The 284,234-nt window shown below is 39.9% G+C and overlaps 12 protein-coding genes, 2 long non-coding RNA genes and 1 other non-coding gene across 41 annotated transcripts; 12 read left to right on the forward strand and 3 right to left on the reverse strand.

The window, feature by feature from the left end:
* Positions 1–3,601: 3,601 nt before the first annotated feature.
* Positions 3,602–25,483, forward strand: myrfl (myelin regulatory factor like). 2 transcript variants are annotated; one of them, XM_085138117.1, is made up of 24 exons: positions 3,602–4,731; positions 6,017–6,158; positions 8,053–8,146; positions 8,739–8,800; positions 10,262–10,730; positions 11,306–11,518; positions 11,605–11,800; positions 12,464–12,540; positions 12,946–13,056; positions 13,139–13,229; positions 13,334–13,534; positions 13,848–13,956; positions 14,440–14,549; positions 15,809–15,954; positions 18,398–18,559; positions 18,642–18,713; positions 19,637–19,683; positions 19,901–20,056; positions 20,152–20,199; positions 21,552–21,636; positions 22,834–22,908; positions 23,148–23,259; positions 24,914–24,985; positions 25,286–25,483. In XM_085138117.1, the coding sequence occupies exons 2-24, from the start codon at positions 6,086–6,088 to the stop codon at positions 25,376–25,378; spliced, it is 2,874 nt and encodes a 957-aa protein (XP_084994243.1). In that variant the 5' UTR covers positions 3,602–4,731; positions 6,017–6,085; the 3' UTR covers positions 25,379–25,483. The 2 variants fall into 2 exon arrangements, with proteins under 2 accessions (XP_084994243.1, XP_084994244.1); XM_085138118.1 differs by having other exon boundaries at positions 3,602–6,158.
* Positions 25,484–27,455: 1,972 nt separating this feature from the next.
* On the forward strand, positions 27,456–33,489 carry LOC146499270 (uncharacterized). Its single transcript, XM_085138211.1, has 5 exons — positions 27,456–27,710; positions 29,217–29,278; positions 31,110–31,275; positions 31,883–32,025; positions 33,292–33,489. Exons 1-5 carry the CDS (start codon positions 27,693–27,695, stop codon positions 33,398–33,400), a joined length of 498 nt encoding a protein of 165 aa, XP_084994337.1. The 5' UTR covers positions 27,456–27,692; the 3' UTR covers positions 33,401–33,489.
* Positions 33,490–34,077: 588 nt separating this feature from the next.
* Positions 34,078–40,808, forward strand: cct2 (chaperonin containing TCP1, subunit 2 (beta)). Its single transcript, XM_085138153.1, has 16 exons — positions 34,078–34,203; positions 34,978–35,052; positions 35,147–35,212; positions 35,309–35,420; positions 35,697–35,773; positions 35,887–35,999; positions 36,086–36,288; positions 36,365–36,465; positions 36,593–36,720; positions 37,587–37,690; positions 37,816–37,935; positions 38,011–38,139; positions 38,573–38,676; positions 38,783–38,882; positions 40,228–40,369; positions 40,449–40,808. Exons 1-16 carry the CDS (start codon positions 34,201–34,203, stop codon positions 40,477–40,479), a joined length of 1,608 nt encoding a protein of 535 aa, XP_084994279.1. The 5' UTR covers positions 34,078–34,200; the 3' UTR covers positions 40,480–40,808.
* A 2,397-nt stretch (positions 40,809–43,205) lies between these two features.
* Positions 43,206–47,422, forward strand: nots (nothepsin). Its single transcript, XM_085138183.1, has 9 exons — positions 43,206–43,340; positions 43,598–43,778; positions 44,365–44,482; positions 44,721–44,839; positions 44,997–45,196; positions 46,035–46,160; positions 46,302–46,446; positions 46,653–46,751; positions 47,198–47,422. Exons 1-9 carry the CDS (start codon positions 43,285–43,287, stop codon positions 47,372–47,374), a joined length of 1,221 nt encoding a protein of 406 aa, XP_084994309.1. The 5' UTR covers positions 43,206–43,284; the 3' UTR covers positions 47,375–47,422.
* A 67-nt stretch (positions 47,423–47,489) lies between these two features.
* Positions 47,490–65,945, reverse strand: LOC146499273 (bestrophin-3-like). Of its 2 annotated transcripts, none has more exons than XM_085138136.1 (14): positions 65,524–65,945; positions 65,221–65,315; positions 63,589–63,683; positions 57,617–57,704; positions 57,206–57,351; positions 56,715–56,869; positions 55,195–55,272; positions 54,874–55,026; positions 53,666–53,746; positions 52,052–52,203; positions 51,755–51,845; positions 49,907–50,025; positions 49,493–49,750; positions 47,490–49,323 (listed from the first exon to the last, which is right to left on the reverse strand). In XM_085138136.1, the coding sequence occupies exons 3-14, from the start codon at positions 63,635–63,637 to the stop codon at positions 48,948–48,950; spliced, it is 1,746 nt and encodes a 581-aa protein (XP_084994262.1). In that variant the 5' UTR covers positions 63,638–63,683; positions 65,221–65,315; positions 65,524–65,945; the 3' UTR covers positions 47,490–48,947. The 2 variants fall into 2 exon arrangements, with proteins under 2 accessions (XP_084994262.1, XP_084994261.1); XM_085138135.1 differs by having other exon boundaries at positions 65,221–65,449.
* A 2,891-nt stretch (positions 65,946–68,836) lies between these two features.
* On the forward strand, positions 68,837–80,984 carry LOC146499274 (uncharacterized). The gene is made up of 9 exons (XM_085137205.1): positions 68,837–69,754; positions 72,464–72,622; positions 74,071–74,102; positions 74,734–74,839; positions 75,573–75,613; positions 75,791–75,902; positions 77,075–77,109; positions 78,485–78,590; positions 80,750–80,984. The coding sequence occupies exons 2-9, from the start codon at positions 72,505–72,507 to the stop codon at positions 80,797–80,799; spliced, it is 600 nt and encodes a 199-aa protein (XP_084993331.1). The 5' UTR covers positions 68,837–69,754; positions 72,464–72,504; the 3' UTR covers positions 80,800–80,984.
* On the forward strand, positions 78,723–86,573 carry LOC146499275 (interferon-induced very large GTPase 1-like). The gene is made up of 2 exons (XM_085137183.1): positions 78,723–80,787; positions 80,875–86,573. The coding sequence occupies exon 2, from the start codon at positions 81,026–81,028 to the stop codon at positions 85,607–85,609; it is 4,584 nt and encodes a 1,527-aa protein (XP_084993309.1). The 5' UTR covers positions 78,723–80,787; positions 80,875–81,025; the 3' UTR covers positions 85,610–86,573.
* Positions 86,574–86,703: 130 nt separating this feature from the next.
* LOC146499276 (uncharacterized) lies at positions 86,704–90,963 on the forward strand. Of its 4 annotated transcripts, none has more exons than XM_085137208.1 (7): positions 86,734–86,838; positions 87,450–87,513; positions 87,617–87,776; positions 87,854–87,955; positions 89,535–89,660; positions 90,375–90,416; positions 90,526–90,963. In XM_085137208.1, the coding sequence occupies exons 2-7, from the start codon at positions 87,485–87,487 to the stop codon at positions 90,622–90,624; spliced, it is 558 nt and encodes a 185-aa protein (XP_084993334.1). In that variant the 5' UTR covers positions 86,734–86,838; positions 87,450–87,484; the 3' UTR covers positions 90,625–90,963. The 4 variants fall into 4 exon arrangements, with proteins under 4 accessions (XP_084993335.1, XP_084993336.1, XP_084993334.1 ...); XM_085137206.1 differs by having other exon boundaries at positions 86,736–86,838; positions 87,614–87,776; XM_085137209.1 differs by lacking the exon at positions 87,450–87,513 and having other exon boundaries at positions 86,704–86,838; positions 87,614–87,776.
* Positions 90,964–94,976: 4,013 nt separating this feature from the next.
* shank3b (SH3 and multiple ankyrin repeat domains 3b) lies at positions 94,977–155,557 on the forward strand. 8 transcript variants are annotated; one of them, XM_085137180.1, is made up of 28 exons: positions 94,977–95,268; positions 107,063–107,456; positions 125,506–125,677; positions 125,826–125,865; positions 125,934–126,029; positions 127,277–127,348; positions 127,767–127,875; positions 129,517–129,668; positions 131,483–131,612; positions 131,756–131,793; positions 131,920–132,036; positions 132,151–132,228; positions 133,262–133,328; positions 133,432–133,663; positions 134,330–134,505; positions 134,826–134,939; positions 135,154–135,229; positions 136,401–136,483; positions 136,712–136,836; positions 137,206–137,338; positions 137,877–137,957; positions 138,059–138,076; positions 139,268–139,398; positions 141,729–141,822; positions 142,904–143,515; positions 143,694–143,984; positions 144,663–145,959; positions 147,176–155,557. In XM_085137180.1, the coding sequence occupies exons 3-28, from the start codon at positions 125,541–125,543 to the stop codon at positions 147,768–147,770; spliced, it is 5,094 nt and encodes a 1,697-aa protein (XP_084993306.1). In that variant the 5' UTR covers positions 94,977–95,268; positions 107,063–107,456; positions 125,506–125,540; the 3' UTR covers positions 147,771–155,557. The 8 variants fall into 8 exon arrangements, with proteins under 8 accessions (XP_084993306.1, XP_084993301.1, XP_084993302.1 ...); XM_085137175.1 differs by having other exon boundaries at positions 125,826–126,029; XM_085137176.1 differs by having other exon boundaries at positions 125,826–126,029; positions 133,441–133,663.
* Positions 155,558–157,467: 1,910 nt separating this feature from the next.
* LOC146499278 (uncharacterized) lies at positions 157,468–167,842 on the forward strand. Its single transcript, XR_014870083.1, has 2 exons — positions 157,468–159,746; positions 162,228–167,842. It is a non-coding gene; the product is annotated as an uncharacterized LOC146499278 (long non-coding RNA).
* Positions 167,843–171,504: 3,662 nt separating this feature from the next.
* On the forward strand, positions 171,505–185,715 carry tymp (thymidine phosphorylase). Of its 3 annotated transcripts, XR_014870081.1 has the most exons (11): positions 171,505–172,241; positions 173,789–173,911; positions 173,984–174,186; positions 178,045–178,143; positions 179,107–179,236; positions 179,590–179,708; positions 179,946–180,108; positions 181,334–181,561; positions 182,149–182,289; positions 182,359–183,237; positions 184,071–185,715. XR_014870081.1 is itself a non-coding variant. In XM_085137202.1 (10 exons), exons 2-10 carry the CDS (start codon positions 173,794–173,796, stop codon positions 182,514–182,516), a joined length of 1,359 nt encoding a protein of 452 aa, XP_084993328.1. In that variant the 5' UTR covers positions 171,505–172,986; positions 173,792–173,793; the 3' UTR covers positions 182,517–185,715. The 3 variants fall into 3 exon arrangements, 2 of the variants coding, with proteins under 2 accessions (XP_084993328.1, XP_084993327.1); XM_085137202.1 differs by having other exon boundaries at positions 171,505–172,986; positions 173,792–173,911; positions 182,359–185,715; XM_085137201.1 differs by having other exon boundaries at positions 182,359–185,715.
* A 4,020-nt stretch (positions 185,716–189,735) lies between these two features.
* On the reverse strand, positions 189,736–191,646 carry lsm8 (LSM8 homolog, U6 small nuclear RNA associated). The gene is made up of 4 exons (XM_085137212.1): positions 191,437–191,646; positions 190,837–190,877; positions 190,580–190,707; positions 189,736–190,101 (listed from the first exon to the last, which is right to left on the reverse strand). Exons 1-4 carry the CDS (start codon positions 191,465–191,467, stop codon positions 190,011–190,013), a joined length of 291 nt encoding a protein of 96 aa, XP_084993338.1. The 5' UTR covers positions 191,468–191,646; the 3' UTR covers positions 189,736–190,010.
* Positions 191,647–192,571: 925 nt separating this feature from the next.
* On the reverse strand, positions 192,572–271,062 carry grip1 (glutamate receptor interacting protein 1). 13 transcript variants are annotated; one of them, XM_085137195.1, is made up of 27 exons: positions 270,774–271,061; positions 217,940–218,020; positions 216,753–216,888; positions 215,549–215,694; positions 215,376–215,459; positions 215,229–215,304; positions 214,994–215,139; positions 213,814–213,961; positions 213,292–213,461; positions 212,873–213,010; positions 212,640–212,789; positions 212,202–212,388; positions 211,740–211,885; positions 210,388–210,468; positions 209,871–209,940; positions 208,920–209,065; positions 207,458–207,602; positions 206,477–206,616; positions 205,049–205,252; positions 204,816–204,969; positions 204,195–204,233; positions 203,802–203,913; positions 201,494–201,526; positions 199,824–199,934; positions 199,615–199,731; positions 199,379–199,525; positions 192,572–199,290 (listed from the first exon to the last, which is right to left on the reverse strand). In XM_085137195.1, exons 1-27 carry the CDS (start codon positions 270,826–270,828, stop codon positions 198,982–198,984), a joined length of 3,471 nt encoding a protein of 1,156 aa, XP_084993321.1. In that variant the 5' UTR covers positions 270,829–271,061; the 3' UTR covers positions 192,572–198,981. The 13 variants fall into 13 exon arrangements, with proteins under 13 accessions (XP_084993321.1, XP_084993318.1, XP_084993313.1 ...); XM_085137192.1 differs by lacking the exon at positions 270,774–271,061 and adding an exon at positions 242,937–244,076; XM_085137187.1 differs by lacking the exon at positions 270,774–271,061 and adding an exon at positions 225,555–226,535 and having other exon boundaries at positions 205,049–205,219.
* Positions 258,289–261,991, forward strand: LOC146499282 (uncharacterized). Its single transcript, XR_014870082.1, has 2 exons — positions 258,289–261,167; positions 261,203–261,991. It is a non-coding gene; the product is annotated as an uncharacterized LOC146499282 (long non-coding RNA).
* A 9,444-nt stretch (positions 271,063–280,506) lies between the features above and the next one.
* On the forward strand, positions 280,507–280,579 carry trnav-uac (transfer RNA valine (anticodon UAC)). The gene has a single exon. It is a non-coding gene; the product is annotated as a tRNA-Val (tRNA).
* Positions 280,580–284,234: the final 3,655 nt, after the last annotated feature.

The raw sequence follows: 284,234 nt of genomic DNA on the forward strand, positions 1-284,234 counted from the left end.
AAGTAGAATATTTTACATTGCAGTCTATAGGGGCTGACTCACTGCTGGAGCCTCCAGTGGTCAATACAGGAAAAACAGTTTTTGGCATTCAGCTATGGAAAATGATGTTAAGACACAAAATTCCACACAATCCTAGATAAATAGATAATAAATCTTCTCAGATTTACTCAATCAAGGGACGATGTGTTGAACCAACTCAGCGCGAGAAACCCAATCAGAATGTTTTTTTAAGACTAGCAAACTAAGCTGTTATGAAGACTTATTTGTGCTTCCGTTAATAATACTTTGTGTCATCAAATTACACGCACCAAGCACGTCTCACATCAGTATCATCTTGTGCTGACAGATACTAAATCCGGTTGTTTAGTTTATTTACTGACGTCTGTAAGACAAAGCAGAAAACTGAAATTTGGAGTAAAAAGCAAAACATTCTCTCTGGAGTCAAGAATAAATCAGCACTTTACAGGGTAGCTGGAGTGATGTGTGTCACACTTGAGCACTTGGTGACATTCTTGATGTTTAATGAATGACTCCACCGCTGTCGCTTTCAGAGAGACTGATGACGAACCTTCACAGCTGACTGAAGACATTGGAGCAGAAGCTGCTGAGGCGTGAAAAGGTCAGGATTCCCTCGCTCGTTTTTAAATCTTCTCCACCGATGTGGAACGATGACTCTATGAGTCTGCCGACACACACAGAGCACGCTGTGCTCCGCCGCGAACCTCTGTGTAATTGTCTAAACCTAAACCCTATTTTTGCGAGAATGAGTCACTGCAGCCTGTTTGACGTTCAGATCACTGACTGATGGAGGATTATGACGATGACGATGATGAGGAGGATAAATCATAACACACAGATTGTGCACTTCTGAAGTTTCTCTTGGGGGATCGGCATTGATAAAAATGCTCACGGGTCACCTTTTAGCCTCTGTAACTTCTTCACTGACCTTACAAATAATCCAGAGCTGCACCATACGTTCATCAGTGAGCAGTTTGTTAGCCACCACACTAAAGCTGTGCCTCAAACAGACTCAGGTAACCCAAACATCCCCTTCTCTGCTCACTGTTGGGTTTCTTTTAATCATACCAGAGGCCCAAAAACTGACTGATAGCTACATGTGGACAAGTAAACCTCCACACTTTTCTTGGTGATTGTTTTTATTTCATTTGAGATAATTTTATCATGTTTTGGTCATTTTGTATTGTTTTGTATCATTTGTTCATAATTTTTCATTGTTTGGTGGTTGTAGCTAGTCTATTTTGCTTCTGATCTAATGGACAGTGATTATGGGATGTTGTAAATTTGAGCACAATCACATTTGCCCTACAATACATATATACATATATATATACATACATACATCTCGTCTCTGGATTCTCTCTTTCTTCTAGTCATTACCACGTCTACAGTTTTCTCAGAGGTTTGTCTACTCACTGATTCCTGTTGGATCCCCAATAGCTCCCACACCTGCTACTTGATACAAATCACCTGCAGTACTCACAGAGGTCAGGACTCACACCAAAGTTGCTCATCCATGTCTTTATGGACCTTGCTTTCTGCACTGGTGCAGAACAGGATGATGGATCAGCTACATAGAGATTCTGATTGGAAGTTCCTGCTTTGGTTGCAAAAACAAGACTACCTCTTAATTAACACACACTTTAACAGTCTTAATTGTGACTCAGCTGGGTAGGGTGGAGATGGAGTTGGCCCTATGGGTTTGTCATAAGATAGATACTAAACTGTGTGTATGTATGCATTTTTGGGTCCACCAGATTATGAAAAGAGATCAATAATTTTAAGACTGCATTCGTCCAGTGTTGGGATTTCTGCTCTGGAAAACTCTGCAGATGTGTGGACATTTAAATAAACAAAGCCTCATTTGCAGATTTAAAGTCAAAATTTCAAAAAAACTAAAAGCGTGTCAGAATGTTGTCAGTTTTCATGGTGATCTGATTTATTGACATTAAGTCTTTTGATGCAGAAGTTCTGAATCTGTGCTGGTGACGCACTTTGTGTTCCTACAAGCTCACCAATGAGAGCATTTTGTGTTTCATTAAAGTTTTCTGTGTGAGTCAGCTGTTAGAAACTTTCTTTTTTTTCCTATCTGCTTTGGAACTCAAACCCATCGGGTGAAGAAAACCAGAGTGACGTGAGTCACACTGATTATTTCTTAAAACAATCACACAATTACCCAGAACAAACCACAAAGTACCGGAGCACTGACTCATCGTGAACTGTGGCTGAGGTGAATTTGTTTAACGATCCCAGTCGATGGCTTACAAACAAACCCGAGTAGATCTTTCGCCTCTAGCAAAAATAGGTGTGTCTGCTGCTTCTCTGATGGATTTCTACTGATTACATTTCAATCTCCACATTTAAGGCTTAAAGGTCACATAATTAAGTAGAAGTAATTGACATAATAACACTAATACTTCTTTTTTGTTACTGAGACCTCCACAGCTCCAAAGTTTAAAGTAAAGGACAGACTGTATATAAAAGATGGCATCACCTTTTTAGTATTTTAACATTTTAAAACTGGACTTGATGGCATGAATCTCATACTTCACACTGATTGACTAACACTTTGATATTTTTGTATTTTACTAAACAAAAATCATGTTGCATACACGAGCAAGTGAGCTAACGCACTCATGAGGAAACTGAATGCTGAGGTCAGAAATCCAAAGAGCCGACGGCCATTTTCTCTTTGTACTCAGAGCAGTTGCCCTCCGCTGGTCATTGGAAATAATGCAGTTTTAAATTCCTCAGCACGTCAGTTCAGTTTAATCTGTGGTTTGCTTTAATCATGTGAAAGCTCGTTTTCATAGGCCTGCCTGTTCTTAAACACCGTACTCATTTTAGTTTATTCTGGGAATGTGTCTTTTACTACTGGCTGCTTCACAACTCGTATGTGTGTACACGTCTTTAATATCTTTAATGTGTCACTTTCCTTTAAATTGTGAAGCAGTTTCCTACTGTGACCATATTTTTGTTGTGCCTGTGTGTGACATTTATCATAATTCTTTTGGAAAAACTTTTCCAGTTACAGGGCAGCATCAAAACTGCTCTTTTATTGTCTTCATGTGTTCACTTTTTTTGTGTTTGGGACCCCTTATGGTTGACTTGTCAGCCTGTGAAGCCACAGTTTGACTGAGCAATTTGCAGTCCTGCAGCACCACCTGCTGGCCAGATGGAGAGGCACTGATCAACTGATGTGAAGCATTTGCTATATATGTAATTATTTATTAGGTCAAAAACGTCATTACTCCATTTTATCATTATCAGACTGATGACAGTTCAGTCTCTACTGCCACCTGCTGGTCAAACAATGACACAGCATGAGCTCAAAAGTACTGTGTGGTTGAAGGTTTCCCTGTTCTTTAACATTCAATTCTTTAACATTCAGTAAAGGAGGGTCAGCCAGGCACTGGACCAAGGACTCACTGCTTAAGTATTAGCATCAGCAGGCAGCCCAAGCCACAGCTGCAGGATTTTCCTGCAAATCTGAGGTTATTTCCACAAAAAGAAGCAGGATGATATTTCAGAGATTTACGGTTTTGTTTTTCTTTAAATAAATCCTGCTGGTGACCACCGAAGAGGTTTTGGATCTTCCCTGAAAGAAATTTAATCTGAATGGTGATCTTGATGTTTTAAACCAGCTTTCTTTAGGGAATTTACTGCAAATCTCCGTGTTTTTAAATAGTTTTAAAATTCCTAAAATGAACTAAATCTATCAGCAAAATGAGAAGAAATCACAGCTTTGACATTATGTGTACAACATGTAAACAGTGTTTAAGAGTCATCAACTGAAGTGTGGCTGGAGTCAGAGGGCTGTAGTTAACTTGGCAGACTGACAGTAGAGAAAGTGTCATGAGGAAATAGATAATGGGCTATTCAGGATAAATTTAAAAGAGAAGCATGTAAAATACCCTTTTTGCTATAGGCTATAGGTTACAGATTATGTAACTCAGACAAATTTGTCTGAACTACATATGTGACACATTTCTGCCTGCAGGTACAGTCACACCACCACCACGCCCCACAAACCCCTGAATTATCGACTCTTTGCGGTCTGAATCTGACGTTTGAAGCCAAACAGCCAATAAACAGATCACGTGTGATGTGTCGGAGGGAATATTTATCAGAGTACAGAAATGTAATTGTTTGAAACTCACACGAACCACTTAATCACACATTATACCCTCAGCTTCGCAGATGTATAAATGCGAACTCGAATTTCTGCACAGCAAAGACAGAAACAGCAGCCTCTGGTGTGTGGATGCTTTCATTCAGCTTGTTAACACTTTTTTTATACCTCCTGTGAAACATCACGAGGTGATGAGGAGAAAGAATACAGCAACATTTACAGAGAGGCTCGGCATGCGTGTGCTTCCAGAATATGACTGGCTGGTTTATGGATGTCCGCCTCTGTCAGGTGTGCGAATGCCTCTTGCCTCTTCCTGTTCAAAGCTCAAAGTCCAGCCGACAGACAGAGACAATCCACACAGCACCGCATACAACCACAAGAAAACATTTTTATTCTTTAAAGGAGGGATTTCCCTCGGCTGCACACACAGAGAAAGACGAGGAACAGTGGACACTTTGGGGAGTCTTTGAGGATCTGAAACATGGAACACTGAATCCGTCCTTACACATGGATTGTACCTGAAGACAGCAGCTTGGATAAAGTCTGAAATCACCGCTGACTGGCGGCCATCTTGCAGACAGGTGTGTTTGAACAAACATGTCCCAGCAGATCTGAGCTGTTTAAACAGGACATTTCAGGTGATTTATTGACTGCAGGTGTCGTCAGACACACATTACCAATAAAAACAAATCAAGTGTGTTCTCAGTTTTCTGCTTTTTTCAGAGTAAGTTGATGAATGAACTGAAATTATAAATACATAATTACAGCAATCATAAATGGATGTATGCTGTATTTGTGTATAGGCTTTCTCTAAGAAGGCCTTTTCCCTGCAGGTGATTAGACGGAGCAGCTGTCCATCTTCAAAACAAAAAACAGGTTAAAGCAGACAGCTTGAATTCAATTCAGTTTCAGTTATACAGCACTTAATCACAGCAACAGTCACCTCACCGTGCTTTTTATAAAAGACTATACAATAATGCAGAGAAAACTATGAGCACTTGGTAACAGTGGGAAGGAAAAACTCCCTTTTTACAGGAAATAACATCAAGCAGAACCAGGCTTCTGTGATTCAGACAACAAATACAGATAAAGGTTAAAGTTGGGAACGATGGTGTGTTTTGTTAAATGTAAAGAAAGTTTCTACCCCGAGCAGTTAAAGCACGTTTAACTACATTCACCCACTGACACACAGTTATACCTAATGGGCTCTCAAACACACGCAGACAAGCATCAAGAGCAATTTGGTGTTCAGGATCTGACCTTCTGCTGGCAGGTCATTTGCTTTACCTCCTGAGCCACAGCTGCCTTTTCACACTGAATGGTGCAGTTAACTAAACTCCCTTGCTGTGTGGTTAATCTGTGCGGCAGGATCTATGTGTGTGGTAAACAAGTAAACAATCTGCCTTTTCTTCTGTCTTTGATGGCAATCATAACATTCATGTATGCAGATCACTAACCAAGCAGTCCACCAGTAGCTCCTAGTGTGGCATTGCATCCTCTCTTCCAAGTCAAGTCATTTCTAGCTCCAAACACCAACATGGCGACAACCAAAACGCTCCAAAAAGCAGGTTATTTACAGTCTGTGCTTCAGGTTTTGCTGCTTTTCAGTTTGAGCTCAGCCTCAAGTATTTTATGTTGTGATCATATTTTGTCTTTTTAATCTCACTATAATGATGCATGCATGTATGTAAGTCTGTATGTACCCTTCCTCCTTCTTGGACGGTGGGCCAAAAAAGCTTTGCACAAACATCGTCAACATGCAGCGGTTATTAACATCTTTTCATTTTCATCATCGCCCTGTTGTTGTGTGTGCTGGTAAAAAATAATAATAATTCAATAAAAATGTACCTTTTTGTTTATTCTCAGTGTGAAGAGCTCTGCTGGACTTTCTCCTCATCCCGCGCTCCGCTGCTGCAGCGCCCCCTACTGTGCTGAATGGATTCTGAAGCCAGCCGGCTGCCAGCCCAGGTCCTGGGAGAGAACGAGGCGCTGCAGCAGTTCTTCAATGGTGGGATATCCTCCTAACATTAGCAGCACGTCACCTGCGAATATCACAGAATGAGTAAAAGCCTGAGGTTTGGATTTAAGGGGTGGGTCGTGCTGTGAGAATCCGTAAGGATGGTTGAGGATTTTCCGGTGAAAGTGCTGATGTCTTTAAGCAGGATAAAATTCTCTTGTGACTTTAAGGTTGGTAATGTAACAGTTCCAGGAACGCTTGATAAACCTGTTATTAAGAGGGTTGTATGGATTTCTAAAGATGAGCTTGGCAGAAGGTTTGGATGAGTTACTGGGAAGTTAAGATCCTCAATAAGGACAGTTCAGAAATTCTTAAGGATTTCTACAGAAACATTCCCATGATCTAAAAGAGTCCTGAAAGTCTGAGCAGTTCATTGTTGTCTGTGAGTTTTATTTCATTTTAGCCTTCACTTTTAGTCTGACCCTAAAAATAGAAACCCACCAACTGTCAGTAGGCAGTGTTGGGGAGTAACGGAATACATGTACCGCCGTTACGTATTTAAAATACAAAATATGAGTAACTGTATTCCGTTACAGTTACCGTTTAAAAAGGTGGTATTTAGAATACAGTTACTTTGTTGAAATAAATGGATTACACGGCGGTACTTCCCTGTTTCATATTGTGGCGGGTCAGGACTGTTTGGGTTTTGTTTGACGGCTACGTTCTGTTACGGTTGCCATGGTTACAGGGTGACGCTCTCTCTCTGCGTGTTTCCTGGGTGAGAGAGGCCTTTTTGTCGTTGTTGTGCTAAGCTAATAGGCAGAATGCTACAGGTATAGCTCTAAAGAATGTAGCATCATAGGCAGTGTAGTTCGTGCTGCAGGGAGAATGGACTGCCATACCCGTTATGTGTCTGTGAGCGAGGGAGGGAGAAAAAGGAAAAGTACGAGCTGTCATCGAGCAAAAACGGGAGCTGGAAGCATGTAAATATAATAATAACCACTGCAGCCAAGAAGAGTGCCTGACGAGCCCAGTTGTAAGTAAGCTATTAAGACTCGACTGTACACCGTGTTCGTGTTTTCCTCCAAAAACAATAAGTTCAGTTGGAGCAGCCTTTCAACGCCTCTCTCTGTCTCTCGCTAGCAGAGTTGACCCAGACAACAAAGTAAAGCTAGTTTTCAGCTACGAGCCGACACAGAACCCACCCTATTAGCCAGAGGTCCCTTTACTACGGTTCGGAGCCGCGGACCTTCAGTAACAGTAATAAATCACAGCAATAGTACATTCATGTAGTTGTAAACAGCATGATAATATATTAAGTAATCCAAACTATTCAGAATACGTTACTCTCATTGAGTAACGTAACGGAATACGTTACAGAATACATTTTGGGGCATGTATTCTGTAATCTGTAATGGAATACATTTTAAAAGTAACCTTCCCAACACTGTCAGTAGGTTAACTGGCCACATGTACAGTACCTTATCTAGTTCCATATTGTCCCAAAGCTGATAAGATCAAAAAATATTGATCAGTGTGTGTGTAGGTGAACTTTATCATTCATGTTATGTGGGCCAATATAGCAGCATGTGTGAAACTGGATGTTATTCAATACCACTGATTATATCAGAGTCATAGAGAGCAGATATTCCTAACACGGTTATTTCAGCCACGCAGCTCTGCTTGTTTATGAGGGGTTGTCAATCAGAGAAAGATGGCTTAAACTGTAGGACGGGCTTGTTTCAGACAAAGGCTGGCTTGAAGGATGGCTTTTATTTTGAACTGTGGATCATGCAAAACTACTGTAATGGAAGGATAAAAATCTGGAGGTGAAAATCTGAACTCTTTAACATTTGGCTTGTGTTTGTGACGACTGTGAAAATGTCATTATAATTTCCTCTGTGTGTGTGCGTGTGTGTGTGCGTGTGTGTGTGTGTGTGTTCAGGTCAGGATATGAGCGGTGTGTTGGACAGCTCTGTCGCGGTTGACACGAGCATGCTGGAGCAGTACCTCAGCAACGATGTGGACCCCATCAGCTTGTAAGAGTCACCCTCAAAGACACATCGACACTTTGAGATCATGTTTTTCATCTGTTGCTCTTTTGGAGGTGAAAAAAAAGGTTTAAACATTTGAAATGTCCTTTAATGTGGATATGAACCTTTTTTTAATACCTCTCTAATTTTGTACTTTTTTACGTATTTTTCTGAGAGTGGCTTTGAGGTACAATTATCCGATTTTATTTCTGTCTGACAGCATGAACTCAGTTCTCCTCCTGTTAGGGTCATGACCCTACAGTTATGATGTAGGGTCTATAAAAGGCAGTCCTGACTTTATTTCAATATTTTAATTGCCTGATAATCATTTGAATATATCTCAGTTACAAAGTTCACTATCAGGTGCAGAAGGTTTCCTCATATTTTGCTGCATGAAACAGCCCCTCCTGAACCTGCAGAAGTAAATATGAATATCATCATTTCTCCCTGGAGGAGATTCTGTTAGACAACAAACATTGAGTCAGTGTTCAGCTGGTTGGTTATCACCAAAGGGAAGGCTGTAAATGCATAACACAATTAAACATTTATATTAAATATGAATAAGAATTGCTCTTCGTCTTGTTTTTTTTCCTCCCAGCATGCTGCCCGAGTCTCCTCCTGATTCGGGCTCAGAGGCCTGGTCACCTGCACAGATTCCAGGTACCATTTACACACATCAGACATGCATTTTTATATGCAATATTTGCATTTTAAGAGACAACAAATTTTGTTTTTTTCACATTCCTTTCTCCCATAGACCGCACGCTGACAAGAGCACTGGTTTTATTAATTATTAATTATTTTATTCATTATTATCAGGATGTCCAAAAAACTCACTGAAAAGCCTTCAGCTAATCCAAAATGCTGCAGCAAGAGTACTGACAGGGACTAGAAAGAGAGAGCATATTTCTCCTGTTTTGGCTTCCCTTCATTGGCTTCCTGTTAAATCTAGAATTGAATTCAAAATCCTGCTCCTCACATACAAGGTCTTAAATAATCAGGCCCCATCTTATCTTAATGACCATGTAGTACCATATCACCCTATTAGAGCACTTCGCTCTCGCTCTGCAGGCCTACTTGTTGTTCCTAGAGTATTTAACAGTAGAATGGGAGGGAGAGCCTTCAGTTTTCAGGCCCCTCTTCTGTGGAACCAGCTTCCAGTTTGGATTCGGGAGACAGACACTATCTCTATTTTTAAGATTAGGCTTAAAACTTTCCTTTTTGCTAAAGCATATAGTTAGGGCTGGACCAGGTGACCCTGAATCCTCCCTTAGTTATGCTGCAATAGATGTAGGCTGCCGGGGGATTCCCATGATGCATTGAGTTTTTCCTTTCCAGCCACCTTTCTCGCTCACTATGTATTAACAGACCTCTCTGCATTGAATCATATCTGTTATTAACCTCTGTCTCTGTTCCACAGCATGTCTTTTATCCTGTCTTCCTTCTCTCACCCCAACCGGTTGCAGCAGATGGCCGCCCCTCCCTGAGCCTGGTTCTGCCGGAGGTTTCTTCCTGTTAAAAGGGAGTTTTTCCTTCCCACTGTCGCCAAAGTGCTTGCTCATAGGGGGTCATATGATTGTTGGGTTTTTCTCTGTATCTATGAAGCGCCTTGAGGCGACTTTTGTTGTGATTTGGCGCTATATAAATAAAATTGAATTGAAAAAAAATTGAATTGAATTGAATTGAATTAACATTTGAAAAACAAACCTGATCAAGCACACATGGTGACCCCTTGATAGCTATTCATAACTGAAATAATAATTACAACACCGCTACAGTAGGGATTTGAAGGTAAACTTTAACAGCCCCTTGAGTCGGCAGAAGCGTTCTTCACTTGTAATCTAATAATCTAGTACAAATTATTAACTCCAACAAGTGTAATGTTCCTCGTTATGTGTGAAAAAACTACAAACCTGTTACCTTGGGAGTGAGTGACTGGTTGCTCTTGTTGTGATGATTGTGCCAGCAAAGAGACCTCCCAAACATCAGGCACATGCACATCTGTGCTAATTGTTCAAGATATAAAAATGACAATGACTTGAGGCTCATAATAATCATGTTTTATCACAAATAATTTGTGAAACAAAAAAGCTTTTGTAAGACATTTTCTTCTCTAATCAGGGAACCTCCGCTACATGTCATCCTATTGGTCCAACCAGCCAACCACGCAGGAGGCATTTCAACCCACAAATGCATCTGCTGCTTCCTCCTCCTGTCACTTTAAGGGTCGACGGCCTGCCCCCTCCAACCCCAGCGAGCTGACTCATGATCAGCTTTGTACTTTGGGACTCACAAACACTTATATCAAGTCTGGGAGTCCACCTGCCCCTCCTGCTCCACCTGGACCACCTGGACCACCTGGACCACCGGCTCCTCTGCAGCAGCACCACACACATAACTCACCTGGACAATCACGCTATCTAAGTTCAGAGAAATACTCGCAATCTTACACCCCACCCACACCTCCTTCTCCACCTTTACCACCTTCAAACACCTACACCACAGCCTGCACTGGACCAGGCTTGCTCCCAAATCTAACCACACCCTCTCCAACCCATATGCTGGGCTCTGCCTCCACACTACAAACCTGGTAAGCAGATATTCAGCTTTATGACGCTATGAGGTCACAATTTTATTTTATAGTAGGTGGAATTGTGATCATGTAAATGACAGTCTGAAGAAATAGTCCTAAAAGTTGACAGCAAGGTAACAGAAACCATGGGATACAATCCAAACCATAAAGATAAAGAAGAAGGCATGGCATGTGTTTTAGAGACAGTCCTGAATTACTTACATTTTAAATCAGTTCTGCAATGACAGAGTGAGTCTGCAAAAGAAGGCTGAGAAAATATTCTTGAATTTAGACTGATTGACAGCCGGAACAAGTGGATGGAGTTTGATCAGTTAAAATAAATATTAAATTATTGTTGAAATGCAGACAGTTTTTGACATTTAGAATTTAATCCCATTAAGTCACAGGATATAGTATGCTACAGTTGCTATTGGTATACACAGAAGACTGTTATTGATATAAAAATGTGTGTACATATTATTGGCATAAAAATGCCACAAAGATGAAGCATGTAAAAAGGAAATAGCAGTGGACCTAAGATTAAGCCATGTGGCACTCCATTGGAGCTTTGAATCTGTCTTCTCCTGTTTCAGCACCTTAGAGAGGAAAAAAAGGAGGAGATCAGAGTCTGAGGAACCATCTGCAGGAGTTGGCACCTCCTGCTCTGATGGTGAAGGAACTCATGGTGGTGTGGGGAGCACTGCAAGTGTTGGTGGAATGGGTGTGGGATCCTATCAACTACTATCTTGGGAACAGTACAGGCCAGAACAGTGGAGCACTTTGCATGACAGCAACTACCAGACACTGTGAGTCAAGGATCAACCCAGTCTCTTACTGCAAAGATAGCATTTCTTGACCAAGGACATAGTTTACCAGCATCACTGTGTTTTAGGTCTCCTCCTGCCTACCACGTTGATACAGATAAAGGCTTCAACTACTCCACAGCTGACGAGTCCTTTGTTTGCCAAAAGAAGAACCACTTTCAGGTCACTGTTCACATTGGTGTGGATGCAGAGCCACAGTACATCAAAACGGCCAGTGGGCCACAGGAAATCGACATTTTCCAGATAAAAGTGTTCGGGGTTAAGGTGTGTATAGATTTACTTTCAGTTAGAGAAGGAAAAATAATTGTGCAGACATTAAACATTAGTTTTAAATCAAAGGAGGTTTACATGCATAATAATACTCTATGAAAATGGTGAAACTCCATTGAGGGGCCAATGAACATTACATGGCTAAGGGTACAAGATAACTTCAGTGGGGTGAAGTCATCCTGTGCCCGTAGGAGAAACACAGCCTCAAAGTATTATGCTCCCACCTCCATTCTGCCAAACACAGTGAGTCGAGTTGATGCCAAAGACCTTGCAGGCGCTGCAAGATTTCAGTCCATTATGGTGTTTTGCTTTTAGATCATTAATAAACTCCTCACCTGTAGTTTTGGACTAAACCACCACCTTTCTTATGATCCATGAGGCAACCTCTTGCATGGAGCTCCAGACTCTGGACATTTGATGGTCATCTTCTATTTATTTGATTTCCAAATAATCACAATAACAGTTGCCAACTTCTCAGCAAGCTTCTTACTGATGCTCTTGTAGCTCATTTCTGCCGTGTTCAGGTCTAAAATCTTGTTCCTACCATCCTTTGACAGCTCTTTGGTCTTGTCCACCCAATTCATACATGCAAATACTTAGTATGCTTTTCGACATTACTCATCTGTGTAATGTTTGTTTGTCTCCTTCTTATCAAAGCTGGAAACTCCAAGTCACCTTGTGACCATTGAACAATCTCAACCTGACCGCAGCAAAAAACCCTTTCATCCAGTCAGGTATGAAACAGTATTAAAGTCCATATTTTTGACCAGATACATATGACTCAACTACTGTAGAAAAGCTTTTCTTTTGCCTGAATAATGTTTGAGCCTTATTGTCTTCATGGAAGACAGTCCAGTATGATGTACAGCAGTTCAATGTTTAAGAAAGCAGCTTGGTGTTGAAGGAGAAAAGCATTTTAGAACATTCCATTTTTTTCCAACACTCCATTTTTCAAGACCAAAACTGTCTTATTCTGAATTCGATAAGCAGAAGACCTTGGATGGATTGATCTGATTTAGGCCTTTTGTTGTCAAATTATTTAGCCTCTTGCAAGCTATCTAGATTACCAAATGGCAGATGATACAGTTAAAAATGTGGCAAATACAGCATTTTAAACATAATGCTATCAAAACTTCCAGGGTCAGTCTACCCGGTGGCAAAATAACCAGAGTAACACTTGGCCGACTGCACTTCAGCGAGACGACGGCCAACAACATGCGTAAAAAAGGCAAACCAAACCCTGACCAGAGGTTTGTAAATGTATAAATATAAAAAAATTAATGAAGGCATAACAGCAGTAGATAACAGTGATAATTGTGTGTGCTTATTCAGGTATTTTCAGATGGTGGTTGGTCTGTATGCTGTAGTCAAAGATGAGAGTTTTCCCCTGACAGCTTTAGTGTCGGAGAAGATTATTGTCAGGGTAAAAAAAATACATCTATGAACCAAAAATTGATAAACCAATAACTCAATGACCGTATTAAAAAGTTTAAGATTCCATTAAAAATAAATAAATCTTTCCCACAGGCATCTAACCCTGGTCAGTTTGAGACGGATGGGGACACAATGTGGCAGCGCGGAGTGGTGCAGGAAGATTTGGTGTGTCAGGGTCGGGTGGGCATCAACACCGACTCCCCTGATGAGGCACTGGTTGTCTGTGGTAACGCCAAAGTGATGGGCACCATCATGCAGCCATCTGACTGTCGCGCTAAGGAGAACATACAGCAGGTGAAAAAAATTTCATTATCTGAATATCTAAATGATGAGTTTTGTCCATTTGTAGCATGTAGCTTTTTCATTTGTGGTTCATGTTTGACTCTCTAGTCTTCTGTAGTAGTATCTACATCAGCACAGAAATCTGTAGAATCTGAAACGACAGTTAAGTAGTTTTAGTATAATTAAAAAAGGCAATGTCTTAAAGACCACCACTGATATCTTTGCCATTTATTCAGTGGTTTAGCTGAATTCTGTTTGTCCTATTGTCCCTCTGACTTTACACATTAAAAATGACCAAAAATGTGTTCCTCTTTTTGCTTATTAGGTCGACTCTGAGCAGCAGCTGAAGAGAATTAATCAGATGAAGATAGTCGAGTTTGATTATAAACCAGAGTTTGCTTCCAAAATGGGAATAGACCACACCCACCAGACAGGTGCTGCAATTCATCATGCTGATCATACCATATGTTTGAATCTTTCTATTTTCCTCTGAGACGAGTGGCCCAATCTTGATGAAACTTTTTGCATAAACATTGCCTAGGGCATTGTGAGTGCCAACATCAATATGGTGTCTACAAATATTTTGTACAAATCCCACAATATTAATATATATTTATATATTTGGCAAATCAATTGAGCACCAAATTGTGACCTTACAACTGCATTCACCATGCACACATTTGGTGACAAGATGACAACAATGTGGTGATAAGAACACAACATTTGGGTGACCATCTTCATGTCATGAGACACTTTATGAAGCAACCCTTTGGGTAGCCAGTCGTCTAGTCTTGGGTCAAGCTCTGTACACCGGTAAATTTACCCCCAAAAATATGGATTTGAATACTATAACAAAATAATATGAAAAATATATCAATATATATACTATATTTATCCATGTGACTTCTGATATTTAGGTATTATAGCTCAGGAGGTGAAAGAGCTGCTGCCGTCTGCAGTGAAAGACGTTGGAGATGTCATCTGTTCTGATGGAGAGAAAATTAATAACTTCCTCATGGTGGACAAGGTAAGAAGTGCTTACATATGAATTTTGTGTATTGTTGGACCCCTAATACACACACACACACACACACACACACATATATACATATATATATATATATGTATTAGGGGTGCAACAATACACAAAATTCACGGTTCGGTTCAATACTTTGGTGTCACGGTTCGATATTTTTTCGATACAAAAAAATGTTCATGCTTTTTTAATTTGTCATTTATTACAATTATAAATATATATTTTAACTCAAACGTACAGTTTTTAAATTTAATGTTGCTGAAACAACAAAGTAATAAAAAAATAAATCTATCTGTTTGAAAAATCACTCATCTTTGGAAAAGAGAGTTTATTACAGAGTAATGGCTCTTTCCAAAATAAAAGCTATACTATACGCTTCTTCTGGGCTATATTCTCAGCAGCATATTAAACATATCAGGTCCCCATAAGGAGAATCATGTGCTAACGGCTGTCTAAATGACTCGGGTAAAGTTTGTAGCATGCGTGCTTGTTGTTTTTGTCTGCTTCCACTTGTCTTTGCACTAGGATGATGTCGGCGTAAATGTGCAGTCATATTCATTGTGTTCCCACTAGTGCTGTCAGCATTAATCGCGTTGAAATGACGTTAATACCACAACACGGCAAATCTCCGTTAACGAGCTACCGCGGATCGCCCTGTGCGTGGGGCTTTACGGCCAACACGTTAACGAGCTAACTGCGCTAACGCACTAGTTCCCACCAATTGAGCATTGCGTGGCACATCCAACATACTGTTTTACTTTTGTCCATGACGCGCTTACCATCAGGGTCATGCTTCACATGAAAACCAAGATAGTTCCAAACGCCAGGTCTGAATGAGGGTGGGGGAGGTTCAATTTCGGGTAGCGTTGAGGTAGTTGCCATGTCACAACGAGTATATATATATATATATATATATATATATATATATATATATATATATATATTATATATATATATATATATATATATATATATATATATATATATATATATATATATATGGGTTTTTTTGGGTTTTTTTTTAATGATACTCTACATTTATGCTACTCTTCAAATACAACCAAATTTAGGTTACTTTAGTGATTTTCAAATCTTACATTGGTTGCATGCACACACAACACAAGGAAAAAAATGGTTGTCATTAGAAGAAACATTTAAGATAACATTTTGAAAGTATAATGGTTGCCTGACAACTACATCCTGCAGTGATCTTAGCAACCAACACTAACGCCCTCCCTCTCCTCTTCCAGGAGCAGATCTTCATGGAAAATGTGGGCGCAGTGCAGCAGCTGTCAAAGCTCACTGACAACCTGGAAACTCGTATCAACGAACTTGAGGTCTGGAACCGTCGACTGGCAAAGCTGAAGAGTCTGACGGGTAGCCTACGATCCACTGGGTATTTACCTTCATCCATCTATCACTTAGAGTTACATCCATATGTATTCAGAGAATGACACTTTTCACACACTTCTTGTGTGAAGAATTCAGGTTTAGGAGATTCAAAAAAACTGTGTTAAGCTGCTTTCATACACAGCTTTCATTTTGTGAGGCTCAAACGGATAAGGATTGTTCTGCTTCGATAAAGATCTTTTGCAGTCAATGACAGTCTGAAGTCTTGAAGCCATGCACATCACCAAATGCTGTGTCTATCAGGGAGAACAGCCCTAGCCATGGAAGAACCACTTCCAGTGGTATGAGAAAGCATTTTACCCCTTCCTGATTTCTTAGTTTCAGCATATTTGCCACACTTGTTCACAGATATTTCAGATGATCAAACAAAATCTAATATTAGACAGAGTTAACCCAAGAAATGTATTGATGCATGCCCAATCATCCAGGTAAGGAAATTTCGTTTTGTTCATCTGGATGTTGCGTTTTCAGTGGGAGAAATGTTTTGTCACTCATCCAAGTGAATTCTTCAGTCTTAAATTGAAGTAGTCTTTGTATTTCAATAATTCTTGAAAGAGTAGCGTAAAATGGCTGACAAGTATTTTTGAGTATGATGGGACAATATTGGAACGCCTATATTTGGGCAGTTTCTGCCATTCTTCTTTGCAGAACCTCTTCGGTTTCATCAGGTTGGATGGGGAGTGTTGGTGCACATTTTCTGATCTCTTCAGAAATGTTTAATGAGGTTTAAGTCGGCTCGGCCAGGACTTTCACAGAGTGGTCCTGAGGCCGCTCCTTTGTTATCTTGGCTGTTTGCTTAGGGTCGCTGTCCAGTTGGAAGATGACCCTTCACCCCAGTCCAAGGTCCAGAGTGATCTGGAGCAGGTTTTCACCAATTCTCTATACAGTGCATTCATCTTTTCATTACTCCTTTATAGTGTCCCACTTCCTGCTGCTGAAAAACATCTCTGCAGCATTACGCTGCCACCACCACGGTAGAGATGGTTTTGGCCAGGTAATAAGCAGTGCCTGGTTTATTCCAGAAAACACTTGGCATTCAAGTCAAAGAGAATTTTGTTTTTCATGGTCTGAGCGTCCTTCAGGTGCCATTTACTGAGGAGTGGATTCTGTCTGGCCACTCATCACCATTGGTGGAGTGCTGCAGAAATGATTGTCCTTCTGGAAGGTTTTCCTCTCTCCACAGAGGAACAAAGCCTCTCTGTCAGAGTGACCCTTGAGTTCTTGGTCACCTCCCTGACTAAGGTCCTTCTAAGCCAATTACTTAGACTGGCTGGTGGTCAGCTCTAGGAAGAATCCTGTTGGTTCCAAACTTCTTCTGTTTTTGAATGATGGAGGCCGCTGTGTTCACTGGAGATTTCCGTGTTGCAGACCTTTCTTTGTAAAAAATTCCCATATCTGTGCCTAGATACAATCCTATCTCAGAGGTCTACAAACAATTTCTTGGACTTCATGGCTTGATTTTTGTTCTGACATTCACTTTCACCTATCAGATCTTATGCAGACATGTCCAATCAACTGAATTTACCACAGGTGGACTCCAAATGATTTACAGAAACATCTGACATATTATCAGGGGAAACATGATGCACTTGAGCTCAATTTTGAGTGTTATGTATGTACTTGTAATATTTGTATTCTTTATTTTAATACATTTGGAAAAATGTCAAGCAAACCTTTTCCATTCAACTAAGTGAAAGGGTTTGTCTTAGCAAACCTTCTTAACTGTTACATTCATGAGTTCAATTTCACAAGTTGTTGAATGCTAAAATGGATCAAAACAGAATGTTACAATATCATAAAATGCACCCTTTAAAGGAAATCTAATATTTAAAAGGAGGCATTTCATAATTTCTCTTAAAATAACTCCATTATGGTTATGTCTAAAGGCAGAGTCATACTACAAAGTATATAGCACCATGGAAAATGACTCATGAAATCTTTATTGCAACATTACTGTACTATATCAGTGCAAAGCACAGGTCAAGGACAACTGAGTTTCTGAAGGCTACTGTGGGTAACACTGAAAGGCATTAATAGACAAGAAATCACCACAGGTAACAGATTATATAACATCCAAGGGATCAGTTACTATAGCTTCAGGTCTTATCTTGGGATAGTTGAAAGGCATCTTAAGAAATGTATATAGTAGTACCTTAAGCCAATATCCCTGAAGAAAGTTGAAGGACTGTCGTTCACCTCTGTACAAAATAACCTCTTAACTTTGCTAAATGTCATGGATACACTCATCACTATTCAAATAAATAGAGTTTATTGTTATAATCTTAAAGGAGCTCTATCTTCCATCCTTCAAGAAGCATGTGGAGGGATGGATTTCAGGAGCAGGAGTAGAGTTTTAATTTTCTTCCTTTTTTTTGCAAAATTTATTCTGTGATTTGAAAATGAAGCAGTGTTTATGTTATTTCTAACAGGAGACCTCAGAAACACAGCAGCATGTCGACAACATCAATACCTGATGCATGTAAGACTGAAAAAGTGCAAAGGGAGGAGAAAAGTCACAAATATAGACGGTGCCTGCGGCATAAAGTCTTCCAGATAAGCGTCTTTGCTCTGCTGGCCACTATGGCTTGCTGGTGAGATATGATGTCACTTAGAAATGATATGTCAAATTAAGAAAGAAAGAAAATCTATATTGTAATGTGTTTGTGTGTGCAGTGTCATCTCTATCACCACTCTATACCTAGTTAATGTGAAGGAGGAAGATTTTGGAACCATTCCTGGAAACAGGTAAACAATAACAGCTTTCATAGTGATTCCTTGTCACTGAAACAGTTCCAAATCACCATCATTACATATGTTGTTTCAGATACACTAAGGCAGTGGTTCCCAAACATTTTTTGCTAGCCCCCTCCCCCTGGTCACTTCATGTGCAGGGCATTTTTGTTTTTCTTTGTTTGAAACCTACTGTGCATTTATTTGAATACTTCCAAGAGAATCATTCTCAGACTGGTTAAACTTCCAGTGGATTTTAGAACTTTCACAGAGAAAGTAATGGAAACCACACCATAACAGATCGATAACTATCCTCTTGTTGTATATAGGTCATCTCAGAGATTCGCCTGAGATTCTCTTGGCTGTTCTGATTGTTTTTGACGCATATATGCTATATGATGACATTTGTTTCAATATGGACATTTATTGAGAGGAAGTCTACCCTCTTCTCTTACGTTAGCCTTGCCATTGTTCCCTAACTAGCCACCAGGTAGCCTCATATGTCAAATGGCCCTTAACTAACCCTCCAAACATAACTGGTATTTTATTTTTTGCCTTCATTCATGTCCATCGTCACAGAAATGCTGTACAGTTTAGTTATTTTATACATATTTTGGTCAGAACGTAATATATCATCTTCAAATTTCTATTAGTTTGCTAGCTTCCCGATAACTCTACTTCACTTTGTAAAGCAAAAAAAATTCCTAAATATCCAGACTTTATTATAGCACCTGGGAAGACAACCACACTGATCATTTTTTCTTGGACTATTTTTAAGTGTCAAAGTTTGTTTGTTTGGCAAGCTCCAGCATTATTTACCCCTTGAAATGACAAATGAAAATGAAGGGAGCTAAAAAGTTCTGAAATGTAGTTCTTGTCAGCTTGTCTGCATTATTATTGTTATGTTAACCAACAAGTTTTATGTTTTTGTGTGTTAGTAATACCACTGAGACTCCTCTGCAAACCTCATCATGGACCAGCACAGGTAATGTGATGCCTTTTAACACTGAGTCTAAAGCCAAAAAGACAAAGACAAATAATAGTGTAAATAGTATTATAAGCATTTAGAGATCAGATAGAGACCTAAATACACTCACCTAAATACTCAGATTAAATTATTTCAGAGCTTTTTCAGTGCTTCTGAATTCCAATAGCAGTGGCAACAGAGAAAACAAAGTAATAATACGATAAATCTCTTCCAGTCCTGCCAACTGGTACTCCTGGCCTCTGGCCCCCTGCTGTGGACTTCTGTGATCTGCTATACTGTGATAAGGTGTACTGCTGCCCTTCATCAACAGAGGGCACCACTAACTCAAACATCAACATCTCCAAATCAACAGAAATACCTGTTATGAAAGGTAAAGTTATTTCACTCTCTAGTTCTTGCTTACGTTAAAAAATAATTTCATCATAGCTGATTTTTGGTTCACCATTTGATATTTCTGCTCCTCAGAAAAAAACATTGAAGATTTTTATGGACAGCTGAAAAGTGCTGGAGACTGTGAGTAAAATTTTATATAGTTTCAATTCATATATTAAAGTTATTGAGAGATCTTTGACTGATTTTAACTTAGAAGGGAAAAACAAAGTGTTATTCAAAAGATCCTTCAACAAGGATTCATGAAGCCTCACCTCGACCAGGGATACTAGTACCCCAGCCTAGGCCTGGGCCTGGCAGTGGGCGAGGGCTCGGTTTCAGAGCACACCGGGTCTTAATGCATGCAACTCCTCTGGGTTCAGCATGAATGCACCAAATGGCTTAATCCTCCTTTAATACTTTGTGGACTGCTTGTAAGCAGATGCCTTGGTGGATCAATCTTCAGTTGCCAAAACTGGCTATAGGGACGTTTGTTTAAATAGTCCGGGTTTCTGATCCTATCGGTATTACTTAGAAGGCAAACAGAGCTTGGATGGAGTGAGGGAGGAGACCCTCCCATCTCTAGCTGCTTTTCAGTCCCGCTGATGCCGATCCTGTTCTCTCTGAAGGCCTGCTTGCTTGCATGGCCTAGCCGTCAAGCCCTCCTCCTTCAGTCCCAATGTTATCAGCAGCTCGTCTCTAATCCATGCATTTGGTAAATAACTGGATTAAGATTTAGCAGGCTTTTTTATGCTAATCTTGAGAGGAGAGAGGCTGGCCACAATGCGTTTATCTCTCTTCCATGTAGATGTACTAGAATAGGAAGGGAGCCAAATCCTTGAAAGTTATAATCTTACACAGCAAAAACGAGCAGAGAAAAAGCCAAAAAATATACCCAGAAAACGAATATAAAACCAATTCGTGGGTCCACAGTGTTTGGGCGGTGGTTGCTCTTCTGCCATCTATTGCTGCAATATGTAACTTAATGCAAGAACTAGAGTAAGAACAACGCCAAATGTTCCTAGGAGCCATTTTTTACATTATTTGCCCACATGCATCCTCCTCTCTCTCCTCCCCTTTCTTGATGTCCACGACATTCCTTGTGCTTTTGGGTTGGGGAACAGTCTTTTGGGCAATAACAGTGAGACTTGGAGGAGTGTGTGCCCTGCCTGATCTGAGCCTGATTGGCATGAGGTTTCATAAGTGCATGTAGCAGCAGAATATACTGGGTCACAGGGAAGATGATGCATTGCCTAATGTTTCTAGTCCACTAAAATAAAGGACGTTTATTACATGTTAAACTTGAACCTTGAATTCCTGGACTTGGATTTTTGAATGCTGTTTCTGGTCATAAACTTCATAATTTTTCATTTATCATCATTTACTTGCATGAGAACTCCAGTCTGGGTGACACCAGTAATGCTCCTATTATTTTCTTTGTTCTTTTTCTTTAAAAAAATAAATAAATTATACATCTGTTTTTCTGTTTCTATCAGGGACAAACACCACTATCCATTCTATCAAGATCAAAGAAAGCCAGCTGGTGATTGACAGAAAATACTGCCTAAGAGACGAATGTGGGTAAGTAGAGAAAGCGAACATAAACACACTGTGATTGTATGCAGGTTATAGACTGTTTAGTATATTCTTCATTTGATAACACTGCTGTAAGAATTGAATTGAATTGAATTAAAAAGGGTGTTTCAGCTTTTGCGAGCTTGTTAAATAACCAGATTCACCATGAGAGCCAAATAAAGTGGACTTTGTCCCAATATCAAACATTTATGGGTTAAATCTCATCCTAAGCCCATGGCTCTTCAAGTGCAGCTCTTGGGCAAATTGGTGGCCCTTGTTAATTATTTGTGTGGATCGTGGGCGTAACAAAGAAAGAATGCACTCCCAAAATCTTCTTTGGCCACTCTACACCTTTGAGCTGTCATTTTAACTATTGCCTTTATTTTCAGTGGTCACGGAATATGAACATGAACATGTAGAGAACCACTAGCAAAATTTAATTTCAAATCTCGTAAATTTTAATTTTAAGGAGTTCCTTGTTATACTTCTATCACCAGCAAGTTGTAAAAAAATCTGTTGAGGTTTTCCTATGTCAACATTTTATTTCTATGGCGCTTGCCAACTGTTATTTTATCTGTACTGTGATTTTGGTATATAATTGCTTGTAAGGTGTCCCTGAGTGCCTTAAAAAGCATGCACAAATAAAATGCTCTTATTATTACCTTTGCTGTTGCAGAGTTCTCCCATAAAGTTCACTTTGGGATTCTTTGAGAGTCATGTCACTCTCTTCTAAAGCACTACGTTAAACGCTAACTGTCTTTATATAGACTCAATTATTGCAAAATAGTTCCACAGTGAAAGTTTTCACACCTTTGTGATGTAACTGTCTCCATCTACTGGACATCCTTCTTAGATCTTTAGCAAGGAGACACTTTTGTAAAAAGAGTGAGAGGACTGTGAAAAGGTAGTTTGTTGTAAGAGAGATTTAAACTTGAGACAGTAAAGTTCTGCGTGATTTACATTTATGTAAATCATATAAACTTAAATGATATTTTAAGAAAACAGGTTGCAGTACTACTTGACTGTGCATGTGCATGTGGAGTGGATGTCGATGTCAAAGTCAAAAAGACCTTTAATCTTAAATGCCAGTAAAATCTCAATTAAATTTTGGCAGGTCCTCAGTAATGATATATGCTACCTCGTGCTATTAATTAAATATGTAGTAAAAATAAATAATGTTATACTTCTGTTGTTTCCTTTAAGCCCCAGTCGATACATCTTCAGAGTTCCTGTCAGTGAGTTTGTTCCTGTCAACATGAAAGTAACCCTGCTCATGAAGTAAGTATCCTAATATACTCACACATGCTATTAAAACATGTATTATTAATATTATTATTCTTGTTATTATTGTTATTATTATTTATATTTAAGCTTAATCTATTCCCTTTTTATCTGCTAATGTTGGAATGACACTATAGATTTTTTTTGCAAATGCCAATTTATATGTGATATTGAGATAAATTGACATAAATGTTATTTTCTGTTTGTGTATATAAATCTGTGTCTGGTTTATGTAGCTCTACAGAGGAGTTGGTAGTCCATCTGTGCAATTTTGATGAGTCCACGGTCTGTTCTGCTCAGCTGGATATCAGCACTGTGTCTGACAGCAGATACCCATCAAATACACAGGTCAGAATCAATAATCAGTTTCCCTAAATGTCACTTATATACAGCATGTAAATATAAATGTAAATGTAAAAGCTTCACACAAAACAATAGGATAATTAACAGTTTTTTTCTTTATTTGTAATTTGAGCTTTTACCTTCTTTAGAACATAAATGCCATTTTTAAAATAAGGGAATCTCTTCGTTGTTTTTCATTAATTTAAGGCTTTTTCATCTTTAAGAATATAAGTTAATATTAAGTATAACTTCTTATCATTTACATTAAATTTGAAAAAAAAAATGTTTTAATGGATTAAATTCATCCAGTTTTTGGAACTTAAATTTAAAAAAAAAAAAAGTAGAATGGTGTGCTCTAATTCATGAAAATTAAAAAAATATATATATATATATATATATTTTAATTATTACCATTTACTATGTCTATGGTATAAATATGAGACAATACAGAAATGTGTTTAATATCTAATTGTTTACTGTGATGCTGTGTATTAAAACACAAAAGCCTGTGTGAAGATGCAAATTAATGGATCATTTTTCATCAGTTTTTTGTTACATTGCTGGTCAAAATCAATCCATCCATTCATCAGTTTTCTTCCATTTATCAGGCCTGGGTTGTTCAGCAGTTAGGCAGAAATTTGTTTTGAGGGTCGCTGAGGTTCCAGTTCACTAACTCAGTCACTGTGGCGGTTAATAATGCAGCAAGTGTGGGGCAATCACTGATGAATAATGAATGTGTGGCAGGTTTTCTTCACAGTGGGATGACAACATGCTAATCACAGTAACACTTAAACCATGATGTACAGAGGACTGTCCAGAAGACCAAACATACGAATGCTTTGTCATACGTTTACATTTATGTCGAGGTTTTTTTTCTTCTAAGTGAGTTTTGAGGCATGAAATGAATCAGTCCTGATTCTGGAATAAAAAAGAAGAAATAAACTTATCTGGATCTGTGAAACTTACTTTGAGTGAATTTTCAGCAGGGCAGCGCTGATGAAAATCAACCCAGCTGTAGAAATCGTTTGATTTTGCCCTTGTTTTAAAGTTAAATACTAAGTCTCTTAAAACTATATATTTATCAAAAACCATTTAATTATTCTCAAAAATTAAGTAAAGCTTCGTCAATAATTCAGAATAATTTCGAACTTCTAACTTTGGGAATGAATTTAGTTCATTTGGGGAAGTTTGAAGCCTTTTTCTTTCTTCTAATATGAAGTGATGAGTTTGGTTTAGGTTCTTAAGACTAAATAAGAATTTTACTAATATTCCTTCCAATCTTACAAAGATATTAAATCTGGGGTACTTTTAGCACTTCTGTATCAATTGGCCCAAATGTCACAAGCCAGACTTCTTATGGTTCATGACAAGTGTAGTGTGGGCATCTGTGGCCCACGCTACACTTGTCAAGGAGGCGAACTGGCAGATGAGTTGCAGCAACCAGGCTCTTAATTGCAATCTGAGTAGGTATGGCCATTTTTCACTTTTATGGGCTAATTCCCCAAATGACAAAGAACTGATCATGAAAACATTCATTCAGGATTAGCTTCAAATAATTGTTTTTCTGACCTTAATGTGACATTTTTTTACTGTTTCCATTGAAAATTAGAGGTTTTGCTGAATAAATAATAACTGCCCTTTTTTGGCCTTTTTTCGGCAGGGGGAACATGAATGGCCTCTTCATGTGGCTCGCCTTTATCAAAGCTGGTATCACTTCCGCTCAACAGTGGCTGTAAGAAACCAAAAATTATTAATTTTTCTTCTATAAAAGACCTACATTTCACTGGTTATGAAACCTTAAAGACACACAGTCCTCTTCTTGCTGCATGAACATGAAAACACTATTTAAACAATCCTCACTTTTACTAAGAACATTGATGGAAACATTAGTGTTATAAAACATTTTATTTTATGTTGCCTGTCATAGAAATTTTCATTATTGATGTTATTTATATAAATATTATCACAGAAACATGGATCCTACAGACTGTTGGGCTATATAATGTATATGCTTATCAATGTCTTTCTTCAGGGTCAAGCAGACTGCAGTACCAACTATCAATACGCGGGGGCGCTCTTCACAGACTACCACTTCTACTTCTACAGACACTGCACGGAATTTTAGAAACACAATTACAGACAAATTACAAAAACATGTTTATGGAATATTTGCTTTATTTCTGCAAAGATGACAATTAGAGAAATCCAAGCATGCTCTAATCAGTTTTGTTTTGGGGGGTTTCGTGGGGTGGGGGTGGGGGGGTAGGTTTGTTATTCTAGAAAAATGGCTGGTTAATTTAAAAACAAAAAACAAAAAAAAACGACAAGTTGAAAACATTAACTTTGACATTGTATTATTTAATGTATTTTACTCTTATCTTTGTTTTATGCTAACTTTTACACAGACTGGCAAACATGGAAATGCCAAAAATAAAAAACATTACAACAACCCATCTTCCAATCAGAGATGGGATTTACTGTGACTGGAGTTCAGACAGGATAAGTGTAGGCGCACATGCGAGGATCATCGAGATTTTAAAAAAAAAATGAAAGTACATTTCTGCCATGTGAAAATTTGTTTTCTATATGCATTTTTAAATTGTCTATTTTTCTGCCTTTTCTCAAATATTTGTTTTTGTTTTTCTTTGATATGAACAGTTTTACCTCCTTGTGTGTGTGAAACTGTTAAAATGTAGATAGATATAAAAAATCCTTATATACATACGACATCCCAGATGAGAATGAATGAATAATTTATATTAAATACTTTGTTTCTTCACATAGTTGAATGTGCTGACAAAAAAAGACAAAAAAATCACACAAAATTTATCAATGGAAATCAAATTTAGCAACCCATGGAGGTCCATATTGTGAGTCACGCTCATAATTAAAATTGGAAGAAAAAAAAAAACACTGCAGGCTGATTCAACTTTGATGTAATGCCCTTAAAACACGCCAAAATGAGGCTCAGTAGTGTGCGTGGCCTCCACGTGCCTGTATGACTTCCCTACAATGCTTGGGTATTCTCCTGATGAGATGGCGGATTATCTGTTGAGGGATCTTCTCCCAAGTCCTGGACTAAAGCATCTGCCAACTCCTGGATCTCCTGCATATCTGTCCCAGATATGCTCAATTGGATTCAGGTCTGGGGGAACGGGCGGGCCAGTCCATAGCATCAATGCTTTCGTCTTGCAGGAACTGCTGACACAAGCAGACAGCAGAACATTCTCCATGGTGTCTCCAGACTCTGTCACATCTGTCACATGTGCTCAGTGTGAACCTACTTTCATCTGTGAAGAGCACAGGTCGCCAGTGGCGAAGATGCCAATCTTGGTGTTCTCTGGCAAATGCCAAACACTCCTATCCTCCTAGTTTACGCATACAAAATGCAAATATGGCCATAGTGTTAACTTGTCTTGGTTTATAACTGTAATTATCATTTCCTAAAATAATAAAAGTTCATTTTAAATATTTAAATATTATCTATAAACCTAACCAAGGAAATGGCAGAATAGCTTGTGATAAAAGACCGAAACACCCTTTGAAGTTGAGGCACACGACGATGTGTCCTGTTGGTAAAGTTTCCGGGCTGCCATTCCTCAAGACTTTCACTATTTGAAGCAATGTTTTATCAGGGATTGTAACACTTAGTTACAAAATGATTATTGAATCATTTAAATATAATGTTAAGTGTTTTTGGAATTCTTAGGTTTTATATTCAACATTCAAGTTTATGGGGATGTGCCACTTTCTATGCATTACCATAGTGTAAATGTGGTCCTGACTTCAACCTGTAATCAAACCTTGTAATTACTGACTTTCTATATTGCACCACTATTGGGTAAAAAATGTAACTTTATGTTTACGGCCAGTTTTAGCTTCACAAATGGGCTCCTCCATCATAAATCCAGCGTGCAGTGTGTATTTACTCTAAAACAAACTGGTCACATTTTGTTGGGAAAAGTGTTTTCCTCTTGAATTCTACGAGCTCAGAGGTAAAAAATGCAAAACTGAAAGTTTCCTACTTGAAAGATGGAAACATGCTAACACAAACATCAAGGAGATGCATTCAAAATTATTAAAGTAATACAAATTAGAAACATCCTATCTCAAAGTGATGCTCATGCTTGCTCGCGTATTTATTATTTCTAGGCTCGACTGCTGTATTTCATCAAAAATATGTAGAGGCCACCTTTAAAAGTCACTGAATGATTCAAAGTGCTGTATGTATGAACATATTTTTTTAAGAGAATCTGGTTTCTTGACCATGTGAGTTCGTTCAGCAGAAAGCACACACACACAAACACACACACACTGATGACTAATTCAGGTGGAGGAGGTGCAGCAGAAACACCAAGCTAATTAGGCATCTGAGTGAACCAGCTCAGCTGCACAGAGGAAGGTAAAGTTGCAGGACAGAGACAAAGCAAAGGACCAAGATGGACTCTCAGCACATTGTAAGTATCTGCTGAGTTGTTTTTCTTTATTTAAATACATTATTTGTGGTTACTAAAAAAATGCTGTATTGAACATTATTTTTTAAAAATTATAAGGAAAACAGAAAGCCTAAGCTCTCAGCTGCTGCATGGGTCCATTGACTTGATTTTGATACTGAATGCATATTGAATTAAGTGAGTTTCATATCATAACAGTTAGTTAAAATGATGATTCCCTCTATTAATAAAGGAAAAACATAATCCAAGCCTATCTGGTCCTGAGTTAAAAATCACGAGTTAAGTGTGATCAACCATATTTGTTTGGATAGTTGAGTACAATTTCATTAGTCACACTTAGATTAGATTACTTAAGTAGAACCTGTGTGACAAAGTGAAGTAGGTTTAAAGATCTCAAAAATCAACACATTCTGTTACAATCTAAACAGCTGAGAAACAAAGTGTTTGATATCTATCAGTCTGGAAAGGGTTACAAAGACCGTTATTCACAAATCAAGAAAACATGGAACATCTGTGAACCTGCCCAGGAGTGACCGGCCTAGCAAATGTAGTCTGAGTGGATCAATGCCTCATGCAGGAGGCCATGACTCAATAATAAAAGAGACTGGGCAAAACTGGCATCCATGGGAGACTTCCATGGAGAAAACCCCTGCTGACTAAAAAGAGCACAAAGCCTTGTCTGACATTACCAAAAAGCATCTTGATGAACCCCCAAGTTTTAGGGGGAAATATTCTGTGGACTGATGAGACAAAAGCTAAACTTTTTGGAAAGTTTGGCTTACATTAAATCGGGAGCAAAACTAACACAGCATTTCATAAAAAGAACATCAGAGCCGCAGTCAAACATGGTGGTGGTAGTATCCTGGTCTGAGGCTGCTATGCTACTTGAGGACCTGCATGACTTGTTGTAATTGTAGAATTCTGCAAAAACGATTGGGCCAAAATTCCTCCACAGAGAGCTCAAAGACTTATTGACTGTTGTCACAAACGCTTGATTGCAGTTGTTTCTGCAAAGATGGCCCAACCTGTTAAAATTTACATCTACATTTTGCATATTTAACACTACCACTTTGTAATGTATATTACACTGATGGTGAGTTCATACAGACTGGTACTCAAAGGCCTTGGGTAACAAACAAAAGCATCAACTGAGGGCTTGTGAGGTCATTCAGGACTGGAGTGACCTCTCTGGGTTAATTTGGTTGGACCAGTGAGGTAAATCTACACAAAACAAAAAAGACAAAAACCAGGTGTAGCGTTCCTGAGCCGATATAACCACCTAATCTCTACTCTGTGTGTGTGTGTGTGTGTGTGGTGTCGTCTGTCAGCCCGGAGACTGATGGACAGATGTCTCCTGTCACCACGGTAACTGACTGTCTCCTTTTTTTCCAGGCTTCCGTCTGTCCTCTGACAACATGTAATTAACTGACACTCTACCCTCTGTGTGCGTGTGTGTGTGTGTGTGTGTGTGTGTGTGTGTGTGTGTGTGTGTGTGTGTGTGTGTTGCAGGGCCGGATCGGAGCTCGACATCTCTCTCAGATTCAGGAGGAGTCGGACAGCAGAGAGCACAGGTAACTGCTCAGGTGAAGAGATACACCACCGAAAGAAAAAAGAAAGAAAAGAAAGGAAATGACAAATTAATCTGAAACAAACGAGTCTGATTAAGAAGCTACCAGCAAAGGTAGGATTATACAAGCAGGTAGAGAGGCTAAAAGGGAAGGGGGACAGTCTTGGTAGTGCGTTCGTGCACGTCATTGTTGTCATCATTTCACATAGGAAGGCTCCTAACTGAGCAAATTGACCTGGGAGTATCTGTATTAAGAGCTGTTTGATTTCTCTAGATGCTAAGGAAAGGTGCATGTGTGCTTCCTTTGTTACCTCCTTTAGCAGAGGATACATGGGAGCATCTTTTGAAGCAGACAGTGCCATCTATCTATTCATAGTGATGCACCACCTGATGATTAATGAAAGCAGTAAGCAAAGCAAAGTAGTGCATATCATGTAAATGTTGAGTATATGTGCGCTTTCCATTTCATAACATAATTTGATGTTTTCAGTTTTTAATAACAGACCATTAAACCCACAGTTGAACTCTGAGCATCAAATAAAATCTGCAACAGAGATTTATATAAGCTCTCTAAATCAAGATTATAAGCAATATTAAATATACTTAAGTTTCCCTGTAAATAAGCTTGCATTAGTTATGTCCCCACAATGGCCTCTTAATTGCATAAGTAATAGTCATATAAAATCCTAAACAAGTAGGAGGATTGGAGTTAGAGTCCAACATCTCTCTAGCAGGAAACATAATAATGCTGATGATTTATGATTTATTTCATTCAGAAATCAGGTTGTTGTTTTTATGATCTGCATGAAACAACGCAGTAAGAGAACACTGTGGAAGGTTTGGGTAGGGTTAGCGTTTATACTGCATGTATTTAATAAAATAGTTTGTTAAAAACACAAAATGAACAATCGATTAGCCTTAAAATGATTAAATAATAGGAATAGAAGGTTCAAATTTCCAAAAGAATAAAAGTACAACTTAGATTTTGGTGGTTAGTAAAGTGGTTAAAAAAAATAAAATAAAATAAGAACTATAAAGTAAAGTTATCTAAACTAAACTTGGATGGAAACATTGCTGCTGGCAATAGAGGACCTGGAAACTCAGTCAGGGCAGTTCAATCTGATAACTGTGTGTGTGTGTGTGTGTGTGTGTGTGTGTGTGTGTGTGTGTGTGTGTGTGTGTGTGTGTGTGTGTGTGTGTGTGTGTGTGTGTGTGTGTGTAAGAGAGAGATAATCTGCACTGAAGCACAACCTTGGCAGAGGGATACTTTACTGTGATCAGACCCACTGTGTAAACAAATCTGAATGGAAACTGGTTTACATGGAGGAGTTTGTGTGTCACAGTGTGTGTGTGTGTGTGTGTGTGTGTGTGTGTGTGTGTGTGCATGTGTGCGTGCGTGCGTGTGTGACTATATGTCTTTGTGAGGCTGAAATCTCATATGTGAGGAGGTTTGCGGACAGACAGGACATTTTTGGACAGGACTGCTGAAAACTATTCACAGCATTTAAATGAAACTTAAAAAAAGGGTGATAATTAAGTTTTAATCTACTTTGTTACGCTTGGCTATTTGAAAATAGGTTTAGCTCTTTTATAAAGATTTAATCTTCAAAGGGCTCTTTGAGAGTTCCGACTTGGTTTTTAGGGTTCATGTTTAAAATCAGTTTTGGTCCTGAGAACATGATATTAACATGGGTCCCCACAAAGATAGGATGGCAAATTTCTGTGTGTGTCTGTGTGTTAATTGCTATGCCAATCAGCACGCGCTGTCAGCTCGACAAGATTAAGACATGATGGGCTGAAATATGAACTCATCACTTTCCCTCCTGCTCTGTCAGTTCCTGTTTCCTGCCGCCAATCATCCAGCAGCAGCAGAAAGGTGAAAGAAGGAAACCACGTGTGGTGGAGAGACAGGAAGAGAGGAGTCCGTCTGATGAGCCGTCCTTGCTGCCTCTGGGCAGCCAACAGGAGAAGCTGGAGGACAACAGGAGTCTGCTGGAGGAGGTAATGTTTACAAAAGATATTACAAATTCACATCACAGCTGTGGTTGATTGTTAGAAGGAGATCAAGATGAAGCAGCTCACCCGCTACAATTTCTTAGGTATATTTAATATAGAAATGCCAGATAAATACTGATTTTAAGACTTAATACTGCACAATGTAAAAAAACAGACAAGACTAAACAATCTAGCTAGCCGTGGCTGTAACATTTGGGTATGAATATATTTAAAGGCAGTCATTTTTAAACCTTATAATTTTTTTTCTTTTTGTTACTTTGTTACTCTTACTTCATAAAATTCGATAGTCTATGTTCTTCAAATTAAAATGGCCAATCACAAGAAAGCGGACAAACTGTGAACTGTGACTTATACACAGTGTTTAGATTTGAAGAGAGATGTGAATTAATGAATTTATTAGTATTTATAAATCATTTTTATCAGCTAAATTAATGTATGAATACCAAAATAAAATACTTTCTTGGAACTTTGCCCAGAAAATGGAATAAACTGATAAGCTAAACCTTGCTAGGAATGTTTCTATGTGTCTAAAGCTTGATTTACATCCTCGTGCTGGGTGATTAGAGTGGGTTTATCTTTCTTTTTTTTTCAGTTAGCTCATATCGAGAAGGAGCTTCGAGATTCTCAGCAGCTGGATGAGGAGCGACAGCGGGAAGCTGAATTCCTCCGTCAACAGCAAAACAAGCTGCTGTGGCAAAACCTCTGTTACCTGAGTCTCAGCCAGCGGATCACCAAGTACGCAAAAATACACAAACACACCCGAGGAGTTAAAGTTATGTAGTATTTTTAGCCTGTTTGCTTTAACCTCTCCACAAAACCCCTCTGCTTTCTGTGAGTACTCTGGTTAAAAAGAGATCCTTTAAAATCCTTTAAAATATTGTAAGAAACAGTCATTTCTGATCAAACTCATTCAACTCTGGTTGACTCAGAATGATTCAAGTAAAAATAAAGATCTGATCCAAAATGTATCAGAAAAGCCTGTTGAGTGTTTTATGTTTTCCTTTTGTTGTTGCTCCTCTATTTAACCCTGCATTTCTCTTCGACTCAGCTTCATTAACCACAAGTTTAAAAAAAAGAAAGAAAAAAAAACCCCTTTGTCAGCTTCACCATCTGATCTTTAAGTGATGACGTATGAACCCTGCTTGCGGGTCCAAATTACTCTGCGTTTATTAAGGCTGTTGTGTTTTTAACATATTTAATGTTTTGTATCTTGTTCTATTTATTTTAAACAAGCCAGTAAAAACAGGCAGTGATCACTTTCTGTCTCTCTCGGTTTTTGTTAGTACTGTTCATTATAAAGTTCAGTTTTTAAAACCTTACAGTGTCACCACAGCCCAGCCCATGCAGCAGTAAATTAATGACTTACCTCATATTGTGGATGGATTATCTCAGTTGTTCTCCTGACTGAAGTTTGGTCCGTTTACAACATCCTGCCATGCGATTGCATTTGTCTCTAACCATCGGGAACCCTCACGTTAACTTTTATTGAATGGAAAAAAGTTAGCATTCATCTTCCAGCTTCACTGTGTTTATGTTATGCTAACATAGCTGTGTCGCCAGCAATCACGTCATCATTATATACCAGCAAATAGTTTACAGAAAATTTCTCTTTCAGCCAAACTGTCTGATCTTTTATTATAACATCACCTTGTACTTACAGCTTTGTTACCGAACCATGGAAGGGCTTTTAACAGAAAAAGACTTAATTTGAAATCTAATGCCTTCTAGTCTGTAGAAAAATGTGGCTAAATCTCACCCACCCCTAGCCCTAGAAAGTTGATATGGTGGATGTTGGAATATTAAACGGTTTTATTGTTGGTAATTTAGAAATTCTGAACAGTTTTTTCAAACCTGAAACATGGCTGGGCTCTGAATTAAAGAGTATAAATGAGTCTAAGAGTAGATTAATTAAAACAGCTGCATTTATCCTGAGACATTTACAGTGTCAGGGATAATTAACTGATGATTAACTTTTTTGAGTGTAATCTTTTCCCTGTATAGACCCTGGGTCAGCAGCTACTTCAAGACGTTTCCCATGCACATCTACTGTCTGCCAGTCCAGGGCCCCAGTCGCAAAGGCAGGAGGTGGGGACTGAAGAAGAGGAGATGACTTACACTTTGTAAATTTGTTGGAAAAATATACGTTTATTTATGTTTTTTATCGTACAAATAAATGTAATTTCCTCATTCTTGGCAAAACTTTCTGATTTATTGTTTTTAGTTTAGTTTAGATACTGATCATTGTGTCAGGTGTGTTGATCATCTAGGTAACATCACGTAATGATAATAATAAAGAACTGGGGAGATTAAAAGTGTTTATTGTCCACTACAGTGTCTTTTATCCGCAACTTTAGGGACTGATGATACCCCTTAGTGCTTTCATTAACACAAAGTACTTCTAAGTGCTTCTAATTTTGAAGTCAAAAGGTGTCTCTGCTTTGTGAACGACCTATTGATTAGTTTTGCTAGCTTTTGCTCACGGGAAAACATATATTATACTTCATATTTCAAATATGATCTGGATATGATCATATACTATGGTCATACCAGAGATAACCTGACCTTTCAGTGTGAGAAAATGAACCTTTCATATACTGCATTTGAAAAGGGCAAGTGTATTAATCTCACTAACACAGTAGACACAAGATAAGTTAGAATTTAAAAATCCCAAACGAAGGTAATTAAACCACATTAAGCATCCTTTGATGAAGACAATGGTTTAAAATCATATATTTGTTCTTCTGTATGATACATACCGTATATGGGTGTAAAACTGACCTGATGTTGGAACGGAGTGTTTTCCGTGATCGACTCTGAATGCAGCACGACGTTTGTACGTCACAGCGTCACACCGTCGTCCCTCCCTTCTTGAGTGTACGTGCACAGCTTCTCCGCTGAATACTAGACATTATGGTGAGCTTTTACCATTGTTTCTTTAATATTTTGGACAGGTCTAAATAAACAGATTCGCTCGTATTTGTCTACAAGCGCTTACAGATTCAGTTCAGCAGCTTCTATGTCATTAGTCAGTTTCAGAGGCAGTTTGGCTCCCCGTTAGCTGGCGGTGCTAACCGGCAAGCAAGCACATGGGCGTTGTGAATGCGCTAGCAGCTAAGCTAACAGCTTAAATGTGGACCTGTGTGTCATTACATAGGTTGTGATGAAGCTGGCAGATGTATGGCAGCGAACGGAGAAAACTAATCTGTATGGTTGCTTTGGTGCCCCTCTGGCTGCTCTTGTTCCTCTCGTTTAACCCGTTAGCATGCTAACGGAGGGTTGGGTGTCATTTGTGCTTTGTGACTGTTTGAGGAACAACTCAGACGCTAATAAATGGTTAATAATTGCGCTATAGGCAGAAACAGTGAACGTGACCGACAAGTAAATGTTTTACCAGCTAATATGAGACAGAGATGTTTAAATTTTTACGTTTTGCTTATTTTCTTATTAATTTGTCTAAAAGCTTCTAGCGGTTTCTAGTGTATTAGGGGCAGGTCTCGACTGTCGCTGCTGCCTTCACGGCCGCAGGAAAAAAATACCCTGTGCACGCCTAGCAGCAACATATAGATATACATGTCATTCAAGTTTGTTAAAGTGTAACAATTTGTGGCTTTTTTGTGAAATGTACAAAAGTTATTGTAATGATCAGTAATCAGTGACTGACTGTTTGATTGTTGCCTTTCTTTGTAGGCGTCCTTATCGATGGCCCCGGTCAACATCTTCAAACATGGAGCAGATGAAGAAAAAGCAGAGACTGCCCGACTGGTGAGTTGCTTTGTATGAGATACATACTCGCCATAAAAAAATGTGTTTATTCTGTTTCAAGTTCAGTTAAACCTTTGAATTTTTCTCCCTCTAGTCATCTTTTATTGGTGCCATTGCTATTGGTGATCTGGTGAAGAGCACTCTTGGCCCGAAGGGGATGGTAGGTTGATTCAAACCTCAAGAGTGCTACTGCAGAATTTTAGTCTAAGGAAACACAAGAATAAGTTGTAATCAGAGGGTTTCTCTTTCTCTTCAGGATAAGATCCTGCTCGGTGGCGGGAAGGGTGGCACAGTGACTGTGACCAATGATGGTGCAACCATCCTGAAAGCTATCGGTGTCGACAACCCAGCTGCCAAAGTTCTGGTTGGTGAGTGGAGACGCTTGACACTTTAAGATCCAGGTTAAAGGTTTAAAAGAAAAAATAAACATTAATGAAGGTTTCTTGGTGCTGAATTTGCACTACCTCACTAAAAGTAGGCTAACAAATAAAAAAGCTGATTTAAAGTAGAGTGTCCATGCTTATTGGTTAAGACACAGTAAAAAAATACTAATTAAGTGTAATTTAGAGATCCTTTGTGATTAAATGATATCACACTGAGACCTTTTATCTGAGGTTTTGATGGGAAAACAATTGTGTTTGCAGACATGTCCAAAGTTCAGGACGATGAAGTCGGAGATGGGACGACCTCCGTTACCGTGCTCGCCGCAGAGCTGCTGCGGGTAAATACCTATTTGTCAGACTGAGATTTCAAAGTAAAGCACACCCTGGTTCCCTGCTGTGGTGGCCATGTGGGCCTTGCTCACAGTCTCAGCTGTCAGTGTTGCCATTTCAGGAGGCGGAGCTTCTGATCGCCAGGAAGATCCACCCACAGACTATCATCTCTGGCTGGAGGAAAGCGACTCAGGCGGCCAGAGAGGCTCTGAGGGACGCAGCTGTCGACCACAGGTGAGGCAAAATTAAGATGTCCGTGTTTGTCTCCTTGCTTTCACCTTCCGCTTTCCCTGCCTCATCATCCTCTCTGGTCTCCATAGCAACGACCCAGCTCGTTTCCAGGAGGACCTGCTGAACATCGCCCGCACCACACTGTCCTCCAAGCTGCTCACTCACCACAAAGATCACTTTGCCAAGCTCGCCGTCAACGCCGTCATGAGGCTGAAAGGCTCTGGAAACTTGGAGGCCATCCACATCATCAAGAAGCTGGGAGGCAGCCTCACTGACTCCTACCTGGATGAAGGTGAGGTCATGCAACGTCACGGATCTCCTGTATCATTCCTGATTGGTTGCAGGACTTTAATGTCTGTTGTGTCTAGGTTTCCTATTGGACAAGAAGATCGGAGTGAACCAGCCAAAGAGGCTGGAGAACGCCAACATCCTGATCGCCAACACTGGCATGGACACTGACAAGATCAAGGTAAAAACACCAGGTCACTGTCAGGAGACGTTGCAAGTTTGTGAAAGAAAGCGAGAGGATCTAAATCGGGTGCTTCCTGTTCCCGTGTGATCGATATCGTGATTGTTTGTGTTTCTGCATCTGTCAGATCTTCGGCTCCAGGGTTCGTGTTGACTCGACGGCAAAGGTCGCAGAGATCGAACTCGCAGAGAAAGAGAAGATGAAGGAGAAGGTCGACAGAATCCTGAAACACGGCATCAACTGCTTCATCAACAGGTACGACTGAACCGCCATTGCACGTTTCTGTAACCTGTCAGGTGTTCTGCTTCTGTCCTCCCTGAGGTTTAATCACATTGTTTTTGTTGGTCAGTCTAACCTGAAGGTCTTAGTGATGCTGAACTGTGAAGCCTCTTTTAGTTTTTCATAAAGGGCGTGGCAGCTGCATTATTGCCCAGTCTGGCCCAAACTTCATACGTGTAATCAGAGGTTGATGCAAACACTTCTGTTATTGTATTGTATTTTGCACACCTGTTGCTTGTGAAGCTTGCACACAAGGATTTCACTTCCATGTGCTGTACCAGTGTACCTGCACATGTGATGTGACAATAAAAGTGATTTGATTTGATTTGACACGCCTGCATGCCAGAATTCAGGAGCTGTCACAGCGCCATCTTGTTGTGCACCTCATAGCTGGATTAACACAGCTGCCTAAAATTTGGTCAGGGATGTTTTAAAAAGTCGAAGGTGCTCTTGTTAAAAAAAATGTATTAAATGTGTTTTCCTGGCAACATGTTGGATTTTGATGTGTTCCCATGAAACACAAAGCGGTTCCACAGGGTTTAAAACAGCAGCAGCTATATCTGTTTGGTGGATATGAGGCTACTAATCACTGATGACAGGATCTCCTACACACAATTAGCAAAATGCAGACAAATTTTAAAGACGGTTAAGGCGTTAGTTTTGTGTAAGTAAACCTAAGAATACAGAATCCAATATTAACAGTGTGTAAAATAGTGAGCCATGTTCGTCAGCTTCAGCATGATGACCTCCATGTTTGTTTGAGGCAGTGGTCAGTGGGACAGTTGCTCACTTTATCTCAGCGTCACTCACCCCAGTGTTTGTTTTGTTTTCCCTTCGTACAGGCAGCTCATCTATAACTACCCAGAGCAGCTCTTCGCTCAGGCTGGCGTCATGGCCATCGAGCACGCCGACTTCGCTGGCATTGAGCGCCTCGCTCTCGTCACCGGTGTGTATGCATATACACACAAAAATAAACTGTTCTTTAACGAAAGGCGTGTTTTACAATCTTTTTCATGTGTTAAATACTTGAAAAAATGTGACCTTCACTGATTACTGATGTAATGTGATCAGGTGGGGAGATCACCTCCACCTTTGACCACCCAGAGCTGGTGAAGCTCGGGCACTGCAAGCTGATCGAGGAGGTGATGATCGGCGAGGACACGCTCATCCACTTCTCTGGAGTTGCCATGGGTGCGAACACACACTGAGGACTTGAACTCATTTTTCATAATGACATACTCATCTTTAGCTCCTCCTCTTCCTCAGGTGAGGCATGCACCGTTGTCCTGCGGGGAGCGACCCAGCAGATCCTGGATGAAGCGGAGCGCTCACTGCACGATGCTCTGTGTGTGCTCTCACAGACGGTGATCGAGCCACGCACAGTCTATGGAGGAGGTAGGCGCACATACAGCTGATCTAAAACTACAGCACTGTCCTCATTCTTCACCTACCTTACAGCAGAGCACAAAAAATGCGGCACATGTGGAACATTAAGGTTCTTAAGGATGGGAATTTGTGTTAGCAGCATAATAAAGCTGTTTCTGTCCTGGATGCAGTCTCCACTTTACCATCATGCTTACTGTCTTTAGTGCAATGAAAATAAAATGAATGTTTAAATCCACGCTGCAGAAAGCGCTGCTGTTTTCCTCCTCCGGCAAACGAACTGAAATCAGCTGATTGTAGCACAAGTGGAACCGATAGGTGGGATCTATCAGCAGGCAGACTTACAATTCCGGGGAACTGAACTACTGGGAGCCGGTTCTCAATTCCCATCCCTAATGATGAACTAATACCATCTCACACTTGTGTGTGTTCTGCTCCTCATCAGGCTGCTCTGAGATGCTGATGGCCAAGGTTGTGAGTGATCTGGCCAACAGGACGCCAGGAAAGGAGTCTGTTGCCATGGAGTCATTTGCCAAGGCTCTGAGGATGGTAAATACTAAAACTCAGATTCTACAATTGTAAATTATAGGAATTTCTTTGATTACAACCACATGTGACTTTGATCTCATGTGTCATCATCCGCTTCCTCTTCCAGCTGCCAACCATCATCGCAGACAACGCCGGATACGACAGCGCTGACCTGGTGGCTCAGCTCAGAGCTGCGCATCAGGAGAACAAGACCACATTTGGACTGAGTGAGTGATGCTCACAGACAAGCACACATCACCTCATCTCAGAACTAGAAGAATAATAACTATAATTATTAACAAACACATGTTTGTGTTATTTAAAAAAAAAAAAAAGGTATCAAGGTTTATCCTTGAACCTGTGCTGCTCTACTAACACAGTCAGAACCACAGCTAGCTGCATACCGACTGAATCTAACTTCCTATGAAGATGGGTAAGTGCAGCTAATGCTAGAGAGAAAATATGCATCCTAGAAAGACTAGAACTAATATCATATAAAGAGGATGTCTTGATGCATTCTCAATCATCCAGGAAAATAAATCTCCAAAAGTTGATTCTGTTCATCTGGACGTAGCGTTTTCTGGGAGAAACGTTTCTCCCAGAAAACGCTACGTCCAGATGAACAGAATCAACTTTTGGAGATATAAAGAGGGTGAACATCTTAGAAAGATGGTTAACTATGTGGCTAAAGTGAAGGATGGCCAAATAACTAAGCTAACATTATAAATATCTAACTTTTTTTTAAAAAAATTGCTTATTTATTAAGCCAAAGTCCCAGAAGGTTGGCTACTTGTAGCTAAAGTCACATATAGAAAGCCAATTAAAGCTAAAGTCAAAACAGCATGCCTACTTAACTGAAGTCATAAACGATTAACATCCTACAAAGATGGTCAACTATAGAAAAGGGCATAGAAAGATGGCAAACATTGAAGAGGAATTGAAAGAGCAATTATGTAGCTAAACACGGAAAAATGAGTAACTACAGCTAAGGTTGTACAGCTAAAGACACTTAACTGTTTCGCTAAACCTAAAAATGGCAGACTAAAGTTAATGTCATAGACAGCTAGTATCATAAACATGGTTAACTACCTAAGTAAACTTACGCATAGAAAGCTGACGAAAGACTGTTGTACAGAGGTGTAATATCTTGTTATCTTGCTCGAATGCTTAGCTAAAGTCACAGGATAATGTTGCAGAGACACCTAATCTAGAAAGATTAATAACTATGTAGCTAAAGTCACAGGTGAAAATGCTAACTAAGGCTGTGTGAAATAAAAACGACTAACTGTTTGGCTAAATTCCAAAAAAAGTTAACTAATGCTGCTGTTATAGACAAAAAGCTAATATCATAAAAGGATAGCAACTGAGCTAAAGCCACAAAAAGACAACCAACTACCACTTGCACCATAAAAAGGTAGATAACATCTTACAAACTACCTAGCTTAAATCACATTTTATTGTGAATAATTCAAACTGCTGACTAGCTTAGCATGCCTGTTTCTCCTGTTTTATTCTTGTGATTTGGTGGTTAAGCAGCTGTTAGATTCTAACAGTGTCTGTGTTTCCCCGCAGACATGTCTGATGGCACGGTGGGAAACATGGTAGATCTCTGCATCACAGAGTCGTTCCAAGTGAAGCGCCAGATGTTGCTGAGTGCGTCTGAGGCCGCCGAGATGATCCTAAGAGTGGACAACATCATCAAAGCTGCACCCAGGTCAGTTCAGTCCTTTTCAGATCATCTGCGTTTGTTCGTACCAGATTACAGAAATTTACTCTTCATCTCTGTTCTGTAGGAAGAGAGTTCCTGACCATCACCCCTGCTAGAGGAAGAGGAGGATGAGAAAAAACAAACGGGGATCACTTTAGTTATTTATCACTTCTGTGTAGTTCAAATTACATCAAATTGTCAAATTTTTTTCTCTGTTAAATTGGCTGATGCTAACCACCAGACACAGCTAACATCAGTGGCTCTGCTAATGCTAGCTTATGCTGTGCAGTTTCAGCATAAAGTGAAGATGAGAAGTCTTCACACTGTTTTGTTTTTTATGCTAACATTAGCTGAGCTGTTGGCCGAGGCTGGTTGGTGCCAGCTACGCTTAGGAAAGAAGTTTGAACGTTGTTTTGTTTACTGAATAAATGAACCGGTCGCCTGATTCTTTTGTTGCTGTTATTTATTTAGTTTTTCATTCTTTGGCATTTATATTTAACATTTTCCAAATAATAGAAGTAATCACTGCAACTGAAAAATCTGAAGCAGATTTAATCTTGTATAATTAGTCAAACTGTACATTAGGTTGGTGCAGGTTTCTAGATGTCTGATGAGTTATTCTACTGAGATCAGCAGCTTGGAAACTGTAGGACTATCACTCATTTTCAAGGTAATGCATTTATTGGTTATTTTATTAGTTACATTTCGCTGTTACCTGGCTTTACCTTTGCCTTCAGAACTGCCTCAGATATTTTGGCCCATGTTAACATGATTCCATCGCACAGCTGCAGTCATGCATCAGTACATTTCACATTCATGATGCAATTCTCTCATTCTGCAACATCCCAAAGCTGTTGGATGGCCATCTGGTGACTGTGACATCATCTATGACTGGCTGATGTGACAGCTGTATTAACATGTCGTTGAGCATGTGCACGTAATCAGTACTTTTATATATAAAGATGTAAAATATATACAGATTTATTTATGATCAGCTGTTGTGGTGAGATACTCCAGAAATTGCATTTCATAACCTGGAAATGAGCAAGCAGAAGATCAGGAGTGCTGATTATTGATTGATCTGCAGTAACTTACTGAGGTCAAAGTGACTAAGACCTCAGAGTGTCAACAGTTACTCAATCAGACTTAACCACACAGATGGCTTTTCATAGGAAAATGTTTAACCTTTAAAACTAGAAAAAAAAAATCGCTCATTCGGTGCCAGAAAACACATAAAATGCTACTGTTGTTGTCATAAAGCACACCCAGGGTTTTTTGTTTTTGTTTTTGTTTTTTGTAAAGGGGGTTCTGTAATTTTAGAAAGTTCACATTTACACAAGGAGTGAAGGTCACTTCTGTTTTTTGCTCATTCAGATTGAAGATGTTTAGAGGTATCTGGGATTGTATCTCAGCAAGGCTGTTCTTGGGAGGACGGTAGGTTTGTGAGTCATCTGAATAACAGTGTGAGGGGAGCAGGTGATGCTGAAAAGCCACCCACAGAAAAAACGTCTGCTGGTTAAAATAAGATTTAAACCGCTAAAGAGCAGTTCCTGTAATGCTTTCACAACTCTCCAGTCTACAGTCAAGAATACAATAATCCACTGTGTGTAATGCAGCACTTGGATCTGAAAGTAGCAAGTACCCAATCCTGGAGCTGAAGCTGGTGACAGACGACAGAGAACAGGAGTTTGGAGATCATTAAAAGCAGTATGGCATGTTTAAAGTCAGCTGGAACATTCCCAGTTAGAAGATAGGCGTAATAATGGACAACACTCAGCCCAACAGTTTAAAAATACTAATTTAATATAATATTAGTCTAATAACATCCTGGTAAGATGGTGTCATCCATCTGACCATATCTTGATGACAGGGTGCTAAGTTACCAGCTAAAAGTGCCAGTATACCCACCATGTTACTCGCATGCCGTCTGTGACATCATTACACATCGATTTCTGCTCGCTGTTCTGGCCGCTGAGTCTCCTGAAAAGTAGGTGTCAGCACCAGATGGTAGCGCCACATTAACATAAAGAAAAAAAAACCCGGGAAGATTTAATAACTGGGAGCAAAGCTTTTTTCATCTTTGAATCTCTATGAGTCTCTGAGCGTACTGTACTGATGAATCATTAAAATCAACATTATCTTACACTCGTGCCTTCAACCCAGCGGCAGCAGTAAAAGCACAATGCGCCATGTTACAAAAATAAAGAGTTGTTTAACTTGTTGAAATGGTTGCTATGCATATGATGTCAATTTGATGCCAACTTTATCGTACATCGCAGTTAACAAGCCACTGCAGGGCGGGTATAAAATTTAGCGGGCTTCATTAGTAACATTCAGAAAAATGTTTGGTGCCCTCTGGTGGCCATAACAGAGGTCCAGTTCAGGGACTCCAGCTAGCTGAAGTTAAATCTAGCAGACAGTCAGCAGCTTCAGCCGTGTCACCATCCACCTGTCAGTCAAAGAGGTCACGCCTCTAATAATGCAAACTTTAACTTTATACAATTGAATTTGTAAACCTGTTTAAATTATTTAAACAGGTTTACATATAAAGGGGAAATCAAACGTCTTTTTTTCTGCTGTAAAGTTTTAACATGGGAGTCTAAGGGGCTCAAGTCAGGTTGCTAGTTTAATAATAAAAAATAATACATAAAAAAAGCCTTGACCTCCCAGATTTGGACATATACTGTATTGGTAGCTGAGAGAGCCATGGATGACTTAAATACTTGTTGATCCATGTAATCTAAAATCTTATGTGATCAAATAACTGAATAATAAAGACTTCTTCTGTCTGTTTAAGCTTTTGGGGGTGGACCTTCTCACAGTTTATTCACAGACTCAGATCCAATCAGACTTACAGTTCAGTCTGATAAACGTCCCCATCGGGTGCCAAACAGCAGTCTCTCAGACTGGCAGATACAGACATGTTCAGGCTGCTGCTCCTGCTGTTTTTAACATGGATGACCTCAGCGCTGGTCAGGTAGGACAATTACACCTTTGTTAATATGGTTGTTCTCTTTATATTAACAGCTGTGCAGCCACCAGGGATTTAACAATATAAAGTCTGCTTTTCTTCTTTGTTGTACATTTATCAAGGTGCTGCTTAGTGGACCTTCCTCTGTTGAGCCAAAACTAGGCCAACTGTTTTCAAATCAAAAAAGACAATTTGATATAAAAAGTTTTAAAATTTAAAAAAAAAAAAAAACTTACAGAGATACTAAAATGTTCCATCGTCAGCATACCTCTTAGACGGACGCGCTCAATTCGTACTCGATTGCGAGCTGATGGCCTGCTGAATGAGTTCCTGAAGGATCACGCCCCTGACATGATTAACCGCCGTTACGCTCAGTGCTTCCCGTCCAGCACGCCGTCACTGAGGCTCGGACGCACCAGCGAAAGGATCTACAACTTCATGGATGTAAGAAGAACAACACTGAGAGTCAGGGTTGCTGGTTCAAAGCCTTCAGCTATTATTAAAATATCCAGTGAGAAGTTTTAACCTTGTTACAGTGATTTAAATATTCCTCTAGGGATCAGTGTTGTCCATAAATATGCTGATTTAAGAATGATTATCAGAATTGAGGGAAAGTTGCTCAGTTCTGAAATATCAGTATGTCCTAAGTATGCAACTCAAGTTGGACAGAAGCAGTATTAAGTATTATTACAGAAGCAGAAATAAAATAAGGAAAAAGTGATCATATGTACTGCATTTCCATTCTTTATGTCCTCACAAGATATATGTCCCCAAAGTAAGATGTAGTTATTTCCTACATATAGAAGCGGTAGTGGTTAGCAAATGAAAACAACACAGCCCAGTTTACTGAATAGAAACTAACTTAACTAATTTATACTATCAAAACAAAGGGAGTGCCAAGCTGGCCAAAATATGTTAGCATACATGCTAACATTAGCATGAGCATGTCACAACCGGCTACCTTTTTATTTATCTCAGAATTTTTCAAATTAAAATCTCAGCCACACTTTGTGCCCCTGCTGCGTTTCAGGCTCAGTTTTATGGTCAGATCAGTTTGGGGACTCCAGAGCAGAACTTTTCTGTGATTTTTGACACCGGATCAGCTGACCTCTGGGTGCCATCATCCTACTGCATCAGCGAGGCCTGCGGTAACACCTTACATAGCACCACACAATACCACACAACACCAGTGTTGCATTTGCAGGTCAGGGCAGCCTGACTTTGGTTAATTTTGTTCCAGTCTGATAAGAAGTTCAAAGTCTGTGTGTGTACTTGTATAAAGATGTTGTAGGGACATACATCTGACAAAGGCAAGTCCACATGAAGTAAATAACATGTAATGAATATAAGAAAAGGTAATGTCTGTGTGTGTCTTTGCATTCACAGCGCTCCACAAGCGTTTCAAGGCATTTAAATCAGCTTCGTTCAGGCATGATGGTCGGAGATTTGGGATTCACTACGGATCAGGTCACCTGCTTGGAACTATGGCCAGAGACACACTGAAGGTCCAAAAGCTCTCAAAATTAAAAAGCTAAACTTCAGTATTAAAATTAACTAACAGCTGCCACGATTAATTTCAAAAATATTTTCATCCATCAAACTCAGTTTGGCATTCAGGCACAACTAAAGAAGTACTGTTTAATCTTAATCAACTTGTTCCAGATTGGTGATCTAACCATCCTGAACCAAGAGTTTGGGGAGTCCGTTTACGAACCTAGTGAATCATTCCTGACGGCGAAGTTTGACGGTGTCCTGGGAATGAGTTACCAATCCCTTGCAGAGGTTCTGGGCACCAATGTTTTTGACAACATGATTGCACAGAAGCTAGTGGACCAGCCAGTGTTCTCCTTTTACCTGAGCAGGTGCATTCATATCAGGAGCTCACAATTTCACCTCAATTAGATGCTCATTGTCAGGCTCAGAGGTGCATGAGAGGGAGGATAATTACTTCTTCCTGTCTGTTAACCTCTTACTACCCACCTGGTTGTTGGCAGCCCTGCTGAAAATATGGATGGGTTTACTCTTACATTGTAGATGTTAAGAGGGTTTATTTTTAGAATTTCTGGGCAAGCAACTTTAAAAATCATGCTTTGAAACAGGCAGAAGTTTCACAACAAGTTCTTAAGTATTGATAGAGTTTTGGTTGGTCAAGAGGTAAAGGCAGAGCAAGAGATAACCACAGAGAACTGAAAAGGTCAAGGGTAACCAGGAAGTTCAAAGGGGTTTTACTGTGAGCTGTGGAGATGAGAGTTTTTCCCAAGGTTTCAGTTTTTTAAATAGGGTCTGCCTAGTCTGTGTCTAGGTCCAAGACTTATAGACTTCCTACCATCTACAGTGATATCAGAACAAATCCGCTTGGCTTCGCTGACAAGAGCATCTGGTGAGCGGTGTTTCAGAGATACTTGATGTTTAGGGAGGTCTTATGGCTTCTAAGTATGCTTAAGTACGACAGGGTAATTCTACAATTTTGATCATAGACATGATAGGATAAAGAAGAACAATCACCAGGTGAACCAGGAAGATCCATATGGTTGTAATTATTTAAGCATTTCTCCAGTGTTTCAGGGGTCCAGTCCAAGAGTATCTGGTTAGGCACTCGACAGAGATGCTGTACTTCTTGAGGGATATAAATGCGTTTGTTGTTTTTAATATGAGAGTTTTTATCTTTTGTTTACTTAAATGTGAGTTTTGTGCCCACAGAAAAACTAGCCGTACCAATCCAGCAGGGGAACTGTTGTTAGGTGGAACAAACGAAGCGCTGTATATTGGACCAATCAACTGGCATCCTGTCACTGCCAAGGGGTATTGGCAGATCAAGATGGACAGGTACATTTTTCATATTCCAATAGCACAGTACTTTGGCAGTGTACTATGAACCACTTGCAGTAGGGGAAACGGCACAAGACCGTTACCCTCTCTTGTGAAGACATTCATTAATAGAAACATAAAAAATGCTTAATATTTCAGTGTGGCAGTACAAGGTGTGAACTTGTTTTGTCCAAGTGGATGTCAGGCAATTGTTGATACTGGAACTTCCCTCATTGCTGGACCAACCAATGACATTCTGAGGCTCCAACAGCTGATTGGAGCAACACCCTCAAACTTCGGAGAGGTACCAAAATATGTCATCTCATAGTCTACTGAAAGACGAGAGAAAGTTATGACTTTTTCAAAGAAAATGTTTAACCTACAGAGGGGGCACTTAGACTTACTACTTATTCCTGCTTCAAAAACAATATCAGATATTTCTTGAGAATACTATATGACTACCGTAACTGAATTTTTTCAGCATGTCACTCCTCATTTTGTGTGTTTCAGTTTGTTATCGACTGTGCCAGGTTGTCCAGTTTGCCTCAGGTGACTTTTGTCCTGAATGGAACAGAGTACACACTAACAAGTGAACAGTACATCAGGAAGGTAAGGAAGGCTTGTTGTTTTCTTTAGCTTGTGTTAGAACAGCTGCCAGTCTTCTCTTTCTTTTTTTTCTTTCTTTCTTTTTTTTGATAAAATAGTAGCAAGGGTAATTGTTTTGGCGTATTCAAAAATGCGTATTATTTTATTATTTTAATGATGCACCTGTCAAATGGCTGAAATCAGAGATTGCTTTTTGAAATGCTAGCATTTAAACTTCTGTTTATAGATTCTTTTTTACCTCACCCCTAAAAGAAACAAACAAAAAAAAAAACATAAATAGATCATTAATACATTGAGACTTAAGTGCAAATTTAGTAATTTGGCAGCTATATTTATTTTATATACTTTTATATTTTTACTAACAATTAAAATTGCTTAAGAAATAGAATGTCTTTTTTTATAAATGAAGCTACTTAATAACTACACAATCCACTGTTTGTCATTATCAGGAGACACTTGGCAAGAATGAGTTCTGTTTCAGCGGTTTCCAGGCTATGGACATTTATTCCAGCACAGACCCTCAGTGGATTCTGGGAGATGTATTTCTGACAGAGTACTACTCCATCTTTGATAAAGGACATGACCGGGTCGGCTTAGCACGTGCCAGACACCCTCCTGAACCATAACTTATTGGCGAACTCAACAGTCAATAAATACTGCACAATCGAAAAGCATTTTGTCATTCTCTGGCCTATTATTGCTCTCACATCATTCTCCAAATACATTAAGGAGAAATAACTGTCTAGAAACTGCTGAATATTGCGGACGATACATTAGCCATCACTTCTGCCCCAATGACCACAAAGTTAACATTTTATTTGAAAAGGTACAGTTATTGGAGATTTAACAGCAGCAACAGGGATTGTACATTCATCACTTTATCTACATTTACAAAAGTACGTGTGATTTATAGTAATCACACAAAGAAAGAAGATTTTGTTCTTCTCCCCTAAGTGTTTCATTAAGTGTTACAGTTCCTCTAATGGCCACCAGATGGCATCCAAGAAGAGTTTATTGAAGTGGATGAGAACCCCCCCATTCTTTCAGTATAAACAGCTAACTTGAAATGTTCTCATGTGGGCTGGAAGTTATTCTTCAGCTAGAAAAATCACAAAGATACATAGGCTTGTTTTTTGTTTTTTTTTTGGGGGGGGGGGGGGTTGCACAGGTTTCAACTCTAATAATTGTTGATTATTTTGTCTCATTTTGCCTCATTTCTAATTTTTATAAGGAATCATTTATGGGGGTTTTGTAATCTTTGGAATACCAGGATTAAAGAGTAATTCCAGCAAATTTCTTTTTAATGTGCTATTTAATGTCTCAATGGGCCATGCTCAATTTGCACATTCTGATGCACAAATTCAGGGAATAGAAAATTCACACAAAACACCATATAGTGAGTTAAACAGCACAATTTTTATGCATCTTTATGAAAAACAAAATTACATTTGGACTGTAGATGAATATGCAGATAATTAGCTTAAAGTTCCTGAATTGAGATGGCAAAATGAATGATCTAAGTGATGGATTTCAGTGTTTAACCCTCCAGAGTCTGGCTCATCACCGCAATTCATGATTTCCCATTTTAAATTTGAAGTTCACCATTTAGTACAAGTTGAAGGTAATTTTTACAGTTTTAAACTTGTTCAATTTCCAAGGTATTTCAGTCAAGTAATTAAGATTGGGCATATTTATATTGTTGGATAAAAATATTTTTCAGTAACTGTATGAGAAGATCTGTTTTTTGGTTTTTTGGGGCTTTTTTTGGGGGGGGGGGGGGCACATTGTTTTTGATGTGTGTTACTACAATGATTGATTTAATTATAAAATGATTGATTGCTAGAATGAGGAAGCTTGGGAGAACATTTCTTAAAAAAACACTACATGCAAACATTGTCAGCAGGGTCAGGAGTATTTATCTTTAATAATAAGTTAAACCTCACAGGATTAAAATGGGGGTTCATGCTAGAACTGAAGAATAGTTGTTTGCGGTTTATTTTTTGATAGATCATGGTGGCAACAACTGATAAACCCCAAAACCTAGCTTAAATACATCCCTTAAGAGGCCATGTATATCCTGTTTTCCAAGTATTTTTGGTTAAAAACAACAACAACATTAAAGAGTCTTCTTCTTAGGCAACGTGGGTATTCGTGTTACTCCATTTGGTCTTACTGAACAGCTGAAGTTGTGGCTGGTTCTTATTTCTTTTCGAAACTCTCTGATTGGGAGCTGGTGTTTTTGACCTCTTCATTGTCGTTGGTTTCTTCCTTCTCATCCTCCTGAGTCCCTGTTATTCCCTGGAAGTCGTAATCAGGGTCAGGGAGCTGCAGAGTGTCTGAGGTTGGACCAGGGGATCTCCTGGACTGGAATCGAGCCAGTCCTTTTCTCCGCCGCCCCAGTCCTTTAGGACTTGGTAGGCTGCGGACCGATGCCTTTGAAGTCTGCCTGGAGAACTGGAGTGAGAACTGACGCCCCCGTGGTTTGGTTGGCTGACGATTATGGCCATTGAAAGTTGTCCACCGAAATTCTTTGGGCCCAAGTTGAGTGGGGGAACAACAGAGAGAGGACGCAGTCCTGGAAATACAAAAAGAAAAAAATATATATATATTAATTCTCACCTAAAGGGGAAGTCTAAGATTATAAAATACTGGGGTATAATTATTAAATTTTCAAAACCTTTTATCTTAAAATGAAGTTTGATGGCCGAACATGAATATCGTTAAAAAGGACACTGGCTGATCACCTTAGGGTTTCTGAGCCTGGGGCTTCATCAGTGGGGGAAAGATTCAAGCCATTCTGAGGTTTGGTATACGAATCCACATTCTGGCAAACATCCCCACATAATGGAGGGCTGATGACAAGCTGGGGAAAAACAGAAATGGAGCTTTCCGGTGAGGGTGGGTTGCTGTTGACCTCCCTTAAGGTGGACAAAGTTTCCATGGAAGGCTGAGACATGAACAGCGAGGACAGTGGAACATTGATCCCTGGTCCTGCATTGACCCTGGATTTAGAAATGACCAACAGAAAACATAAAAGATCAGATCATTGTAATCTGTGGACAGCTGGATCTTAATAAATAAATAATTAAATAGAAACCTTTGGTACTATCAGTAGGATACCAGTTACACATCTATTCATACTTTAAATATTCTAATACCTGACATCTGGGAAGAAACTGCCAGTTGCATCACTGCTATGTCGTTTGAAGATGGGTCGAGGGGGTCGGAGGTCAGGAGGTTCCTGAACACTAAGCAGACGGCGGACCCGACCCAAAACCTGCAAACATTAAAAATATACTCAGAATCTGAACTTAAAGACTTTATCATTAGTACCTAATGTCAAAGCTTTAAATTTAACAGGTTTCAAATTGTTCTATATTTTTATTCTTCTGCTGTACAATAGTAGCTTAGTATGATTCACAGTTCAAAAATCATTCTTATGTATCATTTACTGGACTTTGATGGAGTCCTTCAGTCCATCTTACTTATCAAACAAGCCATCCCTTTAAGGTCACCATCCCTATAAGCCAACATTTTTCTGATTGGCTGCCCCTCATAAATTAACATCTTTGACACAACGTGGGTGGGGTTTCTGTGAATCTGATGACCAAAAAAGGAATATCCCTTCTCTGTGACATCAAACAGGTCCGAGTGCAGAAAAAAATCACCAGCAACAAAGCATTTAGAACAATTCAAAGCCTTAGGGTTTACCACACAGGGGTTACGGTATTTTCTGCACTATAAGACGCACTTAAAATCCTTTAATTTTCTCAAAAATCAACAGTGCGCCTTATAATCCAGTGCGCCATATGTATGACTTCTGGTTGTGCTTACTGACCTCGAACCGATTTTATGTGGTATACGGCGCTCAAAAAATCTGTCAAAAAATGTTTTAGTATGACTTTGGTAAGCTAAGAAGCCACACCACTTGATGGATTGTCGGAGCATTATGGCTACCATAGTCAGGAGTTGTGCGGGGTAATCTCGGGTCAAAACACCGTCCGCTTCAGGTCCAAAACACTGCGGCATCATTGAGCGTTACAAACTGTCTAAATTCTTTCATCTTTAATAAAATTATCAGCGTTGCTGCTTTACCAGGTGTAACAATTAAGTTTAATATCCAGGCACCCATCAAAACAGAATATGTAATGTTCTGACTGAGAGATTTCTGAAAAAATTAAAACGTACAGCTCTGCTATCACTTCCAACAGACCCAAGACAGAAAACTAAACAGCAGTGACTTTTGTAGGTTTACTGAAGTTGGACTAGCTGGTACATAATGATGTGCTACGTGATAGCTAGCAACACAGCTATGTTAGCATAACATAAACACAATGAAGCTGGGGGATGAATGCTAACTTTTTTCCACTCGATAAAAGTTAACGTGAGGGTTCCTGATGGTTAGGGGCAAATGCAATCGCATGGCAGGATGCTGTGAACGGACCGAACTTCACTCAGGAGAACAACTGAGATAATCCATCTACAGTACGAGGTTGTCATAAATATACTGCAACAATATGGGAACAGAGCACCTGCGAGAGAATTGAACATTAATGAATCAATGCCGGAAGTGGCGCAAGCAAGAAGAATGAGTTGAGTAAAGTTTGTCTTATCAGACTGTTTTGTTTTGTTTTATGCGCCTTTTAATCCAGTGCGCCTTATGAATGAAAACAGACAGGTTCATCGACAGTGCGCCTTATGGTCCGAAAAATACGGTGCTTGTACATTGGCCTTCCTATTAAAAGGTTGGTTTAATATGAACATCCAACACTGGAATAGGACATATATGGCAAAAAAAACCCAAGGAAAAGTATAACAAATCCAAAGAAAGGCTTAAGTTAAGGCCTCATGATTAAACTGTTTAACAAATAATATCTCTCAAGGTCAACAACCTGATTTACATTTTCATAAGTACTTATTTTTCTACTCTCTGCAGTTTTTATACTTACCTCCTTTTTTCCAGAAATCCATTTTAAATTAAAAAATGAAAGCAATAAACATTTTACCGACTCTTGGCGCCGCGGCAAAGTATAGTCCTGTTGCCGCTGATGGTCGTGGCTAACATCAGTGTCGTCAAACTGCAGGATGTCCGAGAGACTGGAAGAGACATTAAAAAAGAATTTGTCATGCTGATAAAACTTCTCTAAAAAAACAAATTCTATAACAACTAGCACTTCTGTGACAATACACCCACACAGACTGAGCTACAATGTGAAACATAAACTCCAACACGTCCTTCAGGAAAAATGTTTGTTCTCTACAGGATTATAACTGTGCATCAGCCGCTAAACTTGATCCCTGACCCCATGTCGGTGGTGGAGCCAAGAAATGAGGGGATGCAGTAGTCTGCAGCAGCCAGCGTGTATGGTGGCCGTGCATCGCAGTCATTCCAGTAAATGTCTTTGGTCATGTGAGGCATGTTCATGTGCATCTCATCCACTGCCAGGAGAGACACCTGCAGGAACAGGTAAAGAGGAAGGATGAGGCGTGTTCAGTTTTCAAGAGACATTATTTATAAAAATTAATTAAGTAAGATTAAATAGGTAAGAAAATCTACCAATAATTTAACAGGAGAATCTTTCATAGTCAAATCTAATCCGGTTGATTGATTGTGCTTCTTGGAAGAATGGATATACAACTATAAGAAGGAAGAAAACTGCCTAAATCACAACTGAAAAGAGTTCAGCAATATTTTTAATTATTTTTTATACTTAAAGAAAGTAAGGAATTTATAAAAGATGACACAATATGTTGTATTAAATATCACATTTGCTTTTCTTGTTAGTTTATTTTCTAACCTTGTTGTTGTTTCTGATTTATTTTGTCACATTTATTTATTCATTTATTTACTGCTTTCATTTTCTTCTTATTTACCAACTTGTTCAATGTTAGTTTATTTCTTTATTTCTGTTTATTTCTTTATTTTCCCATTGTATTTCCCCAATAATTCACAGATTTTAAACTACTTATTTATTTATTTATTGTTATTATTATCTTATTTTTTCCTGCATTTTCTCTTTTTATCTATGTAAACAAGGGTGTGATTTAAAGTATAATATGGGCTAAATGTTTAGCCAGAATGAAAAATAAAACAGATTATGGAAACAACAACTTTGACCAAAATCAATCAATAAATGGCAAATTAAATGGTCAGTAAATCAACAAGATGTAACACAAAGAAAAATGAATATAGAAGCTCACTGAATGAGAAACATCAAATGTCACATTTTAGGAATCAACTGATGTCCATATATGTTTTTTCTATTATTTTGGTGTCTGTAATGGCATTCTTCATTTGAGTAATTTAGTAATTTATTCATGAATGAGTGAATTGGGTAGTTTTGGTCTTTTATGTGTTTTTGTGATTTCTTATTTGCAAATATATAGTCGTAGTTCTAGTTCTAGCATGCTAATAAAAGTTAGAATTATTTATTCAGAATATTAACTCTTACACAAAACAATGGAAATGTAAAAACTATTTCATTTTGATTTCTATTTTTTTATAAATAAAAAAATCCATGTTGTAAGCTTTGTCATTATGATTTATTTAGTGCAGATTGATGTGGAAATTCATTTAGAGTGAAATGAAACAGAGTAAAAAGTAAAAGTTTACTCTAAAACTTGCTTTCGAGTAGCTTGTGTTTAAATTGTGTGTAGCTGGGCTTCATGTGGCATCATGTGCTTGACTTCCTTGCGTGATGTAAAAATAAAACGAAGTGTGGAAATGTTCCAGAGTATATTTTTGTCCAGCAGGAGAAACGTGTAGGCAGCTCTTTTCCATCTATTCTGTTCTGCTCCTTGACAAACCACAACAGTTTCTCATGTTCCCTTTCCGTCCACGATAAAGTCAAAAGTGTTGGTTCTACCAGAACAGACCCTGAAAATATAAGAGACTTTGAGCCTCCGTCATTGCTGACCTGAAGGTTCCTGTCGATGATCCAGTTTGCTTCAAAGTCATCGTCATCATCACCAAACGGGTTGATCAGCTGCTCTGCTACCTGCCAAACAAACAAACAAACATGTCTGAAAATCAGTCAAACTAAAAACACAAAACTGCCTATATGTAAAAAAAAAAATTACTACTGCTCCTGACAATCGAGATGGCCGTTGTCACTGCTCTGTAGGTTTCCTCGTCTCTGTTTAAGGGATTTTTCAAGATTGCTTGCATTATAGTGATACCAGTATATGTATCTCTAATTTCTACAAATATTGTTTCTGAGAGGATGAAGCAGCTTTAGTTTCTTTTAACATGACACTGAGAACAAAACATTTATAAACCACACCATTTCTGGCTCATCTCCACCAAGTAGATTATTATTAACTTTGTGTTATTTATATAACAGAAATACGTCATGAGATGAAAGAGGTCAGCCACAAATGTACTGATGTCTTTCAAGCAGAAGAAAAACAAGATAGACACATAATTTCCTGCATTACATATTACATGTAAAACACGTATGCAGATAAATAGCTATAACACTAACATGTGTTATTAAATAATTAATCTGAAATATCTCATATAAACTTGGTCTTATTTCCCAATCAGCATCCTCCTTCTGCTTTTATTAATTGTACTCCTTCCATTAAAAATACATTTTGTTTGTGTTTGTCTACATTTGAGTTCCAATTTTGTACTGAAGCATAAGAATTGTGTGTGTTTTTGGCCTATTACTGCCAATCTTATCTCTGCATTTAGTACTAGATAAGTAAGTGCTTGAATTTTTGAATATGCAGTCATGTAGATTACATACATTAGCATATGTTACTCTGTCTCTGTGAAACTGTAGGACACATCTTCCATGAAAAATATCTGTATAAATATATTTTGTTGTATAGCAAACTTGAGGAATAAAGAAGTCCAAAACTAAATTTTACTTTTTAAAGTATTGCCAGAACAGCACAAAAGCCCCTCTGCAGGCTTCCAGACAGGAACCAATCAGACAAAAGTGGGCTTTCACAGAGTCGTGACTTAATGAGACATGAGACACCTGGCTTAATGTCATGTTTCTTGTTTTGCTTGAATTATGAGTCATGCAAAGCTACTCTGGTGGAGTCTCTGACTAAAAATATAAATTCACAAGTTTGTTTTACATATTCACAAATTGTAGGAAAGAATTTATTTGACCTTAAGCCAGCCACAGTAGAAGAAGAACTGCAGCAAGGTGAAAACGGGGACGTACAGGTCAAGGTCATGACCTTGGTAACCACGGGTGTGGTCAAGAAACTGTCGACCAATTAGACAAGCAAAGAAAAAGGTGTAGACAGCAAGAGTGACAACCTAAAAGGAGAGAGAGATTGAGAGTGTTGTTCAGATTCCTTCTTCTCTATGTGGGTGATTCAGAGCTCTGATTCAGTTAGTGTAATGATTATGATGTGATTACATGAGCTACATCCGTATCAAACATGCTGCTGTGGCAAGTACGAAACAGAGAGGACGGACACAGACCTGTGTATAAACCAGAGGGACACCGACCCAGTTGTAGCCAAAAAGAGTCGCACACCAGGTCCTGAAGCGATTCATTTCCTAACACAGAGAGGAAACAGCAGTCTTTCCCCAGCTACCAGCAAACTGTGAATTTCTGTAAGTCAATAGGCTAATTGGAAAAAGAGTCTCATTTGCCATTCTGGGAAAGCTGAGTGTCACATTACCTACATGTCTCCTTTATGTGGTCACAGGCTAACGGGGGTTTTAGGATCTAAACTGGCTCCAAAGGATGAATGAGTGTGGTTTGAGTGCTTAAGAGCTTTTTCCTCTCTAACAGCATATGTCTGTAATCAAATGGCAGCGTTGGAAAAAATATTAAGGTTATCTGATTATACTGATCTTTAATGGCCATACTGTATTGTTTTTTACCATGATGTTATTATGATAATGTAAGATATAAGCATGTAGTTAAATTAATAGTGATACATTATGAGACGTAAGTGGCTGAGCCCTTAAAACCACTGGGAAAGTGTTTACAGAGGTCAGGTCTAATGGCTGGTCTGTTACGCACTTCTACAGGATCAAAAATCTTTTTGCAGCTGTAAACAGTATAAAAGATGGACATAGCTTCTGGGTCTGACACCGGTCAACAAGCATTTTGGTACTGGCATTTTTTCACCTGTGCTGTAGCAGATTTTACTTGCTGATGCCAAATGTAAAAAATGTTTTTGTTTAGCTTGTTGTGTTTTTTAGTTATGAAGTATTGGACAACTTCAATGACTGGGCAGAAACACCAATGCATTTCAGCATTTAAGAAATATGTTTATTTTCCAGAAAAGTGAAGCCAACATTAAGGAAGGTGTTTTTGTTGGTCGTGAAATCCATGAACTGATGTTTGATGACGTGTTCAAAACGAAACCGAAGCCTAATGGATCATCACCACGTGAAGCATTCATGTAGCGTGTCCAGAATTTTCTTGGCAATCGTGGAGCAGAGAAATTATCCACAGCTGAGCTTGTGGATAACGCGCTGAAAGCATAACAGCTAATGAGTGCCAGAATATTAATGAAGATACATGCCTTACATTGTCATCTCAACTTTCTTTCACCAGATCTGGGTGATGTCAGTCTCGAGGCTTCAAAATAGGACTTCCAAAGATAGGATGATGTCATAGAAGCTATGTCCACCCTTAGTCAATTTTGCTTTTTTCCAAACATGAAAAAGATAAAATACCCAGGCTAATATTTTAAGCCCAGAGAAGGGATTTGCTAATAAGTGACTAAATTATACTAATGATGATAAACGTCTTCATGGCAAAAACAAGAACCTGTGGTAGTGGTAAAGTCACTGCGGCGATTTATTTCTTGTGTTTGAATTTATGCTTACAAAATCATAATAGTGTTGTGACTTTATGGAGATTATGTTGCTAAGCAATCTCTATGAAGCGAACCGCGGCGATGCTAACTGCCCTGTTGGCCAACAACAGTGACACATTATTCCTGCAGCGTTCTCTCGCCATAAAAGTGCATTTTTATAGTCACGTTGAGAATGTTCTGCAGGTCGATGCTGTCTTGGATGCGTCCTTCCTGCCGAGCTTTAGACGCCAGGTTGGAGAACCAGACAACAGGGATCCAGTACTTCAGGTGAGGAGAACGAACATTCTCAAACACCTTCCTCTCCTCAGATGTCATGAAACCTACAGATGGGAAAAAAACATTGTTTAAAATAAGTCAGTGTTAGATTCATGTTGATAGACTATTTAAATAAAATTATGGATCATATTGTTCCAAAGCAGTTTCAGACATAACACTTCCATGCAGACAGATGTTTAGGTTTTGTTGACAGAGTATCAGCCCAAAGTGCTTCTTTAATTGGCCAATAACAAGGTAGTCCCTGGAGTGATATCAGGAAGAAATTGAAGTGGCGAGGAGCCGAACTCTGACTTTTATATTTTCTAGTTAAGACACACTAAAATCACAATGTGCTCAATTTGAAACACAGCTGATACACACTAAAATACTCAGGCTCTAACCTGCCTCGACCACATGATCCATGGTCGGGAATCGTTTGCAGACGGCCGTGCTGACGGAGCGGAAGATGAGGAGCGACGTGAGGTTAACGTAACGTACCAATGTCCGGCGCAGCAGGCGGCCATATTCGTCTTTACCCTGAACACAGCTGTAGAAAGATAGAAAACAAAAAATGGAGTTCATGATTATCGTCAGCTAACCACACCTTATTCTTCTTGTGTATTCAGGTGTGTTCCCAAATCACTAAACAAGACAAGGTAGCTTCTAAATAAGTTAATTATGGATTTTTAGTGGCTATATTTGTCTATCTTTGATGTAAAGTCTGTGAGTTCCTGTCTGTGCCTGTAGAGGGCAGTGTTTTTGTAGTGGGTACTTGTGGCCGGTAGAGGGCACATTAGAGATGTAGACTGTACCTGGAGATGTGGAACATGAGTCTGTCCGGCCAGGGCAGGTTAACAAACTGATTCCACCACCGATTCACCACCAGAGTCACATAAAAACCTAAAACATTTATATTCAGTTAACACATAATAATTTGTAATTGTTGTGGTAATGCAACCTATCCAAACAATTGAGCTCTTTTACAGCAGTAAATAAATAATCATGTCATGCTGACTTACAATGATGTTGCTGCAAGCACATTTAACATGAAGGACACATCGTGAGAGGCCCTAACCCTAAGAGTTTGATAGAGATTTTATCAAACTCTTATGATATACTTTAGTATTCAAACACAACACATGTCTGTCAGTCAGCGCTAAGCCCTGTTCTCAGTGGGTAATATTAGCTTGGCGTATCCTGAGATTATTATAATAACACCCTTGTTCTTTGATCCCCTGTAAATCCAACAAACTGTAAAGTGACAGCTAGGTGTTTGTTAAAATCTTAAATCTTAACCACCTGAAATATATGGCAATGACCCAGTGTGCACACATTTACAGACGTGCATAAAGGACACACAGTGGTACTAAATACTGTCAGTGGACTTGAGTCTCACACACAGTTCACAGTTGTAGCTTGAAAACTTCATGTTGCAGTTTGCAAAATACCAGAAGTGTATTTTACGGTGGCCCTGAGAGGCCAAACGGACTGCAACTTCAGAAAACACTTGCAAAAAGAAAAACACTTGCAAAAAGAAAAATGCTGCAAAAAGAAAAACGCTGCAAAAAGAAAAATGCTGCAAAAAGAAAAACACTGCAAAAAGAAAAATGCTGCAAAAAGAAAAACGCTGCAAAAGCACACAAAGCACAATGGAAATAGGAAAAAAGACAACGGAAATGTTTCTGGGGAGACAATAACCAGACGGACCAGTTGCACGAACCAAAACATGTATGTATGGCTGTATCCCAATTCAGGGACTGTTTCCCATTTCAGGGTCTGCAGCCTTAAAGTAAGCAGCCTTAACGGTCCTCAAGGGCCGCGTACTCAAAGATCGCTGTGGCCGGAAGTGCGGGGCTTGTAGGCTTGTGAGATGGGACGGTCTAGCCTCCATCGCGCTGCCCAGGTTGCCTAGTAACCATGATACTAACAGCTGGAAACGTTTCATACAGCTTTGTTTGACAGAAATAAAGGAGAACATATTTTGTACATTTGTTTCTACATGAGCTTTGTGTGATTTGATAAGTATCTGAGGCTGAGACCACAGGACTGTAAAACATGATTGTTGGGCTTCATTTCTGTACTGAACAGTCATTTAAGATTAGCTAGTAAATATCAATTAGCTAATGTTGTTCATGAGACTAAAGTCATCTCACTTTGGTAATGTAAATATAATATGGCCAATATTATATTAATCATTATTAGTTATTACAGCAGTGAACATGAATTCTGTGCCAAATACTGAGCTTCAGTAAAGATTCAAGTTGCATTTATTTATATTTCCTATCACCTTAAATCTTCACTTAAAGACAAGTATCTGTGACAGTGTATATATAGATGTATTATATATAAGAGACAAATATTGTTCTTTTAATATGTTGGCATTACTAAATTTTGCTCAATGCGTATATATGTGTGGAAGAAGCAAATGTACGAGCTGTGATAACTGTTTCTGATAGAATGAAGAGTAGACTGATATATGAAATATTCCTCTATTGGGTGAGAAAATCAGACCATGTCATAACTGCTTTAAGGCATACAGAATAGATATCAGAGCCTTAAACAGGCTGACTTCTGTTAAATGGGTCAAACTGGGCAGAAAGTATACAAACACATAACATTCTTATAGAATATGATGTAACACTATAGATCAACTTACCTCAGAATACATAAAGCATATAAACAATTACAGCAATATGATGCAACAAACACGGCAGTGCTACTAATCCAAAATACTCAAAGCTTCATAGACCTGAAACAAACATTTATTTTTAGCTCCATTCTGCTGCTGATACATACTTTAGGTTTCTGAATATTAAACTTGTTGCTGCCTTTCATAGTGTGTAACTTGAAGGCCCTGAGTACTTTCTCCCACACTGAAAACACTGGGATGATAAAATTATTTGAACATTACCTAATAAGACTGATTCAGGACAGACAATTAGTTATTCTAAACTTTCCTAGCAGTCCTTCACAAACAGGAAACAGTCTGTCTATTCTCTCCATCTGTCAGCTGCTGCTGGCTCTTCCTCCTCCTCTTCCTCACACACTGCTGAGTTTGTCCTGGTGGATCATCAGGGGTGCAAAGCCTCACAGATGATGTGCAGCAGTGGGTCCCTCAGTCTGTCCTCACTCTGGACACTTGCAGTTGTCACACATGGAAATCATGTGACACATGTGTGATAAGCTGCAGGATTCAAACACAGGTGTAACTTATAAACACATGTTCATACTTTTATTCCACAATCAGAGAGAAAGAAAAAGAGAGAGAGTGCAGGACAGACAGACAGGTGACAGTCTCAGGTGTATACACTGCTACAAAACAGCACAAGAGAAGGAGGATTTAGTGTTTGTGTTATTACTATTACTATTACTATTGCTAAACAAGAAGAGTTCCCAGATGGTACAGTGGACACATGTGTGACTCCTGTGATTAAAGCATCTTTCTTTCAGCTTAACGAGTGAACCGTCAGCTCGTTCAAACACACGTTAAAGTCCGTTTGGCTCGACACCACTGAACAGAGGCAGCAATATAACATAGCTAACATTAACAGTGCAGTGAATCCTGCTTGTGCCGTGATATTCAGGACTGCAAACTGAGCAGCATCACTGACTTTCAACTTGTTGTGTTTGTGGATATATGACTGACTTTAATTATCCACAAAATCATCACATTCTCTGTAAGATTAAGGTCGACTATCGAACAGCGTATAAAGTAAAGACTTTAAAACAAAGTAAACGCTGAAAGTACAAACATCGCTAATGTCACATAACTTTGCCGGCATGTGGCCAACAGTAATGTTTTAATGTTCCTCATTATTAAACATTTGCACATAAATAAGTGACATAATATTCAGAACTTACTTTTGAAAGTTTACTCTTTGGCCGCTCCGCTTCCACTTCTTTGAAGTGTCTCCCAGTCCCAGTGCACTTGTTAGCATGTTTTGGTTCGTGCAACTGGTCCGTCCGGTTATTGTCTCCCCAGAAACATTTCCGTTGTCTTTTTTCCTACTTCCGTTGTGCTTTGTGTGCTTTTGCAGCATTTTTCTTTTTCTAGCATTTTTCTTTTTGCAGCATTTTTCGTTTTGCAAGTGTCTTTCTTTTTGCAGCATTTTTCTTTTTTGGCAAGTGTTTTTCTTTTTGCAGCATTTTTCTTTTTGCAGCATTTTTCGTTTTGCAGCATTTTTCTTTTTGCAAGTGTTTTTCTTTTTGCAGCATTTTTCTTTTTGCAGCATTTTTCTTTTTGCAAGTGTTTTCTGAAGTTGCAGTCCGTTTGGCCTCTCAGGGCCACTGTAGTATTTATTTCTTTTTCTGCCACATATCCAGACCTCCGTCCAACATAGTCCAGATATATCCAGACCTCCTCTGAGGTCTTCTCAGCTATCAACAGGTGATATCAGACAGGTGGATGTATGATCTATAGGCTTTACCTCAGCCAAATGAAATTCTTTAATTCTGGACTGTGTTTGGAGCGCTTTTAATACAATTATCTGACAAATAACATGGGTGGCTGTGAGGTTTAGTTTTGGTGAGTGAGATTTACTTGGATGCTACTTAACACTAATCCTCAGCTATCTGTGAGTAACGCACCCACACAGAAAAACAAAAATCTATTGAAACTTGAAAATAAGCAGAGAATCAATGGATGGCATTACCTTGATTATCTCTTATAAAGAGTGTATGTGTCCTCTAAGGACTGATTGGATATATGATGTTTCCTGGTCTATCCAGGGGTTCCCACACAATTTTTCCCGCTGGGAAAACATCCAGAATAAAGCCCAGGATGCCCAAACTATGTGAAGTGACTTTTTTCAGTGCAATGCTACTCTGAACCTGATTTTCTCGTGAGTCCACACTGTATATTAGAGATTCTAAGGTCAATTCACTTACTGCGAGGGCATTTTTACAGTTCATTTACTCTGGTCCAAATCAGTTGATGAGTTTGTGAACTTGTTAGTTTCCTCTATTGTCTGATTTCACACGTAGAAAAATTCAAGTAAACACCACACAAACTAAAATATGTCACTCAAACCACATGGTAGTGTGAAGTCCTCTTATTGGCCATGTGTGCGGAGCGAGAGTGACAAAAACAAAAACAGGAATAAATCACTATTTTCTGGATAATCCTAAAATTCATATTTATCTGGGAAATATTTTGAGCAAAACTGTACTCTGCATACGGCTCCAAGTGTGATTAACATTTTCACATGAGTTTCAAATGAGTTTAATTTAAACAAAACTAAAGAGCACTTGCTGCAGGACACGACACCTATTTTGTTACATTGTGTTGTTGATGTCATCACAGTCATTTAGGACCATGGGTCATTTTTGTCTGGATACTTTGATAAATTGTCAACTCATGCACATACATCTCCTGTTTTTGGCATTTACTTTAGTTACTGACACTATTTGTCTTTTTATTTTCTGGAAAAACCACATTTTAGGAACTGTCAGGTTTTAATCTTTTTTTAGGTTGACAAACATAGTGAATATGCATCCTGGGGTGCTGTGCGTGCATGAGGGTGGAGATCAGCTACACAAACACTCATCCTGCTTTTAGCCTTTTCTCCTCTTTAATGATCCGATTCCATTAGCAGGCTGCTAATGAGGCAACCAAACACCCCCTCTGTTCAGCTCTCTGCTCAAGCAGGAAACACACTTACAGTTATATTTGAGTTTTCATGTGGCTCTTTTTTTATTAGACTTAATTTTTACTTTCAGTTGTTTTTGAATCTCTCCCCATGAGCTGTAATATCCAAACTCAACACATATCCATGAGTCAGCGTTAAGTTCTGTTCTCAGAGGACTATACTATCCAGACTCTTCTTGTTATTAGTATAATAATAACACAAGTCGGCTACGTTCTTCAATCCCCTGAGAATCTCACAAGTCTGTAAGGCATTAGGAATGAAATCTAGGAAGATAATAAAATGTTATGTAATCTCTTCCAGTATCTGAGAATCACTGGTTAAATGATCATAAAGCTTGTTCTTAAAATATAAATATATTAAGTAAAATATAGCAACTGAATATGTTTACTGTATAATTAAGACTTTTTCATCAATGGACAAGATGAATATCAGATATGTAACTCAACCATTCACCACAATGACGTCTACTTTAGTCTCTACATGGAAGTGTTTCTTTCAGAACATGTGTTTTACATGTCATCAATTCAGATAGTAGTAAGCCTTAAGGTTAGGACCTTGTGCAGACAGTGGTGACTGTAGCACATGGTACACTCGACTCCAACTAAGTCCCTGAACTGGACTCTGCAACATGTTTGTGGAGAATTTTTACTGCAGTTATGTTAAAAAAAATTAACAGTTAAAATAACAGTTAAAATAATAATAATAATAATAATAATAATAATAATAATAATAATAATAATAATGCAAAACTCTTTTATATAAGCATTTTTCTAAACAATATTATAAAGTGCTTTACAGAAAACATTTTTAAGAAATTATTAAACACATCTGTCAAAAAGAAAACAACAACAAAAAAGTTGCTCTACCTTCCTGCCCAAAAAATCCACTACAACCACAGCACTAACACACTCACAGTGGCTTTACATTTCTATGAAGTCTATCTTTTAACGGTCAGACAGAAAGGTCTAACCATAAGGTTAAAAATGGAATTAGCCTGTATGTTTCTTTTAAAAGAAAAATACTAGAACACTATTAAACAGAACCTGGGGACAAGGACGCTTTGTACCTAATCAACAGAAATAAAAATAAGAATGAATTTAAATAAAAGTAAAGCTATGGTTTGTCAGCTAACATACCCAAGACGAAGGTGACGGGGATCTGTTCAGCATATTTGTCACAGTACATGGAAAGTTTCTCAAACAGTCTCTTCTGATCCTCGGAGAGCACAATCCTAGAGGACAGAGGAAACCGTCGTCACTGCCAGCAACTAAGAATCTAACATATGAGAAATTCTTCTGAAGTCACTCTTCAGCCGATCAGAAAGTTTCTGAATGAACTACAATAAGCTGCAGGTCTGTTGGCCAATATGTGCTTCTATTCAGAAATACAAAGTCAGATAAATCTTTTTCTACACCGACATTTTCTGATATACTGTATTAGTTATTTAATATAAAACCTTTAATGAAATTGCATAGAAGGCTCACATCCTGTTTGCCTGGATTTAAGCTAAATAGTCAAGTTTCATTTGTAGCATATATAAATGATAACTCAGTCATGTTGTTTGTTTTGTACAACAGTCTCATCAAGTTAATTTATTCTGTCATATTATATTTATAGTAGTGAACTGTTATACTTTTTTTAAGATATTTTGCTAAATAATGTGTTCATTGTTTTACCTGCTGCAATAAAGGAATTCCGCAGGTTTGGCGATGTGAAATAGATCTTTTCTTAAATATATATGAAGATAGTATCAAAAACAAGAGCCGCTGAGACATAGTTTTAGAAAGAGGAGATCGTGTTACTAGGTCCCACCTCCTGTTTTACCCAAGTCTGAGCTTAGCTGTTCTTGTATCAGATTCTACTAATATTTTGTTCTCACAGATTAGATAGCAGGGGAAAAAATGCAGTGGTCCCATGGATCTGTCAAAAAAAATTGTTGAACAATTTAGGGCAACTCATTTAGTGGTTTGTTTTGTATGATTTACGCTTTAAAATAACCCCAGTTCATTATATACTGGTCGCGTGGGCGACTGTGGCTCAGGGGGTTGGGAAGCGTATCTGTAACCGGAAGGTCACTGGTTTGATCCCCGGGCTCTCTGTCCTGGTCGTTGTGTCCTTGGGCAAGACACTTCACCTACCGCCTACTGGTGTTGGCCAGAAGGGCCGATGGGACGATATGGCAGCCTCGCTTCTGGCAGTCTGCCCCAGGGCAGCTGTGGCTACAACCGTAGCTTGCCTTCACCAGTGTGTGAATGCGAGAGTGAATGAATACTGGCATTGTAAAGCACTTTGGGTGCCTTGAAAAGCGCTATATAAATCCAATCCATTATTATCTTGATACTAAGGTTATGACAGAGAGCTAAAACTAAAAACCAAAATAAAAGTTTTGGAAAATAAAAACTTCAGAAAGAGCTGAAAGATTCAGACAGAATAAAGCTCATTTAGCTTCTTCACAAACTTTTGCTCACAGAATATAAACATTAATCATTCACAAGATGAAAAAAATGTTTTTGGCTGGCTCATGTTGCTAACCAAAAAGGGGCAGAGCTTATAACCACTAGAGCGAGGATATATTTTGGCTTCACTTTTAGGGACTCATCCGACATTACATCCAGTTTTGAGTTGTATCAGCCACTCTGGACAGTGTAGCAATATTTATTAGTAACTATGTTGAAATTTACAAGAATTTAAAAGAAACACTTGCATGATGCACAGCTGTAATACGACACTGTCGCTTCCCTTCCTGTGACTGTGTGTGCGTGTTTGACCTGTATACGATGCTGAGGACGGAGTACAGCAGAGCAAACAGGATGAACTCTCGGTACAGCAGCTTGTAGATGCTCCCCTTCCAGCGCAGCAGCAGCTGGTGAAAACCGAAGAAGGTGGCGTTGGCGACTTTACTGGAATAAGTAACCGTCATCCTGAGACTGAGGAGCAGACTAAGACCTTCATCCAATGGGAGCTAGTGGATAGTCCCACTGGTTTTCTGGTTACAGCCTGGATAATTAACACCACCTTAACATTATGAACATAAATGATCACTTTTGCTATTATTGCTGTATTTTACTCACAGAAAAATGTCGTTGCTTCCTCCTCAGCGGTGCTCTTCATCAGGCTTCTTTCCTGATTTCTTTTTGCCAAATGCCAACCAAACACACACTCTTTCTCTATCTCTTCCTTTCTCTCTCTCCCTCTTTTCTCTTCACCATGATGCTGTCCAGTTGCCCAGTAATGCCAGGCAGACACACACACACACACACACACACACACACACACACACACACACACACACACACACTATTCAGAGCTATATTGATGAGCCAGAAGGCTAAATGTAGTCATGTTTCAGCTGTGTGTGTGCCAGCATACATAACATTTGAGGTAAACATGTATAAACAAAAACACTATAAGAGGCAACATGAGGTCATAACGCAGAGTGACAGTGAACAATCAAATAAACATAAATGTTTTAATATGACTGAATAAAATAATAAAGAAAGATTCATTTTAAATCTTTTTTTAATTTGATTATAAAACATTTAAATATCAAACAGCACTAACTTTATGTTTCTAAAGAGGTTTTCCATTTGCCTCGAGTCAGATGAAATTTGTTTAGTGGCATCTAGTGGACACTAGAGCAACTCAACTAATTCATGTTGAGATATATGGAGGGCTCATGGTGCCAAAATAACAAATTAAATTTTTTAAAAAATAGGGTCCTTCGCAGTATCTTAGCTATTCCTAGGACTGCGCTCTTCTGGACAGAGATCTCGGATGTTGTTCCCGGGGTCTGCTGGAGTTACTCGCCTAGCTTGGGGGCCACTGCATCGAGTACTCAGATTACCACTGGGACCACTGTTGCCTTCACCCTCCACATCTTCTCGAGCTCTTGTGCTCCTTATGCCCTACATTGTCTCAGGGACATCGCTGCACAGCCTACACTTGGGGTCTTTCCTGGTGTGGTAAACCCCAACCTTTTTCGCGTTTGTGCTCAGAGCGTGTTACTGTGAGGTCATGGTCAGTATCCCTGTGCTGGCTTTCAGTCCAGGTTTGTCAAGCCACAGTTTCAGATTGAAGAAGTCAATTGGATGACTCATGAAACGTAGTCAGTATCTGTAGCCAGTCTTGTTGATGGGGTTCAGTACAGCAGCGGGATCCAGGCCTGATATGCTCTTCATTTTTTTCGTGTTCATATCATGTGAGACAAATGTCTTGGTGCATGTTCAATCATCCCAGGAAGGAAATCCCAAAAGGTTGATTCTTTTCTTCTGGACGTAACGTTTTCATTGGGAGAAACGTTTCATCACTCACAAGTGACCTCTTCAGTCTAGGTGACTGCAGGTTTTCCCAATCTTATAAACAGTACACTTGCATAATGACTGAAACTAGCACCACTGAAGGAACAAAGGGCTTGGAGGTCAGTGGTTGATCAACAATCACTGATGAGACAAAGCACAGCAGGACAGCTGCTCCTTAAGACAAATATTGTTCCTCTTCTTCTCAGAATCCCAACTGGGAGCTGGTTCCACAGACGAGGGGCCTGAAAGCTGAAGGCTCTGCCTCCCAGTCTACTTGGATGGGAGGCAAACACATGAAACTTAGCACTGCCGTTCCTGAACAAAACACCTCTGCTCCAAAACATATTTCAGAAAGCAGTTGCACATCTTTAGACACAGAGAAGGCCTTCAGTAGAGAAAAACAGCACTGTTTGTTCAACGTGTTATGAGTTCATGTCAGGAAAAACATCACAGAGTTCATGTGACATTAAAAAACCCAACTGCAGGAATTTTACAGCAGAAATATTACCAGTGTGAGGCTTTGCCACTGCTGCTGTTCACGCCTTATCAAACCTTATCCACTAACTGTACAGTCGCACTGTACCTAAAATGTCTGTTTTCTTAGAAGACATAATGATAAATAAATGGTTTTAAAGTGATTTTGTGGATATTTTGTTGACTCCATTTACATATGGGGGGGATTTTGACATATTTTTGTCACTGAAGAGGTATGTGCCACCCTACCTAGACCTTAAGCCTTTCCTTTGGACCTCTGATGAAAGAAATTACTCATAGATTGACGTCTACACCCATTTAATAAAGTAAAAAAGTCAATATTTAAAAAATAATTTTGCTACTAAAAGTCAAACAATGGTTTTGTTGTTTATCTTACTTTTCAGTCACAGACTAAAACATCACTGGGCTGGACAGCCGAGGGTTGCATGTTTGTATGTTTTGAACAGATATTCATCAACAGTTCACTCATTTGCTAAAGGGATTTGCTTGTTCTGACTTGAGAGATAAAAACTTGATTTTTTTCAGCTATAAACATTTTTTTATGATTATTCTGACATCACATAAATGCACAATAACCCTGACCATGTTTTGTTAAAAAAGTGACAATTATCAGAGTTTATAGATGGTCACGTGGATCTGATTCAGAGTCATTGCAGTTTGTATTTTTCATTAGTTATTATTTTTATGAAGGTTTTTTTCATTCAGTTGACTTTTTATTAGTATATTTACTTTTAGTTTTGTTTTCGTTAGTTTCAGAGTAAGCTTTGAGTTTATATTCAGTGTAATGTGGGGATATTTGTTTAGATTTAGTTCAGATTGTAGAAACCTCTGCACAAAGCCTCGTCATGCTTGTTCTACTGAAAAATCGAAGTTAATTCGCTTAGACTGACCTAAAGACCTTTCTCTTGGATCTGAGTTGACCATGGTATCATTGTAAAGGATACAGCAGGGGGTTTTGTTCTATATTTATATCTGTTCTATAGTTTCGCCTTATTCTCATCCATCCCTCCATGTGGAATATCCCAGGAGTCAAATCTTGGCCTTATTTTATTTTCTATGCTGTTTGGGTCATATACTCTACAAACATGTTCATTTCAGCCATTATGTTGATGTTATGCTATGGTCCACTATCGCAAATGTCTTCTATGATGTTTAGTGCTATATGTATCAAATCTTCCTTCATCACACCGAACTTCTCTAAGAAATTAATCAAGCAGAACATTCAAATACGGAAACAAAATTTTCTGTTCAGAAATGCAATTAAATAACTAATTCTACATCTTAGAAACATAAAATGACTCTGATAATGCCAATACTGCCTGTAGGCTTGCCACCCAGATAGACATTAGAAACAGTACTTAAGCTTTCTGTCTTCATCTTTCTAATGGCTGAACAAAAACATCTTTTTTTAAAACATTTTGAATGGGTGGATACTTGTTTAAGAGGAATGAGCTAACTTTTATCCATAGTAAGAGCTTTTTTCAATACAAAAAATTAAATAAAAATCCCTTAACATTTGTCACAAGCTAACATAATTGAATTTTAAGTTTTAAATATAGAAGCAGTTATGCTCCTGTATAAGACCTTGCATGTAGTTATATGTACTGTTTATGTGGTGATTTATTCGTGCATTTATTCCAGAGGGTTTAATATAATATTATGGAAATGCTTTTAATTTTAAGTCTGATGAGACACTTGACTGTTTTAAAAAGTGGAGACTGAAATGAACCGATGACTGTCAAAGTAAGATGTTCCAATCGTGTGAGTTTAAAAGCTGGTGGGGTTCCACGGTTTATTTAACACAGTTTGCAAATACCATTCAGAGTACATTCATCTTAATTATTGATTTTGTGTAAAACATTACAGTGTGGCTGTAGCATAGTGGCACTACGGGAATCCCCCACATGCACCTGCACACATTGTTTCTTTGTTCTGAACCACAGACCACACCCTATCAGCACAATAATCAACTGTATGTGTAAATAACCACCTGCAGTGTCTGAAGAAATGTATCCTCTTTAAGAGTTTTAAAGTCTCTAAAGAACTGAACACTGTAATCATCTGATAGATCTTGAGCCAAATGCATGAAGAGAAAAAGACAAATTTAGCTGGTTGGCCTTTAAAGCACCACACTTTCTTTGTCATCATGCAAACAAAGTAAAATTAGCTGTGGGCTCAAAGTCTAACGAGCTGCTACATAAATGCAGACGCTCACACTGCAGTCATGCTTCCTGCGATGTTGATGCTCAGTTATGAAGAGCCCACCGTTTCTTCTAAGCCACAACATTTCTGGTAAATGTTATAATGCAGCAATGATATCATACTTTTACTTTTACTTTCATTCACCTCTCACACTACATGACATTGGCTCAAAGCCTGTGGGAAGGCTTTGTCAGGGGCAGATCTCCAGTCAAAGGTCGCTGAACTCTATAAAACAGTGCTGATAAGATTCACTGAGACGCAGCTGCATCTACACAAACTGGACCGAGCTCAGAAACACAAAGGAAAGGTGAGTACGTATTAACTGTGGAACATTTTTGTGTGTGAGTACGCGCATGTGTGTGTGTGTCGGTTACTTTGATTCACTGCAAAGCCGAGTTAGCTCTACCAGGGTTAACCTTTTAAGCCCCAAGCCTAACTGATCTCCTGCTTTTTGCCCCCGTATCAGGGGGCGTTGGGGCTTAAGAGGTTAAAAGGTTTAATAAGGATGACAGTGAATCGTGCAGCTGTGATCAGAGAGTTACAAACACTAATCATGGATTCATGGCATGAATTTAAATAAATTCTGCTAATTCTGGTCAAATATCCAACTGTATTTAGGCCAGAATTTAGGTATTTAGGTACTTCTCTATGGTCTTAAATCTGGGATCTCGGCCATGCTTCACTGCAAATTCACTAAATGTTGTCCTTGGTGTGAGCTTCGCCTCCTCCATCATCCTCCTGAACTCATCTTTGGCCTGCATCAGCTTGTTCTTCTTCTCCTTCCTTTCCTCCTCTGCTCATGTCTTCACATATTGATCAAATACCTGTTTCCTTTCTTTGGGGTTCAGTAGTAGGTAACGTGGATCATAAACAATCTTGTGGAGTTCTTTGTCCCAAGTTGAGAATGCAGACACCCCTCTCTCCAACAACATATCTTTGAACTGGGTCATCCTGGCCTCTAGTGGCACTATAGCTCTTTCTCTAGCTGCTCGGAGCTCTGCCTCCATGGCTGCTTCCTTCTCAGAGTCTGCCTCTTTCGTGTCCTCCTTCTTCCTCTTTTTGGCTTTGGTTGGCTCCTCATCTTGATTCTCTTCAGCAGCAATGGATAGTTAAACAAAAAAATTTCTGGCCTAAATACAGAAACAAAAAAGGCAAAAAGTTAAACACTATATTAATGCGAGTGTATGTCTGTATTTGAGCCTGTCTGTATCTTTTGGACTGTGTGTGGATTAAGTCATCAAGGAGGTATGCTGTGTAATCATCCCAAAACGGAAAAAGAACAGTTCGAGGAAACTGTGAAAAGCCCAAAACTGCCCTGACATTCATGCCCATGATGAGTGGATGTAAACGTCTGACCACAAATATATGCACATATTCCCATATTGGCGGTTAAAACACCAAATTCTGGGAATTTATTTTCTTAAGAAACTGTGCTCATCCCTCCAGAAATACTTGGAGAATAAATGCCAACAAGCACTAAACCTGTTCTTGCAGCACATGATCATCCAGCATGTGGTCTAAGATGCTTTATGTTGGGGTTTCCTTTAATTTATCCATCTTATACACATTGCTTTTTACTTTAATTTAGTTTTCTTGTGAAAAACTCTGTTACCAACTTAAACTTTGAACTTTTGAATGAACTTTCATATTTGTTGCTTTCACATTTGATGTGGTTGAGCTTCCTTTTACTGTCAGTTTTGTCTTGTTGACAAAAGTTTGGTACTCTACACTCTTTGCTCATCGGTAAAGTCCCTGCTGCCATATTCCTCCATTCTTATGTGGGGCTTTCAAAAATATTAGTTTTTTATACATACAATATAATCAGGAGCAGTTCTAGTCTGCTGTGTGAGGATGGGCAGCTAGAAATTGTAGGTGTGTAACTTGAGCAAGGCAAAAGACAGTGGTTAGAGCAGCTGACAGATAACTAGGTGGTTTGGTCTGAGTCCCTGTTCAGATGCAGATGATTTTTTTTTACATGATAGGAAAATGACTGAGAACTCATTTGTTTCTGTCCACAAACTGAAGGACTGCAGTCAATGCAGGAATCAGCACATTTGTAAAGGTAACAAAGGAGACAGTTAATATATAAAGGAAGAAGAAAAAAAAACTTCAAGTCAGAGACAAAAGTTAAAAAAACAAAAACAGGGGAAAAGCCACCTTTTCATTCTTAGTGACCTTAGAGAGGATGCAGTCAAAGCCAGATGTAAATAAACACTGAAAATGGTTCATATTTACCAAAACACATTATGATGACTTCTAACCACGGATCATTTTTTGTTTAACTTCACAAATCTCAAAAAACTCAAAAACTTCATGTGCAGTGAAAGGTCTGCAAATATTTGTGACATTCTTTGCAGTTGAAAATCATTCATCACACATCACAAACACAAATCATCACACTCACAGATCACATCACACATGCACAGACACAGTGCCAGCACTGTGGATCACAAGACTTGTGTAGGCTTGTAATTATAGAAGTTAATGTTTTCAATGGAACAAGTGTGTCAGGGGTGATTTGTGAATGAAGGATAGCAGGCAGGGTGAAGGGGTTGGTTCACATGTAGATGGAAAAGAAAACCAAAAGCAGCATGTTCACTCAAGTGTGGTCAGTTTCACTTTGGGGTTGTTTTTAATACAACAACAAAGTGTTAGATTTCAGAAATGCTAATATTATGAAGCTTTTCTTATAATCAGGTGTTTTCACAGTGTGGTACTTCTAACTTTACTAAATTCAGAACCGGTTTTCAGTTTGTGTCACTATGTCTTCTTGTTAGTCTGGGCAACAGTAGCTCTCCGCTGAAATCTGTTTGCTGACCTGCTAAGGTCGCAGTTTATTCTGTATTTGTTTTGGGGAAAAGCACATTAGTTGTTTACAGTTCATTTCTGCTATCTGCTGCTACGATAAAGTTGTGTGTTTTTCCTTGATTCAAAATGAAACCAAGATGCAGTTGTTTAATTTTCTGTTTTCTGTAATTTTCTGTTTTAATCTCTCTTTTTGAATCATCTCTGATAGATTACACTACTGATCTTCTGCTTGGATGAAAACCCACTGAGATGGAGGAGCTTGAGCAGACAGCAGAAAAGAAAGGAGGAAAAAGAAACCGTAGACTTTGTAGAAAAAGAAGAAAGTGTAAAATCTCCCGTTTGTGTTGCTGTTGCTGTGCCACAGACGGTACTGTGTCATTTACTGTGATCTCTCTGTTACTGTACACACTGGTGTTCTGCTGCTAGCTGATTTTGTAGTTGATTAATTCATCTTTTAAATAGCACACTCGTTCTGCTTGTAAAACACAAATGCCTTAATTAGGCAGGGACCCTGTATAACTAGCTGCAGACTGTGCCTGTAGCATTTCTGTAATGAGTGTGTTTTTTTAGGTAAACTAGCTTAACCGTTAGCAAACTAACAATGTGCTTCTGGCTCTGCAGCTGTTTCACCAACACTACACAGCCCTGCTCAGTGGTGCATATTATAAATGTGACTGTTTTGTAGTTGTAGATGGCAGGTTTAATGTTCCACATTGTTCAAAATAAACTGTCAGCTAAGCTCTTTAGTCAGTGCAGGCCGAAGAAGCCTACTCCTTGTTAGCAATGCCTGAGCCAGTCTTTCCAAGCAGCGAGGAACCCATGCCCTTGGAGACCATGCCCTTGGAGACCATGATAAGGAAGCATAATTCATTCTTACTCTCAAATTGATTTTCCCACTTTGGAATAAACCCACTGAGAAAAAAACTCAAACATAAACTAGAGACTCCAGCAGCCACCATTAAAGACATTTTATGGTGAAGAGCCAGCATTGCTAAATACTGACTGTAACATTCATCTGTTTTAATTAATTATTAGATACAACTCAAACTGTTAATGTAGCACACTTAACGTTTTAATCACTCTTTACAGTCGTAGAAACTGAACATTGAACAGTGATAACGAAATCGCAAGTAAGTGATAAATCATCTGACCTACATTTATATAAAGTCGTTCACTTCATTTATTTTATCTGCTTGATGGAGCCCATTATGGGTTTCCCTCATGAGGACCCAACAGGGCAAAACTGCTGTGGACCCTGTGTCTGCACAACCACTTGGGCCCCATATTCCATGGGATAAATGTGGATTTGTCACACCTACAGCTCTACAATACACCCACATCTCCCCACTGTGGGCCTGCACTGGCATGTTTGCTGGATCAGCTTATTTCCCTGACTTCCTGTTAAATCCAGATTTGAATGTACAATACTTCATCTTATCTGAAATACCTCATAGTACCATGTTATCCCAATAGCACAGTTGAGCAGGCTTGCTCACTTCTTCACAATGCAGATCATTTACTTCAGTCTGAGCTCTTGCATTTTGTCTTTTCTCCCTATGCACTTCTTTTTTCTTCTTTCTCACCTTTCTAGCTGGTTGCATTGATTGCTGCCCGTCAGTTTCTGCCAGAGGTCTACTCGTTTCAAAAGGGCGTTCTTCCTTCCCACTGTCGCTAGCGCTGCTCATAGGGGACTGCGTAGTGTAATGTGCTTTAAGGCGACTGTTGTTACTTAAAAGTAACAAACTGAAACATTCAGGACTTAAATGTAGTAATCAAACCTGACATTATGTATAAGTTGTGTTTTTTTTTCCATAGATGAGTTGGATGAAAGTGAAACGACAACAAAGGTAAATATATATATATATATATATATATATGTATATATATAGATATATAGATAGAATTCTCACATTTAATCGTACAGCTGTCACACATATTCATTTTCTAAGAGTTACATTTCAAGATATACAATACAAGCATGTCCATAAGATACATTTTGCTTAAATCTACAAAAAACAATGACATGCAATTGTTGTTACCCACAATGCCCAGTTCCTTTGCAGATTGATTAACCTCTGCCTGTCTTTACTTGCCACAAACCCTAAAATGCTCTGCTCATGTTGCTGACCTGTCAACCAAATTAGCTGCAAATGTCCTTCCGGCTGTTTGTCTTTAGTACCTACTAAAGTGCTTACTTTCTGAAACATGTTGCTGCCATCAAATTCAAAATAATCCTGTATTTTTAGTGAAATACTAAAATGCCTCAGTTTAAACATCAGTTATTTTTTGTGTGGTCTATTAGGAATAAAATATCAGTTTATGGGATTTGCAAATAATTGCATTTCTGTGTATATCCTTACAGTCAAACACTTCAACATTTGCATTTGTCTTGAATGCCTTTTTTGTTTTTGCCTTTGTTTTGAACAAAGATCAATTTTATCTCAGATCTAACCTGTTATTTATTACCTGTTTTCTCAGCCTTTATTGAATAAAACTGGTGAAGCTCAGCACCTAGAGCTGAACATTACAAGCACAGGAAGTGAAACTGAAAACGCATCTGCACCATCTTCCACCAATAACAGAGGTAATCTGATCACGACAGACTGACCGCGCATTTTAAAATATATTTTTTGGAGTTGTTCGTTGGACATTGGAGTTTAAACATGATGAAGAATTATTAATCTTATTAAACACAAAAGTGTGCAGAGGAGAGAAGCTCTGAAGGACAGGAGTCCAGCTTGGTCCAATCTGTGTTTCTACAGATATCAAATGTGTAATCTCTACTTACTGTTCCTTCAGTACTTTTAAGTGTTTTTGTTGGCTGATCTTGGACAATTCTCAGTACATATTTCAAGCTCTGATCTCTAAAAATGCATGTCCCAAAACAGCTCGTACATGCAGCAGAAAAATGGAAAAAATGTCTCCCTCTGTCATGATAATGAAGAGACATGAAGCTCAGCACAGAGACATATGTGTAAACATTAATTAAAGTTATATTTCTGTATGAAATTCGATGTTTTTACACTACACTTTACACCAAAGCAACAGCAACAACAAAGTCAAATATTTTTGGCAAGCAGCAAAATAATTTACCTCAGAGTCAGCATACTAGTTACTGCCTTCCACACATTGTTATCAGTGTGGTCAGAAAATCTTCTCAGTTTGTTGAACCAATATAAAACTCAGTACTGAGTATTGATCCATGTTCAGTCACTAAGATGGCGTACAATCCCATTTACCATGGACAATATGCAAGTAACATGAAGAAAGAACAGTTGCCTTGACTGCACAATCATCTTTTCTATGTCCTCTTGCAGTAGAAGAAAAAGTGGAGATCACATGTGAAGTCAGAGGAAAGGTAATGTTTTACACTTTAATGTTTGTTCATCATTAAAGGACAACATCTGTGTTCTGAACATAATGACAATTTCTATTCGATTCAGTTTTATTTATATAGAGCCAAATCACATGTACAGTTTGAATCTCAGACACCGCAGCCAGCAAATAAAGTCATACAAGTGACTTCTTTACTTAGACTGAGCCACAAGCCAAAAATGAAGATCAGTCAGAGAAAAGAGAAGACACCGCAACAGGAGGAGGAGAATCTGAAACCTGGACTCCATCACAACCTTTAAACATTGAGAAGGGTGAGTGAGTGATATGTTTTTTATTGATTAGCATTCAAATATCTCAGTGAAGACAGAACAAAGATTTACCACAAAGCAAGAAAGCATGAGACAAGGCTAATCAAAAGGTATTGGCTGAAGCATTTGCTTATTACGCCAACCCTTTTAACAAAAGATCTTTTAGCATGCAGCTCCTGTACACAGGGCTCGAAGCAAATAATAAAATTCAATTCAATTCAATTCAATTTCATTTATATAGCGCCAAATCACAACAAATGTCGCCTCAAGGCGCTTCATAGATACAGAGAAAAGCCCAACAATCATATGACCCCCTATGAGCAAGCACTTTGGCGACAGTGGGAAGGAAAAACTCCCTTTTAACAGGAAGAAACCTCCGGCAGAACCAGGCTCAGGGAGGGTAACAATGAAAACTTTACTTCTACAGTAACATGCATTGAGGGAAATAACTATTTGATGCTTTGCTCATTTGCAAAGAAATAAACAGTCTTACAAATCCAACAGATTCAACAGTTCAGATTCAAAAGTGTCTAAACGTCATTCAAAATGAGCAATATCGTGTAAAAGCTGTCAGTGTGCACAATAACTGAGCTGGTTCACTTCTAACTTTGATAAATCAGACACTGACCTTCTTCCAAAACATGGTTTATTAGCAAATACCCAAAAATGTCACTTCCCTTTGTCCTGAAAAGTGACCATGTCTTCAGCACCACCAATCAGAAGATGTAAATCAGATCATGTGACATTTAAACAGGCAATTTATTAGTTTGTTCACACAGTTATAATTTTGTTTGCTAACTTTATGTGCTATTTTGTATCTTAACAACAGTAGTCTTTTGATACATCATATTATTTTACATTACCCATATGTGTGTCGTTATTTATTTTAGTCACAGTGTAGTTAGTGAAGCATAACTTCTGTTAATGGATTATTGCTCATTCTGTTACTGTTTAGCGTTTGGCTCCAATCCTTCAGTTGGATGGATTGAAAGTAAAGAGGTCACCTTTGACAGGGGCAGCATCTCGATTAATACATCAATGTATAAATACAACTAAGATTCTTTATATTTAACTGAAGGAGATTCATTTCTTCAAAATAACATATTTTGACCCTTGATTAAGCATTTCTTCAATGTTCGATCCTTTAACCTGCCTGTTGTTAGCTTACCCTGCAGGAGAGGAGTCAGAGAAGAGCGCAGCTGAAACAGAGGTAAACATGAAGTCTTTGTATCGTCCCTGTTCACTGTCATAGCAAAATGAACACCAAACTGCTCCTCTAAGTCTACTTATAGCAGTCTACTCTGATGAAAAGAAAGTACACTGTCATTTCTTTGTTTTACAAATATAATAAAATCATCTGTTCCTTACCAGGTTCTGAAACACAACCTCAGGTGCACAACAAAACATGACAGATTACACAATGTCATCACTTATTTAACAGGGGGGTAAAAAAGCCAAACTGCAGTAGCAGTGTGTTAAAAACTAAGTACACCATCATCATCCACTGTGACCAAGTTTTGGCAATGTGCAGATCTGGAGCAGTGTGAGAAATGTGTGTTAATACAATCTTCCAAGGAGTGGATATAAAGGTCGGACGTAAAATGCTCAGAGAAACTGCGAAAAGCATGAGAGCTCCTGACTCTACATGCCCCAGTTAGCATACTAAATGTTAACCTTCATGTCAGTAGAAAAGGACTGAACAAATACAGGTTCTTTGGTAGGTCTGCAGGAGAAAGTCTCTATTCTCTCTCTAAAAAAAAGTTTAGATTTGCAAAGCTTCATATGAACAAACCACAAAATTTATCTGGAACAATGCACTTTGGACAGATGAGAACAGAGTAGAGATGTTTGCCCATAATGCATAAAACCAAACTCAGCATATCACCGCAAACACCCCATACCAACTGTGGTTGAGACGTGATGATTTTGCATCCACAGAAAACCTTACAGTCACTGAGTCATCCAGGAAGTCTGTATACTAAAGAAGTCAAAAGATATTTTGAAGTAAATGTCACACAGCAAATCTACAACAGAAAGGCAACAAATGTGTTGAAATTGTCCAGTGAAAGACCAGACCTAAACCAAACTGATATTCTGTGGTGGGAGTTTAAGAGAGCTGCGCAAAAATAAACGACCACAAATCTCAAAGAATTGAAGCAACGATGTGAAAGAGTGATCACTTCAAGTTATTGCTGCTAAAAGTGGTTCTGCAGTTTACTTAATCCTGGGGTGGACCGGTTTCTCATATGTAGTTTTTCACAAATGGCTTAATTTTGGTTCAGTCTTTGTTGAATACTGACAGGGAGCAACAAGTTACGATACATGTGTGAGATGTTTATCAATATGTTTTATTCTCTAATGCTTAAAAAATTATTTGTGAAGAAAGTAATTTCTAGCCATAACAGCTGAGGTTAAATAACAATAATATGATGAGATAAATTAAGTTTTCAGTTATTGAGTGGTTAACACTGTCATTTGAGAGCGAGAAGGACATTGATTTCACAAAAAATCAAGAGCTTGTCATCCTTTTGTTATAAAGGTCGGTGGCTCTACCTGCATGCTAAGTTAAAATATCTGTTTTTTAGAGCTACACTATGAATGAAGACATACAGTCAAAGAGTAATGACACTGCAGCACCAGCAGAAAACTCTATAATCAAGATTCAAGCGACATCTGAAGCCAATAAGAAGGGTAAGATTTTTTATTTGAACTCTGATCATACACAATAGCAAAACATATACATATCTCACACACACACACACACACATATCTATATATATATCTATATATATCTATATATATATATAGATATATATATAGATATATATATCTATATATATATATATATTAGGGGTGCAACGATACACAAAATTCACGGTTCGGTTCGATACTTTGGTGTCACGGTTCGATATTTTTTCGATACAAAAAAAAATGTTCATGCCTTTTATTAATTTGTCATTTATTAAATTTTCACGGCACATTCTGCACCACATCTCTGTGCGTTCATCATTTGTTTGAAGCCAGCTCACCTCCTGCAACCACTTTTCCGAGAATACGAGCTTCTTTTGTGGTTCGGACTCCTTCTGACATTTCTTTGGAGGTGGAGGAACATCACAATAATTGCTTAAAGGAGCTTCTTCGACATCTTTAAGAGTTCTAAACAAATGTCTGTCCTCCTCCTGAAAATCTTATGGACGCAAACACGCGTTGCAACTTCTCATCTTGTGCGGGTTTTTATTTTGACAGCGAATGCGCACCTGCGGACCACTTATGTGCAGCCCTGGTTATTTAGCTCGTCATATTGCAGCCACAGAAATTCTTTTGTCCATGAAACCATAAAGCTGCACTTTCTTTTTGCCTTATAGTCTGATTTGTCATAACTTTTCCGTTTTGTCACTTCTTCACCCTGACCTGTCTTATTTGGCTCAGCAGAACTAAAATATATATCCTGCTGCTTTTACACACGCACTAACATAACGCTCAGCGATTCTCTGCGCGATCAACCTCTCACATGTTTAAGCTGCGGGAGATTTCACTTGTCATGTTTGCATAGTAAGCTAACGATTGATAAGACGATGTCAGAGGAATTGGTGCGCAAATTATCATCACTCACCAATCAGTACTGTCGCTCTCTATACACAGTTAACGCGATTGCAAAGTGAAAGCAAAAAACAAGCGCAAATTCAAACGCGATTTCAGTATGTCACATATTGACAGTGGCCGATGCCAATGACATAATTACCCAGCTACATTTCCGAAAGAATGCAAAAGCATTGACATATATTTTTCCTTCCTACGATAGGCCGACGGGCAGGGCAGAGATAGATTTTGGTAGCCCGACTGGAAAAAAGCCCCAGGACGTCGGGCTAGCGATTTTGCGAGCCCTGTATCTGATTGAGGAATCACTCATCTTTGGAAAAGAGAGTTTATTATGGAGAAATGTCTCTTTCCAAAATAAAAGCTATACTATACGCTTCTTCTGGGCTATATTCTCAGCAGCATATTAAACATATCAGGTCCCCATAAGGAGAATCATGTGCTAACGGCTGTCTAAATGACTCGGGTAAAGTTTGTAGCATGCGTGCTTGTTTTTGTCTGCTTCCACTTGTCTTTGCACTAGGATGATGTCGGAGTAAATGTGCAGTCATATTGGTTGTGTTCCCACTAGTGCTGTCAGCGTTAATCTGAAATGACGTTAACGTCACAACACGGCAAATCTCCGTTAACGAGCTACCGCGGATCGCCTCATGAGTGGGGCTGGAAGACGTCAACACATTAACAAGCTAACTGCGCTAACACACTAGTTCCCACCAATTGAGCATTGCTGGCACATCCAACATACTGATTTACTTTTGTCCATGACACGCTTACCTTCAGGGTCATATGTCACATGAAAACCAAAATAGTTCCAAACGCCAGATCTGAATGAGGGTGGGGGAGGTTCAATTTGCCATGTTGCAACTAGCCTAGCTTCTGTCTCGCTAGCTTGCCCTGCGCTCAGTGAATCTGCTTTCGACTACTCCGCCTAGGCTGCACTGTCGAGCGCAGATCCACTGAGCGCTCAACACAGACAGCATCGTCAGAAGGAAAGTTGATAAAATAAATTAAAAATGTTGTATTGTTCGATACATATGCATACCGAACCGAAAGCACTGTATCGAACGGTTCGATATCGATACGAGTATTGTTGCACCCCTAATATATATATATATATATATATATATATATATATATATATATATATATATATATATGTGTGTGTGTGTGTGTGTGTGTGTGTGTGTGTGTGTGTGTATAAAGAAATGTGCTGATTCCAACTTACTTGGTTCTGCTTCATTGATATCCCGCAGAAACGTCAGATAATGACGCGAGTGAAAATGAAGAGGAGGTAGGAGAATAAACATTTCTATTAAATGATTAAAAAGAATATTATGTTTGTTCTTTGTGACAAGATATTTTAATTTCATTCTCACAGAAGAAGTCATGCCATCGACAATTTGAGACACTGCTCAGCAGACTTCATCTTCAAGACAAACTCCAACTCAAGTTTTCAGTAGAAGATTTTTTTTCAAATATGCCCACCTATAACACTGCACCACATCACATCTGAGAAAGATCTAGCTCAGATGTTTCTCTACAGACTGATGATGTTAGACTACAGGGCCAGATGTATTCTTGTAAGACCAGACAGTCTTGAGATGGCCTATTTAAATCCCACAGTGTCTGAAATCACTGAGACGGATGACGGTGATTTGGAGGCTTTATTGAGAACAAGCGTAGACACACATGAGAAAGAACAGACTCCTCTGCATCCAATGGATGTTCAGATGGCAGTATATCACTGCTCAGACAGCTTCCTTAAACAGATCATAACTGCAAAGCTCGCTCAGTGTCAGTATGCCTTACGTTTGCTTGTTCCTGACCCAGTATCAAAGGAGATTGTGTGTCCTTTGTGGACATTCAGACAAATAACAAAAAGCTGGAAGGTAACTCAAATCAAACCTGACTCACAAATTGTCACCATGAAGAACATCCCAGTCTACAAAGCTCAGACACCCTTGGTGTCATTTTTCTGCCTGGGTTCTTTGTCAGTGTCTAAATCTCAGCTGATGAACACTTTGCTCAACGATCGTCACAGCACCTTCTTCCACAGAAACTGCTTAGGAAGCACCAAGTCTCGCCATCTGATGGATGGTGTGGCAGAGATTGCCTGGTACTGTCCTGCTGGAAAACCCAATGATGCCTTCAATGACTGCATTGCCTTTTGTAATCTTCATGGTGACGCGCTGTCACTTCAAGAACAGCGTGAAATATTGATTGAAAAATCCTCCATCAATATTTTTCTTGTTGAAACTCTGCAGAAAAACAAAGAAAGTACTTCTTTCATAGCAACTCTTTTTAAGTCCAAGAAGTCGCTCATTTGTGTCACTGTTGATGACTGCTGTGATGTTAAGACAAAAAATGGAAAATACATTATCGGGCTCAAAGATAAAAACCAAGCGGATGTATCTGAACAGCTGAAAAAGATCATTAGAGAAGTTTTATCTTCTCCAGATGGTTCCAACTTGAAGCCATTTTTCCATCTTGAAACCATGGCTGAGCTCTCTGGAACCAGAGTGGATGAAAGTGACCCAGCCTGTCAAAGAGGGAAATCTGCTGCTTTGCAAATAATGGATCTGCTCACAAAAGACAACATGGATGTCTCAAAGATCAAAGATGAATTTCTTGCTGTTCAAGGGCAGCTCTGGTGTGACTGGTGCAAAATACACAAACAGCTGTTTCATCTTAGAGGAGAAATTGAAAAGGAGAAAAGTCAAAAGCAACAAGAACTGATGAGAATCCGTCAGAAACAATGTGCTGCTTCCTGCAGTAAACTGATGGAGCTGTTCATTGGAAGCCTCTCATCATTGCCACCAATAGACAAAGAATATTTCCTAAAATGGACTCAGATCTTAATAGATGCGCTCTCCACAAATTATCTTTCTTTGATTCTCAGAAGTTACAATACAACATGGTCTGAGGTCTTGGTTTTGAAAAACAAACACGACAAATCAGATTTGCTATCGAGAAAACAGGCTGAGCTCGAAGGCATCTCCAAAAAACTGCAGTCTGCATCTTTTGGCTTGGAGCACATCTTCAGGGAAATGGGACAGATCTATGAAGCCCATAGAGAAATACAGCAGGAGAGAAACAACACTGACTGGTCTAAATATCCTGAGCTGGCTGCACAGTTGATGATATTAGGATATCCAATGGAGCTGATGGATGGAGATGCAGGTCACGTGCCTTTAACGTGGATCTCCAGTCTTTTAGAGGAAGTCATCAAGAAACTGGGTGACCAAAGAGTTTTTGTCTTGTCAGTTTTAGGCCTACAAAGCAGTGGAAAATCAACAATGCTGAACACCTTGTTTGGTTTGCAGTTTGCAGTAAGTGCTGGCAGGTGCACCAAAGGTGCCTTTATGCAACTGCTCAAAGTATCAGAGGAGATGCAGAAAGACTTTCAGACCGACTATGTTCTAGTGGTGGACACTGAAGGACTGTGTGCTCTTGAGTTGGAAGGTAATGCCACTCCTCACCATGACAATGAACTGGCAACATTTGTTGTTGGTCTGGGAAACTTGACATTGATCAACATCTTTGGAGAGAATCCATCTGAGATGCAGGACATTCTGCAGATTGTTGTTCAGGCTTTCATGAGGATGAAGAAAGTTCAGCTTTCTCCCAGTTGTGTGTTTGTTCACCAGAATGTTACAGATGTGGCAGCAGCAGAGAAAAACATGGATGGAAAGAGACGCCTTCAGGAAAAACTGGACCAGATGACCAAGCTAGCAGCTGAAGAAGAGGTTTGCGATGCAGAGTGCTTCAGTGATGTCATTAAATTTGATGTGCAAAAAGATGTGAAATACTGTGCCCAGCTATGGGAGGGCAGTCCACCCATGGCTCCTCCAAATCCAGGTTACAGTGAGAGCATCCAAGAACTAAAGAACGTCATCCTGTCTAAAGCTTCAAAGTCTGCTGGAATCACACTCTCTCAGTTCAAGACCAAAGTTGAGGACCTGTGGAATGCCCTTCTGAATGAAAGCTTTGTTTTCAGTTTTAAAAACACACTTGAAATTGCAGTATACAGAAAACTTGAGGTTCAGTATGGGAACTGGACCTGGGCCCTTAGAAGCAAGATGTTGACCACTGAAGAACAGCTTCATAACAGAATTGAAAATGGAGATCTTGACAAAGTTGAGAAGACGTATCTTTTGGAGGAAACAAGCAAAACATTTAAAGAAATTAGGAAAGCGATAAAAACATACTTTGAGAGTGACAAGGATAAAGAAATGTTGACTCAGTGGAGAGGACGATTTGAAATCAAAATCAGTGAGTTTTATGATGAGCAGGTGAGCAGATTAAAAACAAAACTTGATGGAGTTATCCTCCAGAAGAAAGCATGTAAACAGTTGGATGATGATAAGACAGGCTTTGAGAACAAGCTGCTACAGAAGAGCAAAGAGCTCGCTCAGCAACTGAAGGATAAAGTCAGAGATGAAGAAGAGCTTAACAAACAGTTCAACTCTGTTTGGAGCGGCTGGATTACTGAATTAACAGCAGATACTAAAACAGTTGTAGACGTCAACTTGGAAGAAGATTATTGTACTATTCTTCAAGAACTCGGTTTTGAACTGGCTTTTGTAGATGAATCAAAAAGACGTGGGAGATACAAGAAAATATCTGAGATTGGTGATTATTCAGACTACCTAAAGACAAGTGGACCAAAATTTCTGGGGACTGTGGTAGATCTTTACAAAAAATATGCTTTCAGCAGTTCTTTCTCATTTAAAGAACAACAACAAATCAGATCGCTCATTGAAAAAGCTGAAAACGAGTCCCTTGGTGCACTGAAAAGTAAACCTGTAGTAACAAGAGGCTACACACCAACTTACTTGCATGAACTTGCCAAACATGTGAAAGACAAAGTCGAGAAATTTGTGTCAGAAAGGAAATTTGCTTTGAAGAAGGATTTCACAGTTGATCTCTTGCTGTATGTGTTCGACAGAGGAGAGACTTGGCTTCTCGAGTCCCATAAAAAATTCAAAATGAGGAATGATCCACTCACATATTTAGAAAGCAAAGAAGCACAGTTTTCCACAGTTTTTAGAAGCTTTTGCAAAGGAAACTCCTCTGCTGTTGTCCTTGGAGAACTGATCTGTGAAAAGCTGAAAGCTTCCACTGTTGAGGCTCTCTACAACAGGACTGCCATTGATCTGGCTGACCAGATGAAGTGCAATTTCCCAGCATTCAGTGGCAACACTCTGGACTTGGAGAAACATATACTGAAGTCCCTCGCTGAGAAAGAAGTCTTTGATGATTTCATCACCTACATCAAGAACCCAAGGAGACATACAAAAGCTTTTATCACAGCAGCGGTAGAGAAATACATCTTCAAAGATCACAAGGATGAAGCTGTGAATTTACTTGAGAAAAACGTTCTTGACATCAACTCACTTGTTAGTCAAGCTTTATTTACTGCAACACATAAAGTCCAAACTCAGGGAGGCGAGGCAGACAGGTGGCTGACGGAGTTTTCCAGTGCGCTAAATGATAAGCTTACTCTGGATCCCATTTGTTCTCAAAACTTCAGTGACATAAATGATTTTAACTTTCTGAAGGGAGAGATAGAGAAAGGATTTGCTGCCATCATTGTGCAGATGAGCACCATGTCACTGGAAAACTTGAAGGAATCCAGACTGAAGCCTGATGAAATCCTCACAGATCAGCTGTGTAAGCGTTGCTGGGTAAAGTGTCCATTCTGTTCCGCTGTTTGTATCAACACTATTGAAGATCACAGTCCCGATGACCACAGCGTCCCTTTCCATCGACCTAATGGGATCCAAGGATGGCACTACAAAGGCACAGTGGAGTTGTGCATCACTTTCTGCACAACAAACGTTTCGAGCGAAGGCAGGTTTTACCCTCATCATGATTCAGAGGAAAGCATTCCTTATAAACAATACAGAACTGCTGGCTCCAAGTATGCCACATGGAGAATCACCCCCGATGGGTCGAGACTATCGTACTGGAAATGGTTTGTGTGCCGATTTCAAAACACACTGGAAGAGCACTACAACCTAAAATTCCAGGGCAGAGGAGAGATTCCTGATGACTGGAAAAAAATCTCTAAAGAGGAAGCCATTAAAAGCCTTGATGAAATGTACTGCTAACTCAAACAAACTGAAGCCCTAGGCTAAATTATCTTTTCTGAATTAACCACTGAAAACTTTTTTTTTAGGATTAATCAAGATTCTTACAACTAACCGGTGACAGTTGGTCAGGGGGTTTGCAGCATAAACAAACGTTTGGCAGCCACATAAAGAAAATCACCCGCATTTAATAACTGTACACAGACCTTGTGTGTGTGTGTGTGTGTGTGTGTGTGTGTGTGTGTGTGTGTGTGAAATCAAGTCATTTAGTTTGAGTAATATGTACAGATTTATCAGATATGTTGTCACAAATTATGTAACATTTAAAGGATGAAGAATGTAAAACTTTCTACACAAATAGTTTGAAACTATTGCCACTGAAAACCATATCAGATCCACAACATTGTTTTATTTACATTTTTTAGTTTTAGATTCTATGTTTATGCTAAAGAACATTGTCACATATAAGATTTAGGATGGTGTTGTCTAGCTTATGCTAGAATCATATAAAACAGTTATTATATCCTCACTGTATGTAGTTAGTTAGACTTTTGTTTTATGCTGACAGTTTTCATATACATACAATTTTTTTATTTGAAATTGTTTTGGACTTTTTAAATGTGATATGAATAAATGGCATGTACATTATCTAAAAATGCTTAAAAAATAAACACTCTAAATTTTCTAAAAATATTTTTTTTGAGTCTGACTCACAGTCTGAACTCTGTGAATTTATATGCACAGAAGTGAGTATTTCAAAACTCCTATCAAGCCAAGTTTAATTAAAAGAGTAGTACTTAATAAAGTATGTTTATGCAAAAAATACATTTTCCAACTGATAACAATGAAAATACGTTTTAAAATTTGTGAAAGTGTTTATGTGTTACACATAAGAAATAGCATAACTAACTTGCATAATCAGCTAACATTATGCCTAAAATACCCTAAAATTCATATGTTTGCCTCTGATAAAAAGTTAAGCGTAAAGTTACACAGCCCAACAGGGTTAGATCCACTTCAAAGGAAGGAGCTAACAGAGGCTAACAGCAGCACCCCATACCAGTTGGTGGCGATAATCCACCATTTCCATGTTTGCCAGCCACCAATAAAACGCACAAGAAGAAGAAAGACGCCGACTGCGCTGCGGCTCCTCCCGTCAGTCACTCTGCTTCTCCGCCCCGGAGGCATGGTTTCGCGGCAAAATTAAGCCTCGTTGACGCAGTTAGACCGCAGCAGAGTCTCGTGAACAGGTGAGACTTAAAAAGTTTTATTTGTGCAAATCTATTTTTTTCCTGCAGCTGACTGTTGCACTTTCTGCTACCTTTGCATTAACATTGGCTTCCATAGCTAATCGGTGTCTTTATCGCCAAGCCTTAGAAACTCCTGAAGACCTGTCACGAGGTCCATGGAGAAGTTATCCTCATGCGTACAGGCTTATCTAATCATCCGAAGAAAAATATGCCCGCATCTGAATTACGTGTACGGATTTTAATACTCCTCTTTCAAGACGCCATCTTTGTTTTGGTTCTGAAGCATTGGCGTAGTTTTGTGAAAATAATAAAAATAGTCTCTGTGAATATACTTGATCCCGTATTGTTAGAAGAGTATTTGAGGATTAAAAACGCTGCTACGTGTTTGGATACGTCTTTCTGAGTTGTTCAAACATGGCATAGAATTTCAAAATAAACGGTTAGATGAGGGACTGAGGATGCTGTGAGTCTGTGGAAGCCTGTTAGTATGGAGGGCCAAACTCAGGAATAAATAAATAACGAAAATAAAGAACCGAAATATCATTGAAGAAACACATTACTCATTATTATTATTATTATTATTATTATTATTGTTGTTGTTACTTTTTCAGACTTATGGTCTAATTTTGCATGAATATCTTTGGTGATGGTTGGGACATCTTTAAAAGGTTACAGGTTAGAGTATAAAACTCATAACAAGCTTCTGTGCAGGTAAAGTTAATTTTGGTGTTATTTAATCAGGTACAAACACATTGCATGTTTTGTATGTACTCAGTAGAGCCATGCCGTCCAATGTGGAGATCAAAGCCAAAGTGAGCGACCTGACACAGTTTGCCCAGAAGGCGGCTGAGCTCTGCCAATCGGAGGGGACGATCATCAGGCAGCATGACACTTTCTTCAGCTGCAGCCAAGGACGGCTGAAGCTGCGAGACTTCATGGTACAGAGAACAACCGATGAGGTTTAGAGAAGTTTAAAATACAAAAAATTTAATTTTTGTTTATTTTTGCTCCTTAGAACGGGTCAGGTCAGCTGATCTTCTACGAGCGTCCGGACACCGATGGACCCAAACTGTCTCGTTACTCCATCACCCCCATCAGTAACCCACAGAGCCTCCAGGTAAAGCAGCAACATATGTAACTGTTAATGAAATTAGGTAGCGTAGGCCATGCCCCCAAACCAGAAACATAACTTAAATCAAGATTTCTCTGTGAATGTGGATTTTTTTTTTTTTTTTTTTTTTTTTTTTTTTTAAATTTACACTCGGACCGACGGCCGCCTCAGGTCTCTTCTCCTCCTGCCTCCCCTTTCTCTCATCCACCTGCTGGCCTCCACCTCTTGCTAATTTTATTGAATCTGAGGAAGCACCGCCATAGCCACCACCAAACAACTGAGTTATTTTTACACACCGACCAGCATCTGGCCAATCCACCACCTCTCATTGTTGATACCGTTACAAAGGAAAAAAAGTCACCGGGCCACCGAGCAAATGCCCAGTATGCCAGACAGCCAGTCCAGCTATGGTCGTGCCATCAGTTAACCCTTCACGCGTGCCTAGGGTTGCCAACCCCTGCAGTAGACCAATAAAATTGATAAGTAGTATATATATATGGTATATATTTTTACTGGTTGTTAAGAGATGTCGTAATGTTGTTTGTGCACTGTTCTGTAAAAAAACCATAAGCAACGTAATTTGTGTGTTACTGTTACGTACGTATACTTAAAGGTAGCCGTGTTACAGGCGCTGTTCGAGGGGAAAAAAGCATTTGCAGTATGTGTTTTTGTATTTTACCATAACGTTTATGTTACCTTATGGATTAAATTAAACGTTAAAAATCCTCACGTGTAATATTTCTGTGTAAATATCTCATATTACAAGTGAAACGCATACGGCTTAAAATCCAGTGCGGCCTGTACAAGTAGAAAATTGATTTTCTTTCTAAAATTAGAGCATGCGGCTTACGGTAATAATTGTTTTTGATAGTACAGCCAAGTGTAGAATGAGAGGGTGTAGGGCTGTAGAGGGAGGTTAAAGTTGGGGCTCCAGATGAAGCTAGGCATACAGCAAAGAAAGAGATGGCAAAGGCTCATACTGAGACTGAGGAAGAAGTAAATTGGCTAAGCAGACAAATCAAGGTGATAAGGATGTGCAGCAGGCTAGAGTGATTAAGGATAGAGATGACAACCACTAAAAAAAGAGTTGCTTAGATGAAAGGAGTACTTTGAGCAGCTAACATGAAGTTTGTGTTTGGAGTTTTACAGTGAGTTTGGGGACGGGGACAATAACAAGCTGTTGAAAGACAGCTAGAGTTACTGAGGTAGTTAAGAAGGCTATTTAGAGCAGTGGTGGGAACTCCAGGCAGATGTCTTGCAGGTTTTCGATCTCACCCTGGGTCAACACACCTGAATCAAACGATTAGTTCAGTACCAGGCCTCTGGAGAACTTCAAGACATGTTGTGAAGGTAATTTAGCCCCTTAAATCAGCTGTCCAGAGTGTGTGCTGCAACCCCTGGTGGGCTTTGAAGGTACCACATATGAGAAGCTTTATAATCAGTATGTTTAAAAACAAAAACGTTTAATTTTCAGATCTTTAATTTATTTTTGACACTGAGCTGAAAATTCAGCATCTTGTGTATTTGGATCTTTAAGTATATCTCAGTGGCAGTAATCTTAATAACAGTAAATATGTTTGTGCAGGTTGTCCTTTCAGAAGCCCTCGGGGTCAAAGGTGAAGTAAAGAAGGAGCGGCGGCTGTTTCTGATTGGTCAGACCAGAGTTCACCTGGACACGGTAGAAGGACTGGGCCACTACATGGAGCTGGAGGTCAGCAAACCTGTCACCTTTACCTCAAGCTATTGATCAGTGAATGATCAGAAAACCCGCTGAATATCTGCTAATATCAGAAACTTAAACTGTGTAAAATGTTGTGCAAAAAGCTTAAAAGCTTCGATTTCACCAACAAAATATGCTTAAAGATGACACGCTGTGACTTTAAATGCGGTTCCTGTTGGTTAATGTCAACACGTCAGTTATCCTCTCACATAATGAAGATGAAAAGAAATAAAAGCCTGATGGTAGTGTAGTTAAGTGTGCACACTTGTATATGTATTTAAAAGTCAAAAACTAAATTCTGCTAAAACTTAGAACTTCCCAACTCTGTCGCTTTTTTCATGGACTTGGGTTGAATTTATAGAAAAATCTGAACACCGATGCAAACAGTTCGTTTGATAAGTGAGTCTCACCTGCTGGTGAGATTTGGTTAGGCAGGAGAACTGAGGAGCACCGGCTGGATCAGACCATTTCCAGCAGTGTCTGAACATATTTTAAACCCATTGTTGCTTCAGGGGGACAGAGTTCATGATCGTCAGCATTTCTGACATCGTGTTAGATTTATTATAGCTGTCAGATCTCAATCTGAAGGGCTCTGAGAGAACAGAAAGTTCTCAGTGAGTTGGTTGTGAGTTCTGTGCAGAAATGGATCCAGAGCTCTGTAGGTGTAAACCTGCCCACTGAATAATCTGTTGTGTGTTTGTTCAGGTGGTGATGCGACCAGAGCAGACTGTGGAAGAGGGACAGCAGGTGGGGTTTAAACAGTTTATCTACCAACAGATGCAGCCCACAGTCTCACACTGTCTTTGGAAAAGACACATTTTTGTCTCCCTTTATTTAAATATTTATTTAATTTTAGGTTGCTGAGGATCTGATGGAGAAGCTTGGAGTTTCTAAGGAGAGTCTGGTGACCGGAGCGTACATGGACCTGTTGCTGAAGGAACACAAAGAGACATAAAACAAACACACACCTGAGTTCCAGCTGCAGTGGTGTGATTGTGGTAGACTGTGATCTGTTGGTTTCTGTGAAATGATTCATTAAAATTCATAATGTTTTGTATGAAATCCTTTTTTTAAACTACGATTTATGTTTTTGTTTTCTAAATAAACGGGCTCCTGTTCAAACAGAGCTGGGTAATGAGTGATCAGAGCAACGTCCACCTGCTGATGTCATCAATCACAAACCAATGGGTTTGGATCTGAGTCTAAAGGGGAACAGTGCGCTAAATGTTAGATAAAATGCTTAGAAAAAGTGCTGGTATGAATGGGTGTGAACTAGTGAATTGTACAAAGTGCTCAGAGTAAAAAAACAAAACAAACCAAAAAAAACGCTATATACGAACCAGTCTGTTTACCATTTTACATTTAGTTTAAAGCTTTAGTTACTCATAGTTCTGTATATTGAGATTATTATGGAAAGTAAATGCTAAAAAAAAATCTGTATATAATAATCAAATTTGGCTTTTGTGTTGGAGAAAACAATATACAACAGTGGTCAGAAATTTACATCCAGTCATGGGCGTGAATGTCAGGAGAATTTGGGTTTTTTAATGATTTCTTTGAATTCTTCTTTTTCTATGGGGGAATGATATGTAGAGCATACATCTTTAATGACTTTTAAAAACAAGATTTCTTCAATCCACATAGGCTCAAATATATACATATGCTGTCATTAATATTTAGTTAAATGTCCCTTGACTAGACACTTCTGGTAACATCAACAAGCTTCTGGAATAATTCAGACTAGATATTTGACCACCCAGGCAGAACTGGTAGTTAATTTACATTGGCTAGGTTCCTCGCATTCTCCTGGCTTTTAAGTATAGTTGACTATAGTCTTTGTTATTGTAAGGTTTTTACTTTATAATAAAAATGCACCTTGAGGCAGTTGTGATTTGATGCTAGATAAATAAAATTAAGTTGAATTCAGCATATTTTCAACAAGGTTTTGGGAAGCCCATTCTAGAAGCTTAATGTTAGCCAGCTTTATCCAATCCAGAACCAATTTTGATATGTATTTGTCCTGTTAGAACACCCGTCTGTGTCCAAGTTTCAAGCATCTAGTTCTTAATTTAATTTAATTTAGTCCTCCTCCATTATTCCACACACTTCGTGCAATGTACCAGCCCAGAGCATGATGCTACCACCACAGTTGGTGCAGTGTTCTATACAGTGCAAGTTTCAGTGAGTCTCAACGGTGTTGATTTTAGAGCAGAGACTTCTTTCTTGGTATGCACCATCTCAGTCCATGGTGGTGTAAAACTGGCTTCATTGTGGACCATGCTGCTGGTGTTCCAGCACTTTGCAGTTTATAACAGGCTTTAGCCTTGGTGTTTCCTGGGTCGTTCCTGAACATCCTAACCAGTTTCCTCTCATCTGAGGGTGAGAGTTTGGGTCTTCTTCTAGACCTTGGTAAAGTTACACATTTTAATAATTTGTACTTGCATTCAGTTGTTTGAACTGATGATCTTAGAATCTGCTGCTGTTCAGAAATGGTTCCAAGAGATCTTCCAATTTAAGTAAATCTAGAATTCTTGTTTTTACATGATGAGTTCCTTGAACTTTTTAATTGATCTGAGTATTGATCAGTCCAGTGAGTGCTGTCAAACAAGTCATTTTTATGCTGTAAAGAGAACCTACCATTTGCAGTTAATCATGATCACTGATCAGAAGTTAATAGTCCTTGGACCCGTCAAGTTAAAAGACATTGCAAAACCTTCAATATCACTTATAAACAAATTTTTGAGTGTATGTATATATTTGAACCCATGTGGATTAGAGATCATTCAAAATAAATTCAAACTTGTGCACTCGGGTCTTGTTTTTTTATAGTCATTATTGATGCATGCTGCACAGTCATTCGACCATCGAAAAAGAACAGTTCCAAGTATTCACATTGATGCCAATGATGAAACCATGGCCAAACAGTATAAGGTGGAATTCACTGTGATACATGGTGTAGGTTTTTTAACCCGATGCAGATGACACTGTTTTATGGCTGCTGCTCAATTTTATTTTATTTTAATCAAAACTGAGTTGAAAAAACCTTTTAAGTGCTCACTTTAAAGCTTTACCCTCAATTGCAGAACACCTGGAAACACCTCGTATAGCACATGTTAACAAGGTGCTTAATCTCCCATCCATGTGCTGTTGCCATGGTAGCGAGCCGATCTGCCTCTTATTTAAATGTAAATCCCCAAAACACAGATATTCAGCTCTGTGGGAAACTATTTTTTTCCTCTTTCCTCCTTTTAATCCAGCATGGCTGGAAAATCTCCTGAAAGGTGAGGAGGAAGAAGAATCAGGAATTTCAGGAGGTTTTTAATCGGCCACAGGCCTTATAACTCAGATCACATATCAACCTTTAACCTGCGTGTATTTCCTTTAGTTAGACATCAGGAAATGAAGGTTTGTTTTCTGCTCTGTGCAGTTTTACCTCGGAGCCAAACATGCTGCAGTCCACCAGAGAGCGCTGTGGTTCTTTAACAGGCTCAGCGGCCTGCGGACCTGCAGTTTAAGAGGTTTTCTTCAAGCCTGCAAACTTTGCTCAAAGCAATATTAAAGACGTTTTAATGGGAAACTGGAGCTAGTTTTGTGGTACTGAAGAATGACCCACAAAGAGCATCAAGGACTAGCACAGATTAATGGACAATACAACTTTATTTATCCAGAAGTTTGGAAATTCTTTTGTTACAGCAGTCATGTTCATTCCGTTTTGCTTTTGTCCTCATCTCCCTGGAGAAAAAAACCCAAACAGCTTCAGTGTATGTTGTCTGGAGGCTCCCAGCTGATGAGGTTCGGGACCCTAATTGTCATCAGCTAATTTTTCACTGAAGCTGAAATCTTTTTAACTCATGCAGTGGCGTCTTCACCTCAAGTCTCACCACAGGGCGTGAATTTCTGTATAATCACTTCCCTTTGCATTAGAAGGGCACTGTGATGCACCAATAGCAACTTTTTCTCTCTGTGATTGGAAGATAAAGAACAAGTTCTGCACACAGATCTGCAGCATAACCACGGACAACAGGGGGGAAAGGGGAAGGTCACGGAGAAGGTTTGTGGATGGAGAGGGTTGGTGTGACAGTGTGGAGGATGCTCAGGATGGGATGGGATGATCCACTGAGGCAGCCCCTGAAGTTAGTAGCCCAAGAAACAAGAAGAAGAACCACAGTCGGTATAAAACATGGACAATGTGAACATGATGTCACCTGTTGATTTGTGAAGTCCTCTTCTGAAGCCTTGAGTGTTTTCAACGTCTCCATCTTGATTGTTTGGTATTAGTCCTTTCTTTTCTTTGAATGGGCTCACAAACTCATCAGGAAGGTATTTAGAGAGGTTTTCCCGCACATAGGACCACAAGACCTTTTGCAGCCACAAGTGTGGCCCCCTGGTGGCCATTACAAAGAATACAAGTCTAAAACAAGAGCATAATTAATTATTTCTTTTGGCTCTTAAATGTACAAACAGTATTTAAACTTATCTGTTCATGTTTTCTGATTTTGAAATACTTCAGATTTTCTTCTGCCAGTTACTGTGAACACACCGTTGTCGGTGTGCCTTGGATCCACACTGTTTCCTCACTGGTCAAAACAACTGTTTATTGTTTGTTTATCACAGCTGATGTCTTCTGCCACATCTTCTGTCGCTCCCTGCCCTTAACTTTAGGTAGCACGTCTGTCCATTACACAGAAATCAACATGTCTCCATGTTAAATGATTGGAAAGTGCATATAAAGATATTTATTCTGGTTTTTCCCCCAAACATGGAACACTTCAAAACATTTTTGTCCAGGTCAATCGTTTACGCCCAAGTTTAGCTTTCAGAGGAGGCCTGTGGTGACGTGTTAAACTCCTCAGGGTGGCGCTCTGTGAGTGGTGCATACATATAGTATGGCTGAGTGATGGGTGAGAGGTTTACATGTGAAGAAGGGGAAGGAGTCATGTGATTGTGGGCCACGTGCACTCTGATTGGTCGAGTCTCTTGAAATTCAAGTAAAAAGTGTGTGATTTATTTATTGTTTTTCCCACATCCATCTTTAAATGGGGCTCATCATCATCATCATCATTGGATGCCAGTGATGATGCTCAGATGCTGAATTCTCCCCCCCCCCCCAACCAGGTTTCATCGTTGCCATGGTGATGGGGCCGCTCCTCCACGCCCACACTGCTTACCCCCTCTCTCTCTCTCTCTGCTCTCTCATGCTCACAGCGAGCGAGCGAGGGAGAAAAGACACGGAAAAAAGAAAGAGAGCGAGAGAGAGGTGTGTTTTCTAACCCACGCATTGGAGTGGGAGACAACGTGCACACACACACGTGCACACACACACACACACACACACACACACTTGCGTCCACAGTGTGTCATGCTAGCAGTGTGTGGGCTGAGCCGACCAGCCTTCCACTCATCCTGCTTCTCTCCCTCTCTCTCCCTCTTCTTCTCCTCTCTCTTTTTGTCTCCAGATACTCCTCTTCTTCTTCTTCTTCCTCCTCTTCTTTTCTCCTCATCTTCCATCCTCTCCCATCCTCTCCTCCTCCTCTGTGTTTCTCTCTCCATCTTTTCTTTTCAGTTTATCATCATGGAGAACGAGTCGGCAATCTTCTGGGTGAGTCTCTCTCTGCAGCGCTCTATGTGTGTGTGTGTGTCTGTGTGTGTATGTTAAAGATTTGTTTGGATGATGTTTCAGCAATATGTTTGCAAGTGTGTGTGTAGGTGTGTGAATCGGTAATTTGTAACTTTAAAAGTCGTGATTCCTTTTATTCACACTTAACCATTTTTACCTCTTCTTATCATATGTTTCCTTTCCTTCCCTCATCCCTCCTTCCCATCTCTTTCCTTTCCCTAACTGTCTTTCATCTCCTCCTTTCCTTTCCTTTCCTTTCTATGTCTTGGTCTTTTTTCATACTTTTTTATTAGTTTCCTTTGCCAATCTGTCCCCTTCCTCTTTTCTTTATCCCCGTGTCTCTGTTTTTCATTTCACCTCTTCTGTACCTTACCTTGTCTGTTCCTTCCTTAATTTTTATTCTGCATTCTTCCTTTTTTCCTCTTGATTCCTTTACTCTTCTTACGTCCTTCTCTGTCTATCTTTTAATTCCTTTATGTCTGCATACCTCCTTCCCCTTCTCTTCTCCTCTCCTCTGCTTTCCTTTCCTTTCCTCTCTTGTCCTACCTTTTTATTTCCTGTTTCTATTTCCTCCAGCATCACTTTACTGTCCTTTGAGTATGTGTGTATTATGTAAGCGCAGCTGCCAATGTGTAGGCTGTAGTCTCAGACCGACCACCTAAACACATGATCCCCTCCAGCCCATCCCACTAAAAAAAGAGTAAGAAAAAAACCCACTTAAAACAGGAACAGGAAGTGAATCTTCTTCTAAAGCACTGACTCTCTTTGACATCTTGTTGCTGTCACAGCTAGGTGGTTAAAAGCTGTTGTGAAAGAAATTTATATCACAAATTAATGCAAAAAGAAAGTGTAATTAAAAAAATCATAGAGGCTGATTTTTTTCTGGAAAGCTTTGGAAAAACTCCATTCTTAAATGCCAGATCGTAGTTTTGAATGAATGGTATGAATGGCGTTCTTCACTCATCAAACAAGACAAGACATCTGACATCTTATAATTAATCCGATTTGCAGTTTGTGGAAGCTGGCTTGTGACCTCTTAGGCCAGATTTTTAAAAATCATACCTTTCCTCTGATATTGATTACATTTGCACATCGTAGAGACAATGTTAGAATCAATTCAAAGACAGTTTCGCTAAGACTAGCTACTGGCAGCTAACCACAGCTAACAAAAATAACAGCAACAAAAAAGCAGCACTTTCAGAAAGAAAAATTCAGCATATTCTCAACAACTCACCACAGTATAGTTGTCATCAGTCAGAAGTGGCCTGTATCAATGACCTGTATCAGTTCTGACTGATGACTCCAGAGTAAAGAGTGTAGAGACTTCTCATCCAGCATTAACAGCTGAGGTAAGCAGTGGACTGACAGCCTTCCACAAATAGGGAAAATCTGCAGGTTCCAGTACAAACAGTAGTAGAAACATACAGGTTGGCTTCAGCTATTTTGGAGATTGAAACATTTTTGTCATACAGCAGCCATCTTAGCTATTGTTATGCACTCGAACTGGGAGGGGTAATAAAGCAAAAATCAGCTGATCCACTGACATCTAGTGGTAAAACTTTTACACACTAGCAATGTTAGATACCTGTTTATTTCTAATATTAAGTTAGACATTTGAATGTAGGAGTCTGTGGGGACTGGCTGATGCAGCCAGCTTCAACTTTTTTAGTTAACCTAATTGTTAAAAAGGGTTGTTTTGTTGTCCATTAAGCTCATTTACATTTCTCAGAGGAGTGATTACACTATTAGAACTTATTTGTGTGGAAAATGGTGAAAATTGTAGTTAACAGATGTTTCCAAAGGTCCAGCTGTGTGGAAACCTCCTAAAGGCCCCGAACAGGTTGGCCTTGGCCACGCTAACCCCCATTTAGTCCATGAAGGCCCTGAGGCCAGAAACACTAATTGTCTTGTATCTTTGTTGGAAAACATGTTTGCATTAGCATTTGCATTTACAGTCTCTTTGAGTCTTTATTGTCCGTTTGTCATTCTGTGGTCTTTGCGGTTGTTTTTGAGCCTTTTTTTTCCTCAATATTACATCTCATTACAGTCTTATATTTGATATTGATATTTTTAAATCTTTTAATGGTCATGCTATCTTTAAAAGTATCTCTGTGGTGATTTATGGGATAGCACAAGAGTGTCCACCCTTGGATTTTGGAGGACTGCACAGGAGCTCATTTATGATGAATAAAAATGCCTCTCCATAGGCTCTCTGTAAGCAAATGTCTCTGTAAATAGTGAAAACAACAGTAGCATAAGCTAAACTAAGTCGTTTTTAGTACCTAAACCAAACCAGGTAGAGTTCAGGAACTAAATCAAACTAAGTTTTTACATAAAACAAATCAGCAAAGGAAAAAACAACAGGAGAAAAACACATCCCTGACATACATACAGTGTATTCTTCCACCACCTAAAGTGGGCACTGTGGGGCTGTAAAACGAGGCCTTTATCTCTTGGCTACAGATATTGCTGCAACCACTTCATCAGGGCACCGATGCCAAGTGATGCCTTGAGTATAATGAGAAAACGCTGGATGCATATGTTGAAACAATATTATGTTATGTCTCGAGATCAGAAATCGTTGTTTGGTTTTTATCTTTTCCAATTTGCTGTGCTTTGTCTCATTCAGGAGAAGACACTGATGCTCATTCAGTCCATTGTATCAGATGCTCTAAGAATTCTTGTTCTTACTCTAATGTGAGAAGTACAGATTCTCCTCAGATTTTAGGTTCCCAGTGATGTGCGAAACTTGACAAGATAAAGTGTGTGTCAGAGGGAGAGAAATTCAGTGTGTATTATCAGCTCCTGCTATTGGTTACCATGGTAATGGCCAGGGGAGCTGCATTTCCAGGACACACACACACACACACATCTTGTTCACACCTTACAATAAAAAGCATCTTTGGTGATCTGACCACAAATGGATGGCTTTAAATCCAGCTGTGAGCACACCTGAAGCATTCAGAGGTGCTATCAGGATGTGGCTGTTTATATTCAGAGCGACACATGTGGCGAGAAGTGCAGCAAGAGCGCAGATACATAATGAATGCAAATGCAGTCAAAAGCTCTCTCAACTGCTGGGAGAGGACTGGAATTATCATCAAATTAAAGTCATGAATTCAAGATTCAATTTAGGGATGTTTTCACTTTGGTTCGGTTAAAACAAACTGGTCTGTTTGCACAGCTACTTCGACTCATTTAGGCGAGTGAGAAATCTCATCTCGTATAAGGACAATTGTTTGAAATTCAATTCTGGATTTTACAGCAAGGCAATGAAGAGAAGCCAATATGAGAGAAATATGATGTCTCTTAGTACTCTCACAGCAGCATTTTCGGATCACCTGGAGGCTTTTTCAGAGAGCTGTTAGGACTTCCTGATATTAAGGATAAAGGCCATTTTTCACTTTCATTCTGAGACAGGGTGTTCCTAATTTTGACAAATTAAGTAACTGAAAGAACGTGGTCCTCCAGATGTCTTTTATGTGCGAGTTAAAGGATATGATGACTCCCAGATTCCTTACAGCATCACTGAAGGCCAAGATAATGCATCCACAGTGACTATCTGATTGTTAAGTGTGACGGTATTAACCTTTTCTAGGTCCATATCTTCTTTTATTTCCCAAAAGTAAACAAGGACAGAGTTAGCACTAAGCGTTTCAAGGGCCAAAACCTATAACAAGTCCAATAAAGTTTCCAGATATTATAATCAAATGTAGAGGCCAGTCATCTGTGAAGGAGATAATTTAGTAGGTTGAGGTGAATTGGAAGTTTGCAGTAAGCTAGCTCAAACAAAAACATAGAGACGTTGGTATAAACCTTCAACCTTTAAAATATTTTTGTATTTTGTTATTTGGCTGATTTACGGTAGCGTGAACCTGTACGCAATCTTAAGGAAGGCGCCTCTTTGCTTATGAGGTCAGTCAGTAGTAAACCAGAAAGGATATAGGCTCCAAGTCGGACACAAAGGATAAAATAAACAAACTAGTAAGCGCCTTGAAGCAACTGTTGTTGTGATTTGGTGCTATATAAATAAAATTTAATTGATTTGAATTTGGAGAGTTAGCTAGTTTGGCTGGTTTACATATAATTATCTCTCATCAGATGGCTAACGTAGAGAATAACTTTCAGTGTAAGGGTTAAACTGCACACAGTGAAATTATATATGCTGAGGTTCAATCAGTGAGGTACAGCAGTGGCATCTTAAGTTCCTACTGCCATCACATATCCAGTGTTGGGAAGGTTACTTTTAAAATGTATTCCATTACAGAATACAGAATACATGCCCTAAAATGTATTCTGTAACGTATTCCGTTACGTTACTCAATAAGAGTAACGTATTCTGAATACTTTGGATTACTTAACATATTATCATGCATTTTACAACTACGTGAATGTACTATTGCTGTGTGATTTATTACTATTACTGAAGGTCCGCGGCTCCGAACCGTAGTAAAGGGACCTCTGGCTAATACGGTTCCGTGTCGGGCTCGTAGCTGAAAACTAGCTTTACTTTGTTGTGTGGGTCAACTCTGCTTGCGAGAGACAGAGAGAGGCGTTGAAAGGCTGCTCCAACGGAACTTATTGTTTCGGAGGAAAACACGAACAAAGCATACAGTCGAGTTTTAATAGCTTACTTACAACTGGGCTCGTCAGGCACTCTTCTTGGCTGTAGTGGTTATTATTATATTTACATGCTTCCAGCTCCCGTTTTTGTTCGATGACAACTCGTACTTTTCGATTCTCCTTTTTCTCCCACCTCGCGCTCACAGACACATAATGAGTATGGCAGTCCATTCTCCCTGCAGCACGGACTACACTGCCTATGATGCTACATTCTGCCTATTAGCTTAGCACAACAACAACAAAAAGGCGCTCTCTCACCCAGGAAACACGCAGAGCGAGAGCGTCACCCTGTAACCATGGCAACCGCAACGCTGCTGCCTGGAACTACTGTCAAACAAAAACGAAACAGTCCTGACCCGCCACAATATGAAACAGGAAAGTACCGCCGTGTAATCCATTTATTTCAACAAAGTAACTGTATTCTAAATACCACCTTTTTACACGGTAACTGTAACGGAATACAGTTACTCGTATTTTGTATTTTAAATACGTAACGGCGGTACATGTATTCCGTTACTCCCCAACACTGCACATATCAGCACAAACACCATCCCCAGAGTGGTTTGGTGTGACATGCTGCTGTGTGGTTTGGTCTACTCCCTGTGATAAAATCCTGATCCTCAGCCTCAGAAAGCTTAGAAGCCCTGATAGTGATTATTTTATGAAGCATGTGTGGTAATGTACACCATGAGTTTTTAAAAACAGGAGTAGTCCTAATAAAAAGCTGGAGAGGCAGAGTTTTTAGGGTTTGTGGTCTATACAAGTTCAATACAATATTTTTTAGTAGTAGTTGCAATTTTGATTTAAAAAAAAATATAAGATTTCTAGTTTTTTGGTTCAGAATTTGCCTCTGAGGGATAATAACTTTATTGATATATATTAAAAAAAAGAGTTGACAAAGCTTCTTGACAGACATCACACAGTATGGCCAAAAATAAAACAATATTGTGAATGGGAAGTTAAAACAGTACAACTCTCCATAAAAGTATACAACAAATTTTTAAATGATACACTAGCAATTACAAAACAATAAGATATGATAGAACAATAAATGTCAGAAAGAGCAACGAAAGAGAGAATGCATCATATAAAACACATAAATATGTGATTTTTAGAAGTCACACTGATTTCAAAGGTAGGTCATTCCAAAGTCCTGATGGCAAAACCATCATCTACTTTAGATTTAAGTCTCAGAACAGCCAGGAGGGCTGAGGATCTAAGGTTTGAATTGGCTCATGTGGGGTCAACATATTTGCTATGCAGCTTGGAGCCAAACCACATCGGGCTTTAAAAATATCAGTAAAATCTTACAATCAATTCTAAAACCTACAGGGAGCCAGTGATGAGAAGCCAGGATCTGGGTAATGTGACGCCATCTGCTTAAACCAGTAAGAACCAGAGCTGTTGTATTTTGAACCAGATGGAGATGAGTGACATTTCATTTACACCAAAAAAAACAAAGTAATCTAACCTGGAAATAAATGCATGGACGACTTTTTCACAGATCACATTTTGAAAGCACTGGTTTAATTGTGGTGACAGATCTGATTTCGTTGAAGCAAGACTGGAAGACTTTCCTGATGTCTCAGTTAAAGTTTAGGCCTGAGTCAAACTGTAGCTTTAAGTGTCTGGCGGTTGGGTACATGTTAACATGTGTGTTGGCATGATGGCATCACACAGTTGCTGCATACTTACATACATCCATGATGGAAATCTGTTGTTTCACCACATCTAGTGAGATCTGGTGACTGTGGAGGCCACTTAAGTAAAGTGAACTCATTGTCATATTATAGCGTCTGTTATAATGGCATAGCACTAGTAGGGGGGTCTTCTCACTAAGACCCTCAGAGTGTGTGTGTTGCCTATAGCCATTACAGCCAGCCACACCTTTCTCGTGTTCTCCTGAGGGAGACCTTACCTTTGTAACATGTTGATACAGGGATCTACCTGAAACTGGCACATGTAGAGCCGTGGAGACCTGTCCTGTGTGGTCTTGTTGTTGTTATGCCAAATAAAAGCCTAGTGTTCTACCTACCTGCCTAAACTGTGAGTTATCTGGTTGTCCCAGGCTAACTAAGAAATTAGTTTGAAATGATAGGAGCTTTTATGACATGGATTGTAATCCTGCTGGAAGCAGCCATCATAAGATGGGCGTAGTGCGGTCATAAAGGGATGGACATAGTCAGCACCAGTAATCAGGTAGGCTGTGGGGTGTACAGGTTTCACAGTTGCTACTAAGGGGCACAGAGTGTGCCCAGAAAATACAAGGTATGATGGATCCTTGTTTTCATTTTAGTTATTCAAAATTCTGTAGCAGAAATCAGACAAAGCAATATTTTTCCAGTCTCCAATGTCAAATTTTGGAACTTGTGTGAATTATAGCCTCGGTTCTCTGTTGTGGCATCTGGTGTGTCATTCTGCTGCTATCACCCATCCACCTCCAGGTTCGACATAAGCATTCAGAGATGCTCTTTTATATACTTTGGTTGTAACAAGTGTTTGTTTGAGATAGGGTAACGCAGATAACCACTTTGATTGTATGGGAAAATCCTAATAGACAAAAAGATAGCATTTCTTCCCCATGGTTGGTTTGAACTTCAGTAGGTCGTCTTCACCATTTCTATATACCTAGAAGCATCAAGCTGCTGCCATGTGATTGGGGTATTAGACACTTCCGTTAACAAGCAGTTGAACATCTATCCATCAAGTCTAAGCAGAGAAACCCAGACCCCACAACCTCTTCTAGCTCATCCGGAAATTCCCAGGCCAGCTTTGAGACATAATATGTCCAGCATGTCCTGGATCTTCCCTGAGTCTTCCTCCCAGTAGGGCATGCCAAGAACACTCACCTTCACCTAGGAGATGCCGATTAGGTTTAGATATATGCCCTAATCAATTCATCTGTCTCCTAACGATATGGAAGAGTAGCAGCAGAACTTAGGTAAATAAACAGCTTCACTTTCAAATTCAGCCCTTTCTTCATACCAATAAACATGTACAGTATGCGGGGGCCCAATCCATCTTTTAATCTTTTGACCTCTGCTGGAAACAGCACCACAGGGTAATCAATATATTTTGGCATAATTTCTGGACAACTGTTGTGTTCCCTACTTATATTCAGATTTTACATACTCAAACCGTTAAAAGTACTTAAAAGTTTCAGTTGGTTTTGTCAAATCTGTGGTTCATAAAGGCCATCAGAAAAACAAAACAATCCCACTGTAATCATCCCAGTATGTTTCTCTACAAGACGCCTGTTTGTTATTATTCATGAAGTGATTGATTTGCAGGCGAACAATGCAAACTCACTACAGGCCTAAAGGGTAACTATAACCCTAAATTAGACGTGAAAGTGATCGCTACTGTTAGTCTTTGCAGTCGTTTCTGAATAAACTCTAGTGTCTACATTTATAAATAGAAGGAACAGTCTTTCTCTCCGAGCAACAGTGCAGCTCACTGATGGTTTTTTTGGACAACAATGGAGCTCGATGACACAGAAAAGACATGTACAGACAACACTTGTAAATAGGATACATGCTGTGTTGCGTTTGGTGTTGTGATGGGCTATAATATTTTTAAAAATCTCCAAAGATCGTTTAATCCACACAGGATTTGGGGGGGATTTGTAATGTGTTCATCACATAATGTAACAGCAGGTTTTAATACTTCATGTTGGATGTGAAATATATCAAATACAAATTAGGACAAAATTAATGTGGTCTTGTTCATCCATGTTTATTCGGACTGTGAGTATTAGACCTTTTTTTAAGTACTTTTAGTTCTGTTCTGTAGTTACAGCTAAGGAAATAACAATGAGGCTTCTCAAAAAGATGTAAATTGAAGAATATGTGGATGTGTTCTTGTTCAGGAGGACTTCTGTAAGCGTTTGACCTTCTGAGGACATTTTGTCAGGTCCTCGCTTTCTTAGAGGCCTGTTTCATGGTTCAGGTTTAAATTAAGTCACATCAAAGCAATTGTCAATGAGGGACCTCAAGAAGATATACAAGAATATGTGTATGTGCATGTGTTCTTGTTCAGCTGTGAGAACTAGTGTGAGTGCGGGGACATTTTATTGGGTAACAATGTTATTGCAGAGTTTTGTGGGGTTTCAGGTTAGAATCAGGTTACAGTTAGGAAAATGTGATTGGATGAAATCGATGTCAATTGCCCCCTTAATTCTCTGGAAACAACATCAACATTCCTGGATGAATAGCGGGAGGGTCTAAACTTTTTCAGTAGCGTTTGTCTTGGTGTTTACCTGATGAGCGTCAGTAAAAAAATATAGTAAGAAATATAGATTTTTTAGCGTTAACCTTTTTTTCCATTTTATTACTCTGTGAGCATTAATGTATGATCCTATAACAGGGCTTCTGGACCTTACATCAAATTTGCATGTAGTCTGAGTCTAGTCTGTCTGAATTCTGTTTTTATAGTTAACATTTACATTCAGGCATTTAAGCACAACCTGTGTCTTAATCCCAGAGGTCAGGATTTTTTCTCAATTTTTCTTCTTTCAAATCGTCTTAACTTGATTAATATAGTAGGTCTTTTACAATCTTCCTGACAAATAACAAAACCAGCACAATGTCATATCCTCTTCCATCTATTGATTTATGCAGAAATATGGGAATATGGTACTCAAGAAGCCTGCCTCAAGTGGACATTAGAGCAATTGCAATTTTTCTTCAGCTTCATTTTTCAGCCCTTTTGGGTTGCCTCTTAAATTTTCAGTGATGGGGCATAAAATGTTAAAAAGCTGTGTATGTGTATGTCTGTGTTCTTGTATAGCTGTTTTTATGAGGACTAATGTAAGAATTATACCATCATTGGGTTGTCTTTTTATCGCATGCCTATTTGAGGGTTTAATGTCAAATCAAGTTACAGTTAAGGAAATTTCAACAGGGTCTGTCACAAAGATAGAAGTTAAATGTGAGTGTTATCAGTGAAGTCCAGGTTCTCAGCTTTTTCCTGGCAAACATCCGTTTCCTTGGCAACCCAGACAGGAAACAGGAAGCGTGAGTCAGAGGAAGTCCTTCTAATCTTTGTCTTTACTTGTTTTAAATTGTGTTCTTGTTTGCAACATGTCCTCCTGCTGTCTGCGTTGCTGTGGAAACATTCCGGTTTTACAGACAGATCCACACAGACCAGCTGGCTAGCATGCTGTTAGCAATTAGCAAGCCACCAACTGCCTGCAAGTAGGCTACCATAAGCTAACAGGCTACCAGAGGTTACTCCCACTCAGTCTGTTTTTCGGATTTGGTTATGCATAACTTTGGTCTTTATTGTAGGGCCAAATTTGAGTCAGGTGTTGATCTTTATATGTTGTTGGTCTTTCGTATCTGAATCTCAAGCACTCTACCACCATTGATAAGTTAAAGCTGGCGATGCATAAAATAATTGTAAAAAATAAATAAATAAAAGAAAGCCCAATCTTGGTGGCTGCATCAGTCAGGACACATTGGATACTATATATATATGAACAGACTAGTGGAGACAACATAAGCTTTTAAAGTATCAGGGTGAATAACCTGTAATATATGGTAGAATTACAGAAGAGTTTGCAGGACAGTTTGTTAGGTTTGTTGGATACGGGAATAGAGATTTCCTGCCAGCACTATAATGATCAGGCATAAGAAATTCCACTGGTGTCTGTATTCAGCTCTCAATTCCAGATCAACACAAGTTAAACTGGCATGTGTCCAGTGTTGGGAAGGTTACTTTTAAAATGTATTCCACTACAGATTACAGAATACATGCCCCACAATGTAATTTGTAACAAATTCCATTACGTTACTCAATGAGAGTAACGTATTCTGAATACTTTGGATTGCTTAATGTATTATCATGCTGTTTACAACTACATGAATGTACTATCGCTGTGTGATTTATTACTATTACCTAAGGCTACTCACCATACCAATACCAACTAGATTTTTAAATCTTAATATAAAATGAGTAACAGTAGGTGGACATTGGGTAAGGCATGCATGTGTTGTTTGGGTTTCCACCAGCGTGGAGTTACCAAAAATAGAGAGAGCATAGCTTAAGATATGAAACAAGAAAAGACCGCCATGTAATCCATTTATTTCAACAAAGTAACTGTATTCTGAATACCACCTTTTGAAACAGTAACTGTAACGGAATACAGTTACTCATATTTTGTATTTTAAATATGTAACGTATTATGTTACTCCCCAACAGTGCATGTAGCCGAATTAATCGAATAAACCGAATTAAAGCAACTGTTGGATTGCTGGTTAAGAAAATAGAAGGACAAGTGTAAGTTGAAATAACTTTTTGCTCATTTCCAGCTCCATATTTTTATTCTTGGACTCTACTAGAGTACCATGCTTGACTTATAGTTCAAAATAATCCTTGCTGGGTCTTGGTGCAGTTCTGCAGTTCATCTTCTCTCTGAAACTAGTTAAATTAGCTCTAAATCCAAAGACTTTAAAAAGCAGAATAAGTTAAAAATTTACAGGAAAAAAATGGAGTTCATTTAAATTTTCAAAACTGAGTAAATAAAAGCACTTACATAAGATGCAAAAGAGTTGCTGAAAAGGCTAATGTAACACAATACATTGACTTTGTATGGTAAAATAGTTCTATAAACGTAATATAGAAAAATAAAACAGAATTTACTTACCAAATGCAATAAAGAAATACTTAATGAGTAAAATAATTGGCGACTGGCTCCCTGATGCTAAGTCTCATGGTTCAAGGTTATCTTTGAGTGTCAGTTTGCAGTCCATACACTGACTCGCTCGTACATGCTAGCAACTAATCGACCCTGCTAGCATGTACGAGCTTCAGCTGCTGCAGTGAGGCCCTCAGCCAGTTCACGTTTCTTTGTACTCGGCTTAGAATAGAAACTGAGAAATAAATCAATATGTAAAACTTTACATAATTCTGCCAGCATGGTTTGCAGCCTTGTTGCCATGCTAACAACTTCATATTGTGTAACTAAGTGAACCTGAAATGGCCTCCGTGAAATGCAGCTGTGTCTGACCCACTTCTGATTCACACTGCTCCACCATCTCCTAACATGTTTTTTCTCCTTCTTTTCCCCCCTCTATATCCTGGCCTCCCTCGCCTTTACCTCCCACCCGTCTTCCTCTCGCTCTTCCTCATCTCTCTTCCTCCCTTTCTACAGGATGGGCAGGGCAGCTCCCAGAACACAATCTGAAAACCTGAGACCTCTCACTCCCCTGCAGGATTACTACACTTTAACTACAGTATTACAACACACAATCTTTCATAGTTTGAAGGGTTCAACAAAAGGCACTACAATATAAAGGTCTCCATCTGCTGCAGAAAGCACCCATCCTACTGCTACTACAGGATTACACCACATCTTCATCCAATCAAAACCTTTCAGAGACACAGGAAGCAGGCACCCCAGGCTGCACCAGGCTGCCCCAGGACCAGAAACCAAAGAAATCACCGGACTAGTAACCCAGACCAAAACAGAATCAGGAAAGACCAGAAGAGACCAGTCGAACTCAGTAAAGGACAGTGGAAAAGTTTGATGGGACTCTTGACGATAGGTGAGTAAATCTATCTTGATATTACTAGGTTTCCTCTCTGCACTTGAACCGATGATGGATTTGCTTTTAGCCATTTCTGACTCTTTGTTGTCACTTTCAGCTGTTATGAGACTGTTTTGAGTTTGTTTTAAGTCATTTTTCCCGTTTGAGTCCATTTGGAGTCTTTTTTTAGTCATTTGTTTTGTCTCTGGAGTCAATATTAGTTGTTTTATGACTGTTTTTAATCTTTTTGTTCTCACTGTTGGCTATTTTTTGTGCTTTGAGTCTGATTTTACTCATTGTAGTCTTTTGTGGTAATTTTTTGTGGAGTGTTTTTGACTGTTTTTAGTTTTTGTGAGGCTACTTAGTCATTTGTCATTTAGTCAGTTTGGTTTTGGTCATTTCATTCTTTTAGAGACATATTTAGTTTTTCTGAGGTCATTTTGTGGTTTTTAGCGGTTTTATAGCGCTGTGCAAAAGACTTGAGCCACCACTCATTTTGCTAGAAACACAATATATTGAGAGCATACAGAGACAGAGTTTGTAACATTCTAACAAACTTGACAGTCAATATTTGATATGATCACCTTTATTCTTCAGCACAGTTTGAACTGTCTGAGCCAGCTTTCTGTAATTTTTTAAAATAGTCTTCATGAACAGTTCTTGAAGGACATTCAAAGCTCTTCTTTGGATGTTTCTGCCTTTTATTCTGATTCCACACTTCTTCAAAATGTTGAGGTCCAGGCTTTGGGAGGCCAATCCATGAATGATATTGTTCAACTGTGTGCTTTTCTATCCAGATATGCCTTTATTACATTAGTCTGTTTGGAATCATTGTTATGCTGAAAAATGAATCTATTGGTACTTTCTTTATAATTCCAACCCTTTTTGTCAAGATCTTCAACACCACTGGCTCAAATGCAGCCAGACCATAACAGAGCCTCCGCCATCTTTTACAGATGGCTGTAAACGCTCACTGTTGGACCTCCTTCTGGAATTCCTCTCCCTGTTTCCTTTATTCAAGAAGGGTTTCTTGATAGCTGCTTTCCACTGAGACCATTTCCAATGAGACTTCAGTAAACAGTAGATGGATCAACTTCAGTTTTTTCTTATTTCTTACACACATGACTGTAAGGTAATGATTGTCTGCTGTAGATAGTTTTTGGGCCTGGTACTTCCTCTGTATTCTCCTCTCTTACAGTTTCCACTTGAACACTGCACTCAATGCTGAGATATACCAAGTTTCCCACTATTAGTCCTCTGAAAATTGTCAGGTTCAAGGACTACACTGAAAATCAATGAAAAAGCAGCCAATGTCCATAAGAAACCCTGAACAACTATTACTCAAGAGCACTTTAAAAAACATTACAAGTCACACTTCCTAAAAGCAAATTATAAAGAAATTAGTGGTGGTTCAAGACATTTGAGCAGTATTCTAGATTGCAGCGATTTTAGGACATTATGTGGTCTTTTCCTAATCTTCTAACTGAGCTTTGTGGATTTTACATGAAAAACACTTAGAGCTGCTTCAAGCAAACAAATATCCAGAGGAAAGTGTGTTTTCAATCTTAGGCCAGTATCATAGCACCTGAGAAAATGATGTAAGAAGATGGCTTGTCTTATTATGACTGAACATACATTTATGGAGCACTGACATTATACGTGTGTGTTGAGAAACTGTCGATCTGGAGACTTGATGCTGTTACATTGCTGTTTGCTTCAGGACAGGATTTGTAGTAAAAGGACCAAAACAAGAAAAAAAGGACAAGTGTGATATTTTAAAACACTTCCAGACACTCATTCATTTTCAGTCTAATATAGGACCCCGTTTCTGCTGGTTCCTCCACCTCTTCATTTAGGTTCTTCCAGCATATTTAAGGTCAATGAAGTCTTTTTTTTTATATCTCAGTCTATAAAGAGCAGAAAAAACACTCCTCACTGGCTCACATTCATGCCACAACATTGCAAACCTTGAGTCATGTTTGCAGGTCTGAAGAAGAAGTGAATTAGCTTTTCTGCTGCCGTGATTCAAACAGCGCTCACATCCTGCAGCTATTGGCTGCAGTGAAAGCAGCTGAGGCGCCCTGTCAGTAGTGGAGGAGGAAGCCATTTTTTCTCTCTTTGGGCTTATTTTGAGTCTCTTCATGGCTGTTTTTAGTCATTTTGAATATGTATGTATAGAATCACCAGTCGAATTTTTACCTTTGGAAGTTATGCCTCGGCTGCCACCTTTGCTGTTGCAGAACTCTCCCATAGGTTTAATTCAAAGTTGTCTGAGTATAAAGTCTATATGTTATCAAACCTATGGATAAATACACTAGAGAATTTAATACTGAAACTAGTGAAAAAATTAACTAGAACTCAACTACTTGATATAAACTGAAAGAAAACTAAACAGAATAAAAAATAAATAAATGAATGAAATGCTGGACAAGTACTTGAGTAACAAAACACAACAACGTGATTAATGAATAATCACAAAAGAAAAAAAAATATTTAAAGGTACGAAGACCCCTTTCTGACCTCGAGTCCAGGAAAACTTACCCGGTGTTCCCCTCCTGACTCCTCCAATAATAACGGCAATATCTGAAGTGCCTGATTAATTGGCTTTAGGCCAGTTCTATTGTAACAAGGTGGAAGTGTGTATGTAGGCTGAAGGCAAACTGTCAGCACAAGTAAAGACGTGCTTCTCACTTAGCCTTCACTCGACAACTTGCTGTGCTTTTTTTCTTCTCTTTCAGCCTCTGAAACACAGAATTTGAAATTCAAGACGTCAAGCTAATTTTTTTTTCCAAATTATTTTATTCTGATCACTCGGTGTGTAAAACAGCCAGACTGTGATCGCTGTCAGCTGGAAACACAGACGCTCTTCTCACTACAGAGGAACATTCAGTCTTTCTGAATTATACAAGAGGGCCGTGAAAGTACATCTGAGCTTTTTATCAGTTTTCCAGCTGTCAACTAAAATTATACTTAACTTTCAGATGTCAAAATGTAGACTGCTGATACACTCGTTGGATTTAAAATGTTTTTTTGAGTAAAAAAGGCCTTTTTTAATGGAATTTGGTTGGTATTCATCACATGACAGCTCATCAATTTCAAATGTACTGAGAAAAACTGACTAAAGGCTTTCTATGGTCTTCACCTTAATGTATCAATGACATATACCATATTTACATATTTGCCTAAACTGCCATAAATACAGCTGTGGTCATGCATATCTCATGGTAATTTGTTTTTAATGATTTCGTTGAACTGTTCTTTTTCCACGGTGGGATGATTGTACAGCATGGATCTTTAACTACTGAAACAAGAACTGGAGGCACAAGTTGGAATTCATTTGGGATTGTCTCTAATACTTTTGGTATCCATCAACAAGCTGCAATAAATGAAACCCATTTGACACCTCAGAGTTAATAGAAAAATACACCTGTTATGGGATTCACAAAGATTTAGATTCTGTTTGAAATAGATGGACTCTATGCCTTATCACTGGGCAGTTAATGTTCATCAACCGGCTGGTGACAGAGAAAATTCAGTGTTTGTGTGTAAACTCTTACTATTAATCAATTCTTATCTGACTCTTCCTGTGGTCTTCAGGAACCAAAGCATTTTTAGACCTCACTTCTACTTCCAGATGAAGAATGTAGCCTCAGCATTGTTCTGTGTGGGAGGACAGTGGCTCCACTCGGGACAAAAACTGGAAATGATCAAAGTGTTGACCCCAAGTTATTTCAGGACAAAGTCTCCTGCTGCTCTAATTGAACAAACAATTTCAACTTTTTCCCAAAAGTCGAGCCTAAATTGGAGAAGCACAGAACATCCTTGATCAGCTCGGTCCTGAAAGAAACCTGACGACCAACCCGAGGAGACATTACATAACAGAGCACTCTGCAGGGAAGAGTGGAGGAAAACAGTCACTGTGAGCAACACAAAAGCTGCTCCTGCTCCCACTGAGTATTACCTGAAGGACCCATTAACATTTACAACAGCAAGCACAAAGATAACAAGGAGCTGCGCTTTTACCAGGGAAAAAATACTTTGACTGCCGATATGTAGCAGAAACGTTTTGCTCACTCAGGTGTGAAAGTCTGATTTTCAGAGCGGCTGAGATGGAGGGAAGAATGGGAAGAGAAGAGGGATGAAACAAAATGGAAGAAGCAATGAGAGATGGAAAGAAAAAAACTGAACCCGTCTACATTTTCCAGGTGTTTGAAGATCTATTTGCTGAATTGATTTTAACCTTTTTTTATTTGGTCTACTTCTCCGTCAGATTTATGAAAGGGCAATACTAGAACTTTACTCAAATTTCTTATAGATCGTCTGCTGTCTGGCATTTTAGTTGATGAGAGTATTTATAGTCCTAACTTGTCTCATATTGCCATTTGGTTAAGGTCCTCTGGTGTAGCTGGGTTCCTCTCTACCTTAATTTTTCAAAGTCTAGTGCAGGGTAGGATCTGTACAGAGAAAATAGAAATAATATTCCTTTAAGGCTGAATACATCTGCCTTTATAGTGGATATAAAAAAATAAATCTCAGGACTTTTCCCTTGAAGACAGCAGTTCAGATCCAATAAAAGACCATTAATTTAGACCTGAATAGAAATCAGTTGTAGAAACTGCATGAAAGCATTTGTGTATACCTGCAGGTCATCAAAAGACATCTGATAAATATCAGATATGGTAAAAACTGCCATTGATCGACGAACTATTCAGTTTTATTCCATCTATCTAAAACATGTGTGGGCAGATTTTTTCTTTTCTCTGAGAATGTGAAAAAACTGAAACATGAACCATAATGCTGAATTATGGTGAACTTCATGAATGTGGTAATCATAATGTAACACTTCTGGAGTCATTACAGTACACTAGGACTAGTTAGGTTCGACTACTAGAGTAGTAATGAGTGTAGCGTGTAATAAAGACCACAGACCAGAAAATAAGTTACAAAGAACAAAAAAATTTAAAAAACTGAAAACAATTCAGCAAAAGGCTGGATAACCTCTTAACCTCGTAAGCCCCAACGCCCCCTGATACGGGGGCAAAAAGCAGGAGATCAGTTAGGCTTGGGGCTTAAGAGGTTAAACAAACAAACAAACAAAGAAAAGTTGTCTCTGTGTCCTTTAACTATTAGTCCCAGAATTACTCTGAATGCTTAATCGGTGCTTTGAGAGTCCACTGTTCTTTTGCAGAGGTGTATGGATTAATCCTACCAGTTTTTTTTCAGTGAAAGAGCGCAACCTGCAGCAGGGGCCGTTTTTCCCTTTTCCTGCTCAGCACAGTTCGTTGGTGGCTTGCCATCTTGTTTCTTGCTCAGCGAATCAAACTTCGATTCTAGCTCAGCATTTCCCAATCCAAACCTTAATGGCCAAGTCCCGTTCAGTTATGTTCACAACGTCACTGAGGCAAGGACAGGTTGGAAAAACAAATATACATTCTCCAGAGTACAAAAATGGCTTTATGTAGACTTCTGGCTTGTTTTTGAATATTTTTTCACTTGTTTAGGCAGCAGATCCGCAAGGACAGTCTGCATTTCTCCCTCTACAGCATCAAAAAGAAAGAACAACCCAGTTGGGTGTGGCTGGTCACAGGAGTCACGCTGCAGCGTGCCCTTTCACAATAAGAGTCTGAACACATATTTTAGCCATCTTACCTGAATTAACATAAAAACACCATGAATTAGCAAGTTTTTTAACCTTTATGATCTATTTATTGACTATTTATCACCTGTAATATATTTCTTATGACTGTTTTTACTAACAGGCTTTTATTTATTGACAGCTATGTTAACCAGGGTTACAATAACATATTTCTTAACAATAAGATTGAGATCCTTGTTTTAAAACCCTTTTAGAAACAGATGACTTTGTGTTGTACGCTGCATTGTGTAAGTCCTGTACTAGGAGTAAATGGTTGTATCAATCAATGACAGAAATACACATGTTCACAGACACCAATTAGGAACATAATACAGACCTGAATTAAGATTAAGGTCATATTTGCAATTTATGATTTTTTTTTTGTACATGGATTCTGTGAATTATGAAATGTTGTCATATATCTGTAGACCTTTCCATAAAAGGTTTAAATTATGGCTTCTGATGCCAAAATAAACTATAAAGGTTTATTTTAAAACTGCCCCTGTTTAGTTCAGGGGCAGTTTGTTTGCACAAAAACGCCCTCTCAAGTCAAGTTAAATACCAGTACTGACTTTTAGAGTTATTTGCCTAGAATTTATCTTTTACTGATTTTACTTTTAGAAGGGTTGTTTACTTTGCCTTTCAGGACGTTGAGAGCCTGCGGGTCTATTTTGGTCTAAAGTCACACTAAAGTACTTTACTAAGGATTCAGTATAGTGTTTCAATCAGGAGCACAGGCAATGTCTGAACTAACAAATAACAGAACCTTAGTTTTGCTGTTAAGGTTTATGGACATCCAGATGTTTAGGGCCCCTAAACAATGTAAAACCAATTGCTAGGTCTTCAAGTTGTTGGACTTTACTAGTAAACGTAATAGAGTATCATCTGCATAGAATGACATCCGTTTTTAAAGTAGAGCCTAAAGGAAGCAGGTATAGTACAGAAAGGAACAAGACCATGAATGCAGCCTCGAGGGACACCACAGGTTGGGGAAAACTCAACATGGCTCCAACCTTGCACACTGTGTCAGGCGAGAAAGCGTGATACTGTTGAGAGAAGCAGTGTAGCTTGACAATGAAGATTTCTTAGATTTCATGCTGGAATAAGGGGCCAGCTTATTTAACTGCCACTTACAAAAAATAGTTCAATGAAACACTAACACTTCATTATTCTGTCAGATGGTATAATCACTTTTTGTGAGTTTCCAAAATGGAACCGTTCCCCTCCCCACCTCACATCTGCCTCAACTTTAGACAAATGAAGAGGCAGCAAACGTGACTTCTAGAAAAGCAGTGGATGGGATGCATAAAAAGGATGAATCCTGGGGACACGTAGCATTTAGAAACTCCTGTGTAATCAAGCTTTTCATCAACAGTGCACGTCGCAGATTTATATTTGAACAGCTGTCACATTGTTGGCTCGCCTTTTGTCTTTGCCTTCATTTTGAAGGTTAAGCCGTCAAAACAACAGCGAAAAGCTCTAATTTATTGAGCTTTTATTTCAGGCACTGAGGAATGAAAATGCAGTTTGGCTTTTTCTGTGCGTTCTTTTGTTACGACCGATGAGAGTTTCTCAGTTCAAAACCCTCAGAACAGGTGGAGATAAAAAGAAAAATGCACACAGGAGTGAAAACCTCAACAGCTGCAGGGCTATTCAGAAATGCTTCGTCAGTGAGTTTGGCTTCAGAAGTGTTTGTTGCCTTTTTAAACAGACAGAAAGGGGGATTTCTCAGGTCTCACCATGCTAATCACAAGCAGAGAAAACATAATCTTCAGTCAGTTTAGTGTTTCTGGACTCCAGTCAACCACCTTCTCTCTCTATGAAAGGTTATTTGAATGACAGGAAAGTGATTCAGCATCTCTGATTGGTAGAGCTGAAGTGGAAGCTGAAGTGGAGGCTGAAAATCAAACCCTGCAACTTAAAGCTGATTGCAGTGGGAACTGTCAAGGCAGCAAGTGGACAGAGCTGGACATTAATACAGGCTCTGTGTTTGAGAGTGCACCAGGTTATTTCAATAAGCACAGATGCAGTACACTTATATGACCTTCTCTTCAGGTGTTAGGAGCCAGTATTTACTGGGAAAACAGGGAGCAGAGAAACACTCAGTGAACTGATGACAAATTGATAATAACACAATTTTCCGCTCATTTTGTACAACAGAAATGCAGTGGCAGAAGACAAAAGAGCTGAGCTGAAAAAACTAGGTTACAGTAAGTGTGTCTCCTGGGATTTCACTCACTTTTTGTCCACACTAATATTCCACTGCTATTAGATGGATTATGGATCAGCCACAACATTAAAAAATCCACTTTCCCATCCATTGTCTTCCTCTTATCTGAAGTTGGGTCATGTGGGCAGCAGACTAAGCAGCATTTTCCTGGGGGGATCCCAAGTTGCTCACAGACGAGATGACTTATATAACATCTTCCAGTAATCTGTCTAAGGTTAGGGTTAGAGTCAGAGTTTATTTCACAATCACCTTTTATATACTTTTATAGTTTTTCCTAATTACGGATTCAAAGGGGAAAAATCTGTTTAAAAAACACTGCAAGACCAAAATGAATGTGTGGCACTTTATTAGCTTAATTATTGTGTGGCTAACACAAACTATACTAGTGGATGTTAAGAGGTTAAAACCATTCATCCAGTTTGTTTTGCTCATGTAAAGTCAGGTTACAGTTGTAGTGGCTAAGCATTGTCCTCTGGATGTCATTTCCTCTAGCATTGTTTTCTAGTTCCTCCTAGAAGATCACGAGGCACTCCCATGTCAGATCTGCAGGAAGTTCTGGGTTTACCCCAACGTCTCCTCCCAGCTGGATATTCTCAGAAAAACACCAAGGAGAGACACGCAGAGGATTGCCTGACTCTAAAACCAGAGGCAAAATGACTTGATCATCGTGTATCACAAGCATCGTATTAATGGTTGGTTCCTAGTAGGCATACAAAACTATGTTTGCAGAGGTAATCCTTTAAAGCAGCGGTCCCCAACCTTTTTTGCACTACGGACCAGTTTATGTCCGACAATATTTTCACGGACCGGCCTTTAAGTTGTCGCGGATAAATACAACAAAATAAAACCAGTACTGGTACCAAAAAAAGACACACGGGTTAATGATAAAAATGATAAAGAAAAAAAAAATAACGCTAAAAACCGCTGAAACCCTGAAAGCCATCAATTTCACACCTGAACCTCAACTCTCGCGGCCCAGTACCAAACAACTCACGGACCAGTACTGGTCTCATGATCTCATTCTTTTGGTTACCCAGGCTTAGATTGACTGGTAAACCTTTGTCTTCCAGCATTTGAAACCAGCTGCCTTTTTGTTTAGATCCTCTGTGTGCCAACCAAGCTCCTCTTGTCCGTTAGGAAATGGATATATTCCTTAGGGTTGTGGGGTGAAGTCTCCCTGGATCAGGCTTGTTCTGGCCCATGCCAAAGACGGAGTATCAGAATCTGGAGGCCTGTTTAACAGGCTCGGCTCTTTTGGAGCAGTATTTTGCATCGGCCATGAATAATTTCCAGGAGAGTGCTATTGTCGTAGTGTATATGGTGGTCTGCAGTGGTATTTAAAGTGGGAGGTAAATTTAAAAAAAACCAACATGTTAAAAACATCCTCCATGGATCAGGGTTACGCTAACGCCTCAAGCATTCAGGTGCTAATTGGGATCTTGGGAAACTGGAGGGCAGTTAAACACCTTGGGCTCTTTGTCGTGTTCCTCGGGCCATTCCTTAGCAGTTTGTATGGCAGAGGAGGGTGCAGTGTCTGCATGTGGATATGATCCAGGATGTTGGACCTGTCACCCCATAGAAGCGTTTTGAAGTAGAAATGATGACAAACAAAACCCTGAACATTTAACCAGAAAAACTCCCACATCAAGCAAGAACTGTAAAGGGTTCAGCTTTAACAACTACACAAATCTGTGTCCTCGGTTCCCAAAACAATTACAGAGTGTTGTTAAAAGAAGATCTGATGCAACACAGTGAAAACTCTGCCTCAGCCCCAACTTTATTTGAGTTTTTTTGCAGGCATCAAACTCAAAATGAACTGCTATTCTAAATAAATAAATAAAAGTTCTCCATTTCATCATTAAATCCATTTTCCCCACCGTTTTTTTAAATTAAATGTAGAGTTTAAGTTATAAAACAGAATTCAATTTTTTTTAAAACAGGGATTAGAAAAAAAAGATTCAATTGTGATATTTATATTGATGATGTTTTTAATCTTGATTTTACCGAAGTTGTCAGAAGCCCAAATAATCGTTTAAAATTATCATTGCATCCCTACAGTAAAACTATCCTGAATTAACCTTTAACAGTACGAACAAGTCAACAGTAGGAAAACGTCTGAGGAACAAAGACTTTAGAAACCTTGCGTACGTGTTTCTATGAATGTTTTTGTTTTTAGCTTTGTGTGACCTCTGCCCAGTGCATGCTGGGAAACTTTGGAGCCTGCTCTAGCTCTGAATAGCTGTGTGTTGGTGGAAAAGGAATGAAAGAGTCTTTTTAATTTGGTCCTGTGACGTTTCACAGGCTGACATGTCATCCTGTGTGCTGAGGATTCCTCCACAGGGTGAGATGTTAGAGTGAAATATATCAGCAATTACGGGGCTTTTACTGCAGTAAATGAAAGGAAGTGATTCATTTCAGGGAGCCGCTTCTCTGTGTCCTGTTGGCGCTGCTTGATTACCCTCAGTTCACTTCAGCATGCTGTCAAAATCAGCTTAAAGTGTGTTTGGGGTATTGGCTTTTATGGAAAACTAAAATTATGGTTGTGTAGTAATGCTGCTGAGAGCGGGTACCGCTTTGAAAATCCGCTGCTGGTGCATTCAAGGACACTTTCTCAGTATCCGAGATCTTTAAAGCTGGGAACTCAACGGAAAGATTTTAATGCAGCAAGCGACAAATTCAGACAGTTTTCAAAAGCTCACTTTCCGCTCAAAGCTCACTTGAAAAATAGCTATTTATGGAGTGCAAGGGTACTAAAAAGGTCCAAACAGCTGCTTCATGTCCACTAAGTGTCCAGGTGTTCAGAAGTACTACTGCACATGTGCACAAAGTTGAAGTCCACAAGCTGGAAAAGTTTGTGGAGTTGGAATGTAATAAAATTAAAATTTGCATGATTGGCCAACACAACACCAAAGGAACGGATAGCGCCTCGTATTTTGTCACTAATCCCATGGAAATTTGGCATTTCGACCATATCACTGAGGTTTGTTCAGATTTAATTTAATTAACTTGAGTGTTCATACTCTCTATTTTGCCTTCATCATATTTGCAGTCATCAAAGCAGATCTGACAGCAGCTCACGATTAGATTCTTAATATTTTTTTAAAAATACCAGAACAACACTACACCATACTCAGCTCGTCTTTTAACCACTACGGAGGCTAATTTCCTCCAACCTGGCCTCTCTTCACCTTTTTGTCCAAACTATCTAGAATGAGCCCCATTTATGTTACGAGCCAGCTCAAAAGCTGCGGCATAAATAAATATGGAGACTAATACATAACAACATTGGCTAAAATAGCTGGTACCACTAAGAGTAGTGAGCCACCATGAAAGGCTGGCTTTATCCACACCTGACTAGGTGTGGTCAATTAGCAACAGCTGAACACTCTTGCACTGCAGCTGCAAAGAGATGAGGGGCTGCAGAGGGACGCAACAGATCCATCTTATGATTTTATTATTTATTTCTAGTAACACCTTTAATGGATCAGCATCACCATAGCTGCAGCGTCAAGGTTGCCGAGGTGCAAGGATCAGTGTCTGCGTATGGCCATGTTAGGACATTGGCAGGTCACCTGATCTACGACCTCATTAAACACTTTCCTTATCATTTCAATCAGCACTTTCAAGCACAGACTGGATATAAAAGATGGAGGTGGCCACTGTGACATCACCTGCGAGAAATCATATTTTTGAAGCTTTAAAATCACAGTCACCATCTGAGCTTTGAAACCAGGTGACAGAGGAGAGACTCAGACAGAGAAACCACAGGACAGGACACTCATGAATCATGACTTGCCAGCTGCCCTGTTTCATCGTCCTTTCTGAATCTAATGAGAGTCATAATTTACAAAATGAACATCATACTTTATTCTGTAAATCATCAGATGTTATTTAATTTCTAGTCTGCTCTGATCCTGAGATGTACGGCTGCGATTATGAACAACCAAACCAATTATTTTGCTGCCTCCCTCCTCACAATGCTGCTCTGGTTTTGTCTTGTTGTTATGAATCCAGCCAAATCCTTGACAGCGTATGAATAATAAAACCAAATCAGCTTGTTAGTCCTGTGGTGAACAGCACATATGCTTCTTTTTTTTTTTCAAAAGCTGGGTGTTAAATAACCATGATTGTAATTTTTGCCCTACTAAGATTGGTCTGTTTTTAAAACTTTAACTGTTTTTATATGAAACTTTTATATTAAGCTTTTCTAACCGTGTTGTCGAAGAGCCTTTTAAGGAGTTGCCTTTTTGACCTCAGGGAAACAAGTCTGTTGTTTTTAAGAACAGGCATTAAAAAGAAAGCAGTAGTGTGGTCCTTTAAACATGAGTGGGTCCTGCTGAGTTCATAAATCCATCTTCAAATAGCTGAACTGCCTCTGAACTCCCATCTGCTTCTCCTCCCGTCAGCTTACATCGATCCTACGCTGAAAATCATTGCGTTCCCATAGCTGTTATTTCTTTAAACGCAGCTGAAGTGTCTCGGAGTGGATGGACATGTAGACTTTAAGCGTAGTGCTGCGATGGCTGAGCAAGCATGACAGACAGGAGAGGAGGAGAGAGAGAGAGTCAGCAGGTTGATGTTTTAAACGGGATCTGCGAAAATTGTTCAACTCCGTTGCCATAGCAACAGCGACCATGTAGATCAGGAGGCTTTTTTAAAAACACGCACACACATACAGAGTGACACAGTGAGGTTAGCACAGGATTCCCTGCTATTCCAGTTTCTATGACAACTCACAACTCATCCTCGCCTCCCCGTCTTCCTCGCTTTCATCCTCAGCTGTAATGGAAGCAGCCATTAAGTTCTGACTCCGGCTCTGCCCAGCTTTATCAGCGTGAGGGGTAATCAGCTGTTAATTAGTAGCAGTGATGATTAATATGAACAATGATTAAAGGAGTACTAATGCAGTGTTAGAGCATCAGCAGCAAGAGGAGCATCGGTCAGGAGAAGCTGCTGGGAGGGACTTCTGTTAAAGCTTTTTTCTTCTCTGACCTCTTTAGCTCGGTGGAAGCGATTGGACCATTTGGCCTGTCAGCATTGTCCATTAAGGCTAACGACAAGGTCGAGGTCGAGTCTCTCTCTGCTTCATGTCCAGAGTCTCTTAGACTGTTTTCAACCACAGGACTTAGCAGGTTTGGTGTGTCCTTCTTATCACAGGAACTGCTGCTTTCCCTTTTTTTTTTTTTTACTTAAATCACTCAAAATCACAACAGTCATCAAGCATGTTTCTGCAGGACTCGCAAAATCGCTAGCCCGACATCCCGGAGCTAGCGATATGTCCGGTCGGGCGACCAAAATCTCAGCCCCGTTGGGTTATCATATAGCCCGACGGGCGGGGCTGAGATAGATTGTGGTCGCCCGACTGGAGATATCGCTAGCTCCGGGATGTCGGGCTAGCGATTTTGTGAGCCCTGTTCTGGTATAAGGTGAAGGCCCAATAACATTATACACTCAAGACCAAGAGATCCAGCAAGCACAACAGCAGGGAGAAAAAAATCAGCTTCACTTTAAAAGGAAACAACAGCCAGTCTTCTTCATTCATGCTTCATCACGAGGACACAACTGGTCTGATGTGGCTTTCACTTCCAATTAACCTGTTGTTGTGACTCAACACAGGAAACAAAAACAATACCTAAATACGTTGAAGAGCAACTTAGGGTTTGTTTCTTACCCAAGGATACTTTGGCATGCAGAGTGGAGCAGCAGTAGTGCTTTACCTCCTGGCCCCAGCCACCCAAGTAGTTTGTAGTACCTAAAGGTAACCAAGTTGTTTATGATATCTTAACCAAACCAAGTAATCTGTAGTAAAGGTGCTTGCAACTTAAACAAATCAAGAAGTAAATAAAAAACCAAAGCGCAAAACTCAAGCACTTCACAGGACATAAACCATTACTTCCTGGCAGAGCATTTCACTACTTAAGCCATTTCCATCACTTTAACCTGCTGACAAAGATGCAGTTTGTAGCTGTTATTTCTCCGAGGCTCATATTGTGGCAGCTGGCGGGTCAAGGCAGCTATGCCAAAGGACATATTGTACACAGGTGGCTTCTGACAAAACAGCATCTTATTGGCCCCTGGAATGAGAACATATTGGACAAAACCTCTGAGAAAACAAGGCTCAAGGAGGAGCAGCCATCTGTTGTGACTGGTTGCAGAGTGAAGGGAAAGCAAAGAGAGAATAGAGGAGCATGAAGACCACTGACAACAAACAGGACAAAAGACAAACTACAGGAGAGAGAAGACAAACATTAAAGACATCCAGTAGTGGCAAAGAAATACCTGAAGACTGAAGAAATGCTCATTGCAATATGGGAAGTCCCGCAGCAGCCTGAGCTTAACGAAGAAAACTAAGTGATGGTTCATGGTCACCTGATCCAACCCTAACTATTAGCTTTTCCAAAAAGGAAAGTTTGATGATCGATCGTAAAAGTAGAGAGGGTGTCTTCTGAATCTGAACTGGGAGGTGGTTCCACAGGTGAGGGCCTGAGAGCTTTACCTCCCATTCTACTTTTAGAAAGTCAGGAATCACAAATAACCCTCCACTCTGAGAGCGAAGTGTACTGTTGGGATATTAAGGTATTATGAGGTCTTTATGATATGATGGGGTGTTGTTATGGATCAAGTGAAGAGTTTTCAGGGAGCTTTACAACGAGATAAGAAGTAATTACAAGTCTAGCCTAGAAATAATAATTATGTAGACTAGTTTTTCAACATCACTCTGAGACAGGATGTTTCTCTTTACTGCCATCAGACTTTTGTTTAATGTTTGGTTGAAGGACATGTCCTGTCCAAAAATTACTCCCATGTTCCTCACAGTTATGCTGGAGGCACACTAAGTATCTGATTAGACATTGTGGTTTTCAGATTTTTAGGCCCAAGAACAATAACCTCCATTTTGTCTGAATTTAAAAGAACAAAATTACAAGTAATCCAGGCCATTATGTCTCTAACATAGTTCTAGTCTGGCCTAATGGATGTTAAATGGACTGGTTCTTTTATAGCACTTCTCTACTTGAGCACTAACAGCACTTTAACATGCCCCATTCACCCATTCAAACTGTGTTTTTCTACTCTATTCGCAGTCCAATGAACACTTTGCGAAAAACTTGGGTTCATTATCTTGCCTAAGGATACTTGCTACTTCACATGCTAAATGCAGCAGCTATTCAGCCATGATCAACAGAGTTCGGTGTAAGGTTGGGCCATATCATACTGTTCACGGTAATATCAGTATAATGTTGGGCAACGATAAGAAAATGAAATATCGCGATAGAATATGGGTAAAACGCGCATGCACAGTTCCTTGGCTTTCATACGCACATGGCAGCGACACAGAACGAGAAGGGCGAAAGCGGATCGTTGAATGAAACAGATGAACCAGAATTGGTTTGTAAAAATGCTGCAACTTCAGTGGTGTGGAACTGGTTTAGCTTTCGTCCGTCAGATACACAACAAAACACTATTTTTGGTAGCGCATGCTAGAGGGCCGTCGTTATTACCGTGTTTTTTTGGAAAATACAGCACACTTAAAATCAATCCTTTGATTTTTCTGAAAATCGACAGTGCCCCTTATAATCCTGTGTGCCTTATGTTTGGATTCTGGTTGTGTTTACTGACCTCGAAACCATTTTCTGTGGTACACGGCGCTCGAAAATCTGTCAAATGTTTTAGTACAACTTTGCTAAGCTACGAACCCGCACCGCTTGATGGATTGTTGGATGGCTATCGTAGGCAGGAGCCTCGCGGAGTGATATGTACTGTGCTTCAACATAATATTACCGTACTGTGTGTGTATAACCTCTTTTTAAGTTTTGTGGATATTATACATGGTTATGCTGAGGATATGTCGGCCAGTTTCCACTGGAAATGCCTTTTGGTTAAACTATCAGCAAGGAATTAGCATTTGCACTGTAAAATTTTTATAAAACTTTAATGCACATAAAAAACAGCTGTTTATTTAAGTGAAAATACATTGATATTTTTTTTTCACTAATAAAGTTGTGAAGTTGTAAAGTATTTTGTCTAGTGTCAATTATATCGTCAGTTACATCGTTATCGCAAATTTTGAAATGTATATCGTGATAAATATTTTTTGTCATATTGCCCTGCTTTAGTTGGGTGTCATCTGCAATGGCGTGAAATGTGTGCAGTGTTTTCTTATAGTATTTCTGACGCAAAGCATGTATAATTGCAGTTAAAAGTATGGGTCCGAGCATTGGACCCTGTGGAACACCATGACTTGCTTTAACGTGTGACAAAAACTCTTTGGAAATAATCTGCTGAATATCTACTGCAGCTCCTTTAATCCCTTTGATATGGCCTTCCTTTTAATTTAAAAAATAATAAAGATCATAAAATGTTATCAAAACATGTATGTTACAATTATCAACAAAAAATATAGTATTATTAAAATACTACATTATTTTCAGAATGAATATTGCAAGATAACTGAGGAATGAATTTCATCCAGCTCCTCTTTCTCCTCTTTCCTTTCCCTTCCCTGTCTAATAATTTTCACACAGCAACTAAACTTTAGTCAAACTGTTGTACAGACACTTCCCACTGTGTGAACGCTTGGTTAAGGGGTGAAAAACAGGATGTGATGTAACATCCTGAGGACATTATTAGCGTTGGAGGAGGTGGAGGTCATATCAGAGTCAGCAGCAGACTATATGAATAAGATATCGTCCCACGATCACAGAGAATTAAACTAAGAAGATACCTGGTCTTTAATTACACGAACGCTGATGTGCTACATTTGGTGTGCGGTGGAAAACACTAATGGAAAGCAGCCATTTTGACTGTTAACCTCTGTAAATGCAAAATATCCCCTGTGAGAGATGTCTGTAGGAGGCTGTTAGATTCATGCCAATATCTCTGTCATAATAGAGACCGTTTTTCAATCCATATTTTAATATGATTTTAAGGTTTGGACATCTCTTCATTTAAACTTTATTTAAAAGTTAAAGTGGGTCCATGATTGTGTGTCCCAACAAAGCAAAAGTGTGCAAAGCTGACCCAGTAACTGTGTCAGAGGAAACTGAGCACAAGTAGAAGCAATGTGAGGATAGACAGACAACAAAAAGGCACATAGAAGGTAATAAATAGAAATAATGCAACAGACATGGGTTTCATTCAGAAACAATGTGAAATGAAGGATTTAGACTGGAGACAGGTTGCAAAGTCACTTGCAGATGTGCAGCAACTCTAGCCAGTCTGAAGCAGCTTGAGTAGCACAGTCTATATGGTAACAGCTGATCACTGGCTCATGCAGACTGGTTTGGGTTCAGCTGAGTTTGATTACATGGCCTGTCTGAACAAGCACACTATTCATTGTTATCTTTCACTACCGAAACGGTTCTCATTCTAGAGTGTTAGTATTTTGTGAACTTAACACGAGGTGTATTTTGGCATCTGTGCCTTGATGTGCTGCCTGTTGAAGTACTTGTTGCAAAGAGATAACAGTTCTTTGAATCTGTATTAGTTTCTTCTGTGAGTATGCTAGGGTTCTGCTTGGGTTCAAGTGACATTAATAAAATCATCAGCTGCCGATCCAAGGCACACGTACCTGTCTGCTAGTTTTTTGGAACCGCATAGAGTCATCTATGGGGCATTACACATACACAGCACCAACTGAGCATGCACTCTCCACATATGTGGACATTCCAAAATGTGATGTCCACATATGTGGACAGCAGGTCCTAGGAGGTTAAAGAACTAAAATGGCATGATAAGTTGTCCATTCTGTTGTGTTTGGCGTGTGGAATTTCTAAGACAATTTTTGCAACCATATAATCCATGCTGAATGGTCATCTGGAACCTATTGTTTGTGCATATTTGGGTTGTGCAAATGGTTTAGCTTTTTGCCAGTCACCACTTCATTTCATTTTTATTTGTTTGTGCTTTTAACAAAAAACTACTTGGTTAGATTTAGGGAAGGTTTAGACACTGAGAATAACTTGGTCAGGTTTAGATACTGAGAACTGCCTAATTAGGTTTAGGCACAAAGACCTACTTGGTTGGTTTGGGTTAAAACATTTCCCATCCATGATGACTTGGGAGTGGCAGAGCTGTCTCAGTGATTTACCAGCAGCTTTGAATGGCATTATTAAATCCAGCGGGTGTGACAAGGTTCTAAAGTGTTGCCTATGTCTGCTCTGTGATTAGTGCAGCAGTCATAATCACCATTCTTTCTGTTTCAGCCACATGCCTCTGAGTCCGGCTGCTGACACCAAACATGATCGCCCGCGGCAACAGGCGGTTACAAACGGCAACCCGGCAGGCTCTGTTGTTGCCAGGGACGACGAGGGAGAGGACACACCCACTGGGAACAGCATCGTCGTCCGCATCGGCATCCCGGACCTGCAGCAGACGGTAACACACACGCACACACACAGGTGTACTGTGTGTCGATGTACAGTTTGTATATAAACATAAGGCACAGCACAAACCTGTCTGTCTGTCTGTCCGGCTGTCTCTTTCTCTGTCTGTCCGCCTGTTTCTCTGTCTCTGGCTCTCTCAGAAGTGTTTGCGGTTGGACCCAGAGTTACCAGTTTGGACCAGTAAGCAGAGGGTTCTGGTGACGTTGACTCAGTCTCTGTCGGATGTTTTGAACTATGGTCTCTTCCAGCCGGCGTTCAACGGCCGAGCCGGAAAGTTTCTGGACGAGGAGCGGCTGCTGAAGGAGTATCCTCTCCCGCCCATCACACCCATCCCGTACCTGGAGGTAAACTTTACCTCAGTGTTTCTACAACAATGAAACATACTAAAACGTACAGCACTGCTATAACTTATAGAACATTATATTAGGACTGAAGTGTTGTAATATTTAGAGAAAACCCTGTAATATTTTTCTAGATTAAAGTTCAGTTAAACAAAAACCCATGTAGTTTAAATTTTCACACTTAAGTGAAGATATACATAACAAACAGATATTTGAACCTGTGGATTAGAATATCAAAAACACCTTTTTAGAGCAACTTTCTTCCAGCATGCTGCTTTCTCTTGTTTAATCTGCATGCAGACCTGGCTGTGAAGTCTTCTCCCTTTGTTGTTTTTTAGTAAAATTAACTCTTAATGATACAGACAAACCTGTGCACAAGTATAAATGCAAACATCTGCATCATACTAATGCAGTCAGAGTATCCCCCAGTCTCTTGTGAAAAGTAGAATGCAACTAACTATCACTACCATAGACAGTATAAAACAGGGGATGTCAAACTCGTTTTGTTTTTTTTTATATCATGGGCCACATACAGCCTACTTTAACCTTAACTGGGCCAGACCAGTGAAACTCACCTTTCTGTCAGTATTATTTACACACTTGAGCCTTGAGATATGTTAGTATAAGAAAAAGTGCAATTTCAACAGTGCTTTTCAGTTTTTCTGCATGAAAAAGAAATGCTGCTGTAGTAAACGACTACTGCAACTCTTAAATTGTAAGAAAAAAAACCCAATTTCAATAGTAGATAGTGGAAAACAAACAGGAACCTTTCTGTCATTTAATTTTTTCTGTTTTCTGTTTGTGAAAACAGCTTTCCGTATGGAGCTCTGTAAACACTTTCTTGATCAGTTTATTATGGTCATTAACTTATGGTCACAATAAAAATCAAGAACGGGACTATTTACAAGATGCTCATTAGCTAATCATGAGTCATTCACAATTGGCCAATTAGCCAATGAGCATGTGATATCACAGTAAGCCCCACCCCTTTCAAAATAGACTTCTTGCTGTGGTTCCAGCAATTTTTCCCACATAAACATGCTGCTAATACACCAGAGGGCGCTACTGAAAGAGGTTAATGTCAGATATTTTTAACAGGGAATGACACTTATTGCTCTTGGCTGTTTGGTGATCTTTTTAATCACAGACCAATTTAAAAACATAAAGCTAACTCATGAAATCTTCTCTACATGCATCATGTAGCTTCAGTTTATTCCAGACTTGACTGTTTGTGTCTCTTTTTTTTGAAGTTTCGTTACAAGAGGAGAGTTTACACCCAGAGTTACGTGGACGACAAACAGCTGGCAAAGCTGCATACCAAGGTAGGAAACAGAATACTGTTAATGCAAGATTTAAATACTGCAGAATTATTACAGTATTAATGCAAAATGCTCACACTGTGTCTCTAAATAAGGACACAAAGAGGTTTACTGCTGTATTCCCACAGTTACAATACTGCTGCAAGTGATGATATGAAGCTTGGGTGAAATAAATAATGAAAGGATTTAAATAAATATGTACAAAAATAGTTGTACATTTAATATGCAGAGGGATGCTTTCGGAGATGTGTTATTTATATTTGGCTGAGAGTGCAAAACAGATCAGGAAATTTTAGCAGCGTTTGCTTCACTGCGACTCCTCCACACTCACTTCAGATTTAATTCAGGGAGTTTGTGCCGCTTCTTCATAGAATAATATTCAGTAAATAAGAAAATTATGTTGTGTTTCTTTCCCTGTTAGGCCAATCTGAAGCGCTTCATGGAACATGTTCACCAGAAGAATGTGGAGAAGGTTTCCAAGTGGTTGGAAAAAGGCCTCGATCCCAACTTTCACGACTCTGACACGGGAGGTGAGCAGGAGCAAATCCCTTCAGCATCATTTTTCAGTGTGTGAAATTGCATTTTGGAAATATAAATATATTTCTGCTGTGCAATTAATTTTACTAACAGTCCAAGAAGTCTGACTTCCAGTTTTGTTGAATTAAACTTTTGTATTGTATTTATTTGCTGGATGCTACTGAGCATAATTAGCATGTATCTGTGTCTGTGTAATGTTCCTATACAATCTATAAATGCAGCCTGATAACCAAGCTAGCTGACCACTTGGCTCCAAAAAACCTTGATGCTCCAATGTTCAGCCGGTAGTCATATTGTGTTTATTATTAGTATCCAGTATATTGAAACACAAACCTTGAAACATTCGCTGTGGTCATTTGATTATAAGGTTTTGTGTATTTAAAGGGACTGTTAAAGCTAATTTGGCTTTTCAAATGTTTCCACCTGAGTGAGAGAAAGTCCTCCATAAGCCAATTGCTACAGAAAGAGAAGGACTAAAAAGGTTGAGTTTTAAAGGGTTCAAACACTGTTGTTTTTCCAGGAAGTTTTGAGTGGCTATGACTTGGTAGGCAGGTTGGTGAGTGTCTCCATGCCAAATTTTCTTAGGCAAGGAACCCCAAGTAGCTACCAAAATGTTTATTAGAGGGTGTCTGAATGTTAGATAGGAAGTAAGTATAAGTTTATTTGTATGATTGGGTGATTGAGACATGTTATATAAAATGCTGAAGTGGAGAAGAAAAGTATGTATGAACCAGTCCATTTACCATCACTGGCTCTTCTTTCCCGAAACCATCCTAACTATGATTAGTCTGAGAAACATCCTATAGTCTGAACCCACCACATGCTTCCCTTAAGCAGTATCATTAGAAAGCACCACATCCATATTCACTGCTTTGCAGATGATACCCAACTTTATCTATCCATGAGCCAGGCACAAATGAGTTTTTCCTTCCCACTGTCACCAAGTGCTTGCTCAAAGAGGGTCCTCTGATTGTCTCTATTATTGTAGCATCTTTATCTTGCAGTAAAGGTAAAGGTATTTAAAGCCATTAGAAAACAATCATGGGTAAACTTTTAAAGAAACATTACTAACACACTTGCATGTGCAGCTCAATCTTACCTGACACAGAAGGAGCCTGGAATGTACTTCATACCTTCCTTGGTTAGCAGCGACTGGGTTTAAATAAATTCTCGCCCCTGCTGGTACTGCAACTTAAGCATGTCCATTTCACGCCTACGAGAGGCAAAACAGTGACATCCACACGATGAACCAGTGGGTCTGTTACATGCTCTGCAGTGATATAGGTGCTTTATAAATAAAACTGAATTGAATTGAACATCATCCCCACTTGGTTTCCATGTTGCTTCTCACATATTAAACAGCTTGTAGGTGGTTTTCTGATTAGCATCGATACCCCTTCTGTTATCTGTTATGTACCAACCTCTGAATCCATTTTAAGACTTCCTGACTCACTGTTAGGCAGACGTAAAAATGTACGTTTATACAGTTTTTCCAGATTTTATTTCTCTCAGGAGCGTCTGATCCTCGGCGAGCGTCATTGTTCAGTTTGCCCTCACAGCTGTGGAGCTGTTACTGCCTTTAAAGATGGATATTCTCCTTCAGCCTAACAAAGACTTGTTTCCATGTGCCTCAGAGTGTCCTCTGACTCTGGCCGTGCAGCTTGAGGAGAGCTGCGAGCTGATTAAAGTTCTTCGCAATGGAGGAGCTCACCTGGACTTCAGGACCAGGGACGGCATCACTGCCCTTCACCGGGCCGTCCTCTGTAGAAACAGCGCTGCCCTCACCGTAAGAAAACACTTTTTTTTCTCTGGTTCTGTCTCCATGTGTTTACTTTATTTTGAATCACACCATAGCTCGCTGATTTTTGTAGGTTTCAGCCAACAAAAAGACATTTCAGCCGAGCTTTTCCATCTTGTGAGCTACCAAAGTCCTGCTTCCTGTCTGGGTTTAACATTAATATACAGCGATGTTTCTTCAGTGAGGACAGAGTGACTCATTCCATCTGACAGCAACATTTAAAAAAAACCCACTGAAAAAACACATCACCTGATAAAATCCACCAACTCACCTTTATATAAATGTCGGCTGCTGCCTGCCTGTTCAGTGTTTCAAGCTAGTGAGTTAATGCCATTAAATACATTTTTTTTAACATAAGCAAGCCAGTGAGCAGTATTTATACAACAACGTGTTTTACAGGAAACAAGATTAAAGGAACAGAAACTTAGAATAGCACAGGAAGCAGTCCATTTTGGCCTCTCAGGGCCAAATGGACTGCAACTTAAGAAAACACCAGCAATAAGAAAAACGCCGCAAAAGCACACAAAACACAACGGAAATAGGAAACACGACAACAAAAATGGGAAAAAAGAAAACAGAAATAGGAAAAAACACAAGGGAAGTGTTTCTGGGGAGACAATAACCCGACGGACCAGTTGCAGGAACCCAAAACATGGTAGGCATGTTTTATCATGATTCATATAATACTGACGACAGATTCTTAGGCTAATAGTTAGGCTAACACACTTACTTCTCATCTTTTCTTTCCTCACAAAACCAACAGATCCTTCACTTCTTTTCAGCAGGCAGGGCCTCCTTGGATAACGATGTCTAGTGATAATGGTCGAAACACCCAATGAATCCAAGGTCCACTGCTGACGATGTGTCCCAAATTTTAACAATTTAGATCAGATCTCTAATCCCTGAACCTAACCAGGGAAAATGTCAGGTTAGCCTGGGCAAAAGAACGAAATTTGAGGCACACAACGATGTGTGCTGCTGGTAAAGTTGCTGGGCTGCTTTTCCTCATAACAGCCATCCCTCAAGATTTTCTCCATTAAAAGCAGTACATTGTCCGGGATTGTAACATCTAGTCCTTTACTGAATCAGTGTCTCTCAGCGCAATTCTTAGCATATTTTGGTTCCTGCAACTGGTCCGTTGTCTGGTAAATATATCCTAATTAAAAGCAAGAAAACACAAAACCAACTACATCAAAAGCAAAAGCAGCTCCTGCAGCAGCAGTGGCTTAATTAATTATTAATTTCATGATTAGTGTGTCTGCTTGACCTCCATGGAGGATGGTTATTAAATGGATTAATGTCAAACTGCTTCGTGTTGGACCAACATGTTTCCACCACACTGCTGCCACCATCGTTTCAAAAACAAATTTAACACCAAACCATCAAAACCTGCAGTTCCTCTGACCTTTTTAAATTAAAGACTTTATCGGAATTTAAAGAATGCATCTTTAATCTAAGAGAAAAAATAATATTGAACATATTTTTCCTCATTTCTTTGGCTCACTTGAGATTTAATAAGCTGTTTATGGCCCATGAATTAAAATCACTGAGACCTCAGCTGACTGTTTTCACCAGCTTAGTGATGGGAATGAATCTGCACGTAACACGTGAGGGTTGGATTTACTGCTTTATGATCCTTTGTAATACTAATAAGACCCTAAATTTAGATTTTTACTTTATAGACTTCTACACAGTGGGTGCAGAGGAGTCTCCCCCTGCTGCGCATTAGAAACAATGCAGGTTCAAAGTACTTGCTCATTCTTTAACATCACTGCATTTTTGTTGTTTCTCCTGGTCCTCAGACTCTGCTGGACCTTGGGGCATCTCCGGACTACAAGGACAGCAGAGGCCTCACTCCGCTCTATCACTCGGCCATGGTGGGCGGTGCCCCCTACTGCTGTGAGCTGCTGCTGCAGGACCACGCCACCATCGGTATGAGGGGGTCTCATAGGACCAATCTGACGAATCATCTGATATGTTGTGGAGCTCTGTTATTATTTATTTATTTATTTCATATTTTTGTGTTAAAAAAAAACCCACTTTAGCACTAAGAGTACTTGTTGTCATGGTTACAGGGATGACAGATGAGAACGGGTGGCAGGAAATCCATCAGGTGACACACACACACACACACAATCAGGAAAATTACTTGCACTGATGGCAAGTTCAAGCCCTGTACAATTATGACTCTGTGTGTGTGTGTGTCTTTGTGTGTGTGGGCGCATGTGTGTGAGTTCAGGCATGTCGCTATGGCAACGTGCAGCACTTGGAGCACCTGCTGTTCTATGGCGCTGACATGAGTTCCCAGAATGCATCAGGAAACACTGCACTGCACCTCTGCGCTCTGTACAACCAGGTAACACACACACACACAAAGAGGTAATGCACATGTTGGTCATGTGATGGCGGCCTGTGGGTGTAATGTATGTTGTTAGTCACATTTTGGGGGTTTGGGTTTTTTTTTCATTAGGATAGTTGTGCCCGAGTGTTGCTGTTCAGAGGAGCCAACAAGGACATCAAGAACTACAACAACCAGACGGCCTTTCAGGTAAACCAGTCAATCAATCAGCAGATCAATAAAAGAAGCCTTTAAAGTAAAAAAAAAAAGAAAAAAAAAAAGAAAAAAAAACCAACCAGACAGCTTTTCACATGAAAATAAGTTTAAAAAAAATTATTACACTTCAAAATGAGCTTTTAGTTTCAAAAATTATAATCCAATAATTAATAAATAAAATATAAACAACAGCAAAGTCGTTTTTCTTTACCTTCTATTGAAGCAAAAATAAAAAGCAAATAAAATAAACATTAAATGATAAATAAATATCCAAAATAATCAATAAAAATCAAATAAAGACTAAATAAATAAGATAAACATAAAGAAATCTAATTAAAAAAACATTTCCGATACAATATTATAAAGTAAGAAACATATTATTATTATTTTATTATTTATCTTTTAAATTCATGTAATATAATATATAATTTAATATAATGCATTTATTATTTTTTATTTCTGATAAATAAAAAAATGAACTCCAAACAAGACTATATCCATCCGGCTCGACATAAAGACCAGGAAGTCAAAAAAACATTAAAGTTAGAGCTACAGAAACAAAACACAGCAGTAATTAGCCCACCAAAAACAGAAAGGAGCGCTTGTTTCAATGCCAGAAATGATACCACTGCTACCTTTAAGGCATTTAACCATCAGCACATATAATTATGTTAAAATCTCAACTTCACAGACACATTTGCAGTTCTGTGATTGGATGCCTGCTGCTATACTGGCTCTTTAGTTTCTCTTTAATCTTGTGCTTTCACGCCTCATGTTGTACCTGTGAGTTTTTATTATTTTCTAACCAGGAGACTTGTTGAAAGAGAATTTTACTTTGAAAACCCTGGAACTCTCTGGAAATCTCCAGAAATTATTTGCAACTTCAGAGATACAGAAATGTGAATCTGTTCAATCTGCTCCTGTGATGTTTCGTGTTTCAGGTGGAAACGAGATTAAAAAGCTGTGAGTTTAATTTGGAACCCTGCGGTTTGTGTGTTTTTATGACTCCTGGCTTGTGTGTGTGCAGGTGGCAATCATTGCCGGGAATTTTGATCTGGCAGAAATCATAAAAATCCACAAAACGTCTGACGTTGGTGAGTTTCAACACATTTAAATTGTGTGCGTGTGTCAATGTTAGCACAGTGGCTGGATATTAACTCTCTGTGTGTTTTTATGTGTGTGTGTGTTTGTATATATGCGTCCAAGTAGTTCCCTTCAGAGAAACTCCCTCCTATACCAAGCGCCGCCGCATGGGCTTGACCCGGACAACAGCTGGAAACGGCCTGTCATCTCCTCGCTCCCTGATTCGCTCAGCCAGTGACAATGCCTTGGAAAGCCCCGCCTCCTCACCTGGCCCCTCCCTTCAAAGCCTGGAGACGCACCATGATACGCACACACACTCGCTACGCCGACACACACGCCGACTCAGGTAATTATGAGTCATTAATGGTGCCTTTACACATGTAAAAGTTACCCATGAGATGTGCATGATTTCACCTAATACTAACAAGGATGCTGGCTTTGTGTTGCTGAAATAAGCAAGATCATCCCTGAAAATACATCTTCTGGTCAGCAGCACATGAGGCTCCAAAAGATGCTCCGGTGTAGCTCATTTATACATCTTTCAGCATTAATGGTGCCTTTACAGATGAGTTACCAGATTCCAGGTTCTCATTTTCTTCCTGAGTGGTCGTCAACAGGTTTCTCGCAAAACTACAACATCACAACAATGTGATTGGTTACTTGCAAGTCCTCAGACCTATCCGTTATGCACAGAGATCTTTTGATCACATTATGAACTGTAGATGAACCGTAGATTCATCCATCGTGTCGACTGCTTATCCAGTTCAATTCAGGTCCATTCCAGCATGTTACAGCTTTTCTAGGCGTTTCTGGTTTTTGACACAACATTTTTGAAAACGGTTGCAGGTTCAAATTGAGCATGTGTATATAACAGGTTTCTCAGTTTTACATTTAATATTGTTGTTTTGTTTCATTTTCTCATAAAATGCTTTTTCAGTGATTTTATTTGAAAGTTGGTTACAAGATGTCCTTTAAGGTGTAGTAAAACCAGTATCTCCTTTCTCACCTACAGTCCAAGTGGGGGAGGTCATGTGGAGACCAGCCCTCCCTCCTCTCCTCCCCCGACCCCACAGATGAGGAAAAGGAGGCTGTATAGCGCCGTCCCAGGACGCACCTTCATCGCCACCCGGTCCCACGTCCCTCAGGGGACTGGAGAGATCCAGCTGCACCGAGGAGAGCGGGTCAAAGGTTTGACCAGGATAATGATTCTTATCGAAAGTGTAAATCAGGAGCTAAACAAACTCTAAATGACCGACTTTTATAACTCAATAAGGACATATAACTATCACCAAAACAAAGACCAAAGAATTAAGAATAAATAAACACTGAACACAAAACTTCTATAATCAGATTCAGATTTCAGGTGTTTCTGTTTATGACTTTTTTTTTTTTTTAATCCCTTTATATCTGCATAGTTCTACATTAATAATCCTCCATCACAAAAATGCGCTCAAACAGAGGCAACGCATGTGTGAGGTGGTGATAATGAGTGTGTGCTGTGTTTACAGTTCTCTCTATCGGTGAAGGAGGATTCTGGGAAGGAAGCGTTAAAGGCCGAACCGGCTGGTTTCCTGCCGACTGTGTGGAAGAAGTACAGATGAGACAATACGACCCAAGACTGGGTAAAAAAAACACATCCACAGCAGGGTCAGGGTCTTCTCTGCGCTTAGAACATGCTGCTGTGCGTCACAGAGGGAAAGCAGCACTGTTTATATATCAGTACTTTAACTTTGTGTTCATTTACTCGACCATAAAATACATGGACAGCATCTGATGGGATATATTTAATAAATAATGTGCTATCTAACATACATATGTAACACATGTATGTTTCAGAGACGCGAGAGGACCGCACTAAGAGACTGTTCAGACACTACACTGTAGGATCCTACGACAACTACACCTCCTACAGGTAACACGGCACCACTAAACCTCCTACAGGTAACACGGCACCACTACACCTCCTACAGGTAACACGGCACCACTACACCTCCTACAGGTAACACGGCACCACTACACCTCCTACAGGTAACACGGCACCACTACACCTCCTACAGGTAACACGGCACCACTACACCTCCTACAGGTAACACGGCACCACTACACCTCCTACAGGTAACACGGCACCACTACACCTCCTACAGGTAACACGGCACCACTACACCTCCTACAGGTAACACGGCACCACTACACCTCCTACAGGTAGCACGGCACCACTACACCTCCTACAGGTAACACGGCACCACTACACCTCCTACAGGTAACACGGCACCACTACACCTCCTACAGGAACTCAGTGGCAGGTTCGACTTTCTTCAGAATCAGGATCATCTTCATTAAAGTGGTTTTGTTTGCAGATTCTTCTGCTGCCGTATGAACATGTTACAGACCTAATGAGACAGGTGACCCTCTCAGGTGTAACCCGGTGATTCAGCAACCGTGGCTGTTTCAAACTATAGAGAAAATTTTTATGTTTAAGATGATGCTTGTTGATGTTTTCAGCTTTTCTGTCTCAGTTGCCGGAAAACAGACGCCAGGCTGGGGAAGAACTAATAAACATTTAGAGATGTTCATTTATGTGAATAAGAAGTTCTCCCTGATTTGTGTGTTATCAGCGTTTATGGCCTTTTTCAGTGAGCTGTTCATATAACACCATCACTAAGAGAGGGTGCAGGGTCTCCTGCTCTGGCTCTAACTGTGAGCTTTATCAAAAAGGAAAGTTTTTGATTCTGAAAGCAGAAAAAATGTCTGTCTTCTGAATCCAAACTTTGTCTGAGAGCCAAATGTACTTAGATTTGAGCTAAAACTCGGGTCACTGATGAAGAGGTCATGTTCAGCTGCTGTCCTTGCTAAGGCTTTTACAAAAAGTACCTTTAATCATTAATTTCATGTCTACAGAGCATTGAGAGAGTGGCTCAAAAAGCTGGTGGAGGACAGTTTAATGTTTTAACGATTATCACTTGTTCGTCATCATCTGTAGTTGTGCTTTAAAAGCAATTTCATTTCAAGTGGTTCAAACCTTGGAGGTGCAACAGAAGATGGAGGGATCTTTTGTGAGCCTCGTTTCTTTCTTCATGTTTCAGCGATTACGTGATCGAGGAGAAGACGGCCGTGCTGCAGAAGAGGGAGAGCGAAGGATTTGGCTTCGTCCTCAGAGGAGCTAAAGGTAGAAACCGAGGGACGGGTGGTGGAGTGGTGGGCGTTTGGAGGAAGAGGAAGAGAGATTAAAAAAAAAAAAGCAAAAAAAAAAGCTCCTTGCTGTATTTCATGACACCTACACAGTCCACAGAGTCTGGCTTCCTGTGGAAGCAGAATCAGACTCCATGGACTGAACCCTCGCTAGTCTGAGGTGGGAGGAGCTTCCCTAACTTACCGGCTCTCTCTTCATTTCCAGCTGAGACGCCCATCGAGGAGTTCGCTCCAACCCCGGCGTTTCCTGCCCTTCAGTACCTGGAGTCAGTTGACCAAGGGGGCGTGGCCTGGAGGGCGGGGCTACGGACCGGAGACTTTCTCATCGAGGTAATAGCGGACTTCATTTTATATTCAAGTAGACACTTAAATCAGTCAGCTGACAGACATTTACTGACATTTTTTCATGTTTTTTTTTCAATACTTTATTTTGTTTCTTATTCATTTTATTTTTAACTTATTTTTTATTTTCAGATTTTTTTGTTGGTTTATCATTCTCAAACATATTTGTCATATGAGCACGCTCTGTGAACAGAAAAGAAAAAATTAAGATGGAAACTTGATATTTTCTGACCTCAGTTTTAACAGGGTTTTTTTTACTTTTTAATCACCTACAGGGACAAAAAGCTGTGAATCTTTGTGTTTGGGCCCGTGAAACATTTAAAACATTATGACTTGAGTTGTTTGTCTTTTCTCCAGGTGAACGGTACCAACGTGGTGAAGGTGGGTCACCGGCAGGTCGTCTCTCTAATCCGGCAGGGAGGAAGTCGCCTGCTGATGAAAGTTGTCTCAGTTTCCAGGAAATCTGAAACCAACCTGATCAGGAAAAAAGGTAGAGCCACCTGCTGTCCAGCCTTAGTAAGATTTGATTTTATTGGTACACAACAGTGTACATTTAGTACAGTGATTTAAAACAAAGAAAGTCAATCTTTTCAGGCCTAAAAAGGACTACAATACAATAACTTAGGTGTCATATAAAGTGGGTTTTATTCAGTTCTGATAACATTTAAATAAGAAAAATAAAAATGAACTGGGAAGAATAAAGTTTTATTTTAGTTTTACCCCCTTGTTTCAATAAATAATCAAAACAAATCAAGATGTAATTATAGATGTAACAGTCAAACCATTGTATAAATACAAGACACAGTTCAAGTTTAGTTAGCAAGGAGGCAGCTGCACATGCTCACTGGAGTTTCTGTGTATTTGACATGTCAGTGACATGACGGCTATCTGTGAACATGTGACTCTTTACAGGGAAACTTATCTCAGCACTCTTTCTTTTTATAAGTGCTGTAGACCAAAATACCCCACCCCCACCCCCCAACACACACACACACTGTGTACCACTAATATGCAATCTTGCCTTGTAGCACCGCCCCCTCCAAAACGAGCCCCCAGCACCTCCCTGACCCTGCGATCCAAGTCCATGACGGCTGACCTGGAGGAGATAGGTAAACAAACACACACACACACACACCTACACACACACACACACACACACACACAGTTAGACTGTAGCGGTGTGTGTTGCTGACCTTTGCTCTGTCTGCAGCCAGGAGGAGACGCTTCGGTGAGTCACATCGACCCCACGGTCATCGTGTTGTGACCCTGCGGTGACATTTGTCTTTGCAATCTGTTAGCATGATGTCGCAGTGATGTCATCAGCTGCATTTCCACCAGAGTCCAGGTTATTTCTGTGCAGACAGTTTTAACCAGACACAGTCGCACAGCAATGACACCAAGCTCTGAACATCCACTGGAACTCCAAATACCCGCCTGTGTGTAGTGACCGTGGACAGGTTGCTGGTGACTGAGTGGAGGTTTAAAGATGAGGTGTCCATCAGAGTCGCAGTCTGACAAATATTTAGCAGCCCACCCTGCAGTGCAGTGAAACACTGTTTGTCCCCTTCCTGATTTCTTAGGGGTTTTTGCATATTTGTCACACTTACATGTTTCAGGGATTTACGAACAAATTTAGCGCCTCTGACCACACAGCCAACCAAAAGATGAAGCCGTGCCTCCAAGTGACACTAATCCCCCAAATACTCAGAACATTAGCACAAAACATAACTCCTCCCAGCCCTGATGGGGACTTTGTGAAACCCACAAAGTTAGTCACCTGGCCAGCCTCCTTCATCGAAGCACAACAAAGCTGATTTTAAGGGCACAGGGTGAATGACAGAGGAGACAAGAAGGCACAGAATTAGGATTTTGGGGAATTCGGGCCAACACTTTATCTCCTGGAATGTTAGGTGGAAAAGCAGCTGATGTTTTCCATTGATGTCGCGACTTTTCAGGGCTGTAGCTGAATCAAGTATAGCTTCTACAATTACACACAAACAGCACGTGTTCGGTTTTTATTTGAGGCTCGTCCATTTTTTTAAGGCATCATTGATATAAGTTCATCTACCCCCTGACCCCTGTTTTTCCCAAAAGGGGGGATGCTACAAAAAAACGATGCTTGAGAAACCTAAAAAAAATAAAGAGTAACACGGTGATTCTTGAGTTTGGAATTAGATTCTTCTAAGCGCTTTTAAATTGAAACACCTTTTTTGTCTATTTTGACACTTTTGAGAGTCCACGTTTTGCGTGAAGTCCTGCTGCAGCCCTGGTGACTGATGTTGTGATGTAGCTCTGATGTCATGATTTCGCCACAGTGTTTGTCACGCTGTTTGGAAACTTTCACAGTGGTGTGGTCGTGTACCAGATGCTTAATCATGTCTTGTTAGGAGTCTGTTCATGTTCCTCTTTGTCGCTCCAGAAAAACTGGATGAGATGTTGGCCGGAAGTCAACAGGAAGTCGTCTTGAGGGGCCGCCCATCAGATGACTTCAGGGCGGCGACGGTGAAGCAGAGGCCAACCAGCCGGCGTATCACACAGGCAGAGATCAATGTAAGACACGGTTGAGCTAATGGGATAAACACAGAGCAACCGTAGCGAGAGGATGATTTTTAATCAGAGATTCCTGAGTCGCAGGCTCTCACAGCTCAGTGTTTACCTGCACACAGACTAATCAGATTTTCTTCTCTCAAAGCCTTCAAGCCCCCATAACATCAAATAATAAACTAGAAATGGCACGATACCACTTTTTTTTATGTCCGATACCGATATCATAAATTTGGATATCTGCCGATACCGATATAAATCCGATATAGCGTATTTTATAAACAATAAAATGTTGTTTTTTTTAAAATATCTTGCTGCATTTTGTATAAGTTCATACTCAAGTTTAAAAAAAACAAAACAAAACTAAAGCTATTCTGTTAAACCTGTATGAAAAAAAATACACTACACCCAAAATATTTCATACATCAGCAATACTGACCAATCTAATAAACTTGAACCTACACTATCCTCCCTGTTCTGGTATTTTAAAGAGTACTTAGTGGAAATATTAAACAACCTAACTAATAGGGTTGTCAACTCCAAGCAAAAAAAAAAAAACCCATAGGGAACCATCCCCAACCAAATCAATAAAAATCAATAATTTTTCTACAATAATTAAATAGATTCAACATCTTTCTTCAACAGAATTACAGACTGCACAGATGGTATCTTCCCAAAGGAAAAAGTACTATAGCTTACTAGGGTATAAATTTAATCGTTCCTATATACAATAATGGATTTCTTTACATCAAATAATAACTTTGGTTGTAAGATTCAGATCATTATTTATTAAAAGTAGTGCTGTCAGTGTTAACCTTGTTAAAATGACAGCACTAATTAAAAGCTAGACATGACAATTAGAAAGAAAAGTATGTTTTTGTGCCCCCCTCCTTTCCCTGTTAATGCCCTACTTGGCCCCCTGGCAAAGCTTTGCTAGACCCGCCCTTGCACAGTTACCAGCTGTCAGCTACTTAGAAAAGGATCCTGGTGTAGAAAGTAAATTCTAACAGCAGCTTCTCAAGCTTAAACGTGGCGCTGTTGTTTATCCGCCTGTTTCCTCTTTCTGGCGCAAAGTAGATAAGATAAGATAAGATAAGATAACCTGTGCAAAAGTTATGAAGCAAAAATTAGAATACAATAAGAATAAATACAGTACACAACTGTACAGAATAGAATAAAATAAAATACTATATACAGTAGAATAAAATATACAATAAGAAAAAAAATAGAATACAAATGCTATATACAACTGAGTAAAAATACAACGATGCCAGAAAAGATTATTGCACATTAGTGTTATTGCACATTTGTGGATGTGTGTGTTTGATCAGTTAAAGTCTTTATTGTGGAGTCTGACAGCAGTGGGGAGGAAAGACCTGTAAAAGTAGCCGATAAACAAACAAGAGAGATAGGACTTGCGTCAGAAAAGCCGATCAGCTGATCATTGATTAGTTTCATGATTGAAGTAGCAGCAGGAGAGGGAGAGAATGAGAGGCAGTCGCTCCCAGCATTCGCTGCGAATGATTTACAGACATTCAGAGATGAACTTACACACTTGCTTTACTTCTCTGGGATACCTTTAAATTCCGGTTTGGAAGCAGTAGCGAGGCTCCAAATGCTCAACCAGACCGCCAATAGGTCTCGCACGCCACAGCCGCTCTATCGTGAGACGCATACTCCTCCGATGTGCAAAGGTTATGAGCTGGGTTACGCTATGTCGCAAGTTTTGTGACGTGCTTTTGTGATATTTAATGGATCGGATTACATTTTTTATTTCTCTCCGATATCCGATCCAGTAATTTAAGTCAGTATTGGACCGATACCGATACGTAATATCGGATCGGACCATCTCTATAATAAACAAGCATTTATTTTAGCTGAACCGGTCGCTACTTACTGGAAATAGATTTGGTCACGGTAACGATTTCAAAATCGGTGGAACGGTCTCTGTGCAGATCAGTCAAATATGGCTTGTTTGTAGCCGGGTTCATGCTCACAGGTATTGCTAATCAGGCACAGGTCAGGCACCTGAATGTCAGTAGCAGAATAATCTGTCTGGCATTGCCAGAGAGAGATGGTGAATGGTAAAAAGAAAAACATTGTGACTAAGAAGTATTTCTATCCGAAGACTGATTTGAACACTTTTGTTGAGAAAAGGGGAAAACACCTAGTTTGAACATTTACCCTGGTTGCACCGGAAAATAAACTGGGTTTATTTACTTCATGGCAGTACTGACTTCATATGTAAAAAGTACATAGTTGTTAGCATAGAAAAGCAAATAAATATCTTAATTCTTGAATTTTTGACAAAATCTTTGTGTTGTTTGTGTCTGTAGTCGCTGTTTGAGCGTCAGGGTCTGGTGCCCCCTTCAGCTCCAGAGAAGAGCACCATGCCTTTACCCAGAGGGATGTCCAGAACCAAGAGTTTTGGTGAGAAATGTGGCATTACACCAAACTATCTCATAGGCTCACATTTTGTAAAATATGTCACTGGCTGAGCATAAGAGTACCGGAAATAGGAAAGTCAAGGCATCACTGGCTTCACATTTTATGACCCAAGAAGAAAGCCAAATCATCATAGTGCTGCTGTAACAGGCAGACTGGTTTCAAGCTAGCTAACACCACAGATAACTTTATACCAAGAACTAGGGATGGGTATCGTTTAGGTTTTATCCGATACCGGTGCCAAACCGGTACTTTTGAAACGGTGCCGGTGCTTAAACGGTGCTCAAACGGTGCTCAAACCGGTGCTTAAAGAATGGAGAACACAAAGTTGGTCCAAAAACCTCTCATGTTTAACTGTTTTCCACTTTTTCTTTGGTCATTTTAGCCTTTTTGGCCAGGGTGAAGGGAGTATCTGCCATCAAACAAGAAGACAGCCGCATGTAGCTATGATGATGTTTGCTAGTTCACCTTACATGCATTAATGTAATAACGTGGTTAGCCTACTCAACGTAAATTACACACGAACAACATTAAGCTACTCACGCAGAGAAGAACGGTTGCTGCTGCCATCATCATCCGTCATCATTTCTGCTACAGTGGCAGGGCTAGGGGCCAGGACTCTCGTCTTCGGGTTCTTGGGGGATGTTGCAAACTCCGGGTCTGATAACAGGCACCACACCTGCAGTAGATGTGCATGGTGTGAGGTCTCGCAGCAAGCTAACAAATACGGCGCATTTCTCGGCTTTTAAAAAACCACTATGCGTCGCCAGGTGTTTCATCGGATTTGAGGTTATACCTCCTTTGACAGTATCACAGTATCAGCTTAAAGCACTTGTTGCAGGCTGCTGAGTTTGCATATTTTGCTGTGAAGTACAGCCAGACTTTTGACCGCTTCGCCTTGGGCATTTTTAATCTGTACCGGTATCCGGTGCCATGATGGCAACGGATACCGGTACCCATCCCTACCAAGAACTTTAATTCATTGATCCAAAGCAGACATAAGATCTCTTCATAAGGCCAATCGGTGTGGTCGATTTATTTTGACATCTTATTGTTACCACAACAGGCACACCGGACGACGACAGAATCACGGCTCTGATCAATGAAAGTCGATTTCCACGGAGCTCTTCGCTGACAGACAGCTTCATCCCTCCTCCTCCTCAGACAGCACCGCCTCCTCCACCCTCTGCATCCTCTACCTCCTCGCTCTTCATACTCGACTCTGGCCCTCCTCCCTCTTTTCTCCCTCCTCCTCCTCCAGCACGAGGAGATGGACTGACCCGCTCTAGTTTCAAGCCAGGGGCAGAGCCAAGGCTTCAGGAGCTTTCAGATTCACCAACGAGGAGCCACACCCACGCCGAGCGGCAGAGGAAAGCAAGATCCATGATCATCCTGCAGGACACGCCTCCACCACTGCAGCCTGATGCTCACGGTGCCCCTGCTACTCACACACTTCACACCGCCACACACACCGCCACACACACGCTTCACACCGCCACACACACATCTACGCTGTCTCTGCACAGCACTAGCCCCGCCCTTGGCCACTCACCTCTGTCGCGGCGTCGGGGAAGAGCAATAGAAAACCCCTATGCTAATGTGGGACAACAGGCTCCGCCCACCAAACCCCAGAGGAGGAAGTCACCATTACTGAAACAACTTCCTGTTGAAGAGCAGGGTTAGCATTTTTCTGTCTGATGTCTGGCATGTTTGTCTCAATCCTAAGTGCATGATTGGATATGTTGTTCAGAGAACCATGACTCGTGTTTGCTTATTTTTTAAATATATTTAAAATAAAATTGGGCTGAGACACCAAAACAAAAGAAAAATAGACTCCTAATATTTACATTTTCCAGGTCTTGGGATCAAAGATCACGATTCATCCAAAGAAGGAGGTGGACCCAGCAGCCCCAGCAGGGCTGAGCTGTACCAGCAGCAGGTTCTTTCAGAGCGCGCTCGAGTTCAGGGTCGCCGGTCGTCTCTCTTCTTGTCAGTGGAGGGAGCGGGGTCAGAAAATCAGGCACCGCCTCTTCTGACGCAGAGCCACTCGATGGATGACCTCGGCGAGCTTCCCCCTCCAGCTCCGGTCCTGTCACCTTCACCGACTCCTCATACCTTCCTCCACCCGCTAACAGGGAAACCTCTAGGTCTGTCTGACAGCACACAGTTAATGAATGTTCTCAATGAGAATCAGGCTGCCACATTTTGTATGGGTTAATAACAATAATCACCTCTGGAAAAGCTAGTTTTATTCAATTCAAGCTTAGAATAGAAAAGAATAGTAGAGCCTGAAGTGCTTGACAGATCAAAAGGGGTATACAGGTAAAACCTTGCAGTACCGGTAAAGCAAATAAATAAAAAATAGAGATTCTAAAACTAAGGAGGTATTCCGCAAAACACTAGTGGGGAACAACCTAGGCCAGAAAAAGTGTTAAGGCTGAAGAAGGTATCAGACAAGATCTTAATGTTCTCCACGTAGTAGAACACTTTACAAAATAAAACACAACACAGTGTTAAGGCTCTCAACAAAACATGAAATGGCCAGACAAAGTAAAGGCATTAAGACTGAGGACAACAGACAGGGCTTTTGTGTACTGTGCATAGTAGAAGGCAACTCAAAAGAAAACCTTGAGTCACTTTACAGAATATAACAGGACCTGGGACAGAGCTAGCGACTTCAGAAAACATAAGATAGAATATTAAGAGATATTGCAAAACAAAACACAACCTGGGTAAGATCCTAGACCTTGACAATATACTGAACCTTGGAATTCAAGTTTTTGTCTGGATGGATTTTTATTCTCACTTGTGTTGTTTGTCTTCAGACCCGTCCTCTCCACTCGCCCTGGCACTTGCTGCAAGAGAACGAGCGCTCACCGCCCGCACACCGAGCCCTGAGCCACGAACTAAACACGCTTCTGCCTCCACCACACCCATCCCCACCCCGGCTGCCAGTCCTGAGGGCAGACACAAGCGAACGCCCATCACCACCCCACAAAGCAGTCCTGAGCCACGATCCAAGCGCACCACTCCTCAGACAAGCCCTGAGCAGCGGACCAAACGCACCACTCCCCAAACGAGTCCTGAGTTAAGGCATAAACGCATAACCCCACCCCTTTTCCCAGATGGACAAGTTGAGCGCCCAGAAACAGAGGGAGGAGTGACATCACCTGCCGCACCCTCCCCTGAGCGCTGGAGACCCTCCCCTTTGCCACCACTGGCCAATGAGGCTCATTCTCCTCTGATTGATAGACGTAGAAGCCTCACAGTGGGCAGTTCAGAGGAGGAGGGAGGGGCTTACACAGTGACACTCCCACCTGCCTTGTTATCATCCAGCGATGAGGAAACTAGGGAGGAGCTGCGTAGAATTGGTCTGGTGACTCCCCCTCCTGGGTTTACAAGCCCTACTGCTGCTCCTCCCCCATCCTCTCTCACCTTGTTGCCACGACGAGGTGGAGAGGGAGGGGGAGGAGAGAGTGGTCCTGAATCTTTGGGTAGACGAGGAGATGAGGAGGAAGGAGGTGATGAAAGGCTTCATGACAGTTCGTCTTCCCCAAGCTCCCTCCCACCCTCCATCACCCTGGCTTCTCCTCCTGCTCCATCTTCCCCATCTTCCCCACCTGCTACTCACCCATCTCCTTCATCCGCTGCCGTTTCCCCATCAGGGTTAAAGCCTCGCCTTCGTTCACCTATCGGTCGAGGACGTTCTGCACTCCGGGACCCCCTATTAAAGCAATCGTCGGACAGTGAGCTCCTCCCATCTGCTGCATCATCATCCTCCCCCTCCTCCCCACTTTGCTCCTCTCCCACCAGTGGCGGAGGCCGACAGCCACGCTATTTGTTTCAAAGGAGGTCTAAGTTGTGGGGGGGTGGGGATCAAGATCGACGGGGCCTCAGTCCGGAGGAAGGGGGGGGGCGTCCAGCAGCCTTGGGAGGCCAGGGATCCGGCTCAGCTGTGGATCTAACAAGCCGGTCAGCTTCTGCACTAGAGCTAAGCGGCAGAGCAGGGTCTGGACTCGATCTAGCCAATCGGCTACAGCTGCTCAACAAAGATAGCCACTCACTGGGGGAGGAGCCAAGCCCCCTCGATCCAGGTCGAAGGTCACCAGTAGGAGGTGCCAGGTACATCAAATATTGTAAATACTGGTGTGGTGTGCTGTTGATCTGGCAGTCATGCAGTGTGTTTGCTTGAGCAGATGTTTTGTAACAGTCTGTTATTTGTATTGTTCCAGATGTGTGGACAGTGGGGAGAGTAAATCGTAGGTTTTAATCTATGGTAAACATTTCTTGTTATTACCAAGAGATGGCTTTCATCAGCTAACAGCTGACTAACATGCACCACCTTTGACTAACTACTAAATATCTCAAATTACTCTCCCATCTGTCTTTTGAACTAAAGTAGGGAAATCTTTGATAACCACATCACCTGAAAGGAATAATCTTTTTAGTGCTCAGCAACCATAACAGAGCACAACAGCCCTGTCAAGCCTTGTATTTGTTTATATCTTGAAGTTGTACAGGAAGTTTTTTGGAGGGGGGAATAGCTTCTGTTATCATTTTCAAATCACAAAAATAGAAGAGGAGCAAGGACTAAACCTAATATACACCAAAACTAAGAGTGGGGCTAGGACAGAGACAGACAGACACTAAGGAGTACTTTGAACAGTATTTTAATGTACTTTGATCTAAGACGGATTACATACTAAGAAGAAGGAGATAGCCTAGCTTAAGACATAACCCTAAGGTACTTAGCAAAATAAAAAAAGGACCTAGACCAGAGCCTTGAGGTACTCCACAAAACATGATAGGATGTTGGCCTTTGACAAGGCATCAATTGGACATTTTATCTTACCCTAATCTCTGTGTTTCTTGTGGGTAGCACAAGAAACACAGCCACCTTCATATATTCTGTACAGAAATGTAAACAACCAAACCAAGTTATGTTAAAATGGTTTATCTGTATGATCTGACGGTTTAACTTCCAGTGAAACAATGCTACACATTCATTTTCATGACTGTACAACATGATCAGTATTAGCAAAGATATGAAATTGCTTGCCCAGATTTAGCCCCAGTCTTTCAACAGAAAGAAGCCTGAAGTAGTTTTCCAAGGTCCTGCAGAACTAAAGGTTCTTAGCTAGACAGTCAAAATGCAGGGTGTTGTCTTCAACAACTGTTTCAAAATTTGAAAAGAATAATGTACAATTTATCTGCAACAACTTTCACATAAGATTACAATACTTGACAGGAAGCTGTAACTAATGATTATAAGGCTTAACAAAGGATCATTTACACTGTGTTTAACTCATAACTAAACATTCTATTTGCTGTGTTGCAGGTTGTTCTCTAGTCTCGGTGAGCTTCACACCATCTCCCAGAGAGGATATGGCGCCTCCTATACAGTCCGACCTGGAAGTCGCTACCCTGTCACTCGCCGGAGCCCTTCTCCTTCTCCCTCGCCCTCTGATAGGTCAGTGGGACTCCCCTCTACTACTGCCCCCTGCTCTGAAAGGCCAGATCTGAGCTCAGGTCGCGGTCTAACCATCCTAAAGTCCTCCAGTCTCAGCCTCCCCTCAGAACCAAAGGAGGTTCGGTTTGTGATGCGAAGCGCCAGTGCACGAACCAGATCCCGTTCCCCTTCCCCTTCACCCCATGCCTCGCCCTGCCCCTCCCCGGTCCTCAGCGGGCCCTTGTTGTCCCTACGACCATGGAGGCAGCGGCCCCTCAACTTGTGGAATAAATACGATGTGGGTGACTGGCTGGAGAGCGTGGGTCTGGCCGAACACCGCCAGCGCTTCCAGGACCACGAGATTGAAGGCTCCCATCTCCCTGCCCTCACCAAAGAGGACTACGTGGAGCTGGGAGTCACCAGGCTGGGACACCGGATCAACATTGAGAGGGCACTCCGACAGCTGCTGGATGGTTCCACTTGACCCCTCACCTCTGACCACTCACCTCTTAGATATCCTAAACTGTAACCTCAGACCCCCTGACCTCTGGTCAGACAGTAGGCCATCTCTTTGAATTGAATAATCTTAGCAGTGACTGAATATTTAGACCTTAGACCAGAAGTTTTCTGGTTTATCAGCTCTTTGATCAGCAACATAAGGACTGGTAGCGGCTGCAGACCTCTGATGTTTCGTTTGCCTGTTAATGTCTGCATGCCCCAACCAAACTCCCAACCAAACCAAACACTTCACACTGAGTTATGACTGACTTATGGTTGTGTAGATTCATTTTAAACAAAATTAACATGAAATTAAATGTGCATGGCATGTTTTTAATAATCTTGAACATTCTGTTAACTCAATGTTCTTGATTATACCAAAAGTTTTAAGCCAAATGAACTATAGGCTAATATTTTAAATGAGAAATTGAATCCTTTTTTATTTATGTACAGTGATGAATGATTAAGAGATGAATTAACAATCTGACACCAACAAAGGTGGTCATGAGGAAAATCATGAGGTTCAACTGCAGGAATTCATTTGGGGCTGAAAATAAGTCCATGCTTGCCAGAATATTAAAGATCAGAGAATTATTTTTTTCAAATACGCCACCTCAGTATTAGTCCAAAACAGTTTTTTTTTAGTCGCAAAAATCCCCAACAAAAAACACTAAAACATTTAACATTCCCAGACATGGACACTCAGTCATTTAACTGGGAATTATAAAATGTCAGAAGACACTAATGGAAAATATCGATGACAGACATGTGCAGACATGTGAAAACTGGTCACTGAACTATTGAAACAACCAAATGAACTGACTAAATCTTGTCAGCTGGACTCACTCGGTTTTACACTGTGACAGATTTGTCAGTGTTCTCTGATAGCATGTTTGCTAGTCTTTCCAATTGCTGGGATAACATTACCTATAAAAGCAGAATCTTCTCCAGCATACAATTTCACTACAAGCCACTAAATTTTACTATACTTAGAATTAAAATTTACCAGTAAGTCCCACAATGTGAACAAACTGGGAACAAAATCCATCAAAGTTTCCCTGACCGTGATGTAACTTATGAAACAGCTGCTTCTGTACAGCCAGGATTTAAAAATGAAAAATAACAGTCAGTGCATCTGAGAAAGGCAGAACAATGAAAGGAACTGAAAAATCTTATCAACACGACTCTGCTCTTAAGCTACGAGAGATTTGAGTGGCCATTATTTTTTTTAAATCCAAAGGTAACTACTCAGTAACTGTTAATAAAGTTTATGGTGTATTACGATTCTTGAAGACTATAAGCTGCAGCTTAAATTCAAACAGTTGCTTGTTGTTACAGTTTTTGATGGACAGTAAACACTCAAACATCTGGAAACATCAGCTATGAAAGCATTACCTGAATTCGGGTCTGGACCATTACAAACAGCTCTGCTGCCAGCCTCTAATGGTGATCAAAGAGCTGATGTGACAATCCGACTACAAACGCACTGAGACGGGTCGTGTCCTCGTGCCATTCTGCTTCCCCAGACGAGTTTAGCTGGACCTTTGCTAGCGGAGCTGGATGACTGGCAAGCTACTGGGAGTCTCTACTGTAACACCGGGAGATTATAGCTGAGGATATTTGTCCGTCCTTTTCTTGTGACTTTACTTTTGTTTTCCCAAATAATCACTCATAACGAGTTTGTGTTCATTTTTGAGTTCATACTATCTTAAAGCTGATCATTTAGAATTTATGAATAACAAGTAACAATAATGTGGTGGTGATGAGTTTATAATAGTCCGGAAAATGATTTTGAGTTCCTTATGATTTGACAATGAGTTGAATTTCAAGGTCATCTCGATGATGTTTTTGGAATTCATAATGATTTGTCAATGAGTGTGACTTTGTGCTGATGTGCTATGTGTTTCAGGGAGAGCTGCAGCAGAGCTCCAACTGTAAACCTCTCTGGTTTCTAACCTGCTTATTGAGGGCTTACTGTACATGGTGCTATTTGTTTAAAGCCATCTGTACAGAAAATACTTTCCTCCTTCCCCTCTTTATCTTCCTCACCCTGATATCTATTAATTAGCCCCCCAAAATTTAATCAAAGAACGACTTTCAGGAACAGGCCATAAATGGAGTTTCCTCCCTGCCATACTGGGGATTTTTCATCCCTGCCATATGTGGAGTTTCCTCCTGACCACAGAGTTTACATCAGAGTTCCCCTGTAAGACTTAACATCCATTCATTTTAATTCTACTTCATCTTATTTAATTTTTCACCGTGAAACATTTTCATGTTAAGTCACAGTTAAAGTGCAGAGGTGAAGGGTTTTTGTGCAGTTTCAGTATCCAACACAGCTGCAGACTCTAGATCACTCTCTTGCAATTAATTAAATTGAATGTATATTTTCACTTACCAGCAGTATATAAACTTGTAATAAAGTATTAGCGCCACTAGATGGATAGGCAACAGGGAACGATATTCTAAGCAGTGTAAGATATGGCTTTTCTGGAGATTTGGCGCCTTCCCCTAAAGGAAATTTACCAGGACTCTTATAAAGATATATTTCACCATTTGGATCGATTTTAATTTAATCAAGCAAAAAAAAGAAATGTTGATCTGTAGAGCTGTCACTCAAAATGTAATCTCAGATAACAGGAAGGGAGACTCAAATGAACCGAAAATTTCTGAAACATTTTGGGTTTAAATACTCAATAAATCCATGATGTTTCCAAAGTAATCGAGTTTAAATCAAATTATGATCACGGCTGATCAAAATAGTCAGGATTGCAATTTTTGCCATCACGTCACCAGAAATAACAGAAAATCTTCTGCTTGCAGTTGTAGTTGCTCCTCAAAAGCTCAATTTGAGTTGGAACAAACCTCTGGACATATATGACACACTACATCCGCACATTAAATATTAACTACATGTTTATATGCTGCTAATAAATGTAAATAAGTAATTTATCTGCCTGCTGTGGAATCTAATCACAAAGAAGCTGAAAGAATTCATGTAGTTGGAGATACTGTCCAAAATTACAGGAAGCTATCTAAGTTAGAGTTTATGGAAACCGGCTGGCGCACTTTATCCGGATGTGTCGTTCACGCCAAATGTGAAGCAAAGTTTCACCTCGCGTGGAATCTGCCACACTGGAGACCTGTGAATATTCACCGAGCAGCCAGCGGGATAAAGACGAAGCTGGAAACAAATTCCAGAAACGCATCCTCACAGTTTACACTCTGTTTCCTCCGAGCTCGCTCCTTTTTTTTTTCTCTTTGTCTAAAAGCAAAGTCGAACCTTTCAGCTCCAGCTGTTCTCAACCAGCGCAGATAAGCTCCTCCCTCATTTCTGATCTCACTGGTATCAGCAGAGGATCACCGCTGATGGGTTCTCATGCGAGCAAATGTGGATTTGCCAGTATTATTAAACAGACTGATCGTATCCGTACCGTGTGAAAACTCTGCTTCACGTTTGTTGTGAATGCACCATTAAAGGGGACCTTTATATTTTTATACTGGCGCTAGATCAGAGTAGCTTTGTACAGGTCAAAGTTCAAATAATCTTCATAGTAACATTCCTGTCTTTGTACAGGCCCTCAGTTCACCCTGTCTGAAACAAGCCAATTTATCTTCGGGCTCTTTCCTTGACAGCCTACTTTGCTCTTATTGGCTAACTTCTGGAAGCCTGCCGAGGGGCGGCATCCAGTGCTTGTGAGGTGTACTGTGAAGGCCAAGTGTTCGGCTCACAGGGATTACTTCTACTCATGTTTACCTCATTATGTGTTTATATACACACATTAAACATCACAACATCAGACAGATGACAACAAAATAAGTAAAGGTTTCATATTTTACTACAGCACTAATAATGATATTATTATAATCCATCACTTTGACCTCTTGCCCTGAGAAAACAGACTTATTCAGAGCTTTGTGTTTATCCTAACTTAGCACAAAGCATGGGAGCAGGAGGAAACTGTTAGCCTAGCTCCATCACAAGGTAAAAGTCCACGTTCTAGCTTATTTACACAGTGTAGTGTTGTATTCAGAAAACTAAAACAGAGCAGTCCTGAGTACAACTCAAACAGCCTCCTTTTTACTTCACTGTCTTTCTACATTTGCACATTAACAGCAAGTGGGTGGAAACTGGATTCCTCCAACCTATAAACCAGCGTTCTTTACGTACCGGAGACTTGAATAGAATTTTATTTCAGACATTTTCTTAAAGTCACATCGCCCCCTTCTTTTCTGAATATTTGAATTTGGTTTAAAAAAGAATGAATCCCTCCGTTTGCCGCCCTCTAAAGCACAATCAAAGTTTCAGTGCCTGTTCCCGCAGCAGATTGACTGCTTCTGTCTCGTTTCCTTCCAAGTCCAGTTCCCAAACAACCTGCCGAGCTGCAGTCATGATTTCCAAAGCTCTACAAGTTGATGTTGACATGCTTTTATGGACAAAGTAATATAGAATGTACAGACTATTTACAGCACATTACAGTAGACTATATGGTCTGTATAATATATATTATGGTAGAATAAAATGTAGCTATAGTGTAAAATATAAAGTAGACAAAGTTTATTTAAAAAAGTAATATTTTGGTAGGCTGTAGTCTATGAAGTCTTTAATCTAATGAGATATTCAGAGCTTGTAAGCAGCTACACTGAGCTCCATCTGGAAACAGTGCAAGTTTCAAATAAACCAGGTTTCATTTTTTCAATGAAGAAATCAAACGTGCGTACATTTAAATATACAATAAATTAACAGTGTCTTTTGTCCACAGAAACACTCACCAGTACTATTACCTTACATTATTGAGGTGACTGCTGTTGTGATTTAATGCTATACAAAATAAAACTGAATAGAACTAAACTGAATTGAATACACTATAGAATAAAATTCTGCTTAAGTTCAGGATATTTTTGCGTTGGGTTCATCCAATCTTAACCTTCAGTTCTACTTAAATAAAGCTACACATCTGATGGGAAATCAGATGACCAAAGTCTGGCTTCTTGTAATTCTTCCTCTTGCGACAGACATCCTGGAAATCAGGCCTATACTTTCTGTTTCTGGTTATCCAGACTAGACTGTAATGACTCTAGTCTGAAATAACACTGGAAAAAATGTGACCAACAAAACAAAAAACAGAAGTGGCAAAGAAAAGAAAATGGCTAGCACCTGATTCTTTTCTTGCTTCTCTCAATTGATGTTGTACTTATTGTGCGTAGACTTAGCAGAGAAAAATGCTCTGCAGAAATGCTTTAAGATAAAACGCAATAAAAAGAGAATCGGTGGATCGTCTGTGTGGAAAGCTACAAAAACTCAGTTCGGGTCATCATTATTTGGTTTTATCGATTTTATCGATTAGCCAAACCGGTCTGGACCAAAAGTGTCTTTGAATGTTTAATCTGCAGCTCAGAGTCCTGCAGTGTGGCTGCTTACACTGAGAGAATATCACGTGAGTCAGGTATTCTGTACATGTGTAGTATATATTATAATGGACTACTGATAGTCTACTGTACAGAGTCATGCGCGGAATGAGTCAGTGAAGCAGGTTGGAAGCAGATCAGCGACCTCAGGTCCCTGCCTGTGCTCTGTTACACCTGACATGAGGTCAGTCGCCCATCGTAGGACTTCTCAGCCAATCAGAAATGACAACGTTTAATCAGTTCTGTCTTATTTGAGCCAATCAAATGTAAGTAGGGCTAAACAGCAGGTGGCACCAATTCTTCTACTCACCCAGTGAGACTATTGTTTTTCAAACGTTTTTTTTGTTGTTGTTGGTTATTAACAACAAAATAGATCCAAGCAGACGTTTACGTAAAGGTTACCGTACGAGCATCAGCACGCTCTTATTCTACTTATTCAACACAGCTTCGTGTCATTTGACTGTCGTCATCATGGTTTCAGAACCACCTCATTAAACCATTGAATATATTAATGTCATTACAACAGCTCCAGTCATTTTTTTCAGTTAACCCTGTGAGGCCTCAGTAATTGAATCCATGCACAGCCTGCAACTGAGTACGTAGGTCGCTGACGACATTCGCAACATTTATATACTCATGTGAGGCGCCCCGCATCACTCTACTTAACCACCAGCTAGTGTTTTGGTGGTGGAGTTTCTTCCATGAAGTGACTGAAAGCAGATGGAAAGTCAGAAACGTGTATGAGGAAGTGATGCTGTCGAGAGCCAATCACAGTCCCTGCGGCCTCAAAGATGTAATGTGTGCTTACATTTCAGTTACAGAATCCCACTTTGCGCTAACCGTTTAAATTTGGAATCTTTTAAGAAAAAATGTGAAATTTTTTTTGTGTGTGTTTTAATGGTTTTAAGACGTCCCCGAACAAAGACTGAGACCACACAGTGTGAACATAATTAATTATCCATAATTAAGCCAGTAATTATACAAATAAAGTTTTATCATTTCTATGACTTTTACAGTAAATCAACATCAGTCATTTACCGACACAATATCATTGATGTATTTACTTAGGCAATAAATAAAGACGCTTCTGTTAAATCTCACAAACAAATTCTCACTAATACCATTTATTGACACTCATATTGGTATAGCATTTTTATAATTAAAAATATCCTCAAATCACATGTAAATAAAGAGCGGGGCTCATAAACCATCCCATTCAGTAAGTTTAAATACATCTGAAGTGAGCTGGATTACAGTGTTATTCAGTCTGCAAGATAAAACCCTGTCCAAGTACTTTTGGTCATTTTTGGTTCTACAGTTTGTGTTTGCGTATTCCGGCCATCTACAAAGATAATAAGTCAATCGGAAAACCACAAAAAAGCTGCCTCGTGATTTTTGTGCTATTTAATATGAGCTCAGATTGTTTAATCAGGTCTGTAATGAAAAGATTTGTAATAATTCCTCTAAGAGAAAAATGAGGATATAAATCAAACCATAGCTCCTCAGCCGTGGTTTAAACCTCTAATATTTATTATTTATGTTCCTCGATGTTCGGTAGCTGGGGATGGTCATGCCTTGGTCTTTTACCAACGTTCATGTCCATGAAGTGTCAGAAAATACACAAAGTTCAGTAACGTTCACGCCCACGGCAGAGTAAGGAAACTCAAGAGTTCAGATTTTTACATTTTTGTGTTTAAAAAAATGAGAAGTTTTTATTTAGAGATTTTACACTCCAAAAACAGAAGGGAATAGAAAGCCATCATTTATAAATGTTCACTTCACATATTTGTTGGTTAAAAGTTGGTTGAGAACAAAATTTATTTTGCTTAGGGTTAGAGAACTGTAGAAACCAGAGGCCACCCAGCAGGGGGTGCTGCAGATAAACGTTGAAGCGATAACTTAAAAACTTCCAGATTCTTCCAAATCTGTATGATAAAGTGATAATTGATCAATAGAAGCAGGATAAATCTGAAAGAATGAGCCACAATGGAAAACTGGAAAATAATCCACAGCTTCCTGCTGATTGGCTGAGAATCCTGGCTTTCTAACCTGCGTGTGAAACCCTCCTCCCCCTCCTTTTAAATCTCCACCTGCTTATAAGTTTATGGTTTTATGGTCTCTCCCCCCCCCCCCCCCCCCCCCCACTCCTTTCTAGCTTCCTCTTTTTACAGTATGTTTGTAGTTTCTTCTGGAGTGAGTGGTGTGCGTGTACTTGTAGTTTTTTCTTCCCTTTTCTAACAACCGAAGAGCACACGATGACAACTGATGAGCTCTGCAACGCAACAGATTGTAACCTTTATAATAAACTGTCATTTATTACAAACTGCACTCACGGCCTTCACGTGTGCTTCTTTCACAGGTTTATGACCTCAGACCTTCTCTGGCCACTAAAGTGTGAAGCCGAGTTAATGACTGATGAGTTTCACCTCAGATGTGCGCTGATGATGATTTACTACCCGGCTTCATATTAAAACAAACACTAAACCTGAAATATTTAAAGTATTTGAGAAGTTCAAACTGTTTAACAGCTGAATAATGAAAGGATCAAACTTTATAACAAAGTCCTTTAACAGAAGATTTGATGTCATGATTTGTCTTTCCTGTGATGACACATCTCTTCTGTAGCTTCCTGCACTCTGCCTGGACATCTTCCCCTTTCTTCACTCCTTCCCTTTTTTAAACTAACACTAAATATTTAAATATCATCTGACATGAAAACGTCATGTGGTTAGCTAGCCAGCTGTCAAAAAGTAGCTATAACTTGATTTATGGAAAATATGGAGGGTAGGTATGAGTAACTCCGTGGCTACGATTTACTGTGATGTCAGCACAGCTCAATGACCTTTTTACTCTCACCTGAACAATAGGTGTCACATCAGAGAAGATTCAGGTTTCCAGTCATGTGACTGTTAACCATGTGACATTAACTTGTTTGCTATTTTGAAATGTATAATGCTGTCTCAAGAGTCTGAGAGACTCATAACCATTGGTAAATAGGAACACTAGGAAAAATGTGGTTGCTGGCAGTCCAAATGCTGCAGTCACCTTTCATTTGCATGGAAGATGCCAACTTGTCTGCAAACACTTGCCAACTGCTCACCAAGCAGCAGTGAAGCTGTGAAAAGTAAAACTGCAAATGGACACCGTTCTCCTTCAAAGTACAAGCTGACCCTTTTGAAACTTTTACATTAAAGACGAGTGTTCTCAGTTTCTGGTTTACATCAAACTTTTTCCACATTTTATACCAGTCTGTGAACAGTTGGTGAGTGTTTGCAGGCAGGTTGGTGTCTCACATGCACTTACAGGAATCTGTAACAGTGTGCTAGTGAACAAAGCTATCACAGGAGATTTTAGTGACCCTGTTCGGGACTGACTTCACAATGACTGCCAGCAACCTCCAGCAACAACTTGCCAACCAGTCAGGGAAACCTCGTGCCCAGAGGTTGCCAAATGTTATGGACTGCTCTCTCGGCCTGTGTGCCGAGAGAGCAGTCCTGGGGCCTTACTCAGTGATAAACCTGTGTTGGTCACTCATTTAGTTTTAAAAACCTTTTCCTACTCTAAATACTCCAATAATAACACACAAAAGACTAAACTTCCCACTGAAACTTTTTCAAACTAACCTAAAAGTAAAGTTTTTAAAAGCTTAAAGTGGCACTGAAAGGAGTAAAGTCACTACAACTGTCATGGTAAATGGAATTAGAGGACTCAGGTCCGAGAGTCCTTGCGAAGTGATGGTGAATTTATTTACAGTGCAAGGCAACAGTTTGACTGTAATCAAAAAGAGCAAGGTGACTTCTCCCAGCGTGACAGTGCAATAATAATCCAAAACTCCTTCTCTCGCTGCTCCTCCGTTCCCCGGATCCTGGAGACAGACGAGAAAACAAACAAATTACAGCGAGAACAGCGGACTCCCGGCACATCGTGTTCAACCCCCCCGCGGTCTTTTCGCTACTCAGGTTAAACAAACCCCAAACCCCAGTAGCTGTCTATTGTATTGAGTGGCCACTAAAATAAAAATAAAAGCGTTCTAACATCTCACCTGCTTGTTTTATTAAGGTATGTACACGTACACTATTTTTATTAATAGAAATTTCACTACTGAGGTTAAACATGATATATAAGTCACTTAGATCACTTCTAAATGTTAATGTTTGGTTTATTTCAGTGTTTTATTTGTTCCTGAGTAACCCGGTTTGGCTGTGATTAAAGTTAAGCTTCATAACATATTACTCACAGTTAAATTAAGAGGGGACGGCAGTAAAAACTGTGACATCATCAAGTACGCTGGTGTTCCAATTGTACAAATCGTGAGTCCGTGCTCGCGTTCTCGGCGAGTCCGTACTCCCGTGCGTTCTCGGCGAGTACATACTCGTCGAGAACACGAGTACGTACTCGCGTACTTGAGAATTGAGAAAGGGCCATACACTTCGAATTGGGACAGCCGTCGTCGCGTGGCGGTGACGTAATCGCACTTAAAATGCGTACTTCAAGCGTGCAGACCCTGAATTGGGACACAGCACTTAACTCTCATGTAAAATCTTTGTCTCGTTCCTGTTTCTATCATTTAAGAAATATCTCTAAACTGCGACATATGGTCTCTTCAGCTGAACTGGAAAAACTCATTCATGCATTTGTGTCATCACGCTTAGATTACTGTACTTCCCTGTACTTCACTCGCCTAGCTTGGGAGTCACCGCACCTAGTGCTCCGATTACCACGGGGACCACCGATACCTTCACCCTCCACATCCTCTCGAGCTCTTCTCTGAGCCCTTGGTATTTCTCCAGCTTCTCCTGTTCCTTCTTCCTGATATTGCTGTCATTCAGAACTGCTACATCGATCACTACAGCCGTCTTCTTCTGTTTGTCTACCACCACTATGTCCGGTTGGTTAGACTACACGCCTTTGGAGCAGAGGATCGCAAGTTCGATTCCTGCCTGGGGTGTCTGTATCCAGTAAGGGTCCTAAAGCTAGACCCCCTATGCTAAGTGAGCCTACCGCAGATATGAGCAAGACAGATAAATATGAAGGCATGCCGACTCGGACGTCGCCCAGATCAACAAGGTCCGCGTCAGGTGTCGAGGAACCAGGGCACCCTGACGAGAAGTGGGCTACTGGAACAAGAAGGCATCGGTGGGCATATATATATATATATATCATAATAATCTGACAATACTATAATATTGGCCATATTATATTTACATTACCATAGTGAGATGACTTTAGTCTCATGAACAACATTAACTAATTGTTATTTACTAGCTAATCTTAAATGACTGTTCAGTACAGAAATGAAGCCCTTGAATCATGTTTTACAGTCTTGTGGTCTCAGCCTCAGATACTCAACTAATCAAAGTGATGACATGACAAAAATGATTGACCAACAAAACAATTTTCTCCTTCATTTATGTCAAACAAAGCTGTATGTAACGTGTCTCGCGGTTAGTATCATGGTTGCTAGGCAACCTGAACAGCGCGACGAAGCATATACCGTCCCATTTCACACGACTCTCACTTCCGCACTTCTCGTACTTATAGTACACACGTACATAGTACGCGTAGTGCGCGTACTTCAAGCGTGCAGACCCTGAAATGGGACACAGCCAAGGACTCTAGTAGCAGCCGCGAAGCGATTAAGCACAGGTGCGGCGGGTCAGCTGCCGTTCCGTCCCACGGCTCCCTGGAAGTACATGTTTCCACATTACAACAAAGAACACAAACACACACGCACGCACACACACGGGACGGAGAGGAGAAAACAGCAAAAGTGCACAAAAACACAACCCAAACTGGCAGATGGACCGGTGATGACCGTCTGGCCGTGACAACAACAAACTGAAACTAAAGATTTACCGGCAGTGACTCTAACCGCAGTGCGGGTAACGTTATTTGTCAGACAAGTGCATTAAAAACTCTCCAAAACACACCAACAGCTGCAGCCATCCACCTGCCACTGCTGCAATAATGCAAGCTTTAAACCGTAATACAGTTTAAACAGTTGAGTTATAAACAGTGTTGGGGAGTAACGGAATACATGTACCGCTGTTACGTATTTAAAATACAAAATATGAGTAACTGTATTCCGTTACAGTTACAGTTTAAAAAGGTGGTATTTAGAATACAGTTACTTTGTTGAAATAAATGGATTACACGGCGGTACTTCTCTGTTTCATATTGTGGCGGGTCAGGACTGTTTGGGTTTTGTTTGACAGCTACGTTCTGTTGTTCCAAGCGGCAGCGTTACGGTTGCCATGGTTACAGGGTGACGCTCTTTCTCTGCGTGTTTCCTGGGTGAGAGAGCGCCTTTTTGTTGTTGTTGTGCTAAGCTAATAGGCAGAATGCTACAGACATAGCTCTAAAGAATGTAGCATCATAGGCAGTGTAGTCCGTGCTGCAGGGAGAATGGACTGCCATACCCGTTATGTGTCTGTGAGCGAGGGAGAGAGAAAAAGGAAAAGTATGAGCTGTCATCGAGCTAAAACGGGAGCTGGAAGCATGTAAATATAATAATAACCACTGCAGCCAAGAAGAGTGCCTGACGAGCCCAGTTGTAAGTAAGCTATTAAGACTCGATTGTACACCGTGTTCGTGTTTTCCTCCAAAAACAATAAGTTCCGTTGGAGCAGCCTTTCAACGCCTCTCTCTGTCTCTCGCAAGCAAAGTTGACCCAGACAACAAAGTAAAGCTATTTTTCAGCTACGAGCCCAACACAGAACCCAACGTATTAGCCAGAGGTCCCTTTACTACTAGTGATGGGTCGTTAGCGAACGAAATGGCTCTTAGAGCCGACTCTTTGAAGTGAACGACCCGAGCTGGCTCCTTATTGGGAGACGTGAGGTTTTTTGTTTTTTTTCTTTCTCTCACCCTCTCTCTTGCCCTTTTTTCCGCTAAACTCCGCATGCGCGGCCTGTACTTTGCGCTGGGCAGAGGGGGTAGGGGCGTTAGTTACACTCGCAGTAGCACAGGAACAGAGCCAGAGAGAAAGAGAGCGAGGGACAACAACGTCACATTAGAAAGGTATAGTAATCAAACGCTATTTTCAGTTGCAAGGATCCAGAAATCATGCAGGCCCATATGACAGAGAATGTGCATCTTCTTTTTGTTTTAATATTTTAATCTATATTTAATTGTGTTGTGGTTTGCAGTGTTTTGTGTTGTTTCACGTTAAATTTGTTTAAAAGGAAAAAGCTGAAAATTTAAATAGTTAAAAGTTTAAAATGTAAATAGTTGTTTTTTGTATTATATGATTTAATTATTACATTTTATGTGGAGTGAATAAATAAAGTATATTTATGGTGGACCTTAGAGACAAAGCACATACAAACTCCAACTGTCACGGCTGGCGGGGTGAGCCGTGTGGTGTGGAGGAAAAGGAGGACCCAAAATGCAGGCAGCCGAGTGATGATATGAGTGAGGGTTTATTTACAGGTGACAGTGGCAGAACAGACAACGAAGCATGAGAAAACAACTGAAGAAACCTAAACTGGGAGACAAACTAAATGACAAACCTGAGAGCATACAAAAGGGGTGTGGGGCAGAGAGACGCAGCGATAGGAACGGAACACCATAGAACACAGACGAGCCGACAATGAACACAGACCGACACCCACTATATATACACACACAAGGTAATTGGGTAATCGCACACAGGAGGGAAGAACAGGTGATCTGAATACACATGATGACTGGAGGACACAAGCTGAACACAATGACATCAGACACAGACCTTCAGAATAGAACAGGAAATCCAGAACACGAGCCTTCAAAGTAAAGCAGGAAACACACAGACTGATTTACAACACAACACGGGGACATGAACAGAGCACCGAGGACAGACACAGGTAGGGCTGAATATACACCAAACTTCAGGTTCAACCCTAAACTAGTACAAAATCAGAATAAACACAAGGCACAAAAATGAACTTCAAGGAAACACAAAATGCTGGGTCAAAATGACCCAGGACCATGACACCAAAACACGTACAAACTCCTAAGCATGTACAAACTCCAAAACGCGTAAAAACTCCAAAACACGTAAAAACTCAGAAGCACGTACAAACTCCAAAACACGTAAAAACTCAGAAGCACGTACAAACTCCAAAACACGTACAAAAGACAACAGAAGTGCTCCAGGATGCTAGGGCGCAGTGTTGAGCTTTTGTTACCTAGTGGCTACACAAGCCAGGAAGTATCAACAACCGGATTTGGTGTGTGGTAGTAACAGGTAAATTAACTTTTTTTTTTAATTATTTGAATAAATATGAGTGCTTGTCTATAAATACACAAACAATACACACATGTTTTCAATTGTGTAATTTAAGTGATCTGGGTAGCTCTGTTTTGGAAGTTCAGTAAACGCTAGAAATGTGTTTTGGAGTTTGTACGTGCTTTTTGGAGTTTGTATATGCTTTAGAGTTTGTACGTGCTTTGTCTCTAGGGGCCATATATAAACATATATAAATAAAACCACTTTTTTTACATTAGTAATTCCTTTTCTGCATAATTTTATATTATTGTTAATGATTAAATAATTAAAGCAACAAAACAACCTGAAGAGCCGGTTCGGAGCCGGCTCTTTTTAGTGAACCGAGCCGAAAGAGCCGGATCTCTAAAAAGAGCCGGAAATCCCATCACTATTTACTACGGTTCGGAGCCGCGGACCTTCAGTAACAGTAATAAATCACAGCAATAGTACATTCATGTAGTTGTAAACAGCATGATAATATATTAAGTAATCCAAAGTATTCAGAATACGTTACTCTCATTGAGTAACGTAACGGAATACGTTACAGAATATATTTTGGGGCATGTATTCTGTAATCTGTAATGGAATACATTTTAAAAGTAACCTTCCCAACACTGGTTATAAACCTGCGCGTCTCATAGAGTGAAACGTGAAGCTGTGAGCTCGCGAGACTCCCAGTGACAGAGATTTAAAACATTTACATTTAAACAAACAGCTCTCAGTAATCTAAAACAAACATACACCATTCAGCGCGGAGGAAAACAACTCCCATATTTCTTTTGACAGGTGCGTCATGGCGGAATCCGACAAACAACCGGATAACCTGACCAAGCGGTCCAACACAACAAGAAAAACCGACTCATCAAGGGATACCGAGGACCTACTCGTACCCGACATGCAGGCAAGTGTGTAGAATCCAACAACAAAAAGCTGGATGTTCTAGCCATGCTTCACCAGGAGATCAAAGATTTACATTCAGTTTTCCCTGCGACCGGAGCACGCCAGGCAGGGAGCGCGGATCCAATTGACCCAGCTTCCATTCAACAACTAAATTTACCTTAGTGAAACAGTGAAAGATGAGTGTCGGTGCATTGCCAACAGTGGGTTTGTGGGTTACAACAGTAAGGGATTACTATTGCAAAAATGGTAATTAGATTGCCGTTACTTTCCTGTAGGAACGCTGCGTTACTGCGTTACTAAAACCGTGATTTTTTGACGAGAATGTCTCATGACAATGACAAGCAAGTGCCACGTTTGTGACAACAGCTGTGTGCAGATCAACAATGGATAATATATTGAGTGCGGAGAGTTTATGAGCGTGCAGCGTTTAAAGCGTGGAAGTACTGACCTTACTTTGAGTTTGATTCCATAAAAAGTGACAAAAACATTAGTGTCCTTTGTGCATGGGAAGAAAACTTCTTTTTACAGCGAAAAAAACCCCTAAACAAGCATCGAGTGCAACGATGTAATGGGAAATTCACAGAGAAACTCATGGATTCTTCCACTGACCTGCGGCACACCTGCACCAGGGTAAACCTCCGCCTCCCCCACTCCTGCTTTACAGGTGAAAATAGAGCAACAGGACTGCTAGTCTTTGACTTTATTGTATTGTATTTACCTTAATTAAACGAGTCGTCAGGCGCGGTAAACCAGCAAAAAAAAACTCCAGCCGCCGGGCTACGTAAAAAGTGTAGAGGGGCGTGTCTGCGGTCACGTCCAGCGGGTGTGTGGGCGGGAGCGTTACACAGTCGCTCCACCTCAAGTCACTACTGCGCAGACTCTGGCTCCAAATTTGCAAGATGGCAGCCTCCACAAGCGGGGTATTTTGGCTTCATTTTTGCACAATGGTAGGAGGCGGGGTCGCGTCGTCCATGCTTTCTACAGTCAATGGTTAAAACTGAGAAAACAAGTTAAAAAAAGAGACTTTTCCATTTGATTACATTTTGTATGATGGATTATGCAGAAAAAGTAGAATTGGGCTGAAAGATCTATCGCTTTATCACCTATTCAGGTTGTAAATCGTGTTTTTAAAAAGTAACTAAGTAATTAATTACTTTTGAAAATAAGTAATCAGTAAAGTAATGGGATTACTTTTTAGTAATTGGTTACTGATTACTTTTTTCAAGTAACTTGACCAACACTGTTTAGAACTCAAGTCTTCACAGCCCATCTCCATCACACAACACTTTCTCATATATTCATAAACTTTAGGCTACACAGACACACACCCAGATCCCATGCTGCACATACATACTTGCCAAAGTTCACTTTCTTTGTGTGGTGCCTTTCACTCTGGTTTCTTGGAATGTGCGCGGTATTTGTTCACAGGCGAAAAGTGCAACAATTCTGGAATATGTCACAAAATGAAAGGTAGACATTCTCCTCAGGAAACACATCTACAAAAATCAGAAGAAAGGTACAGGCTCTAATTTAATCTGTCCTTTTCAGCTTGTTATAATAGTTAACAAAGAGGTGTGTCTGTCTTGTTACATTTGCTCTAATAGACCCAGAAGGTCGATATATTATTATGTACTATTTCAAACAATATTTTTACAATCATCGCTCCTAATAATGATGAACCGTTTTTTTAAAATACAGTTTTCTATCAGAGATTGAAAATCTGACGTCATTTCTGGGGTAAAACCGCAAAGAATTGTAGGTACGAGTGGCAAGCGGTACTAGCGCACGCAGGCTTTCACATGAAAACAGTCACACAGCGATAAAAAGAAACACAAAAAATGGCAAGAAGCTGTTGTATAATTAACTGCAATAGCCGGTCGTATGACAGCCACGGGAAGCCGACGGGTAAAGAGATTGTTTTTTATCGGATTACGTCGTGGAAGAGAAATTGTTCAAGCCATTTTCCGAAGTAACAAAGAGGCGACGGATGGCCTGGATTGCAGCAATTCGAAGACCAAATATAACGTTCCAGAACACTCCAGCTCACAGGTTAGTCTGCTCCAAGCATTTCCACAAAGGTACGTCTTCTGTTGTAGTTATTACGTAATTTATCATCACATAATTGTTGATGTAGGTTACAAATAAGTCTTATATTGATTTGTTGCGCTATGCTGCTTTGTTCAATGTGGCTTTGCGGGCTAATGTTTGTTGTGTTTTGTAGGAAAACCAGCCTACAAAATGCTGGAATGCGATCCAGACTGGGCACCTCTATCAACCTGGGTCATACCGAGTTTAAAGCTGCTACCACAGCGGGATTTGATTGGTTAAGAGAGAGAGCTCAAAACAGACACGAAAAGTCCCGCATATATGTGCCCAAGTGTTGTATTGAAGCAATCAAGTGATGAATTATTGTTTTCATCACTTGATGGAAGACATGGTAGATGTCTTAAGATGGCGCCGGTGTGTGTGGCTTGCCGTCTGTCACTGCCAGTGTTATGTTTGTTTGTTTTGATTTTATTGACTATTGTAATAAATGCCAACTCTCTCTTGGTGTATGATCGCCAAACCCTACTGGATTTCCGACCTTCTGCCAAAGGCTGGGCAAAGTGGAACCAAGCTGGACATAAAACTTTGTCCCCGCTAATATCGGAGATCCCGGCTCACCTGTGCCATGTTCCAGATCCACCACTCCGGCAAAAGTGCCGTCGCCGGGGTCGAAGGGCTGGCTTCCTGGTGAAGCTGAAAGCTTCTTTAAGGTATTCTCTTAAGCCCTTATCCAGAAAACAAGGAGCGGTGCCAAACTTCTGTTTCTCTCGGCGATCGTTGGAACCTGTCTGTGCCTGGCTGGTACCTGTCATCGGCCTGGATGGGATGTTCCAGTCCCGAAAACCCTGCTCTCCTCGCCCCCGTCGGCGTGGTGTGAATCTGCGGAACCTGCGGCCTCTGTGTCGGGCTTCTAGGACGGCTAGAGACGGGGATCCGCCGCTTACCGCCAGGATTGGCCTGGTAAATGCTAGGTCCCTAGCGAACAAAACTTTTATCCTGAAGGATTTTTTCACATCCCGAGGACTGGATTTTCTCTGTTTGTGCGAGACATGGCTGAGCGCCAGTGAGTGCAGCATCTTCTCAGATCTTCTACCTGGCGATTGCTGCTATTTTAATTCCCCACGTATGTTGGGCCGAGGAGGAGGAATAGCTACGATCTTTAAAAGTCATTTTAAATGTAAGCAGCTATCAACCCCGTCGTTCACCAGCTTTGAACTGTCTGTGTTTGAGCTGGGCTGCTCTCACACAGTGTTGTGTGCGGTGGTTTATCAGCCTCCAAAATACAATAAGGACTTTGTGAGTGACTTTGCTGACTTCTTGGCTGAATTCATGCCAAAATATGATCGTGTTCTTATTGTTGGTGATTTTAATATTCACGTGTGTTGTCCTGATATGCCCATGGCGAAGGGCTTTTTAAACCTTATTGATTCGTTTAATCTGGTGCAATGTGTGACAGGTCCCACACATGAACGTGGACACACACTTGATCTTGTTTTATCTCATGGTTTTTCTGTTTTTAACATAGATATTTGTGATGCTGTGTTTTCTGACCACAGTCCTGTGATGTTTGAAGTTCCTCTTGCCTGTGCCTCAGTTAAACCTCGCGCTGCTGCTCAACGCCGTCGTGTTTTTAACTCCTCCACTGCTGAACACTTTTCAACGGTCTTTGACCAGATCTGTAAGAGCCCGGATTTTTTATGCAGCCAGACTGAGGAACTGAGCTCATGGTTTTATTCTACCTGTCGGACTGCTTTGGACACTGTGGCTCCATTAAAAACCAGACGGCCTAAAACTAAATCTGAGCCCTGGCTGAACGACATGACCCGAGCTGTCAGGCGCGACTGCCGTCAAGCTGAGCGCAAGTGGAAAAAGGACAAACTACAAGTGTCATTCCAGATGCTGAAGGACTGTTGGCGCCAATATCAAAGAACAGTAAAAGATGCCAAAAGAAAACACTTATCTGACATTATTTTGTCAAACTGTCACAACCCGCGTGTTTTATTTAAAACTATTGACTCTGTTCTTAATGCACCACATACTGACTGTATCGAGCCCTCATCAGATGCCTGTGAAAATTTTTTACACTTTTTTATTGAGAAGGTCTCCTCCACAAGGGCTCAAATCTCTCCTTGTGCTTATGACCTCTCAGTCTCTGTTTCCTGCTCTGCTGTCTTTGACAGGTTTGAGCCTGTGACTCTGTCCTTTTTAAAGGAGACTGTTGGTCATCTTAAGCCTGCAGGGTCTCCAAATGATGCTGTCCCTCCTCGACTTTTAAAAGAGGTGTTACCCACAGTTGGTCCTTTGGTTCTTGAGCTGGTAAACCATAGTCTGATGTCAGGTGTTGTCCCTAAAGATTTTAAACATGCAGTAGTCAAACCCCTGATTAAAAAACCTGCTCTTGATCCTACGGTTCTTGCAAACTACAGGCCTATCTCCAAACTACCTTTTCTTTCCAAAATTCTGGAAAAGGTAGTTTACAGCCAAATAATGGCCTTCCTGGAAAAGCAAAATGTTTTAGAGGTTTTCCAATCTGGTTTTAAACCCTTTCATAGCACTGAATCAGCCCTTTTAAAAGTTTTTAATGACATATTTTTAGCGACTGATGCTGGGGACTGTGTTGTTCTTGTGCTTTTAGATTTGACAGCTGCGTTTGATACCGTGGATTATGCCATTTTATTATCTCGTTTGGAGCACTGGGTGGGCATTAGGGGCACAGCACTGGAGTGGTTCAGGTCCTACTTGGCGGGGCGAACTTTTTGTGTCAGCCTTGGTGACTATGTGTCATCCTCTGCTCCCCTCTTGTGTGGTGTCCCACAGGGCTCAGTTCTAGGCCCCCTCCTCTTCTCTTTATATCTGCTTCCTCTTGGTTCTGTACTGAGAAAGCACGGCATTCCTTTCCACTTTTATGCTGATGACTGTCAGATCTATGTCCCTCTAAAGAAAAAAGGCAGATACCTTACACAGCCATTACTTCAGTGTCTCGATGACATTAAGGCTTGGATGTCTGTTAACTTTTTAAAATTCAATGATAAAAAGACAGAGGTGATGGTTTTTGGTAGCCCCACTGAGACCCCCAATGTGTATGTAGATTCCCTGGCACAGTATGTTAAGCCAACTGTCACAAACCTGGGGGTCAAAGTGGACTGTGATCTGAAGTTTGATAATCAAATAAATGCAGTGGTAAAATCAAGCTTCTTTCACCTCAGGCAGCTGGCAAAAATAAAGCCAATTCTTTCACGGTAGCACTTTGAGACAGTGATCCACGCCTTTGTTAGCACTCGGCTGGATTACTGTAATGCACTTTATATTGGGGTCAGCACATTATATATTAGTCATCTACAGAGGGTGCAAAATGCCGCAGCTCGTCTTTTAACTGGCACTCGAAAGTTTGAGCACATTTCCCCTGTTTTAGCTTCACTTCACTGGCTGCCCATTTCTTTTAGGATTCATTTTAAAATTCTTTTATTTACTTTTAAAGCTCTCCATGGCCTAGCCCCATCTTATCTCTCTGAGCTGCTACAGCCTTATACACCCACCCGCTCTCTCAGGTCAGCTGATCAGCTGCTCCTGAAGATACCCAGGACTGGGCGTAAACTTAGAGGAGATCGTGCTTTTGCTGTAGCAGCTCCAAAACTGTGGAACGAGCTTCCTTTAGAGATTAGACAGGCCAGTTCTTTATCTGTTTTTAAGTCACTCTTGAAAACCCACCTTTTTACCCTGGCCTTTGACACCACGTGAGATGTTGGTTTTTTATTTTTTATTTTAGTTGTTTTTAGGTGATTCAATGCTGTTTTATATTGTTTTTGTTTCAATATAGGGCTGTTTTCATTTTATGTTTTATGTGTTTTACTTATTTATTTTGCTGTTTTCTGTTATTCTATTGTTTTAACTTATTTTCTGTACAGCACTTTGTTCCTGTGCTGGGTATTTTAAAGTGCTTTATAAATAAAATTGGATTGGATTGGATTCCAGTATGTTGTTTTGCAACGTTGTTGTGTTTTTTGTTGTTGTTGCATTGTTGCACAATGGAATACAATTTTGCGTCTTTCCTGTAAGATTCTGTAATAGAATGAAACAATAATGCCAGTTATAAATAAAGACAATAATTGTATGAATTACGAAACAAATTTTTTTCTATTAGATCCCAAAATGTTGTGTAATACTACAACCTGAAACGACAAATAGATTGCGTTTGCCTGTACAGGAGATAAAGAAAAAAAAATCTAACAACAGCTGTGAAATGGAATAGTTCAAATCACCAAAGTAAACTGGGCGGGGCTTGTTGCAGGGATCTGAAGTTACTAAACATTTTGTGAGTGTATAAATAATAAATATGTGCGTGATGAAAGTTGGGCAGCACGCTAACGTCCTTACTCCACTCTGTATGCTCGTATGGGTCTGACCCTTTCACTCCTTTGATTTTTTTCCTCGTACTTTTTTTTTTTTTTTTTTCCTTTTCGTCAAGTCTGTCTTTGTACGGACCTGCCGTGTTCTCCGTCGTTTTGTACTTAACTGTTTTTGGGGCAAATAAAATACAAGTAGGGATTAAAACCGCAGAATTAATGATTACCAGTGCTGGAGATGCTGGCGCTTGATGCAGTGTTTTGATTTTGTTGCGACTCGTACCTACAATGCAATGCGCGAAAGTCACGTGACCTTACTGCAAACTCAGTAAGACTGTATTAAACCTTTTGAGCGCTCCAGTAATTCAGCTAATATAGCACATTTACAGTCTGCCAGAATAATACATGAATATATGGAAGATTTTGGTGTTTGTGATGTCTGGAGACTCAGAAATGAAGCAAACAGGAATTATACTTTTCTTCTCTTCTGTATATCAATCTTTTTCTGGAATATATTTTTTTCTTAGAATAATTCTATCATTGAAAAAACAACTTCTAGAATACACCCTATTACAATAAGTGAGCACGCACCCATATCCTTAACTTATAAGATAAGCGATAAGATAAGACTTTATTGATCCTGCAGTGGAGGAATTAATGCATTACCGCAGCTCAGGTAAAGATAGCAGAATTGATCCCATTTTAAATCATCTCATAAAGTTTAATATCACCCTTTTAATGGATTCAGAATTTGATAAATTTATAAGGGAAGAGTGGAAAGTGGAACAGAAAGTAGAACACGATATTGAGGGAAAAAATAAATATCTAACAAGCAGATATGCAACAAATCCAATCAAACAAACATGGAAAGAACTGCAGAATGTTAAATTACAACTAGGCAGTGTTGGGGAGTAATGGAATACATGTACCGGCGTTAGATATTTAAAATACAAAATATGAGTGACCATATTCCATTGCAGTTGTCGTTTAAAAAGGTGGTATTCAGAGTACTGTTACTTTGTTGAAATCAAGGGATTACACAGTGGTCTTTTCCTGTTTAATATGTTAGGCTATGCCCTCTCTATTTTTGGTAATTCCAAGCTGGTGGAAACCCAAACAAAACACACATTAAGAGGCTCTAATGCCTGTGTCTCATGACACGAAGAAATATTTTTAAAAATTGTTATTCAAAAAATTATTTAATATGAAGGCAATAGGCAGAGTGTTAAAGGCATAGCCCTAAAGAATGGAGCCTCATGGGCAGTGTAGTCCGTGCTGCAGGGAGAATGGACTGCCGTACCGGTTATGTGTCTGTGAGGGAGAGGAGGGAGAAAAAGGAGAGTCGAACAGTACGAGCAGTACGAGTCACCGAGCAGAAACAGGAGATTTCGAACAGTACGAACAGTACGAGTCACCGAGCAGAAACAGGAGATGAAAGCATGTAAATATAATAATAACTACTGCAGCCAAAGTAAGTTTAAGTAAGCTATTAAGACTCGACTGTACACCATGTTCGTGTTTTCCTCTGTTAAGAGATATATTCTAAAACACTTCTTCAGCAGAGAATCAGAGAGGAGAAACACACAGATTTTCTTGCTAGCAAGGGCAGCCTCCAGAGCTCACACACACAGAGTGAGGCTCCAAGATTCGCAATGAGAGACTGCCCCGGTCTTTATTTATACTTCAGTGGGTGCTTGTTCCTTACATTGGAGTGTGTGTGTGTGTGTGTGTGTGTGTGTGTGTGTGTGTGTGTGTGTGACCCCATAAACGACTTCCCTTAACCTGCTGGTCTGGAAAATCCAACAGTTCATCTATATGTAAAAAAGGCACTTAGACTAAAACTGACATAGCTACGTTAATCCTACCGTAAAACAATAAGACAAGGTACGACCTTTCCCATGCTCCTAGGATGTGGGGGTGCATGCCAGAACACCCTGGAAAGTACACACCGTTGTTACAGACTTCCTAGAATGAGACATTCTTTTAATATGCCACCAACTATATACTTCTAAACACAAATGATTACATGCAGTATTCTACCATATGCAAACTTATATCATAAGATTATACTGACTACTAAGTACAATTTTCCATTGACATCCTCTGAAACAATAAGTTCCGTTGGAGCAGCCTTTCAACGCCTCTCTCTGTCTCTCGCTAGCAAAGTTGACCCAGACAACAAAGTAAAGCTATTTTTCGGCTATAAGCCCGTCAGGAACCCGACGTATTAGCCAGAGGTCCCTTTACTACGGTTTGGGGCGCGGACCTGTTTTATATACGCGCGGAATAGTTTTTTATATGAGATCGATGCAAAAAGTGCAGCCTTACCTTAAGATATATTAAGATTTAAAATTCTAGTTGCTCTTGGTATGGCGAGTATCCTTCAGTAATAGCAATAAATCACACAGCAATAGTACATTCATGTAGTTGTAAAAAGCTTGATAACATATTAAGTAATCCAAAGTATTCTGTTATGTTTGGGAGCATGTATTCTGTAATCTGTAATGGAATACATTTTAAAAGTGACCTTCCCAACACTGCAACTAGATGACATTTTATCACAAAAAACAGAATCTCTTCTACAGTGAATGCAACAATACCGGGACGGGAAATCAATAATACTTACTATTAAGTATTACTACTACTTTTACCGTTATTTATATTCTGCTGAAAATAAACCTAATCACCTCTATCTGCCAGGGACTTACACTGTGCCCTAAACCAAATGCCTAATGGCAAGGCACCAGGCCCGGATGGATTCCCTGCTGAACTGAAATTGATGATCTGAGCTGATGTAAGGAAGCTGAAAGAGGAAATATGACCAAGATCCATCAGGATGAGTGTCTTCTAAACTAATAATGTGTACGTGCATGGGTTTAGACACAAAGACAGAGACAGAATAATCAATTTAAACTCTTCTTAATGTCCACCTTTTAATTAGTTAAATTACTAAATCCTATTTGAAGTTCTGCATTTCAATTTTTTAAAACAATTGGTGTCACTCATGGCTACAACAGGCAGGGGAAAAAATCCATGCTCCTTTTGAAGGAAAGTTTAAAATGAAGAAACAAACGTCCGGAAGCAATTATTACAGTTAAACTAAACTTAAAATACCTTTAGTTATTCCGAACTTCTCGTAACTCGCACATACTTTCATATCCTCACAGCACATACAGAAAATGTTCAGAACGAAATAAAAGTAAAGTATTTAAAATAGTAAAAGCGGAAGGAGCACACAAACTGAAACCGAAATACAAGAGGACCCGTCTGAACCGATAATAGCCGCCTGCACGTGACACACAAATAAACAGATCGTCTGTAAACACACAGCACATGAACTTCACTTAGTGGTGACATTTGTCAGCTTTTTTTTCTCTGAATGACCAAATCAGAGGTCAATGGTTAGTGGCTCACGCTCTTTCCTCTCCCTGCTCTCCTATTGGCTGACAGACTCACTTTATGAAGGACCGTGGGGTCGATGCCACTTCACAGACTGTAAACATCAGACCAGGTACTGTACTCTGACTCTGTCTTACTCTCATAACAGGGATGTTTTCTTCTTCTTCAGAGCTGAACTGTTAAATTTTACCTGTGGTTAGAGGTTGGTATGGTTAACAGAAAATCTGCAGGGGCTGAATGGATTAAGGCTGCTTGTTAATAAGTTTTTAAAGTGTTCATTATCGTTCCATTATCGTTCCTATTGTTGTTTTAGAGTTTAAACAGATGCGCTGATTGGTTGGTTTATTTGAGAATTCAGAAGGTAGAGAATAGGAAGTGGAGACAATAAAAGCAAAAACAAGTCACAGGCTTTATTTTGCTAATTAGGTACCAAACACATGTATTATTATTGTTCTTTTGCCTGTAACGTGATGATTTGTTATATCTCCCCGATGTTGCTGTGTGATACAGATAAGGAGCTGAATGTCTAAAGTGACTAAAACCTTTGCACAGTACTGAACTTTCACCAGCAGAGCCACCTCTGACTTTATGAGTCCAACAATAAACTGGAGTCATGGCAGTACTGGTCCTTTGAGTCACAGAGGGTGTATAAAAGATTTACAGCTGGCTAAAAAATAATGATAACATCAAAAATAACAAAGCTAGCTGGCTACTAATTTTTTTCTGCCTTTGCAAAAGAAGTGAGAGAGAGAGAGAGAGAGAGAGAAACTTGCCTTCGTCCTGCTGCGCTGTTAATCTGCGTTGCACCAGAGGCTGGCTGTGTGGTTCGATTACAAAGTGCTGCAGAGGAAGCAGAGGTGATGTATGAAACAGCTTTATGTAGGACAGGTGGCTTTCCACCAGCTTCTTCAGAAAGATGATTCAGAGGAACAGGGCGTGTGACTGGCTGTTTTACACAATTAGTGCTGAGTCCTGCTGCTGGACGAGCTTTTTTTTACTACATGCATTATTAAAAACAGATGTAGTGGAATTCAATTTCTAATATTCTAATTGTGCAAGTTTTAAGTTTTATTCCTGAAAAGAATTGGTTTTTTTTATTGTTTTTTTACTTTATATACTATTTTTTATTACTTAATTGTCAATTAATTACATAAAATTTGAACTTTTTAATCTTTTAGGAAAGTCAGTAACAGAAACTCTCCATGTTGATATATTTGTCTTTATAAAATGAGAAAGATGATGTGGCAGCTCAAACAGATTGATTCCTGTTTTAATGCCTTAACTCAAACTATGTTGCCTTCTCAGTACTGCTAAGAGATAAATCTACTTTGTTTGTGTCTCAGTTTTTTTGGCCCTGTCTTTTAAAATCCAGAGACAAAGGAAAAACAAGTACACAGGAAAGAACTCTATAATTAATAATAATAATGGATTGGATTTATATAGCGCTTTTCAAGGCACCCAAAGCGCTTTACAATGCCACTATTCATTCACTCTCACATTCACACACTGGTGGAGGCAAGCTACAGTTGTAGACACAGCTGCCCTGGGGCAGACTGACAGGGCTGACTAATAAAACCATGATTAATAAAACCAGATCCTGGTCACTGAATGGTTGAAAAATTTTAGGTCTCAACAGACTTGTAATGTTTTTACTTCTAGCAGACATGATAACAATCCCAGATCTGATCAGGAAGAAAAGGGATGGAGGACAGTTAAGTGATGACGAGATCAAAGCCTTCATCCAGGCCGTTAAAGAGAAAACCATTCAGGACTCTCAGACAGGTACAAACCATCTGACGTGCATTCACATTTCCTCCTTTGCATCTTTAACGTCTCCTACTCTTTGTATTTAAGGGGCCATGCTGATGGCTATTTGGCTGAATGGGATGGTCTCTGCAGAGATTAAGGCCCTGACCCGAGAGATGATGTCATCGGGAGAAGTGATGGAATGGCCCGATGAGTGGAAAAATTTCATGGTGGACAAACACTCGACTGGCGGGGTGGGAGATAAAGTCAGTCTGGTGTTAGCGCCAGCGCTAGCTGCCTGTGGCTGTAAGGTATAGATTTTAACGATGAAATCTGATTGGTTAAAACGTTAAAGTGAACCCATTCTGTTCATGCCCAGCTGGACTGCACTAGATTTACATGATTAATATTATTTTAGACTGGGACTCAGTGCAGCCCATTGACTGTAGAAAACATGGACGACGCGACAGGTCCCCAAAAATGAAGCCAAAACGTCTCTATCGCCCCCTGGTGTCTGGCTGCAGTATAGGTCATAAACCCCGCCTCCTCCATGTTAGCGGATGGGACTGGGGTCAGACTAAAATAAATTAATTCTCCTTAGATAATTTTTTTCCAAAGATTCTTTCTTTTGTTTTCAATAGTTCTCATCACACTGATTGATGTTCAAGGGGTCTCCTTTCCCATAAGTTTGATTCTAATTCCTACCGCGGTGATGTTAAATTGGGGTGAAACGTCATCATAAGAGCTTTGACTGACAGCTGCAGTCACGGAGAAACTTGCGTATCTGTGTTCGTGAATAGCAGATAGAGCGTAGGCTCTGAGAGGAGGACCAGCGTTTACGCTACGAAAACACGACCGAGTGTTTTAACCTGACAGCCTGAGGTGTTCTTCAGTAAACTGGACTACCCGACAGAAGGACCCGAGGCCCCGCTGCACTTTTTCGGTAAGTTAAACGTGTTTGTAAGCTAATCCGTAACTACCGTCCATAGCTAGCTCCTGAGACCTAGCTAGCTAAAATGAGCACTCGGCTGTCAGGGTTCGTTTAGCTAATCTGTGCAGGTGAATGAATTTACTGAAGAAATCAAGAGAAATGCCCCGGGCTGCTCAGTCACTAATTACTGTTACTGTACTTTTATTACAAGTATTATATTATACTGTAAAAGCAACAGGCTGCACCCTGCTTCAGCTCCTGTGCAGAGCTGAATATTAAATATGTGCAAACAACAGCATGTTTTCAGTCTCTTGCCACATCTGTAAAGACAGAAACAATTTTTTTAAAAGCTTGTACTTCAGTAACTCCTCATTAATCAGGAACTATGGATTAAAGTACTGTAGTGTACTGTAATACTTTACTGAAAAAATGTAAGAGAAGAACTTCAGATCCTGAGTGTGTGAGGACAGAAGAATCAGCTTTATTTCAATATTGAGGGATAAAATGTATTTAAAATTTATTTATTTATATCTGAGTTTGATGGTTCTGTTGTCTTTGTGATTACAGGAGCTGCCCTCAGATTCAGACCTCAGCCCCATCGAGTGACAGCAGACAGATCATCCAACATGTTCATATGTTAACTGTAAAATGAACTGATGAAAACAGTACAAAGGTTAAAGTACCACACGTACTGTAGTGAAAGCTGCAGCTGTTTTATTGATAAAGTTAAACAAAAACGACAAAAAAAAAAAGGATTAATCACTCATGTAACTGTGTCACTATATATCAGCATTAACAGGACCTCAGTTTGGTGTTTCACAAAGCTGCTGATCTCAGACCTACACAGCTTCCGTTTTAAACACTTGATGTACTCAGCTGCATGAAGAGCATATGAGATTTTGTCTAACACAATTAAATAAAACCTGATGAAGGTCAAAGGTCGTCACTTGTATGTTGAACTACAAACTTGTCATCTGGAATTCTTTCACAGTTTTTTGCAGATAGTGTTATTTACCATAAAGTGATTCAGAGTTATTCATACCAGAGTAACCAGAGAGGATCACATATTTTTAAATATATAACTTTCTACAGGACTGAATATAATATCTTTATGTAAAAGTCCGGAGCCTCTGGGGAGTATCAGAGTATTTATAACATTACACAAAACAAAGGTCTCCATCACAGTGTTCATGAAATGCTGGGTTTATCCATCTCCTGGGGTGGGCCTACGGAGGAGTGCTGAAGATTTCCCTGTGAGGGAGCTGCTGGTGAAGATCATGAGTCCTGCTTGATCACTGCCATGAGCTTCAGTCTTCCTGGTGTTTCTTAAATGATGCCTCTTACAGCGGGTCAACAGAACTTATGGCACAGGACAGCTGTGATGAAAGAAAGGGAAGAAGTTTCTCCAAACCTCTGGACCCAGGAAACCCAGCTTAGTCCTGATGATCTCCCTCACTAGTTTATCTCTAGGGTAAATGTGGCTGTTGATATAATATGGACTCTATTATTAAATGAAAAGAACAAATTAGACTACACTACTGAAACCTCATGCTGTTGTTTTTAAAGTTTCCATGTTACCAGGCTGTAGAGGGCTCTGAAGATTTAAACAGTTTTAGATCCATTACACTCACAGTCTTATGTTAAAATCTCAAAGGACAGCATTATATTTTTGATATTAACAGTAACTCTGGGCCTCTGTGGAGTGTGCAGCTGATCTCATCGCTGTCTAAAAATGGATTAAAAAAAACATAAGTGTTGAAGACTATTAAGAGTAGCAGGTGTGTAGCATCGCTAACTAGCTAGCAACAAGCCTTCAACACAATGCGTATGCTAGCGGCTAAGCTAACTAACGAATTAACAACAGAGTGATTTTAGAACTATAAGATGATAAGCTGTGTGTCTTTTTTATAACAGTGACATGGTTGTATTTACCTTAATTAAACGAGTCGTCAGTCGCGGTAAACCAGCAAAAAAACTCGAGCAGCCTGGCTACGTAAAAAGTGTAGGGAGGCGTGTTTGAGGTCACGTCCAGCGGGTGTGTGGGCGGGAGCGTTACACAGTCGCTCCACCTCAAGTCACTACTGCGCAGACTCTGGCTCCAAATTTGCAAGATGGCAGCCTCCACAAGCGGGGTATGTCACTACCCGATCCGTACCGGAAACCTGATCGGTACCCCGCATGCGCAAATCTTACGTCACTTCCCCTCTTTGCCAACATTGCGACATTCAGTATATTTGAATGATACGGTTAGCGCCCAGTTAGCTCTTAGCATTTCTCAACAGCTCTGCCTCCTTTTCGACTGCCCGGGACATTTAAACAATGGATAATCCGTATACAAACAAATTCATGCTTTTCTCCTCAACAGAGAGCGTTCCCCGATTGAACAAAAGCGCCGTAAAATAAGAAGAATGGCGCCTAATTACAGACTTAATTATATTGATTTAGCAATGTGTCACGTGAAGATTCAGCAGCCAGATTAAGTGTTTACTGACAATTGACAGTGATAGCGGACATCATCACTATTCCAGTCAATCCTCTCCACACAGACAAGCATAAACACACTCGACTATCACTAAATCAAATTTAACACACGTTTGTAATGACGCTAATTCAGTTTACAATAGGGTTCATTTGCTCGGTCAGCAGGTGGCAGTATCCTTGTACACTGGGGAGTAAACTGCCATTAAACGAACAGAAGAAGAAGAAAACATCTGCACATGCGCGGTACGGATCGGGTAGACCCGATTTGTACGGTCTGACTTTGCACATGCGCAGTAAGGATCGGGGAGTCCTGATCCGTAACTATCTTTTTATTTTTCGTTTTTGTCTACATTGTACTGAAATGCTTCATTATTGCAAACATTTTAAGAGATACTTGTTATTCTTAACATCTTAACAGATACTCTGACCCATAACTATCGTAAAACGCTACGACCGGAAGTCGACACCTTTCGCGCATGCGGGGTACCGATCGGGTTTCCGGTACGGATCGGGTAGTGACAGGGTATTTTGGCTTCATTTTTGCACAATGGTAGGAGGCGGGGTCGCGTCGTCCATGTTTTCTACAGTCAATGGTGCAGCCCGCTGGTTCTGTTTAAGCTCCTCCCCTTTTAAACAAACTTCTTGTGATTTCTTACCCCACATTAGTAGAAGGTGATTTACTTGGGTGGGTGTGTCTTTCTTTTCTCAAAACGTGAGATTACCATATTAGGAATATTAATTCAGTCCATGTCCACAGGTTCCTATGATCAGTGGGCGGGGCTTGGCTCATACAGGAGGAACTCTTGATAAACTGGAATCAATTCCAGGATTCAAGGTGGAGCAATCAAGAGAGCAGGTGAAGCGAGCTGTTCTGGCTCACATATATTTACATATAGTTTTAAAAATTAATAGTTTTAATTTTTAATAGATGTCAGCAAAATGTTACTCTGGGGGGAAAACACACTGAAGCACTTTGTTGCGCCCCCTGGTGGGCCATGAGGGTACTGCATGTGAGTCACAAGAGCTCAATTACAATAAATATACTTAAAAATCTTCTCTTTTTTTTATATCAAATATTTTGATTTTATGAGGGAAGTAACCACTGGTCCACTGAAGTGGGCAGTTCAATTTGCCAACTACCAATGAGAGCCAAGGATACTGTTGGCTCACATAACAGAGTTGCCTAGGCAACTAGACCCTGGAACAAGTAAATAACTTCCTGTGTCGCCTCTTTAGGCTCACGTGAGGATCATTGATTAAGTTATATTAAAAGTTTTGGGCTCTAAAGATTTTCAGATATTAAATTGGGCTCAAGGATGGCATAGATTGTATATAATAGATGGATATAGCCACAGTGACAAACACTGCATACTGCAACACTGCATGATCATTGGCTCACCTCTTGTCAGTCACATGTCATTGGCCAATGGGGATGAGACTTTTTAAAGTGTCTTTTTTTTTAATTATTCAAGAGTTGAATCTATTGACTGAGACCATTTACTCAAAAGGAAAGAATTTCCTAATAGTCAAAATAAAGTGAGTAAGTCTCTTCTGTTTAACCACCAGAGGAGTCGCCCCCTGCTGGCTCTTAAAAACAATGTACGCTAAAACAGATGAAACTATCGACTGTTTGGGGAAACAAGGACACTGACATCTTTACTGAAATTTGTTAATTAATTCCAATGGTAGCTCTTGTGATAAGGGTACAAAAATAACAGATAATTAAATATTTAAATTCAGAAATAAATAAAACTACATACGGATAATAAAGAGTGATAAACACTCAAAGTCATTCTCTGATTCAGCTGTTCTTCTCCAGATCCTGGAGATCCTGGACTCAGTGGGCTGTTGCATTGTGGGTCAGACAGAGACTTTGGTTCCTGCAGATCGAGTCCTGTACGCTCTGCGGGACATCACCAGCACTGTGGACAGTTTACCTCTGGTTACTGGTAAAAACTGGGATTAGTGCTTCAAGAGCCAAAAACCCTTTTTTTGTGTTGTTTTTTTGAGAAATCTAAGTTTTTCCACCCGTGGGTTGCGAGGGTCAGGGGACCCGACACACAGGCGGAGAGGGTTTAGACTTTCTTTACTTGATGTGTGAGCCCAATCAGCCTTCGGGGGAGGGTCATTTCTACCTGAACATAAGTTTGAACGGTTATAGCAGCATGCCCATTTAAACTGATGAAAAGAACCAGATCTTTTGATACCCACATAAAACTGGTGTCCAGCACCTGGCCGGATTTTGCCGTGGATATCCGTGTTTTTTCTAGTCAGCTTACAGCTGTCTGTGCTGTTTATGCAGGTTCGATCATCTCAAAGAAAGGAGCCGAGTCTCTGTCTGCTCTGGTGCTGGATGTCAAGTTTGGACGAGCTGCTATCTGCAAAGACTTGGAAAGTGCTACAGAACTAGCTCAGATGCTAGTGAGTACAACAACAATTCAAATATTTCACCATAAAAGAAGGAGGGAAGTGCTTTAATGTGAAACATCTGCAGCAGCAACACAACATTGAACCACAGGGGAGACAATATTGGGATTAATTACAGGTTATTCTAATCCAAACTCAGAGGTTTAATTTACAGCGCAGCGTCCAATGCCACAGCCCGTTAATGGCAATGCTGACCTCGAATTTGGATTTCGCTGTTTATTTTTCTTTCAGGTGGAAGCAGGAAACGGCCTGGGCATACGTACAGCAGCTGTGCTCAGCAGCATGAACAGTACGATCGGTCGATGTGTGGGAAACAGCGTGGAGGTGATCGAATCTCTGGAGACGCTGAAGGGAAACGGACCCGATGACCTGATGGAGCTGGTCACGACTCAGGGTGATGACGTCACTCAGCAGCTCTCATCTGTCAGGGTTTGATCACCAAAGTAACAACGTGTCTTATACGAGGCATTAAAAAGGTCCTGAAACCCAAAGGAACACCACTTTATTAGGAACACCTGTGGCTATTTTATTAGAGACACGTACCCTGTGGTCAATTTATTAGGACCACCTGTGGCTCTCTAAATGCAGGAAGCATCTGAACCATTTCAAAGTGGCAACTGGTTTTATTAGCACACCCATGGCCACTTTATTAAGTACAGCTGCGGTCTAATAACGTTGCAGCATCTCTTTTGTGCCACCTGCCTGTTTACCTCTTCTAGCAGCAAGCCAGATAATTTGCAGTGTCAAGTTAATATTAAAGATTATGGATAAATAAAATGTATCTTATCTTCATTCTTCTCCTAGCTCTATATAGTTTTAAATATTGCACTCCATACAGATGCCCTTTGGTTAAGAAAAAGAAAATTATTATTTTACACGGTATGCAGCCCCTCAGTTTACCCCCCGTCTCTTTAAGGTCCTCCTCCCTAAAAGCCTACTTTGTTCTGACTGATCAGTTTCTGGCAGTCTACCGAGGAGCAGCACCCAATGCTTGTGAGCTTTACTGCTTGTATTTTGTGGACTTTTTACCCACAGGAACTACTGCCACATAATTCTTTATCATTCTTTAAAACTCTGAACTTGTTTAATATTGCAGATCCGCTTTAACTTGCTAATGGGGATTTGCCGCGTTAATGAGGTTATGGTGTTAGCCTTGTATTAACGAGATTAATGCTGACAGAACTAATCTAAACCTGTAACTTTCTTTATACATGAAAATTAAAATTAGAAAACACAGAACAGCCTCACCTTTGTAAATATCAGAGACATGACAAGAATCTCATTGTTACCTTTGTTATAGAGTCCTAGTGAATATTACCCTTAGATGAGATAACCAGTTCTATAATGATGATAATATTTTTTTTGCTATAGCTAATAAGAAAAATAGACCACTTGGGTTTAAAATTAAAAAACAAACAAACACTTAATTCTGACAGCTGTAAAAACATCATGGGAATATAAACCTACTGCATGCACACCTTTACAGACAACAACTTGCTTTAATTTTAGTATATTTTTAAGTTTATTTAATTTTACACTGGTGTAAAAATTTCCCTTTAGGTACATTTAAAAAAGAAAGCATGATAAATATTTAAAATTTGTTTTGTCTGTGTTTGTAGGCGGCTTGTTGCTCGTGATGACTGGTCTGGTGTCTGACCTATCAGAAGGCAGAAAGCAGATTTCTGAAGCTGTGGTTGGTGGAGCAGCGCTGTCAAAGTTCCAGGCCATGATGGAGGCTCAGGGCGTGAACAGCGACACAGCTCAGCAGTTGTGCTCCACCAACGCAGATTACTACAGCGTCCTGAGAAAAGCGAAGCATCAGCTGGAACTGAAGGCTCTTGCGGACGGTAAAGCCAATAAAATGCCTCCATTCACTGTTGATGCATTCAAAGACACACTCAGGAAATATGAACTACCTGCACTTACAAAGAAAATTTATCATGTTTAGGAATCTAAAGAAACTAACAAACACAGCTATCTTTGATGACACAGGAACTTTTATGCTGAAGCGCAGGTTGTTACACAGTTTGTGATTATAGTTACATTTTTTTTACATTTGGGGTTTGTTTTAAGAGAATTTGTTACCAACAGAAATTAGACAAGAACTGCACTGAAAATCAGTGGAAGGAGGTCTGATGTAGAGATGAATCCAAATTTGAACATTTTGGTTTAAATAGTCAATATGAACAAAAAGAGATACAACAGTGAGGGTCTGCAGCCATCAGTAAAACACAGTGGAGGCTCAGTCATGGTTTGGGGCATTTCAGCCATTGGCGCTGTGGATGTTGTCAATACTGATGGAAATATGAACACAGAAAAGTACAGTCAGAGTTTGATCCAAAATGTAATCCCAACACATGCACTTGCATATGTGCACTTACATATGTGAGCCCTCGTATTTGATAACATGTATTTTTACTGTGTCTTCCTGCAGGTATCGTTTTGGAGATTGACGGTTTGGTTTTAGCTCAGGTGCTTCACAGATTGGGTGCGGGGCGATCAAAGGCTGGAGAGCCTGTCAATCACAGCGTGGGGGCGGTGCTACTGGTGTCTATAGGTCAGAGGGTCACAAAAGGTAAGAGGCTGTTGCTACTGCTGCTGATGGTGTGAGGGACATCCTCCTGATGGAGTCGTGTGTTTTCAGGCGTCCCGTGGCTGCGGCTCTATTATGAGGATCTGGCGCTGACCCCAGACCAGAGGAATCACCTCGAGAGCGCCCTGACTGTGGGAGCAGACAAAAAAATACAAACACAACAGAAATGCACTTTGGTGGAAAAGATACTACCTGAGAAATACCAGTGATTCTTGAGATCAGGGACAAAACATGTCCGCCAGATAAAACCCAATTTGGGGGTTAAAAATATGCATACAAGTGTTAACCCAACTGACTAAAAGAAAAACCAAGGCAATGTTTATACAACAAAATTATGATTTTGCATTTTTTATACATATACATTTATTTTAAATGGTACAATACATTACCAGTACCTTAAAAATCCATTGTCCAGAAGCAGGTGTGATAATATTAAAATACAGAAAAAAATGAAAAGTAATTCAAAATTTAAACATCATGGCTCTCGTCACTAAATATTTAAGTCAATACATTATATAATATCAAAATATGCAATTGAAAATTTATTTTTACATATTTTTTTAAGTGATTAAAATCGTGTCCAGAGTTTTTGTCAACACCATCAGATTTTTTTAAAAGTACAAAAAAATCAGGAATTATTGTGGGTAGCTTACGCTCTGAGGACCCCTTTACCACTTCCTGTTTGATACACATGCCATGAGATCACTGCTGTGATAAGGTTTTTTATTTTATTTTATTTTTTATTTCATTTCTGATAAAACCCTGTGTCACAACCATAGTGTGTCAACACGATGAAGTCGATGAAATGCAAGATTTAAGTATTTTTTTTGTAAAAAGAGCCTCATTTAGGTAGATTGTAGAGGCCATGAGCAAATGATGAAAAACAAGATGGCTTCTGTCAGAAAAACATGTGTTATGAGAGAAAGTAGGGTGTCAACACCATCAGGATTTTTGCCTGACAGTGTTGACCCATTTCCAGTGGGGTTGACAAATGCCACAAAAGTGTCCCATTCACTAATTATATTAAATTATTTTAATTAATATTTCAGTCATATTACTTTATGTGTATTTTACTGATATTTCTGCTTTACAGATGTGTTGAATATGATCAAATTTGCCTTATCTTGAATCTCATTGTTTATCTATACTTTATTATTCCTGTAGGAAAATGCTTAGTCCTCTGCATTCAACCCATTCACTCAGTGATGCAGTGGGCAGCTACCAATCGAGGATAGCCGCTGTTTGTTGGATTTGAATGCCCAACCTTCCGATCATGTGGCATCTACTGAGCTATCTTTGCCCCAAGAGCTGGTCTTTAAGTGATGATGGATGAATCCTGCTTCTGGGCCCAAACTACTCTATTTATTAAGGCTGTTGTGCTTTTAACATGTTTTAATGCTTTTATCTTGTTCTATTTAATCTGAACAAGCCCCTAAAAATAGTCAGTGATCACTGTCAGCCTAACCATCAGAAACCCTTGCATTACCTTTTATCGAGTGGAAAAAAATTAGCGTTGATCCTCCAGCTTCACTGTGTTTATGTTATGCTAACATAGCTGTGTCACCAGTGATCACGTAGCACATCATTATATACCAGCTAGTCCAACTTCAGTAACCCTTCAGTAACCCTGCAAAAGTCACTGTTGTTTAGTTTTCTGGCTTCATTTATGTTGGAAGGTAGGTGGAAACCAGCGAGCTAACTTCCAACTCTGTTAAATTTCATATATTCTGTTTTCATGGATGCCTGGATGTTACACCTGGAAGAGCAGCCACACTGATCATTTTATTACGGTGGCCCCTAGAGACAAAGCACGTACAAACTCCAAAACACATGCAAACTCCAAAACACAACGGAAGTGCTCCAGGACGCTAGGGGTAGTGTTGAGCTTTTGTTACCTAGTAACTACACGAAGGCTGTCCCAATAGAGATTGACAGACCACGTGACTTTCGTGTATTGCATGCCGGGAACTTGTGGCAAAACAATCCAAGTACCGCATCAAATGCAAGCATTTGCAGCACCGCAAAACGTTCATTCTTCGGTTCCAATAAATTCTTGCTTTTTCTTTGCCCCCCAAAAAGTTATGTACAAAATGAAGGAGAACAATGCCGGTCCGTACAAAGACAGACAGGAAAAAAAATCAAACGAGTGAAAGGGTTAGACCCTTACGAGCACACAGAGGGACAAAATACGTTAGCGTGCTGCCCAACTTTCACCACGCTCATATTTATAATTATACGCTTCTTGGAGTGAGTGCATACACTCGTGAAGTTTAGTAACTTCAGGTTACTGCAACAAGCCCAGGTACACTTTACCGACGGATGGGTACAGGACCATGAAATGCACCGTGTAGAACGAAAGACCATCGTACGTATCATAAGTTTACCAGTCTCACAAATCGTCTTCATAAATACACATTCGTTAACCGTTAACCTTTGAGGTCAAAGGTAGTAGTGGAAATAATTTCTGGTATGCATTACAGAAATGTAGCAGTGACAATAATATTGTATGCTGTAATCGTACTGGGCAATTAGTGATACAAAAAAACTGTTTTACCCTGTGAATAAAACTATATGTTTTTGTCAATGTACCGTGGTAATAACAGAAGCAAAACGCAATATTCTGTCAGGACAATTCACTATTTATGCACAATAAACAAAGGAGCATAGCACGACAATTTCTGTTCAGCGCCAGACTTGCTTGTAACCTATATCAATAATTATGTTAAGAAAAATGACGTATTCACTACAACAGAAGACTGACCTTTGTGGAAATGCTTGGAGCAGACTAACATGTGAGCTGGAGTGTTCTGGGACGTTATATTTTGTCTTTGAATGGCTGTAATCCAGGCCATCCGTCGCCTCTTTGTTACTTCAGAAACATGGCTCAAACAATTTCTCTTCAACGACGTAATCCGATAACAACCGATCTCTTTACCCGTCGGCTTTCCGTGGCTGTCATGCGACCGGCTATTGCAGTTAATAATACAACAGCTTCTTGCCATTTTTGTGTTTCTTTTTATCGCTGTATAACTGATTTCAATTGAAAGCCTGCGTGCGCTAGTACCTCTTGCCACGAGTTCCCAGAATTCTTTGCGGTTTTACCCCTAATGACGTCACATTTTCAGTCTCTATTCAAAGGCTGCTCGAAATGCGTCCCTCAAATGCGTCCCTTAATTTCCCTGAATTTTAAGGATGGGTCGGTGTAGCCTTCATGGCCCAACATATCCCAGATTTCATAGCGCGGCGGTGGTGTGGATAATTTTGCCGAAAAAAACGGCGGAAGCGGAGCCGCCGAAGAGTAAACTTTCAGAAGTAAGTACTGAATATGATGTCACTTATTTATGCGCAAATGTTTTTATAATGAAGAACATTAAAACATTACTGTTGGCCACATGTCGGGAAAGTTATGTGACATTAGCGATGTTTGTACTAACTTGGTTTTAAAGCCTTTACTTCAAAATATATGCCGTTCAATAGTTGACTTTAATCTTACAGAGAATGTGATGATTTTATGGATAATTAAAGTCAGTCATATATCCACAAACACAACAAGCTGAAAGTCAGTGATGCTGCTTGGTTTGCAGTCCTGAATATCACGGCACAAGCAGGATTCACTGCACTGTTAATGTTAGCTATGTTATATTGCTGCCTCTGTTCAGTGGTGTCGAGCCAAACGGACTTTAACGTGTGTTTGAACGAGCTGACGGTTCACTCGTTAAGCTGAAAGAAAGATGCTTTAATCACAGGAGTCACACATGTGTCCACTATACCATCTGGGAACTCTTTTTGTTTCGTAATAACACAGTCCTCCTTCTTTTGTGCTGTTTTGTAGCAGTGTATACACCTGAGACTGTCACCTGTCTGTCTGTCCTGCACTCTCTCTCTTTTTCTTTCTCTCTGATTGTGTAATAAAAGTATGAACATTCATTTATAAGTTACACTTGTGTTTGAATCCTGCAGCTTATCACACATTTGATTTCCATGTGTGACAACTGCAAGTGTCCAGAGTGAGGACAGACAGAGGGACCCACTGCTGCACATCATCTGTGAGGCTTTGCACCCCTGATGATCCACCAGGACAAACTCTGTGTGAGGAAGAGGAGGAGGAAGAGCCAGCAGCAGCTGACAGATGGAGAGAATAGACAGACTGTTCCCTGTTTGTGAAGGACTGCTAGGAAAGTTTAACATAACTAATTGTCTGTCCTGAATCAGTCTTATTAGGTAATGTTCAAATAATTTTTATCATTCCAGTGTTTTCAGTGTGGGAGAAAGTACTCAGGGCCTTCAAGTTACACACTATGAAAGGCAGCAACAAGTTTAATGTTCAGAAACCTAAAGTATGTATCAGCAGCAGAATGGAGCTAAAAATAAATGTTTGTTTCAGGTCTATGAAGCTTTGAGTATTTTGGATTAGTAGCACTGCTGTGTTTGTTGCATCATATTGCTGTAATTGTTTATATGCTTTATATATTCTGAGGTAAGTTGATCTATAGTGTTACATCATATTCTATAAGGATGTTATGTGTTTGTATACTTTCTGCCCAGTTTGACCCATTTAGCAGAAGTCAGCCTGTTTAAGGCTCTGCTATCTATTCTGTATGATTTAAAGCAGTTATGACATGGTCTGATTTTCTCACCAAATAAAGGAATATTCAATATATCAGTCTACTCTTCATTCTATCAGAAACAGTTATCACAGCTTGTACATTTTCTTTTTATAAATATATGTAAGCAATGAGCCAAATTTAGTAATGCCAACATACTGAAGGAACAACATTTGTCTCTTATATATGATACACCTATATATGCACTGTCAAAGATACTTGTCTTTGAGTGAAGATTTAAGGTGTAATATGGCCAATATAATATTGGCCATATTATATTTACATTACCAAAGTGATATGACTTTAGTCTCATGAACAACATTAGCTAATTGTTATTTACTAACTAATCTTAAATGACTGTTCAGTACAGAAATGAAGCCCAAAAATCATGTTTTACTGTCCTGTGGTCTCAGCCTCAGATACTTATCAAATCACACAAAGCTCTTGTAGAAACAAACAAACAAATGAACAAAATCTGTTCTCCTTCATTTCTGTCAAACAAAGTTGTATGACACGTTTCCAGGGTTAGTATCATGGTTGCTAGGCAACCTGGGAAGCGCGACGGAGACTAGACCGTCCCATACAGACAAACTTGCCGTTTATTTTGCAAATCGAGCTCAACACTGCCCCTAGCGTCCTGGAGCACTTCCATTGCGTTTTGGAGTTTGCAAGTGTTTTGGAGTCAAAGGAGCTTGCAAAGAAAAGCGTCTGGACTTCTTTAAGTTACTTGAAGACGTTTCACCTCTCATCCGAGAGGCTTCTTCAGTTCTAAGGTCAAATGGTGGAGAGTCCCAGATATAAACCTGGTGGGAGTGTCCCCCCACAGAGGGACAAAAGGACCCCAAGGTGTGGAACTGGGTGTGGGTCCCAATCAGCCAGAGTTTCGGGTGAGTTCATTGTGAAACCTGGCCCCACCTTATCATGCGAATTCCTGAGGTCAGATGGCCCAGGGTGTGAGTGGGCGTTAAGGCGTCTGGGAAGGGATCTCAAAACTGGATTATAGATGGCAGAGAGTTGGTGTCGTAAACCACCGCCTCTGTTCAAAGATGGTCGCTCACAGTGGACATAGATGGCTTCTTTCACTCCTCTTTCAAACCATCTGTCCTCTCTGTCCAAAATGTGAACATTGGCATCCTCGAAAGAGTGTCCTTTATCCTTAAGATGCAGATGGACAGCTGAATCTTGTCCTGTGGAGGTGGCTCTTCTGTGTTGTGCCATGCGCTTGTGAAGTGGCTGTTTGGTCTCTCCAATGTAGAGGTCTGGGCATTCCTCGCTGCACTGTACGGCATACACCACATAAATTATTATTATTATTATAATTATATCTGGGACTCTCCACCATTTGACCTTAGAACTGAAGAAGCCTCTCGGATGAGAGGTGAAACGTCTTCAAGTAACTTAAAGAAGTCCAGACGCTTTTCTTTGCAAGCTCCTTTGACTACAATGACCTGGATGACTGAGAACCTTCACAGACAAGTGTTTTGGAGTTTGTACGTGTTTTGGAGTTTGTACGTGTTTTGGAGTTTGCATGTGTTTTGGAGTTTGTACGTGTTTTGGAGTTTGCATGTGTTTTGGAGTTTGTACGTGCTTTGTCTCTAGGGGCCACCGTATTTTATTAAAGATGAAGGAAAGAAAGAAATTGGACAGTTTGTAACTCTCAGTGATGCCGCAGAGTTCCTTTGACTTTGGGATCTGCAGCGGAGTTTGGACCTGGAAACAGCCAATGACATCAGACTTAAAGACCGGATAGCATCTCTATTGCTTAATACATAATTGTGTTGTGAATATTCATCCTTAATCTGTATAAATGCATATGGTTCAGAAAAATTATAGTAATTACAAAATGGTACATTTCAGGCTAGAATTGCAAAGGGGAACCTGTCAGAGGAACGAAACAGAAGGAACAGGGAGGATCAAAAAAGGAGAAAAAAATTAACAGCCAGCCTGAGTTGAAGAAAGATATATATAATTTAAAATATATATTTTTGCATTTGTTTGTGTCTGATGGTGTTGACAAAAACCTTGCACTTCTCCAGCAAAAACATAAATTATTAAAAAATATTACACCTGGCAGATTGTACCAAAACATGGTGAGACAGCCAAAACTTTGTGTAACAATTATATGTAAATGTGTTTTTGTTTTTTTTTTCAAAAAATAGATTTTAGAAAATTAAAACCTGTTTTGTCCCTAACCTCAGGAATCACTGATACACATAATACTTTTAAGTTGTAGAGTTTAATCTGTCTGTAGGAACAATGTGAATACTGCTCCCATGACCTCACCGGTCTGTCCGTCTCTGATGCTGCTGCGTCCTGCTGAGCTGATTAAAAGATCAGCTCCGTGCTCACGACTGCTCATCCTTAAACTTGTTACCTCAGTTTATCTGGTCTTCAGGTGATTTTATCCAGCTGTTTTTAACCATTAAGCTTTCCTCACCATGGCCTCACGTAAAACTTCAGTATTTATCGATCTGTCACTTCACGGATATCAGTGTTACTCACACCTTTCGCGCCATCTTTTCACCATCTATTTCCTCCTCGCTCTCAGATGTGCGACTGATGTAAGGATTCATTTAGAATTGTCATTTGATTGCTGGCTCTGCAGATCTTTCGTTTAAATAAAAATCGCTTCTTGAAGAACCGAATCTTGGTTGTGGCATATTCTATCTCAGAAGCTATTCGATTTTTCTCCTTTTCTTCTCGAATTTAAGAATCTAATTTCTTTCTCATGAAGTTTTCACTTTTTCCTCTGATCAATATCCTCTGACTAAAAATTATAATTTGTCAAACATTTTTGTTGAGTAAACAAACAAAACAAAAACGCTTTTTTCAGAACAGAACAAATTAAACTTTATTAACAGTCTCACATTGACAAAAAGACTTAGGAGCATAAAAAAGTTCCTCTAATATTTTCATCATCTCACTTCTTTATTTATAAAAAGTACAAACAGAAAAGAGCCAGGAGTCAGAGACAGGAAGCAGGCGAGCAAGTTATCAGGATGCTCCAGCTGGTCCCGGATAATTAGCACACCCGCTCCTAAAACAGACTTCCATAAACTTTATTCACACAACAGTTACGCTGTCATCAGGGGTCAAAGGTCAGTGGACGACAGAGTTGAGGGGCTCAGCTCTGATGTTTCCTAAATCCAGAGTGGAGTCCGTCTCCTCATCGATCTCCCCGATCACCGCACTGTAACCAAAACAAGAAAAAAAAAAATGTAACCACAAAAACAAACGAGGGGATTACAAACAAAAACAAACAGGAAGAACAAATAAAAACAGAAAGGAAAACAATAAACAATGATAAACTACATAACAGAACTGTTAACAACACCTTATTGTTTAAGAATAAGAGTCTTTCTCTTGGTTTTCCTTCATAAAAATAATTTTAAACAAACAAAAACAAAACTCTGATAGGGGCACCCGGATCAAATGTGCAACCACAGCATTCATCCTTAAAGCATCACAGAAAAAAACTTTTACATTTTTTTCTTAACTCTTAATTATTAATTATCCCGTTTTGCAATAATAAATTATATCTTTATAAAATAATAAAATTGGTAAACCATGTGAATCTGATTCTGTAGATTAAAATTTACATTAAGGCCTCACTAATCTTTTGTCTTCAGTATTGATTCATCATCAACAAAAGGTCAAACGTGACTTACACGTTGTCGCCTCGGACGATGTAGAGTCCCAGCACCACCTGCTCGACCCCCTGACTGGAGCTGAACACTCTCTCGTGACTCTCATCCAGGATCAGGTTGATGGTCTGATCAAAGCCCTTCAGAGTGCCCTGAAAAAAACAAACTGACATGAACACAACTTACAATAACAAAAAGTTACAATCCAAAATAATTCTGACTTCACTGAATCCCAATTATTGTGAGTGGTGGAGTTCTGATGAGGATGTGTTCAGACTCACCACAATCATCCTGCCGTCCGAGGTGACAATGGCCACGGTACCTGGATCAGCACGAGTTAAAGAAACAGCACCTTTATGGACCAAAACCTCTCTAATATTATTCAGAACCTACAAATAGAAACAATTATCGTCACACCAAAATTGAAAGGCATCCCGTCCACCCATTCTGGCCACAAGAGGCGCTTGTAACCTTAGCTTAGCTTCTGTCTGTTAATGAGCTCCAGCTTTAAAACTGTAGGTAGTATGGTTCCAATTTTTTTTTTAAAAAAAAGCTTAAGATTTTACAATTTTTCGAAGTGGTCCAGATGTGATGAGTCCTGATGAATCAAACTGTGAAATAATTTACAGAACTTCTCTGATCAGCGGATCCAAATAATATAAACACAGCAATAAAATCACGAGATTTTCCTTCTTGTGAATGTGAAATCTACATTTAAGAAGTCTGAACATGTTTTAACTCAGCTCTGAGCAACCCGTTTCTCACAGACATCTCTGAACTGCCGCTAATTAACAAAACAAGTAAGCATGCAGCTAAGCTAACTAGCATTTTCCCATTCATTCAGATGGTTTGCGCATTAGTGGCTAACGGCGGAAGGATACGGTTAATGTAGCTCTCCAGCGCAGTGGACATCCTTTGTCCCGGGCTCGGTGTCTATTTATCCAGCGGGGTGGTCGACAAATACTTATAGTGGTAGTCCGGTGACAAAATAAAACCGTGCGCACTCGAACAGCAGCAGTAGCAAACGGCTAACAACACACTGGAGCGCAGACTAGAGCAATCAAACACTGAGTATGCATGAGCGCAGAGCGCCGAGCGGAAGCGTCACATCCGGTTTGTGTTAACTCTCAAAAAAGAAAACAGTAAAAACTGCGAAACTTAAAGAAATAAAAAAAGATGGAAAAATGGGAAATACAAAAGAAAAAAACGTCAAGTTTTCTAGTAAATTTGTCAAGTTTATAACAGAAAAAACAAAATTATCACACAAATTGGTAAACTTACATGATACAAACTATTTTTTGACTATTTCTTTAATGACTCTAAAACATTAAATATTTATTTTCTCGCTTTTCACCCTATCCCTTAATTTTTTTATCTTTAATTATTTTAAATATTTATTTCCTTCCTGTGCTCCATCATAGTTAATAACCACTTTCTGTTTATTTCAATATATTTTCAGAGCCCTCAGATGCTTCTTTGAATAGTAAAAATATTTATGACTCATTTCTGAAATATAAATGATGTGATCCACAAACAAAATGCCCACCGGAAGTGATGTCATTTCCTGTAACTAGAAAAATACAAACATGTTTTTACAGTTATGTGGTCCTCACAGGAAAGGATGGTTAAAAAATTATGACGATTTTAACAAATATAAGCCATTAGCGTAGATTTAACTACCAAACACAATAATAGGCATTTGAAATTAGATTAACATGGAATAAAACAGTTTTGGGATCTTTGGATAATTTAAGGAAATCTAGTTAATGCTCTCTAAATGCACAACTATTACGTACACTTTAATGTCATTTTGAAAAATTAAAATAGTGGTAACCATGAAGGTGAAGATGTCCAGGCTGAGTGGTAAAATGGTGTTGAGAAACTTTCAGCACAGGAAAGACAGGCAGGTCTGCTTTGCTTTTCTTTCTGTCAAAGATGTAAAATTAAATACGTATTAGGAAAAAAAATCATAAATAAACTTGTGTGTGTTGATGTCAGACAACACACAGAGTCCAGTTCTCCCAGCAGGTCTTCATCTTTATTGTTGCTCAGTAATCGTCCATACAAAGGCGGGTGGAGGAGAGCAGTGGAGCCCGACAGGACAAACAACAGGAACGTCATGCTACCAAAGTATTAAATTTGTACAAAAATACTTTACAACATCCCTGTTCCTTTAAAGAAAAATACAGTTTGGTTGGTTGGTGAAGCTACATGGAAACTAATCTGACCCACTATTTCAAATGGCAGTGCAATGCATGTGTGTGTGTGTGTGTGTGTGTGTGTGTAGGTAGGTGGATGTCTTGCTGAGGTGAATCACTAGAGTGCAAATCCCTGCAATGTTACACACACATACACACACACACACACATACAGGCTCTAACAAATACACACCCACACACATGGTGATGTTAATACATGCGCACAAACACAGTGTGTATGGCTTTAGGTCTCACTCATCAAACCTTTGTGAAGCCACACCCCTCAGCCCTGTGGCTTGTTCCCATTGGTGGAGCAGTACTCTTGGCTGAACCTTAAAACACTAACATCTACGTGTTAGCCCTCAATTCAAGGCATTAGCTCTATATTAGCAATGTGAACCATTTCCTTAGACCTTGTTAGTTCTCTTTAATCAACCTGTAACTACTACCTCGGCTAAATGCTAGCTGCAAGCTAAATTATAGTTCATGTTAGTCATGTGCTAACATGAACCACAAATCAGTAGAAAGTGACATAAAACTGACATACTCTCTTGTTAGCAGACATTTTTAGCTTCTTGCTTACCCGTTATGTTTACCTACCTACAAACCAACCAAGCCCTTGCTATGTTAAGTTGTAACCACAATAGTAAATAAGTGTTGAAAAATTGTACAGCTAACTTACCACCCATGTACTATGTGCAACTAGCCACATGTTATAGTTAGCTCTAATGCTCTGCATCAACTACCACATGCTAAACTGTAGTTCTATTATCTCCCATGTTAGCTTTTTGCTAACAAGAGAAAAACTTGGTTTTGCAAATGTAAGCCCTATGTTAAAGGTTTGTAAGGGCAGTGCTGGCACTAGCCGTGTGCTAACATAAAAAGTTTAAGTTTGGATAGCTCTTTATTCATATGCTAATTAAATTACTTATACGCTTATTAACTAATAAATATAGCAAGAAATGGGTGTTACACATAGAAAGCCTAATTTTCTTGTTCTATGTGTATAGTCACGTGTTATGGTTAGACAAGTCCTATGCTCAATGTCTGCTAGATACATACTAATCATGTGTTAGTAATGTCCTCAGACCAAGTTAGGCTGCTCACTTATCAGTTGAATTTGATGTGTGGTATACTGCTTTTGCTAAAATTAGAAACCGTGACTTAGTACTAACCATAAGCTATATAGCTCTGTTATCCCCATGTAAGTTATGCGTTAACATAAGCCAAAAATCAGTAAGAGATCTTCAATGGAACTAAAATACCCTTATGTTAGCATTGTCTGCATTACGTAAACCCCGTGTTCAACATCTGTTGGTCACATGCTAAAATGTATTTCTGTTATCGGTTATGTTTGCCTAATGCAAATAAGAAAAAAAGTCTTTATTTAACACATTAGCCCAATTTTAAAAATGGGCACAAGTTGTGCTTAACTGTGTCCTGACACACAATAGGATGTTACAATAAATGTTAGCTTTGGCTAGCTGTTTAAATATATGCCAACCAAGTTCTTTCTTTGTGATTAGCTAATAAACATAATAATAAATGGATATCAAACACAGCCAGCCTATGGTCCTTGTGTTATGTCTGTTATGATTACGCTAGCCCTTTGTTTAGTGTCTGCTAGCCATATGATAGCTATGTCCTTAGATCAAGTTAGCCTGCTCAAGTGTCAGTGTAATACCAGGTATAGAGCTGTTTCAGCCTTTTTCTAGTCAAGATGCTAAAAGACATTAATTAGCTCTACAGCTAACCGTACCTTAGTGAAGTGCAAGGTTTGTGCTAACAATACACAGACTGTGCTAGTACTGGGCTAGCTGTGTGCTAACATAAAAAAAAATGTTGGTTAAATTTTAGCTTTGGTTAGCTGCTTTTACCCATGTGCTTACAAGTCTCTTGCTATGTTTATTAGCTAGTAAACATAGTTGGGATAGTAGTTTGTACTGTGTATATAATTATGGGTATGCTCTGCGTCTGCTAGCGTAATGTTAACTACATACTAGCCATTTGCTTGCAAAAAAAAAAACCCCATCTGAGCTTTGACCAGAACAGCCAATTACAACTATCCACATAGAAACAGCCAATCACAATGCTAATCCAAAGCACAGCAGCAACTATTGGAGTGTTTGGCTCAGGGATGCTGAGGGAGGGTTCTGATTGGCCACTTTAAATAATGAGTTAAGACTAAGGTGAGAGCAGGAAGATGTTGACATCACTCGAAAATAAACACTCACTCACTCTCTCTCAGACACACACACACACACACACACACACACACACACAGTGTTTACTGTCACAGGTTTCCTGTTTTAACAGGATTTTTCTTTTCTTTTGTAACATAGTTTTTGTGATTATGAGATGGTGTTTTCAGGGTTTGATGAATTTTGATGTGAACAGCGATGGGGACTGAACTCTTTTTTTTTTTTAATCTATTTTACATATTTTCTGGTTCAGTCACCATGGAAACAAACAAACAAACAGAATTGACAACAGTCAATCAAAAAAAACCACACACCAATTGATTAGCATAAGAGATCACTGTCACTGGGGCTGGGGAGGGGAAGTTGGGGGAGGGGCATGCGTGGCTTCTTCCTGGAAGCTGATTGGTTGTCTTTGTGTGTAAAAAAAGAACCAATCACAGACAGGCAGGGAAGGAAATGTTTAGGTTTCTGATTGGTTCCAGCCAATCAGCTGAATTTTTCAGAACTGCCGTCCATCATCCTGGCTGCCTATTGGTTAGGGGGTAGATTGGGTGGGGCTTGAGGTTGGAGGGGTTTAACTGGCCTTGTGTTTAACGTGTAACATACACACACACAGACACGCACACATACATACACAGTGTGGCCAGTCCAACAGGTGTAAACAGTAGAAAAAGTATTATTGAACTTGCTCAGTGTCATCATCATCATTATTATTATTGACAGCGTGGTTATCATAACTCTTCCAGCCTGTAGCTCGTCCATGGCACAGAACTAAAATTTTAACAGTAAACCCTTCGTTTCAAGGATGCTCCGATCAGTATCAGCTGATCATTAGTGAAAATGCACAGATTTTTTTTCTAAAGGTAAAATTCACAAATAATTATTTAAAAAAAACATAAAGAAAATGTCCTTTATATTATATATAAACACATTTCTCTAGTTGACATATTAAAGCATATAAAGTAGCTGTTCTGGAGCTTTGGATCCTACCACATGTCCTCCCTTAGCAGATGGAGTGTGCCCAGTGTTGCAGAGGTTCCTTTTTTGTGTTTTTTGTTTTAACTTAGCTTGCCAAAAATTTAAATTAGAAACTACATAATTAAGAAACACGTTTATAGGAAGTAGCCATTAATAGATGGTTTTGCACAAAATATTTCAAACTGTTACTTTTAATGGGAGGCAATGCATTCCCAAATCCCTAAGAAGATATGGACTATAGGCACTTTCGGACCAAAAAGCATCAAAGATGTATAGCTTTCCAAAATACACTTTCCAGATATACTAAGCTAAACATGGTTTGCAGATTCTTTTCTATTCACACTGCCTACATACCAAAGATGGACAATTTATTTTCCCAAGGGGACACATGCTAAACTGGGACTGTTTTGGAGGGCTGCACCAATAAGCTGAAATAAGTTCTGCTCAATATTATTTTTATCTCTTTATAAGCTCATTGGTGCAGAGCTCCACACCAGTCCCAGTTTCTCATGGCCTCCTCCTGGAGCATAGATATGCAGAATTGATGTAAAAGCTGAATAGCATTAAGTGTACATGAAAAATCAAATTACCTTGCCCTCACATAGAGCCAAGGTAAAATTATTTCTCTTTGCTTTGCTCCATTTTTTAAATCGCTAAGAGTTTTATATACTCAGCTGATGTTACACCCATTTTTATGCAGGCTTTTTAAATGTACTTTTTTGTAATTACCTTCTCTAAATTTTGACCTAAACTCTTTACCACAGTGATTTATGTGTTGAAATGTTTTGGGTTGTGTGCTGTCAAATTTTTAGTATTCCTTTCTAACCCTACTCAAATTTCTTTTAGAACTTTAGTGATGGCTAGCGCTTCTCCAATCGTGCATATGATGTGTATCTAAAAAACTAACAAAGGCTTGTTTAACAAGACCAATAAAAATTTCTCTGGTCCGAAAGCACCTTATCTTTGTCTTTTCACTAGCTTCAAGCTGAGGCGCAACAAACATCATAAATATATATGCAGCTGCAGGTTTTCCTGCTCAGTAAAAACCAGTATCATGTTTCAATGTCCAGCTCTGGTTTAAAACTTTAAAACAGTGTTCCTCCAGAGACCAACATTTCTGCTCAAATGCTAACTTTTCTCATATTATTCATCTGTATAGCAGCAATGGTTAGTAATAATGTAAATTTTGTGAATGGCGTCATAAAATATTAGAACTGTCAGTTGTAATTTATGGAGAATTCAGGAAATTAAAGTGATAAGAGAGCAGGTTACATAAAATATAGCAGCCGTTCAACAGTGGAGCCAAAGTACAAGCCAAACCTTGTACAGTTTTAGTTCAGTAAAGTGCATAATCGAACTTGACTAAGTGCTAGTTATTATTATTCCAATAGAATGGTAAATAAGAATACAACAATATTAAAACTGCTGTCTTTCAACCTCTGCCAAATATTTAAACCAAATTACTGAGCCTTAGTGTCTGAATTTTATCTGGTTATCATGAAAAACTACACCTGGTAATGCCCACAGGAATAAATCTCTGGGTTGCCAGACGAACTAGCTAAGGGGGTCTTTCCTTTTGTACTGTTTAATTTGGATATCTCTTCAGGTTTCCATGTCATGTTGAGCATTTATTTTAAGGAGGTACATCTCATCATAACCTTATGAATCCAACCTTGTATACTTGCCAAACCTCACCTAATCCCAACCATTTTTGAGCTCGAACTCGATCGTCATTTCCACTTATACCCTTTCTTCAAAACCTGCAGTTAACCAGAACCATTTTTATTCTCATCTCTTAAACCAACCTTCTGGTACCAGTTTCTTGTGGGATCTGTACCTTCTTGTTCGAAATCTTCTTTCTTTTATTCTATGTGGGGCAGGGCATAAAACTACCTTTCCATCAACCTTCCAATGTCAAGCATAACTACTTGGAAAAGTTACACCTTCAGTAAATTCAGACTTACCGTCTTCTGCATTCTGAACAATCTAATTTTTAGTGTACTGAGGACCAGTTATTCCAGCTGGTTAAATATCAAATAGAAGACTTTCATAAGGCTTTCTTATACACAAGCATAAGGATTTAGTAATCAGTATATGTTCAGTAATATCATCAGATGTAGACACTGATCAGAGCATCCCTAGTCTCCTTGGCAACTGTTATGCCCATCAGCAGGTTTCGGTATCTGGACTAGTGTCCCATCAGTCTTTGTGCTGCTGTGGATCTCGGCCAAATGCCACAAATCTGGTTCTAGTAGGCCCAGGATCCAGGATAGACTTCACCAAGCACTGGCCATGGCAATGGCGCAGTATCCATAGTTCCTTGGCCAGTGAGACCACAAACATGAACCATGCTTTGACCAGTAAGACAACTAGATTTGCCTCTGGTTTCACTAGAAACAATAGCCATTGTCCTGATCCCACTAAGACCAGTACCTGTGTGTCTTGGTATGCTAAGACTATTGGCTCAGGTACTTGTTTAGTAGGACTTTGGTGGAACCTGGAACCATAATTACAGAACCCATGTGTCTTCAACCTAGAATTCTAGGCTTCTAGAACCAGTAACCATCAATCTTAAAAGAGTAAGACCATTGGCTGTGGCACTGACTTCATAGGGATATATTTCTCGGCTTGTAGACCGTTAAGACTATTGGCTGTAGTTGTGGCTTCAGTAGAACCAGTAGCACTGACTCTGGGCTAGAAGGACCAATAACTATTAATCTTAGACCAGGTAGGCCAGTAACCCCAGTTGTGGCTCTAATAGGATTCTGGTTCCAGACACTAGTAATACCAGTATACAGAACTGGTTCAGATTAAAAGGTGTGGAGTTGCTCCAGTCCATCACTGTGCTTTCAGGCTGCTTTAGCAGTTCAAGGGTCAAACTATAGTAGTCAAAGGTCATCCAGAGGGTGTGTGTAGCACCATGGGCGGTCTACTCCGAGCCAGTTTAAACCAGTTTTAAATCAGTTTGATTCAACTTTGTTGTCCCCTTTTTCCTCACGATCTCTCCAGTCTGATGTGGTTGAATCCAGTGTGGCATAATTTTTGTCTGCTATAAGGAATTGTTTGTAACCTGCCCCATCCCAATCCCTGCCCCAAAGCCATCTCCTGGTTGGCTCCACTTGATTGGACCACTGTCCTCTCCCTGGCCAACAGAGAGCTCTGAGGGTCCCAGGTCACTGCCAACTGGCTGAGAGGGGTGGCTGCTGTTGGTTGTGCCATCGGTGTGATTGGCCATCAGGGTAGAGGAGGAAGAGGATGAAGGGTTTCGGCTGATTACAAGCTCCAAGCGGTTTGGAGACTCTGCAATCAGGGGAACTACAAGGCAGCAGTCAAAGTCCCTGGTCCGCACATGGTTAATCTGTAAGAAAAAGGAAATCTTAATTTAAACCAAGAAATGAAGAGTTGAAGGCTGTGGAGAGATTAGTGAAACTGGTATATTTTTGTACCTGTAGTATTCGGTCATAGGCTTTGAGACCACCCCGTTCCGCTGGGCCTCCGGGTCGGATGTTATTAACATAGACGCCGCGGTCCAGCAATCCATCAGAAACGCTGAAACCAAAATCCTCCAGGTCTGTCGCCTTCTCCAGAGTGAGCTATGAGTACAAAAACACACCTGTCAGTTAATAAGGATCACAGGGTTTGTGAACCTCCCTAAAGAGAGCAAACATAGGCCAAACATTACCTTGTGAAGTTCCACAGGGTTCTGGTTTAGGATGTCATTTACTTCCTGTCTCATCTTCCTCATGGCAAAGGCTCGGCGCTGAGGGTCAGAGGGCAAGGTGTTGGATCGAGGAGTCACCTGAGAACAATCACGAGAAAGTTGTCTTCAAAATCAATATTTCACAAAATAACACATATCACAGAGAGAGGTTAAAGGTCAGCGGCATGTACTTGTGGTCTGGAGTTGCTGCGCTCCTGGAAACTCGCCTGGCGTCCCAGTGTGCTCCGCAGAGGGGTGGGATCATGGTTTAGACTGAGGGTGGAGCCTGACATGATGGTAGCCTATGAGAGTCAATCAGAGAACAGCAAGCGCAAACATCCAATCAGAACCAGATAAATAGCAAACATGGTAATTAAAGATTGCTGCCTTTGAACCCAAGTGGCAGGAAAGGACCTCTTTCTAATCATACATCACTATTATTTACTGTGCCTCTACTGATGTTTCTCAATTTCCATTCCTAGGATCTGCTGCTGTTTTTGAGCAGGCTCAACTGTTGTCACCATTGACTGTTTTAACTCATATTTACTGACAGGATCTATTGTTTTGTACAGTTTAATGGCCTGTAATATGAAGCAGGTTCAACATAACAAGAAAATCTGGCTTTACTTACTCTGATATCAGCAAGCAGCCACACAAAGGTGGTTATTGGTACCATTCAGGTCTATTCAGTAAACTGTTTGGGGGAGGTTTTTTTTAGCATACACTGTTTATATTCCCAGTGTGTCATTATGTTTTCCAGTGCTTTTAGATTTCATTTTAATATTTATTAACTGTGGAATTTTCTAACCTAGCAGTAAGTTTGACAACACCTATCAGGAGCTGGTGATCTCTCTATAATAAACACACACCAGCCACATTTTTTTTTTTTTTTTTAGGTAAACCTTGCTATTACCTGGTTGCAGAACTATCTTAATTCTTTGAAGTCCAAGTTGGAACTTCTTAATGTCATCTTGATGACATGTAAAAATGCACCATGTTGCTGGTATTTGATTGGGTGATTAGCTAATTGCTTTAACAAGCAGCTGAAAAGGTATACCTAATAAAGTGGCTGGTAAGTGGCTGTATATTACTCTATTTAAGGCTTATAGGAAAATAAAATTGCTTTAAAATGGCAGTTTTCCATTTTTCTTACTGCTCATTTTCAGGGAAAGAAAAACTACATACTAGTCATCAAGGTCTGAGGGATCTTCTAAGAATCAATACTGATTGATCAGTAGACTAAGGCTTTGTACATGCAGGTCTCTTATCTCAAGCATAGCCGACATAATCAAATAAGACATGAACTCTGAAAGCTCAGCATTCAACCTGAAGTTAGCTGGCTAATCATAAATCCTGCTTCGTAGTACAGACCTCTACAGATAGATTCTACTTTTGAGCTCACCCAGGGGATTTCAACTCTCTGACTGTCAATGTTTGATGATTGTGCTTATTTTCCACATCACACCCTTTTTTTATGGCTAAGCTTCCCAGCCGATGCCCACTTCAGCCAATCAGAATCAAGAACTCATCAAACGCATGCATGACTGACAGATCTGCTTCATGACTGGCAAAAAAAAAACTACCCATGAGGCCTTGCGCAAGCTTTCCAAGCATGCCTTGCTCAAACTGCCATGCCTGGTGCAACAACATGACTCTGCCATGTGACTGTGTTTGGAAGCTGGGTGATGTCACTAAGATGTCACAATGACGTCACCATGGTCTGCTGTTAGAATGCAGTTAGAGTCACATTCAAAACCAGCAAACATGTCAGATGTTTGACAACGCTGGAAGTCCAGTTAGAGGAGACAGAAGAAGAGGAGGACAGGAGGAGTTAGTACAGGGGAGGGAGGATGGGGAATACCAGAGTGAGGAGGTGTGTCTCCTTTCCAGACTCCTGGAAGAGAAGGAGTCTCTTTTTTACTTCTGTGTGCCAGAGAAGGTATAAACATGTAGTTCTTTCATCATGAATTGGACAAATATGACTAAACTTTGACTGTCAGTCCTCAGGGCTGAACAATAAGCCTCTCATCAGTGTTCACATCACTACATGGTTATTTGTGTTAACAGTTTTGGTCCAGTTCAATAATTAAAGTGATCAATATTTCAGTTATATTTGGTTTGTCTTCATTCTTGTGGATGTGTGATGTGGTTTTTAAGTGTTTCTGTGGATAAGAAGAGCATTATAGTTGAGCTCATTACAGACGATCACTAATAATAACTGACTAATAACTGAGATTAATGACTTCCAGCCTGTGTTGCTGTTCAGATCAAAATGTCAATGTCATCCTGTAACAGTGCGGTGTATTGGGCATAGGAATGCTACAACTGTTTATTACAGAAGTATAGACCACTTCTCCAAAGCCAAGCGGCGAGACTTGATCTGGCTTGCTGTCCAAATGTAAAAAAAAGTACTTGTGACAGTGTGGTGTATGGGTGACAAAAAGTTTATCTGTTTTTAAAAAATGCTTAATGAAGACTGTAAAAAGTTCACTTATGTTGAGCGTCTTTTTCAAATTGTGTTGGAATTGTGGACTTTAACCTACAAACCAGTTTTTAAATTGTGTTGATCAGCAAAGTAAAACCGCAGTTATGATAAATATTTTATGCCATACTTCCTCAAAACTGTCTTCATGCTTAGTGCAGGAAGAAGCTATAAAAATTCGATTTTCTAAGGACATTGACAGTTCTATCAGAGAGATTTGTGACATTTAGTGTGTTTAGACTGTGTTCTTAGTAGTGGTGCAACGGATCAAAAATCTCACGGTTCAGATCGGATCACGGTTTTAAGTCACGGATCGGATCAATTTTCGGATCAGCAAAAAAAGAAAAAAAGAAATTAAATTTTAACATTTACTTATTAACTTATTTAAGTATTGTTTGCCTATTAAAAACATTCAACTCAAGACTCATTCCACGGAATTATATAAAAACAAATTAAGGTGCAATATAGGGCAGTACAGGGCTTTGTATCTACCACTCTGCTGTGATATAACGAGCGGTCACGGTCACATGGCTTTCTGTTGCCCTGGAGGTCCACCCATTTGTAGTTGGGCAACAGAAGATGCCTGGGACAGTTCAGCCATAACTTTAAACTTTTCCTGCTCATACATGCCTGGGTACAATCTTGTCACTGAAGTGGACGCGCAACGGGATATCATAGCGTGGCTAAGCACGTTCATCATAGTTTAAACCCCTTGTTTTGCACAAGGGAATACGGCCTCCCGTCTGCAGCTAAACACCCCAATAGCTTTTGTAATAGCTTTAGCCCGGTCGGATAGCAAAGGGCTGCTTAAATGCCTCAAACTCCTCTGCTCGTCCACTTGGACCGCTAGCGCTGGCTATAACTATCGCTGGCTATAACTATCGCTTGACAGACTGACCACACGCACCATACACATACTTTTTTTCCTTCTTTTTCGAATCTTCGGATCACGTGCGTGCCAAAATGTGGAGTGGGATTGGTTCGGATTACGGATCAACCGTGATCCGTTGCACCACTAGTTCTTAGTGTGTACGGTAGTTTTTTTTTTTGTTTTGTGTGTCATAACATTGAGACGACTACTGAATGTCACAGATGCCAGTCAACAATCCACCAATGGCAGACTGCAGCGTAAACGCTGACTCTACTGGTGATCCACAGGAGGAGTTTCTACACCTTCAAGGTGTCAGGCCTGTGATGTGCTCCCCTGTCTTATGGTAGACAGGAATTTAATGTAAATAACTACTACATTTGTACAATTTGAAATTTACAATTTATATTTGCATTTCAATGTTTGTGGTTTTCACACTAATAAAGTCTAACTGTTGCAACTCTGATTTTGTCTGTGTGTGTGTGTGATTTTAGGTCAATTGTGTTAATACAGTATGTCAAAATGAAAAATAACTGTAAAGACATACATGTGAGATTTTATTGAAAGTAAAATCACAAAACAAATAAACTCAACTCCAGAAGGTTAAAAAATTAGATACCAGCCTATCAAACTTTACAGTGTAGGTGCTGGTATCCATACACCAGAGGGCGATGCAGAAAGGCATTAGCATCGGAGAATTCTTCATTTGCTGAATAAAAATTTCAGAAGCCTTACTCCTGCTAATACTCGACTCTTACTGTAAATACTTCTTCTACTGCTAACACTTCTCACTATAGTAGTTTTCGTGGCGTTCCTCACCTCCAGCTCTCTGAGGATGCCGCTCTGTCCACAGGTCTCCAAGTCCTCCAGAGCCTGAGACCAGAAGTTCTCCTCCTGGTCTGGTTCTGTCCCATCGTGTCCCACATTAAACCTGAGAGGGAAAGGTAACAGGTCAACCAGTCAGCATGATAGGCACACACACACACACACACACACACACACACACACACACACGCAGGAAGCTAGTGGTCATGCTGGAGAGTCTTTTTTTAACAGGAGGGGGCATGGGCAGTGATGACATACACATCCACCAGGTATTGATATCGGTGTGGCAGGGGTTAAAGGTCACCAAGTGAGGGTATCTGCGGGAGGTTACTGGGTGTCACAGAAGACTGTGTGTGAAGGGTTAAAGGTCAAAGGTCACTGTGGTACCTGCTGTCAGAGATTAGACCGCTGGGCAGATTACAGCCTCTGCAGAAAGACACACTAGCTCAGCGCTACATACTCCATTGTTCTGGATGAGGAATGCTAACAGCTACAAAAGATATGCTGCAAAATGTATCCGTGCACATCATCTTCAGGCTTCTCTTCTGATGTGCTTCTGGGTTTAAGGGTATGCACATACTAGGCAAGCTCAGTTTGTTTAGACTGATCTTATCACACAGTTTGAGCATCAGTGTCATAGTTTCAGTGAACTGCACCAGTTTGTGATGTAGAGGAGGAGGATCGAGTATCTGTACCCTCAGCATTTCATCTGTAGCTGATAATTCATGGGAGAAAACTTGAAAAATTGCATTCTGAGTAAATTTGGAAATCACATACCACTATGTGGCATAAGTGGCTGCTCAAAACTAGTATGAAAACCATATTAATCCTTCTCCCTCCTCTGTAACAGTTTTGAATAATTGTGTTGATCAAAGTACTTTAAGCCCTGAAAACAGCTTGATTAAACCTGGAACAGTTGAATACTGTCTGTTATATAACAAAGGTTATTACAGTTTTCTTTACTCAAGCTTTTATGTTTTTCACTGTGCCGTTCACTCAGTCTCTCACCCTCCGAGAGGTGGGCGGTCCCAATCATCGTCATTCAGACCCAGATCCGACAGCGGATTGGCTCTCTGGCGAGTGGAAGATGATGATTGGCTGTTGCTTGTCTTGGCGCTGCGCCACTCGTGGAAACTGTACAGTGACGACTGAAAAGTAGGAGCTACATAGACCAGCAAAGGAGAAGTGTTTCATTACTGAGGCATTAATGAGGTCAGCAGAGGTCAGAGGTCGGTCCCTACCTGGGATGGTGAAGCTGCTGTCCATGTTGGATCCATCCCAGGACTCCACAGCGCTGTCCACGGACGGAAGTGTGCTGAACGCTCTCTGGCTTGTCGGAGGTGCAACCATGATAACCGGCTCCTCCTCCCCATCCTGGTTCTCCAGGTTAGGCCCCACTCCTGGCCCCAGACCTGAACCAATCACGCAAGACTTTGGGCTTGACACTGCAGACAGACGGAGTACGTTTGTCAAACCGCCAATGTGCGTTCGTGAATATAAATGTGTAAATCTGTCACTCCACTGGAAGTGACACCGTGTCCCGTCCCTTTAATGAGCTGTACGTTTAACTCTTAACCCCTACCACAAGGGGTTGCCACAGTGTTATGGGTAGCTCTGCATCTTTGATTTGGGAGCTTTATTCCCTTCCAGACAGAACAGAAGGGACTGAAAAGGGGACTTTTCGCTTGCTGGGTGCTAGTTTGCACCACCAAACTATGGAGCCACTTAATGACCTGTACAAATAACAACCATCATTCAAACCGCTCCATGATGTGTTAACAGCAGCGATGGCATAAAAGTGCAGGTTATAGAACTTCCCTGATGAAATCTTTAAATTACGGTAAATTATATTCAACATGTGCTCTGTGGAGGACTGTTTATAAAAATGGTTCTAATTCTTCAACAGTTAATGTTTAACTTTGTCAAACAGCCTGAATTAAAGCTTAAAGTCTGACTGTTCGATTTAACATCCACACCACCGCCAACTTCAAGCTGGATAAAACACAAAGCAATAAAAAGGAAAGTTGATGCCGAGGAGGGAGACTGGGTTGTCAGTTTCTTTTTTCAAAGATCATAACTGGTGCTGATATTTTGATGTTTGAATCATTTGAGTCACAGAGGGGGAACAGAGGCTTCAGAAAGTCGCTGAAGTGGAACGATGCATTCAGCCACTGCACAATGTGTCTCTCTGAGGCCATCTTAAAGCCATGGAGCTGTAAAAGGAGGTTTCCTTTTCATGTGCAGCCGGTTTCACAGCAGAAGGCTTGGCAGTTTGGTACAGGTAACTACACGATCAAAAAGCTTTTACTTTTCTTTCTGTTTAAAATGAAAACTCCCACACAGCTGCTGTACGATCAGGCCTAGAAAACAGTCTGTGGGCTGCTTGTGTGTAAGAACAAAACTTATAAGTTATTATTTTGCTTTTATATCAGGACATATTTGTTACAATTAAATGTCCAAAGCTGGTGAAACAGGTGGTCGTGAATTATTCTGCTTTATTAATAGTTTATAAAGGCTACTGAGTGATTGTTACTGGTTAAGTAAGCTGTATGAGACACACTACACGAGCCTGGCTCTTGATGTGAATCTCATATCCCTGTATTTTGCATTTGCTGTTGATGCTTGTGATTATGAACGGTGTTTATGGTGTGAAAAAAGCGTCTACGTACGTTCTCCCTGCTTCTTGATCTTCAACGTGACCGTCTCGCCCGCCTGCTGCAGCAGACTGATGGCTTCACTCAGAGGTTTCCCCTTCAGGCTGCTGCTGTTGATCGCAAGAATACGGTCGCCTACATGGATCGCACCAGTCCTGTAAACAACACCAAAACACAGAGAAATATACACTCAGGGTTCAGCAACTCAAAACTACTTGACAAGACTTTAAAGAAGACTGGAACTGAGTTAACAGTCTACAGGGAAACACAAATATACTTATACACAAAATAGAAATGAGAATCATTTCTGTAGGAAAAGAGGTGAAAACCCAATTAATGATGAGGAAAATAATTATTTTTAAACAGCAGAGGGCGACACTCTCCACTTCATCTGGCATCCTAAGCTTATCATGTCTGTCACGGTTTCACTCCATATTTCATTCCTCCAGTCACTGATGTTATTTTTAGAAAGATGAAAAATCTTTTCTTATTTAATATTTCCTTAATTTTTTTTAGTGAGACCATTTAGATGGCCAGCGCTGATACTGTATTTCTTATTTTATACATCATTTAACATAATCCCTCAGATTTAGGCAGCCAGCTTTAGTATTTCCTCTGTTTACGACCTTTGACATAAAGATGGCGTTTACACAAACAACCCTGGTTCTAAGCTTCTTAGTGTCTGAGTTTCTGTAAATAAAATGCCGTATTAAGCACAGAATGTATTTAATACTAATCCAGAATCATACATAACACCAGTAGGGAACTACTAAAGACAATTAAGCCTGCACTAATGATAATAATAATAATAATAATAAACATCTATTTATGGCACTTTATAGTGAATAAAAGCGATCCTCCAAATAGCTGAAAAGAACAAAAAACTAGATGTACTGATTAAGTGATTAAATAATCTACAAACTTGACATGTTTTCTACAGGTGTGACCTGTAATTTATTTTTTAATGTAATGTAATTAGAGTTCATGTGTGTGCACCTCTCTGCCAGCCCCCCCTTGCTCAGAGAGGAGATGATGATGGGGTCGAAGGGCTCCTCGGTGCCTGAGATGGTGATTCCCAGCGGACCACCATAGCGTTGAAGCTCCACTGTGTAAATGATGCTGCCAGACACCTCCTGTTCATCTGAAACATTCAATAAAGATCAATTCCACATAAGGTCAGTTGTGAACAGATGATCAGGAGAAGATGGCATGGGAAGGGATGATGTGGTGACACAGACTAAAACACGCTAAAACTAGGCCAGAAGTGCAACGTTTGTCCTGAAAGTAGCATTAGACACCTCCTTTAAACCTTGAGTAGGTTTTCAGGGACTTAAGGGCCCTGTGTACCCTTAAGAGTGGCTGAGGACATTTAGAAAACCTTGACTTGGATCTATATCGCCATTAAAATGTCCTAAAGGTTATCAAGGTCCAGGGTCTGCCATAAGTTTAGTGAAATCCTCAATCAAGGTCAAAGTATTTAGCAATGTTTGAGTTAGTTTTGAAAAGAAGAGCGAGTAAGACACTTCAGAGTCCTTGAGAAGTTGATGGCATCGTCAAGACCACTAAAACGTCCTCAAGGATATTTACAGCATTCAAAGGATTGTTGAAAAAGATTTCAAGCAAACTGTTTGCTTTCCAGTCGTCCTTTAGGACTGTTGACGATCCGGCTCTACGTCTAGTAGTAGTAGTTCTAGTAGTACCTTAGGAAATTTCTGTTCGTCCTTATGGATGATCGAGTAGATTTAGAGAATATGAATGGGGTCCTGAAGGATTCAGGGATGTTCTAGTTGGTGTTGAAGATACTTAAGATTGTGCTGGTCCCTTAGAGTCACTGATAAGGTTTGAAAGAATTTGGCCATCCTGAAGATCACCAACAAGATCCTAAATGTTTTTGAGAACATTCATTTTTTGGAAGAAGATTTCAAGAATAATGGATTAGTTTCTAGTCCTTGAAGACTCCTGACAGTTAGGTTGTGATCAAGTTATGATTAGATTTCATGTTTAAAGAGGTTTTAAGTTTGACTTAAAATGATACAAGACAAATGATTTCAAATCAGCTATTGATTGCCTTCTAGAGAGTTTAGGACCCTATCAGGACTCTCTAAAGTACAATAAAACTGTCATAAAGATGCTAAAGATCTCAGGATTGTCAGAAGATTAGTGAAGATTAGTGAAGTGAAGAGCACCAGTTTGGCTCCTACATGCTTTTAAGTACCACTGTCTTTTCACTTATTCAAAAGGATTTAGGTGTGACTGTTGGTGTTGCTAAAGCTCTTTAAATATGATCTTTTGCGGAGAATTTGGAAAGGTCCCACAGCTTATTAAAGTTGGCAAGTAGGTCACCACGGAACAACTCTAGAGGTTCTTTTTAAGGAGGATTAATGATACTGTGGGCATCCCTGAAAGTTGGTTTATCACTCGGCCTCTTGCTTTTGGGGAATAGACTTAAAAGCGATACCAGAGTTGTCTTCATCTTTGCGGATCTTGAGTTTGACGAGCTCCTCACACTGCTGGAGGATCTGAACAGCTTCCTCCATGGAGCAGTTCTCCACACGGATGTTATCAATGGCCAGCAGCTTGTCTCCCAGCTCCAACGTCCCTGTCCTGAAAACACATTCAGGTAAATTAGAGGAACAAGTTTAATAAAGAAGTCAGCTGAGATGGTTATTATGTCATATTATCATAATCGTGACTGCAGTGCATCTGCTTTATGGACAGGATGGAATTTTGCATTAATATCAGTTCTTCAACATATGAAATATAACCTTACAAATTTTACATGAAGATATGTTAACTTGTACATGAAACAGGAGCTAAGATATTGCTTTGGGTTTAAACCATGAGGTACAACTTAAACCAGTTTTTTAGGCTTTATTTGTTTACATTTTGGGAAAATTAATTCCCATCATTTTACCTAATATCAGTTCCTTTTTACTAAAATGCAACTTCAGTCCTGAAATGGTAAATCCTGATGATACTCATTCAAGTTCTTTAATTCATTTTTGTCCCTATTTTCGATGCGTTTATTGTTATTTATTTGTAAAGGACATCGAAGCTGGAAGATATCCTCTGAAATTGGTCCAAAATCGTGTAAATCCGCCGGCACATTCTTTTCCGTATGAAGGTCTATAACTAGTCCTCTGCTTCCTGTTTCTAAAAGTCCTGCAGAGTAAACAGATGCTACCTGCCAGCAGAAGCCCTTTAGCTCATATTCTGCTTCACAGTGCAAAACACATGACCTACAAACCACGACATGCACAGGCCTGGACCGTTAGCCTAATTAACCAAACACGTACAGGCGGCAGTCAGCTGACACCGTTTTATTTTAGCCTCACATACTGTGTGTAGAGTTCAGCCTAGGTTAGGTTTAAGGCTGGATTAGAGTTAGTTTAGCCATAGTTTGTGTCACCTGTGTGCGACGCTGCCTTTTTTGATGTCCGAGATGATCAAAGGATCACCTGGTTTCCTGTTGGACGGAGCTGCAGACACACAAAGAGACGAGTTGGAGATGAAACAGAAAACTGTAAATAATTAAACCTGTTTACACAACTACAACCAGAAGTAACGATTAAATGTTAAAGGGGAAAAGTAAAATCAAAGCAGGAAATGTAATATTGAAGTGACACCCAAGAGGAGGTCGGGCTGGATTTGGTCTGATGAAATCCGTCTTTCAGAATGAAAATTTAATTTCCCCGATGTGTAAACATGATGAAACACCAAATTAAATCATTTAATAAAAAATAAAACTACTGTCACTGACAATAAAAAGACTTTTATAATATTCTAGTTGCTTGTTTTGGCATTGGCACTCTTTCTTAATCAATAATTAACACACAGAGCTGTGTTACTAATAAACTATCTAAACCATCCACTGTAGCGACCTCACATTCGTGTACGTGTTTGCGTAGTCGTTTCTCTTTACTTACAGCTGATGGTGATTCCCAGTTCCACTCCTGGTTTCTTTGGGAGCTTTACGTGGAACGTCCCTGAACTGGGGATGACAGACTCTGTGCAGAAAGATGGAGACATTTCAGCAGTAGAAATGTTTAATTTACTGTGAAATACATCAGAAGAGGAATAAAGGCTTTCTGCTCAACATCTTCTCAGTCAGAATCAGGTGGTTAAGCTTCTGTTCGAGGCTTTAATCATACGCTCTGTATACAGTCCTGGCTGGCTTGATGAGAACCAGTGTTTCAAAAAGATCAAAGTTCAAAACTTAGAGGTGATCATACATAAAAACTTTTCCTGCAAGTCAAAAATCTTTAATGCACCATTTGTGATGACATCTGTCTGTTTTGTAGCTATTATGTTAAGAATGTTCAGGAAGTCTTTTGTGCTGTCCATTTGTGCATTTTATTAATTTATTAAGTGAAGTATTGAGATTATTAATTGTTAATATCAACACTGACTGATAGAGACAAAAAAAGACTGCTACAGATTCACACTGGCCGTAGATGCTGACAGTAGGTGACGTAACTTTTAACTTCACCATTATTAGATGACGCACAGCTATAATCGCTTCTTCGCTACCGTTCAGTACAGTAGACTGGACATCACAAAATAAATTGGGAGTTAATCTTTTACATAAGCCTTTGTTTATAACTGGCTATGAGCATGTTCATAAACATACATCCACTGCTTGGTCCCTTTATTCCGAATATCCAAAGCACTGTTAAGAACTCATGTTAAAACTGAAAATCCAGATGATCTTCTAATTATTAAAAAAAGCTAAATTGATCTGTTCTTGTTGAATTATCCTGTGTAAAGATTATCTATTACTCACTTTTCATAAAATCAATCAGCATAGATGATAACATTATAGAGATTTGTAAAATAAATGATTGTAGTATTTGGCTCCTTGCAGGTTTTGGAAGATGTCCCCTTGGACTGACTTCAGTTATGATGCTTTCAGGAAGTGAGTCTTCTTTTGGTTAAATAGTGACTCTGACTATCCTGTAAATGACATCTCATACAGTTAACCGTCCTGCAGCTACAAATCATACAATATGCTTGTGAGTCACTACTGACAGCTTGTTGTGTTGTTCTATTAAACTCAGGCGTAGGTGGTTATTTACACCAGCTGGAGTACGTTACATCCACAAAGAGTCTGACAAATTACAGAGAAGCAGAACCAAACACAGACTGGCAGTCACTCAGCCAAAACACGACGACACAGAAAACAGATGTCTTTGCCCAGCAGACAGACATTCATCAACAAGCAGTGCTGATCAGAAGCATGAAAACACAATTTTGATAAAATGATTTTTTTTTTTTTTACCAGCTACATCGAACTCAATTTCCAGTGTGAGCTGAGCAGTGATGGACGAGTCTCTGAGCAGCTGATTGGTTTCTTCAAGGGTCGAATCTTCGGTTGGAACGCCGTTTATGGATAAGATCCTGTCACCGATCTGCAGGATGCCACACCTACACATATATACACAAATATCTGATCACTGGAGCTCTCCTTACAATACTGTAGAGTCTGTACAGAAGGCCATAAGGTAATGGCATTTTGAACTGGTGCTGCAAAGAAAAAATGCAAAGCTGCGTTATAGAAAATAAAAATTATATATATGTTACCATGATTATCAATAAAGACAAAATATTAAATATTTCCAAATTTCACAAAAAAAAACCCCTGAAAATTGGGGGAAAAAAAGTTCAAATCTGAGAAGAAAGGACAAAAGAATTTTTTCTCTAAATTGTTTTTAAGCCAACATAGCCGTGTCAGTGTGTTTACCTCTCAGCGGGGCTGTCGGGGTCGATGTAGGCAATGAGTGGCGGGGATGACAGCGTTTCCGTGGCGAACACTCCTCCCTGCAGTTGCAGGCCAAACCCCATGATGCCGTCGCCAAGCAGCGTCACCTCGGTGGTTTCTGTGTGGACTACCTGACCGGCCAGACCCACAGTGCTGGACGCAAGGGACACTGACAGAAACAAAGATTATTCTATTTTTTAGTCTCATTTTCCTCCCGTCCTGTGAGAGCTCCTCAGTCCTGTCCTTGTTTTCTGTCATACATACGCTGTTAGAGGGAGCAAGCTCATATTAAAATGTCACGGTTTAAGGGGTTTTTATGTTTTTTTACATTTTGTTGGTCATTATTGGTCATGTTATGAATTCATGTCTAAAAACAGCTAATAAAATAATAAGATTTGTTGGATTTGGAGACAGACTCACAGGAGCTCTTAAAGTCCTTTTTCTTGCCCTTCCTCCTCATCAGTGTGCCCCGTGGACTTGTGGGATACATGTTCCTGGGCAGGGTGCTCATGTTGAGGGAGGAAAGGCTATAGGCCGACATGGAGCCTGGAGAGAAGGAGTGGCTGAGCGCTGCAGAAAGAGAGAGGGCTGATGAGGAAAGGTCTCTCTCTCTCAACAAAAAACATGAGAGAGAGCGAGAGAGGTGCACGTACGAGGATTGTTTGTATGGCGGTTGTGCGATCTGGCGCCTGATTGGTCAGGGTGGTACGTGTTGTAGTGGTAGGGGGGGAGGATAGGGGCAGAGCCTCCGGTCTCCCAGGGGAGGGGGCGGGGACTACGCTGCACCTTGACTGCACAGACACACACAGAGGAGGGTGTTCAGGTTAAGACAAGAGGAAAGGTCAAAGGTCAGGCAGGTGCTTGGATCACAGCATCGAGATACCTCACTGGGAAGCCAGATGAGGAACTGTCATGCATACACAGGTGTGTGTCTTTCACGGCTTTATAAAAGATTACTCCTCTCTTCACATAATCTTTTATAGGGCCTCTTGAGTGTGTGTGTGTGTGTGTGTCTATACTGGTCTGTGGTGCATTCAGGGCCTTGTCGGATGTGATGTGTGTACGTTTATACCGTGCTGTGGTGCGTTCAGGGCTGGTCGGGTCTGGTGTTGTGGCAGGATCTCTAAGCGGACGGTCTGACAGGAAGCAGAAAGCAGCTGAGTGGCTTCAGCCAGGGAACAAAACTCCATCGACTTCCCATCAACGGACAGGATATGATCTCCTGCATGAAGAGCACCACACCTACACAAAAACACAAAAATAAACAGAGAATTTAAACCTGAACCTGGACAAAACTCATAAGTTCAATTTCTGCAGTTAAAAGTGCAACAAAATATTTCAGTTTCTGCACAAATACTGAAGTTAAAGTGTGACTGAATGAAGCTGAAAGATGACAAGGTGGTTAAAATAACCAAATTTACATGGAATCAAATAATAAGATGAGAAAACGGTGTTAATATTAGTTAATAAGCTGAAATTCCAGTTTAGGGAAAATGAAAGCAGCTGGAATGATGCTCAATATGTGAAAACAATAAATAAGTTTAACAAATGCAGTTAAAACAGTAAAACAGCATCAGGGTCAGAGGTTAGATACCTGTCTGCTATACTGGCTGGTTTGACCTTGTCGATGATGATGACCTGCTTGTTGCAGAACATGGAGGTGGACAGGGCCACACCCAGGCTAGACCCTGCCGCCTTGGCAACTTCAACCAGCAGCGGCCCTGATGCCGTGGCAACAGAGTCTGAAGGAGGGAAAACAGACAAAGTTTTTACAGTTTTTACATCGTGTAATTTACAGAGTCCAAACGGTGTTCATCAGGGTTCCATCCTGGGTCCTGTTTAATTTTATGTAAAAGTTCCAAATAAACTGATCATCTGAAATCTTTATAATTCAGATGATACTCTTCTTTACATGTTGGTAATTTTTTTACTCTACACAGTACAAAGTACAAATGATCTTTTATTTTAACCAAAAATCACATTTTGGGTTTCAGATAATAAATACAAAATAATACTTCTCATGCACTGTTTCCTAATGTTAACGTTAACCAAGAACAGGACGGAACATACACATAATACAGTTGTGATCAAAAGTCTATATCCACTTAATCATGAGCATGAATGTTATGGAAGTTCCAGTATCTATTGGTAACTGTTCTTTTTCCAGGGTTAAATGATTGTGCAGCATACATCTTTAATTACATATTAAATAAATAAATAAATAAATAAAATTAGCTGCACAAGTTTGAATTTATTTTGGATTTTCTCTACTCCACAGTGCCCCTAAAAAACCATGTTTCTGCCATAATTCGGGTTATATGTTTGACCAATCATCTTGGCAGAATTGATACAGTTCATTTAAACTGACTGGTTTCCTGGGACATACTTATGGTCTACTCTCTTATTATTTTTCTAGTTACAGAGAAACATTAATGAGTTCTGCAGAACACAAACTTACTTCTTTAAATTGCTTTTGTCATTCAATTAACATCTCAAAACTATATCTAATATCCACATATCAGGATGGACACAAATTCAAGTTGCAGTCCTGGCACACTGTTTGACATTGTTTCTCATCTGTAAGCCCCCTGGCAACCTACCTCTTCCCAAACTTTCCATTAAATGTAATCTCAAATTTAATAACAATAAATGTCAAAACCAGTACAAGCAAGATTTCAGCTTGAATCCCCACAACCTTCTCCTTTTCCTGCACAGTTCTGATGTTAGCTGATTAATGCTTTAAGCTCTGCTGGGAGGAGACACTGATGACTGACCCATCACGGAGACGTCATACTCAATCAGCAGCGTGGCCTCCTGTCCACACTGCTTCAGGATGCTCATGGCCTCTGAAAGTGTGCTGCCATGGAGACGAATCCCATCAATGCTTAACAACCGATCACCTGGCTTGATGGTTCCTTCCCTGCAGCAAAAGAGAAAGAGAACAGTTTTTAGTGTGTACAAAGGCTCCCAAGGGACAAAAATCAGACAGACAGGTCAGAGGTCACGTACCGGTCTGCTGGGCCACCTGGCCGGATGGTTGTAATGACGATGGGACGGGACTTGTTCCTGTCTTCATGAGCTCCACCTGCAAACACGCGGTCACATTACCATGTTTATTTTGATTTATTCTAAACACACAAACAGAACTCGCCTCACCTCTGATGACGAAACCAAAGCTGTTGCCTTCTTTGTGAAGCGTGACTTCCACGTTCTTAAACATAACCCCTGACCCCTGCACCGCTGCAACACACCAGAACATCAACAACACGTCAACATTGCAGCCGGCTGAGTGCAGCTGAGTGTACACGTCTTCTGCTGGCAGAACTTACAGACAGGCGGCAGCTCGTACTCGACCTCCAAGACGACCCGTTCACCCACGTTCTTCAGCAGACTGATGATCTCATCGTGTCTGAACTTGGCCAGGTTGATGCCGTTGACAGACCTGATATAGTCGCCCACGTTCAGCTGGTCACTCCTGAGCAAACAGCCAAACATCAGCTTTATTTTTACTTAATCAAACCTTAATGAGTTCGTTTAAGAAGAGGCTGTTCCAGAAAGGATGCTGTTAAACATTAACAACTGCCACTGCTGCACCAATATCCATTAATCAGTCATCCAAAGTGTTCTGTGTCATTTTTGCTCATTGTTGCTTTGTAGCTGGTAGTTGATCGCACATTGCAGGCTCCTGCTGCAGCTCAGTCACCTATGCCTAGAGGGTAACGGCTGAGAAAAAAATATATTGTCAGGCTGGTTAAAGAGGGGTTGCTGGAGGTTGCTGGCTGTCTCTAGGTAAACTCAGTCACAAAAAGGGTTCTTTCAGTTTGCATGGAATATGCAGATTTGTCTGCAAATACTCATCGACTACCCACTGAGCGTTAGTAAAACTTTAAAAAAGTCCGACCAGAAACAGAAACATTCACCTGTTCACCTTCAAAGTAAAAGCTAAACTGGTATAATTGGATCAATGTGCATTTCCAGAACACAACCAACAAACCAACCGCTGTTCTGACGGCCGTCAAAGAATGGTAAATGGACTGGTTCTTATATAGCGCTTTTCTACTCTTTCTGAGCACTCAAACCGCTTTACACAACTTGTACATCCACCCATTCGCACAAGCACATTTTTCTAAATGCTTTCTAAGTAACATTCACACACACATTCATACTCCGATGGATGCATCGGAGAGCAATTTGGGGTTATCTTGCCCAAGGATATTTGGCATGCTGCCCTGGGGAAGCCAGGGGTCGAACCACCAACCTTCCGATCAGTAGATGACCCACTCTACCACCTGAGCTACAGGCTACAGCCACCCCTGGAGCCCACTATGGGGAATATTCATGTAATTTATAGGTTTTCACTAAGTACAAAGTGATGTAGAACACGTTTTGTCTTTTTAATATCTTATATCTGATTGCTCATCACTTTAAACAACTGAAAATACCTGGCACAACTCCAAAGTTAGTCTCAATGGCGATTCTTTGTTTTTTGGCTCAAGTCCTAAAAACACAAAGACCAGATGTAGAAGACATTACCGGGCCGCGATGCCTCCCTGCCGCAGGTTTGAAACTCGAGGCTTCCCATCTTTGTCGATTCCTCCTGAAACTGTCAGCCCGAGCGTCGTCCCCTCCTTCTTCATCAACTCCACCACCGTGCATCCCCGAAACTCATCTGCAAAAAGGGACATGGGATGAACTGAATGCTCTTCCTCGCCATTAAGGATTTTTTTCTTTTCTTCTTTCAGTTAAAATTATTCCTATTTGCTTTTTCTTCTTCTTGACTGCACAGCTTCTACTCTCTTTATTTAAGCATGGAAAAATAAATAATAATCTGGATAAAAGGAGAAATGAAGTCATCCTCTCTTCTGTCGTCCATCTATATTTCATCAAACAGATGAAATATTTAACACAGAGAGAAAGAGAGAGAGAGAGAGGCGGGTATTTCAGATCAGACCTGCTACGATGGGCTGTGACCAGTTATCAGGTAATGAAACTGAAAGCAGGATTTTATTTAAATATTGTATTTTAATATTAATCAGGTTCATCCTCTTTCATACAGGCAGGATTAAGATGATCAGTCTTTGGCAGTGACCATCATCGTCTCCTCCTCACTCATCTTCCTCCTCCAAAGAGGCTTTACAAAAAAAGCAGCAGCGCCCTTTTCAACTTTTCGAAAACGCCACCGCTGACTCACACTCGGAAATAGAAAACCCTCAAATCTCTGATAAAAAACCGAGATGAACAAGTTTCCTGCAGCGGCGGTGGTGTCAGCAGCGGGGGGGGGGGGGGGGGGGGGGGGGTAAAGTTAGCTTTACGCTGAAGGAATACACTGATACATTTGACCAATCACAGTACACTTATGTCCCTCAAAGTCTTTCTAATCTAGCAAAGGCACCCACTTATACTAACAGCTGAGGAAAGACCTAAAACTGAAGTTCTGACGACTACAATATCATCCCTAGGCTGTCTCTGACGTCAGTCTGACGGCTCTCCAAATCAGTGATGCAATTTTTATTCTCACAGAATTTTTGATTGTGGCATAAAGACATCACAAGTAGGACACCAGCTCCAGGTGGGAGGAGATAAACTGCGACTGCAAGCATCTTCCTCTTCAGGTCACAAAATGGGAAACATCAGCTGTTTCTGAGCATGCTCTATTTTCAGCTGTGTTAATGAGCTCAGCTGGTGGATTCAGACACTTTGATTATAAAAATGTTTGTTACCTGGTATACTCTGCCTCCTGATGGCCAGCGCTCCATCTGGAGGTCGCGACCCGGTGGAGTGTTTCGTGTACGGCCCTTCATCTGAAACACAAGGAGACATGCAAGAATATTACAGACTGGATCCAGACTTTAACTGGTTCCAGTAACTAGAAGTAACGCCTCATAAGGCAGGTTCTTTTCAATAGTTTGGACACAGTGGCTTTGATGGCATATAAACCCCCATCATCACCTTGAGTCCAAATCTCCATTTCCTCTTGTAGAAGGTACCAGACCTTTACCATTTACTTTAACTCGTTTCTAACCAGATCTAACTGGATCAATCGGGTCCTTTGACTAGTTTTAAAACCTTTCCTAAAAACTGGTTAAATAGTTGGGATTTTTTGACAGAATGGTTACAGGCCTTCCTCAATATTGGTATCTGACCTCTACCATCTCATCAACATGGTCTGTTTGATTGGTTTGGAGACTCCACTAGTGTCTGTAATTGGGTATAAACATAAACCAATTTCTTCAACTGGTCTCCAAGCTCAGATTTTTCCTCTAAGCGACCCTTACCAATTCAAACCTACTAACCAGCCCGGTTTTTCTGACTTGTTTTTAGAAGTTTTTAGGTGTTTGTAGAAACACCTCTAGCTGGACATATACCTCACAAAAAATCATGACGTGTCTCCAAAGTTTTGGTTCTTCAAAGTGATTCTAAACTATATCCAGTTTATCAACCGTGTACCTGGCGGTACATCTAACTGGATATATTCCACAACTGTCCCACAAACTGGTTCTGAGGTTCTACCAGTTCTCATCACTGTTTTTAAATGCTTTCACTGCCCCTACATTCAAAAAGCAACTAGTTCCTTTAATTGAAATAGAGAAGGTTCAGTTTCTGGTCCTAAAGTGTTTAAGAGGCTTTACTACGTCCTCTACATGGATCCAGACTAAAATGGCAAACTGGTTTTCCTTGACTGCTTCCTTTAGCAAGCTCCAGTTCAATCAACTGGTTTTGGAGGCAACAGGAGATTTCAAAAGTTCCTCCAACAATTTAATTTAAACTATACAAATATACAACCAGTGGCTGTTTCCAATATACAAATTCATTGGTTCCTTCAGCAGGTTCAAATGCTCCACCAATTCATCCAACTGGTTTCAAAAGTCAAGTTGTTCATCCTTTAACTATTTTTCATTATCCATTATGTTTAGAAGCTTAACCAAGCTTCCTTTAACTAGTTGTGAAGCTCTAAAATTAAACCTGCTGAGTTCTGACACAGATTACCTCAGACACTATCCCCACACCAGGCTCCCATAATGCATCTGTACTCACCATCATCATCAGACAGTGCAGAGCTTCCACCACAGAAAAACATGTCAGGGATGAGCTAAACAGCGAACACGTTAGTATGCTCGCCTTCAGGTTCTTTTACTCATCATCATCGTCCAGCAAAGCTCTGAAGGAGATTTCTCCTGACCACTGGTGTGTCTTGCTCTCAGCCTGAACAGCTGCTGAGCAGTCTGTCAACTCATGAATAAAGAAGCCACAGCCAGAGAGAGGTTACCTCATCAGCACAGCGACCAATCCCTGTGGAGAGCAGAGGTGGTCCAGCTAAGTCTGCACCAATCTCAGCAGCCCACCGGGAGATCCCGCCGGTGATGTCATCACGCTAAGAGCATGATGTCATGTATATATATCTGGATGGAGTGGTTTGACTGTTTATTCCCAGTTTACAACAGGTGAGACTCTCCTATCATCTACTGCACCTGACACCAGGTACAGGCTTGAACAGCATTTAATCAAACCCTCTTGTTGAATCTGATGCTCCACCCGAAAGAGGGGAAAACTCGGGAAGATACTCATATTGCCTGTGAAGTGAATTACTTCTATTATTAATTAAATGCTAATCTTCAGTTTTGTCTCCTTTTTATTCGTCTTTAGTGTGGTGTTGTTCTATTTTAGTTCTGCGTTTGGCTCTATTTTATGTCATTCTAATTTATTCTAATCTGCTCCGGATCTATTCTGTTTGGTTCCAGCAGCTGAGCTCAGAAACACAGCGAGGCCATTACGTTACATTCACCCCCTGAATATAACCTGAATATAACCTACCGTGAACCCCAAACCTCATACCAAGTCTTTATGGTAAATCTCACACGGGAACTTCCTTTTGTGCCCAAAAAGAAAGTCGAGTCCCCACAAAATGAGCATGCAAACAGAATTAGGTCCCCACAACATGAGTAATACATGCACATGCACACACACACACACACACACACACACACACACACACACACACACACACACACCATAGCAAACTGAAGATGAAAGCTAAGCCTCCTCCTCCCCCAGATGTAGGACAGCTGCAGCAGCAGCTCATTTTTTCTGTCTCCATCTACAGTGCAATCTACATATACACACATATACTGGATAATACTACATTCTACACGCTGCGGTATCTCCTGTGACACACATGCACACAATCTTAGCTCCTATTACCGAGCTGCAGTTCTTTAAACGAGGTCACGCATCATCTTTAAATGTCAAGCATCTGAAACCAGCATTTCAGTCCAATCAGGGAAGAAAAATACGAGTAGCTGTGAAATGGTACATGTAAAAAAAAAGACTCCATGACAGCAACAACAACAATATTGATAATAATAAACAAATCCTACAGGCAAGACAAATGCAACCAGTCAAATGTGTCTGCAAAAATACCCACAGCACTAACAGACAATAAGGAATAACTAAGCAGCTGCAATAGAAATGCAAATTACACACAACGCCACCTACAGGCAAGACAAGCAACAGTAAAAATTTATAAATGAAAGGGCTCAAGAGTAACAATAATAAATGCAAGAAAACTAAGAAAAACGCACAAAAATATACATGTTTTATACACAAACGTCTGCAAAACTTATTTATTTACACACACACACACACACACACACATACATATATATATATATATATATATGTATATATAAATCATAAACAGCTAGGATGTGCAATAAACAGCAAAACAAAACTGTACATCATGCTACTTAGGTAAGTAACAATATTAAAGGTAACTAAAATGACAGAAATAAAGCTGAAAAATCAACAATAAAAAAAAGAAAATGTTAAACATAAATGCCACCTACGGGTGAGAAATGTATTGTATTAGAAAACTGGGAGATCTATATAAAGCAAATGTGTTTAAGTCCTTTCAAGAATTCAAGAGGTTTAGCAGAAAGTGAATCATGGAGATATTTACAGCTAAAGAGCTGCATGAAAAGCACAGCAGTTATCGTAAGTAATAAAGAAAACGTATTATCATCCTTTTCAAATCTGTCTCAGGAAGCTCAATCAGCATCAGTTTTCTATAAATACATCCTTTGAATCACTGGTGGCAAAGACTAAGGAAGTGTGGTCTGACATGAAATATGAATCAGAATATAAAGGCAGGTGCTCTTTTCCATTTTCTGCCTCCACTAAGCTTTTGGAACCACTGTCCAAATACTAGTACTTAAAAATTGTATTTATCTATTATCATTTAATTTATTATTTTTAAAATAATATTTTAAATATTTTTTTCCCCAATTACCCAGACTGTAAATATGTTCAATGTGTTTTAGATACTTTGATGGAAATGAAAAGATTTCTAAAAATTTGAGTTACAAAACTAAATAAATAAAACAATAAGTGACGATGCATTAGCAATGGTAAATATCCATATATAAAAATATCAACAATAAGAGTATATGAGAGTATATGAGGTTTATGCATATAATACCTTTTACTAGATTTACATATTTTTTATTCATACAATTCAGACTATTCTCTTGCATAATCTGTTAGTCTTGACTTTTATTATTTTTTTGTTAATCATTTTTAGAAGATAAAACATTTATTGACACATCTCTAAAGAGGAAACAATTATCAAATTAGTAGGAAACCTTTGCTGAGATTAACTGTTAAATTTCCTAAGCATAAATTATCCATTTCTTTTTTTTAATAAGTGAATTTTCCCAGCCTTATAATTTGTCAATATTTTATTTTATGTATTTATTTTTGTTTTTAAACTTCCTACCTCCCGAGCACAGACGTCGTTTTACTTTTAATTAAAGGTTTATGCACATGTTTGGGTTAATTGTCTGTACTGACTGTGCAAAGTGTTTTATATTTTACGTTTTTAAACATCTTTTAATGTGCAAATGAGCTGGCACCGCTAAATGAACCAAAATGTTTTAATGGCATTTTTACTAATTATTTAACTTCTACGCACCAACAAATTTAATTACTGCTGTAATTCTCTGTACAATTGAACGGATGTTTATTTATTCAGATAATTCACATGTTGGCTCTCTACTCTGATATTTAAAAACCTGACAAACATGGATGTTCAGCCAAGCTCATGGATTTTTAAAATAAACCTCTTCCACTTACATTCATTTACAAAACCTCCCAAAGCTAACATCTGAGGTTTTACAGCCACAAGCTGAACTGTGTTTTCACTTGTATAATTAATATCCACTGAGAGCTGGAGCTCAATTTTTAAATATTATATTTATAACGCTCCTCACAACACTTTCAAAGATTTCTCCAAACACTCAAACTTTCAGCAGACCTTGAACAGAAGTCAAATCTCCCAAAGAAACAAATAAAAACAGCAGAACTATCAAAGGAAAGCCGGAGCTGTGAAGACTTTGAACACAGCAGGGGTAAAACTTTCTTTGTCTGTATGATTATCTCATCGAAGCCTCGTCTAATTTACTGGGAAAGGAGGATTTCAGCTCTTCCAGATTAACTGGCTTCCAGTTGAGGACAGGGCTCGGCACGTTCAAGTGTTCCTTCTTATTTCCATAATTAAGAAAAATCAAAGAGGCTGGGTGGACTCCAGAGCCAAACCCAACTGTGTGAAGATAACACTCTGAGACCAGCCAGGTTTCCTCCATGTCTTCTGCTGCCAACAAACTGAACAAACTACTCCTGCAATTCAAGAAGAGTCAAACTTTCCTGGCTTTCAAGTTGAGGCCAAACAGTGGCTGCTGAATTTCTCTGAACTCATTCCTCAAGATGTGGATGTCAGCGACTAAAGCAGCTTTTTGTCCTTTGTCACCAATTTAAAAGCTTCAAATATGTGAACCTCACAGTTTATTTTACCTGTTTATGAAGTGATGGAGCGCCACATAATTTAAAAACTGGACTTCATGTTGTGTTAAATAAGACCTGAAACTACTGAACGAAACCATAAACTGATCAGAAAAGCATTTACTGAGGTTGGAAATGAAGCCAGGAAAAGGTTGATTTTCTCATAGACGTCAATACGATCAGACTTCATCAGAACCAAAGCATTCACCACTGGTGGCAATTAGAAAGAATGCAGATTTGCTTTACTACCTCATCACTACACCATTTTTATATATACAGCCCATGGTATTAGAGAATCTCACTGATACTGTTATTATGCTGGGTATAATAGTATCACTAAGTATCCAGCCCACCTAAAGATGGAATCGGAGTGTGAGGAGTTCTTCTGTCAGATAACAGACTAGCGTGGATCCAACAACAGGTTTGGTGAGTGTATCTTCAAATAATTTAGAGGTTTTAAGGAAAAATTTGTGTTTGTGCCCAGCAGCACATGAACCTCCTGCAGGTTTTGCTTAGACCAACTTTTGAAAGCGGAACAAGCTACAGTCACCAGGTGCACGTGGAGACAGGGGAGATACAGCTTGTCTAATCATGAGATAGAGACCCTCTGGAGAGGAAGTTGAAGAAATCGAGGCCCTGTACAGCCTGTTGGTGGGCAACACTAGGGCCAGCAGAAAATAAACTAAAAATAAAAGTGAAAGATGGTCCAAGGATGACAAATGGAGCAGTAATCAGAGGCGTCTACAGTCAGTCTCTCATTCCATGGACGGACTTAACCTCTATTGTCTAGAACCACAGATGGAGATGGTAACCAGTTTTCCACCTGCAGCATTTTCTACTTTGAATCTAATTTAGCCTGGACCAGATCACCAGAAACAGCAAATACTGCTTATAGCTGCATTTGGAGTTGGAGTGTACTGGAATGCAGGATGAGAGACTGAGTTTACTGTAGCAGCACAAATCCAACTTGTCTGATTGGAGCATCCATCTACCTCACAGTCCAAGATGCTGGAGTTGGAGTCTATTCAACAAGGGGACAAGAAACCTCCTCTCATGAACAAACCCAAGGTTAAATGTTCACAAGCCCGCTCAGGTCTGAGTACGTAAATTTGATTATTAGACGGTGACCACAAGGGTCCATGTGACTGTACACATGTTAGCCTCTTTTTTGAGCTCTAAAAATTTAAACTATAAAGCACTACAGGCAATGGACTTAAAATAAACTTGAAAGAAGTGTAACAGGAATGACTGCTCGGCTGTCAGGTCCACTAAGTAATATAAACAAGGCTTCCACCATCTTGGACTGCAGCTGGTTACACAGTCACAGAACTGATATCATCAGCTATAGTTCAAGAATGGAGACAGAGTTTGTCTGAAGTTTCTGAACATTGAGGACCACCACAACAGCAACGCACAGCTAGTCAGCAGCAAACCACAAGACGGAAAGGGCAGCAACTTTTTCTTTCAACGAGGGAAAATAAAAATAGCAGAGCAACATTCTCCTAATGCCATTCTGTAGATGAGTTACAGTTCAACTGTCTCAGACTGAGACCGCCACAACAGCAATGTACAGCCAGCTAGAAGGGAAACATGACACGACAACAACTTAGATGGTTCAGGGATGAAAAATTAAAAACAGCTGTTTCTATAGTCAGTAATCCAGAGAACAAACTCCAGATCAGCTGTCTTAGACTGCAGCTGGTGATGCAGTCCTTGTTCAGCTGAGTAACATGTTAACCAGCTCTCCACCTGCTGCAGTTTCTGGTTAGAGTGGCCATGTAGAACCACCATCACCTGCTGTGGTCTACAGCGGCAGAAACTGAATTCATCTCAACAAGGGAGGACAGGCTTTCAGGACATCGAGGACCGCCACAGCGGCGACTTGTGCCGCCTGCTGGTAGGTAAACACAAGACAGAAAAGGCAAAAGCTTAACTTTCAAAATACGATTGAGGGACTGTGCATGGAGGAAAGATAGATATAATCTTTTTAAAAAATGCTCAAATAAGTCATGAAATCTAATTGATCAGCCTGAATTGATAAATAAAGTTAGACGCTGGAGCCGACAAACACCTGAAGCTTCAAACTGAAGGAATTTCATAATCCTGATCGCTCTCTCAGGCTCTGCCTGCCCTGCTTTCTCTTCCCTGTTAATACAAACCATGAATATTACATTCATGAAAACAGGACCCCATGCTCGCTAGCTCGCTCACTCACTCACTCTCTCTAAGGGTCTCTCGCCCCACAGCAACCTGCAGCCATCTACTGAATGAATCCATCAGGAGATCATTTACATCACCACACACACACACACAAACACACACACTTACAGCCGGCGTTGGTCATAAACAAGCCACTCTCTCTCTTTTCAATGTCAGCAGTTTACAGCAAATGTCTCTCGACCACTCCTGCATGTATGTTGCACATGAAATTCTGCTCCATCACACACACATCCTCTCTCTCTCTCTCTCTCTTCCTCCCAGTGTTCCTCTGTGTCTCTCTACCTTTGTTCACCCTGCGCAGGATCTGGCAGCGACATTTAAACGACACGGCGATCATGGTGAAGCCGAGCCGAGCGCCACCTCCCCCCCCAGCGCCATGCAGAAGACGTGCAGCCACCAAAAAAACCCTACACCTCCCAATCCTCTTCCTCGCTGTCTCGTCTGCAAACGACCGAATGACCGACGACCTCCTCCTCAAACAGAAACCATCATCGAGGCGCTTCCTGAGGCTCGAGAGAGAGGTTGGGAGGGAGAGAGAGAGAGAGAGAGAGAGAGAGAGAGAGAGAGAGAGCGCTGCAGATGTGAAGCGCCTCCATAAAATCAGGGAGGGGGAGGGTGGAGGAAGAGTCTGCGCAGATGGGAGGATGAAGAGGAGCGGGAGGAGGAGGGGAGGAAAGAGGCTGCCGTATCTCTGTGCTGGTTTGTAATGTGTGTTTGTGCAGCTGGAGGGAAGAAAGGAAGGATAGATGAAAAGGATTCTGATGTGCGACTGTGATAAGGAGACAAATGGAAGAAGGGACCTGAAGAAATTTATTAAAATTAAAAATGGAGGAACAAACATAAAAGAACAGAAGGAAAAAAGCAAAGAAATAAGAAAAAAACTGGAAGGAGATGAAAAAGGATTACAGAGAGAAAGAAAATGAGAGAAGAAAGGGAGGACATATTGAAGGAGATGAAACAAAAAGTGGAAGGATGGAGGAAAGGACTGAAAAATAAGGGAAGAAATAAGAGAAGGAAAGGAGGAAAGGTAGGAAGAAGAAGAAGAAGAAAAGGACAGATAACAGGAAGGGAAAGGGAAGAATTGAAGGAGACAAGGAATAATGGAAGGAAGGGAGGAAGGAAGGGATGTGATAAAAGGAAAGCAAGAACATTAAAGAAAGAAGGAAATAAGGAAAAAGAAACAAGCAAGCAAGCAAGGAAGGAAAGAAACAAGAAAGGAGATGGAAATAAATGAAAAGAAGATAAAAGGAAATAAAGAAGGATGCAATAAAGGATGGAAGGAGACAGAATGAGGAAACAAAAAGCAAAGGGAACAAAATTAAAGTAAGAAAAGGAAAGAGGGACTGAAATGGATAAAGAACAGCAAAGTTGGAGGTCAGCAAAACAGGAGGGAAGGAAATGAGAAAGTGGAGAAGGAAAAAAGAAAAGCAAGGAACTGAAACATAACAGAAGGAAGCAAACGAAAAGAAGTGTGAAAGGAAACAAATAATGAAGAACTAAGAAGGAATGGAATGATGAAGGAAATGGGAAAGTGAAGATTTAAATAAATAAAAAGGAAGGAAATAAGGAAAGTAAAATGGTGAGTGAAAGAAGGAAGCATGAAGTGCAAGGCAAAGGAAAAACACTGGGCCTTAAAGTGTTTCTGTGGACATCAGCTTGTGATGTGTAAACCGGAGTTTAAATCCTTAAAACTGAAAATTTCATCACAGGAATCTGAGTCTGCAGCCCTCTGGCCACCGCCGCAGTTTTCAGGAGTCAAACAGCAACAGATTTGTCTGCAGGAGGAGCGAGGTGACGAAGATAAACCTTTTAAATCGCTCAATGGGGAGCTGTAAAGGTACTTCAGAGCCTTCCCTTATCGCTCAGCATACGCAGCTGGTCTGATTTACATGATATGATTGGTCAGCTCCTGGGGGGCGTGTCCAGTAGCAGGTAGTGAAGTGGTCAGACATGTAGGTCAGTGTTTCAGATGCAGATTATTCTGGATTAGTGTCAGTGTGCGAGTATTAAAGGTATTAACAGTGATGTTACCATAACTGCAGTGAATGCGGGTCAGTGTGTGTGTGTGTGTGTGTGTGTGAGTGTGAGTGAGAGAGAGAGAGAGAGAGACACACAGTTATTATATCAGGACGTTTTTGTTCATGTTATTTCCAATGAGGCATGCTGCTGCTGATCTCTGCCGCCTCCTGCTGGAGACACTGCAGCAGCACAACAGCAAAAACTGCAACATGAATTGATTTAGCTTTTTATAACAAACAAACTCATGTAACACAGAAAAAAAGAAAAAAAAAAGAAAAACCACAACAACCACAGGACGAGTGGAGACCCTCTGTGATGTGTTTTAGTACTGAGGAAAAAAACAGAAAGGACAGCTGAATATCATGGATATCACTTTTATCATCAATACAAATAATATCTCTGCTCCGAGGGCTGTCACTGGACTTATACAAGATCTGTCACCTTTAAGGGTTAGGGAATGAGTGAAAAAGAAAAGGGACAGAACACTAATAAAAGGAGGGGAAAAGGAAGGGAGAAAAAGCAAGGATGAAAGGTGAGAAAAAAGGAAGGAAGTATAAGAGGGAGAAAGAAGAAAGTAAATAAATAGGAAATGGGAGAACACAAGGAATGAAATAAACCCAGAAAACAGAGAAGGAAAAAAAACAAAATGGGAAAAAAGGGAATCAGGGAGGGAATTAAGGCAGGAAATAATACAGTGGAAAAAGTGACAAAATAAGGGCATAAACGGGCATGAATGAGGATGAAGAAGAAGGAAGGTGAAATGGTCCTTAGTTTGGAGGGTTTTTTACGCCATCGTCTTTCCTCTGTAGAAACTTCTACAGAGGAACGTTTCAACAAGAAACGCCGGTTCTCCTGTCATCATCACCATCGTTATGTTGGCTGTAGCACGTGTTTTGAAGCTTTACATTAGTCATTATGGTAACAAAACATGATCTAAAAGTCTTATCGACCCACAGTGAGCTCATAAGCTCAAGTTCTGGTTTTATGTGGTCTTGTTTCTGTTGTTTTCTGTGTCAGAATCACACTGAATGAATGCCACACACACACACACACACATACACAGGTTCTTTGATTTAAAACACAAAAACATTAAATATAAACTTTACAAACAGAACGTCCTGTTTACAGCCCCACATCACTGATAAAACACAGAATAATGAAGTGATGAAGCCCGTCCTGCTCATGTCAACACACACACACACACACACACACAAGAATGGCTGCAGCTGTTACCATGGAAACAAGCTGATGAATAATTGAGGGGAGAGAGCAAGCGACCCCGCGCTGCACAAAGACTGATTTTTGAGAGATGAAAGAAGTGTTCACACCAGCTCACACGCACAAACACACACGCAGACACACACACACACACAACTGCAGGTTATCATCCCAGCCGGCAGCATTTCAAAACAACCAAATCAGAGAATAAACCCTGACATGTAGTGTGTGTGTGTGTGTCTGTGTGTGTGTTAAACGTGAGTTTGAGTCACTGTGCCATCGTCACATGCCACCACACACTCACAAAAACACACAGAGTGCTAATGATGCCGTTACAGAGGTGAGTGGGGGAGGGGGGAGGAGAGGACGGATGTGCAAACCTTTAATTAGCACTAACGGTTGCAGTCAGACTGACGGGTTCACGTGTGTGTGAAGAACAGATGGGATGAACTGTCACTGCCGCCACCACACTCGCTGTCAGACCCTTCAAGCAGATATCAATGCTGAATTTCCACCTATTAAAGGTTATTCAAAGTAGTCAGGACAAAATTGAAACCCGCCTTGTTCCCACTTACTTACTATCATTTGAAATTAATCTTTTTCATCTCAGTAGAGAAGATGCATTGTAACAGCTGGAAAGCAGCTCTACTGACTTGACTTGACAACTGAAGGTAGGTTTGGAGAAGAAATGGTTAACTACGTCAAGCAGAACAAGAGGATGTGCATACTAGCAGATAGCAAAGAATTAAATGTTTCTACAATGAAGTCTTCTTTAATTTTTCTTCTACAGCAACGCACTCAAGTGTTAGTCTCAAAAACACCAATCTGTGAAGGGACGTTTAAATGAAAGTAGCTCTACACACACAAAAATGTATACTCCATTACTAAATGATACTAAAACCTTCTGGCAGTATCCATCAGATAAGACACTTATTCATAACCGTATCAATATCAACCAAGAACTGCTGCAAACACGCAGGTACACAGCCCTTCCCTTCACTAGCAACTGCACAGACAAGCTCCCCTCTTCCCTAGCAGCTGAACACACAGTCCCTCCCTTCACTAGTAGCTGAGCACATATATACATAGCGCCTCCTCTCAATAACAGTGAGGAGGAGCTAAGTATGTCTGTGCTCAGCTCACTAGCAGCTGAACACACACAAAGCTCCTCCCCTCACTAGCAGCTAAACACACAGAGCTCCTCCCCTCACCAGCAGCTAAACACACAGAGCTCCTCCCCTCACCAGCAGCTAAACACACAGAGCTCCTCCCCTCACTAGCAGCTAAACACACAGAGCTCCTCCCCTCACTAGCAGCTAAACACACAGAGCTCCTCCCCTCACTAGAAGGTGATTATGTGAACAGGAGTTTTAAAAACTGATCAACACTTTAGAAAGAGTTTCTGGAGGTCATTAAAGATCCTGTTTGAACAACATAAAATATTAAACACTTATAAATGTTAGCTTTGATTAAGCTCATGTTACTGTTAGCTGTTTAACTATTAACAGTTACCCAGTAACTACATTAACTATCGGTTAAGTAATCATATGCAGTCAGTTCTGCCCATCTGTGACATTGTAACAGAAAGTAAAATTCAAATTATTAGAAAGCTAGGAAGTACAATATTAGAAAGACAAAAGTGAGCAGCAGCTCCAACAAAAGCTGAGAATTGAAGTTTAAGGAAAGCAGGATTTATCACATTAGTTTGAGATACATGTACCTAATAAACTGGAAACACTCTGAGGACTCTGAAGAGTAAAGAAAAGAAGGAAGTCGTTGTTCTTTAATTTAAAAGAACTAATTAAACATCAAATCCAAATAATGTGGAGAAAGTGCTGTGAGTCCCGAGAGGCCTGCAGATTAATTAAGGTGGATTTCTGCTCTACTTTCCGCCTCTCTGGTCGAGCGTGTTCATTGGCTGCAAAGATAATCCAGCAGCGAAAAGCACGCCGCCTCCGAACCAGCACGGATTCAATCTGAGCAAATGGAAAAAAGAAGGAAACGTGGGCCGGCAGAGTCGAGAGGATCTAACGCAGTCACACATGAGAGCATGTGGGCGTGATGGCAGAGCTAACGGCAGCCGAGAACACAGGAGGACGGTTTCACCACTTCATCAGAAAAAAAATCCAAAGCAAGAGTCGATAAAAAAAGAGAAACAAAATTACTAATTGAGGGCCAGCCCTCCCTCCTGCAGCCTGTTTTCCTCTTTAATCTCCATCATGTTGAACACAGGACCAGTTATGCTAATGAGGGCCTTATTTAAAGCTTTAATTAGCTAATTTTTCTGTGTCAACAAGCCTCACACAGCACAGGACTGCTGTGAACTCTTCGCCGTGTTACAGTCACTTCATTAAGGTGCAAATTTATGCATTGTAATGTTTCAGCATGTAATGAGATCAGCGAGCACACGGAGAGGAGACGGCGGGCGGGCGGCGGGCAAGCCCGAGAAGGACAGGTTAGTTAGAGGTGTGGCCTGAGGCTGCAGACCAACACTTTTAACCTGTGCCCCTCAAAACTGGCAATACAAGGCTAAAAATACGCAATATTCTCGTATTTATTTATTAATATAAGTGATTAAGTGAAGTGATGAAACAAACAGTGGAGGGATATAACCACACATTAAGGTTAAAGGACAGCTTCAGGTCATTCCTCCCACCTGAACCATTTCAGAATCAGCTCATTGTTTCTGCTTATGTTTTTACAAAATGATTATATGAGATTCTTTTTATGACTCAACAGGAATCAAAGCTAAAAGATGAGCCTGGTATCAAATATAGGCAAAAAGAAGACCTTTCATATGCAATAATTAGTTTTGACTGGCCACCTATTCCACATGAGTTTGGTTGATGTTAGGTTTAATGATCTTTCAGTTCATTTCCCATTGTATGAGTGCTGCAGGATAATGATTTTAGATCTTTGCACATCCCGTTCTCTCATTTCAAAATCAGGATTTTTTTGTTCAGGTCCATTTTGTTCTGCAACAAAAAATCATTTTATTATGTGCTATGTGATGGTTTATCCTTTAGGGTGTCTTACTCTTTTCCTTTTTCAAAGAACACCAGAAGACAAACACCAAAGAACTACATCCATCCTACACAAGCTTCGGGAAAATCATGAAAATACATTTTAACCAGTCACCAAAGTCCAACACAAAACAATCCACCAACTCTGTAATGGCAGTAACGGTAAATCAGTGAGTTAAAATACTTAAAAACTTCTTCAATTAATGATCAACGGTGTGCTGAAACAACTTCTATGACTTTATAAGGATATGTGTCGAAAGGATATCTGCAGCATTTGAACTCAATCTGGGGCACCCTTTCCCGTAATACCGACTCGCACCATAGGATGGTGCCATGATCCAAACAGGCATTGAGAGTATAGTCTTATTTACAATAGAATCCACCTGAGGAAATAGTGATGTGGCAAAAGAAAAAAATGGCAAAATGCTGCCCCTGGTGGTGAAAGTTTTAGTTTAGCTTTGTAGAGCATAATTACAAAAAGTCCTTCCTCCACAGCTCGATTCAGGTATTTGAGTTCTTACTTACAAAAATCATGAAACAGTAAATAAAAGTTAGTATTTCTTCATGTTCACGAGGATAGAACTGTTACATTTTTTAGCACAGTCACAGTCAGCACAGTGATTGTTTTTCACAGCATGTATGCAACAAACATTCAAGACTCATCAGAGGACCCATCACACTGGCAACCAAGAAAATAAGTTATCTTTTAACTCAAACCATCATATTTTTCAGGACTTAACTGTGTAGTTTTTAATACATACACCCAAACTAGTAGTTTCATATTAATATTAGAGATGGCACGATACCACTTTTTTATGTCCGATACCGATACCGATATCATAAATGTGGATATCTGCCGATACCGATATGAATCCGATATAGTGTGTTTTTTAATCAATAAAACTGTTTTTTAATATCTTGCTTTTGTATAAGTTCATACTCAAGTTAAAAAACAACAACAACACTAAAGCTATTCTGTTATACCTGTATGTAAAAAAAACACACTGCACCCAAAATATTTCATAGATCAGCAACGCTGATCAATCTAATAAAGTTAAACCTACTCCATCCTCCCTATTCTGGTATTTTAAAGAGTACTTAGCAGAAATATTAAGCAACCTAACTAATAGGGTTGCAAACTCCCAGCAAAAGAAAATAGGGAACCACCCCCCACCCTCTTCCTCATGATGCTTAATCAATGTAATCAACTTTAATTTGATGCAGGGTGAAAAAAAATTCACAGAAATAAATTATTTTTCAAGAATAATTAAATAGATTCAACATCTTTCTTCAACAGAATTGCAGACTGCATAGATGGTATTTTCCCAAAGGAAAAAGTACTATAGCTTACTAGGGTATATTAGACTTAACAGTTACTATATACAGTAATGGACTTCTATACATTTTACATCAGATTAAAACTTTGGGTGTAGGGGTCAGATAATTATTTATTAAAAGCTAGACATTATAAATGAGAATAAGAAAGAAAAGTATGTCTTTGTGCCCCCTTTTCCCTGTTCATGCCCTATCGGCCCCCCTGGCTAAACTTTGCTAGATCCGCCCCTGCACAGTTACCAGCTGTCAGCTGCTTAGAAAAGGATCCTGCTGTAGAAAGTAATATTAAATAAATTCTAACAACAGCTGATCAAGTTTAAACGTGCTGCTGTTGTTCAGCCGCTGGTTTCCTCTTTCTGGTGCAAAGTGGGCCAAAAACAAAGAAGAGAGACGGACTCACAACAGAAAAGCCGATCAGCTGATCATTAAGCAGTTTCACGATTGAAGTAGCAGCAGGAGAGACAGAGAGAGAGAGGCAGTTGCTCTATATATCGGTTGTTAAGCTTAACGCGGGAATGCTTTACAAACATTCAGAGATGAACTTACACACTTGCTTTACTTCTCTCTGAGATAACTTCCTCAGAGATGAAATGTTTGCTAGCAGGCTACAAATACACACAGCCGCTCTATCACGTGACCACACTGCTCCGACGTGCTATGTTATGAGCCGAGTTACGCCGTGTCGCAAGTTTTGTGAGGTGCTTTTTTGATATTTAATGGATCGGATTACATTTTTTATTTCTCTCCGATATCCGATCCAGTAATTTAGGTCAGTATCGGACCGATACCGATACGTAATATCGGATCGGTCCATCTCTAATTAATATTATATATATATTTATTAACAATCTAACGATCCAGTTTGTGGCCTCTAACCTCCAACTTCTAAACTCAGGCACACAGTTTCCAGCTTCCAGCTTATAGCATCCAGGTAGCATCTAGCCTCAAGCTTTTAGTATCTAGTCTGCAAAAGTTCCAACCTTCAGCTTCTAATTTCTATCTTCTAGTTTTCAGTTTACAGCCTCCAATTTTGCCATTTTACAAGTAGAAAATGGTTATTTTCTGCTCTTGGATGTGAATCAATAGATATGAGACTGGTGTGTGGAACATTTGAGTTCAAATAAATTAAATCTGTGTCCAGAAACACAAATCAATACATTGTAAAATACTCAAATCAGCAGAAACTGACATGAGACTGTATAATATTTACAAATGATAAAGAAAATAAAAACAAACATCCCTCACGACAACTTAAAAAATAAAGCGCAGCCGTTTATCTCAATGGTTTATAATTTTGGTAACAAACAGACAAACCAATCCGGTCACAGCGCTCCCTCGGTGCAGGTAACAATGTTTTCTCCCTCTTTGCTGATTTTCTGTCGTGCGTTAAGGTGAATTCTAGGAGGTAGCGTTTCAGACACGGTTAAATGGACTCGACTTTAAAGGACTGCATGGAGGCTTCACCGGACAACCTGCTCTACCTCCTGAGGTTAAACGCAGACGCTGAAGTGAGCATTACAGACCAGGACCAGAAACAACTGATGTCATCTTTGTGTGAATGTTTTATTCATGAACTCTTTCAGATGCTCGGTCCAATAAACCAGGTTAACAAGGTCAAACCAGATTGAATCAAAGAGGAAATACGGGACGAAAATCACCCTAAACAAGGAGTGAGGAGAGGAGGAGAAAGAGTGTGTGTGTGTGTGTGTGTTAGCCAGTCAACCAACCTTAAAGTGCTTTCATATACAATCACACGCTGTGATAAACACACACACACACACACACACACAAAACCCCGTTCAGCTATCTTAGTGAGGACCTTCATTTATATAATGCTTTCCCTAGCCTCTTACCCTAACCATTAACCCTCTGGCCTTGTTAAAAATCACTACCCTTTCAGCTTGTTCGTGGCCAAAAATGGCCACCCCTTGTTTACGTTTACAAAATGCTATAAAATTCATATATATTAAGAAAAATTCCCACTTTTTTTGACATGATTTTTTAGATTAGTACCAGTGCTGTTCATGAAAATCAAAATTTCATTCAAATTCATAATTTTAACCCTTTAAATACCAGTTAGATCACATAATCCTAGGAACTCATAAATGGAAAAAATCACAAAACCCCAATTTTTTTCCAAATAAAACATGCCATCTGATTTACTTTCTAACCATGATGGAGGTTAGATGCATAGCAATAATTAACAGTATCAATGACTTTTATACATCTTTGTTTTTTTGTGCAGTGACAGAAAAACATAAAAACTTCCTCTCAGCTTGTTCGTGGCCAAAAATGGCCACCCCTTGTTTACGTTTACAAAATGCTATAAAATTCATATATATTAAGAAAAATTCCCACTTTTTTTGACATGATTTTTTAGATTAGTACCAGTGCTGTTCATGAAAATCAAAATTTCATTCAAATTCATAATTTTAACCCTTTAAATACCAGTTAGATCACATAATCCTAGGAACTCATAAATGGAAAAAAATCACAAAACCCCAATTTTTTTCCAAATAAAACATGCCATCTGATTTACTTTCTAACCATGATGGAGGTTAGATGCATAGCAATAATTAACAGTATCAATGACTTTTATACATCTTTGTTTTTTTGTGCAGTGACAGAAAAACATAAAAACTTCCTCTCAGCTTGTTTGTGGCCAAAAATGGCCACCCCCTGTTTACATTTACAAAATGCTATAAAATTCATATATATTAAGAAAAATTTCCACTTTTTTTGACATGATTTTTTAGATTAGTACCAGTGCTGTTCATCAAGACCAAAATTTCATTCAAATTCATAATTTTAACCCTTTAAATACCAGTTAAATCAAATAATCCTAGGAACTCATAAATGGAAAAAATCACAAAACCCCAATTTTTTTCCAAATAAAACATGCCATCTGATTTACTTTCTAACCATGATGGAGGTTAGATGCATAGCAATAATTAACAGTATCAATGACTTTTATACATCTTTGTTTTTTTGTGCAGTGACAGAAAAACATAAAAACTTCCTCTCAGCTTGTTCGTGGCCAAAAATGGCCACCCCCTGTTTACATTTACAAAATGCTATAAAATTCATATATATTAAGAAAAATTTCCACTTTTTTTGACATGATTTTTTAGATTAGTACCAGTGCTGTTCATCAAGACCAAAATTTCATTCAAATTCATAATTTTAACCCTTTAAATACCAGTTAAATCAAATAATCCTAGGAACTCATAAATGGAAAAAAATCACAAAACCCCAATTTTTTTCCAAATAAAACATGCCATCTGATTTACTTTCTAACCATGGTGGAGGTTAGATGTATAACAATAATTAAAAGTATCAATGAGTTTTATGCATCTTTGTTTTTTTGTGCAGTGACAGAAAAACATAAAAACTTCCAAAAATGGCCACCCCCTGTTTACATTTACAAAATGCTATAAAATTCATATATATTAAGAAAAAGTTCCCCTTTTTTTGACATGATTTTTTTAGATTAGTATCAGCGCTGTTCATCAAGACCAAAATTTAATTCAAATCCTGACTTTTAACCCTTTAAATCACAGTTAAATTACATAATTTTAATGATTTACAAAGGGATAAAAGCATAAAATCCCCATTTTTTTTCCTAAATAATACATGCAAACTGATTTATTTTCTAACCATGATGGAGGTTAGATGCATAGCAATAATTAAAAGTATCAATGAGTTTTATGTATCTTTGGTTTTTTGTGCAGTGACAGAAAAAAAAAAAAAAAATCCCTCTAATTTTGTTCGTGGCCAAAAATGGCCACCCATGTTTACGTTTTCAAAATACTATAAAATTCATATATATTAAAACATTTTTCTACTTTCATTGACTTGATGTTTTAGATTAGTATCAGTGCTGTTCATCAAGACCAAAATTTAATTCAAATCCAGACTTTTAACCCTTTAAATACCAGTTAAATTACATAATTTTAATGATTTACAAAGGGATAAAGGGATAAAGGGATAAAAGCATAAAATCCCCATTTTTTTCCTAAATAATACATGCAAACTGATTTATTTTCTAACCATGACGGAGGTTAGATGCATAGCAATAATTAAAAGTATCAATGAGTTTTATGTATCTTTGGTTTTTTGTGCTGTGACAGAAAAACAAAAAAAAACTCTCATTTTGTTCGTGGCCAAAAATGGCCACCCATGTTTACGTTTTCAAAATACTATAAAATTCATATATATTAAAACATTTTTCTACTTTCATTGACTTGATGTTTTAGATTAGTATCAGTGCTGTTCATCAAGACCAAAATTTAATTCAAATCCAGACTTTTAACCCTTTAAATACCAGTTAAATTACATAATTTTAATGATTTACAAAGGGATAAAGGGATAAAGGGATAAAAGCATAAAATCCCCATTTTTTTCCTAAATAATACATACAAACTGATTTATTTTCTAACCATGATGGACGTTAGATGCATAGCAATAATTAAAAGTATCAATGAGTTTTATGTATCTTTGGTTTTTTGTGCTGTGACAGAAAAACAAAAAATCCCTCTCATTTTGTTCGTGGCCAAAAATGGCCACCCATGTTTACGTTTTCAAAATACTATAAAATTCATATATATTAAAACATTTTTCTACTTTCATTGACTTGATTTTTTAAATTAGCACCAGTCCTAGTCATGAAAACCAAAATATAATTCAAATTTAGATATTATACGCTTTGAACTGGGTGTGGTTCCCAATCAGCCAGAGTTCACACCCAGTTTCACACCTTGGCTCAGGCGATTAGAGGATCATCAGGGGGTCCCTTTGTCCCTCTTGGGGTGGGGGGGACACTCCCACCTTCTTGCCATATTGCCAGAATAAATGGTCTGGAAGCTGTTAGGTTGACTTACAGCAGTAGCAACGTCTGCACCTGCATAAACTCCAGGACACGTTTACAAACAGTGTTTGTTGTTGTTTGCGCTGCAGCTGCAGGTTTGAACTGTGCAAAATGTCCTGTGATTGGGGTTTTTTTTTGTTTTTGTTTTGTTTCTAGAGTTAATATTTTGGGTATGGTCTCTTTTTATGAAAAATACAAGAGTAAAAGTGCTTTTCACATGTGCTTCAAAGCTAAGTTTGACTGGGAACCTCAAAGCTCAATATCCTGCATCCACAGGAATTCACTGCAGCCTATGTAATGTTTGATGCGTCATTATTTATTCCAGTCTATCTTGCAAATACATGTTTGTGCTGCAATGTCATGCACAAACACAAACTATCAGATCCTTAAGACCAAACCTATGTCAAAATTGTTTCATTATATTGGTCCATTGGAGTGTGGTAACCCATCAACCCCACCTAGTGGAAACCAAGAATATTACATGAAATTGCTTGCTTGGCAGAAAATGGGCCAAGGATGTCATGTGGTAGAAAAAATGAAAAACTACAATTTTCATGTGTTGAGTTTAGAATGAAAGCAATTTTACCTAAATTGCATGCTATAGTACTGCCAGTAACAAGGAATCAAAAAAGGTGGTTATAATGGGTTTCAATTGGCCAAAAATGGCCACGATCAGTAAAAACAGGAACAAATTGGTGTATAGTGAATATTATTGACATTATTAAGTTGAAATGTTGAAAATTAAAAATTTTTTAAAAAATGCACACCTTTGGAAAGTTTCATTCCATTTGCATTAACAGAACAAAAATGGTTGAAAACCGAATAAAGAAAGTGGCCAAAAATGGCCAGATAGAGACCAGAGGGTTAAAAATGAATGCCTAACCCTAACCCTTACCCTAAACCTAACCATAACCTAATTGTAACCCTGACACGAAAACCACATTTTGAGCCTCAAAAGCGCCTTTAAATGCCTTCACATTTGTGAGGACCAGGATGTGTGTCCTCAATAGTGACTGTTGGTTCTCACAAGTATAGTAGAATGCAGATTTCGGTCCTCACAAAGATAGCTAGACAGGAACACACACACACACACACACAGCTAGCTGGTAGCTTTGAGAAATGCCTCCTGGCAGCTCTGCACTACACACACAAATGGTTTATTTTCACACAGGAATAATAAGTTCAGTGTCAGCTATTAGCATCCAAACACTCAAATATGTTGCTCTTAATTATTAAATAATTAAATTTACACCCATAAGATTCCACAAAGGCTCCAGAAGGTGTGTGGATTTCTTTTTGTTTAATCTGTGCAGAGAATCGGTCCAAATGTGTTCCTCGAGTTCATTCAGAAACTTCTGAGACACCAAAGTGCCGCTCGCGTCGTCTGCTCGCCGCCCGCAAACACTTCTTAATAGGTGTAAACAGTTTAGTAGACGGCGAGTTCAAGTCCTGCTTGAGTTTTCTCTGCAGGGAGACAGATGGAGACGGGCGAGGCGTGAACCAGAGTTCAACCAAAAATATAGGCAGTTTTTTCATTTTAGCTCAGCTGACAGTTTTCTAAGAGGAACGTGTCAGAAACACACTTTCCTAGAAGCATGTGGACACAAAGAAGTTTCTGAGGGTGGATTTCACTTGAAAGCATTTCAGAAAACATTATCTTGATTTTGAAGGGAAAAAAAGCCATCAGGAGGACTGTGAAGGTGAAAAAAATAAACTAGAGCACAGTAAGCTTCAATTTATCACTACCTGACTGGTTCCTTTGTTAACTCCCAGCTCAGCTCCCATCGTCTCATCAGAGTTAAAAATAAAGAAGAAAAACTTCAGAATGTGCTTTAAAAACACATCAAAGGGCATCAGAACAAACAGAATCACAATCAGAGACCAGAATAGAGTCAAGACGAGACCAAAATAAACTGAAATTCACAGCAGATCATTACCAGACAAGGGTCTGACCACACTCCTCCTGCCCTAAAGCTTAAACTCCTCCTGCTTTATCACCTGCTCTTTCCGTAACGTGAAACTAAATTTGCAACATGAACATCATGTTTTGTTCTCTAAGACCTTAAAATAGCGTCTGAGAACATAAAACGATCAGGAAGGTGTTTGCAGACAAATTTAGGAAGCGGGTTATTTTCTCGAAAACATGTTTTTAAACCAGAGGAGGCGTCCCCTGCTGGATATCAGAAAGAACATCATTTAAGACACCTCAGTATTGGCTTCAATCCTCACTCCTGGAAGCTACGTCCATCTGTTGCATATATCAGAGTTATATTGATGAATAACCTCGAGCACCGATGATGATCAGACTGATTAGTGATAATTTACCAATATAGGTGGTTATTAGCTTATTTTTGCATTAATTCAGGGGGCCAAGTGGGTGAAAAAATTGCAGCAAAGTTTTTTTTTAAAAAGCAAAAGAGAAGAACAGATTCACTGCTTATTACAGAATGCTGGCCAGACCCACTTTAGATCAAATTGGGCTCTTTGTAGCCCATGAACTAAAAATAAGTTTGACACGCCTTCGCTGGCGCGTCAAAGTTACATCATCATCATTAAGAGATTCGTATTAAAGTGAATCAGCCTCGCTAAGTGACCAACACTTCCATCGAGTTCAGCTGTCTTATTTCTGTCTGCAGGTGACGTGAACGCTGCTCGTGTGCAGCGACGCTCGTTAAACTTCATTTGTCGGTGAAAAACTCGGCTGTTTGTGTGGAGAGCTCGATGATGAGTGGAGGAGAGACTGGTGACACGTTTTACACAATTACAAAGCGGACTGGACGAGTTAGTCGAGCTATGAAGAAGACAAAAGGCAGGCAGATGTTATGACTTAATAACACTTCATCTGCTCAACTGATGTCCATCCACTTCAGCTCACTAATTACTACAGACTGAATCATTAATCGATAAGCGAATGAGGCTCTTCAGCTGGGACAGCTTACATTACTTTCTCTTCTTGCTGGAAGTGGGAAATAAACTCCCCGGTGTGCATCAGGGAGGGAGGATAGCGTGATCCCACGATAACACTATGGAGATCACTCAAGCGTAAGACAAAGTCCACAGAAGAACAAAGAAGGAGAAGAAACCAATTCATATGATCCAGGTCCACACCTGTGAGGCTAAAAACAAACCTGCATCTCCACCACCAGACTGTAAACACACCAAACTTACAGTTTAACAAATCAAAAATCAAACTGTCTGTCACAATATGTATCCATTCAGTCATAAACAGCATGAAATGGAGGAGATGGGTTGCAAAGCAACTTGCAGATGCACAACAGCTGTAGGCAGGCTAAAGCAGCTTATACGGCTGCTAATAAGACGTCTAGAAAAACACCAGCAACGTCAGAAACAGGCTTCATTTATCCACAAACACAGAGGAAGAGTCTGGAGTGTGCTTAACTAGTCGATCTCAGTAGATCCACCAGCATTAGCTTTGTTGTTGCTGCTGGTGCTCTATAAAAGTGGCCGAGCGTAAAATAAGTGTAAAAGGAACCCCCAGATATGGGTCACAAAAAGACATATTATCTAAATGTAATTAAAGATCAGATAATTAAAGTGGAAGTGTGAGCGCCTAGAGCTAAACACATTATTCACGACTTGGTGTATCACAATCTGCTCCTGATGGGGGAGGAAATCCCGACTGGTCATATTTGGAGCAAAAGTTTCGTAGGTTCGGTCAAGAACATGGAACAAAAAAGGAGTAGAAACTACCGCAGGACGCCAAAGAAGGACTGAAGCGTGCAGACTAGAACAACACAAGACGTCAAACCTGGAATTAGTGTGCGTTTTCCCACATTGTTCACATTCCTTCCTGCAGTAAACATCCTGCCCTGTTATTACCCACAAACCACCTGGTTCATGTCATCTGAATACCTGAGTGAGCGTGTGTGTACTGTAACTGAGCAGCTTCACTAACGACCTTCATCTATAATACAAGACCTTAAATAAATACACACACACACACACACACACACAGTGGGAAGAGCAGTATTTCCATCCCTTCACAGGACTAACCTCAAAGTCTTCACCCTGAACTTTACTCCATCACCTTTAAGAGGACTCAAACTTCTACACTGAACCAAGGTGAGTCTTCACAGTAAAAAAAGCAAAAACATACACACAGATAAAGCTACCATCACAAACACACACACACACACACTCACACACACCCTGCTAACCCTGAAATTTATTCCTTCATCTTACAGGGACTCGAGCTTTGACTCTATGAGGACATCGAGTTAGCGCAGTATGAGAATATAAAGACATGCGTGTCCCCACAGGACATTTAATTCAAACTTCAAAGTCTTCATCTCCTCTTGGGAACTCATTTTAGTTCCCCCAAATTGGACTAGCTCTAAGTTCCAAGCCTTCAACCTGAAATTTTCTCGATTACGGTGGTTTTCCCTTCATAGGGCTCACTCTTTATTTAGACTCATTTTTTGTTCCCATAAGGAAGTCAGGTCCCTAAAGTTTAAGAAGAGCAAACACAAATACGTCAAACCAATTGCAATAAGACACACGTACAGCCTCCCCCCCCCCCCCCCCCCCCATTATATCATTACTATATATAGGACTCGCTTTTTGTCCACACGTGCTTCCACGTAACCCATAAATACAAGACCTCACACTAAATATTTCCACCACTTTAAAGGTCTCGAGCCAACCCTGAAAGTCTTCACCCTGACATCTGCTCCCTCACCTTACGGGGGAGGTGGAGTGCAAGAAAGTACCCACAAGCCAGTGTCCCAGGAAACAAATTAAAATAGCACACACCCATGGAGTCGTATTTCCATCGCTTCAGAGGATATACGTTTGTCCCCTGAAGGAAGTTGGGACCCCACATTACAGAAAAATTAGTGCATAAATGTCCCCCCAAAACACAAAAATTAAAAGACATCACACACACTCATTGGATTTCTTTTACTTTTGAGGAGTCGAGCTACCTGTAATATCCTTGTCCCTGAAATTACAGAAATTTTGTCCCCTTGAGGAGGTCCCCACAGAGCACTAAAGTAAACACACTCGAGTCCCCACAATTTAAAACGGCGCACACCAACACAATCTAGGCCACTTTGAGTGCCATAATCTGTTGATAAGCCTCTCTCTCTCTGCATCATCTCTCTACCTCACTCGCTCTACAGTAGGACAATAAAACAAAGCCTCTCTCTCTTTCTCCATTGTTTCTTTATGGGACTCACTCACTCAGTAGGTGTGTGTTGTACTTGCTGGTGTAGTAGTAAACGTCTTCGTAGCCTTCCTGGTAATCATCATCCGCCCGGTACCTCCTCCCTCGCCTCCTCCTGCTCAGCAGACGTAGCAGGGCCAGGAACCGCTCCATCCCCACCACCTCCACCACAATCACACTGGGTCCAAACTGGGCCGGGCTACGCTGCAAGTTGACAGCAAGGCCAATAACGGTGAGGGCTAAGCGTTTATTCCACACAGAGAGATAGAGAGAGTGAGATCAGGTTTCCTCCTCCTCGCCTCCTCTTTCTGCTGCGCACACACACACACACGCACACACCTCTGGATATCACACACACGCATTAGCGCACATGTAACACACACACACACTCCCTCACACACTCCCCCACTCACTTGCTCTTTGTATTCTCTCCTCTATCTGCAGCCTCCCTCTCCTCTGTTCCCGTCTTCTTTCGGCTGTTGGTGCATCTAGCCGGGTTCAGCCAATCACAGAGCTCGCAGCTCACAAACACACACACACACACACACACTTTGCTCGCTTGCTGCTCTCGCCCTCTAACACACCACTCCTCCATCTCAGCCCTTCATCCTGCACTTCCTTTCCTTCATTAGATCCTTCCTTCCTTCGTTATCTTGTCCCTCTATTTCCTTCCTTCCTTCAATCCTTCCTCTTCTTTCTCTTCCTGTCTTCACATTTCCCTTCCTCTCCTCCTCTTCCTCCTCATTCATACACTTCATTCCAGTGTGGGGGGAGGGGAGCCGGTGAGTGAATTCCTCAGAGTCTTCTGTAAGTGTACCAAGAGGAGGAGAGAGGAGAGGCTTGGAAACGTGCAGGTAACTGATGGAAAACTGGGATAAAACCAGATTTCAGGAACTGAAAACCAGGATTATCCTCCTGGTATCAATATCAAGGTCCTGTTTGGGGTTTGGGAGAGCATTGGTGTAGTTTTACACTCGATTCAGGAAACAAATGAAGACACAAACCACAGACAAAAGACGTGAAACCCGGATGAACATCAACAAAGAGCTCTCAGGTTCCATTTACCTCAGAAACAAGTGAACAACATCTGCAGTCACCTTTGGCGCACATCTGGCTGACAACATCAACTCAGGGACAGCCACAGGTCCACCTTACATGATGTTAGCAGGGCCAGATGTGACTTTTTAGGCCACATCTGGCCCTGCTAACCTTTGCCGTAACCGACATAAATCCCAGCTCCTTACTTTTTGCCTCATCTAGTTCTTGACAACCGTTGGAGTTGCAGTCCAAAGCCTAGCTTGTGACATCTGGGCAACATCTGGCCCGAACAACTCTCGCTGTACGTCACAACCATACTGGCTTGTGACTTTTGAGCCACCTCTGGCGTCAACTCATAGACAGCTCCAAGTACAATTTATATGTTTAGTGGCATTTGAGGAACATCTGGCTCATCCAACCTTTTACATAATTGACATCTGGATCACATCTGGCTCATCCAGCCTTTGCTGTAACCCATGTAAAGCTCAGCTCGTGACTTTTGGGCCTCATCCGGTATCAACTCAAAAACAGCTGCCAGTACACACATTCAAACACACATTAGGTGATATTCGAGGAACATCTGGCCCTGACAACCTCTACTGTAACCCAGCTCGATATCAGTTTGTGACTTTTGAGTCGCATCTCAGGCATTACAGCTAAGACTGTATTTTTTTTCCCATTTAAACTACATTTACAGCACAAAGACAGAACTTGTAAATAGATCATATTGTATATATACTGTAAACTTGCAGGATGTTTGTCAGGTTAGTGAATAATTGTGTTACATAATCATAATTTTTTGGAACTTTTGGTTTCAAGCTCTTATACTTTTCCTGCTTGCATCACACAAAGAACTGATCACTCCATCGCTGCCTCGTATATGTCACACCGTGAAAAGCCCGACTGTAACGGGGTAATCAGTGTTATTCACCTTCAGTGTTTTGAACACCTGACCAGTGTATAATCCCTGCAGGTGTTCTTGGTCGGCCACCCAGAGTCTACACAACCTCCACAGAGACCTGAGGTCCTGACCTCACGCTTCCTGCATCAAAAGGGTCTGGTCAGGATAATAAATGGAGACACTTGTGCTAAAGCAAGGACTAAACAACGCTGAAAACAGCCTCCACTCTGAGTCAGTGGATGTGATCTGCTGAGGTAAGCCTGCTGCATGATGGCAGCATCCTCTGGTACCTGAGTTCATCTTAAACAAGGCTTCACAATAACACGGGCACTAAAGATCCTGAAACACCTTCATGATTATATCCAGCTGCTGACAACATCTGAGAGATTTTTTATTAAATAATAAAAAATAGCCAACTTTTGCTTTTACCCTCATCTCCATTTATTTTATATTTATGCAATAATCGTTTTTTGTCTTTTGCTGATCGGAGCTACGCTGCTGACAGATGTTTAGAATTCATCATATGATATACGCCGTCATTTTACTCTGCCTTATTTATTGATTAATAAAAATGATTAAATCACAATGACAAATAAAGAGAAGAAGCAAAAAAGAAAATAAAAACATGATCATGATCAAAAATGATATACGAAGACACTGACAAAATGAAACATATAAAATAAAATAAATAATAAATTACTGAAAAATTATACTTTCAGCAATGATGAATAAAGTGTGCAAAAAATAGGTAATAATATTTGGCATTAGTTAAAAAGCATAAAATATGACTATATTAATAAATAAGATACGTTACACAAAATACAGTAAAAAAATAAACAGAAAATAATAACAAAATAAAAATAGAAATAAGTGTAATAATAACAACAAGTAAAAATTAAACACATGTTTAAAAAAAAAAAACTGGAAAAAGAGTATTTTTAAAAAAATAAGGCTAAATAAATCCTGGCAGGCTTACACACCGCCTGTGGTCCGACTCCAAACTGCAGGAAATCTTGTGAACTGGAATTGATCTCAGCGAGTGCATCTTCAACCAAAATCTTCAACCCAAAAATAAACATCTGAGAAAGCTGTAATGTTCTGATTTTTCATGCCAGGAAAAATAAAATATAATGTACAACTTAGAAACGCTGGAACACGTCCCAGTGGACTACATGATCTGCTCGGGTCAAACATTTAGCACAATGTCAGAGCTCTGTTGAGCCAACCATCCCTTTAACGTTAACTAGTGATGACTTCATGAACTTCTTCACAAATAAAATTTTTATCATTAGAGAAAAAATTACCAATAATCATCCCACAGATCTAATATTATCTACAGCTACTCTTAGTTCCATTGATGTTAAGTTAGACTCTTTTTTTCCAATCGATCTTTCTGAGTTAACTTCAATAATTACTTCCTCCAAACCATCAACGTGTCTTTTAGACCCCATTCCTACAAAACTGCTCAAAGAAGTCCTGCCATTGATTAATTCTTCGATCTTATATATGATCAACCTATCTCTAATAATCGGCTATGTACCACAGGCCTTCAAGGTGGCTGCAGTTAAACCTTTACTCAAAAAGCCATCTCTAGACCCAGCAGTCTTAGCTAATTATAGGCCAATCTCCAACCTTCCTTTCATATCAAAAATCCTTGAAAGAGTAGTTGTCAAACAGCTAACAGATCATCTGCAGAGGAATGGTTTATTTGAAGAGTTTCAGTCAGGTTTCAGAGTTCATCACAGCACAGAAACAGCTTTATTGAAGGTTACAAATGATCTTCTTATGGCCTCTGACAGTGGACTCATCTCTGTGCTTGTCCTTCTTGACCTTAGTGCAGCATTCGATACTGTTGACCATAATATTCTATTAGAGCGATTAGAACATGCTGTAGGTATTACAGGTATTGCACTGCAGTGGTTTGTATCACATCTATCTAATAGACTCCAATTTGTGCATGTAAATGGAGAGTCCTCTTCACACACTGAGGTTAATTATGGAGTTCCACAGGGTTCGGTGCTAGGACCAATTCTGTTTACATTATACATGCTTCCCCTAGGCAGCATCATTAGAAGACATAGCATACATTTTCACTGCTATGCAGATGACACCCAGCTCTATCTGTCCATGAAGCCAGATAACACACACCAATTAGTTAAACTGCAGGAATGTCTTAAAGACATAAAGACTTGGATGGCCACTAACTTTCTGCTTCTTAACTCAGATAAAACTGAGGTCATTGTACTCGGCGCTGAAAAGCTTAGAAATATGGTATCTAACCAGATTCTTACTCTGGATGGCATTACCTTGGCCTCCAGTAACACTGTGAGGAACCTTGGAGTCATTTTTGACCAGGATATGTCTTTCAACGCACATATTAAACAAATATGTAAGACTGCGTTCTTCCATTTGCGCAACATCTCTAAAATTAGAAATATCCTGTCTCAGAGTGACGCTGAAAAACTAGTTCATGCATTTATTACTTCCAGGCTAGACTACTGCAATTCATTATTATCAGGATGTCCAAAAAACTCACTGAAAAGCCTTCAGTTAATCCAAAATGCTGCAGCAAGAGTACTGACAGGGTCTAGAAAGAGAGAGCATATTTCTCCTGTTTTGGCTTCCCTTCATTGGCTTCCTGTTAAATCCAGAATTGAATTCAAAATCCTGCTCCTCACATACAAGGTCTTAAATAATCAGGCCCCATCTTATCTTAATGACCTTGTAGTACCATATCACCCTATTAGAGCACTTCGCTCTCGCTCTGCAGGCCTACTTGTTGTTCCTAGAGTATTTAAAAGTAGAATGGGAGGGAGAGCCTTCAGTTTTCAGGCCCCTCTTCTGTGGAACCAGCTTCCAGTTTGGATTCAGGAGACAGACACTATCTCTACTTTTAAGATTAGGCTTAAAACCTTCCTTTTTGCTAAAGCATATAGTTAGGGCTGGACCAGGTGACCCTGAATCCTCCCTTAGTTATGCTGCAATAGATGTAGGCTGCCGGGGGATTCCCATGATGCATTGAGTTTTTCCTTTCCAGTCACCTTTCTCACTCACTATGTATTAACAGACCTCTCTGTATTGAATCGTATCTGTTATTAATCTCTGTCTCTCTTCCACAGCATGTCTTTATCCTGTCTTCCTTCTCTCACCCCAACCGGTCGCAGCAGATGGCCGCCCCTCCCTGAGCCTGGTTCTGCCGGAGGTTTCTTCCTGTTAAAAGGGAGTTTTTCCTTCCCACTGTCGCCAAAGTGCTTGCTCATAGGGGGTCATATGATTGTTGGGCTTTTCTCTGTATCTATGAAGCGCCTTGAGGCGACATTTGTTGTGATTTGGCGCTATATAAATAAAATTGAATTGAATTGAATTGAATTGAATGTGTCGTTTCTTTCTTGAATATGTTGACGTGAACGTGAACGACAGCTTTTGTTGTTTTTGCGTAAAACTCTGAGCGACGGTCATGACATGATAACTGATCACAAGGACGGAGGTATGAAAAGATCCACGCTGAGCACGATTATTACTGTTACTGTTAGTTTGATTTGTTTGTGTTTGGTTGTTAACAAGTAGCACAATTAAGTAAAAGCAGATCTAAATATCTAATGATATATGTATAAAAAAATAATACAATAAAAACTATAGGGGAAAAATAATCAGTACAAAAAAAATAAAAGCATAAAAGGTGTTTATATAGACCAAACTATATTGATGTTTATTGGGGGAAATCATCGCAACATTTATCAATAATGAAAAGAATCTAGCCTAGTTTTAAAAGCAGCTTTACAGATGTTGCTATTTTTGGTTTTTAACAGCTACACACTCGAGTACAACCCTCAAGTATTTGAGTAAATGTGATTCAGCTTCAGAAAATCTGCTGAAGGCAGCACACAGCGAAGGACAGACTGCTGTGAAATCATAATAAAATATTTCTACAGTTTAAATTCCTGTTTTTTTTTTTAAATCCGTTTGCCAAACGGTGGATTGGAGGGAAGCTTGCCGCTCGTCCAACTGGGTCCCAGTCGGCCCTGTTGGCTTAGGAAATGACAAACGGGAGGGGGGCAGCAGATTGTGATCAGAGGGTATTTTAATCATGCACATAAGGAGGAGATTAACCAGGTTACTGAGTGTTTGAGGGTCCCGAAAACGATCAGAGCGGGGACGGACTTCACGCCAAAATTCGGCCGTCAGGCTCTGGGACTGTTCTTAAGCCAAGAGTATGGCGGCTTGTGGCGGCATGAGATTTCTACAGAAAGAGAGGGAAAACCCAGAATATCACCAGAGATGAGTTTAGACACAGGTGAACTGGTCCGGGCAGGTGAATCTGGACCTTTCCTCTCTGTGTGGCCATCACACTCAGCCCCTCTCCAATGTGACCTTTGACCTCTGACACACAGTGACTGACAGCTGGTCACCAGGGTGTTCAGTGACAGTCAGAAAGCCCTGTCTCTGAGCTGTGAGTGCTGACTTTTGACCCCTGTCATGTCCAGAAAGCTCATGTTTCCCACGCTGTGCTGAAGCCTGACAGGCACAAAACTGCTGATGGAAAAATGACAGCACACGCACATAAACACACAGACACACATATACACATGCTCCCATAGTAAATGCATTGATTACTGGATCAGCAGCGGGAGTGAAGGAGAAGCTTCAGATTTTGTGGATCCTGCTGCACTGACACCTTTTGTCACCTGATAAAATCAGCACTCTGCTTTCATCCAGGTGAGAATGAAGTCATGTGGAGTCAAGATTTTTTATTTTTTTTGTTCCTCTCTGAAAGTGACGTTTACACTAGGGCTGGGTATCGTCACTGATTTCTAGAATCGATTCAATTCCGATTCACAAGGTCCCGAATCATTCGATCCACGATTCGATTTAATTCGATTCAATTCGATTTGAATCTGGGAAATTTTGACAGTCAGAAATATTATAATTCAGATCAGTACATTTACATATTTTTGTATCAATAAAAAGGAAGCTGACACTTTCCAGACTTTATCAAAGGTGTGAGCATCACAGCAGAGGCCTTTGTGTCAAAGTAGCTGAAGATAAAACACAGAAAAACATGAAGGCAATTTTCCTGGCCTGGGATTTAATAAAAATATTCTGCAGTACATCAAAAACGAAAGAAAACCATTAATCAACACATGAACGTTACCTCTGAAGTTACAGCGGTTTTATTAGAGACACAGCGTTTTGCATTTTGCATAATTTTAAAAAGTTGAAATTTGTTCAATATTGAACGGCAGAAATTAGGTTTTCTTTTCGGAAGTAAGTAAAACGAAAAAAAAAAAACGTCGGCTGACAGCACTGTAAACAACGGTAGACTTGTGGGTAACAAGCAAACGAATAATGCAGAAAACAGACAGACAGGGAGAGACAGAGAGAGAGAGGGAGAGAGAGAGAGCTGTGCATGAAGTGTGATTTTAACGTGGTGGAAGCAAAACAGCAAAAGTAAGAGGGAATTCATGATGATGTTTATGTGAAGCGTAGTTTGGATCTTCTTTTGCTGCTGGTTCGGTCAGTATTGAGAGAGATAAAACTAACAGCTTTATGATCAGTGCAAAAAGGGCGTAAACACACAGCGCGGACCCGCGGATCAGAATCAGCTAGCTGTCGGCTTTCAGCCCCGACCGTCAGCTGAGAAAGGCGACATCTCACTGATTCTGATCCATCGGCAGGTCCGCGCTGTGTGTTTACATTTTTGTGCAGAATCCGTGTTCCTGCTCTCATTTACTGTCTTAGCTGTTTGGTGATTGTTGAAATTTTGTGATCTTTCACCTGAGATTCTGGCATTTCGGGCAAAATAAATTTATATTAAAAAAATCGATTCAGGATTTTAATGAATCGATTTTATGTTATCCAAGCCAGAATCGATTTTAATCGATAAATCGATTATAAAAACCCACCCCTAGTTTACACCCAGAAGGAGAATCTGCTGCAACCATCTCCAAACAGCGTCACATCTTAGACTGTGCACGTGATTTATTTTCCTTTTACAGTATAAGAAACACAAATCTGAGGCACATGACTTGAAGCTTCAGAACACAACTGCAGACCACGCATGAACCGAGCAGCTGGATCTGCTTTCTTTCTAAGAATATTTCCTATTACCATCTGACGCACGTTTGTGAAGATTGGATACTTTGACCCCTAATGTCTGATCTCACAGCGACTCTAAAACTGAATCAGTTACAGCTCAGGTCTACTAAATGTTATAGATGCAAACCTGTCTGTAAGGGCCTCTCTGCCGGGTTTAACTCTGCATGTCGTTGTCTAGTGCAGGAGGTGTTTAAAGGTTGCAGCACTCGCTCGTTGCTAGCAGAAAACTAGCTGATTAGGAAGATTACACTTATCTCAATGAGACATTACTCCACCCATGACTAACTGAGGACACATAATTGTCAACTGGAATGATGCGTTAAGACATTCAGGTGTGTGGACGATGGCCTGCTGCTCTATCTGCTAACATTAACCAAAAACTGGCTAATCTGGTAACGTAACCTGTGTGACATGTGACACGCTGAAAGCACTGCATATGCTGGAAGAACCACCAGGAGCTTCAAAGAGAGATCTGTGAATATAAATGTATAAAAAAAAAAAATCAAACTATGGAAAACCTGGAGCCCCGGAGCAGACCCACAACACGCGGGACAAACTACAGGGAGAGGACGTCTCCTGGCTCAGTCAGCATCCACCTGCAATAGCGGAAGGAGGTGGGCGGAGAGAGGGATGTGTGGGCATCCCTGCTTAGCATCATTTACTTTATTTTCCATATAAAACAGAAAACTATATTTTCACTTTAATTTGTGTTTGTTTTATTTAAACATGTTGGTTCGTTTAGACGTGATTCTCATTATTTTCTGCCAATTTGCTCCAAGAGCAAACTTAATGCATTATTTTACCAGAGGGCTGAGTAAGCACCACCAAATAACAACCAGAGCTAAACTCTAAACCAGCGGTTCCCAAACTTTTTTTGCTAGGCCCCCCTTTGTTTTACAAGAAAAATGTCCCCCCCCCTCCCCCCAATGTCCACACCTACACGGGTATTTTTGAAAACGCAGCTGTTTCTATGCGTTTGGACTTTTCGTCCACACGTAAACGGTGTTTCGAATCACCGAAAACGGAGATTTTTTAAAACTTTTTTGCATTTCCGTGTGGACGAGGAATATAGAGTTCGTCACGCAACGTCAAAGGTATGTGCCTTTTTGCTTTGCGCCACGTTATTGTTTACATGAGATGAATTGCAGAAAGGCAGAGACAAAATTCTGTTAATCTGACTATCTTCAGGTTTTACACGCTTACATTTACACACGCAGTTACTGTCCCTCCATTTACAAAGGCAGAGGCGTCACGGTGTGATTATTTTACATGTAGTTGTTTTTTTCCTGTGTAATAATATTCAACATTACTATCAATACATTTTTCAAAAAATGCCTCTCTGTGCAAAATGGGTTTAAAAACATAAACAACTGTGGGATACTGTTTGTCCGTGATTTGAACCGGGGGAACAAATCGTGGCAGGATCAGCCTGATATTATTTGTATCCCACTGTAACTTTACTGTATAAAGAGCTAACATCTCCAAAATGTCAGGAGTAGTTAGTCATTACAACAAGTGTTTGTGAACTAACAATCAAGAATGTGGGATACTGTTTGTCTGTGATTTGAAGAGCCCAGCGCTGCTCCCGACAAAGGGAAAACCAAATCTGCAGGGGAGACCTACCTTGGCACCTGATCAGGTGGGAAAGGGAAGATATGCTTCACCATATTTTCTAGTCTTTGGCTTAGAATGAAGTTGGTTTGGAAACATATTCAGCGATGCTTCATCTCCTGCTTTGCGTTTGTGTGAGAGCCCCGTGCTAGCAGTGTCCAAGCGTTTTGTTTTTTTTCCCTTTTCATACCGCGCCCCCCCTGCAATGGCTTGGGCCCCACACTTTGGGAAGCTCTCCTCTAAACTAACACAGTATGTCATGCTGGTCGTTTTTTCACCTTTTTCCTAATGTTTGATTAGTGAGTTCATGGTGAAAGCAGCTGCGTCTCTGCCTGCATGGCTGGACTACGATACGGTCATTCAGACAGTGTTTTTAAATTTTCTTGCATGAGCTGCTCTCACAACACAAGAGCTGCCATTAAATGTGAGGGAAGAAAAAAAACAAAACAAAAAAAACCACATCAGCGGGCCCTAAAATTAGACTGGCTCCGCCTCCCTCACCTGTCAGACACGCCTGAGGGCTTTAACAGCCCTCCAGATGCCAGCCGGGCAGATGGTCGAGTCACATTTACTGACACAGGTGAAAAAAGAGAGAGACGGAAAGGGAGAGTGATGCTGCTGCTGCTAAAAATGACAAGTGAGGCTTCATTTGCATATCGCTGTCAGGATTCTGCTGCTCTGCAACCTGATTGGCTGCCTGTGTGTGTGTGTGTGTGTGAAATCCATTTCTCCACGCTCCTCTCTGAGAAAGACTTTATACTCTACCTCCCCCTGGTGGTCACTCAGAGAAGCTGCAGCTTTTAAAAGACAAGTCTGAGGAGAAGACAAAGTGTCAGACGCTTTAGACATCCAATTCCTGCCAAAAATACCCATGATTTAGCTGGGCAGACATGCAGACAGCGATTGATAAAGCCAGAGGGAGGACAGCAGAGACGTAGAGACCCAGAAACAAGCAGAACAAAAGAGAGCCTTAATGGACTGCTGAGTGACTGACCCTGATTCCTAATGGACACAAACACATGCTGCATTGACTTTAATTCATTCCCCGAAGGGTCGGCCTAACCTGAACACAGACCAGAGGAAAAAAAAAAAACTGCTGGGCAACAGCTGTCAGGAGCCACACAGATTCATCTCAGAGCAACAAAGAGGTTCAGTCAACAGGAACTCGTGTTATTGATCCAGAGGGGATCGTAATCCATCACACAGTGATTGGGCATTTCAGAAATCTAAAAGTTAGTTTTAGACTTGCAATTAAAAAAATTTTGATTAATTGAGGGACATTTCTTCCAGCTGCACCACTTTAATTGCTTTCAGTTTAAACAGGCTTTTATTTGAACACCTGGATTAACTTTTGTGCTAAGCACCAAAAGCAATCATGTTGGTTTGAAATGAAATAAAGATTTTTATTGCGAGTTAACATTTTCCTAGTTTTACACTGCTTTTACAACCTGACATGTAAAGTGTAGCAGCCTACATGAGAGTTATCTATTTCTATTCATATTTAAAGAGCTGGCTATTTTCAGCCAGCCTGGAAGATGAAATATGGCATTTTTAATTCATAATAAAAGTCGCACCTTTATGGTTGTGCCACCCTGAAATCTGAGAGCAAACAAATCACTGGAAGTTGTTTTAATAATCACAACGGTTTTGAATGTATTACTGCTGATGAATATATATATATATATAAATATAAATGTATTATTTTTAGAGTTATATACAATAAGGATTTTTGAATTTATCATTAAAACAACTGCACCCCCGTTTTGGTGTTTAGATATGAAACTATAAAAATAAATTAATTATTTGAATACAGTCAAAATATATTCAAACTAAAACAGTTTTTCAGGATGAAGTCCTGAAATCATGAATTAGAAATAAATTATTTTAAACAGAAATGATGCAGAGACACAAAGATCAGTCTGCATGTGGCATCATTAACCTGAATATGAGCAACAGACGTGACTTCATCAGACTCCAATGACTCTCCTCTGCTTACAGAGAGAACTTCTCACTTCTGCTCATCTTTTCTTCATCATTAACAGTTTCAGTACTTTTATTTCCTGGTAATGAAGTATCTGCTGCTCTGGTTTTCAAGTAGTTTGTCACTTATCTGCTAGCATAGCATTGCCCTTTTGCTGTTGTAGCAGCCTTAGCCGCTGCGACCCTTTATGGTTATTTGTGCCGAGAGCTTCTTGTTAATGTTTGCAGGAGTGTCTGCTAAACACACACATTCACATGGTGAAGCAGAGCAGTTAAAGTTTCTGCCACCTTGATGTGAGCCTGTTAGCTTTAGCATAGCATTAACCAAATATGTATATGTATATATATTTCTAAGTTTAACAGGGAAGTTCTGCATGCTTGTTACCAATGAAATGAAACTGTGATGTTTATCGGCTTCTTTACCTACAAACCTCAGCTCCACTACCTTACTGAAGATAGCGGGTGTACTTCTCTGGGCTCAGCACTGATAGGCTTTTACTCATGATGTAACCATGGAGCCCAAGTTGCAACTGGCTGGGAGATGCGCTGAGCTAGTTTAAAAACTGGTGAACATAGAGAAAGTCTTTTATTAATTAATTTAACGGCATTTTTATCAGAACAGAGCTAATTAGAAAAATGTCTCACAAATAAAAAATTCAGCAGCAACCACTTCCTGAAGGTAGAATATGGTGAACGAACAAAGATGGCCTCAGTATGTGACTACATTTCACAGTAATCTGACACTATGTTGACTGTGGGGCTGTGGCTGGTTTCTGTATGATGGTTAATCTGAATGTGGTGTGGGTTTAAGGCAGGCCGAGGACAGCCTGCACAGGAGTGCTAATGTTTTATTTTTTAATGCTGAACCTTAAAGAGAAAGAGGGACAAAGACAGTTATCGGGCAGCTGCAGCTGGCAAACACACATACATGCACAATAATGGATAAAACAGATCAGAGAAAACAGTGGAAATACTCTCCTCTCTCCCTGTCTCTGCAGGTTTCAGTGTCAGACTGACTGCTGGACCATCAGAGACACCCTAAGACACAACACGTATGAGTGTGTGTGTATTAATAAGCGTGTGTGTTAGTGTGTCCATGCTGGGCTTATTCAAGTAGAAAATGAGTGAGTGTATGCGATGCCAGAAGCTCGGCTGTCCACCTGGATGCTGCCCAAGGCTCTGTGTATGTGCGAGTGTGTGTGTGTGGGATTGTGAGTGTCAGGATATAACAGATGAAGGGCAGTAAAGCAGATTCTCATCATGAGTCTCTTTCCTTCTGGAGTCCACAAATGAAACGTTTTTAAAGCTTCCTTGCTGCTAATTCTCTGATTTCATGTTCGGTGGTTGGAGGCCATGCAGCTCGATGGTTGGAGGTCAAGTGATTGAGTCAGCCATTACTGAATTTTCCAGAATCAATAAACAGCACATTGGCAGTCTATACACATGCCTACACTGCCTCCTTCTCCATACTTGTTTCCTCTTACTAGATGCAGATGCTGGTTTTCCAAAGAAAAGCACTCTTGAATTGTTCTTTTTGTTTGTGTGTGTGTGTGTGTGTGTGTCAGTCTGACTGATCTCTGGTTTGCACCTTGAGGGTTCCCCCTTTTTACCATTGCAACAATCCTGAAAACCTCTCTCACAGCTGCCTTCTGTGGTCACTTTTAGGCTTGGGTATTGCGTTCTGTTCTGCTGGATGTTCTGATGGGGGTTCCTTTTTTAGCATCCAAGATCCAAAGATCATCCCCTATGGCAGCTTTCTGTGGACCTCCAATCACCTTGTGCCAAACCCTACTGTCTGCTGTAAAGTCTTAATAATAAACTATCTACTTCCTGGTCAATGCTCTACATTTGGCTCGGTGTTCTGAAGACGGTTTTGTTAATCATGGAAAGAATTCTGTGGTCATCCCCTGCAGCTTTTTTTGTTTTGTTGATGGCAATAGTTTATCCTTTCACCAAAAATATACCAAACCCTTGATTTTGGTTTGCTTTCCTGGTACATCTCCAATGACCTTAATGAGGGTATTTGTGACTTGCACTGAGAGACTCTTTGAATGTGTGTTTTGGCTCCACAGCCTCAACTTTCAAATGCAACTCTGGTGCTTTGACCTACTTCATTTATGATGAAATATCAAAGAAATAGGCCACATAGGTCTGGAAATTACAGAAGTGAACTGTCAGCAAGTGTTAATATGGGTTAATGCATACACAGAACTTTTCTGAGCAACCATCCAGAAAACAGTCAGCTAGTCGTTAACCCTTAAAGAGTTCTTCCATATGTCTAAATTTGGTTGAAGTGAAAAGTTTTCTTTTTTTAAAATACAATTTTCTGCTGACTATAGATCCAACAGGTCTCAATCTAAAGTTAATCATCTACTGCTTTTTCTGATCTGGATCATGGTTCCTTTTGACCAAGAGGACCAAAGACTTTACTCTGAGGTGGAGCCTAGACACCCTTTATGGGAACTTCACTCCCACCAGACCCTTGATTTCATTCAGTTAGTACCCACAGCTCAAGGCCACAGGTGATGGTAGGAACAAATAACGACCAGTAATATGAATTCTGTCACTTCTGAAATTGCTACCTCAGAGAGGTTGATTATGGGCAATCTATGGTGTCGCAAGCAACTTACTCTGGTAGGGCTTCCCAAGCTAAACTGGTCCCGGGTGAAGGGCCAAATTAAAGAAGACTTAAAGGAAAACCCAAGAACGAGGCGCCAGCGTACACTTGAACACAAAAACATAATTCCCATGTATCCATAATGTGAATTAAAGACCTGAATCCAGGTCTCAATCTAAACTGTAAATCTTCTCTGTAATGTGCTCCAGAACGTCCTGGGTCCAAGATACGGCTTAGTCAACCCTAAGCTTTTGTTCCAGGTGGGTGAGAGGCTGCTCATGTATATCACAAACAGGCAACAACAGAATAAATCACCTACTTTTATTTAACACATAAGACTCTTAGTGACCTCAACATTTCTGTGTTCGTTTGTAAGCAAATCCCTTCAGCCAAGTTCAACATTTGGTTTTAAAATCCCCGCAGGTCCACTTACTTTTGGTCATGTAGATGATTACACAATATTTGCACACACCTTAACAACATACACACTCACACACATTTAAATGGATGAAAAGGTCAGGAGATGACACACACACACACACACACACACAGAGTCAGCAGTTTGTTCAACAGAGTCGTGGTGTGTGTGTGTGTGTCTTGGTAAAATCTGTGAGAGACGATACGAATAATACATTAAGCTGAGAAATATGGATGTAAACACACACGCACACATACAGAAGCACATCTTCTATTTGAGGAGCCAGGCAATATGTCCTCATAACTCCAAATGTCCTCACAATATTGGTGTCAAGTACAAACACACGCACAGATTCAGGTCTGCTTCAGTAATCCTGAGGACAAAGATGAGCAGAGTTCTGACATCAGCACCTCTTAAAGGACACAGTGTGTATTTTACTGTGTGTGAGTCTGTCGCAGTATAGAAAACGATTTTGCGACAGTGTGTGTGTGTTTCAGTGTGTGTGTACTTGTGTTAAAGCCATTTTCTCTGCTTCTTAGCCGAAAAGCTTAAAACAGTGGGATGATGTCATGCTGTGACACACACTCGTTATCGCGCACTTGCACAGACACACACACACAGACACAGCCTAATCATAACGCCCTTCTATGTGTGACTGCTCAAAGATTTTCTCGTCTTTTTAGGGAAAGAAACACTTTAAAATCCGTTTAATATTTTTAACCCTCATAATGTCCTCCCGATTTTCATACACCTGGGGTCCTCAGGGGTCAAAAATGTCCCCACTTCATTTGAGTGTTTTTTAAAGTATAAAGTATAAATTGTCAATCAATTCAGTGTTACATCTTAGTTTTACTTAAGACCAACACATTAACACAAAATTTACCCAACATTTTACATTTTAGGGCCACCACACCTTGTTTACAAAAAATACACCCTGTTTTTAAGCGAAAATAAAACAAGAAAATTTAATATTTAATTGTTTAGATAATTTTGACTATCTGACTAACTACAGAGTGCTATATGTTGAACTTCAGTGAGAATTTTTTTTTTGAACCATTTAAATTTTTTAAATGGCAGCACATAATCACACCTGGGGTGCTCAGGGGTCAAAAATGTCCCCACTTCATTTGACTGTTTTTTAAAATATAAAGTATAAATTGTCAATCAATTCAGTGTTACACCTTAGTTTTACTTAAGACCAACACACTAACACATAATTTACCCAACATTTTACATTTTAGGGCCACCACACCTTGTTTACATGAAGTACACTGTGTTTTTAAGTGGGAATAAAACAAGAAAATAAAATATTTAATTGTTTAGCTAATTTTGACTATTTGTCTAACTAAAAAATGCTGTATGTTGAACTTTAGTGAGAAAGTTTTTTTTCAAGCGTTTATAAATTTTAAATGGCAGCACATAATAACACCTGTGGTCCTCAGGGGTCAAAAATGTCCCCACTTCATTTGACTGTTTTTTCAAGTATAAAGTATAAATTGTCAATCAATTCAGTGTTACATCTTAGTTTTACTTAAGACCAACACATTAACACATAATTTACCCAACATTTTACATTTTAGGGCCACCACACCTTGTTTATAAAAAATACACTGTGTTTTTGAGCAAAAACAAATTGAGAAAATAAAATATTTAATTGTTTAGATAATTTTGACTATCTGACTAACTACAGAGTGCTGTATGTTGAACTTTAGTGAGAAAGTTTTTTTTGAAGCATTTATAAATTTTATATGGCAGCACATAATCACACCTGTGGTCCTCAGGGGTCAAAAATGTCCCCATCTGGTTTGATTGATACTTAATTAATATGAAGTCAATTTTTCCCCCACTTTTAATTAAAACTTAATTCAAACATTTTTAAACATTTTTTTTATTCCATTTCAAATTTAAGTCTGATAAAAACCTCATAAAAAGGAATTTTTTCTTTGTTTTCGGGTAAAAAATAAATTAAATCATCAGTTATCGTGATTATCGTTTCACAACCAGAGTCGGTTGCTTTAACAGATGATCACAGACGGGTTTATGTCAAAGTTAATTTAGAAAGCTGTTTTTAAACTACTTCAAGTTTTTTTACTGGCAGCAAATAATCACATCTGTTGTCCTCTGGGCTCAAAAATGACCCCGTTTGCTTTGACTGTTTATAAAGCAAGAAGTATAAAATATCATCCATCTCTGTGTTTCAAGGTTTTATTCAACTTTATTCCAACTTGTTACCTGACAGTTTTCTATATTTTGGCATGGTGGGAACACCAGGGCATGGGGTCTGAGTAAAGGCAAACTTTCATGAGGACAAAGACGTGTCCATATTTGACACAAGCACGTTTGAGCACGTTTGTGTCATGAACGATGATCATCTATTGTGTCTTTATCAAGAAATTATATCCTTTTTGTGCTTCTATAATTAATCTTGTGTCACCTTTAAAACTTCTCTACCAGACTCAGGATGTCATAAACTGGCCGTAGCGACTCTACTGGATGCACGGCAGTAAGAATCAACACACCCACATACGCCTACAGCTGCATTCGATCCATTTTTCCTCCTCTCTCGTTGTCCCTCCTTTTTTGTCATTGAGTTGGCTGCAGAGCAGCTCATCTGCTGATTGGATGGTTGTTGGTTCAATCTCTGTGTGCTCTAGTCTGGAGTTCTTACCAAGGTGTCCTTGGGCAAGTTACTGAACCCCAACTTGGTCTCTGATGCATCCATTGGCATGTAAACGTTCAAAGGCAGAATACAAGCAGAATACACTGTGTGTAATGCTTTCAGTACTCGAGTAGAAAAGCAACTGAAGGAGTATGGGACCTGGCACATGTGCTTGGACTGTGGTAGATCGTCTTTCTCTGAGGCACATGAGAGACTCATGCATCGTCTGACACTGGGAAGGATAGAAGACCAGATCAATGTTTCCTCACATTACTGCAAATACTCCTCTGTCTCAGCTGACTCCTCTTTCCTGCTTGATTCTTTGTCTTCATCATAATTGAAATGAAAGATGTGTAGTCCTCTGACACATCTTCTATTTCAGTTTCACAATCTGAAAATTCAAGAAACTTCAAGAAGCCCAGTCACTTTCTTTCCAAGCTTCTCAGACTACCATGTCCTGGAGGCCTGAGAACCTACTTGAACATAGTTCAGATTCTTCATCACTTTCCTTCACTTCATAGCCTTCTTCCACTTCTGCAGGTGGGTGATGTGCTTTTTCAGAGAAAGGGTAACATGTGCTCTAAATATTAGCTATATTTTCATTATCTTCTAACCCTGGATCTTCCTGAACATTGATTCTTCCTCCTCATTATACTAGAGGATAATATGTGCTTTGTCCTGCTGGTCATTGCTTTGCACAACATGGTAAAAAAACGGAAGAAAAAAAAATTAAGACAGACTTTTGCGAGATCTCGCAAAACAAACTCGGGATCTCGCAAAACAAACTCGGGATCTCGCAAAACAAACTCGGGATCTCGCAAAACTTTTGCGAGATCTCGCAAAACAAATTCGGGATCTCGCAAAACTTTTGCGAGATCTCGCAAAAGTTTTAGCCGCATTCTTCCCATTAGCTCGAAGCTAACGGGAGGTCTCGACCTCCCGTTAGCTTCGAGCTAATGGGAGGTCGAGACCTACTACAGCCGGGAGGAACACCGCTTTCCCGGCACATCGTGCCTCGTGCGGCTAAAACGTTTGCGAGATGTATTCTTATAACTGTTACCTTTTTCTTTTACCCCTGGCTATTTGTGTTCATGTTTTGTTGTTTTGTATACTTCATCTGTTCGTATGTTGTATACTCATATTTTTTTAATTAAAGTTTAAAAAAAAAAAAAAAAAAAAAAAAAGGAGGGAAAAAAATGGAGGGAAAAAAAAGGAGGGAAAAAAAAAAGGAGGAAAAAAAAAAAAAACTTTTGCGAGATCCCGAGTTTGTTTTGCGAGATCTCGCAAAAGTTTTGCAAGATCTCACAAAAATTTTGCGAGATCCCGAGTTTGTTTTGCGAGATCTCGCAAAAGTTTTGCGAGATCCCGAGTTTGTTTTGCGAGATCTCGCAAAAGTTTTGCGAGATCCCGAGTTTGTTTTGCGAGATCCCGAGTTAGTTTTGCGAGATCTCGCAAAACTTTTGCGAGATCCCGAGTTAGTTTTGCGAGATCTTGCAAAACTTTTGCGAGGTCTCGCAAAAGTCCGTCTTAATTTTTTTTTCTCCCATGTCCCCTGCGGGGCTCCGTACAATACGAAGCACTTTGATGCGACTGTTGTTGTGATTCGGTGCTGTGTAAATAAACTTTCATTGAATATAGAGCACCTGCCTCCTCATTGTGCTGCCTGCTGTTGTTGTTGTTGTGGTTGTTATGACCTTTGCTTGACCCCACACATCAGTGATCCAAGATCAAAGATGTTTGAAAGCAGTATGTTGTGAAAATACGGCTCTTTGCAACACTTTGTACTTTGGGGTCATTTTTGACCCCTGAGGACAGCAGGTGTTATAAAATCCAATAAAAACCCCATAAATAAATCAAATTACTTAAAACTTATTCCAATCACGCATAGTATAGTAATGAATAACTTCTGTTATTTTCAGACCATTTAATGAATAAAAAACACATTTTTGATAGCAAAAGATTTCTTTAGAGGACAAAAATGACCCATGGACAGCACAAGGGTTAAAGAAACAAGTCGATCTGACAGCCATTCCGCTGCTGCTCCACTCATGTCACATGACCTTCAGCGCCAAAAGGGAAGCTAAAAATTGACGACACAGCCTGACTGCACTTCACTGAAACAGCCACAAAATGTATTCAATGTTTCCATGTTGTGACACATATCCGACTTTACAATCACTTTATCATAGTCACCGAGGATCTTTTCAAACAAAAATACAATTTAATCTTCGATGACTCATCTGTGATCCAAACTGAGAAGACTGTTGACCGTTTGGGTCATTTTTCACCAAAGGATCTCAGCAAATAAACAACTACACAAACTGCATTTTCCAGCCTGTATTTGGAATAACTGGATTAATTATCTCATTTAAGACTGGTTTAACAACTGCAGCTGTAAGCCTATGGAGGGCCGTAATTGCCAAAACACATAAATACAATTAAATGTTTAAGAAAAAAACAAAACATAAAGATTAAATAAAATAAATTTTAAGAAAATCTATAATATATAGATTAAATAAATAAAATCTAAACTTTTATTAAAATATAATAAATTTATTTGTTAATTTATTACATCTAATATAAATGAATCTATTCCCACGGCACATAATGGCACATAAATCAGAGACATTTATTTATTTATATTAATTTTGGCAGCATCTGTCCTCCATAAATCACTGTCTGTATGCCGGCGGCTGTAGTCTGGAATCTGTGTTTATGAGGACATCTGTGAGGTAGATGCTCCTGTTGAGCAGCACATCAAATCTGGCCACGGATCAGACTTTCAGAGCAGCCTGCAGGCGCACAGGTGCTGGACCCTTCTGGACCTGCCAGGTAAAAAAATCGGGGTCATGCACCTGACGCCGTCACTGCTTGCATGCTGCAAAATGCTGCCTGCTGCAAAATGCTGCCTGCAGCATCCGTGTTCTCCTCCACAGGCCGGCCTCAGTTTCGTCAGTGAAGCCAGGAAATAATCATTTACTAAATCCACCACAGTTAAACGTGAAAGAGGAGACATGAAAACAGTCTGAAGAGCCTTTTCACCTCGTAAAAGTTAACAGAGCGCGCGCACACACGAGCTAAAGCCCCATTCGGATGGGATTAACCTTACAGAGGGAAGCTGGGGTTAAATATTCCCCCGAGGTCTCTGGCAGGGATTTGAAACTTTGCAAGATTACAGGAACAGACGAGCAGAAAGCCGCTTAGAAATCACAGAGAAAGATTCTGCAGAACTTCCCTGAAAATCGCCACATTTTCATAAAAAATTATCCTGGGATAGCTTCCTTTAGATCCACCACATTTTAATCAGGAAGGTCTAACAGCTAATACAGCTGCTTCTGATGGCACCAGGTGCGCTAAAGGAAAAAAAAAAGAAAAACAGAAAGGCGTCATCATGATCATGTCAAACTTGTACAAGGCAGCGAGTGTAATAGTCTCATCATTAATTTCCAGTACTTCAGATGTCACTTTGCACCCAATTCTAAAGTAAAACACTGAACTTTAAACATATCTGAGCCCTCACATGTTAAATACTAACAAAACATGAGAGGAGCTTAAAGAAAATTACACCTTGATATAAATGAAACTACAAATCTGTAAGAGACACTGAAAGAATGTGATATCAATGGATTCATGACAGCAATTAGAGGTCTAAGAGATGTTGACATAACCATCCATCTATCGATTTTCCACCTCTTTTCCAGGGCTCTGTCCCACGATGCAAGTTCAACATAGCCAGGATATGAAAAAAAAACAAAAAAACAATTTTAATCAAAATAATGGACTGACAGTTTCTGAGAATCTCGAGGGAGGAGGTTTTTCATTTGACGACGTCCATGGATACTCGACTTCAGACAGTCATTCACTGCAAAGGATTATTATCCAAGTATCAAAAACAATTACTAAAATGAAAATTATATTTGGTTTTACAATTACTTCTGGACCTCTGAAAATGGGGTAGTGTATGAAAATGCCTAAATTCTGAAGACTTGATGAAACACTTTTTATGAGAACAAGATCACATATTTTACTTAGGATCAGGGGTTACGCTTGGAGTTTGGGCGATTTCTTAGAGTATTTTAAATTAAATATCAGTAATTTAAGCTGTTAATTTGCTCACTTATGTTCTTGTTTTTCTGTCTTTCTACCTACAAATCAGCTGTTGTCACATCTAATCACTGCCTGAATTTCTTGAACATGAGAACATAAGATTTATTTTTACTTAACTCTGGGTTTCCCTGCTCAGTTAAGAGAAAAACTCATGGGAAAATTTAACTAATTAACCCAAATTTCTGCTCAGTTTTTCATCATTTGATCTCACGGGGCTCCTGTGTTACTCCTGACTCCTGTGTTTAGATTTAATTTCTCATTTTCTTTGAGTCAAATCCCTTTGAGATGAGTAGTGACATGAAGCAGTAGAGATAAACATGTAAGTATAGTAGTACACTGTGTTTCTGTCATGGTCTGTCTATGTATTATTTACCTGTTGTCTATATTTATTCTGCTGCTTTCAGCTGTGTGATATTTTTTTTGTCCTGCTGTGTTTGGGTCTTAGCGCTTAACATTTTGGTGTTTTGTTCTTTTTTCCCAGCATCCTGCTGTGAAGGACTATGACCAGTTTAGCTGGAAGCTGTACACACACGCACACACGATTATATTATTATCTCTCCAGGAGCCCCACACACAGATTTACAAAACAACACCAAAGCAGCACCGTAACGTCTTTGGGAAATGGCTCTGAGGCTCAAACAGCTCAGATTGTAGAGGCTTTTTCAGTCACTTATAGTCATCCAAAGCTAGGAATAATTATTGGGTTCATTATCAGTTAGTTTGTTTAATGATGTTTTTTTTCATTGTTTTGTCTGTAAATTGTAAGGACACTGTGAAAACCTTGGTTTTGATTTTTTTTTTTTAACAAGAAGCAATGGAAAATCCAAATACAGAGTTTACTATTTTTTTTTAATCAAAAGAGTCTGAAACATGGGACACTGTTTGTTTTATTTATTTATTTATTTATTTATTTTTTTGGGGGGGGGTTTGTTTATTTGTTTTGTTTTGTCTGGGGGAGTGCATAAGAAATTATTTAAATATATCAATAAGTCACATTTTATTTATATAGCTACTGAATTCATGCCAGACAACTTAAGGGCCCTTTTACTTTCAAGGCACTTACTGGTTCAAATCTTCGTGGTGTTCACCAGGGCACGATTCTGGGGCTACCGTTATTAATTTTATATCTGATACACTCGGGACAGATTACTGAGACGTTTTCCATTAGTACCACTTATATGCTGATGACACTCAACAATGTTTAATTTGCAGTTGCATAAAAAAGAGAAAGTGTTATAGTTTCACATTTCTCTTGCTGAAATCAGCAAATGTTTGGGATTTTGTTAAATAAATTTAACTTTTATTTTGGTCTAGGCCATCTGGAAAGAAATTGAAGGATGATCATAAATAAGCCTCAAATATGAGTCAATAAGCAAGCGATATTAATATAGTACTTTTTGCAGTGGGAAAAACAAGAACATGAGAGAAAACAAGAAGTTTTTACAAGAGAAAAAAAGGATTTTATAAATTAGAATAAATTTAAAAGCAAGACCTGGTTTAACTGAATGAAATACATAAATGTGAACTACTTCAGAATGCAAAATTGGATTTTGACAGAAAACTAAAAGAAAAGATGCTCCTGGGATTATCATTTGTTGTTATAACCAAGTAATTAATAATAAAAAGGCAAAGATTTTATAAGAGGTCAATCAGCACGCTGTGGGTGGATAAGTAAGACGTGAAGACATCACCCCTCCCAATTAGGATATTTTTACATTTCATAGTTTCATTTATGAAGGAGATTAATTGGTACCCACTCAAATCGCAGGTTTCACTATTTTCTGAATTTAGCAGTTCAATAAACTTTATTCATCCTTTGTGGGGAAGTTAGACCTTAAACAGCTGCCCAGAATTTGGGTGCTCATCTGCCAAATTTATAATGAAGAGACAAAATTGTTGGCAACCGAGGAATTATTGCATCTTCAGTTTGTTGCACCACCCATTGGTATTCATGTAGGTCTTCTTAGTGCCCATAAAGGTTCACTACAGAGCTGGGATCCTATTGGGAGCAGTTAAAGGTTAACTCTTACATTCATGACCCACAGATCTAGATAATGTTAAATACTTAGCTGTCTGTTCAGGTCTCTTCAGGAATAATGTGAGTGAGACTGAATAAAAACACACCTCTTAAGTAGAGTGGAGAATGTGTGTCAGTGGTCATGAAAAGTTTTTATAAAGTGAGCTAAAAATGGTTTACTGAATCTGACACCGAGTATAAAAGGAGGAAAAACTACTGTGAGTACACCTTAGGTGAGTGTTGACATGTTTGTTTCTATTCTAGCTCGGTCATGTGGTCAATCAAAATCTTCTTAAAATCAGGTTCATTAAACTGCAGCTTATCGTCATGACAGGATGCCTCTGTATAGACTCAAGTTTTATGTACAACAAAAGAGAGCTAATGATCATTTCTAAGAAATACTGGCAAGGCTCACAAAATTTCAAAATCTCTGGTAGCCCTCCGGGCAGGCATTCTTCAGTTTTTGGTAGCCCAAAATAAATTTAAGTAGCCCGAATAAAAAAGAAAGCAATTTTTTAATGTTTTGTTTCCATTACAATATTATACATTAAAGTATAATATTGTAACGGAAACAAAAAATAATCAAAGAAATTGTTAAAATACAAATCACAACAACTGTATAAAAATTACAACCATCAACTCAAATACTTGGTTCAAATTGAACAGAAATTTCTATGAACTTGTAAGAACTGTGTAGGACATGAATCTGAAATTTCCACTGAAGTCACGGGTAAGAAGTAAGTGGAACCAAGATCTAGGCCATTTGCTTTTTGAAGTTTGCAAAGGCTGCTAAATTTTGCCAATGGTAGTTCACTCTTTGCAATATAGCACGCTGTTCTAAACAGCTTTTTCAGGAGTTCTTGTTGTGCTTGGTTTACTTTTAGTATGTTTTTTTGCAATTGCTGTTTGTTCTGGGAAAGATACTGCAGACTGGGCAATAATGCATTTCTTGCATTTCTCATGGGTTCTGATGGGGTCTTTCTTAAAATTACTGGTCCCAGTAACAAAGGCGCTTGTCGACTCAGAAATCAAATGAAACTCACAACACACCTGGCAGAACATCATGTTATTTAGCTTGTCATATTCCAGCCACAGAAATTTTTTTGTCCATGAAACCAAAAAAGCTGCGCTTTCTTTTTGCCTCATAGTCTGATTTGTCATAATTTTTCCGTTTTGTGGTAAGCTTGTCTTTGGTTGCCCCTTCTTCACCCTGACCTGTCTTATTTGGCTGAGCAGAACTAAAATACCAGCGTAAATCCTGCTGCTTTTACACACGTACTTACATAACGATCAGCGATTCTTTGCGCACTCAACCTCTCACATGTTTAAGCTTGCTGCAAGAGATTTCACTTGTCGCGTTTGAATAGTAAGCTAATGAGTGATAAGACAATGTCAGAGGAATTGGTGCGCAATTAATCGTCACTCACCAATCAGTGCTGCTGCTCTCTACACACCGTTCGCGCGATCGCAAAATGAAAGTGAAAGCAAAAAGCAAGCGCAAATTCAAAAGCGATTTCAATATGTCACATATTGACAGTGGCTCATCGATGCCAATGACATAATTACTCAGCTACATTGGCGAAAGAATGCAAAAGCATAGACATATATTTTCCTTCCTATGATAGCCCGACGGGCAGGGCTGAGTTAGATTTTGGTAGCCCGACTGGAAAAATCGCTAGCCCCGGGACATCGGGCTAGCGATTTTGCGAGCCCTGACTGGGTTATATTTAAAACCAATTACGTTATAATCAATATGACAAAATGTTCAATCCAATTTAGAAATGCCCAGATAAACAGGAGTTCACCTACTTGCTGAAGAGTGGAAAATATCCACATACATTCTACACAGTGCTTTGGTTTGTGGCTTTCAAGACCACAGAAGAGCACAGTATGGTTAAAAAAAAAACACAAAAACAAAACCTTTGACACTAACTTTCATTTACAAATGATTGTTTAGTAAATGAAACCCCAAAGATATTTGAATTTATCCTACCAAAGGCTACGATAACGAGCAATGTCTCCACATTCACGATACTTGGAACAAGATTTTTTTAATCTTTTTACCCAAACAGTTCATTTAAAGTGCTGCTTATAGATTCTTTGTTGATCGCTCACTGAAAAATAGAATAATTGGTGTTAGGTTTTGCCAAATAATCTGACTGATAATTTTTTTATTCCCCTTATTAACTCTACCAAAAAGGTCAAACTATCCACTGAGGTTGAAGAAAGAGATGATGTGGCATCCGAAAGACAACAACTGTCCACTAGCTAGATTGAATCATTTTGAATGTAAACGGGATTAAAGTTCAAGACCCTAGCTGACTGTGGGGATATGACTCTTCTCTAATGCTTTTCCCAGCCCAAACATGAAACAAAGCTGCTGGGTTATTTCCCAACACATGAACAGGGTTCCATATCACTAATGGCTTGATCATGCAGAGCCATTTAAAAGGTATGTCCACCAATCACAGCTCCAAGTTCACCCGTGAAGCAAACCTCACTATGAAGTTCTTTTCTTGAGCCAGTCGGCCTGTTCTCACAGTAAAGAATGAGCAGTTGTTTGTTCATAGTAATAAATAATTGTACCTTGCTTTTTGAAATGGAAATGAAAATGACGTGTGCAACCTAATATCAATCACAAGTTCAGTGAACATACCACGAATTATCCTGCTTTCTACCACTTAGAATGACCAAAATTTACAAAACTAACTTCATCCATTTTCTACTGCTTATTCAAGGCTGGGTCACAGTGCAGCATTCTACTCCTCCACCTCCTCCAGCTCATCCAGAGAACACCAAAGCATTTCCACACCAGCTGAGAGATGAGTCTTTCTAACGCGTCTTGGGTCTACCCCTGTGGTGTCCTACCAGGAGGACATGCCTGAACCACCTCACCTGTGGAGGAGTAGCGGCTTAACTCTGTGCTCCTCCCAAATGACTGAACTTCTCACCCTTACCTCTAAGGGAGATCCCAGCCACCCTTTGTAGAAAGCTCATTTTTACCCCTTGTATCTTTGATCTCATTCGTTCGGTCAATACTCAGACCTCAAGGACCAGAGATGAGGGTAGGAACGTAGACTGAACTTTGCTTTTACACTCAGATCATCCACAATGGACAGGTACACATCACTACAGACACCACCCGAGGTACTCAAAGTCCTCCACTTTGGGCAGCAACTCATCCCGCAAAATGACCTTGTTTTAACTAAAACTGGAGTCATGGATTCAGTTAGTAGTAGGGTAATTTTCCCATAGACTTCTATTCAAATATCAGACTTTTTGCAACCAGGAGTGTCGCCCCCTGGTGGGGTCTGAAAAGAAAGTTGCATCCATGTTTATACTGTATCTAGGAGGACCTGTGCCGATAAGGACAGTGAAGATGGCCCAGTCTTGCTATTTATTTGGGTTTGGGTACAAAGACAAAACAAATCTTGGTCATTTTTGTTCAGAAGAGTCTTGACCAGCATGTACAAAACACATCTCCTAAAGAACACACTTCCTACATGCATACCAAAGTGATAACTGACTAATAAATTGCTTTTTCGAGCTGTCACTGCAGCTCACAAGAACTCAGAGCTGCCCATCAGCAAGCTTCCAGAAGGTGGCCAACTGGATGAAAGGGAGGAGGGTCTTATAGAGAGAGCAGAGTGGCGATAAAACAGCTTATTTTGGACATGGAGGCACAGAATTAGATTATTAGAGCTTACTTTGAACGTGAATGATGCAAAAGGCATAAATGGTTCCCTTTAACAAACACCACAAAACATCCAAATGGACACACTCACTGTGGGTTTAACACCCTACAGCATTCAGCCATGTGTGGCGTTATGGAGGGGGGTGTTATGGAGACATTACAGGCTGCTGTCAGAAAGCCTTAGTCACCGATTTTACCGAGCACCGGTCTGTGTGCCAGGCATTTAAACGGCTCACCTGTCATCATGTAGTCAAGCCCTCCATTTCCACATTCATCCAGCTAAACTGAGGTCACACATTTCACTGTAACACCGCCCGCGCGCACACACTCATACAAGGGCAGACCCTCGCTTGACCAGCCGTTTATCCCGCTCGGTTTACCCGCCTGTTAGCCCGTTAGCAGCCCCACTGTTAGTAACCGGTCACCGGCTGATCAACGTAAAAATCACCGTAACGTCACTGTAACCTCAGCCGCTGCGTCAGATTAACAGGAGACAACACACACACTCTCGCGCGCATGCATGCATGCGTGCGTACACGCGCGTGCGCCGCTCTCACTCACTCACTCACTGGGTATCAGTTACCAAGTTTCACTAATTTAAAGACACCAACCGTCTGCGCGAGCTCCACCAGCGGCGCCAAACCACGCTGCACAAGAGATTGCACGAGCGATAATTAGTGTACACATACACACACTAGTCGCCGGTTTGATCGTACCTCCCTCCTGGTCCGGTTGGAGACAGGCCGGGATGTTTTTCTTCCAGCCGGGCATGATGCACCTCAGGGCAGATAGGGAGTCCAGGGCGGCCGCTAGCAGACACACACCACCAGCAACGGAAGGAGCAACAGCAACGGCAGCGGCGACAGCAGCATGGCTAGTTAGCTTTAGCTTAAGCTGCTCCACTACACAGGGATCCACCTCCCCCTGCACGAGCCTACCTCTCTCTACCTCTCCCTCTTTTTCAACCTCACACAGGCACGCGAGCCTTCCTCTCTCTCTCTCTCTCTCTCTCCCCCCACTCCTCTTTGTCTATGTCTCTCTACCCCCTCCCCCCATCTGTAACTCTACCCCGCGAGCCTCGCTGTGGTCTCACGGGAGCGGGAGAGCGACGTTTACAGAGATGATCAAAAGAAAGAGAGTGGGTGACGTGATGACCGTGAAGGAGCCCGCGAGGCACTGCGCTTTGATGTTTCTGAAGACTGTTACAAATGTATCCAGGTTCCACTGAAGGTTCTAACAACTGTTACAAATGTATCCAGGTTCCACTGAGAGTCCTAAAGACTGTTACAAATGTATCCAGGTTCCACCAAAGGTTCTAAAAACTGTTACAAATGTATCCAGGTTCCACTGAAGGTTTTAACAACTGTTACAAATGTATCCAGGTTCCACCAAAGGTTCTAAAAACTGTTACAAATGTATCCAGGTTCCACTGAAGGTTCTAAAGACAAATGTATCTGAGTTTAGTTCCTACAGACACGTTGCTAGTGGCGCACCGTGCTACTGTCTTCATTCATTCAGAGCAGAGATAGAGAGAGAATCTGTAAAGAGACAGAAAGAAATCAATAAGACTGTGAGCCAGACATCCTCCTCCAGCAGCCAGTCAGCCTGTACAGTGATGAAGATCCATAGAGGCAGAGGCGTGGAGGAACTACTGAACCAGAACCAGCAGGACACAGTCCACAGACCATATTCTGTACACAAAGATGTGAAAAACAGCAACAATGGACAAAATGATGACAAGATGAAAAAACAAGCAAACAAAAGAAAAACAGGCAAAAGAGCGGTACAAGCGTCTCCACTTTCTGAGAATCCTCAGAAAAATGGACCTGAAGAAGGAGCTGCTGACCGTCTTCTACTGCTGCTCCATTGAAAGTGTGCTGACCAGTGTTGGGACTAACGCGTTATTAAGTAACGCGTTACAGTAACTACGTTATTATTGTGGTAACGAGCACGGTAACTAGTTACTATGCCAAAATCAGGAACGCGTTAGTCGTTACTGGGATTTAGATAGGCTCGTTACTTCGTGTGGTGGCATCGCGGAGCTTCCACAGATTCTGTAACATTAGCAAGTGGTGGAGGCAGCAGGTGGATGAGGGAAAGGGGAGGCAGGAGGAAAAGAGACCCGAGGCAGCCGCCGGTCCAAGTGTGAACTGAACTTCAGGTAAGAAGTTATGACCTGCAGTCTATCTGGGTCAGATATAAACCAAGTTTAGGTGGAGTTTATTTTCGTTATTCTGACTTTTTCCGTACTGCGTACTAGCTAGCATGACGGAGTTTCTATACAGCTGGGTGGGTGCTATGAAGTTAATGATGTTGAACTTTATTTTGTTCATCAGTTATTAGAGTTGCCAACCGTCCCGTCTGGTATTCAGAGAAAATATTACGCGTTTCTTATTGAGGTGAAAAGGAACAGTTTGTCCCGTAATTCAGCTACAATGAAAAAGACACAAAGCTGGAGTTATTCTGTGTCTTTGCTGCACAGCTGCCTCTTCTTTCATTCTCCCCCTCCCTCTCCCGTTTCTACTTCAATCATGAAAACTGATCAATGATCAGCTGATCGGCTCTCTTGCTTGTTTATCGCCCACTTTGCGCCAGAAAGAGGAAACCAGCCGATGTTGCGTTAAACAACAGCAGCACGTTTAAGCTTGATCAGCTGTTGTTAGAATTTATTTAATATTACTTTCTAGTATCAGCTGATGTTTGCTGGAGCCACAGCTGCAAAAAAGCTGCTGGTCATGATATCGGTTTGGTTATCTGGTGAGAGGGAAACATGAAGATGAAATCAGGAGATGTCCTTACTGAATCATCAGAGCTGAGCAGGTGATGGAGAAACAGGTTTACCTTTTAGGTGACATAAATGAGTTGAAGGGAAGTTATGAACTGTTTCTGAGAGACAGATAACCCCAGGATCCTTTTTTAGGTAGCTGACAGCTGTTAACTGTGCAGGTGCGGGTCTAGCAAAGTTTTGCCAGGGGGGGCAGGTAGGGCATTAACAAGGAGAGGTGGGCACAAAGAAATACTTTTCTTTCTTATTCTCATTTAAAATGTCTAGCTTTTAAAAAATAATTATCTGAATCTTACAACAAAGGATTGATAGATTGATGCATATATACCATCAGAACAGTGAACATCACTGTCACAACAGTGTTTGTTTTCATTCAAAGGCTTTATGATTTTTCCTATAATGGTCAAAATGCCCAGGCCGATTTTTGTCCCAGTCCAGCCCTGTATGCAGCTCATCTGCAGTCTGGTGTTACCTACATCTTCCTATTTAGAAGGCAGAATTTCCGAGTTCTGAGTACAATCAAAGCACCACGACTGCAGTTTTTGTGTTGGATGTAAAAGGCGCACATGACGCTGTGACGTAGGCTAGAATCATGGCAGCAGTCAATGACGGTCCGGGCGTGGGATTTCTCTCGTGGAAATATGCACATTATCTTTTCCTTTCTATTGGTAGGTGGCACAGTGCACTTGTGGCAAGTAAGCAAGCTAGAAGACTGGCAAAGTTGTGGAAGCAACACATTAACAAGAGAATTCTGAGTAAAACCAAAGTTACTTTCCCTAGTAACTAGTTACTTTGAAAGTAACGAGTAACTTGAAGTAACTGAGTTACTTTTGATAGAAGTAACTAGTAATGTAACTAAGTTACTATTTTAAAGTAACTTACCCAACACTGGTGCTGACATATTGCATCGGTGTGTGGTTCTCCAGCTGCACCACAGCACACAGAAAGGCCATCTATATATTTGGGTCATCTATATGGCCCAAAAAATCATTGGACATCCTCTTCCCTCCCTGAAGGACCTCTACAGCACTCGCTGTCTCAAGAGGGCACACAGCATTCTACGGGACTGTACACACCCAGGACACCGGGTGTTTAAGCTGCTGCCGTCCGGCACGAGGTTCAGGCTGCTGAGGTCCCGAACAAATAGACTCAAGGACAGCTTTTACAACAGGGCAATAGCCCTGATCAATGCAAATAGCTGACCTGATTGGCTACCTCCCTGGACTTTTTTAGGGGGGAGGTAACAATGTTTAAAACAATAACAATAATAATATTTATATTTATAACAAGATGCAATAATAATTAATGTGCAATAATAACAGTGTGCAATACAAATACACTTCTTCTTCTTTTTTATTACTAAGTTATTATACTGTGTTGTGTTGTTTGTGTTGCATTGTGATGTGTCATATCGTGTCGTGTTGTGTTATATGTAGTGCCGACGTAGGACAGTTTTCCAATTTCATTGTACTACTGTACTATGTATGACTGTGCAATGACAATAAAGAGTTATCTTATCTTATCTTATCTACAACAGCAACAAAAGCCACAAGTAGTGAAAAGTCATCACAAAAATATATATTCTATATATATTCTAATAATAATTTGATGGTGATCTTGGTATTTTGTATTTTCATTGCCAAGTTGTGTGGCTCACTTTTACTTATAGTTGTAAATGTATGTCAGCAGAATTCAGCTGAGGGGGCACAGTGACCTTTGTGAATGGGCATTGGTGTTATGACAGCATTGGCTATGTGATTTTTAAAATAAGCTGTTGATATTTATCCAATTCTGTCTCAACCTCTTGTTGCCATTAACCAGGAGCAATGTTTCCTCTAATTTTTCATGTGTCTGAGCGAACACACAAACTCCCTGAGCGATCCCTTGGACCACTGTGAGCAACAGCAGACGTGTGCACTGTGGTCACGCCAGTATCAAATCCATCCAAGTTACATGGTTTATTAAAATAATCAAATTACAGCGTTTACATTTATGTTAGACTACTTTTAATTAACTGCTTTAGCCCACTTACAATGAAAATTTTTTAAAAAAAATCTTGTTCATGACCTGTGTAGTACGTTAACACTATTGGAAGTAAAAATCACTTGAACTCCAATTTTGAAAACACAACTTTCTTTTTTTTTCTTTTCTTTTTTTTTTTATAAAGCTCCGACTTGTATTATGAGTCTGAGTCTGTGGTCTGGGAAAGAGTGCTGTAACTCTCTGTCTGCAAAATACAGTATATAATGACCAATGTTGGGCAATTAATTATATAGTTACTTCTTCAAAAAGTTTTTTGCAGCTGTTTACCTAAAAATGCAGCCAAGGCGTTTTTTAAAATAAACATTTCAAATTATTTACAGAACAATCAGCTGTTCTGCATCAAATTTGATGCCACACAAATTATTTGTGCCACTCCAAAAATAATTTCTCTCCACTATGAGATAAAGGAGAACAACAGTCTGATACCTGCAGGCCTGACAACAGGAGATGTGTCACTCCTGTAACACCTGTAACATTCAGCAGTCGCCTCATTGTTCTGACACACACAACAAAACTAGTGGCTACACTACACACTAGCTACACAAGATTTGCACTAAACGCCACAAATGTCTCACATCTCAAAACACCGCCGTCACTCCTAAAACTTCCCCCCTTCCTAAACAACTAAATGCCATGTTGCCATATCATTTTTTGATTGGTCGACATGGTACATTTATCGACCAATATGAAAGGCTGGGGGTTTTTGGCGTTGTTTTTGCTCACAGGTGGAGAGCGCTTTCGAGCGTTTTCCTTATAAAACGCCGTTTTTACAGTTTCTTCCCGCCGTAAATATAAACAACGATAGTATTCAGGAAGAAAACCAAACATTGCATATGTTTTTATCATAACTCTGGTTTTACGTGGCCTATCAACACAATTTAAAAAACTGGTATAAAGTCCACACTTTTCCGTCAATTGTTCCATCTGTCCTGCTCACATCTCCAATGGTTGTACACGTTGTCATTAACGTGGCTTCACTCCACGTCAGCCACGCCGCTTTGCTAGCTAAAACACTGGTGTGGGCACATAAGGACGCTGTCATAGCCTGTCAACCACGTTGATTAGCTGCATATATACGAATGTGAATTGGCTGGACTATGGGATAAGGTGGCATCATTGTAATCCCATACGGGAGCAGCCAGTCACTTACTGACTAACACTGCAAAACAGAATTGTTAAAGTTTTAATTTTAATTTCAATTCAGGTTAGATTTTTTTTTTGTGCGCAACGCAGATTTTCTGTGCAGAGACCGTGCCAGCAGTGCGCAATTGCGCACGTGCACAGCTTAGAGGGAACATTGACCAGGAGATGTTTACAGGGCAGTATTACAGAGATTTGAGAATATTGAGAAATTAATTCTCACTACAGAAATGTAAAATTGATGTATTAACATACAGTTCTGGTGTTTTGTGGGCCATGATCAAAAATAAGCACAAGGGCTGACAGCCAAATGTGAAAAAACGGACTGATCTAGTCAGTGTATTTTTAAGTTTATAGCACATCTGCAAACAACAGACCAAAATGCAGAACAGCACAAAGTCAAAAAATAAAATAAAAGGAAATAAAATAAAATAAAATAAAAATGAATGAATGAAGAATGAATTTTTTAAACTTCATATAAAAGATATTTTATTATACAATTACTAAAACATTTGGAATGATTATCTGGGAAAAGCTTCTTGTTATCAGCTTACTGAAAAAGCAGACTTGAAATGAAATGCCCAGCTGTTTTTTTTTGGGGGGGGGGGGGGGGGGGGGTTTGTATTTGCCTCTCTGGATTTGTGTAGTTTTCTGACCTTTGACTCCCAAACAACTTAAAATAAATGTACACTGAGCACTGCTGGGAGTGACTCCTCCTCCTGATATCAGGACATGTTTGGGATGGTTTCTGCCTCAGAAGCAGTGGGATCTTTTTAAAGCATTTCCAACCTCCTGCAGTAATTTTATTACATAGGGTATAAAATAAATATGACCCCTGTGTTTGATTTCCAGCTTCAGCTCTAATATGAAGTGATAAAGCACACAGATGTGGGCAGCAGTGAACCTGCAAATGTATTAACAGGAAGCCACACACAGATAATGGCTGCTTGAAGATATTTGAAATCTGGTTCCTGTTCCGACTCGCCTCTGAGGAATTCACCCCATCGCCTCCCAGCTGAGGATTAAAGGGCTATTCCACTAAAAGTTTAAAGAAAAGGAGAACGTGGTGCAGGTGACGTCATGTTAATGAAGTGAGAGAGTCATGTCACCATGGCGACCGAGAGACGGGAGCATTAAAAGAAAAAGGGGGTGTTTTAATCCAAACCGTAATGTTTCTAGAAACCTAATAAAGTTTTTTTTTTATTATACTTAATAATTCATTTAACTCAAAGCTATTAAAATTAATTTAAATTGCATGTAATTATCTGCCTGAGTGATTATTTGCTCTGAGCTTTATACCCTCTAAACACAGAGAATAATATTTTTGTGTGCATGTACACAAATTAGTAGATATGAGACTGAACAGAAGAAAAACTTGGAGGAAATTAATATGAGTCCATAAACACCAATCAGAACATTACAGGCCATGATCATTTCATAAACAGTGACTACAGTGTGTAACTGAGGGGTGCGATTGCCCTGTCCCACTGAAGATGAACAAAATGACTATATAAACATGACATGGAAGAACTCATTTTTGAAAACTGTGCAGATCTCAAAGTCCAGATCAAAATGATAAACATACCCAGTTCTACTTTTTTAAAATGTCTGGATTTAAAGACAAATCTCTGTAGGACCCATGAACCCATCTTTATCCTGCCTGAACAGGTAGGATAAAAATGATCTCTGGTGCTTCTGTGGGTCAACTTATCTCCTCTCTGAAACAGTTTGACAAACTTTACCTTCACACTATGAACATCTTCTGAGTTACAGGCCCTCAGAGGGCAGAAGAGTGCATTGAAATTTGATGTTTAATCCCTCATAGCTTCATGAGTACCGAGACATCAATATGATGGTGATCCACATTAAAAACAACATGTAAGCTGTGTTAGAAACTGCCACCGAATCCATTTCACACCAACTCCAAGTGTCACAATCTGAAGCCAACATCTCGTTTCTTTGTCAGTAACCAACTCTGAGCATCACAGGACATCATAGTTTAGATGAACTGCAGGAGTTTAACATCAGATTAATAGAAACAAACACCGATGTTCTGGATGTTTGATCTGATTCTGACTCACTGGACAAAAATCACCCCCTTTCCCCCACACTGTTAAAGCTATACCTGCATTAACTGGAAAGAGGTTCTGTTGATCCCACAAGTTAGAATATGCGAATTATTATTATTATGTCTTTATTTTGAATATTTAAAAAAAAAAAAAAAAAAAAAAACACACCACAAACAAAACAAAACATATTCATAATCACAATAAATAACCTCACATGGTAAAAAAGAAGTAGGAAGAAGTGCCTAATCACAAGAACGTTAACCTCAAGGTGCTTTATATTGTATGATAAAGACCCTACAATAATACAGAGAACACCCATCAATGAGTCAGCTCCCAATGACCAAGCACTTGGCGACAGTGAGAAAGAAGAACTGCCTTTAAGCAGGAAGAAACCTTCAGCAGAACCAGGCTCAGGGAGGTGCGGCCACCTGCTGTGACCAGTTCAGGGTGAGGGGAGAGAGACAGGACGAAAGACACTCTTTTCTGAGTTTTTTTCATGATTAAAAAAAAAAAATGTTTTTAAGCATTCAGTCATTAACATGTTGCTGTGTGGATTATTTATGCTCAACAAGCAGGTCAGTGGAACAATATCTGCAGCTGTGGTTGAAGCTGAGAGTACTTTATCTGAAGATGTTTTTCTCCTCATGTCAGAAATAACAGTTTAAACACAGAGACAGGTGGGACTACATCTGCAGTGGATTCTGACAGGAAGGAGTAAAAAAAAAAGAAAAATCCCCTGTATGTCAACACAACGCCAGCCTGTCTGACAAGTGCGGCGATTAACTGACAGCCTTCAATGTGACGAGCGGCCATCTTTCATCCCCGTGGATCGGCACAGAGAGGGAGGAGGAGGAGGGACAGGAGGAAAAGCAGCAGTGAAGCGGAAGAATGAGTCTCTGCAGGCTACAAGACAAAATGCAGAGACTGACCTCGATATGAAGAGAGCGTGCGGGACTCGTGTGATCCCATCAGAGAGAATCCTGCAGCTTTACAGCCCTCACACCAAACCTGCACTCACAAACTATCAGCAGTATTTATGGTGAACATTGTTTATCCCCTCACAAAGTCATCTGCACTCAGTCAGTGTGTCTTCAAACATGTTCAGATTTTCAGCCTGTAAGGACTCCCAGGACATCATAAAATACATCCAGTGAACTCCTGACCTCAAAAACAGCTGATCTCACCACCAGGTCCATTTAAGTCTATGCCCCGTAGCTTTGGACCATCTCACATGATCCCCAGCAGCAGCAGATGGAGCCTGGCCTTGTCCTTCACACTTAGTTCATATATAAGTTTGATGATCTTCCAGTCTAAACATGTAATTCATAATTACTGAAATCATTGCATGCTCATTCTTCAGACTCAGCTCATGTGTTGCCGGGGGCTTCAGGGAGCTCTGTGCCAAATTTGAGGTCATCTGGTTGAGTGGTTTTCATGTTTTGGCTAAATGTTGCTCTCCATTAAAGGGACTGCTGCCTGGGAAATTCATTGCTTTGTATTCGAAGGTTGAACCATCACAGATAAATGTGTTAACCTGAACCTTAACCACCAAAAAAACCTAAGACGGGTTTTAAAAAACCTCAAGAGCCAAAAAGTTCTAAATTTTTGCAACTCACTGGCTCTCAGAACAGAGCTGCATTGTGACCACCTACAGTGACCAGTAGGGGGTGACTTCTCTGGCTGCAAAGAAGACATTTATTAGCCCTTTTTGATTAGCATCTACTTGAATTGTCTTGTGACAGCTCAATACGGTTTAAAGGTTTTTCATTTCATTAGGTTGTAGTACCTGGTAACAGGTACCTTTTTAAGTGCCTGCTCACCCGGGGTTCCAAGTAATCTGAGGTGATCTGAAAATGTGACATCAACAGACTGTATGCCACCGATTGGCTAATAAGTGGGATCACTCAATGAGTCATGAAAGCGACTCCTTGAAAATCAAAACTAAAAAATGCTGAAATCTGGCAACAAGAGAAACGTTGCGTCACATCAAGCTTATCCGAGTAGGTACTAATGGAAATGGGCTATATAAGAACTTCAGACTTTGTTTGAAATGGAGACTTCTATGATGAGTTTTTTTGTCTCAGTCACCAGTTTTAAGTCTTAGTCAGTGCAGCATGAGGTTCATTTAGTAAACTGTGGTGTGACTTAGAGTCAAGCACACATTAAAGCAGGGTACGGGTGGGACAGTGTGGGTTTTGATTCAGCAGGGGCTTGCTTGCAGTTGGATGGAGATGGAGATTTCCATCTTTAAATCTTCTTTTCAGGCAGTTGAGGGAGTTTGGATGTTTTGTAATCTTTGCTAATGAAGTAATTCATGAGTTACTGCGTCAACTTAAAGGGGGTTTAGATTTGAATTAGTCACCGTTATTGATTTGGGGCAGTGAATGTGAGCTAAGCCTGGTGCGGCTGGGTGGTTCTGTGGTGTAGTGGTCATCACATCTGCTTTACACGCAGACAGTCCTGGGTTCAATCCCCAGTGGAACCACAAATCTAGCTTTGATGCCAAGAATGAAAAATCAAGAAGAATCAAAGTCTCACAGCTATCAGAGGAGGTGAACGACACTCAGAGACTATGGGTGGATCAACCACAGGTGACAGGAAGTGGGGGTTTTAAATCAAACCATCACTTAACTGGAACTCATGCACCAAATCCCCATCTTTTATATACAGTCTCAAGGCCTTGGTGTGGCCCTTCTAGTAGCTTCCAGAAGTTCATCAATCAGACTAAAGTGGACTTTTAGGGAGGGAGGCTCTTAAAGACACAGGAGAGGATAGACTGAGGGGCTTCATTTAGTATGAGGACTATTTTGACAAGTTAATTAGAGTGTGGAGTCCATGTGGCTGATGTCATCTTTTATTTACAGTTTATGGGGAAACCAAAACCAAAACTGCAGCTCTTGGTGCTTCAGCCTGAGCTTCATCTGTCGGACCTTGAGCTTGGGAGCTTCGTTAACATGCAGGACATGAACACAGTGATGAACTCAGGTGAGCCTGCGAGGATTTTTCATCTTCATCAAGCCAAGGCTGATGATAAGCTGATGAGTCTGAAAGTGTGAATGGATTAATGATCCTCTTCATTGCTTCTCCGTCGAGTTCAAGAAATAAAAAAAAAAAATACATCATCATTATTTCCTCAGAGATTTCGGAAGTAGACTGTGAGTACTTGAGATGCAGCTGCAGCCTCATTTCATAGATTACTGTCAAACGCTGTCAATGCTTTAACACACTCGTATACAAACACGCACACACACGCTGGAATCACAGCGTGCATATGTCAGAGGCTGCATTATGTGTCAACAGAAAGAGAGAGCGCCTGGGGGTTTGTAAACATCCCACTCAACTGATCTGTGACTCATCACACACACACCACTCTGCTCCCGCCTCTGTGAGGACCCCTCACTGATGCCAAGCATGTCCTTTTCCTTCTCTCGGACTCCAACCTGAACCTGAAAACCAGGCCTGGAGAAGCTCCAGCTGCACCCGAAGCGAGGACAAGCTGAAGCTGAGGCTGGTTCTTCCGAAGGCAGACATGAACACACCCCCAGCCTCATGTTTCCATAATTTCAGAGTGTGTTACACTGACTCACAGTAACACAGAGGAGACTCTGTGGTCTTTTTGTGCGTTACTTTGTTTGTTTTTCCTTCTTTTGTTGTCATTTTGTGCAAAAGCCATATATTTGTTTGTGTTCATGGACACAGCTGGTGATGAGCCTGTTATAGAGAAAATCAGCATGAATTTGTAATGTTTCTAATGTATTTCAGCAGGAAACTGACAACTGCAGACTGTCCCTGTCTGCAGTTGTCCAGACAAAGTGGGAACACATCACCATGGAAACCAAGAAAACAGAGCCTTAAAAGAAGTGGCAACCTAAACGTAAGCGAGCAACGCATCCTGAATCCTTAAAAGAAAAGATAATTATGTGTGGAAATCTGTCACGTGCACGACTCAAATTTGGGTCTTTGTGTGAGCTGCATTTGCTTCTCTGCCAACATGTCCGACCTCACAATTTGTTTGTCTGTTAAAAGTGGAAAGTAAGCCTGAATGTCCAGAATCCCTTTCGGGAACACTTTGCAAAAGCCAGACTGGGCTAAACTGGACCCGGATTTGTAAACTCTCATCTATCCCACCTTTTGGCGTTCTGTCCTGTGGTGTTTTTGTTTTTGTTTTATATTCTGAAAATCTAAAATAAAATTATCCGCCCAAAAAAGAAGAAGAAGTGGAAAGTAACCCTGCTCGTTTCACTTAGAACAGAGATTCAATCAGAACATCTCTTACAAACTGAGAAGTCTTTCTTCTTCTGCCTTCTCTCCCACTGCCTCCTAATATGCCTATCCCTCTCCTCTTCTTCTCTTTCCTTTATCACAGTTTCCACCAGCACCTGCTGACCAACAGCATTGAGGTAGTTATTGGTAATATGGGCTCCGACTGATGCACTATAGAAATTTCATTCTCCTTTACCCATAGGTTTGGTTTAGCAAAGATTATACACTTGATGCGTCCCTCCACATTTGTTCTACATTTTTCATGCATTTTGAACTGTCCTGTAGATTCACACAGTTAAGCAGCTCACATGGAGCTCAGTCCGTGTAATACAGCTGTGAATTTTTTCTTCAGTTCAAGATGTATATGTTTCTGATGTGATTAAAAATGTTCTAACTGTGCTAAGCACTCAACTTCAAGGAGTTTTTCTCTTCATTTACCTTTATGACATCACCGAGAGCAGCTATTCCTAATCTCAGGCTGAGGGGGAGGGGCTAAAACAGCCTTTTTAAGACAGAAGATGAATGTGAATCATGCAAAGCTGCCCTAGCAGAGTCCGAGGATAAAATACAGTCCCCATTTACTAAGAGCAATATTTTATTTTATATTAATTCCTGAATTTCACACAGACGACTTTTAACATCAAATAAAATCCAGATTTAATTTTAATGTTCATATTTACACAGTGAGACTTGTTGTTTTAGTCCCTAGAGGATCCTACAGTACACCTCTGTAAACACTCATGTCCTCACAACATCAGCATTACACACACACACACACACACACACACACACACACACACACACACACACACACACACACACACACACACACAGAGACTGAATTGCATACTGAATGCATTCAAGCAACAAAAACAGCATCCTGAATATCCTGACTGCGTCTCCCGCATGTATAAAATTACTGTGTGTGTGTGAGTGGTGATTCACTTCTGAGCAGAGGATAATATGCTCAAAATAGCTGTAAACACACACAGGCACACGCACACACACACACACACACACACACACACACACACACACACACACACACACACACAGTTTACAGGTCCTGTTAAAGGGTGGAGCTCTCACTGAGGCTCTGAATAAAAACACCTGCTGCAGGTGAATGACGGCATTGAACACTGCTTGTAAAACTGCTGGATTCAAGAACACAGTTTAGTCCAGATGTTCTCAGCCTGCAGTTTTGAGTCCCTCTGCAGCGACAGTGGGTAAACCTGAGGGGCCATGAGAGGATTTCATGGAATTGAGTGTGAAGTTACATCTTAAATATATAGGGCAGAGCAGAATGACTGAAGGAGGCACCTTTTATGTCCTGATGGGGGACGTTTTTTGTTTGTTTTTTTAAATTTCATATGTGATTCTGTTTAACTTTTATGCAGAAAGTTAGAATTAGAAGATAAAAAAATAATTTTATCCTTTGTGTCTTTTATTTCTGACGTATGAGTTCAATGATTGAGGCTGTGTTTTAAATAATCATTTAGTATCTTTATCTTCTTCTTTTTTATCTTCCCTAAGGCTTCATTAAAATGGAAAAACAAATCTCATAAATCAAATTTAACTTTGAATTTCTCATCATCTACGCTAAATAACTGAAAGATTCTGGAGGAATCTCTGTGCACAATATTGGTTGCCTGTGATCTTCAGGCTGTTCTGAGGTCAGACAAATCAGAGTTTTAAATTCTTTTTGGAAAACACAGATGCTAAATAGAAGAGGCAAGAGCCACCAAGCTTGTTATCAGCGCTCAGTTCAAAGCCTGCATTTCTGATCGTATTGGGGTGTATAAGTGTCAATGGAATTAGCAGCTTTCACATTTGGAAATACATCACCAATGCTAAAAGGTATACACAGGTGTTAGTGC

The sequence above is a fragment of the Neolamprologus multifasciatus genome, chromosome 17 (genome assembly GCF_963576455.1).
Source record: "Neolamprologus multifasciatus chromosome 17, fNeoMul1.2, whole genome shotgun sequence".
Taxonomy (NCBI): Eukaryota; Metazoa; Chordata; class Actinopteri; order Cichliformes; family Cichlidae; genus Neolamprologus; species Neolamprologus multifasciatus.

What these genes read in the sequence shown, in the direction of transcription:
- tymp (XM_085137201.1), top strand. Translation starts at nt 172,190, where the DNA reads ATGAAGGACCGTGGGGTCGATGCCACTTCACAGACTGTAAACATCAGA. An exon ending in CAGTTTACCTCTGGTTACTG is followed by an intron (nt 179,237 to 179,589) that starts GTAAAAACTGGG and finishes CTGTTTATGCAG; the next exon opens with GTTCGATCATCTCAAAGAAA. An exon ending in ACTGAAGGCTCTTGCGGACG is followed by an intron (nt 181,562 to 182,148) that starts GTAAAGCCAATA and finishes GTCTTCCTGCAG; the next exon opens with GTATCGTTTTGGAGATTGAC.
- LOC146499275 (XM_085137183.1), top strand. Translation starts at nt 81,026, where the DNA reads ATGTTTCTCTACAGACTGATGATGTTAGACTACAGGGCCAGATGTATT.
- nots (XM_085138183.1), top strand. Translation starts at nt 43,285, where the DNA reads ATGTTCAGGCTGCTGCTCCTGCTGTTTTTAACATGGATGACCTCAGCG. An exon ending in TTCTCCTTTTACCTGAGCAG is followed by an intron (nt 45,197 to 46,034) that starts GTGCATTCATAT and finishes TTGTGCCCACAG; the next exon opens with AAAAACTAGCCGTACCAATC. An exon ending in TGGCAGATCAAGATGGACAG is followed by an intron (nt 46,161 to 46,301) that starts GTACATTTTTCA and finishes TTAATATTTCAG; the next exon opens with TGTGGCAGTACAAGGTGTGA.
- shank3b (XM_085137175.1), top strand. Translation starts at nt 125,510, where the DNA reads ATGCCTCTGAGTCCGGCTGCTGACACCAAACATGATCGCCCGCGGCAA. An exon ending in TCCCGGACCTGCAGCAGACG is followed by an intron (nt 125,678 to 125,825) that starts GTAACACACACG and finishes TGGCTCTCTCAG; the next exon opens with AAGTGTTTGCGGTTGGACCC. An exon ending in TGGCAAAGCTGCATACCAAG is followed by an intron (nt 127,349 to 127,766) that starts GTAGGAAACAGA and finishes TTTCCCTGTTAG; the next exon opens with GCCAATCTGAAGCGCTTCAT.
- LOC146499270 (XM_085138211.1), top strand. An exon ending in TCGGACAGCAGAGAGCACAG is followed by an intron (nt 29,279 to 31,109) that starts GTAACTGCTCAG and finishes CTGCTCTGTCAG; the next exon opens with TTCCTGTTTCCTGCCGCCAA. An exon ending in ACAGGAGTCTGCTGGAGGAG is followed by an intron (nt 31,276 to 31,882) that starts GTAATGTTTACA and finishes TTTTTTTTTCAG; the next exon opens with TTAGCTCATATCGAGAAGGA.
- cct2 (XM_085138153.1), top strand. An exon ending in GACGCAGCTGTCGACCACAG is followed by an intron (nt 36,000 to 36,085) that starts GTGAGGCAAAAT and finishes TGGTCTCCATAG; the next exon opens with CAACGACCCAGCTCGTTTCC. An exon ending in ATCAACTGCTTCATCAACAG is followed by an intron (nt 36,721 to 37,586) that starts GTACGACTGAAC and finishes CCCTTCGTACAG; the next exon opens with GCAGCTCATCTATAACTACC.
- myrfl (XM_085138118.1), top strand. Translation starts at nt 6,086, where the DNA reads ATGGATTCTGAAGCCAGCCGGCTGCCAGCCCAGGTCCTGGGAGAGAAC. An exon ending in GGTAGCCTACGATCCACTGG is followed by an intron (nt 15,955 to 18,397) that starts GTATTTACCTTC and finishes TATTTCTAACAG; the next exon opens with GAGACCTCAGAAACACAGCA. An exon ending in GATACCCATCAAATACACAG is followed by an intron (nt 23,260 to 24,913) that starts GTCAGAATCAAT and finishes TTTTTTCGGCAG; the next exon opens with GGGGAACATGAATGGCCTCT.
- grip1 (XM_085137185.1), bottom strand. Translation starts at nt 226,113, where the DNA reads ATGTTTGTTCCTCCATTTTTAATTTTAATAAATTTCTTCAGGTCCCTT. An exon ending in AAGGGGGGGCTGGCAGAGAG is followed by an intron (nt 206,617 to 207,457) that starts GTGCACACACAT and finishes TGTTGTTTACAG; the next exon opens with GACTGGTGCGATCCATGTAG. An exon ending in GGTCTAATCTCTGACAGCAG is followed by an intron (nt 203,914 to 204,194) that starts GTACCACAGTGA and finishes TTTCCCTCTCAG; the next exon opens with GTTTAATGTGGGACACGATG.
- LOC146499276 (XM_085137206.1), top strand. Translation starts at nt 87,485, where the DNA reads ATGGTTGGGACATCTTTAAAAGGTTACAG. An exon ending in GTAACCCACAGAGCCTCCAG is followed by an intron (nt 87,956 to 89,534) that starts GTAAAGCAGCAA and finishes ATGTTTGTGCAG; the next exon opens with GTTGTCCTTTCAGAAGCCCT. An exon ending in CTGTGGAAGAGGGACAGCAG is followed by an intron (nt 90,417 to 90,525) that starts GTGGGGTTTAAA and finishes ATTTAATTTTAG; the next exon opens with GTTGCTGAGGATCTGATGGA.
- LOC146499274 (XM_085137205.1), top strand. Translation starts at nt 72,505, where the DNA reads ATGGAGGAGCTTGAGCAGACAGCAGAAAAGAAAGGAGGAAAAAGAAAC. An exon ending in ACCTTTAAACATTGAGAAGG is followed by an intron (nt 75,903 to 77,074) that starts GTGAGTGAGTGA and finishes CTTACCCTGCAG; the next exon opens with GAGAGGAGTCAGAGAAGAGC. An exon ending in AGAGCGCAGCTGAAACAGAG is followed by an intron (nt 77,110 to 78,484) that starts GTAAACATGAAG and finishes TCTGTTTTTTAG; the next exon opens with AGCTACACTATGAATGAAGA.
- lsm8 (XM_085137212.1), bottom strand. Translation starts at nt 191,467, where the DNA reads ATGTCCACTGCGCTGGAGAGCTACATTAACC. An exon ending in GCTGGAGAGCTACATTAACC is followed by an intron (nt 190,878 to 191,436) that starts GTATCCTTCCGC and finishes GTGCTGATCCAG; the next exon opens with GTACCGTGGCCATTGTCACC. An exon ending in CGGACGGCAGGATGATTGTG is followed by an intron (nt 190,708 to 190,836) that starts GTGAGTCTGAAC and finishes TGTTTTTTTCAG; the next exon opens with GGCACTCTGAAGGGCTTTGA.
- LOC146499273 (XM_085138135.1), bottom strand. Translation starts at nt 65,372, where the DNA reads ATGACGGTTACTTATTCCAGTAAAGTCGCCAACGCCACCTTCTTCGGT. An exon ending in GGATCATGTGGTCGAGGCAG is followed by an intron (nt 56,870 to 57,205) that starts GTTAGAGCCTGA and finishes TCCCATCTGTAG; the next exon opens with GTTTCATGACATCTGAGGAG. An exon ending in TCTACTGTGGCTGGCTTAAG is followed by an intron (nt 53,747 to 54,873) that starts GTCAAATAAATT and finishes TTTGTTTGGCAG; the next exon opens with GTAGCAGAGCAGCTGATCAA.